We start from the raw sequence: 226,357 nt of genomic DNA, 5'->3' as shown, positions 1-226,357 counted from the left end.
TTTATTACTGCAAAAACTGATTAATCTCTCATATTCTTGGATTTATGATGTGATCTCATAGGATAACACACTTGCCTGCCTATTGTGGTCTACCTAAAATGTACCACAGAAGTAGCTGGGTGTCATCATTTTGGTCACAAGTGTACATTCTTCTCAAAAACTAGTTGTCTTACAGAAGTGTTAGGCTTAATGTACGTTACCCCAGTAATATCAGAAACATTTCTACTAAACTATGAAATCTGTTGAGGGTAACAAATTTGGGGAAGATAGCACAATCTTGAATGTAGTAGTGCTTAGGAATGAATGCATTATTAAATCTATTTCTGTAAAATAGAATAACATGTTGCATGCAGTTACATTTTCTATTTAGTCTGTTTATTTCTTCATACTCTGCTTTTTTTTTAGCATGCTTGATTTAGGAGAGGAATAAAGGGCTATCTGATATGATAAATTCAGATTTTCAAATGGGATGATAATACTCTAGTTGAAAGGCTGCATTACATGAGACACTTATATTTAAGGTTTTTCATCACTAACATATTCATTTAAAATATAAACCAAAAAAGGTTACCAAGGGAACATGACTTTATAAAAAGAATATTGTTGTTAATTTATCAAGCTATTTCCAAAAGGGCTTTGTGCTTCTCACGTAAAATTGGGAACATTTATGTGTGCATTTAATCTTTCTGACTTGAATATTAAAAAGATACTGGTATTTTGAAAATGCAGACTGTATGTATTCTTAGTATTCTCTTAAGGATTTTGAGATAAGGATGGTTTTCTTCGATTTTCCACTCCTTTTAAAATTTAACTTTTCCATCCAACTGTAGACAGAAAATTGTAATCTACTCTGGGTGTAAACTTGATTTTCTTTATTGAAATGTATCATTTATTTAAGGAGTGAATCAGAAAATTAGAAATAGAACACAGTCAAAAACGTCTGAATTACCAATTTATATTTTTGGGCAAAGTATATCAAAATGATCTTAATATGATAAATTGTGCTTTATCATTCTGAAAACTCAGGATACAGATTACTTATTATCATTGTGGGTCTTTCCAGTATGAAAGATAGATGCTAAATGTTTTGTGTACAGTAATGCAGATTGGCTATAACAAATAGTGTGTTTCAGAGAAAGTTAAAACTAGTTTTGGATTAAGGATACAGAACTTGAGTTTTTTTTTTAAGGGTAAAGCTTGCATGTTTTACGAATTTTTTAATGTTCACAGCTTTTTCTCATAAAAGTGCCAGACATTGTTTTGTGCTTTTAATGTGCTTTTTATTTATATATATTATTTTTATTATTTTTACTTTGAGTGGAATGTTCATTAATGTAATTATATTTATTTTTATACTTTAATTTTCACTAGTTTTGCTTCTAGGCAAAAGGCAAAATAAATTTTTCATTGTAAAAGAAATTTGGTGTGATTTTTTTTTTTTATTACCAAAGAAAGGACTTTTGAAAAGTATGTGACCAAGACATTAATACTTTAATACGATGATTTTTTACAAGACCCGTGAAAAATATGTCGCACTGTTTAATATGTAACCTGTAACAGTGCTTAGCCCAGCATCTGATTTTACATGAATTGGACTTCTCAGAGGGCAGAAGTTTACTGGAGCTGGAAATGTCTTCAGCTGGAGCTGAGCCAGTGGGAGAGAACGCTAAGGTTGAAGCTCACATCAAGCTGCTAATTTTGCAGTGTTAAGACTCCAGCTCCTGATGCTGCCTGACTGTCTAATGTGAGGATAATCCAATGGTCCTTGTTTTTACCTCTTATTGAGGAGACACTGTGATAACCTGCATGGCAGTGTGAGAAGAGCCCCTCCCTTTTCCTATGGCTACCCTTTATTGTTTATTTCATATATTGGGAATAATGAGATGGCTGGGAACTCTTTATTATTCATATTGAGCTGAAAACAAGGATCCATTTTGGAGATGAAGATCTTTTTTTTGTTAGGTGTCACTGTCCCATGAACAACCACACACAACTCCCCTTCTTTCCCTGAAATGAAGAGTAGTAGTTATAAAAAAAAAAAAGTGAAGTTGGAAAGGTATTCCTAACAGACCATAGTGAGCATACATATAGGTTTAAAAATAATTTTGAAAAACAAAGGAGACTTTCAGTCATGGAATACAGCAAATCAGATTGGGATATGGTACAGTGGTGTCACATTGGTTAGGTTTTAAAAACAGGTCTGAGAACAAATGGTTAGGTTTTAAAAACAGCTCTGAGAACAAACACATTTAACCAAAGTTATACTTAACAGTAAAATAATACCTTTTCATTTGTTTAATCTGTTTTTCGTCAGTTTCTTGAGGTGGTACATAGTGTAGCCACAAGAACTATGGTTTTGCTTCTCACCTACAGTGGGAAAAACCTCTCATTCACATTTTACATAACAGCCTGTTTCAGGATTACTTCTATTATTTGTGTAATACACTTGATAAAACAGGGTTAAGATTCAGTGATTGAAAATGCTAAGGAGCAAATGATGTTAGTCTGCTCTACTGCCTCCTGAGTTATATGCTGCCCCTCTCAGCCCCCCACCCCACAACTTACAGTCCCTTCTGTATCGAGAGACCAGCAGCAGGGCCATGTGGGGACTTGTTAGAAATGTAGAAGCCAAGGCACTGCTCCAGACCTGAATTAGAACCTGCATTTTACAAGATGCCCAGGTGAATCTGTGCAATTCAAATGGGAGAAGCTCTGCTTTATGATACACTGCATAGTCTGCTGCCATGAAAAGTAAAGCTCTGAAGACAGGAAGGTCACAGAAGGTACAATAAGATTTTTTAGCCTCCAAGTGAGTGATGTACTGCTTAACTGAGTGCTGATCATTTATTTGCTGGGCATTTTATAATCGTTTCCCTTCACCTCAGTCAGAATTATCATAATTTCAAAGATGAAGAAACTAGGACTCGGTGTGGTAAACAACATATTCCGTTAGAGGGTTAGGGGTATGTTCTATTGTGTTTTCCTGAGGAGGTTTTTGAGAATGTAGTTTTCTGACCTCTTTATGTCAGAAAAGGACAAAAACTCTTGAAAAGGGAAAGTGAGGATCTGTTGCTGCCTTGTGATTAACCAACTGTTAACCAACAGTCTCCCCCATTAGATCTCTGTTAGATTAAACTAGTAGTCAGGTTTGGAGTCAGGTCAAATCCCAGTTGGGGCACTTAGTAACCATACTAGGTCATTCAATCAGTTCAGTTACTCAGTCATGTCTGACTCTTTGGGACCCCGTGGACTGCAGCACTCCAGGATTCCCTGTCCATCACCAACTCCCAGAGCTTGCTCAAACTCATGTTCATCGAGTCGGTGATGCCATCCAAACATCTCATCTGTCATCCCCTTCTCCTCCTGCCTTCAATCTTTCCCAGCATCAGGGTCTTTTCCAGTGACTCAGTTCTTCCCATCAGGTGGCCAAAGGATTGGAGCTTCAGCATCAGTCCTTCCAATGAATATTCAGGGTTGATTTCCTTTAGGTTTGACGGGTTTGATCTTGCTGTCCAAAGGACCGACTCTTAAGTGTCTTCTCCAACACCACAGTTCAAAAGCATCAATTCTGTGCTCAGCTTTATGGTCCAAATCTCACATCCATACATGACTACTGGAAAAACCATAGCTTTGCATATATGGACATTTGCCAGCAAAGTAATGTCTGTAATATGCTGTCTAGGTTTGTCATAGCTTTTCTTCAAAGGAGCGTCTTCTAATTTCATGGTTCAGTCACCATCTGCAGTGATTTTGGAGCCCAAGAAGATAGTCTCTCACTGTTTGCATTTTTTCCCCATATATTTGCTGTGAAGTGATGGGACCAGGTGATAATGGTGTTTATTTCAGAGGTTTCAGTTCAGTTGCTCAGTCATGTCCGACTCTTTGTGACCCCATGAATCGCAGCATGCCAGGCCTCCTGTCCATCACCAACTCCCGGAGTTCACCCAAACTCATGGCAGCCCTTAGAGACGCACGTTATTATTCCTGGGAGGGAGCAGAATATCGGAAGTGCCTAACTTTTTTGGTGCACGGAGTGGGGCGTGGTTGGCTGGCAGAGGGGGCGTGGCATAGCCAGCCAAATAGAATTAGCCTCAAAAGCCAGCCTAGGGGCACCTTCCCATCCTCTGCTGGGGTTACCATCTTCCCTCAGTTGTTGGTCAGTCGCTCAGTCGTGTCTGACTCTTGGCGACCCCACTGACTGCAGCATGCCAGGTTCCCCTGTCCTCCACAAACTTATGTCCATTGAATCCCTGATGCCATCCAACCATCTAGTCCTCTCTTTTGTCCCTTTCCCAGTTCAGTTCAGTCGCTCAGTCGTGTCCAACTCTTTGCAATCCCATGAATCGCAGCACGCCAGGCCTCCCTGTCCATCACCAACTCCCGGAGTTCACTCAGACTCACGTCCATCGAGTCAGTGATGCCATCCAGCCATCTCATCCTCTGTCATCCCCTTCTCCTCCTGCCCCCAATCCCTCCCAGCATCAGAGTCTTTTCCAATGAGTCAACTCTTCGCATGAGGTGGCCAAAGTACTGGAGTTTCAGCTTTAGCATCATTCCTTCCAAAGAAATCCCAGGGCTGATCTCCTTCAGAATGGACTGGTTGGATCTCCTTGCAGTCCAAGGGTCTCTCAAGAGTCTTCTCCAACACCACAGTTCAAAAGCATCAATTCTTCGGCGCTCAGCTTTCTTCACAGTCCAACTCTCACATCCATACATGACCACAGGAAAAACCATAGCCTTGACTAGACGGACCTTTGTTGGCAAAGTAATGTTTCTGCTTTTCAATATGCTATCTAGGTTGGTCACAACTTTTATTCCAAGGAGTAAGCGTCTTTTAATTTCATGGCTGCAGTCACCATCTGCAGTAGGCGTCTGGATTCTTCACCGCCTCCAGAGGGCGCTGCGGACCAGACGTTCACCTGCCACAAAAGTCCCCACTGACGTCAGCGCAACTTCGGCGGCCCCGGCGCGTCAGGAGTGAGCCCGCCCCTCGCAAACATGGCGGCTGGGAGGGGCGGGGTCTGAGAGGGTGAATTGGGCGGGCGGTTTCAGACCCACCGGTCATGTGACTGGGAAGATGGCCGCCTTTCCCTGGTAAGGAAGAAGCGGCGAGTGGGCTTTAGGGAGGTAGTGGCCTTGGTTGTCTTTCGGACTCTTGTTTCTGGGTGTGTGTCTCCGCGAGGGAGTGTATGAACTGTTCTCCGTTGGGTTTGGTGAAGTCTCCCACCCAGTCTCTGGGTGGGGCGGCTATCCGGATTCAGAGGACATTCCTAATGCCGGACCGGTGGGGTCTTGGTCCTCTCCTCCTATCGCCCTCCCCGCTCCTTTCTCCATTCGTTTTCTTAAAAAAAACTCAAGTTCCCCGGCTTCCGCTTTCCCAGAAGTTGCCGTGGGTTCTGGGGGCGCGGATGCAGAGAATGGTGAACTCAGCTCTGGTCTGGACAACTCGGAGGGCCTGGCTGTGTTCTGAATGACTGGCTTCTTGTTCAGGAGACTTGCCATTCATCCGATTCTGTGCAGGGCTCTCTCCCTGCACCGGGCGGGTGCAGAACTCGAGGATACAGAACCCTTAGATATACTCCTTGGATTCAAGGAGCTGCTGTTTAGCGGAGCAGATACGCAGAATAGAAGAATGACCAAAGAAGGCTTTGGGATGAGGCACACCGGACGGCTTGGGGAAGGCTTGAGAGAGGAAGAGTCATAGATTTGAGTTTTGCAGGATGAGTAGGAGTTCATCGAGAAGGAGCTGTGGGCGTGTGCGTAGAGTAATGAGTCCGTAGGGGCCGTTCCGGCTGGAGTAGCTAGGAGAAATTGGCGCTTCAGCAGTAGCTGAAGCCTTATGGCTCCTCTCTTTGTAAAGTGATATATATATATAGTTTAGTCACTAAGTGTCAACAACTAGTTCCTAGGACAGTTATGTGAAGAACTGGAGCAAGTTGTGATAGTGGTGGAATCATATGGGCACGTGAGCTCTCCTCTACGTCTCAGAAAGGGAAATTACTTTCTAATCTTTCTCTGCAAGTTATGGGAAGTGGTTTACGTTAAATGAGCGAGTAAGTGAACAAATGAAAAAATACACAGTCCTGGACCTTAGAAATAATCAGATACATACTTCTGGTTTGTATTTCCTTCAACTGGATAACTCTTTAAAGAGTCTTCCTTCAAAGGCTTGGTACACTAAATTAGAATTAGATGACAGTGAGTCCTTATACGTCCTGCCCTGAGTTTTCTTTGACCTGGTCACGCAAAAGTCGTTTTAGGGAATTCAGTTCAGTTCAGTCGCTCAGTCGTGTCCGACTCTTTGCGACCCCATGAATCGCAGCACGCCAGGCCTCCCTGTCCATCACCAACTCCCGGAGTTCACTCAGACTCACGTCCATCGAGTCAGTGATGCCATCCAGCCATCTCATCCTCTGTCGTCCCCTTCTCCTCCTGCCCCCAATCCCTCCCGGCATCAGAGTCTTTTCCAATGAGTCAACTCTTCGCATGAGGTGGCCAAAGTACTGGAGTTTCAGCTTTAGCATTATTCCTTCCAAAGAAATCCCAGGGCTGATCTCCTTCAGAATGGACTGGTTGGATCTCCTTGCAGTCCAAGGGTCTCTCAAGAGTCTTCTCCAACACCACAGTTCAAAAGCATCAATTCTTCGGTGCTCAGCTTTCTTCACAGTCCAACTCTCACATCCATACATGACCACAGGAAAAACCATAGCCTTGACTAGAGGGACCTTTGTTGGCAAAGTAAGGTCTCTGCTTTTCAATGTGCTATCTAGGTTGGTCAAAGCTTTTCTTATTACTAAGACTTAAATGCCATAACATATGGCTTCAGTGAACTTAGTTGGCTGGAGTTTTGTAATTAGAAGTTCCAGGAAGATGCTGTTTAATTTCAGAGCATTTTTACCTTTGGTAGATTTTACGTTGGGGCTTCCCAGGTGGCTCAGTGGTAAAGAATCTGCCTGCCAATGCAAGAGTTCGATCCCTGGGTCAGGAAGATCCCCTGGAGAGGGAAATAGCAACCCATTCCAGTATTCTTCATTAGAACTGACTCAAATACATGCCTTTTTATACCTAATATTCCATTGTGTATATGTACCACAACTTCCTTTTCCATTCATCTGCCAGTGGACATCTGTGTTGCTTCCATGTCCTAGCTACTGTAGTTAGTCTGCAATGAACATCGGGATACATGTATCTTTTTCAGTTCTGGTTTCCTTAGGGTGTATGCCCAGTAGTGGGATTGCTGTGTCATATGGTAGATTTATCAGTCCTGTGATCTTAATCATTATTGTCAGCTGGTCCTTCAGCCTAGGTCGTGGGCTGAGGTTCTTGGGTTGTGCAGCTCCTGAATTCTGCTGTGTTGTCATGGGTCTCCCCAGAATACCTCTTTTTACCCACACTTTTTGTTACCACTGACTTCACTTGTGAGATGTCCAGTGCACTGTGGATGGCATTTCCTGTTCAATGCTGTGGTCATAGCACTGTTAAAAATACTGTTCTTTGGAGTCAGAATTTTTACATCATTTTAAGACTGTTAGGGAAGGGGAGTACATTGTAATTGGGGGATAAAAAGCTGTGTGGCCAGATTATGTCATTTGCAATTTAAAAATCACTTGAGAATTAAAAAGCAGTTAGTTGGAGCTTCTGTGATCTTTCAGTGTTGAAGAATCCACCTGCCAGTGCAGGAGACATGGGTTCAATCCCCGATCCAGGAGGATCCCACATAGCTTGGAGCAACTAAGCCTGTGCGCCACACAACTGTTGAGCCTGTGCTCTAGAGCCCGGGAGCTGCAACTGCTGAGCCCACAACTACCCAAGCCTGCGACACGAGAAGCCACCACATTGAGAAGCCTGAGCACCAAAACTAGAGAGTAACCCCTGCTTGCTGCAACTAGAGAAAAGCCAGAGCAGCAGCAAAGACCCAGCACAGCCAAAAATAAATAATTAAATAAAATTATTAAAAAAAAAAGGAGTTAGTGGATTTTACTGTTTCCAGTATAAGGAGATTCATTTAGTAACTGGTAATAGGATTTATATGCATTCATGTCATTCATTGTAAATAATTTAAAAACAGGGCAGTGTTAATATTTAATGTGCATTTAAATCACTTGGGCATTTTGGTGAAATACAGACCCTGATTCTGTAGGTCGGGATATTTGAACACTCCCCAGTGAAGCCCTTGCTGATGATCTGTGGGCCGTACTTGGAGTAGCCAGAGGTCTGACCAAGCTCAGAGTGGAGATATGAAATGTTGGCCTTTTTTCTGCGGCAGTGCCAAGGAACCTGACTAACTTTTTGCATTGCTGGGAGCTGGGATTTGGGGGGATTTTAACCGTTTATCAGGTGCATTCACAGGAAGAAGAAAAGCAAGGCTTTTTGAGAAAATGCCCACTAGAGGTCACTGTGAGCCTTATCAAAGGCCTAGGCTGTGGAGAAAACGCTTTTGTAGGAAATGGCAACCCACTCCAGTATTCTTGCCTGGAAAATTCCGTGAACAGAGGCGCCTGGTGGGCTGCAGTCCATGTGGCAACAAAGAGTCACACACGACTAAGTGCACATGCACGCATGCGCGCGCACACACACACACAGAAGGAACTGAGAGCAAAGCTGAGGACACGATGGAAGTAACAGAAGATGTGATTGAAAAATCAAAATAGCAACTTGACATGGACTTTGAGGAAGGGGAAATGTTTCTTTTCCTTTTTTTTTTTTTTTAAAGATTTTGTTTTCATCAGAAGCAGTATTTTTTCCCTGAAAGAATCCTTCCCTCAAACTTAAAAAAAAAAATCATTTCAAAGCTCAATCCTTAAAATGACAATTGCTTTTTCAGATTCTCAAGGTGACCTGTGGATGATCTATAGAACTGCTGAGTCCTAGAGGCAGGCTGCCTCAATATGCATCTGTCTTTGTCACATGCTCACCTGTCCCAAGTTAACCAACAGCATCAGCTTCTCCATCTGAGAAATGGACGTAATCATAGTGCCTACCTCATAAAGTTGATTAAATGTGGTTCAGTTCAGTCGCTCAGTCGTGTCCGATTCTTTGTGACCCCATGAACTGCAGCACGCCAGGCCTGCCTGTCCGTCACCAACTCCCGGAGTCCACCCAGACCCATTTCCATCAAGTCGGTGATGCCATCCAGCCATCTCATCCTCTGTCGTCCCCTTCTCCTCCTGCCCTCAATCTTTCCCAGCATCAGGGTCTTTTCCAGTGAGTCAGCTCTTCGCATCAGGTGGCCAAAGTATTAAATGTGGTAATAGAGGTTAAGGGCCTTGGCCTGCATCCTGATGTATAGTGTCAGGGAGGGGAAATCCCCCTCTGCCCCCACTCTCTTGATTTCTTGTGGCTGCACTAATAAAACTGACACAAGATAAATCAATGGGAGAAAAGTTTTAATTTATGTGTCTTGGAGGTCTCATAGAAATGAGACCTAAGAAGTGGTCACAATAGGCAGCTCTTATAGTTTTTTAGACAAAGAAACTATAAACTTGTGAGGAATTGACAGAACAAAGAAAGTTAGGCTTTCAGTCAGTTCAGTTCAGTCGCTCAGTCTTGTCAGACTCTTTGTGACCCCATGGACTGCAGCATGCCAGGCATCCCTGTCCATCACCAACTCCTGGAGCCTACTCAATGCATTTCCATTGCGTCAGTGATGCCATCCAACCATCTCATCCTCTGTTGTGCCCTTCTCTTCCTGCCTTCAGTCTTTACCAGACTCAGGGTCTTTTCCAATGAGTTGGTTCTTCTCATCAGGTGGCCAAAATATTGGACTTTAAGCTTCAGCATCAGTCCTTCCAATGAATATTCAGTACTGATTTCCTTTAGGATTGACTGGTTGGATCTCCTTGCAGTCCAAGGGACTCTCAAGGGTCTTCTCCAACACCACAGTTCAGAAGCATTAATTCTTCAGCACTCAGCTTTCTTTATAGTCCAACTCTGATTTCCATACATGACTACTGGAAAAAACCATAGCCTTGACTAGATGGACCTTTGTTGGCAAAGTAATATCTCTGCTTTTCAATGTGCTATCTAGGTTGGTCACAGCTTTTCTTCCAAGGAGCAAGCGTCTTTTAATTTCATGGCTGCAGTCACCATCTGCAGTGATTTTGGAGCCCAGGAAAATAAAGTCTGTCACTGTTTCCATTGTTTCCCCGTCTATTTGCCATGAAGTGATGGGACCAGATGCCATGATCTTCGTTTTCTGAATGTTGAGTTTTAAGCCAACTTTTTCACTCTCCTCTTTCACTTTCATCAAGAGGCTCTTTAGTTCTTCGCTTTCTGCCATAAGGGTGATGTCATCTGTGCATCTGAGGTTATTGATATTTCTCCTGGCAATCTTGACTCCAGCTTGTGCTTCATCCAGCCCAGCATTTCACATGATGTACACTGCATAGAAGTTAAATAAGTAGGGTAACAATATATAGCCTTGATGTATTCCTTTCTCGATTTGGAACCAGTCTGTTGTTTTATGTCCAGTTCTAACTGTTGCTTCTTGAACTGAATATAGATTTCTCAGGAGGCAGGTCAGGTCGTCTGGTATTCCCATCTCTTGAAGAATTTTCCACAGTTTGTTGTGATCCACATAGTCAAAGGCTTTGGCGTCATCAGTAAAGCAGAAGTAGATGTTTTTCTGGAACTGTCTTGCTTTTTCGATGATCCAGCGGATGTTGGCAATTTGATCTCTGGTTCTTCTGCCTTTTCTAAATCCAGCTTGAATATTGGAAGTTCATGGTTCACGTACTGTTGAAGCCTGGCTTGGAGAATTTTGAACAATGCTTTGCTAGCATGTGAGATGAGTGCAGTTGTGCGGTAGTTTGAGAATTGTCATTGCCTTTCTTTGGGATTAGAATGAAAACTAACCTTTTCCAGTCCTGTGGCCACTGCTGAGTTTTCCAAATTTGCTGACATGTTGCGTGCGGCACTTTCACAGCATCATCTTTTAGGATTTGAAGTAGCTCAACTGGAAATTCATCACCTCCACTAGCTTTGTAGTGACTAAGGGTCACTTGACTTCGCATTCCAGGATGTCTGGCTCTAGGTGAGTGATCATACCATCGTGATTATCTTGGTTGTGAAGATCTTTTTTGTACAGTTCTTCTGTGTATTCTTGCCACCTCTTCTTAATATCTTCTGCTTCTGTTAGGTCCATACCATTTCTCTCCTTTATTGTGCTCATCTTTGCATGAAATATTCCCTTGATATCTTTAATTTTCTTGAAGAGATCTCTAGTCTTTCCTAGTTAGGAAGGAAGAAAGATTAGTTCTCTAGTCTTTCCAAGTTAGGCTTTGGGTGCTTAATTAGTGAAGAATCTAAACAGCAGACCTGTGGTAGTAAAGAGATAATGAGGTTCATTTTATACACTGGAGAAGGGGACGACAGAGGATGAGATGGCTGGATGGCATCACTGACTCGATGGACATGAGTCTGAGTGAACTCTGGGATTTGGTGATGGACAGGGAGGCCTGGCGTGCTGTGATTCATGGGGTCACGAAGAGTTGGACACAACTGAGCAACTGAACTGAACTGAACTGGCCCTGAATTCCCTGTCTCTGATGACAAGGGTGTCCTTCTACCTTCAGATTCAGGGAGAGCACTTCTCACATGGGAGACTTATTTCCTGCTTTCAGGAAGACAGGAGGGTCAAACTGTCCCTTTTTATATCATCTTTTTCTTAAGTAACTGTAATTCAAAATAATCAATATGCCATATTTTGGGGTGGCCTACTGTGGGCCCCAACATTAATAAGCACATAATAAATGAGAACAGATATTTAGTTGTATATCACATCATCTTGTTGTTTTGACTTTGTGCTTTTTGCAGCTGTTGATTTGCTAATAATTATTATAGAGGTGAAAAACACATTTGCAGTTAAATTTCAGGTCAGATTATATTTCTACTCATTCAATTAGCTTTGCAGAATTCTACTGATAAAGTTAAGAGTGATCTGAAAGGAGGAAAAGTATAATTTGATTTTTAAAACTCCATTAGGGCTGTTGATGACTAGTCTTCCAATTTATTCTTCAGGGTTTTGTTTGGTTTATTAATCAAGACTTGGTTGGTGGCATATTAAAAGGAGCTTGGAAGACTATTTCAGCAATGAATTCATCTGCAGTATTTTTGGAAGATGAAGGCAGTATATGATTAGTAAATGTGACCCAAAGGAACTAGGCAGTATATTGTGGTAGGAGTTTTCGTTTAAAAACAAAAACAAGCAGAGGCTGGTCTGTATTGTTCACTAGTTTTTCTCCTTTCCTACACCCAAAGTGAAATTTATTTGGAAAGGGATAGAAGTGAAATGACATGGGGTTTCATTTCTTTGGTACTGTGTTAGATTTCTGGGTTGGTGGGGCTTACTAAGTAAAGCCAGTTAACTGCTGACTAGATTTGGGGTTCATACAAATATTAATAAAGTTAAGAAGCTGCGAATGGGGGTGGGTTTGAGGGGGGAGGGATGAATTCAAGGCATTTGGAGGCCAAGGAAACAAAGAGGCCGGCTTCCTGTGCTGTGACAATTTTCTGAGTTTTTAAGTAGTATCTCTTGCGCCTTTTATGTTCTAGTTGTCATGCATTCTTACTCTGTGTATACTGTAAACACCATAAGAAGTTATTTTTTGTAGTTGATTTAGTTTTACCTGTACCTTTATCTTTTGTGCTCTTTTGTACATATTGCATATATGCATTGTTGTTGTTGTTCAGAAGCTCAGCCGTGTGCAACTCTTTGTGACCCCATGAACTGTAGCACACCAGCCCTCCCTGTCCATCACCAACTCCTGGAGCTTGCTTAAACTCATGTCCATCAAGTCAGTGATGCCATCCAACCATCTCATCCTCTCTTGTCCCCTTTCTCCTCCTGCCTTTAATCTGTCCCAGCATCAGGGTCTTTTCCAATTAGTTGGTTCTTCGCATTAGGTGGCCAAAGTATTGGAGCTTCAGCTTCAGCATCAGTCCTTCTGATGAATATTCAGGACCCATTCATTTTTATATATATATATATATATATATATATATATATAAACACATATACATGTGTATCAGATATGCAGATAACACCACCCTTATGGCAGAAAGAGAAGAGAAACTAAAGAGCTTCTTGAAAGTGAAAGAGGAGAGAGAAAAAGCTGGCTCAAAACTCAACATTCAGTAAACTAAGATAATGGTATCCAGTCCCATCACTTCATGGCAAATAAATGGGGAAACAGGGGAAACAGTGACAGACTTTATTTTCTTGGGCTGCAAAATCACTGCAGATGGTGATTGCAGCTATGAAATTAAAAGATGTACGCTTCTTGGAAGAAAAGCTATGACCAACCTAGACAGCATATTAAAAAGCAGAGATATTACTTGGCCAACAAAGGTCTGTCTAGTCAAAGCTATGGTTTTTCCAGTAGTCATGTATGGATGCAGTCCATGGGGTCACAAAGAGTCGGACATGACTCAGTGACTGAACTGAACTGAAATACATATTGTTGCTAAGTCACTTCAGTCGTGTCCGACTCTGTGCAACCCCATGGATGGCAGCCCACCAGGCTCCTCCGTCCCTGGGATTCTCCAGGCAAGAACACTGGAGTGGGTTGCCATTTCCTTCTCCAGTGCATGAAAGTGAAAAATGAAAGTGAAGTCTCTCAGTTGTGTCCGACTCTGTGGGACCCCATGGACTGCAGCCTACGAGGCTCCTCCATCCATGGGATTTGCCAGGCAGGAGTACTGGAGTGGGGTGCCATTTCCTTCTCCAGAAATACGTACACACGTGCATATTTTTTGCTTTCAGCTGGGATAATTTTCCTTCTACTTTCAGCATTTAAAAAAAAATGTGTGGTTCTGCTACTGCTGCTTTTCTCCCTTTTCTTTGACGGGAAACTTCTTTGTTTTGCTATAATGTTTGCAAGATAGTTTTTAGGTCTAAAATTCTTGGTTAGCAATTATTTTCTTTCAGTACTGTAATACTCCAGTATCCCTTTTCTGGATCCTTGTTCTGGATCCTTATTCTGGATCTCATTTTATGCAGAGATAATAATCTTAGTGTTGTCCTTTGGTAATAACGTATCTTTATTTCTCTTAAGAAATTCTCATTTTAGTTTTTAGCCATTTTACTATGAAGGCCCTAAGTATGGTTGTTTTTTGTTTTGTTTTTATACTCGTCTTGCGTGGGGCACAAGTGTTTCTTGAATCTCAGAATTGATGTCTTTAGTTTGGGAATATTATCTGTTCAAATGCTGCTTCTGCCTGTTCTTTCTCTCTCCTTCAAGATTCAGATATGTGTGTTAGGCGTTTCTTCGTATCATTTTCATCTTTTCCACTCTTCTGTGCTTTTCATGTTTTCTCCTTTCCGTGCCTCAATGTGAATAATCTCTCCCCCTTTATTTTTCTTTTCACTAATCCCTTCACTTGTTGGTTCTCCACCAGACTGATGAAACTGTCTGCTCTTCATCTATTTGGCCTCTTCCTCTTGCTCCATACAGCTTAACTGGTGACTACTTTGAAGGGAAACCAGGACCAAATCTCTCACTTCTCAGCCTTCCCTTTTCTTCAGAAGCTCTTCCATTAAGCCCTGGCTGTCTCCATAGCCCTGAACCCCAGTTTCTGTCTCCAGCCTTGTGAGTTTTCCTTAAAGCTCTTTGGCTGCTCTGCCTCCTAGCAGCCGCCCTCTGCCTGGCTTCAGCCTCACATCCCATGTCAAGAATCAACAGTGCCCAGCCAGAGATAGCCAGCAAGAAGTTGGCTTCACCTCACTGAGCTTCCCTTTGTTCTGGTGTCTGGCCTCATGGGTTTTGTTTGCCTTGGCAGCTCTTTATACCTTCAAACCATTAAAAAATTAAAAAAAATTTACCATTACTTACTGGTCTTGGTAGAAGTACTGTTCCACTGTCAATTGTCTCATCAAAAACAATTTTTTTTTTTTAGCAAAAAGTTTTTAATATGTATGCATCTCCAACTAAATTGGTTTCTGGGTTTTGCTGTTTACCAGGCATTCCAGGAATAGGAACTACAAGGCTGAGTTTGCGTCATGCCGATTGGAGTCTGTACCGCTGGAGTTTGGGGACTATCACCCACTGAAACCAATAACGGTAAGTTTTGTCAAGGGTTCCCCTGTGACATTCCTATTCCATAAAATTATAGACAGCGTTCCTGGTTCTTTCTCATTTTGTCAGCGGTAGCTGATTTTGGATTTTTAAATCTACCAGTTTGTTCTCTGCCCCATTTTTTGTGGAGGTTTCACCCACCATCATTTTGATTCCCTTTGTCATGTTAGTGAGGTGGTCACGAGTGTGGGATGCCTTTGTTCCTGATTTGGAGGCTCCTATTTAAGTATTGAGGTCACTGTAATTACTGTTACCTCCATTGTACGGGTGTACCATATTTTGTTTATCCAGTCACCCAGTAACTGACGGTTTTTGACTATTTGTACTTTTTGCTTTTTTAAAAAAGTTCATTTATTTAGTTTTTGGTTGCACTGAGTCTTCGTTGCTTTGTGCCAGCTTTCTCTGGTTGTGGTGAGTGGGGGCTGCTCTAGTTTTGGCGCACAGGCTTCTTATTGCAGTGGTTTCTCTTCTTGTGGGGCACAGGCTCTCGGTGCACAGGCTTCAGTAGTTACAGCGTGTTGGCTTCAGAAGTTGCAGCACATTGGCTCAGTACTTTTGGTCCACAGGCTTTGGTGTTCTGCGGCATGTGGAATCTTCCCGGAGCAGGGATTGAACCCACGTCCCCTGCATTGGATTCTTATCCACTGTACTACCAGGGAAGTTTCTGTTTATAGTTTTTTATTATTATGAATAATGCTGCTGTAAACATTCATTATGTCTTAATTTCTTTCAGGCAGGTTTATGGGAGAGATCAGAAAGTTGTAAAAGTTTTGATTCCTCCTGCTCTTAGTTTTCTAGCAATAAGTTGTTTATTTATTTCACTAAATGAAGCTAGGGTGCCAGTAGGGGTTTTGAGGCAAGGAATATGGTTAGGGTTCATATTCTAAGGGAAGTGGGAAAGAGAGCAGACCAAGGGCTTGTAAAAGGAATGTTAAGTGGCATACAGATGCCTGCTGAAATTGGAGACCCTTGGATCTTTGTGGTTGTGAGATATTCTTAGATGCACTAGCTGCCTGGTGGAAGAAGCAGAGAAGTCTCTGAGCTCAGAGAACAGATTTGGTCAGAGTGAGAGTGTGAGAGCTGGAAGCGAAGGAAATTGTGATCAGAATATTATATTGTTGTTAAGATTCTGACAGGGTACAGTTTTGGGGTTGAAAATGTTGTGAATTTGTCATATGGACATTATTTAACTGAGGCTTCTTTTTGCAGAGTCGCAAAGAGTAGGATAAAGCATGGAAAATTAGATAAATGTCCAGAGCAAAAATAAGGCAGGTAGTAGAGGAAATAACCACATGTCAGTGGCAAGGCAGATCAGTCAGTCAGGGGCCAAGTCAGGCAACAGAAACGATAGAAGATTTTTGAACAGAGAAATTTAAAGAATTGTTAATTAGTAAAAGATAGTTAATTACTATAAAGGATGAAACAGGGCTAAAGCAGGAGTTGGCATTATTACGGCCAGTAGCCCAGTTTTGTAAATAAAGTTTTATTGGAACACAGCCATAATCATTCATTTATATATTATCTGTTTTCATGCAGAGTTGAATTTGGACAGATTGTTTGGCCCACAAAGCCTAAAATATTTGCCTTATAACAGTGCCAACCTTGTTGTAAGAAGTCCAAAAGTACCAGGTACAAAGATGCAGACATCAACTCCAGGTTGAGGAACAGTGGCTAGTGAAGGAACTTTGAGGACTTATGATAGAGCCTCTCCCCCAACCCCAGGCTGAAATTCAGCATCGTTGAAGAGGGTATGGCTGTCACAGGAACATGCAGGTTGCCTATGTCAAAGAAACTTGATAGAGCTGTCAGATGGGAAGAGCGTGGCCTGAGGGTACAGCTGGAACTGGTCTTTGAGGACCACTGGGCTTCTATACTGAATTTTAAAATGGAGGACTGGAATCCTGATGAGAATATCTTCCTGCTGCTGTTGCCTTTGAGTGCCCTCTATTCACGAAATCTAACACTGTGCTATCTGGCAAGGAGGAACGTTTATAAGGTCTAGTTCTAGTATCACAACGTACAGCAAAGGGTGGATTTGGAACTGATACACAATAAATTGATAACTGGTGCATAAAAATGATGAACAGTATAGGAGAATGGCATGAGCCTCAAAGGTTTTTGCGTGAAAGTGGAAGGATAAAAGAAAGCAGAAACATAAGTAAGTAAAAATGGGGAGCTTCAGGATCTGAGGACTACAAGGTAATTAGGTGTTTGAGAAAGTGAGGTGGTTTCATTTAAGCATGAACATAAGAGAAAGAATATTTGGTTTATGGTAGCTAAGCCTCAAAGGTGAAAAATTTAAAAATTTTAAGGGATTGTACAGTACTGAGTTTCAGCCCTTCCTTGCAGTACTTGGCGTTTAAGTTTGGTGTAATACTTGATGAATTAATTCATTATATAAACACTTGCCAGGTGATGCTAGTGGTCAAGAACCGGCCTGCCAACGCAGGAGACGTTAGAGGTGTGGGTCAAACCCTGGGTCGTGAGATCCCTGGAAGAGGGCATGGCAACCAGCTCCGGTATTCTTGCCTGGAGAATCCCCTGGCAGGCTACAGTCCATAGGGTCACAAAGAGTGGGACGTGACTGAAGTGACTTAGCACAAACACTAATTACTAATATGGAGTGCTGTCTTAAATAGCATCTTAGTCTATTTGTGAGTTTATTTAAAAAACAAAACAAAAAGCAGGCAAGAGATATAGATGGTCCCTCTTGGGTTAGCACTTTTTTTATTAGCAAGTAATAGATGCCGTGTGGTTGTCATCTTGGGTGGGATGAGGTTGACAGATGCCAGTGGATACTAAGGACGTTAAGTTTCTGAATGACAGAGAACCTGAAAACGTGGGGGTGATTCCATAAAGCAGGCGATCATAAGACTGAGCTTCAACCTCACAGGGCCCTCAAATCCCCATGGGCTTATGTGGCTGCAGCTGACCCACCAGTGAGTTGGTTCCAATCTCAGGAGCTCAAACCCAGCAGCAAGGAGAGTCTTCTCTGCGGTTTCTGTGTGCTCAGTTGGGATACATGTCCTTCCCCGAATCAACCCTGGTGACTGGGGTGTAGAATATGCTGGTTGATTGGGTTGGGGCTCGTGCCCACCATGGGAACCGGGAGTCCACTCCACCAGGCCTGTAAGAGCTGAGAGTCAGGTAGGGCTACTTTCATTTCCAAAGAAAATCGAGACTGTTGAGCCTGGGAGATGGGGGAATGGATGCCAGGCAGGCAGGAACGACAGACACGCCCCAGTGGAGGCACTTCACCCGACTCCCCGCAGTTAGACCACAGGGTTAGGGCAGGGCCTTCAGTCAAGCAGCCCTAGCTTCAGACTCCAGCAGCAAATTTGGGGGTCCCTTGGCCACCCACACTTCTGATCAACTGGCTCCAAATCCATGGTTTCTGGAGATCTCCCTTTTTTTTATGAGTCAACTTTTCATTTCCCTGACCAATACTTCCAGTTGTGTCTCTGATGCTGTGTTTAAAATCTTTAGAGTCCCTCAAAACAGCATTCAGGCTTCCTGTATCCAGAGACAGGGACCCAGAGGCAAAAATGGTTGGGCTCCAGGCTGTTTTCAGGTGGGACAGTGGCAGACATTCCTGTGCAAGTCTGTGTCAGCTTTTAACTGAAATGCCTTTAAGTTCTCCATCCCGAAAGTCTTCTGTGGCATCTGTGACAGAAATACACCATCCTCATATACACAGCTCCGTGGGGGTGGGGGCAAGGTGGGGGCATTACATCAGTACCAGCCAGACTTCTTATTCAGCTGGAAACTGGACTTCTGGTTCAATTTAAAAACAAGAAGATGTGCAAAACTGTGGTGAGTATCCTGGCTCTTCCTCGAGCTAGAGCTCAGTGTGAATGGAAGCACTACCCACGATAAAGGTGAATTAGGCTCTATTAAAAAAAAGAAAAATAAAGTTGCTGCTGTCTCTGTGAGTACTTCTAAAAATCCAGGGATGCCACATCTCATTCCTCATCCAGATGTGGCCAGTTCCTCAGGCAAAGCTACATAGGAAGCATAAAAACCTTTTGTTAACTTTTGAGGGATATAGATTTTTTTTTTTTTTTAATTTACTTATTTAGTTAGCCGTACTGGGTCTTAGTTTCAGCATATGGGATCTTTTATCTTTAGTTGCAGCATGTGGAATCTAGTTCCCTGACCAGGGATCGAACCCCAGGCCCCCGGCATTGGAAGCATGGAGACCTCACCACTGGACCACCCGGGAAGTCCCTATAGGAAGGATTTTTTATTCCCCCAACCAACAAAAATTATGTATCCACACACACACTCAGACACATACATATCCATATTTAAGGAAGGTTTTCTTCCATGAGTTCAGGACTCCAGAATCTGGCCTCCCCCAGGCCGAGAGACACTGCCTATTAACTGCACAGATCCGATAAACTAACGTACTGTATGTGGCTCCTCACAACTGAGAGGGCAGGGGCAAAGAGAGTGGCTACTTCTGGGGGATTTGCTTTTTGTCTGAAATCCAGTCTGCTCAGCAACACTCCAGGGTCTGGGAGAGGTTCTGTGGGTGTGAGATGGTGGATGACCTGATGGTCCCAGCCCACTGTGATTGGGTACCAAGTAGCATCTCTCACAAAGTCTCTGTGGACTTGGCTTCTAAACACTCTGGAAAGGCCTCAGTCCATAGCGAGTGAGCAGTGCTCACTGACAAAAGCTAGGAAGGAGAACCGAGTGGGGAGAACACCAGCCCAGTGACACCCTGGGAGTGCGTAGCTAGCTGAGGGCACAGCTCGCACTCTTGGTGTCTGCAAGGGAGACAGTCCCATTCTCAGCACCGAAGACAACTTCGTTCTGCTGAGGAGGCCCAGCCAGCGAGGTAGGAAGGTAGCCAGAGGCACTGCAGTCCTTCTGTGGTGCTGGCTTGAGACAGCCGGTATCCTGCAGTAAAATTCCATTGTCCTCACCACCTGGAAGAATCCTTGTGGGGAGAGGCAGCAGCGCAGGTGACCTGCCCAGAGTGAGCTCGGAATGAATTCAAAACCTTGATGCAGAAGTCTTCTACTGCGGACTTTTCTGCTGTGTGCTAGAACTCAGGTCACTGACTGTAGACACAGTGTCATCGTGCTCACACTTGCAGAACTTGCTGACAACAAGTGTCTCCTTCTCATCCAGCTCCTCCAGTTCAACAGTGCCTGAATCAGAAGCCACTAGGATACCCCTGTCTTGTACCCAAGTGAGGCCAGCCTCCCTGGCCTCCGTTTGGGGGTTTGGGGGTGAGGTTTCCTTCCTCATCTCCACAATTCCAACTCCAACCTAGAGTCAGACTGGATGCCCATTGGAGATTCAGCTCTGTGACCCTCGTGTCCCTCAGGTTTGATAATTTTCTAGAACAACTCACAGAACTGAGACAAGTGCAGTACTTACGCTTACAGTTTTGTTATAAAAGATGCACATGAGGACCAACCAAATATAGGGCAAGGTCTGGCAGGGTCCCAAACACAGAGCTTCCGTGCCTTCTGCCTGTGCAGTCAGGGTGCATCACCTCCCAGCACATCATCTATTTGACTGGGAAGCTCCACTGAGCTTTGGTGTCCAAACTTCCTGTTGGGGTTTTGTTTACATAGGCATGATTGGCTGATTCCTTGGCCGCATGATCGAACTTTATCTCCAGCTTCCCCCAGCCTCCACTGGGGTGGGGCTTGGGAGTCTACATAAGCCACCAGGTGCAATGGATGCTGCTTGTCCAGAGACCACACTTTTGAGTAAGAAGGCCCCATGAAAAATCAGTTATATCATCACCTCCTAATCTACAGAGGCCCCGTCTCTCCCTTCCTAATCCTAGCTTCTCAGCTTCTCTTCCTCAACAGCTGGGATTCTGAGTCATGTCAGCTTTTCATGAAAAATAAGGGTCTCTGCTGCAAAGGAATGGTCAGTTCGTAATGAAACAAGGGAAAACCCATTTGAGTATCTCATTGGGAGAAGTCATAGGAGACTTCCATTTTACCTCCCCAATTTTTCTCCACAGGTCACAGAGTCAAAGACAAAGAAAGTGAGCCGGAAGGGAAGCACTTCTTCCACATCCTCTTCATCCTCCAGCTCCGTGGTGGACCCGCTGAGCAGCGTCCTGGATGGGACTGACCCCCTCTCCATGTTTGCAGCCTCTGCTGACCCTGCAACCCTGGCGGCTGCCATGGTAACGCTGTCAGCTGGATGGGTCCTGTGGGTGCCAGGATGGGGGTTTTCATTCAACAAGTAATGCGCAGCAGAGTCTGATGGCACTGCTGCTGAGAGGCCGGAGTAGATCCTGGAAACTACTGCAACTGCTTTTTTTTTTTAAAGTGTTTAAAATTCTTCATTTCACTCTTTTTATGTTCTTTCCTTTGGATTTTATGTAATTAATTATATGAGTAATTCACTAATTTTTCATTTAAAAAATCAGATATTATCAGTGAAGTCAACCCATCCTCACTCTGTTCTCCACTCTGGAGGTCAGCAGTATTACCAGTGTAAATGCATATCATTAAAGTTTTTGTTTGTATTTTCATAGATATTTATGACAGTAGTTTCTGAGCATTTACATACATACTCATATATAAATAATAGCCACAACAGTAATAACAGTATCGGCTAACAGCATGGCTGGAGTTTTACAGTAAATTCCAAGTTTAGTTCCCATGCTGCCTTGTGCAAGAGATATTATAAGCCTCATTTAAAGAGGACCACACAGAGGAACAAATAAGTTAAGTCACATCCAAGCTAGAATTCAAGTCCTGGCCTGACTTCACCATCACTCTTTGCTGGCATTGCATACATCTGTTTACTTTCTTTTTCTTTTTTAACATATATATATATATTTTTAACTTGACCACATGTCTTGGAGAACTTTCTATATTAGTACTTATAGAACAACTTTCTTATTTTGAATCCGGCATTGTATCATAAGGAGCAGGACATGCTTTAATTTGCCACGATGGACACGTCAACTGTGCATGTGGTGTTTGGTGGTACAGGCAGTGGTGCATTGGTCCTTGAACGGACGTAGATCTTGGTGCCCACGCACAAGGGTTTCTATAGGGTAACTTGTTAGGAGTTCATTACTGGGTTAAGGCAATGTGTGTATAAGATTTTGATGGCTACTGCCAGATTGTTCTCCAGAAAGGGCTTACCAGTTTACACTTTCATTAGCATAGCAGTATTTTGGAGTGCCTGTCCCCTGTATCCTTGCCAACTAGGATTATTATGAATCATTGAAAACCTTGTTTTTTAAATCTTTGGCCACACCTTGTGGCATGCGGAACTTCCCTGACCAGGGATCGAACCTGCACCTTCTGCCATGGAAATGTGGAGTCTTAACCCCTGGACCACCTGCAAAGTCCTAAATCTTGCCATTCTGATTGTTGAAAAATGATCTCTTTTACTTTGCCTTTCCTTCATTCTTAATGAGTTTGAGCATCTGTTGATAGGTTTGTTGGCCTTTTGTGGTGAATTAACTTGAAAATTTTTTATCATAGTAAACCTTTAGATATATCTATTATCAGTTCAGTTTAGTTGCTCAGTCGTGTCCAACTCCTTGTGACCCCATGAACTGCAGCACGCCAGGCTTCCCTGTCCTACACCAACTCCTAGAGCTTGCTCAAACTCATGTCTATCGAGTCAGGGATGCCATCCAATCATCTTATCCTCTGTGGTCCCCTTCTCCTTCTGCCTTCAATCTTTCCCAGCATCAGGGCCTTCAAATGAATCAATTCTTCCCATCATGTAGTCAAAGTATTGGAGTTTCAGCTTCAGCATCACTACTTCCAATGAATATTTAGGACTGATTTCCTTTAGGATTGACTGGTTGGATCTCTTTGCAGTCCAAGGGACTCGCAAGAGTCTTCTCCAACACCACAGTTCAAAAGCATCAATTCTTCGGCGCTCAGCTTTCTTCACAGTCCAACTCTCACATCCATACATGACTACTAGAAAAACCATAGCTTTGACTATAGGGACCTTTGTTGACAAAGTAATGTCTCTGCTTTTTCATATGCTGTCTAGCTTAATCATAGCTTTTCTTCCAAGGAGCAAGCTTTTTTTTAATTTGATGACTGCAGTCACCATCTGTAGTGATTTTGGAGCCCCCCCAAAATAAAGTCTCTCACTGTTTCCATTGTTTCCCCATCTATTTGCCATGAAGTGATGGGACCAGATGCCACTATCTTAGTTTTCTTAATGCTGAGTTTTAAGCCAACTTTTTGACTTTCCTATTTCACTTTCATCAAGAGACTGTTTAGTTCTTCTTTGCTTTCTGCCATCAGGGTGGTGTCATCTACGTATCTGAGGTTATTGATGTTTCTCCCAGCAGTCTTGATTCTAGCTTGTGCTTCATCCAGCCTGGCATTTCACATGATGTACTCTGCATATAAGTTACATCAGCAGGGTGACAATATACAGCCTTGACATACTCCTTTCCCAATTTGAAACCAGTCTGTTATTCCATGTCCAATTCTAATGATTGCTTCTTGACCTGCATACAGATTTCTCAAGAGGCAGGTCAGGTGGTCTGGTATTCCCATCTCTTTCAGAATTTTCCACAATTTGTTGTTATCCACACATTCAAAGGCTTTGGCATAGTCAGTAAAGCAAAAGTAGATGTTTTTCTGGAACTCTTGCTTTTTCAACGATCCATCAGATGTTGGCAATTTGATCTCTGGTTCCTCTGCCTTTTCTAAATCCAGCTTGAGCATTTGGACATTCACTGTTCACGTATTTTTGAAGCCTGACTTGAAGAATTTTGAGCATTACTTTGCTAGCGTGTGAGATGAGTGCAATTGTGTGGTAGTTTGAGCATTCTTTGGCATTGCCCTTCTTTGGGATTGAAATGAACACTGACCTTTTCCAGTCCTGTGGCTACTTTTGAGTTTTCCACATTTGCTGGCATATTGAGTGTAGCACTTTCACAGCATCATCTTTTAGGATGTGAAATAGCTCAACTGGAATTCTGTCACCTCCACTAGCTTTGTTCATTGTGATGTTTCCTAAGGCCCACTTGACTTCACACTCCAGGATGTCTGGCTCTAGGTGGGTGATCACACTGTTGTGATTATCTGGGTCATGAAGATCTGTTTTGTCTAGTTTTTCTGTGTACTCTTGCCACCTCTTCTAACATCTTCTGCTTCTGTTAGGTCCATACCATTTCTGTCCTTTATTATGCCCATCTTTGCATGAAATATTCCCTTGGTATCTCTAATTCTCTTGAAGAGATCTCTAGTCTTTCCCATTCTATTGTTTTCCTATATTTGCATTGATCACTGAGGAAGGCTTTCTTATCTCTCCTTGCTACTCTTTGGAACTTTGCATTCAAATGGGTATATCTTTCCTTTTCTCCTTTACCTTTCCCTTCTTTTCTCAGCTATATGTAAGGCTTCCTCACAAATAAGAAGGTCTCCTCCTTGTAAGGCTCAGAGGGTAAAGTGTCTGCCTGCAATGTGGGAGACCCAGGTTCGATCCCTGGGTTGGGAAGATCCCCTGGAGAAGGAAATGGCAGCCCACTCCAGTACCCTTGCCTGGAAAATCCCATGGACGGAAGAGCCTGGTAGGCTACAGTCCATGGGGTCGCAAAGAGTTGGACACGACTGAGTGACTTCACTTTCACTTTCTTTCCTCCTTGTAAGGATCTATTATATTCTACAGTAAAGGACTATCTGCCTTCTGTTCATTTTTTTTTTTTTTTTTAACCTTGTTGAGGTATAATTGACAAATAAAATTGAAATGTATTTAAAATAGCCAATGTGATGGTTTGATACACATATACATTGTGAAAACATTCCGTACATTGAATTAACTTGTCTATCATCTCACATCCTTTGTTTTTTTTTTAATGAGAACATTTAAGTTCTACTGTCTTAGCAAATTTCAGTTATCCAATATTGTTATCAACTATCATCACCATGGTTACTTATACTTTTTAAGACAATTGCTGCTGAAGAGATTGTCTTGCCTTTCCTTAGGACAGCTCCAGAAAGAAACGTGACAGGGATGATAACTCCATTGTAGGATCAGATTTTGAGCCTTGGGCCAGCAAACGGGGAGAAATCCTTGCCCGGTACACTACCACGGAAAAGCTCTCTATTGTAAGTACCATACACTTTTCTCCCAGTGTCTACTTCAGATGTAGTAGTCATTTCTTTTTGTTATTACGATTCTACGCCTGACTCCAGCATATAGGTTCCCAGTCCTCTGCCCCTGACCCCGCCAGCAATTCTTCAGTACAGCTCAGTGTCCTGTAAATCAACTCAATTGTGATCCTGGAGAAGGCAATGGATCCCACAGGTTAAGGGCTCAGTCCCACATCAGACTCCAGTCAAAAGTCCATGTTGTTACTCTGCTTCTGACCAACTAGCTATAAATCAGAGGTTCCCATGACCACCCTTTGGGTTCACTAATTATTAATTCCCTAATGATTCAGATGGTAAAGTATCTGTCCAATCCCTGGGTTGGGAAGATCCCCTGGAGAAGGGAATGGTAACCCACTCCAGTTTTCTTGCCTGGAGAATTCCATGGACAGAGGAGCCTAGTTGGGCTAAAGTCCCTGGAGTTGCAAAGAGTTGGACACAACTGAGCATCTAACACTTTGGGCTTCCCTGAAGGCTCAGTGGGTAAAGAATCTACCTGCAGTGCAGAAGATACAGGAGTGGTGGGTTTGATCCCTTGGTTGGGAAGATCCCCTGGAGGAGGGAAATGCCAATGCATTCTTGTATTCTTGCCTGAAAAATCCCATGGACAAGAAGAGCCTGGTGGGCTACTGTCCAAAGGGTCACAAAGACCCAGACACAAGGACTAACCACACAATAATTTGTTAGAATGTCTCACAGAACTGAGAAATCGGTTGATTCACTAGATTACTGGTTTATTACTAGGAATATTAAAGGATATGAGCCAATAAGCAGACGAGGAGATAACCTAGAGTGAGGTCCTGAACAAAGGAGCATCTGTTCACATGGAGTTTGGGGTGCAGCATGGCAGCATGTGGGTGTGTTCTGGTTCACCAACCTGGAAGCTCTCTGAACCCCATCTTTCTGGGTTTCTATGGAGGCTTCATTACATAGGAGGATTTGTTAAGTTGTTGGCCACTGGTAATTGCCCCTAGTCCCTCTCTCCTTTTGGGAAATCAGGGAGGTGGGACTGAAAGGTTGCTTCCCCTGATAAACAGCCCTCATCTTTTGGTGCTGCAATAAACCCACCTCATTAACATAACAAAAGACTCCTGGATTGTTCTCATCTAGGAAATTCCAAGGATTAGGAGTTTTGTGCCGGGTATCTAGACAAAGACTAAGCATGTGTTTCTTATTATAAGTCACAGTATTCTTATTATAAATTATCTCTCTTCATAACTCGTCTGGTTATTGGTTCATATCTTTTAATATCCTTAATAATAAACCAGTAATCTAGTGAGTCAACTGATTTCTCAGTTCTGTGAGCCGTTCTAACAAATTAATTTCTTTTTTTTTGCCTAGTTTCTTTTTCTTTTTGCCTAGTTTCTTTTTCAGTTGGTATGTCAGTATTAGTTAGGAAAAACATGTTGATTGGTTGCTCAAAAAATGTGTTAAGAATTAGGTATCAGGCACAGTTCAGAAAAAGAATTGGAGTCACACAGTCCCATCTCGGGGGGAGGTGAGAGTTATGAAGGGTGGAGAGAGCCATCCTGAAGGTTAACTTCTTACTGTTCTTCAGAGAGTCCCACTGGTGGATTTTCTGCCAGGGCCAGAAGTTCACTGTTTCTTTAGATGATGGCCACTGGGTCAAGTTGTTGGCTCGTGACCGGAGTTTACCCCGTACTCTGCAAGTTGCTCAACTGGGGTAAGCAGGTTAATGCTTACGTACTTGAGGACTAGATTGTAACTTAAGCCTTCCCTAAGGCTTCATCTCTCTCCACACTGGAAAGATGCCTGTAGGTTGGTGGTCCAGGGCTGTGTGGCACCTCTGAAGTCATTAGGAACCCGACTCTTTATGTCTTGCTGCTCTGTCTTGTTCAGTGTCACCTCATGTCCAAATTGTTAGACAGTGGAAGGGAAGAAGTGGGATGCACCCTCTCATATTCAGGAACACTTCCTGAGTTCACTCAACACGTCCAGTTACATTTGTCTTGAAGGTTGTCATGGGCTGTTCACAGTGCATCCATCAGAAATTGGGTCTGTGAGCAGGGAGGAAGGGGTGAACTCAGCAGCTAGGACGGTTCAAGTCCCTTCTTCCAGAGTCTGTACTTGTTAAAAAGAATGGTGGCAGAATTGCTGGTCTATTTAAAATTTTTTCTTACTGTTTTCTGATAGCATTGAGTTAATGTAGAGCCATGATTCTTAACCAGGTGACATGTGGCAATGTCTGGAGACATTTTGGTTGTCATAGCCATGGCGTGCTACTGGTATCTATGTGGAGAAAACAGAGATCATGCTAAACATCGTGCAGTGCGCAGGACAGCCCCCCCACAACAGTTTTCCACCCATTAGCGTCAGTATTGCCAAGGTTATGAAACCTTGATTTATTAGAGTGCACTGAAGGCTGTCACGTGCCACCATCGTTCTCAAAATCTTGCTCTTTGTTGTCTCGCTTTGAGAGTCTTGAATTGACTAGAAATTTGAATCTCTAGTAGTTTCTAGTGAGCAGTATTTTCTTCCTTTGAATGAATATTTCTGTTTTTCATTTGGATAAGTAAATGGTTTTATCACATAATGATGACTCCTGTGGAATAATTTTTTTTTTTTTTTTTTTGCCTCTGCAGAATCTTTTTATGGGATCTGAAAAAGGTGAGTTTTTGATGTTGTTACTGTTTTGGTGGAGAATTCTCCCATTACCTTTGAAATAGCTTTCCAAAGAAAAAAAGTTTGTAGTATCCAATCCTGATGTTTAATTCAGTTCAAGCTATTATTTCCTAGATTATATATAAAGCAGTAGAATTGAAATACATACTTAGATGATGAATGAAAGAAAAAAAGACCAAAGAAGCTACTACTAGGAGTAAAACAGAAACCTTGATTTTGGGGTTACAGAGCGGTAGTCACCCCTCTTGTATGCCTCCTCACTGGCTGGGGAATGGTTGAAATTCTCCTTTTTAGAGATTCTTTCCTTTGCTTTACATCTTTATCCCTTTTGAAAACACAGATCTGCCAATAAGGGGAATCACACATTCAGTTTTACTAGCCACTGGTCCCTAAACACAGCAGTTCTCAATTTATTCTGCCAGGAGACATTGTCTGGACCAGAGCATCTCATACTAGCTTTGCAGCAGGGTCATCTGGGGATAAATATATATTTATATATATATATATAAATAAAATATATATTGCATATATAATTATATATATATAAATATATATATAAATAAAATATATATTGCATATATAATTATATATATATAAATATATATATAAATAAAATATATATTGCATATATAATTATATATATATAAATATATATTTATATTTCATGCAAATATAGACCACTGGGTCCTACTCTGCTTATCAAAGTAATCTTGGAGAATGGATCCCAGGAATTCCATTTCTGAAGCTCCTGGGTGATTCTGAAGCCATTGACTTAGCTTCTATATCGCTGGGGCGCAGAGGAGCACAGGCGTGCTGTATTGCAAATTGCTGGTATGGCAGCTACAACTCTGTGTGTTCTCTGCAGATTGAAACAGCACATTAGAAATCAAGAGAGTGGGGGCACCTTTGTTATAGGCGTAACTTTGACCCCAAACCATTAAAAAAGTAAATCATAGCGTTGCATATCTACCAGTTTGGAGAGCTCAAAAAGTGACCCTATCACTAGCTGATGAGAATGTAGAGCAACAGGAACTGTCATGTGGTGCTGCTGGGAGTGTAAAATGGCACAGCCACTGTGTGACGCACTTTCGTATTATCTGTTAAAATTGAAGATGGCCCAGCCTTTTTCCTTAGCGGTTCCACTATTAGAATATACCCTAGATCAGAAAGTGGCAAACTGTATCCTCAAGGCCCAATCTGGCCCAAATCTGGTTTAATTTTGTAAATTATGTTTTATCGGAACAAAGCCATGCCAGCTTGTGTGCACACTGTCTGTGGCTGCTTTTGTACTCTCATATCATAGTTGAGAAGTTGGGGCAGAAACTGTATGGCTCACAAAACCTAAAATACTTATATATGGCCTTCTAGAGAATGCATTTTTTCAACTCTGCCCAAGTCCATGTTTCTTAAAGTGTGGTCAGTGATATCACCTGGGAGCTCATTAGATATGCAGAGTCACAGGCCCTGCTCGACCTACTAAAAATCAGAACCTGCATGTTAACACATTCTTAAGTGATTATTGTAAAAGTTTGAGCCGCACTGCCCTGAGGAAATGCATGCATATAGGAACCAGGAGACACGCACAGAAGTGTTCATAGCGGTGTTGTTCACAGTAGCCCCAAACAGGATACAACCCAAACATCCGTTGATGGTAAAATAAGAAATAATTTGTGATGTATTCACACCATGGAAAATACTAAGCAGCAATGAAAATGCATTAGCTGCAGTTCTGTGCAACGACGTGGGTAAACTTCATGAACTAAAGTTAGCAGTGAGTGAAAGAAGCAAGAGAATATACTATCTGGGTGGTGGCCGCAAAGGTTTTATGTTGTTATTGTTCAGTCACTAAGTTGTGTCCAACTCTTTGCCACCCTATGAACTGCAGCACACTAGGCTTAACCTGTCCTTTGCTATCTCCTGGACTTGGCTCAAACTCATGTCCACTGAGTTAGTGACGCCATGCAACCGTCTCATCCTCTGTCGCCCTCTTCTCTTACCCTCATTCTCTCCCAGTATCAGGATCATTTCCAATGAGTCAGTTCTTTGCATCAGGTGGCCAAAGTATTGGAGCTTCAGCTTCAGTGTCAGTCCTCCCAATGAAGGGTTGATTTTCTTTAGGACTGACTGGTTTGAACTCCTTGCTGTCCAAGGGACTCTTTACAAAGGGTGTATGATGGTCTGCTAAAATGTACATATATGCACGTTCTGTGACATATTTCAAAATGAAGGGGAAAGTAGAAACCAGGTCAAAAAATCAAATTATTTGGAATCTTAGTAGTTGTTAGTAATTGAATAATTGTACCATGCTCTCAGCTGATCCCAGCAAATCTGTGCTTTAACACCAGAGCTACGAAACCAGTGCCTTAAAAGAGTAAACTGTAGTTCCTGAGAGTGAGTTCGGTAGGCAGGAGCAAGCGGGCCTCTGGTCTAGAACAGAAACCCCCTTAAGATGGAGAAAGGGTTCTGAAATAGAAGGCTCCGGAGGACAACAGGCTGCTGGGCAGAGAGCCCCGCCCTGTGACTGGCCTATGGCCTGGGGTCCTTTCCTTCTCCTCCCTCCAGTCCCTGCTGATGAGAATCGTTGTGTTGATGGACGAGGAAGGGCGGCTCACAAGTCCTGTTTGCTTGAAGAGAGGGCTTTGAAGCCCTAGTGTTTCCACTTCTGGACAGTGGGATTGTTGTTCTGTTAATTGTTAGTATAACAATTCTACACTGTGAGTAAAGCCTGAGAGGGCCTTTTGTTTGAGGAAAACAACTAAATGATGGATTCTTGGCATCCTTATCTGGACTGCCTTTCTTTAGGAATAAACAAATGATTTAGTGAAAAGTTTGTAAATATCAAATGTCATGGAACCCTTTTGAGGTTGGCCTGCTGCGTTCCCACGAACAGCTCCTGGGCAGAAATGTTTCTAATGAAACTTGGGTTTCGTAAGGATGTTGCTTTCAAAATCTCAGGGAGTTGTCTGTGATAAAATTGTTCCCCAGCCTGTTTATTCATGATGAAGCGTAGAGTGACCGATGCATTCTTTTGGGGGTATTGGTGACAGAGGAAAGCCACCTGTGTGACATAAATCCGTTCCGTCTAGGCAAAGCTGGGACCGCCACATCTGCAATGTCAGAGAAGGTTCGAACCAGGCTGGAGGAGCTGGATGACTTCGAGGAGGTGAGCGAGTCATTTGCTGAATCCCAGGAGCAGTGATGCTACCGGTGCTTCTGCCAAGCAAAGTCAATCTTGGTGGCTGCTCTCTGATTAATCCTCGAGCTGCGCATTGTGTTCAGGCCTCCTGAGGCACTAACCAATCTGGGGAAAGATGCCAGCGGTGTGGTTGGCTGAGCTTGCAGGAGTCTGCCTCGAGCTGGTTTTCCAAAGGCATCCTTCTCACTGTGATACTTGAGCAAACCCGGGGCATCTGGGGACAGAGGTTAACTGGGGAAGCCGACTGGAACCATCTCCTGGGAAGCCGCCTTGCGTAGTGTGGCATGGTCATGCCTGCTGCAGAGGCTGCTCATAGCTGCTCTGCTGCTGGAATCTTTCATTAGCCTGCCCGTGCTTTTAAAGAACACGACTCCTTTGCCAACTCATAAAAATTAGTAAATTTAACGTATGAATCTAGATTTCTGGATTCTCTTAAATTCCACCTAACTGTGAGCTCACAGTCTCATGTTTAACGTGGATGTGCACCATCCAGATTGCGTAGTTCTCCCTGGCAGAGTTCACTCATAAACATTTCTAGCCTGGTTCCTGGGGAGGGGTGAGACTGGTAGGTAAGAGGGGAAACTCTGGAGCCAGACCTTGGGTTTGAATCCTGGCTCTACTATTTGGTAATTCTGTAATTTGGGACAAGGTGCTTAAGAACTTGAGCTCTGTGCCTCAGTTTACTAATCTATAAGGTGGAGGTGCTACCTAGTATCTGCCTCTTAGAGTGAATACAGAGGATTACATGAGTTAATGCATGTGAAGTGCTTAGACCAGTACCTAGCACATTCTACATGCTTTGCAAGTGTTAGCTGATGTCACTACCATTCTGAGTCTAGAGGCCTTAGCTTGACTGCTTATTAACAGGGTAGCCTCAGGCATTCATCTTACTGTTCTCATTTCCTCATCTGTAAAATGGAGATAATACAGTTGTGTGGGCTGAATGGGAATGCCTTGAAATTGCAAAGGTCCATGTAATAGCTGCTTCCCTGGTGGCTCAGATGGTAAAGCATCTGCCTGCAATGCAAGAGACCTGGGTTCAATCCCTAGGTTGGGAAGATCTCCTGGAGAAGGCAATGGCCACCCACTCCAGTATTCTTGCATGGAAAATCCATGGACAGAGGAACCTGATAGGTTACAGTCCATGGGGTCGCAAAGAGGTGGACACGACTGAGCAACTTCACTTTCAGTTTTTCTTTCCATGTAATAGCAGTTGCCATTGCTCTGTTCTATATTTTGCCTCTCGTTTCTGGGTCCTTCTAGCCCTGAGACCAGAGTTGTTAGCTGCTCATCAGAGTCTTATAGTTCAATATTTTTATTTCTCAATTCAGTAATGACGTTTTGAATTAGGGTGCCGGAGAGCCCCAGTCTGCATGTCACCAGCCAGCCTTGGCTGGTAGGGAAATGCCAAGGGTTTTATCAAAGCTCTGTTGTCTGTTGAGTAACTGAAACTCACTTGAACTGGTTTATGTGGAAAATAAGGACTGTATTGAAGGGTACACTGCAAGGGCACACAGGCCTGGAGGCGGGAACTGAAAACCTGCCCGGAACCCTGGCAGCTGTCTGCTGTCTCTCTTGGTTCTGTGTAGCTTCCAGATTTTCCTAGTTCTCCTTTTTTTGTTTTTGTCTTTGTTTTCTGCAGACTGGTTACCTGGCTTCTCCCTGCTCACAGCAGCAGATGGCATGGCTTCCAGGTTAACATGGCATATTTGTCAGGACAAGGCAAGGTTGAAAACAAATGAACCCCAATGTCTCAGTGGCTTAATAAAGGTTTATTTCTTCTCGCATTACTCATCCAGTGTAGGTGACAGGCATACCACCATCTCATGGTGCTGCCATCTCAACAGATGGTTCCAGGGTTGTCAACAGCAGAACTGGAGATGGGGGTCACTTCTCATTGCCTCAGCCCAGAAGGGACACGTGCAGCTCGGTTCACCACCCGTTTGTCCAAACTAGTCATGTGGCTCCTCCTATACCAAAGGGGCAGGGAGAATCCTGTCTCATTGTTCAAGTGACCAGTTGGGATCAGTTCACATTTCCTGAACCTCCTACTTGTATTTCTTTAATAAAGAGTTGTTCCACCAATCCCACTCCTGGGCATGTATCTGGAGAAAACTCTTAATTCGAAAAGATAACATACACCCCAGCGTTCATAGCAACACTATTTACAATATCGAAGACATGCAAGCAGTGTCCACCAACAGATCAATGGATAAAGAAAATGAGGTACATATACACAACGGCATACTACTCAGCCATAAAAAGGATTAAATAACCATATGCAGCAGCATGGATGGACTGAGAGAGTATCGTACTAAGTGAAGTAAGTCAGGCAGAAAAAGATAAATATCATATGATACCACCTATACGTGGAATCTAAAATATACAAATGAACTTATTTGCAAAACAAAAACCAGCTCTAGACTTAGAAAAAACGTTTTTTTTCCCCTTATGGTTACCAAAAGGAAAAGGGTGGGGGGATAAATTAGGAGTTTAGGATTAGCAGATACAAACTACTATATGTAACATAGAGAAACAACGAGGACTTACTGTACAGCACAGTAAGCAACTATACTCAGTATCTTATAATACACTGTAATGGAAAAGAATATGAAGAAGAATATATATACATACGTGATATAACTGCATCACTTTACTGTACACCAGAAATGAACTCCATGTTGTAAAGCAGACGTGATAACCACCACACTACAGAACCCTTGCCAGAAATGAACTCAATGTTGTAAATTAACTATACTTCAATTGAAAAAAAAAAAGAGTTCTTCACTTTGGATTCCAGGGAACATTCATTTAAAAAGGATTTGGTTCCCGGTCTCCTCATGTGGGTTGTTAGCATGACCTTCACTCCTGTGAACTGTGTAATTAGCATCTTAACAATAAGCCAACGATTAATAAGCATGTACTGTGTGCCAGTGGTACTGGTCTTTACATATGTTGTTATTTCATCCCAGTGATGACCTCACCCGCTTCTGCCATGGGTTTTTGCTCAGAGTCAGCTCTCTGTCCTGAATGCACTCTTCTTGGTCTAGTTAATACCCCTCCACGGCCTAGTTAATACCTGCACCCCACTGAGAATTTGTTTCAAGCATCACTTGCTCCAGGAAACCATTCTTGACCACCAGTCTAGACTAAGGTGAACCTTTTCCTCAACATTTGTGTATCCCTGAAATTGAGCTGTCTCTCTCAACTGGTGGATGTCCACCATCAGCATTTTTTCCTCCTTAGTGATACATAAAACAGTTGTGCTTCTTACAGTGGACACCTCAGATTTAGGTACACTGTGATATGTATCTTCGTAGAATTGGTTTCCCTGAATATTTGTCTCTGTATTAGGGTCCATCTTGTCCTCTGTACCTTAAACTCTCTGTTAGTCCTGAAGTAATGTCTTTTTGCACAACTTTGTATCTGGGACATCTAGTATACCATGCCCCATTAACTATGTGTTGAGTAAAGGTAAGTCCTGTTATCACTGTTCACAAAAGAGACTTAGAGAGGAAAGCAGCTGATCTTGAGTCATATGGCTAGAATGTGACTGAGCTGGGAGTGGGTTCAGGTCTGACTTACGTTCCAGGCCAGTCTCCCAATCATTGCCCTCTGCCCATCTTTGCAGAAAACTCAAAGAACTTCTTTGATCACAAGACAGAACTGTCGATCTTGCTTGGGATATGAGGACAACCTACAGATCAAAACTAATATCATGGGGTGGGGAGTCCAAAATGTTTTTCTTCTGTACATGTACCTTTCTACTTTCTGCCCACAGGGATCCCAAAAGGAGCTGTTGAATTTGACTCAACAGGATTATGTGAACCGCATAGAGGAGCTCAACCAGTCGTTGAAGGACGCCTGGGCCTCGGACCAGAAAGTGAAGGCTCTAAAAATAGTCATCCAGGTCAGGTTGAGTGATTTTTTTTTTTTTCCTCCAGAATTTCCTTTGTAACTCCTTTGTGGATAATTAGGGTTTTCAAAGGCCTGCCTTCAGGGTCTTACCCTAATTTTTTCACCTGTTCCATTTTCACCTACCTCCTGTGAAAGTCCGTGATTATGAGTCCGTGTTTTTTAAGAGATGGCTAATCCCAGGGCCACCATGTGCAGCTGTATAGATTATGCACAGTGTAATTCCAGGAAATTTCACCCTAGATTACAGAATTACTGATGTCCCCCTAGGGTTGTGCAGTTTGTTGGCCCTGTTATAGCCCCTGACATATTTATGATCTGTATAGACTAAAGATTGAGCAACTAACTGTGTTTTGGGTTTTCTTAACCAGATTTTCTTTGTGTCTTTGGGACCAATGGTTGTATGTTCCTGATGTATGCATTTTGGGGTCATGTTCTGTATGATGATGTGGCATAGACAATGTGTTTATAGTGTCAAAGGTGCATTTGCTGAGTCCTGTTTGTTGATCCATGAGAAGCTTTGGATTACAAGAGCAAGTTCTGTAGGGAAAACAGCTTATCCTGTCTCTTGAATCATAAAAACATCCTGTCTTGGCAAAACATGTCCAGAAGTACACTATACAAGGACTGATTTATGCGTTAACGATTTTCAGAGCAGAGGTGACAGAATTGCTGAACAGCCATTTTAGTTCAGAAGTACTAGCTCTCATTCTTGTTTATTGTCATGGGAATGTGACATTTGTTTTCTTGCCTTTTTTTCTGAAGGAGGGTTAGGAGAGTCTGAGAGTCTTTACACTGGGTACTTGAAAGCGTTTAGGATGACACTTTGTGTGGCTGCTGCTGCTGCTAAGTCGCTTCAGTCGTGTCCAACTCTGTGCGACCCCATAGACGGCAGCCCACCAGGCTCCCCCGTCCCTGGGATTCTCCAGGCAAGAACACTGGAGTGAGCTGCCATTTCCTTCTCCAATGCATGAAAGTGAAAAGTGGAAGTGAAGTCGCTCAGTCGTGTCCAACTCCCAGCGACCCCATGGACTGCACCCTACCAGGCTCCTCCATCCATGGGATTTTCCAGGCAAGAGTACTGGAGTGGGGTGCCATTGCCTTCTCCACTTTGTGTGGCAGGTACTGTTTATTTTAGTGTTCATGATAGAGGCAAACCCAAGCCCATTTCCCTTCCATCACAGTTGTTGACAAAGTAAATATCTGAAGGTTTCTCTCATCTTGGAGGCACTTGATGGAAGTTGCTTGCTGAGTGACTCAAGTGAGAAAATAGCTAAACTAACAAGAGCTTCTTCAAAATGTTTTCATTGGCAGCATATCTCCATAGAGTTTTGTAGCACAGAACTGTGACTTCTAAGAGATTTACATCTGGAGATTTGATTCATGCGTATCCAAAGAAAAGAACCATAAAAGTGTTAAATTAACTCCACATCTGGTTAATAGTAATTATTTGACTTTCAGTACTTTAAAGGCTACCTTCTTTATCCAAAAAAGCTGGTGAAGGCGCAGAGTATGGAGAAAGGAAGCGCAGTTCCCTTTATTTGCTCTGTAGTAAGATTTTATTTTGTTTTGTTTTTTCAGCTTTATTGAGATAATTTACATGTCCTAAAACCCACCATTGTAAATGTACGATTCAGTAAGTTTTAGTGAGCTTACAAAGTTGCACAGCTGCTCCACAGTCCAGTTTTAGAACATTTTCCTAGCTACTGCCACTTTCTGCTCCAGAAAAACCACTGATCTGCTTTCTGAGTCTGTGAATTTACCTTTCCTGGACATTTCATATACGTGGGGTCATTCTTTTGCCTCTGGCTTCTTTCACTTACCATGTTTTTGATGTCCATCCATGTTGTTACATCAGCACTTTTTTTTTCCTGCAGGGTAGTATTCCACCGCAGGCATAACCACATTTTTCTTATCTATTAGTAAGTTGGTGGCCATTTAGATCATCTTCACTCTGACCGTGATGAATAATGCTGCTGGTCACAGTTGCATACAAGTCTTCGTATGGACATATATTTTCATTTTTCTTGAATAGATTCCTAAGAATGGAATTGCTAAATAATATGGTAAGTTTATGTTTACCTTTTTGAGGAATGGCCAGTTTGCTTTCCAAAATAGCTGCAGCATTTGCATTCCCACCAGCAGTGTACGAGGATTCCAGTTCCTCTGTATCTTCTCCATCACCCGTTTCATTGTCTGTCTTTTTGGTTATAGCCATCTGATTGGGTGTGAAGAGGTATCTCATGCCATTTTAATTTGCATATCCCACCTGACTAATGATGTTGAGCATCTTTTCATGTTTATTGGTCATTTTTATATCTTCTTTTAGTGAACTGTCCATTCAAGACTTGCCCATTTAAAAAGTCATTTCGTTTATCTTCTTTCTCGAGTTGTAACAATTTTTTATCCTTGATATAAATTCTTTATCAAATACATGAGGTACATGTATTTTTCTCCTAGTCTGTGGCTTGTCTTTTCATTTTCATAATGTTATCTTTTAAAATGTGGAAGTTTTTAATTTTAATAAAGTTCAGTTTGTCAGTTTTCTCCTTTTTGGCCCATGCTTTTAGAGTTGTATCCAAGAACTGTTTGCATAACCCAGGGTCATGAGAATTTCTTCCTATTTTTTCTACTGAGTTTTATAGTTTTAGCTCTTACATCTAGGTTTATGGTCCATTTTGAATTATTATTTTGTATGTATGGTGTGAGTCTCTAAATTTATTAATTTTTTTTTGCTTTTGGATATCCAGTTGTCTCAGCAGTATTTGCTGAAAAGACTTTTTCCTGTTGACTTATCTTGGCATCATTGTTAAGTCAGTTGGCCATAAATGTAAGGGTTTATTTCTGAACTCTCAATTCTATTCCATAGATCTCTAAGTGTATCCTTAAGCCAGTACCACCTGTCTTGATCTATAGCTAGTTTTAAGTTTTGGAACTAGGTAGTATAAGTCTTTTAACTTCTTTTTCAAAATTGTTTTGGCTCTTCTGGGTCTTTTGTGTATCCATGTGAATTTTAGGGTCTATTTCTACCAAAAAAACAAAACCAAAAAACCTTCTGAGATTTTGATAGGGATTGTGCTGACCCTATAGATCCGATGGAGAGGTTTGCCATTTCCTTCTCCAGGAGAATTCATCTACTGGTGCATGAATTATGTATCATTCATTCTGTTGATGAGTTTCCAGTTCTTTCCTTTTCTTTTTCCTTTTTCATTATTATGAACCATGTGAACACTAGTCAGGTCAGCTGGTGGCCATATAAAGTGTTTCTCTAATGAAGGCCCATACCTAAAAGTAGAATAGCTCAGGTGTGTGGTGTGTGCCTCGTCCACTTTGCCAGATGATGCCAAGTTATGTTCTGCAGTAGCTGTGCTAGCCTGCACCGTAGTGGCAGAGTGTGAGAGTCTGCTGTTCGGCAGCCTACCAACATTTGGTATGAGCAGACTTGCTATTTTAATTGTTTCAATTTAGGAAATAATAAAATCATATTTTATTGTGATTTTAATTTGCAATTCCCTGATTGTAATAAGATTGAGCATCTCTTCAAATGTTTATTGATCACTGGAGTTTCTTTTTCTGTAAGATGCCTTTTGTTGATTCCTTTTGCTCATTTTTCCATTATGTTATTTGTATCTTTCTTACTGATTTTTAGGATTTAAAAAATATATGTTCTAGGCAATAATTGTCCTCTGATTAGTCTGCTTCCTTCCTTCTTTGCTCCCATCCATCCATCCATATAGTCATGGTTTTTTAGTACTCAATCATAGGTTATCTTTTAATTTATTCATTTGCTTTGGTTTAAATTTTTGTTTTTTTAATTACAACTTAGTTTTTGAAATTGTTAGTTTCTTTCTAGAATATCATTAATTGGCAACAAATGAAAAACATTCCTTTAGTATTTTTTCTGCAGTGTTGATAAATTCGATAGCAAGTATTTCAGGCAGGTAATTGACCAGTCAGTTGCTCAGGAAATGTTTATAACAATGGTTCTCAACCTTGGCTGCACATTAGAATCACTTGGGAGCTTTAAGAAATCCTGTTTTCCAAGCTGAACACTGGAGCTGCTCGATCAGAATCCCAGGCACTGTTATTTCACAGAGTTCCCCAGGTTATTCTGAAGCTGAGAACCCCTGGTTTGTAGAGCGCTTATTCCATTCAGAGGGTAGTACAGATTGTGGATTTCACGAGCCCAGTGTCACGGGCTTGTGTTAGTGCAGCACCTGGAGCCCTTGTTTAAAATGCTGATTCCCTGGTGCCTCCATGGGTGGTTTTGACCAGTAGGTTTGGAGAGGAGCAGGAACTCTGTTTTTAATACATACCACAGGGTGCCTGATTTTTATTAGTTTAGGAAACTGCAGCAAAGCTTTAAAAAAATAGCTGTGGAATCTTCAAAATAGTGACTTCAGTTTATAACATTATATGACTTTAACTTTGGATTAAAAAAACCTTACATTCTGTGACACCAGCTGGGGAGACAAATCAATGCAGTGTTGGGAATCGCCAGCTGTGTTTAATTTGAAATCTGTTTGAATTCTCTCTCCCTCCCTCCTCCCCACGGGCAGTGACTCATCTCTGAGGGGCTCTGGTGAAACTCAGGAGATGTCACATCGCTAGGAACCAAGTGCTGTGTACTGTAAACAGTCTCTAAGATTCAGAGCTGTTTGTTTTCTCCAAGCCCTGAAGTCTCATGGGGTAATTGTTTAAGTTGGAGCTCTCATAAAGGGCATGTGAAAAACACAAACCAAGGTATCAGGAAATGGAGTTCTGTGTAGATACAAATGCCACGCTTGGTGTCGATGCCATTGTTTTCACAGCTTACGTTCCCCTCACCTCCAACCCCCAAGTAACATTTGGGCTATGAGAGGTTGCTTCACAAATTGGACACGTTATTTACTTTTAATTAGATAATGCTAAAGAGAAACTTGATAAATCTAATAATTTAGATATTGGGTAACAAAGCCAAACTGAAAACACATGCCAATCTACCTCTTGATGAACTTTCTAGCCATTCACTGCACGTTGAAAGTGCATACATATGAAAGGACTCTTTCTAAATGTCCAAATAGTCTTGGTTTTTACGTGATATTTTTTATCTCTGATAAACTATGGCAAGGTTATCTAGTTACTTATCCAGACTTTTGAATCTGTCAAGACTTCAGGGTATCACTTTGCATTCTTCAAAGTAGAGATAGATTTTTGTTTTTGATTATACGAGATGACTTCATCTGGGGTGTTCGGGGCCACGTTGTGTGGCTGTAATCTGTTTTGAGTCCTGAACGTGTCAATGGCCTTCTGGCGTAGGTGATGCTGGAGGGATTGAGCAATTTCCTGCAAACCCAAAATGTTCCTGGTGTTGCAGAGCACAGTTCCAGAGAAACATGTAACTCTTTGAAACTTGTCAAGTTTCCTTTTAGAAGGAAATTTAAGAGTGAGTATAAATAATAGATGCTAGTTAAGAAGCCCTGGAGAACCTATGGGGTCATTTCATAGAAAAGAACATTTAAGAATCAAGACCATTCTGAAATAAACCAGAGGAGGCCATACTGAAAAGATGGAGTCACCTGCAAGGATGCTGGCTGACTTTCCTGGTGACTACATACTGATCCTAGTTCAGACCCTCTGGATAAGATTCCTGAGTTGTGGCTTTTCTGGAGGCAGATGATGGTGCCATTCCTTAAGAGGCTCTGTTAGGAGCAGAGTCGATTCCCTTTGTCAAAAGCACAGTGGTATTTCTTGTAATTATACCTCCAGAGATTAGCACCAGGCCTGGCCCATGGTAAAAACCTGTGCTTGTCTGTAGAAATCCTTTCCTTTCCAGGCTTGGAGTGTTTCAACCCGGTCAGACATGACAGAGTGACTTTTCCCTTCTCTTTTTCTAGTGCTCAAAGCTTCTTTCGGACACAAGTGTTATTCAGTTCTACCCAAGCAAATTTGTCCTTATCACTGATATACTCGATACATTTGGTAAGTACTAGTTTTATTCATCTTAAATCTAAGAAGTAGTTTGTTTTGCCAGAAGTTGGATGGTCGAGTTGCTTTAAAATACGTTCTGTTGTGGTTTCATTTTTGAGGTAAGTCACGAAGGAAATCAAAACCCTCACCCTTACCCTTGCTCACCTGCTCATTAATAAGAGTGCTATTTTTGAAAGAATTTTATTTTTTTAACTTAATTTTTATTGGCGTATAGCTGCTTCATAACATTGTGCTTGTTTCTGCTGTGCGGCAAAGCAAATTAGCTACACATATACATGTATCCACTCTTTCCCAGATTGCCTTCCTATTTAAGTCACCACAGAGCAGTGAGTAGAGGCCCTGTGCTACACGGCGGGTTCTCTTTAGCTGTCTGTTTTATATATAGGTGTGTGTGTGTGCATGTGCACATGTGTGTGCTCACGCTCTCATTTGCTCAGTTGTGTCTGACTCCTTGTGACCCTGTGGACAGACTGTAGCTCGCCCGGCTTCTCTGCTCAGGTCATTTCCCAGGCAAGAATACTGGAGTGGGTTGCCATTTCCTCTTCCAGAAAGAATTTTACATTACTTGTTTCCCACCTTCTGATAGGCTAGTAAGGTGAGTGAGCAAAGTGAGGCGGGCTGGGGAGCACACGTCCTATCTAGGCCTTGATCCGTTGCCAGCCAGCTCATGGCATCTGGAACCCACTTTGTTCAGAACTCAACCCAGCATCTCTTCCCAGCCCTTCCCCACCCATGCTGGGTTTCTGTCCTAGGGAATGGCAGTACCATGCACCCTGTTGCCCACTCTGGAAATCTGAGCATCTTCTCGCCATGCCCCACGTACAGTCTATCACCAGGTTCTTCTCTTCAGCCTCCTCAGTTTCTCCCCAGAAGACAGTTTCTGTCTTCTCTGTTGAAACCTTAGTCTAAGCCTCCAGTCTCTGTCCCGTGGATGATGGCTGCAGCTCCTATGAGGTCTTCCTGCATCATTGTGTCTGCTCCTTGTCACATGCTCAACCCCTCAAGCCAAATGATCTTTGGGAGCCCAGCAGAGAGATCTAGATGGAAGAGATTAATTAACCAGGAGTCCCTTGGAGAAACAGGAGGTCTCCATGCTGCTTGTGATGGTCAGTGGCCAAGACATCATGCCATTAGCAGTTTGCCCAGACCAGGCAGCCTGTGGGTCGTATGTGACGTTCAGCAGTGGGGTGCCCTGCAAGAACTAGGAGACAGTCTCCTTCTGAGAACTGAATGCAGAGGAGGTTGGCACATAACGTTAGCTGCCTTGCCAGTGGGCTCCCAACCTGGCAAGTCTAGCCTGTAACCCATTGAAAGGTCAAATGTGTTAGGAAACAAAATGTCATTCAGAGTGACCATATATTTCTGCATAGGAGACCAAAGACCTGAGTGTATTAACTGGAACAAGTGATAGAGAAACTGACTCATACTAGTCTTGGAGAAGGGAGGGTATTTATTGGCTTATGTTGAAACGTCCAGGGGTCATTTCTGGCTTCAGGTACAGCTGGATTCAAGAACTCAACCAATATCTTCAGAACTGTGTCTTTTTCTAGTACTTTTTCTTGGGTTGACTTCATTCTCAAGCTCTACAAGGTGTCCCCAGCTTCTATCAGCTTTGCTGCTAGTAGTCCCAGGAAAAGGAAGGGAATTCTAGCCACACTTTCCAGCAGAAGTCTTGGAATTCATTTCATTGATTTGGCTTGGATCACTCGTCAGTCCCTGAGCCAGTTATGGGCTCTGGAGGAGGGAATATGCAGATAATCCAGAGCTGGGATACCCCAAAGAAGAAAGGTTGATGCTCTTTCCAGGAGAAAAGGGAATAGGAGCTAACTGAGGCAGAAAGAGACATCTAGGATCTCTGGGTTCAGATGATCTGGGGAGGTGGTGTCGGGCGCTCTGCTAGGCGCTGAGGATGTCAGCAAATAGGAAACAAAAATCCAGGCCTTTGTGGGCTGTGCCACAAAGAGGAGATTCACAGAATACATAAGTAAACCTGATTGTATATTAGATGAGGACTGGTGCTATGGAGGGAAAAAAAAACCCAAATCAGAGCAGTGGGTGGCGGTGGGCTGCACTTTTAAATAGGGTGGTTGGAGAAGGCCTCACTGAGAAGTTGATGTGTGAGCAATTACTTGAAGTACATGAGAGATGAACCACATGCTGGCAACGTGGGGCCAGTTAGGACCAAGGAATAGCCAGTGCAAAGGCCCTGGGGTAGGAGCAGTCCTGGCAGGTTTGGAGAACTGAGGCCAGGGTGCTGCAGGTGGTGTGGAGTGGTAGTGAGTGGGGATGGGGACATGGCCAGAAACCTGGTGGGCCATGTAGGCCTTTGAGACAACTTGGGCTTTGACCTGGAGGATGTGAGGAGCCACTGAGGTGTTACGTAGAGTAAGTGGAAGTTCTGATTTAATTTTTAATGTGCTTCCTCTGACTGCTGTGTTGAGACTAGATTGTAGGGCAAGGGCGGGGCAAGGGGCCCAGTTGTGAGTCCAGTGCAACATTTCAGGTAAAAAATGAGGGTGGCAGGGACCTGGGGAGGCAGTGGGGATGGAGGGGGGAGTGATCCAGAACACACAGACGCTTTAGGCTCTCAGAATAGACATCAATTACACACCCCTTGGGCCTCAGCTTGTCCTCATGCCCAGCTTGCCTTCAGGGAGCTAGGGTGTGAGTCAGCCAGAGAGGCTGGTGGCTGTGTCTGTTTCTCCTGATGGTTCTGTTCTCATGGTGAATTGACACATTGACCTTCTGGTTTCCCTCTCCAGCCTCCTGCAAGTCTCTTTTGCCTGAGTCAGCATCCCTGGGTGAGACTAGTTCCAAGAGGCTGATGAGCCCGCAAACCTGGCCAGATCCAGACATTAACCCTGTGAGAATTTGGGGCAGTCATTCTGTCAGCCTCTGTGGTGGCAGCCCAGCCCCACACCTCAGCCAGCAGGACTGAGGTATGGTGTAGATGCCTGCTGTCCTTCCTGTATTCTAGGAATTAGCTGGGCTGGCGGTTGAGAATAACAGTGAGAAATCCTCAGCAATTTTGGGCCTGACTGTTTTAGGTTCTTTAGTGATATTCAGTCACACTGTCTTTGTAACAGCTCTATGAGGTAGGGTCTATGATTATCCCAGAGAAGGCAATGGCACCCCACTCCAGTACTCTTGCCTGGAAAATCCCATGGATGGAAGAGCCTGGTAGGCTGCAGTCCATGGGGCCGTGAAGAGTCAGACACGACTGAAGCGACTTAGCAGCAGCAGCTATAATTATCCTCACTTCACAGATGAGGAGGTTGAGGCACAAGGAAGTAAAGCAGCTCATCCACTTCCCCAGGGTAATGAGTGGCAGAGCTGGGGCTCAAATTGAGTTCTCTCTGAGCAGTCAGAGCACCTGCTTTCTTGCTCTCCAGTTCAGTTCAATCACTCAGTCATGTCCGACTCTTTGCTACCCCATGAATCACAGCACGCCAGGCCTCCCTGTCCATCACCAACTCCCGGAGTCCACCCAAACCCATATCCCTCACTTGGCTTATGGAGGAAATTCTCTCTGTGAAAACTACAAGTGGGTGTAGCTTTGACCCAGCAACTCACCTCTGGGAATTCATCCCAGCAACCCGAGTGACGGACCAGAGGGGACCAGTTAAACAGAAGATGACACGTCTGTGCACTGCAGCTCTAGGAGCCTCTGAGAAGGAGTGAAGCCGTGCTGTGTTCCGGTGTGGAAAGTACCCAGGTTATGTCATTGGGTGAAAAACTCAAGATGCAGAACAGCTGTGAGAGTATGTTCCATTTTGTGTAAGAAAGAAGGGAAAGTTAGAACACTTGCTTGTTGTCACTTGTGTTTGCCTGAAGAAACATTAGGAGGATACTCAAGAAACTAGTAAAAGTGCCTCTCTGCACCCCAGCCCCCCCAAACGAGGGTGGTCCAGGCAGTGAGCATCATTCGGTGCATCCCGTAGCCTTTTTGAATTTGGAACGGTGGGCATGTTTCACCTATTCAAAGGATTCCCAGAGGCAACCTTGTCTGGATCTGTTGTGAATAGCTTTCCTCAGGCCTGCGAGGCAGCCTGCGTGTTCAGGGGCTGGAGGATACTGTGTTAACACTTTGGGGCTAGAAAGCCACTCTCACCTTTTACAAAGGGGGTGGGACTGGCCTTGCTTGAGTGGCAGCTCGGAGTGCTGAGGTCCACTGTGCATGTGTCACTGTTACCCTCGGCTCCACAGGAACACGTGCTACTGTTGGGGGGCAGGTGGTTTGTGGTGGTGGACGAGGCTGACGGAGCGCAGGAGCATCTAGCTGGGCGGGGATGCGGAACACCGCCCTGGGCATCTGCAGCGCACAGGTGTGGCGGTGCTTTTGCTGGGACTTCCCTGGAGGCAGTGAGCGCCGAGCTGGGAGCTGGGAGCTGGGCTCTGGCATCTCTCTGCCTGCATTCCTTGCCTCTCCTCCAGGGTGGTGTGAACCTGAGCCTTGATCTCTTCACTTGTGGAATGGGAAGTGGAACTTCCCATTGTGAAGTTCCCACAACTTCACTTGTGAAACGTAGACTTTGCCTCTGGGAACTTCTGGGGAGAATTTTAATTGGGAGAATGTGCAGGAAACACATGATGTCTGTCCCTCTCTAGGAACTGGCAGGGTCAGTGTCAAAGTAAGGTGCTCAGAAAATGTTAACTGTTGTCCCTTGTTGTTACTGATCTCTTGTATTTCAGTGTCCTTGGTTTATAAGAAAGTGAATCAAGAAAGGAAAGGAATCTAGGATCAGGTGTTATTTCTCAAAATAGTTGTCCACTAACTTAACAGTGATGTTGAAGCTGAAACTCCAATACTTTGGCCACCTGATGTGAAGAGTTGACTCATTTGAAAAGACCCTTGATGCTGGGAAGGATTGAGGGCAGGAGGAGAAGGGGACGACAGAGGATAAGATGGTTGGATGGCATCACCGACTCGATGGACATGAGTTTGGGTAAACTCTGGGAGTTGGTGATGGACAGGGAGGCCTGGCCTGCTGTGGTTCATGGGATCGCAAAGAGCTGGACACGACTGAGCGACTGAACTGGACTGAAGTTAACGAAGGGAAATAAATGTTCACCAATCTCTTTGGGCCAAAAATGGTTTAATAGTTAAAGGCCCCTTAGAATATGAAGATGAAATACAAAAAGTCTTTTTTTTTAAAAAAAAGGCCGGTTTTGGAGAGATGGTAAGCTTTTCGTGGAGGAGTAAAGGCATTGGGTTCTCTGAAGTTGGGTCCACACACCTGAGGAGGTGTGAGAAGTCACACAGCGCCCAGCGTGGCCTGCTGTGCTGTGCGCATACAGTCCCCGTGCTTGGAGTTCTGTGCTTATCTCAGGAGGCCTCTCTCCACATCAGGTGTGGCTGCCTTGGAGAGCCTGTGACTGCCGGTAACCAAATGCTTCCTGCCAGGAGGTCAAAGGCAGATAGCTTTGAGAACTGGGGCTCGATCCCTGAGGCTTCCTAGGAACTTCTAAATTGAATCCATGGTTTGGGGCCGTGGCTCTTATCTTCAGTTACATGCCTGGAGAGCTTTAAGAACACTTCCAGTGGCCAAGCTGTGCCCCAGACCATTTACATTAGAACCTCTGAGGACAGATTTCACACGAGCATATTTTCAAGTGCCTCAGGGGCTTCCCTCGTGGCTTAGTGGTAAAGAATCCACCTGCAGTGCAGAAGATCGGGAGACCTGGGTTCGATCCCTGGGTTGGGAAGATCCCCTGGAGAAGGAAATGGCAACCCACTCCAGTATTCTTATCTGAAGAATTCCATGGACAGAGGAGCCTGGTAGGCTACAGTCCATGGGCTTACAAAGAGTTGGACAACTAAGTGGCTAACACTCTCACTTTCAGCCTATCAGATATGCCTGCTGGTGTTGGAGAGTCTCCTGTGGAGACCTCGGAGGAGGTGGCTCACCTTGGGGACGGGTACTGGCCGCTGCAGTCCTGGAAGGTGCCCCTTGGCGTAAGCCCTCTTGGAGGTCGCCATTAACCCCACTATAGAGCCTGTAGATCCCAGGCTCTGCTTGTTTCTTTTTGAAGTATAACTGACCTGTGTTAGTTCCTGTTACATAACACAGTGATTTCAAAATGATCACCACAATAAGTCATTAGTATTTATCATGATATAAAGATAATACGTAGTTATTGACTATATTCCCCATAACTACATTTCATACCCATGAGTCATTTATCTCTCTCACTGTTTCATTCCTTCCCCTCCTCCCTGGCAACCACGTTTGTTCTTTGTATCTATTACTCTGTTACTTTTTTAATTTCTTTTTAGATTTCACATATAAGTGAAATCATATAAGCGAAAGACAGTATTTGTCTTTCTCTGTCTGACTTACTTTGCCTGGCATAAGTGAAGGATCACTTTTCTGCCTCTTTCAAAAGAATCATGGCTTAAAAATTTGGTCCACTAGGTGGCAGCATACTCTCACAAGTTGAAGCTCATCCTGGCGCTGTCTCCATCTCTGTCCCTAATTAAGAAATGTTAATTTAGTGTTTGCACCTGAAGGGCATGATGCTGACACCATATGTCCTTTTCTCCCCAGGGAAGCTGGTGTACGAGCGCATCTTTTCCATGTGTGTGGATAACCGCAGTGTCTTACCAGGTAACGTCATAGCTGTTCCAGCGGGTTTCATTCTGCCCTCAAGTCAGGGTTAGAAGGTTTATATCAAGTTAGGATTTATTGAGACCTGAAATTTTTTGTGTGTTGAAAGTTAAAGAAACACTCTTACTGATCATCTCAGTCTTTGAAAAGCAGATTTTTCCAACAGCCAGCTAGGGATTTGAGCAAGTAATTTGAATCTGCAAGAATGAAAAGGTCCTATGATTAGATTCAACTGAACTTTTATACCAACTTAAATTTCTCTGGTGCTTGACATTTTAATATTTTTCCTGTATATCTTTCCTAAGAAGCAAATTGCTTTATAGAGCTAATTTTATATTAAAGAACAATATCAAATAAATCAATAATAACAGATGCTTTGCATCTACAGTATATGCCCAAGTGATGTTTGCATTAAATTTATTGCTGCTCAATTTGAACTCTCAGGAGGTTATAATGGGACAATGAGATCACAAATTTATTTTGTCACATAAATGGAAGATGACAGTGAGGCTAGTATGGAACTCGCAGCAACAGCATCCATTCTCTCTTACTCCTCCTTCTGAGTTCCTAGCACTGCTGGGAGGAAGTGCGCTCATCTGTTCAAGTTAGAACAACAGGCTGTCTTCACTTTCATCCCACCTCCTCCTGCTCCTGCTTCCCTGGAGGATGAAGAGATGGCATCGGACAGACCTGTAATTTGACTTTTCTTTTTGTCTGTTAATCTGTCTTGTCTTGTCTTTCGGGTTTTCTTTTTTTTTTTTTGTCTTTCTCTCTCTGTGTCTCTTTCTCTTTTGCTATTTTTTTCATTGTCTCTTTTTTCTCTCTTCTCTTTCTGTTTCTGTCTTTTCCTTCCTTCCATCATCTGTATTGTTAAAACTAGTTAATATGCACATTTCTCAGAAAGCAAGACAGAACTCTACAGACCTTTAGGGCTAGAAAAGCTCTTTGGAATCACTGCATCTCATTTTAGGGGGGCCCACCCAGTGGGAAAGAGCCAGGAACTTGGCACAGTCCTGCCACCAGCAAGTGAGAGCCTGGCTCTAAGTGCTGGACCTGCACCATCCATTATGCTGGCCACTTGGTCCCATGAGGCTCTTGTGCACTAGAGATTGGCCAGTCCAAACTGAGATATGCTGTGAGTAAAAAAAAAAAAAAAATGTTGGATTTCAGAGGCTTAATGCAAATAAGAGACCATGAAATATCTCACTGATTTTTAAGTTTACATGTTTACATATAGAAATGATATTTAGATGAATTAGATTAAATGAAGTATATTTTAAAATTACACGTTTTTGTTTTAGCTCTTTGAATGGGGCTCACATGGTATTTCCATTGAATAGCACTGCACTCCACCCTCCCCTCCACCACATTCCCACCTGCAGTGGTTTTTAACAGCTCCTCACACATTCTACGGAGAAGGCAATGGCACCCCACTTCAGTACTCTTGCCTGGAAAATCCCATGGACGGAGGAGCCTGGTAGGCTGCAGTCCATGGGGTCGCTAAGAGTTGGACACGACTAAGGGAATTCACTTTCACTTTTTACTTTGATGCATTGGAGAAGGAAATGGCAACCCACTCCAGTGTTCTTGCCTGGAGAATCCCAGGGAGGGGGGAGCCTGGTGGGCTGCCGTCTATGGGGTCGCACAGAGTCGGACATGACTGAAGCAACTTAGCAGCAGCAGCACACATTCTAGGCTTCTTAGGACTGGGAGGCAGTGGCCAGCCTGATGGAAAGGCCTTCTCTGTCAGCTTAAGGATTTGGCAAATTTGGTGCATTTATTTTACACTTGCCAGTGTTTCTTCCATGTGTTATATCAGCAGCAGTAAACTCTCAGCCCGCAGGCAGAATTAAACCCAGTTAGGTGTTTTCTTTGGCTACCAGAGTATTTTTTAAAATGCTATTTGGTATAGTTTCTACTTCCTCCTATTGTTGTATACCTAACTATTGTTTATATCACCTGCCTGGCCCCTAGGGGCATTTATGTTCATACCTCCTGCAATAATTTTCCTTCCTGTCAGTTTTCACTAACTATACCAACAACATTTTAGGGCTAGTTAAGGAAAAACTGGGCTTCCCAGGTGGCTCTAGTGGTAAAAAACCTGCCTGCCCATACAAGGGACGTAAGAGATGCAGGTTCGAGCCCTGGGTTGGGAAGATCCTCTGGAGGAGGGCATGGCAACCCACGCCAGTATTCTTGCCTGGAAAGTCTCATGGACAGAGGGCCTGGTGGGTCCATAGGGTTCCAAAGAGTCCAGTACAACTAAAGCAACTTAGTATGAATGAATGCAAGGAAAAATTACTAATAGCTTTCTCCCTACTTGAACTATAAAACTATAAGTTCAAAATAAAAGGCTATTTTCATATTCACTTTTAGTGCTTGTCTAAATGTGCTAATTAGCATGTTTATTACTAAATTCTTGCTTTCCCAAATACTTGCTGTTTTTTAACCTTGAATTAGGCTTTTGTTTTCTTGAAAAGAATTTCATTTCTCCCCTTTCAGTTAAAATCTTTATCTGCATGTATCTTCTGTTTCCTAGAACCTGAAAAGGAGAGGGGCAAACTTTTCTCAAAAATGTATTTAATCTTGGGGATGACTCTTAACAATATTTATAAAGAAAACTTACGAAATCTACTATGCAGAATTCTGCCTAAAGAAATTATGTGTAGAGAGAAGTCTGGTGGCATGTGTACTGATTCTTTCCATTTGAATCAAGTTCAGACTGTGATCTTAGTATTTGAGCCCTTTACCTTCAGGAGCTTTAACTGAAGCATAGCTCTTACCGGTTTGGAAAGATACTGATGTCCTTTGGGTTCACAGAAAGTACATGTTGCTAGATATGGTAATTTTCCCCCAACATTTCTTCATCCAGCATATGAGGGAAGAGAGCTTGTACTCTAAGTGGTAAAACAATTTCATTTCCATCTTGGGATGAGTGACTTGGGTTTCTTGTGTTGTGGTTCTCCTCATTAGCCATGGGCATTCCTGTCTTTGGCTTTCCCTGTGGCTGATACAGCCGCCTCTGGATAAGCAGTGTCCTTAGCTGACCTGGCCTTTCAGGTCATCATATTAAGATGGCGTGGCGCCCCTATGAGCCCTGTTACATAAAAAGATGTCTCACTGCCATGGTCGAGACTTGACAAATGGAAGAGAACCAGACTCACTGGTGTCCTCCCTTCTCTGAAAATATCCACAGAAGTTCAGGGTTGAAAAAAGGAGCCCATAGAGGAAAAACAAGTGGGAACTGGAAGAAAATGTCTCAGCTCTTCTTTACATTGAAGCTTCTTCTGAATTAATTTCCAGATTCTACATTCATTTTCCATGTAGCAGCCCAGGCGCTGAAGTGTAATTGATGTCATGTCATTCCTTTGCTCAGAGCTCTTCAGGCAGCTTCCGTCACACTTAGAAGAACGCCCAGACTCCTCGCCAAGGCTGCAGCCCCTCCTAACCTGGCTACTTCTCCCTTTCCTCTCACATCTCTTTGGCTCACTTTCTTGTTCTTTGACCAGACCCACTGGAATGTAAGCTTCATGAGGGCAGGGTCTCTCTTATGTGCTGTGCTCTCTTATCTTCTAATTGGTTCCTGAGACGTTCGTCGTGAGCAGACGAAGTAATGAAATGTACTGTTGAGCTTGCTATAACATTTTTTTCTTCCCATTTCATTTATTTACTTTTTTCTGTAAGATTTTAAAGTCCTGTATGACATAATCCTTTTCCTAAATGATCTCTTGAACTGGAAGGAAAATATAAAGCCTTTGTATTGCATATGTGGATTATTGCATAGCTGGCTGTTGGTGTGTACACGCAGAACAACTTGCCTTGGTGTGATGTCCCACTTTCCCTGGCAGCCAGATTCCGTGTCATCCCACCCTTTGTTGCACCTCCGTTCCCTCAGCTGGAAAGCAAAAGTTTTTAGTAGATGACCTCAGAGACTTATTTTTGCTTTTGGATCTCAAGTCACATGATTCAGTCACATTAAGGGAAATTAACCTCACCCCTCCTCTGTTTTCCAAAAGGCAAGACTGACAAATGAATTTAAGAATAGCCCTTATCTTTTCCTATCTAGATCTCTTGGAACTTGAAAAAAAGTTACTTTTAAGTACATGGATTCAGGCCAGGAGAGGAAAAATGGTAATTTCCCTTCTCTTAGAAAATGGCAAGTGAATAATTCTCCAATGAATGAAGCATGCCAGAACATCCAAAAATAGATAAATACTTGAGATTGCAGTTCTGAAATATCTGCAGTTGTGATTACTGACTGTTCTCTGCTAGTGAAGTACCTAGAATTTTATTTTTTGCTGATTCTGTAGATATTTTAATCACTTTAATGGTGTACCACCAAGTAGCAGAAAGTAGAACCAGGGATGAAAAATGACTCACTGAGCAACATGATGAGGGCGACAGGCTAACATTCGTTTCTTATGTTCTATAGTAATCAGTTTCTCCCTTTTTGGTTGAATCATAAAAGTGTAAAGCACACCGAGGGGTGGGATCGGGCTCCAGTTTGTGCAGAAATCATTTAAATGTGAGAGTTCAAGAGTAGCCTTCTTGGTGTTGAATAGTTTTTTTGTTTGTTTTCATTTTTCCATACTCTTTTCCATTTCTTACTAAGACGTATGTCATTGATTGGGCTTGGTCATCAGTTCCAGAAAACACAAAATCACAGTAAAGAGAATCACAGCTGGCAGGCAGCCTGTGGTGCCAGCCGTCTTGACTTCTCTTGCTCTTGTGGTTCAAGATGGTTATGGAGGTTCCGGCCTTTGTATCTGCATTCTTGCCAGCAGGAAGGAAGAAGAAATGAAGATCACGCCCCTTCCCTTGGAGCTGATTCCTTGCACTCCTGTGTATGTCCTGGGACCTGAACTTGGTCACATGGCCACACTGAGCTGCAAGGATGGCCGTTTGCCCAGCAGAAAATGAGAGTCTTATTATTAAAGAAGAAGAGAGCAGATAGTAGGGGAAAGTAGCATTTTTGTCAGAAGGTGACTCAAGTCTTCAAGTGGTATGGCAGCGTAACTCTGATTTCTCACCTCAGGGTCTTGACTTACCATACACGTCAGGTCCATGTGATGGACCATCGCATTCCATGTTACAGTTGCAGATTCCTCAAGCATCTGGAATTCTTAGCAGTATCTCTGTAGTTACTGGTGGGTACACCAAGAGCCTCTGGATTAAATTAAGGGCAGTGGCTAAGAATATAGGCTGTGGAGCCAGACTGCCTGAGTTGAATTCTAGCTCTTACGTCTACTTGCAGCGTGCCCTGGGCAAGTCCCTAAACTTGGCAGTGCCTCACTCTCTGTGTCTGTGAAAGAGGACCGTATGAGTACATGACTTGGAGGGCTCTTGTGGGGACCGAGTGAGCTGATGTCTGTAAAGCGCTCTGAGTGGCGCCTGGCCCTTTGAAAGCCTCTGTGTGTCCGCTCTCATCGTCACTGGTTGTTTCCTAATAATGATATTTGTAAGGAAAGCCATGGAAGGACTGGGCGCCCCACCCTTCTGCTGCACTGTAACTGTTTTTTGTCCCAGGACTCAGAGCAGCTGTAACAGATCCCAAGAATTAGGAAGGCTGATGGGTATTATTTTTGTTTTACAGATCACTTCTCTCCAGAGAATGTAAATGACACAGCCAAAGAAACATGCTTAAATTGGTTTTTCAAGATTGCTTCCATCAGGGAACTCATTCCAAGATTGTATCCTTTTTTTCTGTCTGATGATTTTAAAGATAGGCTGCAAGAGTTGCACTGTTAATAGAGGCGGTGTGAGGGGCTGCCCTGAGATTCCTGTTGAAAATGGGATCCTGTCAGGGTTGCTCTCCTGGAAGCACAGCACCAGCCACAATGTCCAAGAAGCCCTTGGATCTGGCTCTCCCCAGTTCTCTGGAGAGAGAGACTTTGACTGTGGTGCTGTGTACCAGGCTTTTGTTTCCCTGAAGAACATTCCCACATTAATTTTCTTAATTAAAATGCTTTGGGGTTTTTTTTGTGTATGTTTTCTCTGGTCCCAAGACCTTGAAAACAGCAGGGTCCAGCTTCTCTGCACAAACACCAGTGTTGAAGAACAGACAGTCCGACTTATACACAAAAGGAATCTTAGTTCTCTAAGTTTCATCCTTTCCCCATAAAGCTTCAGTTGGAAGTGCTCAAAACCCAGTTTAAATTTCAGCACATAAACATAAATCAGCGTATAACATTTTCCAAATTTTATTTTAAATAAGAATAAAACCTTGAAAACCAAATGTAGAACCCACAAGCCACTCACTGATTGAATTCTTTGGATTGTCGAGAGCTGTCGTGGCCCCTCTCCTGAAGGCACACCTAGCTCTCTGCGTGAACAGTTAGGCTTTTCCCCGTGGGGAACAGGCAGTCTGGAAAATGTCTTCCTTAACGAAATGTTTCTGTAGCTACGTGGAAGCTTCCATCCTGAAGTGTAACAAGTTCCTCTCCAAAACGTAAGGCTCTTCTTAAATGTCCAGAGCCATACATTTCCAAAAAATTTCTCTCTTGCACACGCCCTTGTGAATGGCGCTGCAATAGCAGCTATCATTCTTTGACTGCTTAGTGTGTAGCAGATCTGGTGCTAAGCACCTTCCATCCATTTTCTCATTTAATCCAAATGAAAACTTAATGAAGTAGAGATCACTTTTTAATCTTCGTTTTACGGAGAAGAAAACTCAAGCTGGGAGAGGTTGGTTGATTAGTTCATGGAAGATCAACTGGATTTGACATCCTAGCTCTGCTGTTACTGGCTGTGTGGTCCAGAGAAACTTACTTAGCATCTCTGACCCCTGGTCTCCTCTGTGTGCAAGCCCTGTGAAGGGGTCTGTGAGCGTTCATCGAGCTGCACACACCAGACTGGGAGCGGCACCCACAGGCCCTCATTCAGTGTCTTTGTGGCTGCTGTCCAAGATGATGAAGAGGTCAGAGATGTCAGAAGGCAAAGCCCTTACCCCTGAGCCCCCTGCTACTCTGGGTCACCTCGGACGTTGTTTTGAGAGTAGTTTTGCGGAGCCAGGAGAAACCAGATCCGCTTTCTGAGTGGCGTTGGACACCATCTAGATAACTCCTCAGAGCCATGGGCTGACTTGTGCTCTGAGTTGGATTTAAAATGTGTACCAAGTGTGTTTGATCGAGGTCTGGTGATGCCTGGGGGAGTTTTCGTTCACCAGCTGGGGGAGAATAAGGCTTGGGGCAGAGGGAAGTCCCATGTGGCTGGAAGAATAAGGAAGTCACAGTTCACTTTGAGGGGGATGCTGGGGTCAGGCGTTAAGAGTGGGTGGAGCACGGGGCAGTAAATCCATGCCAAAGGGATATAGATAACAGCCGAAATATCGAGAAGGGTGAGGAGTGACCTAGTGACCTGTCAATGGACGATAACTGGGGATGGGACAAAAATAGTTAAATTAGTAAAAGTGACCTCAAACAGGAAAAAAGTAAAGATTAGACTCCAGCACTGAAAAGATGGTAGAGATGAAAGAAACCATTCAAAAAAATGAATTATGGCAAGAGAGAAAGACTTGGTACATGGCCTTGAAAACGTCAACTTTGACCTTGGTTTGTTTCTGAAACCTGATTTTGCCCCCCTACCTTTAGGAAGTCGAAACGTAGACTTTTGGGTGTAAATGCTGCTGTCTTTTCATCTCTCGCAGGGGGATTTCAGAGTGTCTGCCGCGGCTGACGTGCATGGTCCGGGGCATCGGGGACCCGCTGGTGTCGGTGTACGCCAGGGCCTACCTGTGCAGGGTGAGACCACCACATCCTGCCTCCTCCAGCGTTCGTGCTTCTCCCTCCCCGCCACCTCACGAGTCACTGGACGAAGGACTTCATTAACTGCTAATTTTAGAGCACAGCTTGTCCACAGAAAGCAGGGCTGTAGGATTTCTGTTTAAAATTAATTTCTAAGTAGACCCACTTACCCGTAACTCTAATTAGGGTCATCATCTCACAAATGAACTGGGTTTCAGAACTAATTGTTTCTCCCTTCTTGCTGGGAAGGAGGCTCCCAAGGCCTTTCGGGTGATAGGTTAACTTCTCATTGACTCAAAATGTGCTTTCCCTTTGTCTTTGAATTTGATTGTTTTATCAGATTTGTGGTCTCTGTATTAAAGAGCTGGCTCAGAGTGCGAGTTGGTGAGGGTTGTCTGGCAGGGAGAGGCACTCCTGGTGATGGCAGGCATCAGGGTCTGTGTTGCCTGGCCTTGGAGGGCTGCTCTGATGGGTTCAGATTGTGGGTCACTCAGCCTTTTTCTCCTTAAAGCACCGTGAAGCTCCTGCTTAAAACTGCTACTACTACTACTATTACTAAGTCACTTCAGTTGTGTCCGACTCTGTGTGACCCCATAGACGGCAGCTCACCAGGCTCCTCTGTCCCTGGGATTCTCCAGGCAAGAACACTGGAGTTGCCATTTCCTTCTCCAATGCATGAAAGTGAAGAGTGAAAGTGAAGTCACTCAGTTGTGTCTGACTCAGCAACCCCATGGACTGCAGCCTACTAGGCTCCTACATCCATGGGATTTTCCAGGCAAGAGTACTGGAGTGGGGTGCCATTGCCTTCTCCACTTAAAACTACTAAGTTTTCATTTATGAAAAATGCACCCTGTGGAGAGTTTACAGTCATTTTTCTTCAACTCACTTGGGGCCATTGCCTCTGTCAGCTTTCATGGGAGTCCCCCTTACTGGTTCCTTGGGCATCGTTTACCTTCAGAGGGGTTATTTCCCCTATTCTGTAGGGTCCTGGACCTGTAGGGTCCAGACTTCTTGAAGACAAAGCTACTCTTAGAGACATATCTCTCCCCTACTGTGAAAGTGAAAGTCGTTCAGTCATGTCCGACTCTTTGCGACCCCATGGACTATACAGTCCATGGAGTTCTCCAGGCCACAATACTGGAGTGGGTAGCCATTCCCTTCTCCAGGGGATCTTCCCAATCCAGGGATCAAACCTAGGTCTCCCACGTTGCGGGTGAATTCTTTACCAGCTGAGCCACTAGGGAAGCCCAAGAATGCTGGAGTGGGTAGCCTATCCCTTCTCCAGGTGATCTTCCTGACGCAGAAATCGAACCAGGGTCTCCTGCATTGCTGGTGGGTTCTTTACCAGCTGAGCTACTAGTGATCATCAGTACTATGAAATTAGAAGGTGAGGACTGCAGCCTTTGATCAGCTTCTTTTACCTGACATCTAGCATATGATAGAAGCCCTGTGGTCTCCAGCATCTCAAAGAAATCAAAATCATTTCCCTCAGAGTGAGAAGCAGACATCCTTAGGAAGAACACTTTTTATAGGTCTATTCCCTAATAAAGGAGAAAAGGAAAAAAAAAGAAAAAGCTTTCCAATTAAGGGCACCTGCTCCCTTGTAGTAACTGAGGCCAAAATATTTATGCATTGCCATCTGCTTGAAACTGGCATAGATTTTTCATAGAAGAATATCAGATATATTTCCTCCAGCTTCAACTCTGTAGTATCATGAAGTTTGAATGCTCCTCCCTTGTCAAAGTTTGCTAAGGGCCTAAGCTTCAACTCCAGTATCACGAAGTTTGAATGCTCCTCCCTTGTCAAAGTTTGCTGAGGGCCTTTGTGTGCAAAATTGGACTGGATCCTGTGGGGTGGGGTGGGGAGGATGTAAAGATAGCCTTGTTTGTGTATTTGTGCTCAATGGCAACCTACTCCAGTACTCTTGCCTGGAAAATCCCATGGATGGAGGAGCCTGGTAGGCTGCAGTCCATGGGGTCGCTAAGGGTCGGGCACGTCTGAGCGACTTCACTTTCACGCATTGGAGAAGGAAATGGCAACCCACTCCAGTGTTCTTGCCTGGAGAATCCCAGGGACGGGGGAGCCTGGTGGTCTATGTGGTCGCACAGAGTCGGACACGACTGAAGCGACTTAGCAGCAGCAGCCTTTCCTCTTATAGCATTCTTTGAACTTACCTTCACATCAGTAATAAAGACCCAGAATCTTAGTGTGTCTAATGACACACAATTATTATATAGAAATCAGAAAGTGAGGGGAAAATTCATTCCCTGCAAACCTCCTCAGTTTTAAAGTTTGAAGGAAGGTACACAAGCTGGTGAAAGATGATATTTGTTGCGTATAAAGTGCCTCACCTGTTGGCTCAAATGGTAAAGAAGCAGCCTGCAATGCAGGAGAAATTGGGTTTGATCCCTGAGTTGAGATGATTCCTGGGAGAAGGGAATGGCAACCCACTCCAGTATTCTTGCCTGGAGAATCCCATGGACAGAAGAGCCCGGCAGGCTACAGTCCATGGGATCGCAAAAGAGTTGGACAGGGCTGAGTTACTAACGCTTTCGTTCACTTTCACATTCAGAGTACCTTTGCATGGCAGATGCAGCTCTATAACTCAGTGGCAATGAGGAGAGATTATAGACATACCCCAGGAAAGCTGGGTGAGATGTCCTGTATCTGAAATCAATTGTGCCAATTCAGGCAGAGCACCCTTTCCTCTGGTTGGGTAGTTACTGAAAATCTTTTGATATAAAAAGAATAAGAGACAGTGTGCATTAGTAAGGACTCTTTCAATTCCAAATGGCAAAACCCCAGTTCATAGTACTCTGAAACAAAGGTGGAGATTTGTTGGCGCTCGCATCTGAGGAGCCTGGGGTAGTCCCGGCATGGCAGACGCAGGGACCCTAAGCTGTGTCGGGAGCTGTCTCCTTCCTTGTGGCTCAGCTCTGCTCTCCTCTGGGTGACTTCAGTCTGCAGCTTTCTCTTTCCATATGGTGGAAAGTCTTCCAGCCTCTCAACTTAGGAACCTCAGTGACAAGATTATCTTTTCGCCAGTGGTTCTAGCCAGTTTCTGGGCAGAATCTCATGGAACCACCTTGGGTCCTTAGTCCGTACATATGCCAGTTGCCTGCTGACTGAGCCTGGGTCATGCACCCACCCTGGCAACCCAGGGTTGGCTGGGTCCAGCTGCCGCAAACCTCTTTATCTGAGAGGTAGGTTTGAGTCCCCAAAGAGAAATCCACTTTGCTGATTCCAGAGACAGAGAGAATGAGTGCCAGGGAGGCAGAAACAACAGATGGGTATCGTGAGTAACTACCCTTGCTACTCTAGGTAGAAATTTTTTCGACCTGAGCAGATTTCCAAGCTGCTCATTTGGTTTTATGGAAAGAGATAAACAAAACACAAAGGCAGTGAGTAGGCAGGGCGTGGGGGGTGCTCAGAGCTGTTTATTAAGGGAAAGTATGATTAACTCCTCTTCTAAGTCACAGCCCCTTCAATTCATCTCCACTGCTCGTCCACTGGGCCTTTCTTTGCTGTCGCCTAACAGGTAATTATTGCTTTTTCTACGGAATGATTAGTAGAAGGAAACAATAGAATCAGAACACAGTAAAAAATGGATCTGACAGTTGTTGTTAATATTTTTTTAAATCCGTGTACTTGTCCTTGGAAGCATCTCCAACAGCTCTAGAGAGCTGCCCCTGGAATTTACCGCCCCAGTGGATCTTGCATAATTTCCCTCAAAGGAATTCCTTACAGACATCTAAAAACCACCATTATCGTTAATCTTCATGACTTCTGGGTAGCTGTGGGGGGAGGTGAGTGGTGGAAATCTGTCTTCCTTGGAAGAAACCAGGTCCCAGAAAGCAACTCCTCTTACAAAGTTGTTTCTGTGCTAAAGCAGCTGTGTGGAATTGAGGTGCATTTGAGGAACTCAGTTTAAGGAACCTTATGATGCTTTGTTTTAAATCCATGTAGTCCCTGCCATATTTGTGACCTGTACTCTTCCATCCGACTCTAGAGCCCTGGCCACCTACTCTGTGATTAGCAAATTGTTTTCTAATAAATATTCTGAAAATATTACATATCTTTTTAAAACAATGAGTGAAGGAGTCGATGGATTATAGTTTTGTTAGGCTTCATGCTTGTGTAATAAAAAATTTGCTTAAAATACATCAAAATTTATGTCTGCTTCCCTGACTGCCCAGCAAAGAATGGATCCGTATATTTTAACAATGCCACAGTGAAGTCCCAGCTGACTCTCTTACATACCAGAATCTTTTTGCTTCATTTAATAAGTACAGCCACGTGTGTGTTTATCATTTTGTAGAGAGGAAAAGAATGTCGTATACACTGTCTTGAGAGTACATTTCTCCTTAGTGCTGTATTGATTTGTTCCCTTGGTCATCTGTTCAGAAATACTTTCATTACCTTTGGGAAATTGCGAAGATGATTACTGCAAATATTGCCCTTTTTTTCATTAAAAATAGCTCCTGTGGTTTTTCTTATAAAAGCAAGATATGCTTGTTGAATAAGAAAATAAAGAAACAAAAAGAATGAAAGTTAACTTTCTGGACCTCTCTATGCTTATATCTACCTATATGTATATTTTTAATTTACAAAAATGCATCACACTGTATATGTTATTTGCAACCTGGTTTTCCACCGTCAAGGTTATTTCATTTTGTTTGGCTACAGGTGGGCATGGAAGTGGCTCCACATCTCAAAGAAAGCCTAAATAAGAACTTTTTTGATTTTCTCCTCACATTCAAACAGGTAAGAGAATATTATCAGAAGAGCCAATTGATGTGATAGTTACATGATCACAGATTCGTAAAACCCAGTTGGTTTTCCAAGTCGAGATTGCCTTAAAGCTCTTTAGATGTGTAAACCCTACAAAATTACACTCGTGTCTGTTACAGACAATTAAAATGTGTTGATTGTACTGAAGAAGCAAAGAGGATTAATATGCATGTGTTAATAAGAAACGTCTCCGGTTGATCAGACTTTCTTCTTCATGTCTGCTGGGTCCATTTTATCAGGTTGCCTCTCTTCACAGCACACATTCCCAGAACAGCTCAGCCTGGTGACATGGGAAACTTTGTGAGTTTTTTTCTAGTTTAAAAAAACCTGAGAAACCAGGCAGTTTCTCTCGGGGCCATTCAGGTGCTTGCAGATACGCTCACATGTTCTTTATTCTGTGACTTCCCTTCCTTTTCTGAGTGTTTATTTGGTCTCCTATAGATTCACGGGGATACGGTCCAGAACCAGCTGGTGCTCCAGGGCGTGGAGCTTCCGTCCTACCTCCCCTTGTACTCGCCTGCCATGGACTGGGTCTTCCAGTGTGTTTCTTACCACGCCCCCGAGGTAACTGCCCTGGGCTTCAGTGTGAAGTTCACTCCCCTCTTCTGTGTCATAAGGACCCTGACACCTGAGTGCCCGGTAACGCCATCATCAGGGCCCTTTCATGGCGATTCACTGTTGGGTCTGGTTCCGTGCTCAGCCCTTGTCCTGCACCCTGTGTATCCTAAGTGGTGGTTTGGGCTGCTGTTCACGCCTGAGCCCTGGGCTCAGGGAGCCTGAGTCTGAATCGCAGCTCTGTCGCTTGCAGCTGTTGTTACTAAAGCAGAGCTCAAGTCACTTGTCCCTAACTGCGCAGCTTTTTTTCTTTATCGGTGAAATGGGAGCAGTAGTAATTCCTGTCTTCTGGTCTATTGCGTGGATCAAACAAGACGGTCCACGTACAGTGCTTGGGGGAGGAGGGCCCCACACACGGTGCTTGAATGTTTGTCGTGTCATTGGGATTGCAAATGTGGTTTTTATATCTGCATGAGAGGACCAGGAAAGAGATAAGACAAAGTGTCACTGGAGGGCAGAGTTTGGATTGTTTTAACTTATTTTTCTTGCCCAATCTGTTTTTTAACTTTTCAGCAAGTATAATGCCTTGCTTATATTTTAATTTTTGCAAATCCTAAAGTATGAGGAGAAAAATAGGGCCATCTTGTATTCACCTAAAAAATAGGTGAATTTTTTATCAAGTAAATTGATTTTAAATAAAATCAGTTTAATAGAAGATTCTTTGAAAACGTGTGGCCATTCTCTCTGATTATAAGGGTAGTCTCAGCCACCACATGCTTGCCCAGGCTCCCAGGAAGAAAAACCAATGACTTGACTGATTCAGCTTAATGACTGAAACCCATGAGCAAAACTGATGCATTTGAAAATAAGAACACTTATTCTTTTTCTCCTTAAAGAACAGCAAAATTGGATTAAAAACAAAAAGTACATGTCATAAGGCGTTCTTCCTTTATTTTAAGTGGCAGTAATCTCAGAGGATGGCAGAAGCTGGGAATAGAGCTTTCCTGGGGAGTAAAACTCTAGGAAATCATTATTGCACCAGAAGAAGTGATTAAAAAAATTAGGTCACCTGAATAATAACAAACTCTGATTCTTGGGGCATTTAAACAAGGAACTTACAGTGTCTCATAAAAAAAAATCATTTTCAAAATGTGGAAGAATTAATGTCAGTGTGGAGGGTGGTGTTGAAAAGGTGTGTGACAAAGTGATACCTAAAAAGCTCTTTGACGGTGGCTGGGATGTGTCCCCCAGGGAGTTGGAGATATGTGTGTCTTTAAGGGGCCACACCTCCAGAATGTAGGCATTTGTCTGCAGCTGTTAGTAATACCCAGGACAGGCAAGTGAGAGGGGAAGGGAGAATCATCTAGATGAGAGAGGGGAGAAATGCCTCGAGCTGCAAATACCTGACATACGAAATTTCATACTGAAATCCCCAGTTCCCTCCCTCCCCAAATCAGGGAATGATTATTCAAAAATGGTTCTTGTTGTTGTTTAAAGATAAGATTCCCCCCGCCCCCACCATTTATACAGTTAAAATTAAGTAAAAAAATCTTTATGCCCCCAGTTTTAGGAACACTTTGCAGAGAAAAGCAACTGTTTCATAAAACATGCTTTGTGCAATGAAAACAAATCCCTGTAAGCTTGCCATTTTCAGCAGCTTGTTGTCTGGGTCTGGTACGGAATCCTGTAATGCAGCTGTGTGATGCAGGTTGTCACAGTTGAAGGAAAGAAGAGGAAGGTGGTAGAGGCTGGGGCAGGTAGTGAGGTAGAACTGAGTTCAGATTGTGACTGTGTTGCCTTGGGCTGCTTGACCTCTTTGTGCCTCAGTTTTATCAGCTGTAAAATGGGGCTAATGAATGGACCCTTCCTCAAAGGGCTCTCATGAGATGACTATAATAGTGCACGTCAGCACGTGACCAAGAGCTGGTGTGAAAGGCAGCAGGCAGATGGGGGTGGTCGTCATCGTTATCTTTGGTCTTAACAGGAGATGGGGCCTGGACTGATTTGAAGGCCAGGAGATGAGTCAGGGCAGTAAGGAGGGGTTGAGGGACGAGACCTGTATAGACCGACAGGCAAGAGGCATAGTTAGGAGACGAGCATGACTGGAGAAGAGTGAGGAACTAGGCCGCCTGGGAGTGGCCCAGGCTGCAGAGGCTGTTGATCATTGTGTCATGGAGACCAGGCAGCTCTTAAAGATTTTTGATCGGGGAGATGATTTGAAAAAAGTGGTGCTTGAAGATCAGACTGGCAGAAGCATACCAGATGGATTAGAAGAGTACCAGTTGGCAGCCATGGAAAAAACAAGAGGCAGAATGGATAGGAGAGGATTTTCATAACCAGAAAACATTGTTTAATAAGTACATATTCATTGGAAAGACTTTGGAAAAGATAGGTTAAAAGGAGAAAAAGAGCCGCCTAAAATTCTGTCACGAGTAACTGGCCATTGTTAACAGTCTGGTGCATTTTGTTTTTAATGCTTCTCTCTCCACTTTTACTCTTGCTCTGTTATTACAATTGTGTTTTGCACATGAGAAATTTTTCCCGTATGCCTTTATGATGCTTTCCCCTCGCTTAACATTATAACAAATGCACTTTGTTAGAGTTTTGTGACCTTTTGGGTAGACAGTAGAAGGCAGTGTTGGTTGGCTGTGAAGAAACGGAGCATGGAGTTGGGTCAGAGATGCTGCTGAGCTTGGAGCCCGTAACACAACTGCCTCTTTCTGAGGCTCCCTCTGCGCTGCGCCCCACAGGCAGCCCTGGGTTTGCAGCACTGTGCTGTGTTGCTCTGTGCAGACAGTTCCTTTTTTCCACCTCTGCATTAAGCAAGTCTGTTGGTGCCATTTTTCCGACAGCATTTGCTCACTTCATGTCTCTGTGTCATTGTGGTAATTCTCACAACATTTCAGACTTTTTCGTTTTATTTGTTATGGTGATCAGTGATCAGTGATCTTTAATGTTACTGTTGGAAAAAAAAATTACGACTCACTGAAGGTTCAGATGATGGTTATCATTTTTTAGCAATAAAGTGTTTTTTAATTATGGGGTGTGTGTGTATATATATATATATACACACACTTATTTTTAGACATAATGCCATTGCACATTTAATAGTGTACAGAATAGTATAAAGCATAGTTTTCATATATACTGAGAAACCAAAAACCTTGTGTGACTTGCTTTATTGGGATATTTACTTCCTTGCAGTGGTCTGGAACAGAACCTGCAATACCTCTGAGGTCTGCCCGTGTTAGGTACTTCACTTGTGTCCGTGGCTCAGTTGTTCAGTCGTGTCTGACTCTTTGCGCCCCCATGGACTGTAGCCCTCCAAGTGCCTGTGTCAATGGGATTTTTCAGGCAAGAATACTAGAGTGGGTTGCCATTTCCTCCTCTAGGTGATCGTCCTAACCCAGGGATTGAACCTGAGTCCCCTGCATCTCTTGCACTGCAGATGGATTCTTTACTGTTGAGCCATTGGGGAAGCCCAGTTACTTTACTTGGCTGTGTTACTTCACTTTCAAAGCTTCCCCAAGCTAGGTGTTGCTGTTATTGCCATTTACAGATGAGGCACCTGAGGCTTAGAAACTTGTTACAGTCACACAGTTAGAAAGAAGCCGTGTAGCCATTTTCAGAGTGACTCTGAAACCAGCAGATTTGTTTGCTTGACTACTTTGCTTTAGACTTTCATTCTAGGTCTCTCCTGTTAACTGCTATACTGCCAAAGTGAGACTTAAACAAATTGACCCATGGACTGCTGTTCCAGTGGTCTTACTATTAATATAAGTACAGTTCAGTTCAGTCGCTCAGTCGTGTCTGATTCTTTGTGACCCCATGGACTGCAGCACGCCAGGCTTCCCTGTCCTTCACCAACTCCTGGAGCTTGCTCAAACTCATGTCCATCGAGTCAGTAATACCATTTAACCATCTCATCCTCTGTCGTCCCCTTCTCATCCTGCCTTTGATCTTTCCCAGGATCGGGGTCTTTTCCAATGAGTCAGTTCTTCGTGTCAGGTGGCCAGAGTATTGCAGTTTCAACGTCAGCATCAGTCCTTCCAATGAATATTCAGGACTGATTTCTGTAGGATTGAGTGGTTTGATCTCCTTGCAGTCCAAGGGACTCTCAAGAATCTTCTTCAGCACCACAGTTCAAACATCAGTTCTTCAGGTCTCAGTTTTCTTTGTAGTCCAACTCTCTCATCCATACATGACTACTGAAAAAACCATATCTTTGACTAAATGGACCTGTGTCGGCAAAGTAATGTCTCTGCTTTTTAATATGCTGTCCAGGTTGGTCATAGCTTTCCTTCCAAGGAGTAAGCGTCTTTTAATTTCATGGCTGCAGTCACCATCTGCAGTGATTTTGGAGCCCAAGAAAATAAAGTCTGTCACTGTTTCCATTGTTTCCCCATCTATTTGCCATGAAGTGATGGGACCAAATGACAGGATCTTAGTTTTCTGAATGTTGAGCTTTAAGCCAACTTTTTCACTCTCCTCTTTCACTGTCATCAAGAGGCTCTTTAGTCCCTCTTCACTTTCTGCCATAAAGGTGGTGTCATCTGCGCATCTGAAGTTATTGATATTTCTCTCAGCAATCTTGATTCAAGCTTGTGCTTTATCCAGCCAGCATTTTACATGATGTACTTTGCATATAAGTTAAACAAACAGGGTGACAATATACAGCCTTGACATACTCCTTTCCTGATTTGGAACCAGTCTGTTATTCCCTGTCTGGTTCTAATTGTTTTTTCTTGACCTGCATATAGATTTCTCAGGAGGCAGGTAAGGTGGTCTGGTATTCCCATCTCTTTCAGAATATTCCACAATTTGTTGTGATCTATACAATTGCACTCATCTCACACGCTAGTAAAGTAATGTTCAAAATTCTCCAAGCCAGGCTTCAGCAATACGTGAACTGTGAACTTCCTGATGTTCAAGCTGGTTTTAGAAAAGGCAGAGGAACCAGAGATCAAATTGCCAACATCCATAGGATCATTGAAAAAGCAAGAGAGTTCAGAAAAACATCTATTTCTGCTTTATGGACTATGCCAAAGCCTTTGACTGTGTGGATCACAATAAACTGTGGAAAATTCTGAGAGAGACGGGAATACCAGAGCACCTAACCTGCCTCTTGAGAAACCTATATGCTGGTCCGGAAGCAACAGTTAGAACTGGACATGGAACAATAGACTGGTTCCAAATAGGAAAAGGAGTATATCAAGGCTGTATATTGTCACCCTGTTTATTTAACTTCTATGCAGAGTACATCATGAGAAATGCTGGGCTGGAAGAAGCACAAGCTGGAATCAAGATTGCCGGGAGAAATATCAATAACCTCAGCTATGCGGATGACACCACCCTTATGGCAGAAAGTGAAGAGGAACTAAAAAGCCTCTTGATGAGAGTGAAAGAGGAGAGTGAAAAAGTTGGCTTAAAGCTCAGTATTCAGAAAATGAAGATCATGGCATCTGGTCCCATCACTTCATGGCAAATAGATGGGGAAACAGTGGAAGCAGTGTCAGACTTTATTTTTGGGGGCTCCAAAATCACTGCAGATGGTGACTGCAGCTATGAAATTAAAAGACGCTTACTCCTTGGAAGAAAAGTTATGACCAACCTAGACAGCATATTGAAAAGCAGAGACCTTACTTTGCCAACAAAAGTCCGTCTAGTCAAGGCTATAGTTTTTCCAGTAGTCATGTATGCATGCGAGAGTTGGACTGTGAAGAAAGCTGAGCGCCGAAGAATTGATGCTTTTGAACTGTGGTGTTGGAGAAGACTCTTGAGAGTCCCTTGGACTGCAAGGAGATCCAACCAGTCCATTCTGAAGGAGATCAGTCCTGGGTGTTCTTTGGAAGGAATGATGCTAAAGCTGAAACTCCAGTACTTTGGCCACCAAATGCCAAGAGTTGATTCATTGGAAAAGACTCTGATGCTGGGAGGGATTGGGGGCAGGAGGAAAAGGGAACGACAGAGGATGAGATGGCTGGATGGCATCACTGACTCGATGGACATGAGTTTGAGTGGACTCCAGGAGTTGGTGATGGACAGGGAGGCCTGGCGTGCCGCGATTCATGGGGTCGCAAAGAGTGGGACACGACTGAGTGACTGAACTGAACTGAACTGAACACAGTCAAAGGCTTTGGTATAGTCAGTAAAGCAGAAGTAGATGTTTTTCTGAAACTCTCTTGCTTTTTCTGTTGTCCAACGGATGTTGGCAATTTGATCTCTGGTTCCTCTGCCTTTTCTAAATTCAGCTTGAACATCTGGAAGTTCACGGCTCACGTGCTGTTGAAGCCTGGCTTGGAGAATTTTGAGTGTTACTTTGCTAGTGTGTGAGAAGAGTGCAGTTGTGTGGTAGTTTGAAGATTTTTGGCATTGCCCTTCTTTGGGATTAGAATGAAAACTGACCTTTTCCAGTCCTGTGGCCACTGCTGAGTTTTCCACATTTACTGGCATATTGAGTGCAGCACTTTCACAGCATCATCTTCTAGGATTTGAAATAGCTCAACTGGAATTCCATCACCTCCACTAGCTTTGTTTGTAGTGATGCTTCCTAAGGCCCACTTGACTTCACACTCCAGATGTCTGGCTCTAGGTGAATGATCACACCATCATGGTTATCTGGGTCATGAAGATCTTTTTTGTACAGTTCTTTTGTATATTCTTGCCACCTCTTCTTAATATCTTCTGCTTCTGTTAGATCCATACCATTTATGTCCTTTAAGTGCCCATCTTTGCATTTAATGTTCCCTTGGTATCTCTAATTTTCTTGAAGAGATCTCTAGTCTTTCCCATTCTATTGTTTCCCTTTATTTCTTTACAATGATCACTGAGGAAGTCTCTCTTATCTCTCTTTGCTATTCTTTGGAATTCTGTATTCAGATGGGTCTATCTTTCCTTTTCTCCATTGCTTTTCACTTCTCTTTTCTCAGCTATTTGTAAGGCCTGCTCAGTCAACCATTTTGCCTTTTTCCATTTCTTTTTCTTGAGGATGGTCTTGATCACTGCCTCCTGTACAATGTCATGAACCTCCATCCATAGTTCTTCAGGCATTCTGTCTATCAGATCTAATCCTTTGAATCTATTTGTCACTTCCACTGTATAAAGCATCTGCCTGCAACACATGAGACTTGGGTTCTATCCCTGGGTCAGGAAGATCCCCTGGAGAAGGAAATGGCAACCCACTCTAGTACTCTTGCCTGGAAAACCCCATGGACAGAGAAACTTGGTAGACTACAGTCCATGGGATCGCAAAGAGTTGGACATGACTGAGTGACTTCACTTTCACTGTATAATCATAAGGGATTTGATTTAGGTCACACCTGAATGGTCTAGTGGTTTTCTCCACTTTCTTCAATTTAAGTCTGAGTTTGGCAATAAGGAGTTCATGATCTGAGCCACAGTCAGCTCCCGGTCTTGTTTTTGCTGACTGTATAGAGCTTCTCCATCTTTGGCTGCAAATAATATAATCAATCTTATTTCAGTATTGACAGTCTGGTGATGTCCATGTGTAGAGTCTTCTCTTGTGTTGTTGGAAGAGGGTGTTTGCTATGACCAGTGCGTACTCTTCGCAAAACTCTATTAGCCTTAGCCCTGCGTCATTTTATACTCCAAGGCCTAATTTGCCAGTTACTCCAGGTATCTCTTGACTTCCTACTTTTGCATTCCAGTCCCCTATGATGAAAAGAACATCTTTTTTGGGGTGTTAGTTCTAGAAGGTCTTGTAGGTCTTTATAGAACCCTTTCAACTTCAGCTTCTTCAGCATTACTGGTTGGGGCATAGACTTGGATTACTGTGATATTGAATGGTTTGCCTTGAAAATGAACAGAGATCATTCTGTCATTTTTGAAATTGCACCCAAGTACTCCATTTCAGACTGTTTTGTTGGCTATTAATATAAACTGCCCTTTAAACATTCTAAAATACAATTCAACTAGCAATTCACATCTAAGACCAGTGTTGGTGATTGATAAATCCCTCTAAAGCATACTTGTGTGTTATTTTCATTCTTTTGAATTAGGGAAGAAACCCCAGAGAAAGGTAAATAATAGAAAAAAGAATAAAAAATTCTCCTTTTAATGCCTGTGGTATAAAAGTTCTTTTTATTCACATTGACATATTTTATTCCTTTGAGAATTAATCACATTAACTCTGGTTTAGAGGAAAGAGGTTTTATCTTTTAAGATTAGTTTATGATTTTGGCTACAGTTTACATGTTTGTTTCATCTAGAAAAACAATGAAAATATGATATATGTATTATTTAGTTTATTTTTTAATGGGGCAATAATTATAAAGACTGATTGTAAGCATATTTACTTATTAAAAGTAGAATTACACATCTCTAGAGCAGTCTGGGCTTCATATGAGTTAATCTTAGCTTAGAAAATATATTATTTTTTCAAGATAATTTAATTATTTATTACTCTTTGCTTTTTGCTGAGTTGTGCTGTGTGGGATCCTAGTTCCCAGATCAGGGATCAAACCCATAGCCCCTGCAGTTGGAAGCGCAGAGTTCTAACCACAAGTTCCATCCCTGTTAGAAAACAGAAATGTGTTATTGACCCAACTTCTTTTTTCTTTTCCTGTACTTTGGGAGTGGGTGAATAACCCTAATCTGGAGACAACCTTAGATATAATGGTGGCTATGCAAAGCAAAATATGTTAATAAAATATCACAAAGATGTATCCTTTCCGCCACAAAAAAAGGTACATGAAGAGTCTGGTGAAACAGTCTAGTTACTTATATTAATATTATACCAACGTCACTTTGTCAACTTTGACCATACACCATAGTTACGTAAGATGTCACCACTGGGGGAAGCTTAGTGATGGGTAACCAGCACCTGTACTATTTTTGCAGTTTCTCACGAGTCTGTAGTTGATTACAAATAAAACTTGTCAAAAACTTCATCAATTTGGAGCAGTTTGAAAAATAATGTTATAAACATGGTATGGAATCCTCAGGTACTAGAGAGATGGATTTATGAGTACTAACATGGGAGGAGGGAGCCCCGTGCCAGATTGTAGAGCAAAAACGGCAAGTTGTCTCTCCATATTGATAGTCCATATAGCGAGTATCCATTTTTGTAAAACAAAAGTCTTCTACAACAAAAGCTGTATATTCGTAGAGCATAGATAAAGGCCTTGAAAGATTAGACACCAAATGTTGACACTGATGACCCCTAGGGAGAGGGAGTTGGGAATGAGGGCATGCATATTTTACTTGATACATGATGGTATTGTTTGAACTTCTGTCCAAAGGCACTTCTTATTTTTATAATTTTTATAAAAAGCAAATATATAACCAAATAAGTGTAGGGGCCTAGTGAAACTTTAAGTTCTGATGTGTCTGTAAATATATATTCTGAGCGGCAAGTTTTTTAGTGTTTTATCTCAGCCAACAATAGGCTTGTTTCGATCTCAGACTGGTTTGAACTGTTGTTTCTTTTGTTCTTGCCAAAAGTAGTCAATTCTGTCACTTCTCTGGAAAAAAAAAATTAATAACCGCTAATAGATCTTCCTGGGGTCTATAGGCATTTGGCTCTGTGGACACTTAGGGTAATGACAGTGGAACCTTTTTTGTTTTTTGAGTTATATTCTTGGATGCATTTTTAATGTATTCATCTCCTGTGAAAAGAGAGCTTTTAAGGCATTTGTCTTAATGGCCAGAGCATTTTGTCCCTATGTTAGCATTTGTCCTATTTTGTCTTTTCAGAAGTGCTGGACCAAGGTTTTTTCATTCGTGTGTGTGTGTGTGTGTGTGCGCACACATGTGTGTGTATGAGATAGAGAATAAGCCGCCCAAGGGCATGGATTTCTGTCTTGATTTCCTCACTGCCCTATTCCCAGTGCCTAGAGTAGTGGCTTATTGGAAATAACCCTGATGCTGGAAAAGATTGAGGGCAGGAGGAGAAGGGGGCAGCAGAGGATGAGATGGTTGGATGGCATCACTGATGCGATGAACATGAGTTTGAGCAAACTCAGGGAGATGATGAAGGACAGGGAATCCTGGTGTGCTGCAGTCCATGGGGTTGCGAAGAGTCGGACACAACTTAGTGACTGAACAACAGCAATAACATTACTGTTGCTTCACAGGCAGGTGTTGAATGAGTAATTATTTGTGTGTGTGTTGAGGAGTATCAATGTGATTGTTATAAGAGTATCTCTTTTTCAGCTTTCCCAGGAACCACTTTGATACTGTTCTTCCTGAATGACTTTTCAAATATTGAATCCCCTATGAATGGGTTAGGGAGGCCTTTTGTGACATTGTCAGTTTTATCATCAGTTGGGATGCTCTGGCTGCAAGGAACACTTAACTGGCCCTACAGAGATAACTCAGTGTGTTCTCTTGAATAACAAATGGCCCTGGGCCAGGCAGGTTCTGTTCTCTCTGCTCTGCCATCACCAGATAGCAGCATGGTGGCTGTAGCCATTCCAGGCATCATGCCCAGACATGGCAGAATCCAGAGGCAGGAAGATCGGGAGTCTTCAGTTCCTCCAGTTCCTGTTTAAGAACAGGAAGACTTTCCTCTAAGCCCCCATCTCAGTAGCAAGAAATCGGTCATGTGCCCTGTCTAAACCCACCACTTGCAAGGGGAAATGAGACCACCGTGACTGACTTGGGGCTGTGTTAGTTTGCTTAGTATATTCAGGCAGCTGTAACAAAATACCACATAGTGGGTGTATTATAAACAACAGAAGTTTATTTCTAATGGTTCTGGAGGCTGGGAGTCCAAGATCAGGATGCTGGCAGATACAGTATCTGGTGAGGGCCTACTTCCTGGTTCATAGATTTTATCTTCTGGCTGTGTGCTCACATGGCAGAAGGGACAAGAGAGCTTTCTAGGGCTGCTTTTATAAGGGCACTGATTCCATTTATGAGGGCTACACCCTTAAGACCTAATCACCTCCAAAGGCTCCACCTTCTAACACCACTAACTTGGGAGTTAGTGGTGATTCAGATATTAGCAGGCTTCCTTGATAGACTGAGTGGCTTTAAACAACAGAAAGTTATCTTCTCACAGTTTTGGAGGCTGGAAAGTCCAAGATCAAGGTCCCAGCAGGGTTGGTTTGTGGCGAGACTTTTCTCCTTGGCTTGCAGACCAGTCTTCTCACTGTGTCCTCGCCTGGTCTTGTCATCTGTGCACGTGTGTCCCTAGCCTCTCTTCCTCTTCTTATAAGGACAGCAGTCCTATTGGATTAGGGCTGCGCCCTTATGACCTCACCTGGTATTAACTCCTTTAAAAACCCTATCTCCAAACACAGTCACATTGCGGGTTAGGGCTTCAACATATGAATGGGGGGAACATAATTCACTCCAGAACAGGACCCAACCTGATTTTTGTTGGACAGAGACAGAAATCTGAATAAAATAGGGGTTCTAGGGTATTGATAGTATCCCCACAATCAACAGTCACCTTAATTATTCAGGGACACCCAGGACACAGCTCAAAAGAGTGGAATTGCACTAAAAAAGACTCATTTTATTTTTTGATATCCAGGCCAGACTTAGGTACAAATCTCATTTCTGCCACTTAGTAGGAAGTGGCTCAACCCAGCTGAGTTTTGGCTTCCTCATCTGTAAAGTAGGGATAACAGACATGGTCTCAAAGGCCATTGTGAAGAGTGAATGGGAAAACGTATATACAAGTGAAAGTGAAAGTCGTTCAGTTGTGTCTGACTCTTTGCGACCCCATGGACTATCAGTCCATGGGATTCTCCAGGCCAGAATATTGGATTGGGTAGCCTATCCCTTCTCCAGGGGATCTTCCCGACCCAGGAATTGAACCAGGGTCTCCTGCATTGCAGGTGGATTCTTTACCCATTGAGCTACCAGGGAAGCCCCGTGCCTAGTGCTGGGTGCCTGGTGAGTGCTCAGTGTCAAGGCTACTGTTCTCAGCTCTTTTGTCTTGGGATTGACCTTGTCTGTGCCTTTTGAAACTTTCCCCAAACCACTGCACTACGGGATACTTCTTTCTATTGATTTTCTTAACAACAAGAGCTCTTTTAAAGATGCATAATTGTCCTAAGATAGCTCTAAAGCCATTAATAGTATTCCAATGAGTAAAACATTTATTTTCTTTTGGGGAAAAAAATGCTTCAAAATGCATTTGAGAGGAAGTGTAGTGAAGCACATGGCCTTTGATGCCAGACTTCCCAGGTCACGTCCAGCCCACCATAACTAGCCATGTCATCGTGGCCCAGCCATGTTGCTGTTCAGTAGCTTGGTTTCTCATCTGTGAAATGGGAGAATTGAAGCCTGCCTCATAGGGGTTGTGAGAAGTGGCAGCATGACTGTCAAGTGCTTCTCCCTGTGACTGGCCCAGTGTTATTCATTTTACTTAGAGTTCCACAGGCACCTCGTGAAAGGGGAGGAACACTGGGGGTCTAGAAGAGGTGGAAAGTAAAAATGAAAGTCGCTCAGTTGTGTCTGACTCTGTGCAACCCCATGGACTATACAGTCCATGCAGTTCTCCAGGCCAGAATACTGGAGTGGGTAAGCTGTTCCCTTCTCCAGGGGATCTTAGGAGAGGTGGGGAGTAAAGCAAATTTCATTCTTACTGGTACCCTAGAGCACAGGCGGTACCACTCTCATTGTCCTGTAGGAATCTGCAGGTGGCATGGTACCACCTGTATCATCTGCCTACAGATGAAGAAAAAGTAGTTGGTGAGACTGGATTTGAACCCAGCGGTGCATGAGCCCAGGGCCCTAGCTCTTACCCATTATGCTAAATGCCACAAGAGTGAACTTGTTTTCTCCTCCATCCTCCCCATGCTACCAAACACTGAGAATTATAGAAATGGGTATGTAAATGACTACCTTTATTTTAGAGTATTACTTTGCAAATCTGCTCATGAGAAGTGTTACTTTAGATCCCCCAACTTGATGGTTTTTATTATTTTTCTTTAATTAGGCTCTGCTAACAGAGATGATGGAGAGATGTAAGAAGCTAGGAAACAAGTAAGTATTTTGAAATTCATAAAGCCTGTGTTTGAAAATAGAGTCAGTTGCTTTTTTTTTTGAGCTTGGCATGCTTGCATGGGCAAGAGGCCTACAGAGCAGCAGGATAGCCCCTGACCTCAAGAATGCTGGAGTCCAGTTGCCTGGCTTCTGATATTGGCTCCACTCTTTCTTAGCTTTATGACCTTGGGTCACTTGCTTTGACCTTTCTGTGTCTTCATCTCTTCATCTGTAAATTGGGTATAATAGCAGTGCTTTCCCTGTGGGGCTGTGATAAGTGATAAAGTCAGGATAAACTTGAGTTCTTATCTTCTAGGCATAAGAGGTTTCTCCTCCACTCTGCTTTCAGTGGTAGATGGGGAGCCTGGAGTGGGTTTTCTTTACCACTGTGTCCCTAGGTCCTGGAACAGTGCTTTTCATAGGAGATGTGGATGTATATTTGCAGCTTGGATCAGTATTGTTACTTAATGTTTAGTTTTATTAGTGCACTGAAGGCTCCCTCCATTTCTTCTGTTTAAATGGATTTGATTACTTTCTTATTTACTATCCATCCATTGATCTGTGCAGCCATTCACACATCCATCCACCCATCTTCCATTCTTCCAGCCAATTGAATATTTATCAAGCTCTGAATATGCACAAAACACTGTGTCAGTCTCTAGAGGTTGCTTTTTTACTGCGATCTTTTTTTTCCCCCAACGCTACCATTAAAGGGCTGTCAGTCATCTTTTCTAACAGCATACATCCTAAAATGAAAGCGACTTTCTTAAAGGAAAGCTCTGCTGACGTGGGGCATATGTGTCTTGCAGTGCCTTGCTGTTGAACTCCGTGATGTCGGCTTTCCGGGCTGAGTTCATTGCTACAAGGTCCATGGATTTCATTGGCATGATTAAGGAGTGCGACGAGTCTGGTTTCCCCAAGGTAGGCTCTTGACTTAATCCTTGGTGGAGAACAGATAGGCAACGTTTGCCTGACAGCTCTCCAGGGAGAGGGAATCTGGTGTCGGGGGCAGCTCGGGCCAAGAGGAAACCAGGTGAAGTCTGTGTTTCTGAAGAGTGCAGAGGAAGACGAGTGAGCGACGGGTTGAGAGACACATGTAATTGCTGAGAGTCAGGTTTCTGTGAGTCCTAAATCTACCCAGTTAGCTCACTATGAAGTATTTGGGAAAAACTTTGGTCTTACACCTTTAAAACTGTGTCTTCATCCATTAATTATGCAAAGGTTGTCCAGGAGAATAGTATGGCCCACAGGTTGGACCAGTACACAGAGCCAGCTCTTTGTTCTGACCTTCTCAGTCTAACTTGCATAAGTTTGTGATAGAACTTCAGAAAATGGTCGTTGGAAGATTAACCTTGAGATAGGCCGACTGTGACAGCCTTTTCCTTTATTTTCTTAAGTTACTCTGATTTTTAATTTCTGAGATCATAATGTTTGCTATATTTCTTAGCATCTCCTTTTTCGCTCCCTGGGGTTAAACTTGGCCTTGGCTGATCCTCCTGAGAGTGATCGACTTCAGATTCTCAATGAAGCTTGGAAAGTTATCACTAAATTGAAAAATCCACAGGTGGGTGACAATTTAGACTTTTGACTGCTTTGTGCCCAAGTTATGTAGTATGCTCTTTCTTTAAAAAATTTCTCTGTCAACTCATCATTCTTATTTTTTAAAAAATGAAATCTACTCCTTTTAACTGTATTGTTTGTCAACCTGTAATGGAGAACTTACAACTTTAAAGATCTATTTCTTGATTTTTGTGTCCCTATTATGTCTTATTCTTGTGGCCTTAAGATGAATGAGAAATGTAAAATTATGAATACTTGAAACTTGAAAAGACCTGTAGCTCTGCAAAGAGCATTCTAAGTGCAGCAATCGATAGCACCGTTGACCCTTGAATAAGATGGATTTGGACTGCACAGATCCACTTATACGTGGATTATTTTTTTTCAGTGGTAAATACCATGATATTATACAACTGTTGGTTGGTTAAATGCATAGAAGCGAAATTGCAAATACAGAGGAATCATGGATACAGAGGGCTGACTATAAGTTACACATAATTTTTGACTGCATAGAGGATCGGTGTCCCTAAACCCTGTATTGTTTAAAGGTCAAATTATATTTGGATTTGAAAAAACAATTTATTGAGATAACCCTAAATTGAAGATCAGCAGTCAAGCCAGTAATTAGCAAAAGGGAATTCCAATTTCCATCCCTTGAATGGACAGCTGAAGCCTCTTTCTCCCCATACTTCTGACATGGAAAGTCTTAGGAGGAGGAACCAACTGATTTTAGTTGCTATAATGCATGTAGTCGGAGAAGGCAATGGCACCCCACTCCAGTACTCTTGCCTGGAAAATCCCATGGACGGAGGAGCTTGGTAGGCTGTAGCCCATGAGGTCGCTAAGAGTCGGACATGACTGAGCGACTTCACTTTGACTTTTCACTTTCATGCATTGGAGAAGGAAATGGCAACCCACTCCAGTACTCTTGCCTGGAAAATCCCATGGATGGAGGAGCCTGGTGGGCTGCCATCTATGGGGTCACACAGAGTTGGACACGACTGCAGCGACTTAGCAGCAGCAGCAGCAATGCATGTAGTGCTGGTCATCATTTTGTAGGTTTGGTTTTTATGCCTCACTTCCTTTTAGGGACCATGCCAGCAATTTATGTGGGTGCCACTAGGGAATGGTATTGGCTGTCTTTGTGGCCAAACTTCACCACACTCTGCACTTCTTCTGTCCTATGTACCTGTTCATTTGGTTTGTTGTAACAGCATATAATAGACCATGTGGCTTCTATACAATAGAAATTTATTTCTCACAGTTCTGAAGGCTAGAAGTACAGAGTCAGGGGGCCAGCATGGTTGGTTGGAGAAGGAAATGGCAGCCCACTCCAAGATTCTTGCCTGAGAAATTCTGTGGACACAGCAGCCTGGCGGGCTACAGCCCATGGGGTTGTAAAGAGTCAGACATGATGTAGCAGCTCAACAGCAGCAACATAGCATGGTTGGGTTCTGATGAGGACCCTCTTCCCGGTTGCAGACTGCCAGCTTCTCCTCGTCACATGGCAGAAAGAGGGAGGAAGACCTCTGGGGTCCCTTTTACAAGGGCACTAATTCCATTCATAGGGTCTTCACCCTCGTGACCTAACCACTGCCCCAAACCCTACATCCTAATATCATCACATTAGGGGCTAAGATTTCAACATACAAACATTCAGACCATAACACAACAAGTAAGTGAATATTGGAGGTAGCATTTGATTGGATCATTTATTGAGAAGGAAGTGTTAAAATGAACCCCGTTATAAACCCCTTACTGGGTATTTCCCTGGTGGTCCAGTGGCTAAGACTATGTTCTCCCAATGTGGGGGGCCCGGGGTTTGATCCTTGGTCAGGGAACTAAATCCCACATTGCGCAATTAAAAGATCCACATGCTGCAACTAAGACTTGGTCAAATAAATAAATTTTAAAATAAGCCCTTGTTAATCACCACATTTATGATAGCGTATTAAGAACAGTGGTATAATTTAGAAAAATTAGAAGCTTATTTACACCATTGTGTACCTATGTTGTGCTTAGCCATGTCTGACTGTTTGCTTCATGGAGTATAGCCTGCCAGCCTCCTCTGTCCATGGAATTTTCCAGGCAAGAATACTGGAGTGGGTTGCCATTTCCTATACCTATGTTCAGCAAAATCCTTGTTAAACTCCAGCTATTGAAATTCCCTGTTTAACTTAAACTGGTAATGAAAACAGCTTATTTAGGATATTTAAGTCAAAAGCCTCTGGGCCTCTGGTGCCTATACTGCAGGACTTAAAAACAACCTTGCATCAAAAGCTCATAATAACAATTTTCTCCAGATTTTAACTTCATACTCTCCTCATTAAGTCCTTCTTAGCACTTCTGTTAGACCTTAGAATGTTCCTGTCTTTACTTGTGTGAATGAGATAACTGTTTTCTCCCCTCCACTTTCTTCTTTGTTTTCCATGGAGTGTCAGAACAGAAGAGGCATCCTTGCAGACTCTTATTTTTCCTTTCTTTTTTGTTGGCTGCGCCTTGTGGCATGTGGGATCTTAGTTCCCTGAACAGGGTTCGAACACATGGCTTCTGCATTGGGAGCATGGAGTCTTAACCATTGGACTGCCAGGGAAGTCCCAGATTCTGTTTTTCCCTGGACATTTTTTCCCATTTGCCTGTTTTCTGGAGCATACAGCCTTACCAAGTTGATCATCACCGTTTCCATGGCCATCTCATTATCTTTCCTACTTGAATCTAACACATCCTTTCTTACCTAAAACCTTTGTGCTTTCTTAACCCTTTTACAACGTATGTACATCTCCCCTCTCTAGGACAAATGGTTTGTTTTTAAAGGCAGGAGGCCTTTTTTTTCTCAGTATATTCAAATGTCGCATCTTAAATAATGTTTGAATTTTCAACCAGATCTGTGGTCCTTGAGATGTGATGAGTACTCCCCACCGTTATCTCTGCTCCCCTGCAGTTCTTCCCGTTCTCCAGGTGGGGCAGAGCTTCCCAGATTTCTGTTTTGGCCCAAGTAGTCATTCTGGAATGAAAGTCTAATTAGTTTCAGGCAACTTATGTTTTCTCATCTCACCTCTCAGGGGTAGAATCTATCAATGGGCCAGGGTTTTCTGTATGTGACTGTTGAAATCCCTATCAGTAGTTTCAGAGCCCTTGAAGGAATTGGTACATTATGAGTTTTTGCCATATGGTCAATTGTAAAGCCGTCTTTGCTTTTTCTTTGTAGGACTACATTAATTGTGCTGAAGTGTGGGTGGAGTACACCTGCAGGCATTTCACGGTATGTGTACTGTGGTATTGTTTTTGTGGTATTGTGTGCTGAATATTTTTTTCATGTTCATAATTGTGAATAAGTCTAGCATAGACCTTTATGCATTTTGTGATGCTAATTATCCTTAATTTATGAAAATTGCACCTTTTTCAGTATAATGTAATGAAGTATTAATATGTGAACTATAACAAAAGGGTTCACACTTACATGTAAGTTTGGGAAATACTACATTTTACAAAGTTAAGCAGATTTTTTTTTTTTTCACCACCATACAGCTTAGATGCTTAAAGTTCCTTGTGACTTTCCACGGAAGTCTAGTCAGCAGTGTTTCCCAAACATATTTGATTTGCTTGTAATTTAATTTTTTTTTCTAAGCAAGCAAAGATGCTGCTTTGCCTAGGCCCACACTGGAAGCTCAGCTTGGGAAATACTGGTCTTGTCAATGAGCAGAGACTTTAGAAGCAGGTGGAAGTGGTTTCAAATCCTGTTGCCAGGTGTTTATTTTAATCAACTTTAAAAAATATTGAAGTTTAACCTATATGAAGAAAGCTTACAGAAACAGTAAGTTTGCTGTTCAGTGAATCTTTACTGATACACCCAGGGAATCATGGTCTAGATAAAGAAATAACTCCCCATCCCCACCCCAACCTGAAGCCCCCCCATACTTTCCTCTCAGTCATGGCTTTGGAAGTTGAACATAAACACCATTTGGCCTCTTACCTCCAGAAATGGGTTTTGCCTCATTTTGAGCATTATTGTAAATGTTAGTCTGTTAATTTTCTTTCTTTCATCCAGTTTTTGTTTTATGGAAACTTCTAGCACATGATCTCCCTTGTACTCATTACCCAGAAGTGACCAACTTATGACAAATGTTGTTTCATTTGTGCCTTACCCCTTCTCCCCCCACCCCTGGATTATTTTGAAGAACAGCTTAATCATCGTGTTTCACCAGTCAGTATTTCAGTGTATGGCTCTGATATAGAATTTCCTTTTCTGAAACAAAATCTCAATATATTATCCTAACCGAGAAAGTTAATAATCTTTTAATACCATTGAAACCTGATATTCCGATTTCCCCTAGTTTTCTCATAAGTTTTTCATACTTTGTTCAGTCAGGATTAAAATGGGCCAAGCCACATACATTGTAAAACACTTTGAGTCCTTTTAACCTTTAAGTTCCCCTCTTTTCCCCTCTTTCTTTCCTTCCCTCCCTGTTCCCCTCCTTTTTGACTCTGTTATTTATTGAAGAAATCGGGTCCTTTGTCCTGCAGAGTTTCCCAGTCTGGACTGGCCAAAGGCATCCCTGTGGTGGTGTTAGCATGTTCTTCTGCCTCCAGCCTTCCTGTAAATCGGCTGTTAGTTCTGGAGACAGGAGACTTCATCAGCCTTGTATTTGACTTTCTGATACCATGGCTGCTGATGTGGTGCTTCTCCTGGAAGGCTCATGGTATCTGGTTGTTTCTCCATAACACGAGCGGCCACCAAAGTGCGTTCATCTCATGGTTTATCATGGGTTGCAAAATAGTGATTTTCAGAATTATTATCATTTCTCCTGTATTTGTTAGCTGGGGTACGTATTGATATGAAGAGAAACTTTTCACGCCACATATTTGGTTACCCTGAGGTACAGTTTGTACAGAAAGGCAAGATGCTCATTTTTGTCCTTCTTACTTCCTAGTTTTTAGAATGAGTCAATCTCCTAGCATCCCCAGAGGTGACCAGTGAGTGGTAGTTGCTGTTGGTATCTTTAGGGATTCTTGGGTTGAAATATATTTGCTCTGTATCAATCCTTGCAGTTATATTATTCTTACTGATGCTCAGTGGTCCCATCTTGATCCAGTGAGTGCTTTATTAGGTTGGCTTCTGAGTCCTGACATATTCTCTGTAGTCCTTGATACCTTCTTTGGTTTCTATATAAGGTGCTCCAGCCTCCCTTGTACTTTCTTATCCCACATTTGGAATCAGCCCTTTCTCTAAGAAGCTTTGGTTCCTTTCATTGCCAGTGTCAGATTTTTTTTTTAGTGCTGTGACACTGGCTAAGCCATTTAACTTCTCTGAGCCTTAACTTCCTCATCTGTAAAATGGGGATAATGATGTCCATGCTGGGGAGTTTAATGAGCATTAAACGAGTACATACTGGCGACTGTTTAGATGGTGTGCTATGTGCCAGGCATTTTACCTCTACGCTGCACGGCTTTGTATCGACCTTGTCAGTAAACTTCACTGTTCCGGTTATACAGACCAGACATCAGCTTGCTTTTTCTGTAGAAGGCCACTGTTTCTGTATTTGAGACTCTGTGGACCATGTGATCTCTGTTATGGTACACGCGTCCGTCATTGCCACTCACTGTACATGAAGCAACCGTAGACCAAACATGAGTGAGTGTGTTCTAGTAAGTTTTATTTATGCGCACTGAAAGTTGAAGCTCATACCTTACAATTTTGCCTTACAATTTTCCTTGTCACCAAATATTATTCTTTTAATGTGAATGTAAAAATCATTCTCTGCTCCTGGGTTGTATGAAAACAGGTACCAGGGTGGATTTAGGCTGTAGTTGGCCGGCCCCTAACACAGCTGAGAAAAGTGCGGTGCAGTGGGCAGTGGGTCACCCAGCCCGTGCTCTTCTCGCAGAGCCTCGCTGCTCTTTGCAGCACCGGGGAGGGGCCCAGGGTGGGCGGGCAGAGAGTGGCACGTTGGATTTCACCAGCACTCAGGGAAAGCTGGGACAGTAATACTCCAGAACCCTGAGATTGGTGTTTCAGTCCTGACTTGGTGCAGACATAGATGTCTTTAGGGCTGTAATATGGGTGGAATTTTCCCTCTGACATTACTTGTAGCAGAGTAGTTGAAACTGTTCCTTGGAAGGTGTGTGCTATGCTCTGAAAATGTTAGTTCTTTCTACCAAAAAAATGGTCAACAACTGTCATTCAGTGTCTAATACAGGTCTGCTTTTTCCCCCTCTAAGAAACGAGAGGTGAATACTGTTTTGGCCGATGTCATCAAGCACATGACTCCAGATCGTGCCTTTGAAGACTCCTATCCTCAGGTGACAGCTTTATATTTCTCATTTCTACATTGTTAGGAATTTTATTCTGTTGCATTAAGTAAGTATTTTGCATGGGGGTCAGGCTGTCAAGTCTGCCACGTCCCAGCCGTGTGCCCTTTAATCAGTTACTTTGTCTTGCTGTGCCTGAATTTTCTTACCTGTAAAAATGGGAAAAATAGCAGTCCTATCAGAGTGGTTGTGAGAATTGAGTGAGGTGTGATGTGGGATGTACAGCTACTTGGCATGAGTAAGTAAGATGGCTATGTTCTTCAGTTAAGCTAACCTTTTATTTGGAAATAAATTCAAATTTTATTGGGAAGTTAAAAGAATAGCTCAGAAAACTCCCATTATCTTTTACCCAGATTCACTAACTGTGAATATTTGCCATGTTTACTGTATCATTATCATTGTCTGTATACATATGCACACATATTCCTACATGTGTATGTAAAATTTTTTAAAACCAGTTGAGGGTAAATTGCATACGTCATGCCATTTTTGCCTCTAAAGAGTTCAATTAGTATTTCCTAAGAACAAGGACATCCTCCTTTATAACCAGAGTTTAGTTTATCAACTTCAGGGAATTTAACATTAATATCTTACTTTTGCCTCTCCACAGTCCATATTCCAATTCTGTCAGTGGATTCAGTGTCCTTAATAGCAGATTTTTTGTTTCCCCTCTAGTACGAATCTAGCTCAACTGTAAAGTAACTTCAAACCTAATTAAGATTTTATTTTTTATTTGAAAACATGATGTTCTGTACTTATCGCCTATGATTGGTTGGTGTCCTGAGTCACTATTATATATAAGAAAATTAGTTCCATATTCTTGTACAATTTTAGAATTCTTACATTTTACTCATTTAAGAATTGTTCACCACTTGCTAATTAAAATGGCTCACTATTACAATTTACTGAGCAGCCACTAACTATTTGTTGATGGAATGAAAAACGACACAGGTGTGCACAGCAGGCTTTGGTCAGTACAGTAGGGTAAATAAAATGTGTAGAGAAGATAGGTCATGATTTTGTGGGTGGTCAGGGTCTCGGGCTCATATGAAGACTGATGTGCGTTAAAATTTTAGTTGGGGAATTCCGATAAGACCTTAACTGCCAGTGACCCAGTTCACCAAAACTTGAACATAATAATTTTAATGCCATTCATTCCTAAGAGACAAGGGAATTATACTATACTGTGATTCTGTTATATGCAAAAGCAACTTATAAAAGATGCCCAGGGGTGAGCCTATGTTCCAGACAGCTACCCATATTGGTTGTGAGCCCTTTGTCTTCAGTGGGGGCCACATCAGGAAATTAAAACTGCAAGAGTCTGTGAAGAATTAGCTTACTCCAGGTCTAGGATAGGGAAGGTGCAAGGTGAGCCTGAAACATTTTCTTGTGCCAGGAAGTAAGGAAGAACTGCTGCGGGCAGGTGAAATGAGCACAGGAGCAGCTTTAAAGGGGCTGTCATGGGCCCCGATTGAACATCAAAAGAAATAAATACAATAACGAATTATAATCCGTTGAGTAAAATAGGAATGCAGGAGTTGGCCTCTATGATGAATAGGTAAATAAATAGATAGATTAGGGGTAAGGCAGATAAGGGTGCCATCAGCGAAATGTGAAAGAAATGGTAGAGTTGAAAAATCACTGTTTGCAGCCATCTCAGTAAAGACAAGAGTCATTCTTCATCCTCAGGCAAGAATCATCAATGAATGCTAAATCTGGAGGGGATGTTTGATGAGGAGCAGGATATTTTTGTATCTCTTCCTGTAGAACGAGTGTTAGTTGTAAGGGGGAGAATATTGACTCTATGGTGGAGAATTTGGACAGCCATTGACAGTCAAAATCCATATCAGCAAGTGGGATATCGCGTGCTTCCAGATACAGTACCCTGAGAAAGACACAGCATCATCCATGTAGCATTCCAGTCAAGAATGCATGGCTGACTCTAATCAGGAGGTAACACTAGTCACGTCCAAATTGAGTTGCATGCTAAAAAGTAATAGCCAAAGCATTACCAAATCATTGGCATCAGCGCTACAAAGGTTAAGGAACTGTTTCAAATCAACTATAGAGACATGAAAACAGAATGCATTGCATGATCCTGAACGGAATCCTGTGCTGCAGAGTGGAAAAAATAACGCTGTGAAGAACGTACTGACACAACTGGCAAGACTGGAATACAGATGATAGATTAAAGTGTTAAAGTTATATCAGCATTAACTTTTCTGAATTTGATAATGGCAAAATGGAAATATCAGAGAATATGTTTATTCTTGGGAAATACAAATGAAGTATTCAGGGGTGAGGGACATGACACATGCAAGCTATTTTAACATGGTTCAGGAAAAATGTAATATGTCTTACTACATAGATAGGATAATAGAACAAAGTTCAGTTCAGTTCAGTTCAGTCGCTCAGTCATGTCCCACTCTTTGTGACCCCATGAATCGCAGCACGCCAGGCCTCCCTGTCCATCACCATCTCCCGGAGTTCACTCAAACTCACGTCCATTGAGTCGGTGATGGCATCCAGCCATCTCATCCTCTGTCGTCCCCTTCTCCTCCTGCCCCCAATCCCTCCCAGCATCAGAGTCTTTTCCAATGAGTCAACTCTTCACATGAGGTGGCCAAAGCACTGGAGTTTCAGCTTTAGCATCATTCCTTCCAAAGAACACCCAGGACTGATCTCCTTTAGAATGAACTGGTTGGATCTCCTTGCAGTCCAAGCAAAATACTAAAAATCAATGACTTTGGATAAAGAGAGCATGGGAGTTTTTTTAAAGCATTTTTAAAAATTATGAAAGTATAAAAACACATTTATAGGAAACTTGGAAAATGCAGAACAAAGTTATATATAGTTCCACTGTATATTACAGTTTTTTTAAGTAGATAAGTTAAGATTTTTAGTTGGAGTTTTAATATCAAACTCTCAAAAATTAGTAGAATGAATACACAGAAAAATAGAAGGATATAATAGACCTGAAAAACACTATGAACCAATTCAACATAATTAAGATGTATATAATTTTCACACAACAGCAGGATACAAATTCAAGTTCCCATAGACTGTAAATCAGGAGACACTGGAACATATCCAGGAATGTAAAACAAGGGGCAAAAATTTCAGAGTCTAAAGGTATTGAAATCATACAGAGTCTGTTCTCTTATCACTGTGGAATTATGTTAGAAATCAGTATCAAAAAATATTTGAAAATAACCCACATATTTTCAAGTATAATGTAACATTTACCAAGAGAGATCTTTGGCTTAGCCACTGAAAGCCTCAGAAAAAAAAAGACTGAAAAAATGCAGAAGGTGATTGCAGAGAAGAAAGCACTTAAATGAGAAATAAACATCAAAATGAGAAATTAATATCAAAGGATACTTTAAAAAAAACCCCAAAATTTAGAAATTAAATGTCCACTTTTAATTAGTGGATGTATCTAAGAAACTATAACAAGGAAAATTAGAAAATATTTGTAACAATAAAAGTGAAAAGAGAATTTATCAGAATTTGTTGTATGCAGCTGAAGTTGCTCAATGCAGCTAAATACAATGTGGAATCATGATTAAGGTATCATGAAAACAAATAATGGACACTAGCATAAAATTTTGTAAAATTTGAACAAAATCTGTATTTTAGTTAATAAAACTATATTACATGTTAGTTTCCTGTTTGGAGTTTTTTTTTTTTTTTTTATGACGTAGTATTTCTTTAGAGAATTTGTGAGTTTTTTTATACTGTTCTTTCAACATTTCTGTAAGTTTGAAATGATTTCATGGTAAAAAGTTATAAATACACAATCTACACATATTTTAAAAATTGTACCACTGGATCAATTAGATAGGTGAGGAGATAAAGCAAATAGAGCAAAACGTTAGCCCTTGTAGAATCTCAGTGCTAAGTGGGTGTTTTCTATATTTTCATTAAATTTTCTTTGTGTTTCAGCATTTCATAATGAAATACTGAAGGAAAAAAAAATCTTTTAAACATTATTTGTAAGTGTGTTAGTGTTAGTCACTTAGTTGTCTCTGACTCTTTGACCCCCGCCAAGGGCTATAGCCTGCTAGGCTCCTTTGTCCGTGTAACTCTACAGGCAAGAATACTGAAGTGGGTAGCCATTCCCTTCTCCAGGGGATCTTCCAGACCCAGGAATTGAACCCAGTTTTCCTGCATTGCAGGCAAGTGCTTTACTATCTGAGCCACTAGGGAAGCTCATTTGTAAGTGTACTTAAGTAGTAAAAAAAGATTTCTTGTTCTAAAGGGTTAGTTGCTGTGGAGGTTTCAGGAGCTATTTCAACCAGACCATATTGCACTATCTTTGAATGCTCTGTGTCAGAACATTGTCACGACATTTTAAAGTCCTTTTGCTTGATGATCTAGTTAAGTGTTTAATTATGAAACAGGGTGTGTACTATTAGTATTCTGTATTTTTGACCATGAGCCGTTTACTTAGCAGATGATTTAAACACCAGTGTTTTTAGTATAAGCAGAATAGTTGTCAGTAAATTTTCCCTCCTTGGTTCTCCCATGCCAAGGCTGTGTCACTAGACTCTATGCGTGTCAGGGTGAGGGGTGGTGGACATCAGTATCTGGGTATCCAGGACAGGCCTCACAGAGTGTGCCATCATCTGTGGTTAGTGCCAGGGCCTTTGACCCCACTGTCAGACTCAGACCAGTGTCTCTCCACTGAAGTAGTCAAAAAACCCAGGACTACCATGGGCTAGAATTGTTGTTGTTCAGTTGCTAAATCGTATCCAACTTTCTGCGACCCTATAAATTGCAACACCCCAGGCTTCCCTGTCCTTTACTATCTCCCCAAGTTTGGTCAAACTCATGTCCATTGCATCTGTGATGCTATCCAACCATCTCATCCTCTGTCGTCCCCTTCTCCTCCTGCCTTCAGTCTTTCCTAGCATCAGGGTCTTTTCTAAGGAGTCAGTTCTTTGCATCAGGTGGCCAAAGTGCTGGAGCTTCAGCTTTAGCACTAGCCCTTCCAATGAATATTCAGGGTTGATTTCCTTTAGGATTGACTGGTTTGATCTCCTTGTATCCAAGGGGCTCTCAAGAGTCTTCTCTAACACCATAGTTCAAAAGCATCAATTCTTTGGCACTCAGCCTTCTTTATTGGCTAGAATAAGGATCTATAAATCACGGCCCATGTAGCCCAAATAGTTTTATCGGAACTCACACACAGCCATTTGTTTACATATTGTCAATGGCTGCTTTCCAGCTACAGTAGCAGAATTGAGTAGTTGTGATGACTTGTATGGCCCTTGATAGAAAAAGTTTGCCCACCTCTTGAATATTCATAGCTGACTTGATCAGAGAACTTGGAAGGGCAGGCACTGCTCTAAGCACTGTAGCCGAGCCATCCCATTTAATCCTCCCAGTGAGCACGATACTGCTTTGGAGAAGAGGAGGTTGAGGCTGAGAAGTTCTTCCTCTAAGTCTAGAATAAAATGGGTAAACTCAGACTGAGACAAGACTTAACCTAACCGAGTAATTCCCTGTTCTTGTGCACTCCAGATTTCCCTAATTGTAATTGTGATTGCATGTTATGAGACAGGGTTGCCTTTTTAAAAATATCCAAGTTTTGTTAAAGATGTGTTTTTCATTTTGTTTTGCAGCTTCAGTCAATAATTAAGAAAGTAATTGCACACTTTCACGATTTCTCAGTTCTTTTCTCAGTGGTAAGTAACTATCTTGAACTATTTTAAAAAATTTGTATCTGAGTCAGGGGTTCCTTTAATGTCTCAGTAAATTTTTCATGGTATCCTTGACCAAAAAAAACTTAACAGTTCCTTTTTTTATTTAAAAAAAAAAGTTGGTCTAAACAGTTCAAATATTTATATCATAATGACTTAAGCAGCTTAAGCAATAATATTTCTATTATTGTGAAAATAATGGGCATAGACTGATAGAAAAATATTGTTTTTATTTCATTCATGACTTTCTATGGGATGTGTGTGCCTACTGGGTATCATACAACTTCTGAAACCTTGGAACTAAACTGAACATTGATTTTTTTTTTTGCATTGTATCTACTTTTTATCATACAATTTAATGTTGAAACTCAGAAATATATCAAGCTTATAGTTGTCTCAGTGTCTTGACAGAGTTGAGATTTATTATATTTCCTTAGAAATTGAAAATATCCTGTGACACCCTTTTCATTTGCTGCAGTGCCCTGGGTACGTACCGGTCTAGTGCATACCAATCTAGTTACATACTTCTCTGCAGTAACACTCTCTGGCCCTTCCTTCAGCTTCCCTCTTCCTTCTTCCTGTTTCCGCTTCTGTTCTCTCACAGGGCTGTAAGCTTTTGTTTATTTAATAATAGAAATTGTTATTTATTGGATTTTTGCCACACTCCACGCCCTATGCTAGAGCTTTTATAATTTTTTTTTAATTGAAATATAGTTGGTTTACAGTGTTGTGTTAGTTTCAGGTGTATGGTAAAGTGATTCAGTTACACATAGACACATATTCATTCTTTTTCAGATTTCTTTTCCCATGTAGTTTCTTATAGAATACTGAGCAGAGTTCCATGTGCTATACAGTAGATCCTTGTTGGTTATCTATTTTATATATAGTAATGTGTATGTTTTAATCCCAAACTCCTAATTGATCCCTCTCACCTCCTCCCCTTTGGTAGCTATAGTTTGTTTTCTCTGTGAGTCTATTTCTATTTGTAAATAAGTTCATTTTTATCTTTTTTTAGATTCCAGGTATAAGTGATGTCAAGTGGTATTTGTCTTTCTCTGTCTGGCTGACTTCACTTAGTATGACAATCTCTAGATCCATCCATGTTGCTGCAAATGGCATTATGTCATTCCTGTTTATGGCTGAGTAATATTCCATTATATATATATATATACCACCTCTTCTTTATTCATTTATCTGTTGATGGGCATTTAGATTGCCCCCATTTCTTGGGTATTGTAAGTAGTGCTGCAATGAACATATTGGGGTACATGTGTTTTCTGAATTATGGTTTTCTCAGGTTATATGCCCAGCAGTGGGATTGCTGGGTCATATGGTAGTTTTATTTTTAGTTTTTTAAGGAACCTCCATACTGTTCTCTATCGTGGCTGTACCAATTTACATTCCCAACAGTTTAGGAGGGTTCCTGTTTCTCCACACATTCTCCAGCATTTATTATTTGTAGGCTTTTTGATGATGGCCATTCTGACCATTGTGAGGTGATGGCTCATTGTAGTTTGATTAGCATTTCTCTAAGAATTAGCAGTGTTGAACATCTTTTCATGTGTGTTTTGGCCATCTGTATGTCTTTAGAGAAATATCTTTTTAGATTTTCTGCCCATTTTTAAATTGGATTATTTGTTTTTTGATGCTGAGCTGTATGAGCTGTTTGTATATTTTGGAGATTAATCCCTTATCAGTTGCATTGTTTGCAAATATTTCCTCCCGTTCTGTAGGTTGTCTTTTCATTTTGTCTATGGTTTCTTTGCTGTGCAAAAACTTTTAAGTTTAGTTAGGTCTCATTTGTTTATTTTTGCTTTTATTTCCATTACTCTGGAAACAGATCCAAAAAGATATTGCTACAATTTATGTCAAAGAGTGTTCTGCCTGTATTCTCCTCTAGGAATTTTATAGTACTTAGTCTTACATTTAGGTCTTTAATCGATTTGGAGTTTTTTTGTGTGTATAGTGTTTTCAGTTCAGTTGCTCAGTGTCCGATTCTCTGTGACGCCATGGACTGCAGCTCGCCAAGCTTCCCTGTCCATCACCAACTCCCAGAGCTTGCTCAAACTCATGTCCATTGCATCCGTGATGCCATCCAACCATCTCATCCTCTGTTGTCCCCTTCTCCTCCTGCCTTTCCCAGCATCAGGGTCTTTTCTAATGAGTCAGCTCTTCATATCAGGTGACCAAAGTATTGGAGCTTCAGCATCAGTTCTTCCAGTGAATATTCAGGATTGATTTCCTTTAGGATTGACTGGTTTAATCTCTGCAGTCCAAGGGACTCTCAAGAGTCTTCTCCAACACCACTGTTCAAAAGCATCAATAGGGTGTTCTAATTTCATTCTTTTACATGTAGCTGTCCAGTTTTCCCAGCACTGCTTATTGAAGAGACTGTCTTTTCTCCGTTGTATATTGCCTTCTCTGTTGTAGATTAATTTGACCATATGTGCTTGGCTTTATTTCTGGGCTTTCTATGCTGTTCCATTGATCGGTATTTCTTTGTGCCAGAACCATACTTTTTTGATGACTGTAGCTTTGTGTATAGTCTGAAGTCAGGGAGCCTGTTTCCTCCAGCTCTGTTTTTCTTTCTCAAGATTGCTTTGGCTATCTGGGGTCCTTTTGTGTTTCCATACAAATTAAAAATTTTTTTGTTTCTAGTTCTAGTGAAAAATGCAATTTGGTAATTTGATAGAAATTGCATTGAGTCTGTTGGTTGCCTTGGGTAGTATAGTCATTCTGACAATAATGATTCTTCCAGTCCAAGAACATGGCCTGTCTTTTCTTTTGTGTCATTTTTGATTTCTTTCATTAGCATCTTATAGTTTTTGGAGTACTAGTCTTTTGCCTTCTTAGGTAGGTTTATTCCTAGGTATTTTATTCTTTTTGATGGCAGTGGTAAATGAGATTGTTTCCTTAATTTCTCTTTCTGACCTTTCACTGTGTATAGAAATACAAGAGATTTCTGTGTATAATTTTTTATCCTGCAACTTTACCAAATTCGTTGATGAGCTCCAGTAGTTTTCTGCAGTGTCTTTAGGATTTTCTCTCTGTAGTATTGTGTCATCTACAAACAGTGACAGTTTTGCTTCTTTCCCAGTTTGGATTCCTTTTTTTTTTCTTTTTCCTTTTCTGATTGCTGTTAGGACTTCCAAAACTGTGTTGAATAGAAGTGACAAGAATGGACGTCCTTGTTTTGTTCCTGAACTTAGAGGAAATACTTTCGCTTTTCCCTGCTGAGTATGATGTTAGCTGTGCATTTGTCATACATAGCCTTTATTAGGTTGAGGTAGGTTCCCTCTGCCCACTTTCTGGAGAGTTTTTTTTAATCATAAATGGATGGTAAATTTTATCAAAAGCTTTTTCTTCATCTGTTGAAATGATTGTATGGGTTTTATTTTTCCATTTGTTAATGTGGTGTATCACACTGATTGATTTGCAGATATTGAAAAATCCTGGCATCCTTGGAGTAACTCTCACTTGATTCATGGTGTATGATCCTTTTAATGTATTGTTGGATTTGGTTTGCTAGTATTTTGTTAAGGATTTTTGCATCTATGTTAATCAGTGATATTGGCCTGTAATTTTTTTTTGGTATGTGTTGTGTCTTTGGTTTTGGTATCAGGGTGATGGTGACCTCATAGAATGAGTTTGAAAGTGTTCCTTCCTTTGCAATTTTTTGGAATAGCTTCAGAAGGATAGATGTTAGCTTTACTCTAAATAGTGGATAGAATTCACCTGTGAACCCATCTGGTCCTGGACGTTTCTTTTTTGGGAGTTTCTTAATCACAGATTCAGTTTCAGTGCTTGTGATTGGTCTATTCATATTTCTGTTTCTTCCTGGTTCGGTCTTGGGAGATTGCACCTTCCTAAGAAGTTCTCCATTTCTTCTAGGTTGTCCATTATGTCGGCATATAATTGCTTATAGTAGTCTCTTACAGCCCTTTGTATTTCTGTGGTGTTGGTTGTAACCTCACTTTTTCATTCCTAATTTTATTGATTTAGACTCTCCCCCACTTTTTTTTTTGATGAGTCTGACTAAAGGTTTATCAGTTTTGTTTATCTTTTTCAAAGAACCAGCTTTTGGTTTCATTGATCTTTTCTATTTACTTTTCTGCATTGCCTCAGGTCATTTTTAGACCAGCACTGGGAAGCAAGGGTAGAAATGAGTCCCACTTTACAAATGAAACTAATGCAAGAAGGGTTGGAGAGCCTTGCTTAAGGTCACACCGGCACTGAATGTGGAGGCAGGATGCAGAAGCCACTGTGTGAACAACTCTGACTCTGCTTTCTCTGTTCCCCTATACAATCGTAAAAAGACTGAAGCCTGCCTTGCCTTCAGGTACCAAGAAGAGCTTTGTTGCTGTTCCGTCACTAAGTTGTGTCCAACTCTTTGCGACCCCATGGACTGCAGCACACCAGGCTCCTCTGTCCTTCACTGTCTCTTGGAGTTTGCTCAAATTCATGTCCATTCAGTCGGTGATGCCATCCAACCGTCTCATCCTCTGTTGCCCCCTTCTTTTCCTGCCCTGAATCTTTACCAGCATCAGGGTCTTTTCCAGTGAGTCGGCTCTTCACATCAGGTGGCCAAAATATTGGAGCTTTAGCTTCAGCATCAGTCCTTCCAATGAATATTCAGGGCTGATTTCCTTTAGAATCGATTGACTGATTTGATCTGTTTGTTGTTCAGGGATCTCAAGAGTCTTCTCCAGCACCACAGTTGAAAGCATCAATTCTTCAGCAGTCAGCATTCTTTATAATCCAACTCTTACATCCATACATGACTACCGGAAAAACCATAGCTTTGACTAGACAGACCTTTGTCAAAAAAGTGATGTCTCTGCTTTTAATACACTGTCTAAGTTTTATAGCTTTCCTTCCAAGGAGCAAGTGTCTTTTAATTTCATGGCTACAGTCACCATCTGCAGTGATTTTTGGAGCCCAAAGAAAATAAAATCTGTCACTGCCTCCACTTTTTGTCCTTCTGTTTGTCATGAAGTGATGGGACTGGATGCCATGATCTTAGTTTTTTGAATGTTGAGTTTTCAGTCAGTTTTTACCCTTTTCACCCTCATCAAGAGGCTCTTTAGTTCTCTTTCATGGATCACAGCCTTGTCATGGTGAAGGGGCTTGCATAACTCAGTGAAGCTATGAGCCATGCTCTGCAGGGTCACCCAAGACGGACAGGTCATGGTGAAGAGTTCTGACAAAATTGGTTCACTGGAGGAGGAAATGGCAAACCCACTGCAAGTATTCTTGCTGTGAGATCCCCATGAACATTATGAGCTTATACTTACCTAAAGGTTTTCCAGGACTTCCCTGGTTGTACAGTGGATAAACATCTGCCTACCAATGCAGGGAAGACAAGTTCAATCCCTAGACCACAGCACATGCCACGAAGCAACTGAAGCCTGAGTTGTGTGCCACAACTGCTGAGCCCTTGTGCTGTAACTACTGAGGCCTGCACACCTAGAGCCTGTTCTCCGCAACAAGAGATGCCACTTTAATGAGAAGCCTCTACGCTGCAACGAAGAGTAGCTCCTGCTCTCTGCAACTAGAGAAAGCCCATGGCAGCAATGAAAATGCAGCACAACCAAAAATGAATAAATAAATAATTTTTTAAAAAGGATTGCCCAGGTGATTCACCAAAATAGTAACTGGTCCCAGCCCTGATCCCTGGGCACATGTAATTTATTTTAATAGTAATAGTTTTAAAAAACCTCAGAGTCTGGGACTTCCCTGGTGGTACAGTGGTTAAGAATCCACCTGCCAGTGCAGGGAACACAGGTTCAATCCCTGGTCCGGGAAGATCCCATGTGCCACAGAGCAGCTAAGCCGTGTGCCACAGTTACTGACTCGAGCCCTCTAGCTTCAACTACTGAGCCTATGTGCCACAAGTACTGAAGCCTGCATTCTCTAGGGCCCGCGAGCCGCAACTAATGAGCTCCTACGCTGCAACTGCTGAACGCCCAAGCCCTGGAGCCAGCAAGTTGCAACCACTGAGCCTGGGTGCTGCGACTACTGAAGCCTGCACTCCACAGCAAGAGAAGCCACCACAATGAGAAGCCTGCACTCCACAGCTCGAGAGTAGCTCCCCACTTTCCACAACTAGAGAAAGCCTGTGTGCAGCAACAAGACCCAGTGTAGCCGAAAATGAATAAATAAATAAAGCAGTGTGTGCGTGTAAAAAATAAGAAATGATTAAAATGGCTGGTGTTCTGTGACAACCTGGAAGGGTGGGATGGGCTGGGAGGTGAGAGAGAGGTCTAAGAGGACACAGGTGCACCTGTGCCTGACTCGTGTTGATGTATGGCAGAAACCAACACGCTATTGTAAAGCAATTATCCTTCACTTACAAATAAATAACTTTTTTTCAAAAAAAGGCCCATGTTATGTTAGAAAAAAAAGTAATAAAAACACCTCAGAGTCTTCTCCTTGCTTCCACGAGTCCTGATTAGACCTGCCTCAGAAAGACAAAAAAACTCCTCTTCCTCTGTTTTGACCTTCAAAGAAAAAGTAACCTATAAATCTCTTCTAGTAACTTGTGTAAATTGCAGGTAGAGTGCTTTTTTTTCTTTTAGGAAAAATTTCTGCCATTTCTGGACATGTTCCAAAAAGAGAGTGTCCGGGTGGAGGTTTGCAAATGCATCATGGAAGTTTTTATCAAGTAAGTATAGCACAAAGTAACCAGAAGCTGCGATTCCCACTGCCCTTGTGAAACCTGTTGATAAGAAATCAATGTATACACTTTGAGGCCCTCTGATGTAATGATGTGTTTATACCTAAAATAACATTGAGAGGAGAACCACATTAAAAGGAGTAGTCATGATAAAAGTTTATAATTAGCTCTTAAGAAGACAAAGTAATAAATATAAATATTAGATGGGCTGACCATCACCCACAGTATCTCATTCCTGTGAGTTTTGGGAAGGAGCAATCTATTGATGTACTATTTATTTAGGGAGTTTTAAGATTTTAAGATAGTCATACTTATCTTCTCTCATACCAGAGCTTGAAAGATTTCTATCTTCAATGTGTAGATTTATGATAGGTTTTCAGTTTAATTCCTTTCCTTTTATTGATTAAATCTCTTTCCCAAAACTATTGCTGGTGGTACATGAAATACTTTGATAGTACATGGAAGAGAAACTTTTATTTTAAGAATGTATATTTATTTTAAAGTATATTAGATAATATATAACTAGTTTAATCAGTGACTTCTAATGTATTTTTCTTTAGAACAGGGTTAAGTTAAAAGTTAAACTGACTTTAAACATTAAGTATGTAGATATGATTAAAAAAGAAAAATGTGTGTTAAAATGAAGCTCAAATAGCAGAGTTTGGAAAATTGAGTTAGAAGTTAGTTGAGTATATGTTTTAAGCTTTCCTTGTATTTTCTTTCTAAAAGACTAATTCCATATGCTTGAAATGAGTATACCTACTTTACTTTCATGAAGATTTGTTGTAAGAGCTTGTCTTTTGAGAAACTAAATTAATAATTTTGTCTGCACTTAACACAGTTGTAGACAGCTTCAGGGGTTCAAGAAACATGGTAAGAACACAGATTTGCTCTTTGACTGGCTTAGGAAATGTGGCAGTTTTACCATGATTTTGTAGTTGGGAGAAGTTACGTTAGAAGAGCAAACTTGTTAGTTAAAGAAAAATTCAGAGAAAACTAGAACATTGCCCATTGCTGGTGAGCTGAGCTATGTTAGATGCCAACCAGATAATTTACTGCTTCTCACATATGTCCCGTAGATGAGAACTAATTCCGTGCTTTTAGTGCTTGGTGTAGATGACTTTCACTCTTATCCCCAAATGTCTCCTAGGCATCAACAGGAGCCCACCAAGGACCCCGTGATTCTGAACGCCCTTTTGCACGTTTGCAAGACCATGCACGACTCTGTGAAGTAAGCCATGCTTAAGGCTGAAACGAGCCTGGATTGAGTCTTAATGCCACATAATAGTGCATTAGGGAATTACTGCTTTAAGCGGCTGCTGTGAATAATATTATTTTATGGGGTCTATTAAGATTCTTGTTAACAAGGACATTCCAATCCAGGGGAGGAGGGAGGCTGAACTGAGGGTAATCTTCCTGAGAAAATGAGATGGCAGATGTTTTTACAAAGGGATTTCTGTTGGGAGGAAAAGGCTGGTTTCATCCAAATGAACTCATGCTACGTGTCTCCTGGAGATTTCTGAGAGCAGCAGATAGTATAAGAATGAGTTCACTCATCCAGTAACATAGCCTTTAAATTTTTTCTCATTATTAGCCAGTTATTTGAAATTCAAATGAAGTTGCATATATTCCTTACATGAAGGACCTTATTTGTTCAGTATACTTGAGGCTCAGACCTAGTCACCGGCCTTACCTTTGGGTCAAAAGCCAGATTATCTCCTTTGCTTTCTAGTTTGATGTATTTCTTTTTTTTTTTCTTTTTCATTACATGTTTCCATTTGACTGTGCTTGAGGCAACTCCTGCTTCTCTGTGGCTGAAATTTTGATCCCTAAAGAATTTTTAAACACAGCAGCTTGATTCACTGGAAACTGTTACAAGTACTGAGAAAATTGTTTTGGAACTTAACCATCAACTAGATGAATTGTGTTTCTTTTGTTTTATTTTTTTCCCCCTGAATTGTAGAATCTTTATTTTCATGACTTGTGCTTTCAACTTCGTTAGTTATCAAAATCAAAATATCAAGACTTTTCATAATAAGTAGAACTGCTAGACTTTTGTTGCACAAAAATACGTAAAAACCCAAAAGACATTTAGGAAAGTACTTGTATTAGTAGGACATGTGTTTTTGGCCTAAATAAAATAGCAGATGTATTTCTCTTGTGAGAAGTGGAGCCAGAAGGTCAGGGTAGGGTAGCTCTGCTCTGGAACATCATCCAGGAGCCCAGGTTTCTTGTCCTCCAGCTCTCCTGTCCCTCTAGGGTGTTGTTCTTGTCTTCCTGGTAGAGATGGCACCTCAACCACATTCATGGTGCAGCCTGCAGGCATCAGAGGACAGCAGCTTCCTTTTAGGGACACGGTTTGGGAGGCTTTGTACATCACTTGCATTCGCATCCCATTGGCCGGAAGTGTCATGTGGCTTCTTGTAGCCTCAAAGGAGCTTTGGGAAATGTAGTCTCAAAGAATGAAGGGGACGTTGTATATTGGAGGACAGAATGCTGATTTTGCCAATACAGACTTGTTTTAGAACAAGAACCTTTGTCTTTGACTCTTAAATTAAAAAAAAAATAAATTTGGGAAACCATTTATAAAGCTTCACATATATTATCAAAACTATAAGGACTTGACATTTTCTCATTTATGTTTATACTAACTTTGCTATCAAACCGAAGCAGCTGAGATCTGTGGTTTACTTTAAGCTATATTTCCAGAATAAGGTAGATTGATGAGTGGAGGGTGGAATGGAGAGTTATGTGATAAAGCACATATTATAAAATGATAAGATAATAGTAGGGTGTATTGGTGTTGACTATATAATTTTCAACTTTGCTACATTTAAACCTTTTTATAGTAAACTGTTGAATGAAAGTTCTCTGGAATACAAAATTTGAAGTTGAACTTTGCTATCCAAATTCCAAAGAAGGGAGAATTACCTTCTCTTTTGCTGCTAATGAATATATCTTGAGAACAGTGTCTCTAAGAGAGATGAGGAACACATTTAAATTATGTTAATTTAGGTTACATATTTTCATCAAAAGAAACACAAATATGGGAGTTTTTTAAATCTAGAAAATGCAGAATGTTCTTACCTGTTAAATTACTTACTTCTCATTTATTTTTTCCTTTGGAAACTTTATTACCTCAATGTCAATTATGTACAATTATTGATTTTAGTGCACTCACTCTTGAAGATGAGAAAAGAATGCTGGCATATTTGATTAATGGATTTATAAAAATGGTAAGTATTGGGGAAGAAGTTTCAGTGTACTTAGAAATGTGATGTAATTGTTTATCCTTCCTCTGGTGAAAGCAGTTAACATTATGTTCCCTGGTGCTTTTCATTTTTATGGAGATAAGATGAAATTAGAAAACAACTTATATTAGCCAGCACTCCCCTGGGGGCAAGAAGAGCCAAGACAAACTGGCTTAAGGAAAAAATAAAAAGGGGACGGTGGGAGGGGGACTGGCTGATGTGACATAAAGTCCTGGGGTGGACCTCTCGGAAGGAGCAGCTGGACTCGGGGTCTCCGTAGTGTCATCAAGAACTGCTGTGTGTGTCTTTGGCTCATGGCTCTTCTCTCCTGGCATCCCTCCCAGGCAGGCTTGCTCCCCACGAGAGCCCCGGGTTTCCATTCCTTCCAGTTCTGCAGTGCAGCAGGAAGAGCTCCAGCAGAAGTTCTAGGGCTGAGTCTTTGGAGTAATTTGGGCCACCGGCTCGTCCCTGAGCAGATTGCTGCTGTGAGAAGGAAGGAACACACCGGCCAGGCCGGGGAGACAGGCTCCCCCGGGCGGCCAAACCATGGGGACCCAGAGTCACCGGCCAGGCCAGGGAGACAGGCACCTTGGGCGGCCAAACCATGCGGACCCAGAGTGGGAGAAGAGGCCTCCTCTTTTTCTTTTTTCAGTGAAGCCAATTTAAATTCTTTCATTTTTATTTTTTAAATTATTGTTACATTTTTTGGCTGTGCCATATGGCTTGCAGAATCCTCAGTTCCCTGACCCGGGATTGAACCTGGGCCATGAAAGTGAGAGCCCAGAATTCTAAGCTGTAGGCTACTGGGGGACCCGTGGAGAAGGGGCTTCCTGAAGCACCTGATGTGCTGCTCTTCAGATGCTGCTGAAAACGATTTGGGGAGTGGGTGAGGGTGAAATGTCAGGTGTCCACTCTCCATTCATCCTCGTTACTCAGCGCTACACGACAGCTCATCCCAGACTTAGTGGCTTAACATGACAATGTTTTATTCTTACAAGTCTTTGGGTTGACTGGGTAACCAGGCCTCGCCTTGTGATGTCAGAAGTGTGGCAGAACTGGGGCTGGAGGATCCAGGACAGTCTTGAGCATGTGTTTGGGGTCTTGGTGCTGGCTGTTGACTGGGGCAGCTCATTTCTCAGTCATGGGACCTCTTTCTCTCCACCATTCTCTCAACATTTGCTCACATCTGGGCTCTTGCCTGGTGAGGGCAGAATCAGAAGCTGCCGGGCCTTTGGAGGTTTAGAAATCACACAGTGACCAGTGCTGCCTCCTGCTTCATTCTGTTAGTCAAAGCAAGTCCCAGGGCCAGCTGTCTGGAGGGGAGGGAAAACAGACCCACCTCCGGCTGGGAAGAGTCCACAGGGACACTGGGGAGGGACGAGCGAAGTGGGCAGCATTGTTGCAGGTTTCATCAGGAACAACCACCTTTCCATCCTAGCCAGAACAACCTTTGCCTTAAATCTCGGTGCACGAAACTAAAATACCCACTTCAGCCAGTATCTCCTGTTAGAAATGTCAAGACAAAAGCTGACTGAGATGAAAATAAGTAGGTCACTTTGAAAATCACCTTGAAAAACGTGACTCATTCAGTTACAGAGGTTGATTTAACTATGGTAAAATACCAATTTTGATGAAAATTCAGGATAAGCCTTTTAATTCCCATGTTAGGAAATGTACCTATGATTGATACTAGGTGCCTCTCTTGTTCCCTTAATTTATATGCTGCTCTTGTGATATTTATCCTTTTATGGGTTTGTCTGAAAACCACTAAGTTTTAATGGGAAAGAATATGAGAAAATAAGATGTGAAACTTGATAGCTGTAGTGGAAATTATGACTTTAAACCTCTTCTGGACAAAAATGATTGTTGTAGCAGTAAAGTTTGTCCTTCCAACCAGCTGTTCATAAATTTGAAGAAATAGGAGAAGAAGAAGTTTTTAATGGTGGATTAACATCCATCGATGGCTCCAGCAGCCACCAGTGAGCTGCTAAAGGTTGGAATCCCCATCATGAAGCAGAAATGTGTGGCCCTTATTAGAGAATCCCTCTGACAAATGACTCCCAGTCGCCAAATCTATGTGAAAAGGCTGCAGCTGACACCCAAAATGCCACAATTTCCTTTCCAGTGGTTTCCTTCTAGCCTAGGAAATCCTCTTTGCATTTTGAGATTCTGTTTTATACCCTTTGGTCTTTTTATGTTCTGCTCCAATGGCCATGTCATGAAGATGAGGTGGTAATAGTAACATTCCTGCTGTATGCTGGGTAAGGTAATGTAACATCTGGTTAGAGTTGTATTCCAGTTCACAGATGTGTGTTTGCTTACATACCCTTGAGATACCACCTATCTATATCTGTGGAATTTTTGGTGTCTTGTCATCGCAGCACCTCCCCTCTCCCCACAAAACTCCGGAGGAACTTTTCCAATTGTGTGCTTACAGCTGCCTAGAGATAACACTGTCACTTCTTTCTCCTTGATTCTAGGTATCCTTTGGCCGTGATTTTGAACAACAGCTGAGTTTTTATGTTGAGGCCAGGTCAATGTTTTGCAATCTGGAACCTGTTCTTGTGCAGTTGATTCACGTAAGGATTTTCACTCATTCATTTATTCTCTCAATACATGTTTATTGATCATTGATAGGCCATGCACCAGTTTTAATCTGAGATTCTTCTGGCCCCATATTGCTTCTGTTCCCAAGGCATGAAAGATGTTTTCTCAAAGGTTAATAAAATCTACAACTTTGCTTGAGCCTTAGAGTGGTTTCATTGGCCTCTTTTTCTCTGAAATTTGCATATTCTCACTCCTGCATGTCAACAGCAAAGAGCTGAGTGAGTTGTAGTGATTATTTAGTTACAGAAATTAATCTAGTTGGAATTCCGTGTTGCCTAACCAGAGTCCCAGTTTTCTTGGTTCACAGTGCCTTGCAGTAACTTTTCAGGATGCCCTTAGGCAAAAAGGAAGAGAACAATTCTGTTTACTAAGAAATTAGGTTCAAGCAACTTAAGAATTTGTGCCCTAACAGCTTGCTCTCTGAACCAACACTTGATGTAAATTGAAAGAAAAATAGTATATATTTGCATTCCATTTAAAATCATCATAATTACTTACTAATGAAGTATATGTACCTCTAGGCATTGCTTGACTTCTCAAACCTTGAAATCAGATGAGACACCACTACCCAATTTCCTGTTCCAGATAGATTTTTTCCCCCTACATTAATGTTTGCACAGTACTTTTTGTCATAGCAGTTGCTAAAAACCCAGTTTTGCAAAGATATGCCATCACTGCAAGGAAGATACCATGTCTGTGAGCTACCGCACACAAGAGCTTTGCATAGTGTTCAACAGTTGAGTCCTTCTGTGGTTGTCCAAAACGTGGGATGCCCCTCTGATTTTCCTGTAACACCCTGGGGTGACATGGTACACATTTTGGGAACCATAGGTCCAAACTTTTAATTTTTGTGAAAAGATTCCCTAAGGCTCTTGAATTGCTTCATGTAAATTTAAGGAAAATGACCTTTTAATATATTTGTTCGCTGATTATCAGATTTTGTAGCATTAGTAAACTTAAGACCTAAATGTAGAGACTTGTAAGTCAGGGGAGTTAATAGTACTCAGCCTGTAAAGTCATGAGGAGTAAACGAGCTTAAGAATGTACAGCACCTAGAAGGGCACCTGCTGTGCTATAAGTGATAACATGGCTGCTGTTACTTTCTTACGGTTAGCGTCAGTGTTGCAGAGGTATTTTGTATGGTTTATGTTCAGGTTTGGAGGTATCTCTTAAGATCTCTAAGATCTTAAGCTTACTTAGTGTGTGGGATTTCTGGAAATGGAATAAGTGAACCCTGGCTATTCATTAAGCCAGAAAATGGTCATTTATCATGCTGGTTGATAGGCATGACTTAACTCAGTGAGTGCCCCTTGGAGATGTTTGCTCAAGCTGAGATTGATTCTGGCCTGATGGCCCCTTTGCCATTTCAGGGTTTGGTGCTCACCAGTCTTGGTTCCGGAACCAGTCTTGGTTCTGGTTAGCTTGTTCTCATTAACTTGTATACAGTCAGCGTTCAAATCTCTTTGGAAGATGTTTAATCTGAATTAACCATCATTTCATTCCCATTTCTGTTTTACTTTTTAATCTAGAGTGTGAACCGGTTGGCAATGGAAACAAGGAAAGTAATGAAGGGAAATCATTCTAGAAAGACTGCTGCATTTGTCCGGGTATGTTTCAAAGATAAGATTTACTTTGAACTCCAGTGGGCTGTTTCTTACACAAGTTTCTGAATTGTTCCTCCCAGAAAAAGATTAAGGGTGATTTAATATTGATTTTCCAGATTTTTCCTTACATATTCATGGACTGACCGATTTTCTTAATGTTTTCAAAAGAAACAATCAAAGGAGTCTGAATTTTGATATGCATTAGGGGAGGTGGTTGAGATGGATTTGCATTTTTGTATGCCAGCTGAATTATATCTCGCTCGTGCCAGTAACTGGGAAGCCTAGGACTTTTTTTCCTCTTGTCAAGTTCCCAGCTTTGGAAGAAATTTGTTTCTTGAGTAAGCTGCTCAAAATTTTATCAAAACAATACATATCCATGCTTTAAAAATAAAATCATACTGAAAAAATTATAGTGAAAATAAGCTTCCCAGCCCCACCCTTTCTCACCATATACCTCTCTCCTCACAGTCTCTTTTTAGCAGTTTCTTCTTCAAATTACCAATTAATTCATTTTTAACTAATTGGTTTTAACAACTGCTTCTTCAAATGATCAATATTAGGTGTTATCTATTCACTTCCTGTGATGACAGATGAAGATTTATTTTTGTACACCATTACTGTCCTTGGTTGCACCTCCTGTTCCTCCCCAAAAGGGAAATACAGCAGAGGCAAGGGGGAGAAATTGGGGTTCATAATGGGGAGATGAATTAAGTGTTTTTACTTGAAAATATATGATGGATGAAAATGAGAATATTAATCCACTGTGATGGCGTTACCGCCTAACCTGCTGTTCGTCCCCTTTCTTCTAGGCCTGCGTTGCCTACTGCTTCATTACCATTCCCTCCCTGGTGGGGATCTTCACCCGCCTCAATCTCTACCTGCATTCTGGTCAGGTGGCTCTGGCCAACCAGTGCCTCTCCCAAGGTGAGCCCGTCACTCACTCTCTTCTCTCAGACTCTCCCTGGCTCCTTAGGAAAGCTGACTCAGCAGTGTGTGAATGTGTGCAGAGAGCTTCCTTTAAGGAGGAAAGAAAAGAAAAAGTGATCAATAAGTGATGAATTTTTTCTTTAGTAGGAAGCACCTCGGACACATACACATTTATAGAGTCAGACAGATTACAGAGCCTGGGTTATTTCCTGTAAGGACCTTCCTACATCTGTCTCAGGCATGTCAGGTCAGGTGGCTCAGACATCCCTAGAGAGTTTTAGAACTTAGGCCTGTTCATTCACAGCAGATTCAAGATTATTTATTGTTGTCAGAGTTTGAAATTCCAGAGATACAGGAGTAGCATCTAAGCAGTATGGAATGAATACTCTCTATAGTTTGCTGTTAGGGATAAAAATTCTGCCTAAAACCTGTTTCTGTAAGATGTACAGAGCTGTCCTGGAACCAGGATTGTGTGAGCGGTTTATTTGGGAGGTGAATCTAAGAAGTGTCAGGAGGGTGAGGTGAGGTGAGATGAGGGAGGGAAGGATGCCAGTGAAGGGTGTGCTGGTGGAGGGTTAGGGTTCATGGCAGCTGGGTCCTTCCCATTGGACCCTCAGTGTCACCAAAGTCTTCAAACATGATTGCTGTCTAAAAACCTTTTCAGACTCTGCTTGGTTTTATTCTCAACTCCTGGGTGTTCCAGTAGCCAGTCAGCACCTTTGGGATCAAACCAAAGACACCAGACAAAGACACCAGACACCTGGCCTGAAGTCCCCACGTGATCTGCTGTATCTAGCAGCTGCCTTCTGTCCTTAGCTCAAACCATGCATTAGCTGCGCCGGCTTTTTTTCTGTCCTTTGAACATACTAAGCCATCTACCAGTTCAGAGCCTTTGCCCTTGCTGTTCCCTCTTTCTAGAACGATCATCCTCCCAGATATTTGCATTTTCTAAGATTACTGGGCCAGAGATGAGATGCGAAGCCTCGCCTCTTTTGGTGTCCTTTCCTGTCCACCCTCTCTAAAGTAACCCCACCTTCCCAATCATACTCCATACCATCTTCCTTATGTCGTCATTGCATTTGCTGTCATCTGATGCTTTCTTACTGTGTGTATCTGTTTGCTTATTGTCTGGACGCTCCCTTCCCCCACGAGGACTGCAAATCCCATTCTTACTGTGTGTATTTGTTTTCTTATTGTCTGGACGCTCCCTTCCCCCACGAGGACTGCAAATCCCCCAAGAGCCGGTATGTCCTTATTACTCATCAGCAGATGCGGAACTTATTCCTAATGCCTGCTTTGGTAAGGATGATGGGTTTGCAGGAAATAAAACGAAAATTAACAGCTTCTGCCAATAACCCACTGATGTGCAAAATGAAGGTTAGATTAAATTAATTAATTAGATTAAATTGATGTTCAGTTCAGTTCAGTTGCTCAGTCATGTCCGACTCTTTGCAACCCCATGAATCGCAGCACCCCAGGCCTCCCTGTCCATCACCAACTCCTGGAGTTCACCCAGACTCACGTCCATTGAGTCAGTGACGCCATCCAGCCATCTCATCCTCTGTCGTCCCCTTCTCCTCCTGCCCCCAATCCATCCCAGCATCAGAGCCTTTTCCAATGAGTCAACTCTTCGCATGAGGTGGCCAAAGTACTGGACTTCAGCTTTAGCATCATTCCTTCCAAAGAAATCCCAAGGCTGATCTCCTTCAGAATGGACTGGTTGGATCTCCTTGCAGTCCAAGGGACTCTCAAGAGTCTTCTCCAACACCACAGTTCAAAAGCATCAATTCTTCGGCGCTCAGCTTTCTTTACCGTCCAACTCTCACATCCATACATGACCACTGGAAAACCATAGCCTTGACTAGACAGACCTTTGTTGGCAAAGTAATGTCTCTGCTGTTGAATATGCTATCTAGGTTGGTCATAACTTTCCTTCCAAGGAGTAAGCGTCTTTTAATTTCATGGCTGCAGTCACCATCTGCAGTGATTTTGGAGCCCCCAAAAATAAAGTCTGACACTGTTTCCACTGTTTCCCCATTTATTTCCCATGAAATGGTGGGACTGGATGCCATGATGTTAGGAAAGTTTAAATCTTACGAACTGATGCCCTCTTAGAAAGGTCAAGAATAGTGTGTGGGGACCCCTGTGTGGGGGACCCCTGAGTTTGATGTCACCTGTAGCATTAGGAATGAGTTGTGAGCTGGAGATGCCAGAGCTGTGAGCTGCATGTGGAGGCCCCAGAAGCCTAGATCTTCTCCCAGCTTGATAAGCTCAGGGCCACATCTTGAATGTTACAGATCGCAAACAAACTCAGCGTCCCTGTGTTAGAGCTCTGGCCTCCTCCTCTGCCTCCCCTGCACTTTAAACTGCTACAAGGTGGGGGGCAGGAATTCAGTGTCCACTTCATGCTTAATAATTTATCCAATGATTTTGCTCAAGTCTCTAAATGCTGTGGTGCTAAACCTTAAAAGCTTATTGTTGTTGTTCTGAAAGCCACATGTGGCAGTTGCTGGCCAAAATAAATAATATATTCAATTACTGAGAAGGGGAAGGCTAAATATAAATTAAGTGAAGCTTGTGGAAGTGGGCTGATTGGGTTTGTTTGCCTCCTTAAACATCCCCCCCACCCCAGCTGGTTATAAAACATCCCCTCCCCCTTATTCATTTTCTGGCCTCCCTTGATCCAGCCTCTGCTGTACCTTCTTTATCAGCTGCAGCTTTGCCAGGGCTGGCTCAGCCCAACAAGTAAACTCCAGTTGAACCCTGAGCCAAGCCAGCGTGGAGTGCTGATGAAGGCTTATTAGAGGGAGGCCCGTTCTGGTCCTTTGGACACATTGATTCAGCATGTAGGCTGGATCATGCGGGGGGTTGGTCTAGGACCATCCATTGCTCCCAAATCTTTAGGAGAAATGAAGGACTTGCAAATCAGTTGTCAGTCACATCTTCTGACCCAGAGATGCCTGTTCACTGTCACTGGGGCTAGCTCCTTGTCCTTGTTAGTCAGTGATTCTTTCTGGAAGGTTATCACCAAGCCACAGCAAGAGTGAATTCTTTTCTGTCTATCTTGGTTCCTTTATCTTTACAGTTCCTCACCTCAGAAAGGAGGATGTTTTATAATGAAAGTATTATTGTTAAAGGTGGCTTCCCTGGTGGCTCAGTGGTAAAGGATCCACCTGCCAGTGCAGGAGCCACGGGTTTGATCCCTGGGTCGGGAAGATCCCCTGGAGAAGAAAATGGCAACCTGCTCCAGTATTCTTGCCTGGAAGATCCCTTGGATAGAGAAGCCTGGTGGGCTACAGTCCATGGGGTCGCAAGAGTCGGACACAACTTAACGACTAAACAACAACAACAGATGTTAAAAGTGGGTCTTGAGAGAAGAGCATTTGTTTATCAGGGAAGGACTGTGGGGAAAGGAAGAAGGAATAGTTAGCGTTCAGGTAGAGGAGCCGGCCTGAGCAAAAGAGGGGATGTGTGGGATCATATGATGTATTAGGGATGAGGCCCTAATGACTGGTGAGTTTCAAACCTCCTGAGTGTGCTGGTCCCAATCCTGATTCTGCTGCTTATGAGTTGTATGCTTTGGACTGATTGGCTGGATGGTGCCTCGGTTTCTCCATCTGTAAAGTGGAGATGATGGCGGTGGTTCCTGTGTTGGACTTTCTTTTTTTAATTCTTGGCTGTACTGGGTTTTCCTTGCTGTGCAAGGGCTTCTCTCTAGCTGCAGCTGTCAGGGGCTACTCTCTAGTTGCAGTGTGCATGCATCTCACTGCGGTGGCTTCTCCTGTTGCGGAGCAGGGGTGTAGGTGCGAGGGCTTCAGTGGTTGTGGTGTATGGGTTCAGTTGCCCCGTTGCATGTGGAATCTTTCTGGACCAGGGATCCAACCCATGTCCCCTGCATAGCAGGCAGACTCTTAATTAAAAAAAAAAATATTTATTTCATTTATTTGGCTGTGCCAGGTCTTGGTTGTGGCATGCAGGATCTTTTGTCTCCGTTACAGCACCTGGGATCTTTAATTGAGGCATGGGGCCAGGGGTGGGGTGGGGACGGGCCATTGTTCCTTTCCTAGGGTTTGAATCCAGGCCTCCTGCATTGGGAGCACAAAGTCTTAACCGCTGCACCACCAGGGAAGTCCCTGTGTAGATTAACTGAGAGAAAGTGCTTGGGCACTCGGTCCACTGGCACATGGTGGCGGTTCAGAAAGATTAACTTAGTGTAACCATCCCTCAAAAGATGAAACTGTGCCATGGGGTTTAGGAGCTAACTGCATGCAATGCAGCTCTGCAGCTCCAGAATTCTGAAAGCCAGTTCTCATACTCAGAAGCTTGAGAAATCTGCAGGAAAGCTGTTCATTTCAAGACTGACCTGCTGAATTATCCTGAAAATAACAAATCTGTAGTTCCTCCAAAGATGAAACTTATAGTGAGAACAGTTAGAGCGAAATAGTGGTGAAAAGAATGATTTGTGTTCTTATCATTAATAATAATGCTTTTTCCCTCCTATAGAATTCTCTCCCCCTCCTTTGTTTGAAAACATTTTTTCCTTCCAGTTTTTTTTTTGAGATACGATTGACATACAGCACTGTGTAAGTTTAAGGTGTATAGCATAATGATTTGACTTAAATACAGCATGAACTGCTTACCACAGTAAGTTTAGTGAACACCTGTCAGCTCATATAAGTACAAAATTAAAGAAACTTTTAAAAGTATTTTTTCTTTGTGATGAGAACTCTTAAAATTTACTCTCTTAACAACTTTCATATATAACATACAGCAGTGTTAATTATATTTATCATGTTGTACAGTACATACGTAGTACTTACCTTATAACTGGACGTTTATTCCTTTTGACTGCCTTCATCCAGTTCCTCCTCCCCCCATCCCTCACTTCTGGTCACCCCAAAGCTGACCTACTTTTCTAGGAGTATTTTTGTTTTTGTTTTTTTTTTAAACTATAATTGACCTACAACACAGCATGTCGTTCAGTCACCAAGTCATGTCTGACTCTCTTTGACCCCATAAACTGTAGCACGTCAGGCTTCCCTGTCCTTCACTATCTCCCTGAGTTTGCTCAAACTCATGTCCATTGAGTCAGTGGTGCCATCTAACCATCTCATCCTCTGTCGCCCCCTTCTCCTCCTGCCCTCATTCTTGTCCAGCATCAGGGTCTTTTCCAATGATTCAGCACTTCGCATCAGGTGGCCGTAGTATTGGAGCTTCAGCTGCAGTCCTTCCAGTGAATACTCAGGGTTGATTTCCTAACTTGCCATACACAGGTACTACATCGTAATTTGCCATATTCCCTACACTATGTGTTTCATATCCTTGACTGATTTACTCTGCAGCTGAAAGATTGTACCTCTTTATCTCCCTCCCCTAATTTCTCTCCTTCCCCCTCCACACTCCTGTCTGGCAACCACTTGTTTGTTCTCTGTATCTTACTTTATTTCCATTTCATGTTTGTTCATTTGTTTTCTTTTTTAGATTCTACCTATTTCTTTCCTCTTCTCAATGCATCCGCCCTTAAAAATCTAACTTTGTTTTACTAATTTTTTTTACATCTTCATCTTGGAGAGCTGTGCTCACAAACCATGTCTTAAGCAAAAGCCCCAAACAAAGTTAGGTCAGATTCTTCTGTAAGACATACTATCCTCACACTATGCACTTTCCCTCATTGCACTTATCACTGTTGTTATTTAACAAATAAATATGTAAAGAATTGTACGCTTCCCTCCCCTGAAGAGTGTCAGCTCCACGAGGTCTCATCTTCCTTATTCCCTGTGCTGTGCCTGGCTCCTGGCACATTGCCTACTACATGGGCACTCAGTAAATGATGAAGGAATGAATGACACCACGTGGTAATACTGGTTGATAACTCTTTACAGTATTGATGAATGTAAAATGGTACCAAACCTTTTATGGTATGGACCTAACTCTTAAGCAACCCTGTTGTTCAGAAGAGTTTCGTCAAAGTCCTCTTGGTAGGTTTTAAATAATTCATTTTCCTATTTATAGAAAAAAGAAAACAAGGTAAGCTCAAACATATGCCGAGGCTCATAGACATGTTGAATGCAGCCATTGTGCTGGTTTGGTCCATGAGGAACATGGGGATGCACAGAGGAGAGGCTAAAACCTGCTGTTATGCAGCCCGCTGGCTACTGTGAATCGTTAACTGCTGAGGGAGGAAGCCAGGGCAGTAGAATGGAGGAGAAAATAGTTTTGTATTTCTGCCTTTTAGAGAGTCAGGAGTGGCTTGTAAAGGAGAAAAACGATCTCTATCCACTTAACAAGTCTTTGGAGTTTATGCTTAAGGTCATATTTATTTGTTCTGTTGACAAACCATCTTCTGAAGAATGTGTTTGATGTGACTCTTTTCTCTAACTTAAGGCCACTCTGGTGATTATGGATGAAGTAGGTTAATTTTGCTGTAACAGTTCACAGGTGGGCAGATGGCATGAAGCTTGTCTGAATGCACATGATCCATCCACCTTAGGGGAGGTAAGGGCTGGGATGGAACCCACAGAAAAGACTAGGGTGTGCCCCCCACCCCTTAAGTTCACTCAGCTCCTTACAATTGTAAATGCCTGTGATTTGGTTCCTCCTGCTAGTAGTTCTTGGCCATTTTTCACATGCAAACCACTGTGCCAAGCGTTGTGCTGAAACAGGAATTCACTTAAAGAGACTTCATGCTCACAGGGGAGAATGGGTCTGTTTACAGTTATTGCAGCATGTGATGAGTGTCATGCAAGATGTTCATAACATGTACCAGGGAATTTTAGAAATGACCCTTGACTTGGAAGAGGAAAAAAAAAAAAAAAAAAGAGTTGGCATTGAAAAGTCTGGAAGGTAAGGGGGATCTGTAGATGTTGAAGTGAGGCAAGGGGGTGGGAGGAGGGCATTCTGGCGTAGGCAACAGCAAGAGCAGAGGCCTAGAGGCTGGAAAAATGGTGCCTCTGGAAGGACTAAGTGGGAGGTCAAGTTAGGAAGACTAATTGTTGAGAGAACTGAATTCCAAGCAAAGCAGTTTAGTTTTATTCAATACATGTTATTTGCTGGGTGGCTGATCTTTTTACAAAAGAGGAAACTGAAGCTCAGAGGTGTGCAACGACTTGCCCAGGAGCACCTAGCTAATAAGTGACTTCAAGTGCTCTTTCCACCACTGTCTTTCTCTATAGTTAGGTTGGTTCCTCTAAACATAATCTGGTGGGGTTTTTCTGTTGGTTTTTTTAAGTATTTATTTATTTGTGGCTGCACTAGGTCTTTGCTGCACATGGGCTTTCTCTAGTTGCAGAGCATGCAGGCTTTTCATTGCAGTGGTTTCTCTTGTGGTGGACATGGGCTTTAGTAGCTGAGCACATGGGCTCAGTAGCTGTGGCTCTCAGGCTCTAGAGCTCAGGCTCAGTAGTTGTGGTACATGGGCTTAGTTTCTTGGCAGCATGTGGGATCTTCACGGATCAGGGATTGAACTGCTGTCCCCTGCATTGCAAGGCAGATTCTCAACCATCGGACCACCAGGTAACCCCCTAATCCAGTGTTTTATTTCTAACCCTTGGTGTGTGTGGTTACTAGAGACCAGTGAGTATAGACTGAATAGATAACTTATTTAGGAGACAGTCAGAAGTAAGGTAAGGAATGCCTAATCCTTTCTGCTTAGGGAAACCCAAGCTTAATATCCACAGAAAGACCTTCACAGCCTCCTGTGAACTCATGCAGGGTTAGCAGTAAAGTGTGTTACCCCTGCAGGACCCAGAGATGTGAGTCAGGTGAAACATGGACTGAGTGTGCTTGACTCGGAGAGGCCTTTCCTATCGGAGATAGAAGAGAGAACTTACAGGCACCTCCTATGGTGCTGCCGAAACTGAGAAGTCATCTGTGTGTCTGGGTGGACTTTTCACATTAAGAGTCGACATTCTGCATAAACCAGGTGGCAAAGTCAAGGGTAAATTAATGCTTAATTGTTATCACTGACAATTTCATGTATAAGGTATTTAATTGTCCTTCGGCATTCATTATTTCTTTAAATTTTGCTCTTTACACATATCATCAAAGCAGTGGTCCTTAAATCCTCAAACTTAATTCCTGTAATGACAAGTTCTATTATAAAAACATAGTTTAGTAATAAATGGTATTGAATCTCTATAAATAACTTGCCTATGGATAATAACTGGGCCATTTGGACTATGAGGCTTTACCCAAAGACACCCCTATCACCTGGTGGTGGCACACCTTCATGGCAGACTGCCTTAGTCTGTTTGGGCTGCTGTAACAAAAATACCATGGACCAGGTGGCTTAATCAACAAAACCTTTGTTGCTCACAGCTCTGGAGACTGGAAGTCCAAGATCAGGCTACTGACTGATTCATTGTCTAGGGAGGACTTCCTGGTTCATAGACTGTGATCTCATTGTGTTCTTATGTGGCAGAAGGGAGGAAGGAGCTCTCTGGGGTCCTTTTATAAGGGCACTAATCCCATTCATGAGGGCAACACCCTCATGACCTAATCACCTCCCAGAGTTCTACCTCCTGATACCATCACCTCAGTGTTTAGGATCTCAGCATATGAATTGGTGGGGGAGAAACATTTAGTCCCATAACAGAGTGAGAGAGAGTAGACCATGCCCTGTTGTGGCATTTTATATGGTAGTTTCCACTGTATAGATATTGTCCAGTCCAAACCTAAACTTATCCAGAGATGGAAAATGCTGAAGACTGGTGAAAATGTTCAGCAGTGGAGCTGATAGGACTTGAGAGAGAGTGAACAGTTCTTGTAGCCTGAACCCTGCTTTAATAAGGTATACTCAAGGCACAGGAATCTTTCAACCACTCATGACATTTTTCCTTAAGAAATGTGATGTTTCCTTTCTTGACATTCCCTGGATTAGGACAGCTGTCCTTCTGAGTTGTCCAGGAGGGCATATGGTAGCTGAAGGTCTGGGACTGGAATGGGGTAGATTACTCTGAGGACTTGTTTAGGAGTTTATGACCCTGAAAAGTAGTAAAGATTTCCATTAGCACTGACTCACTGCACTGTTTAAAAAATAAAACGCCACCTCTGAAGGTGGCCTGCATTATCACTTCCTGATCCTCTCTTATGACTCAGGTACTGAGTTGTATTCTGTATTGACAATGCCAAGGACATAGAGGATGAACTTACTGTCAGCGATCGAAGTTAAACTTGAGTTTTATCATGTATGACATGTATTTGAGGAGACTGTCCTGTATCCCGTTGAAAAATAGACAGCCTGTACTTTATTTTAAATCTTAATGATTTTTATTTTAATATTCCATGCTCATTTGAAAAAAATTCTGACAATACAGAATTGCAGATCTTAAAGAAAGTAAAAAGTCCCCAGATAAAAGTCACCTGTTACTCTACTCTTTCTCCTCACTTCTGAAAAGTACACTGTTTACAGTTTGTATATTTGTCTTGATTTTTTCCTTCTATATATCCATTTGAAAATGCCCTTTTATTCTCATATGCTCTCTGCCTCTGTCCTCTATTCTTCTCCCTATATGCTCTTCTCATCTGTCTATATTCTTATATAAACATGCAGTCCCACCAAGCCCTACCTTAGAAATGGGAATGTGACTTCCCCAATGTTTTTCAACTTGCTTTTTTTGCTGATCAATAAATTTTGGCCCCTGTCCTCACACCTTCTTCCTGCCCACCATGTTCATACATGTAGATTCACCCCATTCTTTGTAATGATTATTCAGTATTCTATTTCTTTTCTTTCTTTCTTTTTTTTGGCAGAGCAGGGTGGGCTATACATTATTTACCCAAACCTCGCTTCCGTTTTTTTCCCCCAAACTCCTATTGAAAAACATTTGAACTCTTTCTAGTTTTTTGCTCCTATAGACAGTGAGCAACCTGCATCCTAACTGAGCATTTTGAAACTTTCTGACCCTTTTCTGATTGACTGATACGTTCCTCTCTTAGAACCTGAAACCTTGTTCAGAGAGTCCTATGCAGAGCTTCAGTGCACAGAACAGATAGCAGTGGGGCTCCTCAGGTGGGCATGTGTGTGGGAGGCTGCTGGCCCCTCAGTTTCTGCAGGAGCTGGAAGATGCCTCAAAGCATAGGGTGAAGAAAGCCTTTTCAAGCCTTGAGAAGAAATGAAGCTGTCTAGTGAGCACGCTGTAACTCCCTTTGTAGAGCAGAGAATCGCTGACTGTGGAGTGCAGTGCAGCACCCCGAGCCCTGGAGGCCCTGGAACCTGTGTGTCACCCTCAGCCTAGTGCCTGGCCTTACGCAGACGAAGCGGGTGGGCGACCCTCAGGGTGCGGCAGGAGTGCTAGAGTCCACAGTGGTCCTCCCCCGGCTCTACCCTCAGCGTGCCCTGCTCGAGTAAAGAAGGAAGGGGCTACTCTCCAGAACGCCCTTTGACGTCCTGCCTGTCTGCCTCACTGCCCCTTCTGTCGTGTACATTTCCGTGACTGAAAATTTTCTAATAAAATTGTATTGACTTTGCTAAAGAAAAATTATTTTTGGAAATCTATAAATAAAAATTCCAAAACAGTAACCTAGCAGTACATGAAAGATCCTGGTTTTCTTCGCTCTCAGCCAACACTCCTGGATAACACTTTGTAGTTTGGCATTATCTTGGAAATGGAAATGGCAACCTACTCCAGTATTCTTGCCTGGGAAATCCCATGGGCAGAGGAGCCTGGCAGGCTGTAGTCCATGGGATCACAAGGAATTGGACATGACTTAGCGACTAAACACAAAAACAACAAAAATACATGTGTATATATACTTCTTTTCTTATAAAGATAGTATCACGCTATATACAGTTGTATAACATTTTTCTTTAATATATCATAGGTATAATGTATTATACTTCAAAACATACCAAAGTATTATTCTCTTTATTAATGATATCATTTCCACAGTGTGGCAGTGCAATAATTCTTTAACTAGTCATTTATGGTTGAATGGAGAAGGCAATGGCACCCCACTCCAGTACTCTTGCCTGGAAAATCCCACGGAAGGAGGAGCCTGGTAGGCTGCAGTCCATGGGGTCGCTAAGAGTCGGACGCGACTGAACGACTTCACTTTCACTTTTCACTTTCATGCACTGGAGAAGGAAATGGCAACCCACTCCAGTGTTCTTGCCTGGAGAATCCCAGGGATGGGGGAGCCTGGTGGGCTGCTGTCTATGGGATTGCACAGAGTCGGACACGACTGAAGTGACTTAGCAGTATGGTTGAATTGTTTTCAGTTTTTCTCCAGTCAAGCTAAATTGATGTAAAGAAACCTTCATGCATGGAGAACCGTTGACTCAGTTATTCTCAGTAGCAAGGCAGCATGGGTAATACAGGTAATCCCAACATACCTAGTTTACTAGTGCCTTCAGCTGAGCCCTTATTTTCAGCTTCTCCCAGGGTTTGCTAGTGGCAGATACTTTAGTGACCGTTCTGTAGTTTCAGTGGCTGTGTGTTTGGGTGTGTTTGATTTCTCCTCGTCCTGGTAGAGGGTTCTAGAATAACATCCTTCTTTGGTATTCTGCAGACCCTTTGACTCCCCAGGTTGGGAAACAAGAACTTGTAACTTCAAACAGAAAATCATCAAAAGTTCAATGCTAGGCCTCCCTGGGAAATAAGGAGGTAGCCTGCCCTGGCTGAATTTCATTGTTGCTTACTACTTCTATTTGCTTCTGGCAGAATGTCTCCGGATTAAACCTTTCAGAATGTGCCATTTGCTGTTAGAAAGTCATATTCTGCATTTAGCTGAAGGATTTAGAACGATTTTTTTCAAACCCGTTGAATCATAAAATTCACTGGAGAAACTTGTTTCTTTAAAAAAAAAAGATGAATCAAATGATCAGGATGGTAAATTTGATGTTGTGTGCTTTTTATCTCTTTAAAAAAAAATGGAGGAAAAAAGGAAATGGACCAAATACCACTTTTTGGCTGTAAAAGAGAACAAAAATGTGCTTTATATAGATGAAGGATTAATCTCCAAGACTGTTATTAAGTAGTGGGTGAGGAGTTGCACAATGGTGTCTACTGTATGTTAACTCTGTAAAAAGAGGAAGAAAGAAAGAAAAAATAAAAGGAAAACGTATTTGTTTCTGTATACTTGGAAGCATACCCAAGCAGCAGATAACAGTCTTTGCCTTTGAGAAGGGAAACTGGATGGCCAGAGGCAGGAGTGAGAGGAGAATTACGTGACTCTGTCAGTTATTGAAAGATAAATATATTTTTTTTAAGTTAGTTTTCTGAGTCTCTGTCTTGGATGGTCTGATTTAATATCATACATTTAAGGTGGAGCCTGGGAACCCATATATGTATTTTAAATAATAGCTTTATTGAGAATTGATTCATGTAGCATAAAATCCATCCTCTTAAGGTGTACAATTCAATAGTTTTTAGTATATTTGGAATTTTGTGATCATGGTCATTAATTCCAGAACATTTCCATCTCCCCAAAAGAAAACCCCAAATCCATTAAGCAGTTATTCCCCACTCTGCCAACCACCAGTCTTCTTTTTGTTTTGATGGATTTGCTCATTCCAGTCATTTCATATAGAGTCATACAATGCAGATCTTTTATGACTAGCTCCATTCATTTAGCATAATGATTTTCAAGAGTCATTCACATGGTAACGTGTGTGTCCGTATATATGCAGCATCCATGTAGAACTGGAGGAGCCACCAAATTATTTTGCAATATGCACCATGTTCCATCCATTGCAGAACTGGAGCTGTAGCCACCAAATTATTTTGCATTCTTATGGATTTTTTTCTTACCATGTTCCATTCCGGTTTTGGAAAACACCGATTGCAGATGGTCCCTTTGGTGACCTGGGATGGTATTTTTTTTTTTTCTTACAAGGATCTTGTAAGGATTCTTATGGATTTTTTTGCAGGGAACACAGCAGAATTCTTATGATCAGTCAGTTTTCAAGAAAAAGGATCTCAAACAGAGTGAACTCGGGTGAGATCAACCAGGCCTGAGTCTATTTTTTTCTTTGTTTTATTTTTTTTTTTTTTGAAGATGAAATATGGAAAAGAAATCTAGGTATCCCTTGAAACCTCAGAAGATTCAGATGGAGGAAGGCATAGCATGGCAAAGCCAGTGCATATATTGGGTTGGCCAAAAAGCCTGTTCAGGTTTTTCTGTAAGATCTTATGGAAAAACCTGAATGAACCTTTTGGCCAACCCAATACATGCTTTTTCTTCCCCCAGTGGAACAAGGGTAATAATAGTCTTTATGAATTGGAATCTGATTTCTCCTTTTCCTAGAGGTCTTTAAAAATTTTTTTTAACCCATTTTATCTGTAATTGTCTTCTCTGACTTTTAATAGCCACAATGAGTCAAGTGTTACTATGTGCTGTAGGTTATATAGAAATAGAGGTATAATGTTGTATACATGAAAAACTCATATAATGTTATAAACAAACTTCAGTTTTTTAAATGTTATGTTATGATTATTCTGAACTCTAAACTATGAGAAGAAAACTGTTTTCATACACACTAGAATGGCACCCCACTGCAGTACTCTTGCCTGGAAAATCCCATGGACGGAGGAGCCTAGAAGGCTGCAGTCCATGGGGTCGCTGAGGGTTGGACACGACTGAGCGACTTCACTTTCACTTTTCACTTTCATGCATTGGAGAAGGAAATGGCAGCCCACTCAGGTGTTCTTGCCTGGGGAATCGCAGGGACAGGGGAGCCTGGTGGGCTGCCGTCTATGGGGTTGCACAGAGTCAGACACGACTGAAGTGACTTAGCAGCAGCAGCAGCAGCAGCATTTGAGTTCTAATTACTAAGACAAAATTAAGAAGTCTCCTAGACAAGACTATATATGGGGCAAGTCTTCTGAGGTTAGACATCTGCTTTGGAGCATTTCCCGCCTCAACCCTTAAGTAAGTATTTCTTGCAGCTCCCTCCTCTGGATGGGGCTTCAGTGGGGTGACTGTGAGTAGCAGAGCACTCAGCACATAGTGGCCCCCTCGTTAATGAGTCATAATAACGGGCACTTTTCTCAGGGCCACTTGGTAACAAGCACATAAATAGAATAAATAGTCTTTCAAGTTGTTCTGAGCAGAATTTTAGTTCCTGCCAAGAGAAGCTCTTCACCTTGTTTTCTAATGGACTTAATGTCCTCACTGGAAAGCGGTGCCTGTGGAGCCAGGAGGAAAATGCCAGACGTGGTGGAGTCCGGACCTACCTGTGCTCTCAGGGCGGGGGCAGGGGTAATGTCAAGAGCAGGCTCAGCTCTTTTTTTAAATTTTTTTATTGTAGTTAAGTTTACACAACATGAAATTTACCATTGTAACCATTTTTGAGTGTACAGTTCAGTGGCTTTAAGTACATTCACAACCCTATGCAACCATCACCACTGTCCGTTTCCAGAACTATTTCATCATCCCAAAGAGAATGAAACTCTGTACCCGTTAAGTGATAATGTTCCCTCCTTCCCATTCTTCTTTATCTCTCAGAATTTGACCACTCAGAATACTTCATACAAGTGAAATCAGATACTGTTCGTCCTTTGGTCTGACGTATTTCATTTCATTTCAGTTCAGTTCAGTCACTCAGTTGTGTCCTACTCTTGGTGACCTCATGGACTGCAGTACTCCTGTCCATCACCAACTCCTGGAACTTGTTCAAAGTCATGTCCATTGAGTCAGTAATGCCATCCAACCATCTCATCCTCTGCCGTCCCCTTCTCCTCCTGCCCTCAGTCTTTCCTACCATCAGGGTCTTTTCTAATGAGTCGGTTCTTTGCATCAGGTGGCCAAAGTACTGGAGCTTCAGCTTCAGCATCAGCCCTTCCAACGAATATTCAGGACTGATTTTTTTTAGGATTGTCTTGTTTGATCTCCTTGCTGCCCAAGGAACTCTCAAGAGTCTTCTCTAACACCACAGTTCAAAAGCATCCATTCTTCCGCATTCAGCTTTGTTTATTGTCCAACTCTTACATCCATATATAACTACTGGAAACACCATTGCCTTGACTAGACAGACCTTTGTTGGCAAAGTAATGTCCCTGCCTTTTAGTATGCTGTCTAGGTTTGTCATAGCTTTTCTTCCAAGGAGCAAGTGTCTTTTAATTTCAGGGCTGCAGTCACCATCTGCAGTGATTTTGGAGCCCCCCAAAATAAAGTCTGTCACTCTTTTCATTGATTCCACATCTATTTGCTATGAAGCGATGGGACTGGATGCCATGATCATAGTTTTTTGAATGTTGAGTTTTAAGCCAGCTGTTTCACTCTCCTCTTTCACTTTCATCAAGAGGCTCTTTAGTTCCTCTTCACTTTCTGCCATAAGGGTGGTGTCATCTGCATATCTGAGGTTTTTGACATTTCTCCCAGCAATCTTGATTCCAGCTTGTGCTTCATCCAGCCTGGCATTTCTCATGATGTACTCTACATATAAGTTAAATAAGCAGGGTGATAATATACAGCCTTGACATACTCCTTTCCCAATTTGGAACATTTTCAAACTTCGTCCATATTTCTAGCACATGTAAGAATTTCCTTCCTTCCTAAGGCCTTGTAATACCCCTTTGTGTATATGTACCATGTTTTGTTGGGCTTCTGTTGTGACACTAGTGATAAAGAACCTGCCAGCCAGCGTCAGAAACATAAAGGGACTCGGGTTCTATACCTGAATCGGAAAGATCCCCTGGAGGAGGACTTGGCAACCCTCTCCAGTGTTCTTGCCTGGAGAGTCCCATGGACAGAGGAGCCTGGCAGGCTACATACAGTATGTAGGGTTGCGAAGCGTCGGACATGACTGAAGTGACTTAGCATGCACACACATGAACTGTGTTTTGTTTATGTGTTCATTGGGTTGTTTCCACCTTTTGACTCTTGTGAATATTGCTGCTGTGAGCATTCATGTATAAATATCTGTTTGAGTCCCTGCTTTCATTTCTTTGGGGTAGACCCCTAGAAGTGGCATTGCTAGTAGATGGTAATTCTACGTTTACCTTTTTGAGGAATCACCAGGCTGTCTTCCACAGCAACTGCACCAGTTTAGATTCCCACCAGCAGTACATAAGAAACTTCAGTTTCTTTGCTAACACTTGTTATTTCCTGGCTTTTGTTTCTGTTTTTTTGTTGTAGTGGGCATGCTCATGGGTGTGAGATGATATTTCACTGTGTTTTTGATTAGCACTTCTCGTGATGAATGATTTGAGCATCTTTTCATATGCTTGATGACCATTCGTGTATTTTCTTTGGAAAAAAATGTCTATTCAGGGTAACCTTCAGTCAGCTAACTTGTTTTCTCATTGTTGTAGAATTTCTTTTTGTGTTCTGGATGTAATTAACTCTTAATGACAGCTAGCATTTGCAGACTTGTGTTTCTGTTAAAAAATGCAAATCTGATTGTATTGCTCAGTGTTAGTGCTAGTGATGGTCTTTAAATTCTGCTCAGCTCAGTCTTTTACCATCCATGGGTTACTTTTACCTGGCCACTCACTTTTTGAGCTTGGCTTGTTATCTGGGTGTGGAAATAATTGTACCTTCCCCATAGGCCTGCTTGAGGACTGAGAATGTAAGTTGCCTTAAGACACAGCCTAGGAGTTCCTCTGGTTTCCATGAATAGTGGCACTTACTACTGTCTGGAGGCCAAGGCAGAAGATCCTGCAGCTTCTGACTCTTTCTGGGAGGTTCATCTACCAGAACCCCTATATTAGGATGAGATCAGCTGCTCTGCGTCCCCCTTAGAGCAGAGCACAGAGCAGGTTCCCAGCGGATTGGTGTTAATGAGTGTGATCACGTTGGGCTCACCACCACACTGCATGTTGTCAACTCTTGACCCTCTGAATTGATGAGCATGCTAGGGTACCACTGCAGGGTCCCAGAAGCAGCCTGGGAGGCAAGTTTCTGGAGCAGAGGGAACTTCAGGTAGTAAACCTGGTGTCTTTCCGTATTGTGATTTTTTTTCCCCCCTTTGGAAGAAGGAAGAGAAGGCAAAACCCCACTCTCCAGCTTCAGACGCAGACTCTTCTCATTAAGGGCTGGCCTCTGTCCCCGGCCAGCCTGGGCGTCTGTTGTTGCATCTGCCCCTCTGCTGCGCTGGCTGGGCTCCAGTTTGAACTCGGGGTGCTGCTGGCCAGAGAGCTGTTCTCTCTGCATCACTGCAGGCCATTTCAGAGTGGAAGTGTATTTGGACCATGCACACGTTTGATCTTGTCGGGTAGTTTAAAATTTCATTTGTCGGGTCAGTGTTCTGTCTGCTTTGACCCTGAGGCTCTTTCTCATGGTTAATACTTTGGCAGTTCTAGAAGGAACTCTCTCTCTCCCTCTCCATCTCACTGCCCCCCTCACCTCCAATCCTCCCCCTTCACCCCTTCCTCCCGCTCTGTGTCCTCCTGTTGCTCCCTCTTTCTCAGCACCCCACTTCCTCTTCATCCCTCCTCCTCTCTTCCCCCATCCTCTTCCTTCCTCTCACCCTTGGAGGTCTTCTTGGTTTATAGACTATTACATATTTCTTTAAATGCCTTCATTTTCCAGATGATTCCCTGGAACTGTCACCTAATCAGAAGTCTTGAAAGCTATATGCGCGTGTGTGCACACACACACACACTTTGCTTCAGACATTTCCATTGTTATTTCCTCAACAAATACAGCATGCATTAGAGTAGATTCAGACAAACCAAAGCTTGACCTGGGCTCCACCAGCGCGGCTGGACCCTCCTGCATGCACTGGCTCTGTCATAGGACCAGACACGTCTCATTCCGCAGCTGTGGAGTGGGCCCTCGGACAGCACTTTCCTCCTGGGCTGGACAGGAGGGTTGACCGAGCCAGTTCAGATGAAGCCTTCAATCCCTACAACTGACTTCTGTACTCTCTGTGATAATTTGCTGTGCACTTTTTTTGCTTACTATCTAAAGCCAGTTTGACTGAAATTCTTGGAGCCAAATTGCTCCAAGAAAGAAGGAGGAGAAGAGAAGAGCTGGGAGGCAGCAGCAGCGCCTCTAACCCAAATGTTCCACTGAGTCAGTCACGGTGCAGAAGTCCTCTTCGAAGACCCGCCAGCTGTCTTGGGCCCTCGGTGTGGCCTGACTTCCACATACCTCTCTCAGGCTTGGCTTCTGGGCCGTGTGAAGAAGAAAGCAGACCCTGAATTTTTCGACATTCTCATATGTGGACTTCTCTTCTGTCTTGCAGCTGATGCCTTTTTCAAAGCCGCCATAAGCCTCGTTCCAGAAGTTCCCAAGATGATTAATATTGATGGAAAGATGCGGCCCTCAGAATCATTCCTTCTGGAATTCCTCTGCAATTTCTTTTCTACATTATTAATAGTTCCGGTACGTTTCCCCAGAAGACCTGTAGGTGATATCTTTCTTTGACCTGTTTTATATACATTCTTTGCCCTAGAAGTGCAGGGATGTTCTGTCTATATCTTTGTTGGTTTTGTAGTCAGATATTTGCATTTCTCAATGCATTTCTATTCATCTATGTCCAGGATGTATAGTCAAGGCTCTCTATATGGCGAAAGAGGTACTACTTGTTCAGGGCTCGAGCCGCTGGATGAACAAAACACCCAGGGTGAAATCCCTTCCTTCCAGCTCTGCAGTGTCAGGTGATTCTGTAACATCACCAGGCTGCAGTTTCCTCATTTACAAAATGGGCATAATAATAGCATCTATATGTCTAGGTTGAGGTGAGGATTAAGTGAGCAAATATACGTAGGTGGTTACAACAGTGCCTTGTGCTGTGCTTAGTCACTCCGTCATGTCCAACTCTTCATGACCTCATGAACTGCAGCCGGCCAGGCCTCTCTGTCCATGGGGATACTCCAGGCAAGAATGCTGGAGTGGGTTGCCATCTCCCTTCTCCATCAGTGCCTTTGTACATAGTAAGCACTTGAAGAGGTAATGGTGATGTTATTTTGATGGCAAAGACCAGAATACACAACAAGATAGTGAAAGTCAAAGGGCTATTGTTGGAAGATGCTGGGGTTTCTTGTGGAATATAGGGAATGAGTAGTCAGATTTGGGCTGGAAGGAATCAGGGGCACTCCCAGGATCCAGCATTAGGGCCCTCACCCTAGTTGGGGTTCTTAACTTGGGGTCTGCCTAACCCATGGGGATCTGGCAGAGTAACCACGAATTCAGATGAAAAAAAAACCCTTTTTTTTTACAAACCTCAGTGAAATTTAGCCTTTCACTTCATTACAAATCACAGGCAATGAACCACAGTACTAGTTGTAGTAACTGGGACTTTGTCACCAAAGTAATCAGCAGTATGTTCACATAACATTTCAGGTGTGAGAGATATTTTAGAGGACTATCTACATGTTTCCTTCCTTTACAAGTGCAATAGTTATTAGGCCCATTGGCTAGGTCTGTTATTTAAATGTATTCACCAAGAAGTAATAGATTACAGTATAACAGATACGTTGAAAAAATATTTTGACAACTGTATTTTAGCATAATTGATTTCCTTTGTGGTCTTATGTATTTTATTTTCTGCTTTAGAAATAGAACTCTGAGTTGTGTGTAGGCTTCACCAGGTCATAAAAAGTCCAGGCACAAAATGGGTTGGCTCATGGTGAAGCCAAATGTGTGTAGGAACCACGGATGCCCATCCCCACTTCCGTACTGAGAGTCTCACTCCCTAGGTAAGATTGGCCCTGGAATCAGCATGTTTGAAAGCTTCCTTGAGTCAAGTATAGGTGGTCCTAGGACCACACTTTAAGAAATGTCCCTCTGGTCTCAGGCTATGAACCATTCCGCTCCCACAGGTATGGGGTTACTTTGGGGTGATGAAAATGTTCTAAAATTGTGATGATGATTGTGAATATATGAACTCTGAATATACGAACAACCAACGAATTGTGCATTTTACGTGGGTGAATTGTTGGGTGTGTGAATCATCTCAGTGACGTTGAGAGAACAAAAACTGAGTTGCTCCCAACTTTCCAAGTTCAAATCCCAAATTCTCTGAAGAGAGCCTGGGATGTTCGGGAGGCAGGCTTGGTGCTCCACTTCAGTGTGTTCTGGTATTCTTCTTAGTAGTTTATAATCAATCTCTCTCATTTTCTGATAGTCTAGTTATTTATCAGGTGATAAAATCAGGGTTTCTAATGAAGAAGTGGATCAGTGTCACTGTTTACTGATTAATTGGCTTGCCTTTTCCTTCTGCATATGGGGTTTTCTCTGTTAAAAAATCATTGGAGCCTTGTACTTGGAGTCAGAAACTTGTGTTAGTCCTGACCCAGTGACCAAACAGCCTTGTGGCCTTGAGAAAGTTTTGTAACTTTCAGAATCTCCATTGTCACCTTTCTAAAACATCATCCAGATACACACCTAGCAGAGCTGCTTGAGGGTCGACTGAAAAGATCGCTGTGAAAGTGCTTCATGAACCGGATGCTTGGTCCCTGGGATCACAAGCTGATGACCAGTGGGTGGAATCTAGCCTGGAGACACACTTGTTGGCTGCATCATGATGGAAAACATTTGGAACGAATTACCCCCATTTAAAATTTGTAGATCACAGAGAAACCCAGATTTCCAGTTCCTTGAGAAAAAATCAGGTCCAGCCCTATGAGGCCTGCATTCCCCGCCTGGCCAGTTGTCCTCAGCTGGAGAGCAGCTGCCTGTCCTGGGTGGGGGGGGCACATGTACTCTGTCCAGGTCCCTGGGCACCTCTGGGTCCATTAAATCCTTTTCTGTTGCTTACCTGTTCCCTTAGGCATTCAGGTAACCCCACCCCTGCCAGACTTCATTGTTCCTGATAGTGCTCTGGCTTTTGCCAGGATTTCTCAAGCTGTTAAGATGGTTCTAGCCACAGTTCAGGACTTCTTACTAGGTGCTCCGTCCCATGCTAGCTCCCTTTGTCAATACACAGTCTCTAGGATCCTGCAAAGCAGAACCTGGGAGGCTTGCCTGGGGTTGCACCACTGGTGAGAAGCAGAGCTGGGAAGTCCGTGCTACCCCAGCCTGAAACATTCGCAGGAGGCTTTATTGCTCAAGATAGTTGGGACTTTACAACCCTACATCCCTCCTATGGGACACAGTGTAGTAACTACTGGCTGGCTCTCCGGGTGCCATGAGATGTTAAGTCTAAAGAGCCAAGGTTGAGTGCTCACCCAGCTCAGAGGCCAGAGGCTGCGTGCGAGCCCCACTGTGGTCAGTAGGTTCAGCAGTAGACGACTCCCGTATCCCTCTTTTACCTGGTTCACATTGCTGCCTTTCTTGTCATATCTTTTATAATTTTACTTTTAAAATTTAATTCTTTCATTGTAAGGACACTTACCATATCTGCCCTCTTAACACATTTTTAAGTGTATGACGTAACTGTTGACTCAAGGCCCAACGCTGTACAGCAGATCCCTACAACTTATTCATCTTCCTTAATTGAACCTTTAAACTCATTGATTAGTGACTCCCTGTTTTCCTCCCCCTCCAGCCCTTGAATTCCACTCTTTGAAAGGACTGTTCTAGATGCCTTATGTAAGTGGAATCATAGTGTATTTGTCTTTCTGGCCTATTTAACTCACCATAATATCCTCAAGGTTCATCCATGTTGTCATATATGATGGCATTTCCTTCTTTATTATACAGCTGAGTAACAGTCTGTTGTACGTGTATGGCACATTTTCTTTATCCATTTATCTGTCAGTGGACATTTTGTTTGTTTCTACCTCTTGGCTGTTGTGACGGCGCTACAGTGAACATGAGAGCACTAGTATCTCTTTGAGATATTAGTGATTTCAAACGTTTTGAATGAGTACCCAGAGGAGGGACCTGCTGCATTACATCACAGTTCCACTTGTAATCTTTGAGGTACCTGTGTACTGCTTTCTGCAGTGGCTACACCATTTTGCATTCCCACTCCAGAGCAGAAGACTTTTTTAAAGAATGGGTTTGAAAAGTTTTGACTCATTTTATTTGTTTAGAAAAAAAAAGTGGATGCCATTTTTAGGCCAAATAAAATAACGGGTCCACTTTATTCATTCTTACGAATACAGAGGTGAACATTCCCCCAGGACAGCCGTCTCTCCTTAGCAAGCAGCCCCACTCTTGGAGCATTCTGAAGCATTCTGCTCTGGTATTAGCAGTGGTCAGCTTCTTGGTGGACTGCAGAACAGTTTTCTCCATAATCTTGAACTAACATATTTCTTTTAACAACATTTGGTAGGACAAGGAAACTAGAATGAATTGAACAAGTTTGGTGTGAACCACTGCAGATGCCTAATTTTGATTCAGTTGAAATTTGTAGGCAATGGAAATGTTCTCCCTCAGTTTTCTGGCACTGATCACCAGGACACAGCAGGGAAATGTCTTCTCTCCTTCTTATCTTAGTGAAAAGGTCCAGCCGTCAGCATAACATGGTATCCAGATGCAAAGCTTCATTCATTCCATCTACCCTGCAAATATTTGTTGATCTGGGAATGGAGGAGTGAACAGAAATGTATGCTTCCATGCAAGGAGACAGACTCCAAGCAAATCAATACTTAACTCCAGTTGTATAAAGTGTCATAAAGAACTACAGGCACTTCTGAGAGCCTCAAATTTTGAAGGGAAGTGGGTCAGGGAAGTGCCCTGAGAATGTGTGATTTGAGCTGAGCTCAGAGGAAGACTGGTAGTTCTCTTAAGTGCGGGGGGTGTGGTGACATTCGGGTTGGAGGCAACAGCATGGGTAAGGCCTTGAGGTGGGCAGGGGCACCCAGCAGCACTGGACTGGAAGAGAGCCATGGTGATGAGAGGCTAGAGGGTCATGAGCTGGCAGGACAGGTGGGCTGGCAGCAGTGAGGCCAGGGAGCGCCACCGACCCCAGACTCACCCACAGCTTCCCGTCTCCACGGTCATCTGTTTCCTGCCCTCCACTTGCTCTGTAGCTCCCCGCCCCCACCCCACCAATGCTCCACTTCTCTTTCCTGCACTTTCTCCCAGCCCCTCTGTGTTCTGGCTCCTTTTGTAAAGGACTTAAATATTTATTTAACACACAGAGAGCCAGCCAGCAGTTCACCAGTATTCACTCCAAACAGCCCTATAATTATCCTCCACTCACAGAAGCACGCCCTGGCACAGAGAGGTCAAGTGACTTGCCCAGGGTCACCAGCCAGTGAGCGGCCAAGATAGAATTCAAAGCCAGGATGTGTGTGCTCGGCGCTGTCTTCGCTGCCCCTCAGCTTTCCTGGGAAGTTAGTTGTTTCCAGGGTATTCTTTCTCCCAAACAGTGATGTTTAATAGAAGGATTCCCGCAGACCAAGGACCCAGAGGGACACTGCAAATGGTGGGAGCCAGGCCCCCTTTCCTCCAGCTGAGAGAGAGAGGGCTGCCCTCCCAGGTGCCCCTTGGGAGCCACCTCCTGGGCGTTTGCTTGCTGCCAGGGAGGCGCCCTTGGCAGAGACCCCAGGAAAACCTTTTCCCACTTGGATTGCCTACTGAATCCAGGATCTTTTCTTATTTTCTTTTTTAAATCTGTGTTTGCCTTGCTTCAGTTGCTGGCACTGATACAATTTCTTTTGAAAATGTTACAACCACTGAAGCATGGCTGTCATGTGGAAAATGTTTTCCTTGTAGAGAAGGTTGGAAATAATCTGTCTCTTCGGTTTAAAGCTCGCGGGAACGGCTTCCTACAAACCTTCACGTCTCCGTTACCCCTTCTTCCACCTTTTTGAAGGTGTGTCGAATGCTCTCTCACGATAGTTATGGCAGTTTGTATCGAAAGTTACTGGACCATTCACATTGTTGTCTCTTTCCAGGGCAGATCCTGAAATAAAATATATTTTGAGCATCCACATAGCGGAACAAAACAGCCTAGTTAGAAACAGCTGCTAGCAAAGAAAGGCAGTATTAAGCTGCCAGCTGAGCCTGACTCTGGCAATGGAAGGCGGACCACAGCATGGGCAATTTTACTGTGTATCATTTGAGGCATTCAGATGTTGGAGCATGATGTGTCTTCTTTCGTGCCGATACCGTAACAGCAATTCCTGTAGATGTTATCAGCAGTACAAATCATCTCAGGCCCCTCTACCCTCATTCTTACCCACTGGAAGCATTTCTGCTGTGGATCCACACTTAGGATTACGAAGCCATGAACTCCCACCCACCTTGGTTATCACACTTCTACCCCAGGCCTGAATTTAAGAGAGCCGACTAAGTGCATGCCTTTCCCCAACTAGCCCACTCCATAAAGTCTAGTTCATGCCTAAGTCATCTGTAGAGAGGCATTATATAGAGTATTAGCACTTAGGAATGTCCGCTCTGGAGCCAGACTCCCAGGGCTCAAATCCTGGTTCCCCCATGTCCCAGCAGTGTGGCTGATTTCCCATCTGTGAAATGGGGTGGGGGGTGGTCATAAAAGTATCTTTCTGAAACAGAGAAAAGCTGTGGTAGCCATGATAGCTACCATAAAAGTTAGCTACTGTTTTTGTAGCCACCTCAGTACCTAGTACATGGAAGGTGCTCGAAAAATGGTATCCTTTCAATATCATTTACCTACCAAGTGCCTGCTGTGTGCCCCGCACTGTCCCAGCAAGCAGACAGGAATAAGGGCACCATTCACAGTACGTTCCCTGGGTCGTCCTAGAACTGTATTATTGGCAAACTCAGAAGATAAACTACCTGCCCTCCTAGAGGTTTTTAGGCCAGGATGCAAAAAAGATCAAGAGATATTGTTCACTAAAAGAGTAGATAAAATCAGATGCTGAGAACTGCTCTGAAAATATGAGATGGTTGACTTGACACAAAGACTAGGAGAAGGTGCTAGGGGCTCTGGATTGACTGTCACAGGAGGAGCGAACATGTAAGGTGAAGTGCAGCAGCTGTCAAAGGAACCAGTGTGGCCAAGTCTCGCAGATAAAGGTTCCAGCAGGGAGGGCAGCAGAGCTGGGAGGCCAGAACCCCCTTGGCCTATGCCTGCCCTCTGGAGCATCCTGTGTCCTGTCTGGTCTGTGTGGGAAACTGGCCTCTGGGCACTGAGCCATTGGGGCTTCCTTCCTACTGGCTTCCAACTGATTCAGTCCTTGGGAGGCACTCACATGGACTGCAAGGCAGGAGGAGGCTTTCTGGGCCCTGGTTCGGCAGGGGCTTTGTTCTTCCATCCAAGGCTGCGGGCTCCAGCTGTAGTTCCTCGCTCCCCATCATGTGCTTTCCACCCGAGGATGGTACCGGCTTCCCTGTGTTGCCAGGCCCCGGGTGCCTCACTTTGCTCACTAATTGCCTTCATCCTGAGAATCCTTTGTTAAAGAACCTCATTTAACCCTTGTGAGCATGCCCTCTGTGTCCTGCCAGGCCCCTGAGCAGTCTAGCTGGTCCCAGGAGCAATAGAGGTGGTGCTGGACCGAGTGAGGGGCAGGCTGCACCAGCTGCGTCAGTGGGTGACGGTGGCAGGAGCCGGGGGAGGGGGAGTCTTTGGAGAGTGTTCAGCAGGGGAGCCACAGCATCACCTAGACCTTTTTGGAACAGAATTGAAGCTGCTGACTTTTTCTTTGCATCCCAGCATTAATTCAGTTTAGCATCTGAGAAACACTGTTATAAACTCTGTGTTTTTTTCTCTGCCAAGAGATGGGCCTTCCCTGGTAGCTCAGTGGAAAAGAATCCACCTGCAAATTCAGGAGACTCAGGAGACTCGGGTTCCATCCCTGGGTTGGGGAGATTCCCAGGAGGAGGAAGTGGCAACCCACTCCAATACCCTTGCCTGGAAAATCATGTGGACAGAGTAGCCTGGGGGGCTGCAGTGCATGGGGTCACAGAGAGTTAAGCAACCTAGCACAAGCATGATCTCCCAAGAGAGGATCCTCAATTTAGCTGCTAATGTTGCTGAACGCCCTAAAGAGCAAGGCTGTGTTTAAAGTCGGTGCCTTTGGTGGTGACAGTGATCATTTGGGGGTTTACCCGAGGTAGGTGGCTTCTACTGTGCCATCTGCTGCGAGACCTGCAATCTAGCTTTTGTAGTTGGAAAAACAGGGCTTTTTACTGTTACACACATAAGAGCAAGGTTGTAATTTTGGAAACAGGCCATTAAACTGACAGGTAACTTTGCTTTCTTTTCTCAGACTGTAGGCTCTCAAACCTTGTCTCCCCAGACTAGTGTGCTGTTTAGTAAAGTTAACAGCGTTTTGCCACTTTTCTCTCTATTGTTTAACCACAGCTGGCACTTCAGTTACTCTGTAGCTGCTAAAGGGAGGGACCTGGGTTTCTGTCTTGATTTTTTTCCCCCTTCTGCTTCACATTTAGGATTATTTATTCTTTTGTTTTGGTTCTCCACTAGGACCACCCTGAACACGGAGTCCTGTTTCTTGTTCGAGAGCTGCTCAACGTGGTCCAGGACTACACCTGGGAGGAGAACAGTGATGAGAAAATCCGCATCTACACCTGCGTCCTGCACCTGCTGTCCGCCATGAGCCAGGAGACCTATCTCTACCACGTAGACAAAGGTAGCCAGGTCCCCCCGCCAGACTGCACCGTGTTTGAACTCCTGAGCAGCAAGTGCGCAGTTTTCATTTTCTCTTGTGTTTACCCACCGTGAACTTCTAGTCCAGGGCCTTGATAAATTTGTCCAATGTAAGAATTACCTGGGGCAACTCAAAACACAGATTCCTGGGTCCTATCTATCTCTTGTAAATTAGATTGCCCAGGAAGAGACCTGAGAATTTGTATCTTTCATGAGCATCCAAGATCATTTTGACACACAGATGAGTTTGGAGAAGCACTCTTGGATCGGTGATGCCTTGCGTGTGCCACAGAATTTCTAGAACGGTGGTTACCTATGCACATGTGTGACCTTCACCCCGGGCCTATTCCTTTCCAGTCTCACTTGGGTCCTGGCCTTAGAGCAGTTGCTTGGAGGAAGGAGATGGCCTTGTTCCCTCATGTGCAACCAGCCGTTTTGAGGTTGCTGTTGCAGGTTTGGGGGCAGCCTCTTCACGTCCTGGAGATAACATGGGACAGTCCCAATTCCAGATTGACACCCACTGAACCTCAGCATCTCCCTACTTGTCAGAGCCTCAGTTCCTATTTTTGGTTTCCAAAAAAATGGACCTATTGTTAAAAGTGCTTTGGCCAATACATATATACTTTAGGGTTTAAGCAACTATGTCTACACTAGGAAATTTTAGGGAATGGATTTGGAGTGCTGAGAGTGGCCTCCTGTCATAACTCTCAGGGGGTTCCTCAGGCTGGGATTTAGGGGCTGAGGTTTTGTAAGGACGTAACTTGGGGCGGCTGGGTACCATTGGAGATGATAGTTTCCATGGTCTCAGCTCCTACTGCATGCCAGGTACGGCCCCAGGCTTGGTGGGCCTCTTTCTCCTCTGATCCTGACAGCGCTGTAAGGAGAAGAAGCAAGGTGTCCCCTTGCCCCACCTGAGCAAGGGGAGACTCCAGAAGACAACAGGATTTTACCAGCCACGTGGTTTCCAGAACTCGGGGCCAGTCGGTGCTGTGAGTGGAACTCACTGTGGCACATGAGTTATGCTGCCTCCTTGATTACAGAATAACAGTGTTTTAATTAAAGTATATGGTTGTGCATGGGTGCCTCAGTGGCAGTCTCCCTGCCTGTGTAGGAGACATGGGTTTGACCCCTGAGTCAGGAAGATCCCCTGGAGAAGGAAATGGCAACCCATTCCAGTGTTTCTTCCTGAGAAATCCCATTGACAGTAGAGCCTGGTGGGCTACAGTTCATGGGGTTGCAAAGAGTCAGACCCAACTTAGCAACTAAACAACAGCAATGGTTGCATACACAGACAGTAAACCGTAGAGCTGTGAATTACCACGTAATGAATGCCACCTGGTAACCACCACGCAGATCAAGATATCAAACATGACGAGCTCTCCAGAAGCTCCCTGTGTGCCCCTGTCCAGTCAGCACCACCACTTGCCTCGCTATGGGTATACTGCTCTCCTGACTAACATTACACATTAGTTTGTTAGTTTTTTACTTTTCCATAAATGGACTCATTCAGGAAGCATTCTAAATGAGAGTCTGGCTTCTTTCACTCCGTGTTATATCTGTGAGATTCTTCTGTGTTGTGTGTAGCTGTTGTTCGTCCTTCTGCTTTGCCGCATAGTATTCCACTGTATGAATATGCCAGAATTTATTCCTTCCCCTGTGGATGGAGTTATGGACTGTTTACGAGGAGTGCTGCTGTGAACATTGCTGAATATGTAGCTCTCGGGGTTCATGTCTGTTGGGTATATGCCTGGGGTGAAATTGCTGGCTTGTGGGATTTCCTTGTGTTCTGGTAGGTACTGTCTCACAGTTTCCAAAATATTTACACCAGTTTACACTCTCACTAGGCATAAATGAGGTTTCCAGTTGTTTCCTTGATGTGGTCCGTCTTGTTCATTTTGGCTCTTCTGATGAGTGTAATTTGCATTTCTCTCATGGTTAATGCGGAGAAGGCAATGGCAACCCATTCCAGTATTCTTGCCTGGAGAATCCCAGGGACAGAGAAGCCTAGTGAGCTGCCGTCTGTGGGGTCACACAGGGTCGGACGCGACTGACGTGACTCAGCAGCAGCAGCAGCAGCAGCAGCATGGCTAATGAGGCTGAGCTTTTCTTGTATTTCTTGGCACTTTTATTTTCTCTCTTGTGAAGGGTTCATGGAGGACTCAAAACAGTAGAGAAACTTTTGAAGACCAAACGCCATGGAAGTAGGTCTGGAAATCCTGGGCCCTGTCAGAGGAGCAAGCCCTCTCCTCGCTTTTTGCTTCCTTCAGTGGAGTCCCTGAATCCTATCTCTACAGAATTCAGCAGGGCAGACTGTGGAGCTGGAGCGCCAGCAGAGGAGGAATCTAGTTTTCCAGCTTTTAGAAATGAAAAGAGAAGGGTGGGTTTTCTCTGCTGCCTTCTTGGCCCAGCTCTGTTCACTCCGGATGCACAGTTGTGACCTGACAGTTGTCTTAGTAGGAGGGAGAGTCCTGGGGGGCCATATGAGGCCCCCAAGATGGGGCCCCCATTTTCCTGTCTCTCTCGTATTGGAGGCAGCCTTTTTTAGACAGTGTTAACAAACGTTCGAACTTTTGAAAAACTGGGGTCAGATTTTTTTTTTCTTTTGCGTATGAAGTATGCCTAGGCTGTTTTCTTTCCAGATGAAGAAGAGAATGTTCTGAAATTACCTGCAGCCGTAACTCCAGTGCTTTCACGCGAGCGAATGAGAGAGCGTGCTTGCTGTGGAGAGGCAGGGCACTCCTGACACTGATGTTTAACGTGCAGATAGACATCTAGTTGGAAGAGTACAACCCAGGGGCCCGTGGGAGGTCGTCACAGCCCTTTCACTCCTCCACATCGCCTGCCAGCCCTTGAAGCATTTGGGGTTGTGACCCCAAGGCCAGACAGATGCAGAGATCCTGGGCTATTTTTAGCGGCCATTTGCCAGGGATTTCATTTCTCCCCATTGCGAGCACCCTGTCTGGACTCTCCAAGTATTAGAACAGAAACGGAGGGGGAGAAGGGTGAAGTGGAGAGTCAGGAGCTACTTGGCCGGAATGCAGCGCGGGTCCGAGTTCAGGTGTGGCATTCTTAGCACTCCTGACCCTATTTTTCACTTTCTCTGTGAATTTTCTACCTTCAGGGTTCAGCCTAGATCTCACTGGTTCTGTAATTCCATCCCAAGCTTGGATTTTAGGATCTGGAGCCCCCAGGGTTGCTGTCTCCTGACCTGCAGTGCATATGGTGGCGATCGTCTGTTTGTTCGTCTGCATCTCGTCATGGGCTGTGTGCTCTGTGAGGGCAGGGCCGGGTCAGCCCACCCCCCACCCACCAGGTCTCCAGCTCCTGGAACCTGGCGCAGAGCAGGTTCTCGCCCAGGCCATGCTCTGTGTGTGTGAGCGGCCTGCTCCAAGCACGCCTCTGGCCCCTCTGGGCAGGGTGCCTGCAGCTTGGGTGGTTGGCCGCAGGCGGTCCCAGGCCTTCTGTCTTCTCCGCTGCTGCTGGGCTAATCTGAATGAGAGTAGGTTCCAGCTCAGACTGAAGATGGGGAGTTTATGCCAGGAACTATCCTAGTCCTCAGCAGCAGGTGTGAGAAATTCCTTCACCAGCTGCAGTTTTGCCATCCCGCAAAATCTGATGGTGGTGAATGGCTGAATCAAATTCTTTCTCTTCTTACAAGAATAACTGCCATCTTCTGCATCATGGACCGTTGAGACACAGCAGCCAGAGCTGACTCAGAAATCCTAGGACGGTTGGTTGCCTGCAGCCCAGGGCAGTTCACTACCAACCTGTGTTGTGGTAACAGCTACAGAGCCAGCAGCCAGCCTAGGAGAGCACCCCAGGACAGTCCCCACCAACGGGCAGTTCAGAACTGGAGTGGAGGCTTCATGCGGACAGAGAAGCAGGGGGAAAAAGACCAGCTGTTGTCCTTATTTGCAGGCAATATGTCTGCAGCCTACTTACAAAAGTTTCAGCCCCCAAAATGGCATGTATGTCTGTGTGTATGTGAGAGTGTGGAGAGAGCAAGCGAGAGCTTCACAGAAGGGCTAAATGGCGTCAAGTGATGCTGGGCGAGAGAGGGCGTTGGCCAGTGTCCTGTTATCCTCCTGTTGCACAGCCTTGACATTTAAGTAAGAATCTGGGGATAAACGGAGTTAATTATTCTTGAAGTAGCAATCAGAAATGTACATGAAGCATCTCTGAAGTTACTTTACCAATTAGTTAATCACTGTGTACCTGTCCCATTCCCCCCAAAATTCAAGGCAGTTTACAGGAAATATATAAAATAATGAAACATACTTGTCTTTTATTGAAAAAGTTGGTTCTTAGAAGTTATAAATGAGGAAATACATGGATTTAATGTCTATGTGTGATATATATGGGGCTCCACTATGTATACTGTTTTGTCACTTTATTGATAGTATATTATAAGTATTTTTAAGTAGTAGTAGCCGTAGTATAGTGCAGTGTAGTACATGGTAGTTAACTGTAGATCATATAGTTTTATTGTCTTCATAATATTTTATTTAATGCTAATGCCACAGAGCATTGAGTCAAAACTCTTGGTATACATTTCCATTGCTTCTCTTCTCACTTTTATACACATTTATGATGAACATAAATTAAACATACAATGAGCATTGTTCTCTATAATGTGACAATGACTATCACATACATACATCTTTGTGCACCTGTTGGATTATTTTCTTAGAGTGGGTTTCCCCAAGTCAAAGATCTGGCCTTTTTGTAAGACCTTTTTTTTTGGAGTAAAATAGATATAAAGTTTACCATTTTGGCTATTTTTAAATAGACAGTTCCATTTTATTAAGCATATTTGCAGTGTTGTGCAACCATCACCATTATCCATTTCCAGAGTTTTTTCATCTCCCCAAACAACTCTGTATCCAGTGAACAATAACTGCCCACCTCCCCCTCCCCCAGCCTCTGGTGGCCTCTGTTCTATTTCCTGTCTTCATGAATTTACCTCTTCTAGGTACTTCATACGAGTGGAGTCATACAGTAGATGTCCTTTTGTGTCTGGTACATTTCCCTTCCCATAATGCTTTCAGAGTTTACCCATGTTGTAATATGTATTAGAATTTCATTCCTTTTCAGGATTGGATAATATTCCATTGTAAGGAAAGCCACATTTTGCCTACCCATTCATCCATCAGTGGATACTTGCATTGTTTCCACCTTTTGGCTCTTGTGAATAAGGCTGCTATGAACATTCATGTACAAGTACCTGTTTGAGTCTCTGCTTTCGGTTTCTTTGAGCATATCGAGCATTGGAATTGCCAGATCCTGGGCAGTTCTCTTTAACTTTTTGAGGAACCACTGAGCTTTTCCACAGCAGCTGTACCATTTTACATCCCCACCAGCAGTGTACGAGGCTTCTAGTTTCTCCACACCTTCATCAACACTTTGTATTTTCCTTTTTGTAGTTGCTGTTGTTTTTAAATAATAGTGATCCTAATAGACGTGAAGTAGTATTAGACATTTCTCAAGGCTTTTCTTACTGATTTCCAAACTATGATACTCCCACCAGTCACTTCCCCAGGCCTACATCAAAGCCAGGTATTCTTTTTCACCTTTGTTAATCTGATAGGCGATTTTTTTTTTAAGTCCTTCTGTGGTGTTAGTTTTCTGTTCTTTGATTTCTAATGAAATCAAACTTTTTTTCCATAAAATTATAGGCCATTTAGATGTATATCTGATACATTGACTATTAATGTATTTGCCAATTTTCCTGTAAGTGACCCTAATGGGGTCACTTTTTTAAAAGTTTAGAAGCCATCCCTGCACATTGTCCCTTGACTGTTCTTGTCCTCGTGGCCAGTACCTATTGAATGTGCTGCCCTGGTTCTGTAGCCTGTTGTTAGCAGTCCAGGAACAGTTCTATGCAGACCCTGTCCTGTCCACAGCTGGTGACTTTGACCATGATAGGACTGGCATTCCCGTCTCTTTAAGAATTTTCCAGTTTGTTGTGACATCCATTTATGCTTATACGAAAATAGCTCCAAGAATCATTAAATGGAAAAAAAAAGTGCAAAACAGCACCCTGTAGAGTCTCTCTCCTTCCTGACCCAGAGGTCATGCTCCGTGTAAAGGTCAACAGGAAAGAGGGAGAGGGAGGTCAGACTCAGGCTGTTCTTGTGTCTGGTCTTTCTACAGACAGCAGCTGTGATGGGAGGTGCCCAAGGAGAGAGGGGACTTTGGTGAGAGGATTCAGGTTTGCAGGAAGACATAAGAGAACCTTCCATGCCGCCTGAGGGAGTTTTGAGGAGGAGCGACAGGACAGGGGGCTGGGGGTGGTGCTAGGCTTGAAAGGAGCCTCCTCCTTTGGGATCCTGGCCGGGGTGGGCTCTGAGCCTCCATGGCCCCATCTGTTATCTCTTGCCTGTGCTAGTTATGAGAACCCTGTAATAATGGCCTGTGAAGTCCTGAGCCCGGTGCCTGGCCCACGGTGCTCAGTATTCACAACCATTCTGATGGTCACTGCAATGCTTGCTGTCCCCTCCATGCCAGGCCAGAGGGGACAGATAGACTTCCATGCTCCTGCTGTCTGGCTCCATCATCCAGAAGGCCAGGTAGTTTTTCTGTGATTCCCAAGGGCCCAAGTCATCAGGAGATTCTGGCCATTTCCGTTTGCCGTGCCGTGCGTTCCTGCCATGTGCTGATATTGGTGCCACGCGGCTGCCTCTCCCTGGCCTTGGGAATGTCTCACAGCTCTTGTTTCTTCCATCAGTCGACTCCAACGACAGCCTGTATGGGGGAGACTCCAAGTTTCTGGCTGAGAACAACAAGCTGTGCGAGACGGTGATGGCTCAGATCCTGGAGCATCTGAAAACCCTGGCCAAGGATGAGGTAGGTGCCCACTGTGGCCCCCCACCCCTGCCACTTGCCCCCAGATCACAAGTTCCCAGGGTGCTTGGACACTGTTTCGTCCTGAGAGTAATGTGCTTGTGTGAAGACTGTTCGTCGAGGGCTCAGGGGCCTTTGTTGCCGCTGTTTTCTCTGCCTGCACTGCGCCTCCCAACCCGGGGTTCCCCTGGCCGCCCCGCTCATCATTCTAGTCACAACTCAAGTACCTCCTCAGAGTGGCCTTCCCTGACCCCTGTCTCAAGCAGCCACGCCCTCCTGCATCCCTCTGAATCTCTGCATGTGTCCCTGTGACGCTTGGGTGTGCTCTGAAACATTGTGTGTGTGTGTTCACTTGTTAGTCACCCGCTGACCCCACCAGAATGGAAGCTCCACGTGGCTAGGCCCTGGAGACCTGGGTCTTGGAGACCTGCCTGTGCCGGAGACGGGGTCCTGGGATCCCTCTGTCCCTCACCTCAGCATCCTCCCCTGAAACCTAGTGTGCAGCAGGCACCCACTTGCACACTTTAGCTCTTTTGACGCCCTCAACAGGCCTATGATGTGGTGCTGTGTTTATTCTCCTTGGATGGGAAAGAAAACCGAGGCTCAGAGAGGTTTCCAGAGCCCCCGGTTTCCTCTGGTTGTGACAGAATAGGGTTCCTGGCCCAACCCCCAGGCCTGAACCCTTAGCCACTGCACTGCCCTTCCCCTTATGGAAGTGGAAAGTGGCGTATGGTGTCACCCAGCCACAGCAACGGGCTGTGCTTTCCTAGCCTTTCTGTTTTGTTTTCCTTTGCCTTGGCTGCACATTGCAGATTGCTAGTTCCCCAACCAGGGATTGAACCCAGGCCCTTGACAGCAAAAGCTCGGAGTCCTAACCACTGGACCACCAGGGGATTCCCATTCCAGCCTCTCTTACACAAAAGTGTAATGTGGAGAACTTTGTGTGCATTGTTTCAACTGATTCTCATGACGGTCCAGTGAGTGGGGGCAGCTGTTATCCCTTTATACTGTAGAGAAACTGAGTCCGAGAGTGGCAGTGTGGTCAAGGCAGTCTTGTAGAACTCGTGCTCTGATCCCTGAATATGTTCTTTTATCAGATGTTGCCTTTTCAGAGTGGTTTTTTCCATATTTTCCATATAGATAGATGGTTGATTGATTTCAAAATAATTTCCAAATTATCCTACAGTCTAAATAACTACCTGGTACCCTTCCCCAGTATTCCATTTTTGCAGCTTTAGCTCAAACATGTGGGTGACAGATGGATCCCAGAAGCCCTGTCTTAGGCTTGGTGGGGATGGTTGTTCAGACATTAAGACTAATTCCTGTTGTGTAATCAAGGTGGGGAGGTTGGCAGGGTAACTCAGATGGTAAAGAATCTGCCTGCAATGCAGGAGACCTGGGTTCGATCCCTGGGTTGAGAAGATCCCCTGAAGAAGGGAATGGCAACCCACTCCTGTTTTCTTGCCTGGAGAATTCCACAGACAGAGGAACTTGGGGTCGCAAAGAGTCAGACCCACAGCTGAGCGACTAACAGACACTTTGACTTCACTTTAGGTCAAAGCCAATTCCTGACCTTTCTCTGTGTCCTTCTCTGGTTCAGTTGTTGCCAGACTTTCTGCTTCTGTGTTCCCCTGCCATACCCCCTTCCCACCCCAAACTTTGTTACTCCAGGCTGTCTGCTTACATCTCTGAGCATTTCAGTTTTTAAAAATCCCATCTAGCAAGAAACAACCTGAGCCCTCGTTCCTGATCCCCCCCGCAGCAGACCCTGTTTCCTCTCACTGCCACTCACCCCTACCCCACTCCCGTTCCCTTTCCCAGACCCAGGACAGACTTCAGACTGCCTGGTTCCCAGCCCTCCCCTTCCTTCCACAGACTTCCCCAGCTCCCTCTTTCCCAACTTGAAGTCTCACTTTCCTCGGATTTGCTTCTATACCCCCATCCACCAAATCCTTTGAAGACAAAATAAGATCAAACTGGATTTTTGATTTAATTCTTATTCACTTCTAGGACTGTATAGCATGCTACCATTGCCCTTACTGCCCTTCCCCACCCCAACACAAAGCCACAAGAATATTGTGTAGCTGTGAGTGCACACACACACAACACACATATATGTCCTGGGTTCTTATTCTCTCCAGGGTATTCAAGCAGGTCCGAGAAAGAGTGGAGCGTTTTGCGGACTCCATTCCCCAGTGACCACTGCCAAGGTCAGGGGTACAGCATAAAGGGCCAGCCTTAAGGTTAGCAGTCCAGAGGGCAGATGGAAAACCCAGAACCATGCCACCCTGGGGGCCCTGAGTGCCTCCTAGTGCCCTCTATAGGGATGGGAGGGTTATAGGTGGGTCCCACTGGCCCGGGACCCATGGGGTGCAGGGCTGCAGAACTCTGGGGAAGTTCATTGGCTGTCAGTGGAGGGGGCAGCATTAGAACCCCAGTTAGAAGAGGTAACTCCCCTCCTTCAACCGAAAGGCCTTTTTTTGAATGGATGTCAACTTGGTCTCTGCACTTGGCAGTCAGAGAGAGCTCTCACCGCCCTGCAGAAGAAAGGGGAGTTCTTCACCTTCAGTCTGCAATGACCACACTGATCACATCCCTTCTGCTTCCCGGCTCTGAAGGATCCTTAGCACCTTCCTGATCCCTGCAAACATGGGCTCTGGCTCTTGCTTCCTGCCAGAGCAAGGCTGTGTATTTAATTGAAAATGCCTTTCTTCACTCAGATGCCACAGGCTAGGTCTAACCAGATGTGGCTGCTGACAGCATAAATGACCACAGTATAGGACCTCCAGGCTTACAATAAAAATGAGCCCAAAACCATATAACCTGGAACTATTTTAACCTTTGTCTCTTTTTCTCTTGGGGGAGGAGGCATTGACGGTGATAACAGCTGAAATACTTCTGAAGGAATAGCAGGGCTGGAATGTTTCCAAAGAACATTTCAACTCATAAATACCAGGGATGCTCACTGGACGTGTCTGTCCATATATGCACATTTATTAGGAAAAACATCGGTGGACCAAGCTAAGAGGGAACATGTCATCCTTCATTTTAACAATGTGCTGTGAGATTCGGCACAGGCGGCCCTGGGGGGTGCAGGCTTCTAGAGCCTGGAGCAGAAGTGCTCTGAACTCTCTCCGCTGCAGGGGAGCCGGGCTTGGTGCCGTGAAAGCCGTGCGCCGGCGCCTGAGCTGAGTGTCTCACTTCTCAGCACTGACTGGTGTCAGCCCTGCCTCCAAACTGCCCTCTACCTGCACGTGAAGGAGCCAGCCCTGCTCTAGTCAAGAGCTTCACGAAGCTGTTTGTTTGGGTGTGGTGAAGCTGGGAACCACGCCAGACCCTTACAACTTCCTGGAAGTGACAGTTCCCCTAGGCAAAGAATCAGAAGGAGCCCCTTTCTATTGAAAAACTCTGTGGAGACAGGAGGGGCTTGAGGCCTGGGTTTGGTCCTGTCTTGTGTTCAGTTTCCTGGGTCTCTCTGCACGTCGGCCGGCCTGCCTGCTCATTCCCAGACCCTTCTCTAATGATTTCATTGTTAATGGGCGGTGCATTTAAAACACCCAAACTGGGCTTTTAGGGTAAAATGCTTGAGAAGACACAGAACAGAGAAAAAGCCAGGGAGATACTGTTTTCCTTGTTTGACTTTTTAAAACTCTGCTCTGCTTCAAGGAAATGTAGTTAAAAGGCACCTCTCAGAAGAGTTATTTGAGAGCTTTCTATGAGGTTGGTCCTCTGGATCTGAGTAGAAATTAGGGCCCTCGTTTTCAGGCATCTCCGGTTTAAAGGGAGAGCAGGATAGGCTGGAGCCCACTGAATGATCTCTGCCTGGTTCCTGGCTGGGGCAAGCTCATTGTCTGATTAAACAAAGGAGCCCAAAGTAGGCAGTGGCCAGCCAGTGGTCTGCTGGCCAGGTGGTTGCCGCCTTCCCTCCACACCTGCAGCTGGGGACCCCACAGCACGACCCCACCCCTGGACGGCAGTATTTTTCCTGCTTCTGTGATGGTTACCTGGTCCAGACTGTTGCCAAGGCAGGCTCAATTTTGGGGGGCCTGAGTCTCTTCACTGTCACACAGACACGCTCACCCAACTGCATTCTTAGCTGCTCCTTGGCAGTTTTACTGTCTTGCTTTTTTTCCTCCAGTAGATTTGAAATTCTCACCTGGGAGAGGGCAACAGGAGGGGATGACTAAGTTGGCTCAGCAGTTAACTTAGAGTCTGCTGCTCTGTAGGCTCCACACATGGAAGGATGGACAGTTAATAGGTTGTTTGAAGAAAGCAGGAAAAATATGTATTGGTCTAAACCACCTCAGACCAGTCCCACTTCCCTGGATAAATCTGTAGCTGCACTGGGCAAATCTCTTGCCCACTTCAGAGTTTGATCCCTGATCTGTGCTGTGTGTGGTCCTGTCGACTCTTTGCAACCCTATGGACTGTAGCCCACCAGGCTCCTCTGTCCATTGAATTTTCCAGGCAAAAATACTGGAGTGGGTTGCCATTCCCTCCTTCAGGGGATCTTCCTTCCCGCCCCAGGGATCAAGCCTGCATCTGTTGCATCTCCTGCATTGACAGGTGGATTCTTTACCACTGCACCACCTGGGAAGCTCTTTGGATCCATAATGTGATGCTAGCCATGGGTTTGTGGGAATATCTTATAATCTGGGGTGGGTGTGAATTGCACAGGCTCAGAATTGGACAACTGGAGCTCAGAGCCTCACTCTGCATTTGCTAGCTGCTGTCCTTGAACAAGTTCCTGAAGCTTTCTGATCTCATCAGCAAAATGGGAATATAGTGGTTTCCTGTCAGGGCTTTGAGTCACCCCAAACTTAAAACCCCCGTTTATTATCTCACAGTTGGGGAGGTCAGAAGTCAGTGTTGGCTGGAGCAGTTTCTGTGCTCCTGGTTTCACAAGGCCAAAATCAAGGTGTTGACTGGCTGGGCTCTAACGAGGAGGCACCAGGAAGAATTTACTTCCCAGCTCATTCGAGTTGGCCGCCTCAGTTCATCCTAAAAGCCAGCAGTGGTGGGTCATGTCCTTTTCAAGCTTTGAATCTCTTTAGTCTCCCTTTCTGCAGCACCTTTCCTCTGCTGCTGGCTTGTCTCTGACTCCAGCCTGAGAAATTTCTCTGCTTTTTAGGGCTCTAATGATTAGACTGGGCCCACCCAGATAATCCAGGATTACCTCCCTAAGGCCCATAACCTTAATACACCGGCAGAGTCCTTTCACAGTAGCACCTAGGCTACTGTCCGAATCGCCAGGGGGTGAGATCCTGGAGGGCAGCTCTAGAATCCTACCTACCTACAAAGGGTTGTTGTGAAGATGGAGTAAGTTATGTAAAGCACAGAGCTCATACCTGGCACAGTGTAGGGCCCTGTACCCTACATTGTGCAAAGCAGACCCTCCAGGCTCCTGGCAGCACTGATGTTTGCAGTGCCAGCCAAGAGCGCCCAGCAAAGGCCCAGGCATCAGCTTTCCAGGGCCCACACAGACCTGTGATCTGACCTGGTCCCTGCTCAGGCCCACCTGCTGACTTGGGCCTTCCCAGTGCCTCTGTTTACCTTTGGGAGCTGGCATCCTTGGTCCTGGGCCTGCTGCATTTTGGAGATTTAGTTTCCGTTTTTCCTTTACTACTTAAAGCTGGGGTTCAGGCTTGGTCTACTCTGACATTTTGGTTAGACTTTCCTTGTTTGAGTACCTCTCACATCAGATCATCGAGCAAGAGGGGAAAGCATATCCAGTGGTTCTTATGGGCTTCCCTGGTGGCTGAGACAGTAAAGAATCTGCCTGCAGTGCTAGAGACCCAGGCTTGATCCCTGGGTTGGGAAGATCCAGGAAAGAAGGGAATGGCAACCCACTCTAGTATTCCTGCCTGTTCTTATAAGAGCTGGGTATCAGGGAGCATTGTTCATGGGAAGCTGAGGTCTTTTGTCTTTATTCCTGGCAGCCAGAGGGTAGGAATAATGACAGAAACTTTGGGTGGCTTGAGGACACATCTGTGAGAGACATATTTTACCTCCTGTACTGGCATTAAAGCAAGAAGGCTGGTCTCTGGTGGCCTATGTCATTCCTCTTACCCCACTGAGCACTGAGTCTCATGCAGCCCTGCCTTCTGCTTCCAGCCCATGAGTAATGCCCAGGTGGGCTTCACACACAGCATCTCGTTTTAGTCTCATTTACCCTGTGAGCGGGTATTACCTTAATTCTACAGATGAAGCTGGGAGGTTAAGCAGCTTGCCCTCCAGAAGATCCATGGCAGAGCTGGCCGTGGCACCCCAGGCAGCGTCAACACTGGGATGAGTCTGAGCCCAGTGCCCGGTAGTAACCTCTTTTTTCTATTTCAGGCCTTAAAGCGCCAGAGCTCGTTGGGCCTTTCCTTCTTTAACAGCATCTTGGCCCACGGCGACCTGCGCAACAACAGGCTCAACCAGCTGTCCGTCAACCTGTGGCACCTGGCACAGAGGCACGGCTGTGTGGACACCAGGACCATGGTGAGGTGCGGGGTGGGGCAGGGCGGCCCCCAACAGGCCCAGCGGGCACGGCTGTCCCGGCGAGTGGTGCACGCCCGCTGGCCAGGCACAGGCGGTCTCAGTGCAGCCTCAGGGCCTGGACAGCAAACGGCCCCCATCTCCCCTTCTAGAAAGGTGCCGGGCCCTACAAAGGACAAACAGCTGTCCATAACTATAGGTTCAGCACCCTCAGATTCAACCAACCACGGCTCAGAAATATTCAGGGGGGAAAAGCTCCAGAAAGTTTCCAAAACCTGAATTTGTCGTGTATCTGCAACTACTGACATAGTGTTTACATTATAGTAGATATTATAAGTAATCTGGAGATGATTTCAATATACAGGAGGGTGTATGAAAATTACATTCAAATACTACCCCAATTTCTATAAAGGATTGTGTACCCTTGGTTTGGTATCAGCTGGGGATCCTAGAACCAAGGGACCGCTGGGTAGTATTAATTCCCTGTAAATAAAAGCCACACATATGAAAACATCAGTAATTCTTGGTGATTTTAAGAGCAAGTTGTAATCTAAGAAGTCTTATTTAAAAACTGCTGGCTTCTCCTCCACTCTAAGAAAAAAAAGGCTAAGTTCACAATATGGCTGATTTGTCAGAGCCTTGAGAATTATGAACCACAAAGGAGATGAGTCTTTCTCTTTCCTCCTAGGTGAAAACTCTGGAATACATCAAGAAGCAGAGCAAGCAGCCAGACATGGGGCATCTGACTGAGCTGGCCCTCAGGCTCCCGCTGCAGACAAGGACCTGACTCCAGGGTCTCTGATGCCGATGTGGAAAGACCTGTTTTGTATTTTTGTTTTCATTTTTACGCACATACAGATTGGTTTCTCTGCTCTTTTGCCAGTGAAGTGAAGAAGTGGGAGCTGTCAAGAGTATTTGAATCTATTCCTGCTCACTGAGCACGAAGTCTGTTTCTTTGCACAACTGGCCTTCAGATGGGCCTTTAGAGAAAAACAGAGGAATGCAAGTTAACATCTCTCTTTTCGGGAAGGTTTAATTGAAAGTTAATTGAAAAAAGAACCTTGAAAAGCAGTCCACTTTGAAAGAGCCGCTGTGCCCTTTCCCTGATTTGCTTTATGTCAAAACTGGCTCTTGACTGGATTTTAAATATGCTGATAGATTAAAGGAGAAAACAAGTCAGAGTTGAGATTCTCTGGGGCTTCGATGGAAAATATACTGTAACTGAATAAACCTCCCTGAAGGAATATTTATGTTCATGACTGTTCATTTAATTACCACTGACTCTCACTCATCCAGAAGAGAATGTGTCTCAACATCCTCAGTATGTGTCTAAACATATGCCTGGTTTTCTTGCAGCTGTAACACTAAACAGCATGTGATTCAGTCTGCTTTTTTACTAGTTTGGTGGAGTTTGATTCTTGGATTACCAATAATGAGCTTCCACTAACATTTTATTTTGAATCCATTAAGATCATGAATATTGGTCATAGTGGTGACTCACAGCCTAGAACCCTTTGTGTAGGAAAATGGATCCAAGTTGTGGATTGAAAGTGGCCCCAAACCATTATATTTTTGGAAGGTATCCACTGAGCAGACTACATTTCACTTCTACTCTGTGAAAAGCCTGATTACAGTTCGCACAGTAGAAGTAGCTAACATAATTTTTTAAAATTTATATAAACTCATGCTTTAACTGAATAGTTTGGGATCAAGAATATGCTGTGGATTTACTGCCAGCTTAACAGTGAACCCCACCCCACCCCCAATCCAAGAAAATGGCCTCCATTGAAGAACAGTGTGTACTGAACAAAACACATTGAGAAAGCATGGTGGCGTTGCTCAAATATTCCAAAGTGGCCTTTGTTACACAAGATTATTCCATTAAAACCATTTCCTATACCACTTTTACTATATGGTACTGTTCAAATGAAAAATCAATTGGCAGATGAATGGTTAAGAAAGCTGTGGTACATACACACAATGGAGTATTACTCAGCCATTAAAAAGACATTTGAATCAGTTCTAATGAGGTGGATGAAACTGGAGCTGATTATACAGAATGAAGTAAGCCAGAAAGAAAAGCACCAATACAGTATATTAATGCATATATATGGAATTTAGAAAGATGGTAACAATAACCCTGTATGCAAGACAGCAAAAGAGACACAGATGTATAGAACAGTCTTTTGGACTCTGTGGGAGAGGCAGGTGGGGGATGACTTGGGAGAATGGCATTGAAACATGTATAATATCATATAAGAAACAAATCGCCAGGCCAGGTTTGATGCAGGATACAGGAGGCTTGGGGCTGGTGCACTGGGATGACCCAGAGGGATGGGATGGGGAGGGAGGTGGGAGGGGGGTTCAGGATGGGAAACGTGTACACCCGTGGCGGATTCATGTTGATGTATGGCAAAAGCAATACAATATTGTAAAGTAATTAGCCTCTAATTAAAATAAATTTTAAAAAATCATTGGCAAATTCAGATTACGCACTTGTAAGCCATTTCTTCTGAGTCTGTCTACGTCAGATGGCATCAGTGCCCAAGCCTGAGGCAGTGACTTCCTACCGCTCTTCCATTAACCTGGACTTGGACTTTCACATTAGGTCAGGGATACGTTACACCAAAGCAGCTTCTGATTCAGTTCACCCTGGCCCAGGTGAAAGCTGAGATTTTCAGTGTTCTCATGTGGGTCCCCCAGCCTGTTAACTAAATTAGCCAGTCTCTGAAGACTGCGGCCTACATGGCGTGAGGTCTATGATCGTGAAGAATGATGGAACCAGAAGAAAGAAAATTTTTAGGAAATAAGGTAAAAATGAAAACTTCTGCATGAGACCTGTATTAATTTTGTTATTGCTGCTTTAAACTGCCATACTTAGGGGTTTAAAATGTCACAGTTTTATCACCTTACAGCTCTACTGGTCTGAAGTCCAGTGGCCTTTCCTTCAAAATGAAGGTGTTGGCTGGGCTGCGTTCTTCTGGAGTCTCTAGGGGAAAATCGGTTTTCCTGCCTTTCCCAGCTTCTAGAGGCCCCCTACACGTCTTGGCATGGGATCCCTTCGTCTTCAAACTAGTGACAGCTTGTTGAGTGTTTCTTACAAATCTCTTGACTCTTCTCTGTCTTCTATTGATACTTTTAATGCTGGATTATCTGGGTAGGCCCAGTCAAATCATACTAATTAGCAACCTTAATTCCATCTGCTACCTTAAACTCCTGTTGGTTTTTTATCACAACATATTAACAGGTTCCAATGAGGACTGGGGTGGGCGTGGGGTTGGGGGAGTGCATAGAACCTGAACAGTTCTGTTTGTAGAGCTAAACATACAATTTTTAAGGGAAGAACTCTAATCTGGCAAATACTTTTGATGGGCCAATCTAGTTGCAGAAGGGTGGCCTCAGGGAGGAACTTAGTGGGAAACAGCAGGAAATCACCTCAAGGAATAAAGTGGTTAAGAATCCTGAGGTTTGGGGAACAGCTGGATAAAGGCAATTGTAAGGAGGGAAGGCCCTTGCCATACATAGGAGGAGGGTCAGTCTGTGAGAAATCCCCAAGGGAGAAAAGGCCAACGCTTTTGAGAGCAGGGTGGTTATATATTCAACTAAGACCTTGGCTGTGCTTACATACCAGACACCCCCACCCACCTCTCCCAGATTCTGAGTAAAAATCCAAAAACTGCCTTGTTCCAGTGGAGGCAGGCTGTGTTACACAGAATCAACAAAGAACATGGGAAATCACACCAAAAAAAAACTTGCAGACAGCTTGAGGAGGACCCAGGACACGGGGCAAAGTGGAGAGGGGTGACTCAAGACTGTTCAGTTTACAAAAGGACAGAGGTCCAGTTAACCTCAGGGCTGGAGCCGTCACTAGGGCAGCATGGTCTGCACCTACGAGAGCAGCCGAGACAAGGCCAAGTTCAATCTGAGGACACCTGGCATCCTGCCGTCTTGGCTGTCCAACCTTCTCTGCTTAGACCCTGCTTCAGGAACAGACTAATAAGCCTTCCCAAGCCAAGTGGAACTCTTCAGCCACATTGTGCTAGAAAGTCAAATCCTATCAGAGAGAGACTATACCCTGAACGGCAAGAGGGGAACGGCCTGACCATCACAGCCCTAACGAGAGGGACCATGATGGGGACAGGTGGGGGACAACTGCTCATCCACTCTCCAGAATCACACAGTAGATGGGTGAGCACAGTCCTTCCTGCCAGCCAAGCAGGCCCAAACTGTGATGTGAGCTCTCAGCAAGACACAGGGATCAGAGACGTGGTTGGTCCTTTCACACTGGGCCAAGTTCCTATAGGGTGAATTAAGACCACCCCTGTCGGAAGAGGACCTGCCCTGAAGAGCTAACTCAATGCAGAACCTTACCGTGTAGGCCTCTTCTGTTAGGTATTTCAAGACTGAATCCGTGGAGGGCCAAGTTCAGGTTCTGAGGGAGGTGGCCCACCAGAATCATGGCTAACACAGGTATCAGGACTCTAGACCTGGCCAATGGTTGCTGGCCTCCCCTCTGCCGCTGGGGCAGTAGTGCACCCACACGCACCTCGCCAGCATCTGAACCTGTCTTCCTTCCTGACTGGCCTGAGTATTTCCCTCCACATGCCAGGGGCTGGCTCAAGAATGGGTGGGCAACGCTGGGCACCCAATGCTGGGCACCAAGTTATGGCAAAAGGGCTTCTGGAAGTTTCCTTGAACCACAATAAGCTTTCTCTTCTCCCTCTGGAATGGTCCAGTGTCTTGGTTTGCTGCATGGAATTGCTATAGCCATCTTTCCACCAAGCTGATGAAGCCAAGGTAGGATGGCGGAGCAAAGAGGAAACATTTGTTTCCTTCATGGAAAGCTGAACCAACTCCCTACACAGGACTCCCTTCCATGTGAGACTGAATTTCCTGGCTGTCCAGGCCTGCCTGAGATAGCATGTCTGGTGGGGCAGTTCAAGCCAAGTGGCATGAAAAAGGCCCATGCAGAACTTATATTCTGGGAAGCAGAATGTTATGTGAATGGAGAGAAGGTAGTCACATGTCACTCAGGAGGGCGGTACCGGGAGTTTGTGGGGCTGGCTGCTGCATCAAGGCTTTGGAAACACTGTTCCCAGGCTGATGAGGCAGCGCCCTGTCACCCCCATGTCTGTGCCTCCTGACATTCGACCTCCTCCATGGAAGTCACTTAGGATTCTCTTCCTTGTGGTTGGAGAGAATCCACTAATCACGTCCCTGGGAATGAATGTGCCATTCGTGCATGTGGAAGATTAGCCAACTGCTTTCTTAAATGCCTTGCTCAGAACCCAGTTAAAGCAGAAAGATTAAGTCCCAGCACAGCCCTGGGGATGGAAGGAACACAGACTGCAGAAGGCAAGATGGGTTTAGAAACAGTTTCGCAGCAGCAGAGGCAGCTCAGCCACATCTGGTGGGAATCCTCTCTGCCTGTGACTACTCCAACCAGGGTGAGGGAAAACAAGCTTGCTCTTGCCCGTTTACATTAATCCTACTTCCTGTTTGAGGTGTAGACATGTAATATGCCTCTGTTTCTTCAATCAAGACATTTTAATCCCAATGAGTATTTGGGTGAAATTCCCTAGAGGGGACATTCAGTGTAGGGAATAGTTGACACAGGCCTTGGGGCACAAAAGTGCACTTGGCATTTCCTCGTTGAGTGACCCGAGGCAGTATTATTACTCTATCCCTAAACCCCAGTTTCCTCATCCCAGAACCCCATTTCCTAAGATGAGGATAATAATAGCACCTGTTTCAGAATCATGACGATCAAATACATGAATGCAGGGGAGACAGGTAAGTGCCTGGCACACAGAAAGCACTCGGTAAGTGTGAGCTACTGCTAGTTACACTGTCTTCAGCAGGAATGGAAGCGTCACACGGAAAACAGTAGCCACTCGACACGTTCTCCTGCTCTTGAAGGGAGCTGCCCTCACCCCAGTCTGTCCAAGCACATCAACACAGTTGTCCTTAGTCTTCGACAGGAGTTCGATTCGAGACATCTGTCCTATGGCTTCCATCTGCCTGACAGAACAATAAAAGCAATGTTGGGTGACTTGGGGGACGAGACAGCAGAGTTTAATCTTCAAACTTGATTGACTTGGATGCATTCCTGTCAATATAAAAGACTTTGGCCGGGGCGGTGGAGAAGCCGAGGCCGGCCCCCCGGCTGTACTTCCAGCTCAGGGCCCGGTCGTAGTCCTGCTGCAGGTTCCGCTGCAGGGTGTCGGCCGCCTTCTTGCTGAGAGCCATGTTGGGCCTGGCCACCGTGGGAGAGGGGCGACTGAAGGAAGGGGGCAGATTTTTAAAGCCACCCATGAGTTTGAGAAATTTCAGTTTCTGTTCCTCATTTTCAAAACCAGCAGTATCCCATTGGCCAAACTGGGTTCCCTGTGGTAAGAGAAAACAGGTGGTTACTCTCCTGGCTTCCAAAGCCTGGTCTTTCCCCAGTCCCCAGCCAGGGAGGATCCAGATGATCAAAGGCTTACTGGAACTACTTCTTAATTCCAACCAGAGCCCTGTGAGGAGTGCTGTAGGTTCCCACTCCACTGATGAGGAAATGGAGGTCTGCAGCTGGAGGGGACTCAGGCCTACTCAGTAATCCTGCTGGAACTGCGTCTTGGGTCTGGCCCTCACCAAAGCCACCTTTCACACTGAGCTGCCTGTCTGCTTAACTCCTTCTCCCCGGTTCATGGCAGTCAGTTCGACACACCTCACCAGCTAGCTACTCATCCGTCAGCCTAAGGTGGAAGTGGAGAGCGCAAGCAGGAGTCTGAAATGCATTTATCTTCGCAGAAGCACTGCATTTTCTAGCAGGAAAGCCATGGAGGCCTGGAGAAGTAAAGGGTCACAGGAGGCGGAGGCAGAGTCAGCCCAGGAACCTGGGGTTCCAATTCCTCTCCAGAACACTCTACCATCCATGCACTAATCACCCATGTTCGAGAAAATGCAAAACAGCACCTTGGAGACGTGGCCCGACAGAAGACTCCCTTCCCAAAGAAACTCTCTTCCCAAAGAAACCCCATGAAGACTGACTTTGAAGACTCAGGATCAAACCCCACCTGTGTTACCACGGTCAAGTTACTTAACCTCTCTGAACCTTAATGTCTTCATCTATAAAGTGGGGGTGTAACACTCCCCCCATCCCCGACAGGGCTTCAGTGAGGCTCAGATCAGACTTGATACCAACAACCCAGAGCAGGATTCCTGGTTGGTTTTAAATCCTCAAGAATTGGCTGTTCTACCCCACCTCCTACCACCCACCCCACCAGGACTGCTGACCTCCGTGCCACCCGGGAACTTTCCGCTTGTAAGCCAAACGCTAGCGGAGCTCTTAATTCTAGGTCAGCTTTGAGAGAATAATAGGAACCAGTCATCACTACAGCTGCCCTGAGTGAACTGGTGACAAGTTCCCCCAGCTTCACAGTGGCCCCAATACAGGACCAAAGACAGCTTCCCAGGCCTTCAATTTCTAGAATAAGGCCACATCTGACAACCTCACGCTCGGTCTGAGGAGAGAGCTGCCAGAGGCTGACCAGTCCTGGGAGCCAGCTCCTGGAGGGGACCCGGTCTCACATGCCCACCGTGTGCCTCAGCAGGCAAGTGGCCCTGGGCCCTGGGGCAGTGCCACTAAAGCATGTGCGGAGGACCCCAGCCCCCGAGCAGCCCCTGTGGTCAGGCCCACCAGTGGAGCCGCTGGGCTGCGGCTCGGGGTGGCGCCGGCCTGCTTCTGACCTTCCTCATTCAATCATGGAATCGTATCAGCTCTGCCCAGCTCAAGTGGATGGAGAGAAAGGAGGCCCTAGAGGAACGACATGCGACAAGCCGCATTCCATACTCCGCTGGGCCAGGGCACCAGTCCCATTTTACAGGTGTGGAAACTGAAGGTCACAGGAGGGAAGTTACTTGCTCAAGTCTCATAGCTACAGAAAGTGGCTGAGCTCAGAACGGATCTCGGGTCTTTAGATTCAAATCAACTGTCCTTTTCTGTGTTACGCTATGAAAGCTTCAAACAGCACAAGCAGACACGCCTTCCTGTCATCTGGATCCTCTTCCCCCAGATCCACGTCTGTTAACAAGTTCTTTTCCCTCCCCTCTGCCCCCTCCTAGGCCTCAGGCCTGCACACTGAGCCTTCTACACCAGCTCCCTGCTTCCCCACACACATACCCTCCAGCAGTGCCCACCACACCCTCCCATCCCCCGCTTCAGCCAGATCACGTGCCCCATGCTATACACTCTCCTGTCCCATCTCCTCAGCCCTGGTTTGGAAATTTCCTATTCCAACTGGACCAGAGGCCTGCCACACACACCCCCACCTCTGCCCCCTCCATCTGTGTCAGCAGCCTTCTGAGGGCACCGCCCACTGCTGGGAAGGGCTCGCCATCATGTGCCCCAAGAAACTGGTGCCCAGGACATCCTGCCCATCCAGAGGAGGAGACAAAGGTCCAGGCAGCTTATCTCAAGCAGCCAGCTCTCCAGGAGGGAGGCAAGCGCCTCTTGCAGAAGGAAGGAAATGAGCTGAGGACGAGCTCTGTGGAGAGGGAGCCAGATGGCGGGATGGGGCTGCCCCTGGGCCAGATGGACTCGGCCTCCTGTCCCTCCACTCCACAAGGTGAGAAGGAGGTGGGTGGGATGCTGGAGCACCCCTCAAAGAGCCCAGTGGTGAACTTACTGTCCACTTCTTGGTGTCATAAGCTTCCGTTTTACCAGACTCACGATCAATCTCTTCTTGCAAGGCTTTTCGCCTCACCTGAGCAAAGGAAAGGAAAGGGAAGAGAGCAATGAGACAGACAGTTTCCTCTGAGCTTCAAAGCCAGGACAGAGATGCGGTGGGAGTCGGGGAGACTGAAGGGATCTTCACCTGAGGGATCTGGTGGTATCTCAGGCAGCTTTGTTCTGCTGCAGACTGTGGGAGGTATGGCAGCTCCAAGCCCCCTGCCCTGTGAATCTCATTCTTCCGGCTGCCCCTGAGTTATATCCCTTTAGAATAAACCAGTGATCTATCGAGTAAAGTGCCTCTGTGAGTTCTGAGTTGCTCTGGCACATTAATTGAACCCGAGGAGGAAGTCTTTGGAACCTCTGATCTGTAGCTGGTTGGTCTGAGGCACAGCTGACAACCTGGCTTAAGACTGACATCTGAATGTGGGGGGTGGGGGTGGGGAGCAGTCTGGTGGGACTGAGCCCTTCAGCTGAGGGATCTGACAGTATCTCCAGGCAGACAGCGGCAGACTGAGCTGAACTGCAGGACACTGAGTATGTCAGGGACTTACTGGTTGGTGTGAGAGTCCCCCGCTCTCACAATGAACTGTGGTACGGAACGTAAGACTATCAGCCCCCGGCACAGCAGGGAGCTCACACACTGTGAGCAGAGCAGCTCAAGGCCACAGTCAGCGCACTAATGATGCTGCAGTTGGATACAGAAGCTTCGAGGGCCTGCCCCTTCCCCCCAAGGGTTCAGTTGTAATTTAGCTGCCCCGAGTTTGTGGCCTTTCCTCCTCTCTTCTCATCTGCCACAGGCTGAAACGAGGTGACTGTTTATGTAGTTCAAAACTACATAAAACAAAGTCGAGTGGCAGCTGCAGTGATGAAAGAGAAAGTGATAGCAGATTCCTCCAGGGGAGTCAAGCTGCCAGCGGGGAACCATGTGGAACTTCAGTGGATGTGCACTCAGTGAAGCAGAAAGCAGTTCACCTGCTAAGTGATAAAAGTGAAAAGAACAGTATACGGCGCATGACTGCATGCTGCTCTGAGATCACAGGTATACTGTTACAAAGGAAAAGCCTGGAAGAACAGAACAACAAAGCGTTAACAGCGATTATTGTTAGGTCGTAGGATTTCAGGTTGCTTCCCCACTTTTTTTTTTTTTAACATAATGAACTTTTTACAGGAGAAATAGAGGTGAGGCAGAAAGCTTCACTTACATTGAGGCCATCTGTCACCCAAAACAGTTTTCTTAGAAACTGTGAAGTATTTAACAGGCACAGATTCATAGGAAGCAAAGAGGTGGCTGGTGAGCTTTGCATGGACAAGTGGCATGTGAGTGGCTGGGACACCTGGGAGAAGAGGCGGGCAGGGGCTGGGCCTAGACGAGTCAGTGCCCACCTGTCTTCTCTGTGAGGCCCCACCAGCCCCTGCAGCTCAGCCTCCCCGCTCGCCGCCAATGACTATGCCCTGCAGGAGGCTGGGCCTCCCCGCCCCCAGAGACTCTGCCCTGCAGGAGGCTGGGGCGCTCCTGGTTCTGGGAGGCCCGTGCTCTGTGCCAGGCCTTGGAGCGGGCTCTGGCAGCAGCAACCTACTGATCCTCTCTGCTCCTCCTCCAGGGAGAAGGGCCCCAAAGGCATCAGGTTGGGAATTCTCCATGAAACATCTGGCAGGCCTCCCTCCTCGTACACGGCTGGCTTGCCAGCACTCCTCCATTTCTCTCTCCTGGAGCAGCGGGGCCACCCCCAGGCTGTGCCCACCTCACACCCTGCGGCTTCTGTCCAGCAGTCCCTCCCTGACGCGGCCTGAGGACACAGGCAGGTGAATGGCTCCCGCTTACTAAGCACAGATCTTGGGCAAGCCCTTGCTAAGCGCCTCCCCAGTGCGGCCTCGTCTGGTCGTCACAGCTCCCTACATGGGGTCGTGAGGCTGGTGACTGCCAAGGTCACCTCGCCAGCAATGGCCCAAGGCCACATTTATGTGGTTATTTACTATGCTGTTCTGATAAGCCTTGGGGTCCAGGATCACAAAATATCCAATTCCAAAAGTCCGGCTCCCACATAGGATCTGGGCATGATAAAAGCAGAAGCTGGTCCACAATAAAACCACCCATCCTAAAGCTTCTGTACAAGAGTTATATTTCTACAGACTAGCAATATATGCAACAATGGAAAACTGAACTAAAATACTATTTACAACGGCACCAACAATATAAAATAATTAAGGAAAACTTGACAAAAGATGTGTAGAACCTGTACACTGAAAACCATAAAACATTACTGAGAGAAATTAAAGAACACCTAAACAAATGGACAAAGATGCCATGCTTATGGGTCACAGGGCTTCATACTGTTAAGATGTTAATTCTCTCCAAATTAGTCTAAAAAGTCAAGGCAATCCTAATAAAAAACCCAGCGGTATTTTCTGGTAGCACTCAACAAGTTAATTTTAAAATTTATATAGAATCACAAAGGCCATGAAATAGCCAAAGTAACTTAAAAAAGAATGACGCTAGAGACTTACACTACGTGCTTGAAGACTTATTATACAGTTACAGTAATCTGGACAACGAGGTAGTGGTGTAAAGACAGACATACAGAGCAGTGAATCTCAATGGAGAGCCTAGAAATAGAGTCACACCACACATCAGACACACACAGAGTCAAATGATTTTTGCCAAAGGCAATCTAGGCAATTCAGTTGAGAACTGAAAATGTTTTTAACATCAAAACAAATAGAACTAGGAATACTGGACAGCCAATAACAACGAATAAATTATTGATACATGCAACAATATAGATAAATCTCAAAATGATTAAGTGAAAGAAGCCTGTTTAAAAAAGAACACTGCTGTATAATCCCAATTATATACAAATTCTAGAAAACATAAACTAATTCACAGTGACAGAGTAGAAGCAGTTACCCGGGGATGGGGAAGGGTGGGATGGATTACCAAGGGGCACGAGGAAACTTCTGGAAACGGTGGGTATGTTCGTTATTTTAATTGCTTACTGGTTTCCTAGATGCATACATATGTTAAAACTCATCAAACTGTACACCTTAAATATGTGTAATTATTGTATGTCAATTATATTTAAATAAAGTTGAAAAAAAAAAAAACGCTGCTGCAAGGAGCCTAGGAGGTGGCACATGGGCCAGGCAGAGACTGTCTCCCCTGCCCAGCCTGTGGGTTCTGGGGACACGTCCCCTCCTCCCCCTGCGGCAGTTAGGAGTAGGACAACCTCAGCCTGGGATGCTGCAGGACCAGATGCTCCTCAGCCAAGGCCGTGGCAGTCAAGGGCTCTCCCAGCATTAAGGGTAGCCACAGGCTCCCTGCCCCTGCAGATGGGGCAGAGGCCGGCCTGGGGGCCCGTGGAATCCCCAGCGCCTCTGGGACCAGGCTCCTGTGGCCAGTTAGGAGGCAAGCCTGTTTCTGGGGGTCTGGGGGAGGTGGGGGATGACAGGGACCGCCCATACCTGATCTATGTGCGCCTCGTCCATGTTGCCCTTCTTTTCCAACACCACCTCCAAGTCCGTGTCGGGCTCCTGCAGAGAAGGCGGAGGAAGTAAGGCTCAAGTGGACCATGGCCTCCACTGGGGCAGCCCAGCAGGTGAGACTGTGCGAGTCCAGAAAAGATGGAAGACAGCAGCACCACCCCTCTCCCAGCCCCCCACCCCCGCCAGAACACCTGCTTTCCCCTCTCTTCCACCAGTGCTAAGTCGTAGCGGACTCTTTGCGACCCTATGGGCTGTAGCCCACCAGGCTCCCCTGTCCATGCAATTTTCCAGACAAGAAGATTACAGTGGGTTGCCATTTCCAACTCCAGGGGATCTTCCCAACCCAGGGATCAAACCCACATCTCCTGCATTGGCAGGTGGATTCTTGACCACTCAGCTACCTGCAAAGCCCTTCTCTTCCACCACGCTCCCCAATTCTGGCCTCAGAACTGTGGCACTGACCTATTTGCCAGATGAAGAAACTAAGGCTCAGAGCAGTGAAGGGGCTATCACGAGGTCACCGCACAGCTCAGGGACAGGACTCACACTAACCCAGATCTCCTGACTCAAGGCGAGAGTGCGACCTTCCCTGCCAGACGACACCTCACTTCCCAGGTGATGCCAAACCAGCCAGGAGCAAGGCCAGGGCCCCACTGATGGTGGGGGAGGGGCGGGCAGAGGCAGGGGATGGCGGCCCTGCAGCGAACCTGAATCCCCCCAGTCCCCTCTTCAATACCATGCCCCACGCCCCCCAACTCCGAGCTCCAGTCAGGACCTTCTCTCCTGCCTGAACCACTAGGACAGGCTCTGCCGCTGCTTCCCCACCCCCAACACCGGTCCATTCCACACAGCAGCTCAGGGACATCCTGAACTTACAGAATGCCCTATGTCAGCTCTATCTCAATTAAAACGTAGTAAAACCACCACACCTGGACCACACCACCCCATCCTCCCAAACCCTCCCGGGGCTCCCATCTTATTTACATGAAAATCCAGACCCCTGCAGCTGCTGCAGTCAGCCAGGCCCCAGCAGTCCCAGCCCCTGCCACCCCTGCCCCTTTGCTCCTCCCAGGTCTCCGCACCTGCTGCTCCCCGGGCTCAGCCGGCCCCTCACAGGTCTCAGCTCGCACACGGTGTCCTTGCCGGGCCTGCATGGGCCACGCTCTCTCAGTGACCTCAGCCCCTTGCAGACCCTGTGACAGTGAGATTTGGGGTGGCCACTTTCCACGAGGTCTTCAGCAGTGACAACTGCCACTTCCGTGCTTCGGGTGTGCTCTGCCTGGCCCCCCAAGTCCCATGTGCTGAGCCCTGGAGGGCTCTGTTCGCTCACATCACCCCTGGGCCCCTGTGCTCAGCCCACCCCCTCCCTCCCCGCCCCCATCCCGGAAGCTGGTCTGGATGGACAGCACATCTCTGCCGTCTCCACCAGGTGGCCATCCCTCCCCTTTCTCCCGGTAACAGGACCACCACCTCCCCCCAGCTTTGGACAGCGGGGTGCCAGTGGGACGGACGCTGTCAGCCTCTGCCCACGGGCTTCAGACCAGGGCTTCTGGTTTGTGCGACCCAATGGAGAGCTGGGAGAGCAGTGCCAGGACGCTTCCTGTAACCGTTTTGGAGGGGCTGCCCTTCTCCCTGTGCCGGTGGCTTAACTACTATGATGAAAGCCTGGAGGTGCTGGGACCGTCTCACCTCGGGGTTGGGGTGGGGAGGAGCCTGAGACTAAAACCAGCATATAAAGATACAAAGGCCAGAGCGAGGAAAAGCCACATAGGCATCTTCTGGGATCCAAATTTAATTTGATCCCTAAACTGTGGATCTTGAGCTCAGATAGCTCTGGACATCGTATTATCTCAGGAACTATTTGGGTCCTGAGCTTTAGATAGCAAGTAGTAAGAGTTTAGAAAGAGGAATTGATCTGAAAAACTTTTTCCTATTAATAAAATTTTAATAATTAATATTAATTAAATCCTATTAATAATTCAAAAACTTAATCCTATTAATCCAGACCCTGAGTGCAGAATAGTGAAAACTTGGGTGAAGTTTCAATAGCAAGGGATATATACCTGTACTACTGAGGATATTACACTAGTGCCCAGATCCAGCCATACCTGAAGCTAGACAGCTATCAAACTTTCTAGTTATCTGTGTCAATAAATCCCCTTTTCCTGACTGATTACACACACGAACACACTCCGAACTTCCATGCTTATTCTCCCCAAGCAGTTGGCTTCTGAAGGAAAGCCTACCTGTTCCCAAGGCTCCTCTGCTACTTCACTCTGCTGCCTCTTCTTCTTCTTCTTCTTCCTATTCAGAGCTGGCTCCTCAGTGTCTGCCTGCTCCACCCTTTTCTTGGACTTCACTTTCTTCTTCACAGAGGCCCTGGAGCCATCTCCTATGGGGATGTATTCTGGAGCTTCAACTCTGACTGGCTTCTTTTTACTTCCTTTCGTAGGGCTGCTCTCCAGGGACCAGGAGCACTCAGGGTGCCCCAGTGGGGGATCTCCCTCCCAGTGGATTTTCTTCTTCTTCTTCTTCATCTTCACGCTGTGTTCCCTGGGACTCCCTTGCTTCTGTTTCTGTCCCAAGGCTGCCTGCTCCCGGACGCCATCCTTCCCAACTGAGTGAGTACACACTGTATTCCCAGCCTCGCAGAACCAAGGATCCCTGCCTGAGAAAGCTGTAGCTTCCTTGGCCTTTTTCTCCTTCTTGTGTTTTTTGAGCTTCTTGCCAACTCGGGTCACTTCCTCGTCCTGTCTGGGGTCTGGAGAGGTCTTCACCCTTGAGCCAGGGGACATGGACTTCCTCTTCTCTGCACTGAGGGACTTAGACAGACCAAGTGCCTGCGTCCTGGGGCTGCGTGACCGCTCAGTCCGTCCAGCGCGTAATGTGATCTCAGGTTCAAGGTGCTCCTCACAGATGGTGCTGTGACCCTTCTTTTTCTTCTTTTTCTTCACGAGAGGCATTCTGGGTGCCTGTTCTTGGATCACACCCTTCAAGGGTGGTGTGGCTCTTGGACAAACCTCTGCGAAATAATTGTCACTGTTTAAAACTGAGTATTGAGTCTTTGGTTCTTTAACCACTTTCTTTTTCTTCTTCTTCTTCTCTGGGAGCCCAAGGCCCACCTCTCCTTTGTGAGCCTTAGTGATCATTCCTGAAAAAAAAAAAAAATGGTCCTAATTATCCCACGTGAAGTGGCCTTGAGTACAACTCCACTAGGTATGACCGTGAGTCACGCTTCTTGGAGTGGATGGTCTGAAAGGTTAGGGGCTAGGAAAATGGGCACGACTCCTGGGGAGCAAAGGGAAATACGATGGAAGAAGCAGTGCATGCCAAGTGGCTTCAGTTGTGTCCGACTCTGTGACCCAATGGACTGTAGCCCACCAGGCTCCTCTGTCCATGGGATTCTCCAGGCAAGAATACTGGGGTGGGTTGCCATGACTTCTCCAGGGGATCTTCCCAACCCAGGGATCGAACCTGAGTCTCTTAGGTCTCCTGCGTTGGCAGGCAGGTTCTTTACTACTAGGAAACCCCCAGGAGTTTAAATCCTGACAGCCTCAGGTTCAAATAAATCCATGTTGCTCCCTCATCTTAAGTCAATCACCTATCCTCCCCAGGCCTTAACTTCCCCATCTGAAAAGGAGATAACCTGTCCTTTCTCAGAGAGCTGTTGGAAAGAATAAACAATAATCCATGGAAAGTGCTTGGCAGATTGTTGATTGCTTTCCTAACCCCCTTCCTCAAGCCTCTTAAGCCTAATCATTCATTCCACAGAAACGGACCCTGTGCCAGCCACTGAAACACCTGCACTCAAGCCACAGGCCAGGCATTGCCCCTGGTGTCTTACCTTTTACTGGATGAAGGGGACAGGAATCTTAGGTTAACTCTTCTTGCTGATTCTCACCAGAGGTAGTAACTGTGATATCACTAACCCTTGCTTCATCTGAAGAGCTCTGTTGCTTTGCATCTGGAAATTAACTGCCCCAGCCTACACCTAGGGTAACTCTCTTCTAATTACCTTCCTAAGAATGAGAGCAAAAGTGAGGTATGGTGAGGAGCCCCAGTTGGGGCTCAGAATGGCTGTGTTCAAATGGTGATTCATGTAGTCTTGCCACCCAGCAGTGGCTTCTCTGGGCCTCAGTTTCCCCATCCATAAGAGGCAATGAACCAGATGAGATCAAAGGCTCACAGGTGGTGGTGGGAGCCATATCCAGTCTACAAGCCTGTTTCAATGTTTTTAATTTTTCAAACAAATTGGCAACATTTAATGACCTTGAATGCTCAGCTTTTTTTTTTTGGAGGGAGGCTGTCATGGAGGCACCTATGAGAGGGCGCTGGGTGGGCCCTCAAATACATTTCAGCTTCCAGTTGGACTAGTCTCTCACTCCAGTCACCAGCCCAGGTCCTGCTTCCTGGACTAGATGACATGGAGACACTCAGGGAATCCAGAAACAAATGGCTCCTCACAGGAGCTTTGGACAGTGGGCAGGAAAGGCCAGGAGCTGCTTCAGTTTTCCTCAGCCTCAGAGCCCAGAGGCTGGGCATGCCTCACTCTAAACTGTTTCAAAGAGCCAGGCCAGCCCTGTTCTGTAGCTCAAGTTTACTCATAATTGGCTCCTATAGCACCTGGAGATCTGAGGGATCAACCACACGCTTCCTCCTGGCTGGCTGGCTGGCTTTCTGCTGTATTCCCAGGGCCCAGCTTTGTACCTAGCAGGGTGGGTGCTCAGTAGATGCTCACTGAATGAAGGAAGGGATGCTAGAGACACACGGATGAACAAAAGATGACCCTGCCATCAAGAAGCAAGTAAGTGTGGATGGAAAAGAGTTGTGTTAACAGTGATACATGTGATAAAAGCAAGCACAGTGGTAAGGTCAGAGTAAGAGAGGTCATTAAATCTGGCCTACTAGTTGCCAGCAAACTTTCTGAAGAGGTTTCCAGCTTGGGCAAGCACAGGATGGAAATGCTAAGACCTAAGACAAAAAAACTGAAGTGTAAGGTGACTGCGGAGAGGTGACTGAAGGCAACAGGCTGGTTGGAATAGTTCAGTCACTCAGTCACGTCTGACTCTCTGTGACGCCAGACACCTTGAGACATCCATGGGGAGATGTTGGTGGACAGCTGGCTGTATGAGTCTGAGGCTCAGAGGTGACTGGGCTGATATGGGTGAAATACATTCAGAAATATATGGATGGTATATAAGCTTTGAACAGAACGAGCCTGAGACATAACCTCAGAGAATACTAACGTTTAAATGGGTGGGCAGAGGAAGAGGGGCCTGCAAAGGAGAGGGAGAAGGTGCCAAACCGGAGAGGGTGGAGTCAAGGGCGCCTCAAGTGGAGGAGTGGTCTAGAGAGCCGTAACAATGAAGAAGTCAAAGGGAGTTGGTCGCCAAATTAATCCCTTTCTCTTCCTATCTCCGTTTAAAACACTGCAGCACTGTCCTCTTCGGCAGTGAAGAAGAGCCTTCCCTTCAAACCCGACATCCGAAGTGTATTCATTCCTTCAAGAAGGGAAGAGGAAATAAACCTTACAGCGTCTCCTGCGAACGCAAAATGCTTTCTCCAAAAGCGCTTTTAAATTCTCGAAGAAGCCCCATGAGGATCGGTGTAAATAACCCATCTCAGAGACGTGCAAACCGAGACTTGGAGACTTTAATTCACTTGCCCTGCGTCCCAAAGCCAGCAAGGGATAAAACAAGGATTCGAACCTAGCCCGCAGAACTTCGGAGCCCGTGCTCCAAAACCCAACTCCCACCGCAGGCTCACTAACAGGAAGCAAGGGAGCCGCGAGGGGAGACTGTACCCTCAAACACCCGACCGCACCAAGGTTTCCGCACAGAGGGAGGGATTACGCCGGGTCCCAGGTCCGCTCCAAGGCGGGAGAACTTCCTGAAGATGGCGCCTCAGACCGGCGACGAGAGGAACGTGGATCTGAGGGTGTAAGTCATCCTTGTCCGGTCCCTCGGATCGCCGCGCAAATCCCCAGACCCAGTCTGCACTCCTGGTTCCGTCCCGCCCACGACGCGCTATCCGAACTCACCCAAAGGCCAATGTTCCCCGCCTCCACGTGAAAGCCCGCGCCGCCGTGACCCGGAAGTCAATCTCGACTCGCTGGCCCGTCCCCGCAAGAGACGGTTTCTTCCGGGTCGCGGCCTTTTTGGGCGCGCGGTTGCCGTGGAAACGGCGGCCATGGCGGCGCCCGGACCTGTGGGCCGAACCGCCCAGCGCTTGGAAGGGACAGTCTCCAACGAGTCGTCCATCACTGCCAGGACGCCAGTGCCCGTAGTGTCTCCCGAGCCCCTCGATCTGCCCGCCTCGCCGGTGCAGGTTTCGGACCTACCCAGCAAGAACCTGTGGGAGCAGATCTGCGAGGGTAGGCAGCCCGGGCCGGCCGAGAGGGACGGGACTCGGGCCGCCCGGCAGGGCTCGCGCTTGCTGGGCGCCTACTGTGCGCCAGGCGGCTGACGTGCGAGGCCTCCAGGCAGCCTCGCCGCGGGCCCGCCGGGCTCCCCGTGTTATGTGCCGGGAAACTGAGACTCTTGAGAGGCTTGCCCGAGGTTACGCAGCGCAGCCTCCAGCCTAAATCCATAGTCAGGTCGAAGGCAAGAGAAAGAAGGGGGAATAAACGGGACCTTGGCCTGAACCAGTGATGCTGAAAACTCCTTTCGGTTCAGTCGCTCAGTCGTGTCCGACTCTTGGCGACCCGTGGACTGCAGCACGCCAGGCTTCCCTGTCCATCACCAACTTCTGGAGTTTGCTGAAGCACATTTTCATGATGCTTCGGTCGGTGATGCCATCCAACCACCTCATCCTCTGTCGTCCCCTTCTTCTCCTGCCTTCAATCATTCCAGCATCAGGGTCTTTTCCAGGGAGTCAGTTCTTCTCATCAGGTGGCCAAAGTGTTGGAGCTTCAGCTTCAGCATCAGTCTTTCCAATGAACATTTCCTTTAGGATTGACAGGTTTGATCTCCTGTAGTCCAAGGGACTTTCAAGAGTCTTCTCCAACACCACAGTTCAAAAGCATCAGTTCTTCAGTGCTTAGCTTTCTTTATAGTCCAACTCTCACATCCATACATGATTACTGGAAAAACCACAGCTCTGACTAGATGGACCTTTGCTGGCAAAGTATTGTCTCTGCTTTTTAATATGCTGTCTAGGTTGGTCATAGCTTTTCCAAAGAGCAAGCATCTTTTAATTTCATGGCTGCAGTCACTATCTGCAGTGATTTTTGCAGTCCAAGAAAATAAAATCTGTTTCCACTGTTTCCCCATCTATTTGCCATGAAGTGATGGGACCAGATGCCAGGATCTTAGTTTTCTGAATGTTGAGTTTTAAGCCAACTTTTTCACTCTACTCCTTTCACTTTCATCAAGAGGCTCTTTAGTTGTTCTTCTCTTTCTGCCCTAAGGGTGGTGTCATCTGTGTGTTTGAGGTTATTGATATTTCTCTCAGCAATCTTGATTCCAGCTTGTGCTTCATCCAACTGGCATTTTGCATGGTGTACTCTGCATATAAGTTAAATAAGCAGGGTGAAAATATACAGCCTTGATGTACTCCTTTTCCAATTTGGAACCAGCCTGTTTTTCCATGTCCAGTTCTAACTATTGGTTCTTGATCTGCATATACATTTCTCAGGAGGCAGGTAAGGTGATCTGGTATTCCCATCTCTTTAAGAAGTTCCTACAGTTTGTTGTGATCCACGCAGTCAAAGGCTTTGGTGTAGTTGGATAAAGCAGAAGTAGATGTTTTTCTGGAACTCTCTTGCTTTTTCGATGACCCAGCGGTTGTTGGCAATTTGATCTCTAGTTCCTCTGCCTTTTCTAAAACCAGCTTGAACATCTGGAAGTTCACAGTAAACGCACTCTTTAAGCCCAGCTTGGAGAATTTTGAGTATTACTTTGCTAGCATGTGAGATGAGTGCAACTGTGTGGTAGTTTGAACATTCTTTGACATTGCCTTTCTTTGGGATTGGAATGAAAACTGAGATTTTTCCAGTCCTGTGGCTGCTGCTGAATTTTCCACATTTGCTGGCCTATTGAGTGCAGCACTTTCACAGCATCATCTTTTAGGATTTGGAATAGCTCAACTGGAATTCCATCACCTCCACTAACTTTGTTTGTAGTGATCCTTCCTTAGGCCCACTTGACTTCACATTCCAGGATGGCTGACTCTAGGTGAGTGATCAAACCATCATGATTATCTGGGTTGTGAAGATATTTTTTGTCTAGATCTTCTGTGTATTCTTGCCACCTCTTCTTAATATCTTCTGCTTCTGTTAGATCCATACCATTTCTGTCCTTTATTGTGCCCATCTTTGCATGAAATGTTCCCTTGGTATCTCTAATTTTCTTGAAGAGATCTCTAGTCTTTCCCATTCTATTATTTTCCTCTATTTCTTTGCACTGATTGCTGAGGAAGGCTTTCTTATCTCTCCTTGCTATTCTTTGGAACTCTGCTTTCAAATGGGTGTATCTTTCCTTTTCTCCTTTGCCTTTTGCTTCTCTTCTTTTCTCAGCTATTTGTAAGTCCTGGTCACACAACCATTTTGCCTTTTTGCATTTCTTTTTCTTAGGGATGGTCTTGATCCCTGCCTCCTATACAGCGTCACATACCTCCCTCCATAGTTCTCCAGGCACACTGTCTATCAGATCTAATCCCTTGAATCTATTTGTCATGTCCACTGTATAATCGTAAGGGATTTGATTTAGGTCATACCTGAATGGTCTAGTGGTTTTCCCTACTTTCTTCAATTTAAGTCTGAATTTGGCAATAAGGAGTTCTTGATTGGAGCCACAGTCAGCTCCCGGTCTTGTTTTTGCTGACTGTATACAGCTTCTCCATCTTTGGCTGCAAATAATAGAATCAGTCTGATTTCAGTATTGACCAACTGGTGATGGCCATGTGTAGAGTCTTCTCTTGTGTTGTTGGAAGAGGGTGTTTGCTATGAACCATGCGTTCTGTTGGCAAAACTCTTAGCCTTTGCCCTACTTCATTTTGTACTCCAAGGCCAAACTTGCCTGTTACTCCAGGTATCTCTTGACTTCCTACTTTTGCATTCCAATCTCCTATAATGAAAAGGACATCTTTTTTGGGTATCAGTTTTGAAAGGTCTTGTAAGTCTTCATAGAACTGTTCAACTTCAGCTTTTTCAGCATTACTGATTGGGGTGTAGACTTCGATTACTGTGATATTGAAGGCTTGCCTTGGAAACGAACAGAGATTATTCTGTCGTTTTTGAGATTGCACCCAAGAATTGCATTTTGAACTCTTTTGTTGACTATGAAGGCTACTCCATTTCTTCTAAGGGATTCTTGCCCACAATAATAGATATAATGGTCATCTGAGTTAAATTCGCCCATTTCAGTCCATTTTAGTTCACTGATTCCTAAAATGTCAGTGTTCACTGTTCACTCTTACCATCTTCTGTTTGACCATTTCCAATTTACCTTGATTCATGGACCTAGTATACCAGGGTTCTATGTAGTATTGTTCTTTACAGCAAGGAAGGAGGTTGCCATTATTCATTAACTCCACCATAGTTTGGTCTCAGATCAAACAACGGGGAGGGAACACAGCCCTGCCCAGCAACAGAAAATTGGATTAAAGATTTACTTAGCATGGCCCCGCCCATAAGTACAAAACCCAGTTTCCCCCACAGTCAGTCTCTCCCATCAGGAAGCTTCCATAAGCCTCATATCCTTATCCCTCAGAGGGAAGACAGAATGAAACCCACAATCACAGAAAACTAATCAAACTGATCACATGGACCACAGCCTTGTCTAACTCAATGAAACTATGAGCCATGCCGTGTAGGGCCACCCAAGACAGATGGGTCATGGTGAGAGTTCTGGCAAAATGTGGTCCACTGGAGAAGGGCATGGCAAACCACTTCAGTATTCTTGCCTTGAGAACCTCATAAACAGTATGAAAAGGCAAAAAGATAATGACACTGAAAAATGAACTCCCCAGGTCCATAGGTGCCCAATATGCTACTGGAGAAGAGTAGAGAAAAAACTCCAGAAAGAATGAAACCTCCTTTAGTGAGCAGGAAAGAAGCACTGAGATGGAGACAGGAAGCTTCTTTGAAACAAAGTTCCCCAGGCCCGGCCCACAGGGCTCCTAATGGGGTGTAGGAGGTTTGCACTTTTAAGGAGCACCCCAGGTAATTCTGATGTAGGTAATCTGTGGCCCACGTGTTGAGCAACCATGGTCTAGACAGATTTGGTTTTAATCCTTCTCTACTTCTGTGGTGGTGGTGGTTTAATTGCTAAGTCGTTTCTACTCTTGCAACCCCATGGGCTGTAGCCCACCAGGCTCCTCTGTCCATGAGATTTTCCAGGCAAGAATACTGGAGTGGATTGCCATTTCCTTCTCTAGGGGATTTTCCCGACCCACGAATCGAACCCGGATCTCCTGCATTGCAGTCAGATTCTTTACCAACTGAGTTATGAGGGAAGCCCTGTCTACTTCTGACCTTCCTTAAAATCCCCAAATGGCGTTTAGCTCACCTTCCTTTGTTGGCCTGCAATGTTCCCTTGGTCTTGCTGCCCCATATTACTCTTTACACACCTTGAACAAGTTAAGTATACCTGGCATACTTCCGAGTTACTGGATTCCAGATCACAGCAATAAACAGACTCACAGGAATTTTTTTGTCTTCCTACGCTACTCCAGTACTCTTGCCTGGAAAATCCCATGTACAGAGGAGCCTGGTAGGCTGCAGTCCATGAGGTCGCTAAGAGTTGGACACGACTGAACGACTTCACTTTGACTTTTCACTTTCATGCATTGGAGAAGGAAATGGCAACCCACTCCAGTGTTCTTGCCTGGAGAATCCCAGGGACGGGGGAGCCTGGTGGGCTGCCGTCTGTGGGGTCGCACAGAGTTGGACACGACTGAAGTGACTTAGCAGCAGCAGCAGCAGTACCCATAAAAGTTCATTTACACAATCCTGTAGTCTATTAAGTGCGTGATAGCATTATATCTTAAAAAAAACTGTATATGTCTTAGTTTAAAATACTTTATTGCTGGGGAATTCCCTGGTGGTCCAGTGGTTAGGACTCCGAGCTTTCACTGGAAAGGGCCCGGGGTTCAATCCTGGTAGGGAAACTAAAATCCCACAAGCCAGGGTGGCCAAAAGTAAAAATACTTTATTGCTAAAAAAAACGCTGTCACCATCATCTGAGTATTCCATGAGTTATGGTCTTTTTGCAGTACTAATGTCAAAGAGCACATATCACCTTGACAAATACAAAATAAAGAAAAAGTTAGAAATATTGTGAGAATTCCCAAAATGTGACACAGACACAAAGTGAGCAAATACCGTTGAGAAATGACTTGCTTGACGTAGGTGGGATTGCCACAAATCTTCAACTTGTAAAGAAGAAAAAGTCTACAGCTTCTAAGTGCAAAAAGTGAAGCACAATAAAACAAGGTATACCTGCATCTCATCCTGTCAGTAAAATAAGGATAATAACGGCACCTATTTCTGGTGTTAGGAGGATGCAGCTAAAGGGCCATTTCCGAAAGGGCTTAGCAAAGTGCCCGTTTTGCAGCAAGGGCTCAGTGTGTGTTACTCTTAATAAATAATGCTGGATGTTCCATTTTCCTCTCTAAGATTGTGTACTCCTCAAGGTCAGGAACTCAGATTTTTCATTCTTGTGGCTACCGTCACTACCTCAACTGTCTGAAAGAGTGCTGTCCAATAGAACTTTCACAGGTGGGTATTGAGCACTTGAAATGTGATTAGTGCAACCTTGGAACTGAATTTTTTGTTTTGCTTCTAATAAGTTCTGATAAGCTAACACAGCTGCATGTGGCTAATGACCACTATATTGGACAGTGCAGGTCAATAAATGTTGAATGGAGAAAAGACTGAATGTGCCGGTATATTGGACTAGGTAGCGGGAGAGAGTGGTGAGTTGAGAGAAGTGGAAAATTCAAAGAAAGAAGAGAATAATGGACTCAGAGGTGATAGATATCTATTTGACCATAGAAATAGATGAAATAGATCTCCAGTCTATTTCAACTCCTACCCAGTGCTTAAATTCCTTCTCCCATATTGCATTATATCTAGAAAAATCTTTTTCATCTTGGATGTTTTCCTTGTAACGTTTGCCTCTTGGTCCTTACCCTCCTGGTGCTGTGATCCAAGTTGCTAATCACAGTACCATTATGAAAACACTCAAATGTCAATAGAAGGTTGTTATTGCGGCTGTCTTTTCCCAGGAGTGTGCCCTTCTTCAGGGCAAACAGCTCTTCACAATGCAATTGACTAGTGGTGTTTTGTTGGGGAAGCTGCTCAACAACTCAAAGAGGGGATAATCCTTGTACCTACCACACAGGGCTGTTGTGACGATGGCTTAAGATGACATATGCAAAGGTGCTTGGCACAGTGCCTGGCATTTACAAAGTGCTCAATAAATGTTCTGATATTGACAAAGAAGCATGCTTTGCATTTGTTTTAGAATCATGGAATTTATTTTTGTCACACAGGCCTGTAGCAAGAAGGTAAAGACAAGTGTTTTGTTGCTCTCAAAAGCAGCTAATTTGATGTCACTTAGAAAGTGGTAGAGTTACAAATACAAGTTAATGAGGTCAAAGATGGTGAGTTTATATACACAGGCCCTGAAATGATTTTTATAACATGGATGATAGATCCAGTTTCTTAAAACAAACATTCTAACAAATGTAATTTTCTATAACAAACATAGTAAATTCAGTTTCTTGCAGCAAACATGAAAAGCAGGCTTGTTTGAGGTTAAGTATTACATTTTGTTAGGATATCTCCATTTAAAAGCAAATCATCACAGCTAACAGAACTGTCAGAAACTCAATTTCATGAAAATGAGATTAGGTGTTAAGACCTTTATTCTATCTGGCTAGTCCTGTGCGTGTGTGTGTCTGTACGATGACTTACTTTCAATATTCTTCAGTTTTCTCATCTTTCCAGTGACAGCTAATCCAGGGCTTTTTATTTTCAAAAGCACCTGCATTAGTATCAATAAACGTCTTTCCTGCTAAGGCTTCTAATTAAGTCTTGTGATTGCTTATGACTTAATGATTTTTAACTATGGTTTTAGCCAAGACTGAGTCAAATTATTTGCAGCTTCATTTCAGTTCAGTTCAGTCGCTCAGTCGTGTCCGACTCTTTGCGACCCCATGAATCACAGCACGCCAGGCCTCCCTGTCCATCACCAACTCCCGGAGTTCACTCAGACTCATGTCCATTGAGTCGGTGATGCCATCCAGCCATCTCATCTTCTGTCGTCCCCTTCTCCTCCTTCTCCCAATCCCTCCCAGCATCAGGGTCTTTTCCAATAGGTCAACTCTTCGCATGAGGTGGCCAAAGTATTGGAGTTTCAGCTTTAGCAATGAACACCCAGGACTGATCTCCTTTCAGATGGACTGGTTGGATCTCCTTGCAGTCCAAGGGACTCTCAAGAGTCTTCTCCAACACCACAGTTCAAAAGCATCAATTCTTCGGCGCTCAGCTTTCTTCACAGTCCAACTCTCACATCCATACATGACCACTGGAAAAACCATAGTCTTGACTAGACAGTCCTTTGTTGGCAAAATATCTCTGCTTTTCAATATGCTATCTAAGTTGGTCATAATTTTCCTTCTAAGGAGTAAGCGTCTTTTAATTTCATGGCTGCAGTCACCATCTGCAGTGATTTTGGAGCCCCCAAAAATAAAGTCTGACACTGTTTCCACTGTTTTCCCCCATCTATTTGCCATGAAGTGATGGGACCAGATGCCATGATCTTAGTTTTCTGAATGTTGAGTTTTAAGCCAACTTTTTCACTCTCCTCTTTCACTTTCATCATGAGGCTTTTTAGCTCCTCTTCACTTTCTGCCATAAGGGTGGTGTCATCTGCATACCTGAGGTTATTGATATTTCTCCTAGCAATCTTGATTCCAGCTTGTGCTTCTTCCAGCCCAGCGTTTCTCATGATGTACTCTGCATTTAAGTTAAATAAGCAGGGTGACAATATACAGCCTTGACGGACTCCTTTTCCTATTTGGAACCAGTCTGTGGTTCCATGTCCAGTTCTAACTGTTGCTTCCTGACCTGCATATAGGTTTCTCAAGAGGCAGGTCAGGTGGTCTGGTATTCCCATCTCTTGAAGAATTTCCCACAGTTGATTGTGAGCCACACAGTCAAAGGCTTTGGCATAGTCAATAAAGCAGAAATAGATGTTTTTCTGGAACTCTCTTGCTTTTTCCATGATCCAGCAGATGTTGGCAATTTGATCTCTGGTTCCTCTGTCTTTTCTAAAACCAGCTTGAATATCTGGAAGTTCACGGTTCACGTACTGCTGAAGCCTGGCTTGGAGAATTTTGAGCATTACTTTACTAGCGTGTGAGATGAGTGCAATTGTGCAGTATTTGGAGCTTACAGTCTTCTATTCTGATATTGCTGTTATTATCATTTTGCCATTGGCATCCTCATTATTGCCGTTAGTTCATCATTCCAAAGCTAGTCGCTGGCCTCAGCTCTCAATGCTTTTGTGAAACCAGGTCCCTCATGGCACCTGCTAGGTAACAACATGGACCAGTTCTGAGTCAGTGCTTGTTCCCCCAGCACAGCCGCTGAGCAGCTGGAGAAAAATGGCAGCAGATGGCTTGTCAGCAGTGCTTATCAGGCAGCATCCATCAGCGCCTTCTCACGTTGCCTACGTGTGCTGGTCCCAAGTGTTTCCTCCACTCCTCTGACTTGGTGAAACCATTTGACAGATGGAGGAGGCATTCACTGAGACTAGGCAGGTGATCAGGAGTAGGGAGAGAATCCTCCAACTTGCAAATACCAGCAGACAGATTTGTGTCTGCATACACAGAAGAAGTATTTATCTCGCTTCCCACACAGCTCAGCCCTGCATCTGTGCTTTGGTACCTTCCTCTTGGTGTCCTCGGATCCTGCTCTATCACTCATCTCTCCTACATCTTTAACTCCACTGCTGGCTTTTCCCTCCAAGCATCCTGTAGTCAGTTAGCTTGGGGAAAGCCTCTCCCTTGGCCCCTGTCGTCTTCTAGCTCTTGTCTGTCCCTCATGCCCTCTCAGCTGAACTTCCAAAAAGAACTCTTGTTTGCACTGCCACCAGAAGTGGGGTCTGGCTACTCATCACTCAAAAGCCAATAAAAAGGCAAGTTTGGTGGAAAGGAAAGTATGCTTTATTTTGGATGCTGGCAACCTGTGGGTGGGGGGTGGGGGGCATGGGGGAGGCAGACTCCTGTCCAAAGGCCAACTCCCTACCTCTGCCCCCCACCCCTGCCCAACCAGTAGGCTGAGGGAGAGGGCTACATGCAGAAATAGCACAATCAGCTGTGACAGTCATCTTGAAATTGGTCACCAGTGGTCAGGCCAGGATCATCTTGATTGTTTGGTAGAGTACAGTTAATCTTCAGTTCCAGGGTCGGTTTGTTCCCATTTGCTTGAGGTCAGTTCTTGGAATTGTGGCAGCTTATGGCTACAGTCTGGTCATCATATAGTTAACTTCTTCCCCTGCGTGGTGGGTATATCAGTACTTGTAAGACAGCTTACAGAATATGGGTCAGAATATTATCTATAGTCCTTCTTGAGATGGAACTAAAGGTCCCTGACTACGCTTAATGACTAAACCATTATTATTTAGTTTTGTTGGACTGCTTTCCTCCGTTTCTGCATTTTCTCACTTCTCTGATTATTCTTTGGCTAAAGTTTGTCCACAAACAGAAGGAAAGTGGAGGAGATGGTGGGCTAATACCATAGGGTCTTGCTTGATTTCAACACCGCTGTCATTCCCATTCCTCTATAAGCCCATCAGCTCCTATTTCACGGCTCTGATGAAATCGTTCTCATACGTCAGTCATCATATCTACCCATGTTGGGCCAGGCATTGACCCCAGGCACTGTTCAAGACACCAACAACTTTTTTCCATCATAGACTGCCAGTTCAGAAATCAGCAGTTCCTCTTATATGCGTCCCTTTCACTTTTCATGGTCCCTGCATCGATTCTGTAATCCCTATAGATCCTACTGACTCCACATCTCCTGTGAGCCCCAACTCCCCACCCCCTGGTTCTCATGGGCCCTTACCACTGCCTGTTTAGATCACTGCTGTAGCTTTATAATTGGGAAGGGCTTCCTTCCAGACTATCTTTCCACAAGAAGCTCTCTCAAAATCTGATCACATCATCCCATGACCTAGAATGATTATCACAGCTTTCATGGTGAATATAAGCTTTTTAGCTTAACATCTAAGCCCTTTAATAATTTGGTCTCAGACTTCCTTGGTGGCTCAGTGGTAAAGAATCCACCAGCCAGGGCAGGAGGCATGGGTTCGATCCCTGATCGAACATGTGGGAAGATCCCACATGCTGTGGAGCAAGTAAGCCCATGAGCCACAACTGTTGAGCCTGTGCTCTAGAGCCTGGAAGCCACAACTACTGAGCCCACGTGCCACAACCGCCGAAGCACATGGGCCCGAGAGCCTGAGCTCCACAGCAAGAGAAGCCACCACGACGAGAAGCCAGCGCCCGGCAACCAGAGGGTAGCCCCTGCTCACTGCAACTAGAGAAAAGCCCTCGAAGCAACGAAGACCCAGCCGATAATAAATAAAGAAAATCAAAAAACAATAATTTGGTCTCTGTCTCTCTTTTTTTAGGTTCATCACCTACCATTTATCCAAATCATCCTAATGGTTAACATTTACAGAGCTGCCCTTTATGTGCCAGGCACTGTGCTAGGTGCTTGATTTTCCTCTTGTCTAAACCTCATAGCAACTTGGTGGTTTAAACAGATAAGGAAATTGAGGCATAGAGAGCTTAAACTTGCCCCAAGTGAGTGGTGGAATCAGACTCCAACTCGGATATGTGCGACACTCAAGTTTAAGCCCTTAAGCAACACACCAGCGTGGTTCGAAGGGTAGACCTGGGGCACCTATGTCACAATCTCCCAGACACTTGCTAATGTGCAAGTTCCTTTGGTGTGATGACTCACCCCTGTTCCTTGGGGGTGAGTCCCTAAGCTCTGCATTTTAAATAAGCTCTCCTGGCAAGTGACTCAGCCCCAGTACCACTGTCCTGTGCTGTGTACCTTTAGCCATAGGAAACCATGCCTTCCAACACACCGTGCTGTCCCATTCCTCTGAGCCTTTGCACAAGCTTTGCCTCTCACTGGACAATCTCTGCTTTCTTCTATCTTTATCTTTTAAGACTCAAGCCCAAGTGACCTCTCTTCTGGAAAGCCTTCTATTATTCTTCACACTGATTTTGAAGCCTCTTCTTGGGTGCTTCCTGAGTGCAGCCCTCTACAACATTGCTTTCACACCTCGTAACCGCTGGCTCTTACCATCCATCCCCTCACCAAACCAGCTCATCTGCCGTCTTCATCTGTCCCTCCAGCACCTTGCTCAGCCCTTCACCACAGTGTATGCTGGCCAAGTGTTCACTGGGTTCACTTCCAGCCTCCACCTTCCTGGTTCATCCATTTCCAGTAGGCCACTGTTGGGGAACATTGCATTTTAATGGCTGTTTCAGTTAGAAACATGTTCAGCTGCAAATCACAGAAAGCCCTACCAATAGTGGCCTGAGCAATAAAGGCATTTCATTATGTCACATCCCTCGAGCATGGCAGGGTGGGGAGCAGGATCCAATTTGAGCGCAAGGGTTCTGTTCCACCAACAGAGTTACAGGCTGTTTCTGCTCTGCCTCTTGCATAATGTTGCCTTCATTGTGTAAAATGAACATCTACTTTTATTTGTTCTTGGATTACTGTTTGTTTAACAAATATGTAACATCAAATTCTCCTAACCAATTTCAGGTTTCCCCTGCTATCCAAAAGTAGAGAGAATTCCTATGCAACCTTTCAGAAGCCAAAACAGCATAAGTGAAGAAGTAATTATACCTTAGGTCACATCTTGCTAAAGGATGCATAAAATAAATCGAGAAAAAGCACAGTGTTCACAGAGAATTCAAAGCTATGGCAGCTTGATGCTGAGTTCAGTGTAGTCCCAGGGAAGAAGCATGGCATCACCGACTTAATGGACATGAGTTTGGGTAAACTCCGGGAGTTGGTGATGGACAGGGAGGCCTGATGTGCTGCGGTTCAAGGGGTCGCGGAGTCAGACACGACTGAGCAACTGAACTGAACTGAACTGAACTCCACTGCTTGGGGTACACACTTCCTCTACAACAGTTCACTGCACAACAAACTGAATGTTCTTTTTCAGTTTTCATCTTTTCTCATAAAAACAACAATGCTCTTTGGACTAATTTTGGTTAGTGAACACAGGTAGATCTTTTGTCAAAGTGAAGTGCATAAAGCAAACTTGAAAAGTGGGAGAGACCTGGAATCCAGTTTATAAGCTTAAGTAACTAAAAGATTGTAAACATTAGTATACTGTATTGGTGTTTTTCTTTCTGGCATACTTCACTCTGCATAATAGACTCCAGTTTCATCCACCTCATTAGAATTGATTCAAATGTATTCTTTTTAATGGCTGAGTAATACTCCATTATGTATATGTACCACAGCTTTCTTGTCCATTCATCTGCTGAATACAGTATACTAATGCATATATATGGAATTTAGAAAGATGGTAACGACAACCCTGTATGTGAGACAGCAAAAGAGACACAGATGTATAGAACAGTCTTTTGGACTCTGTGGGAGAGGCGGGGGGCAGGGGGGATGATTTGGGAAAATGGCATTGAAACATGTATAATATCATATAAGAAACGAATCACCAGTCCAGGTTTGATGCAGGATACAGGATGCTTGGGGCTGGTGCACTGGGATGACCCAGAGGGATGGTATGGGGAGGGAGGTGGGAGGGGGGTTCAGGATTGGAAACGTGTACACCCGTGGCAGATTCATGTTGATGTATGGCAAAACCAATACAATATTGTAAAGTAATTAGCCTCTAATTAAATAAATTTAAATTAAAAAGATTGTAAACATTTATACACATAATACACCTGATTTTCTTAAAAATTTCTAATGCCAAACCAGCAAATTTTTCTTCAGTTCTCTTTACAAAGTTAATCAAATTCATAAAGCTTTCAATGTAAAAAGCATCAGTCTTTAATCAATTATGTTTTAATTGAAATCACAAAGTGATAGCAGTGTTAAATTCTCAAATATGCCAAATTCTCTTAAACATTACAGAGGCTTGAAATAAAAACATCAGATCATCCTGAAGCTAATTATTTCCCCATACTTCTGCAGAATCATATGCAGAATCATAACTATATCTTTCGTGGTTGTATGATGAAAAAGTTTGTATATTTTCCATCAAATTTCTGCTTGGGAAAAATATAAATGGCAGATAAGTAATGGTTAAAGAAATATAGATAAAAGTAAAATATAATTTTAAATATGTGTAAGATAGATTATACCTGAGAAGAACAGACAGGTTTAGGAGTATGAATTACTGTAAACCTTTTGGAGGGCAATTTGGCCCAAAATTTAAATGATTTTTTCATTTGAAAGAACAATTTCACATCTAAGAGTTAATTCTACAAAAGCACCTCCTTTCTGATCGATGGTATAATGTATAAAGATGCTTACAGCGGCATTGTAATAATGAAAAATTGGAAGCAATCTAAAAGCCCACTAAGTACACTGGTTGAATAAATGAGGCACACTGTATAGTAGCAGCACTGAAAGAATTCCACGTCAGGACATAGAATGGATCCTGGCACACAATGGGGTCTCACAAATACAGTGAATTGACGAAGAGTCAGAAGTAACTTGCTGTAATATTTGCTTTGTTCATGCATTCATTGATTGCATCATTCATTCAGTTTCAGAATTCCCTGGTAGTCCAGTGGTTAAGACTTGGCACTTCTAATGCAGGGGCATGTGTTTGATGCTTGGTAGGGGAACTAAGATCCCGCATGCTGTGCAGAATGGCCACAGTTTTTCTTAAAAAAAAATATATTCATTCAGCTTCATATTCTTTGGGAATATGATGGTGAGCACAAACAGACCAGGTACATCCCTGCCCGCCCCCCAAAGAAAACCAGTCTATTAAAAGAGATATTCGATAATTTTTATAAATTTCAAATAAGACTTGATATAAGCTTTGCAGAATAAGGACATGGTGTTTATCAGGTTCTATGCTTGGATGATTTGACCTAGTCTAGGAGATATAAAGTAAATGAATGTATTTGTGAAATATGTACAAATGTTAGTAAATGCATTGAAAAAGACTTGGATGAATCTATGCCAATTCCAACAATATTTATGAGTCGGAGATGACTGAGCGACTTAACTTTCACTTTTCACTTTCACGCAATGGAGAAGGAAATGGCAACCCACTCCAGTGTTCTTGCCTGGAGAATCCCAGGGACGGCAGAGCCTGGTGGGCTGCTGTCTATGGGGTCGCACAGAGTCGGACACGACTGAAGTGACTTAGCAACAGCAGCAGCAGCAGCCATAATGGGATTAGGTGTGATAAGACATCTCTGTGTTATTTGGAATTTTTCTCACAATAAACGTGTTGCTTTTGTAATCAAAGCTATAAATATATGCTATGCTGTGCTTTGTCACTCAGCCGTGTCTGTCTCTTTGTGACCCCGTGGACTGAAGCCAGCCAGGCTCCTCTGTCCATGGGGATTCTCCAGGCAAGAATACTGGACTGGGTTGCCATGCCCTCCTCCAGGGGATCTCCCCAACCCAAGGATTGAACCCAGGTCTCCCACATTGCAGGCAGATTCTTTACCAGCTGAGCTACCGGGAAACCTGTAACTGTATATGTATCTTAAATCCAAACAAACAATTTTTACACCACATTGGTGATTCTCAAAATGTTGGAGGACGACAGTGAATTTACATTTTTTGCTTGAGAGGAAAAAATAAAGTGGCAGAACTAGAGCTACTGTGGTGGGCAGAATTCTCAGATGGTCCCCAAGATTCCTGCCCTTAGTGCACATACCTCCCAGTTGTCCAATCAGATACTAATCCAGGGATTAGTGTCAAAGGATTTTCTATATCTAATTTAAGTGTATAATCTATTGAGATTATCTTTTTTTTCTAAATTGAATCTGTAGTTTTGTTTTGTTTTTGGCTGCACCGTGCAGCTTATGGAATCTTAGTTCCCCTGGCCAGGGATTGAACCCAGAGCTCTGGCACTGGAAGCTCAGAGTCCTCACCACTGAACCACCAGGGAATTCCCTCAATTGACTCTAAATTGGGGAGATTATTGTAGGTGGGCCTGGCTTAATCAGGTGAGTCCTTAAAAGAAGTCAGATTCAAGCAGAAGAGACTTCTGCTTGCTTTGAAGACGCAAATAACCATGAGTGAGCTATTGTGGCAAGGATCTGAGGGTAGCAAGCCTTTAGAAGCTGAGAGCAGTTTTCATAACAACCCAAAAGAAAACTGGGACTTCAGACCTATATCCACAAGAAACTGAATCCCACCAACTGTGAGTGAACTTGGAAGAGGACTCCAGCTGTCAGATGAGATCACAGTCATGGCTCACACCTTGATTTCAATCTGATGAAACCCTGACCCTCGGGAAGTGTGAGATAATAAATCTGCATTATTTAAAGTTGCTAAGTTTGTGGTAGTTTGTTACACAGCACTAGAAACCTATTAAATTGCTAATAACCTGCATCCTGACGTACTTGTTCCCAATCTGATACCTAAGAGTTAAAAAAAAAAGTTGAGAATTTCTCTACTACTTGATAAGGAACTGCTGCTGCTAAGTCGCTTCAGTCGTGTCTGACTCTGTGTGACCCCATAGACGGCAGCCCACCAGGCTCCCCCTTCCCTGGGATTCTCCAGGCAAGAACACTGGAGTGGGTTGCCATTTCCTTCTCCAATGCGTGAAAGTGAAAAGTGAAAGTGAAGTCAGTCGTGTCTGACTCTTAGTGACCCCATGGACTGCAGCCTACCAGGTTCCTCCGTCCATGGGATTTTCCAGGCAAGAGTACTGGAGTGGGGTGCCATTGCCTTCTCCAGATAAGGAACTAGATGATGGAATAAAATTTGCCTCCAGTACAACTGCAACAGTTCCATTTTACCCAGAAATTTTGTTTTCCCTCATCACTACAAAGCAACTATGTGATTGCCTTTGAAACACTGACCTTTCCAGAAATATTTTACCGGTCTTTCCCTTGGGGGCGGAACTAATACAGCCATGGGCATTTTCTGTTTCAGCAATAGCTGTCGTAGAACTTGTGCAGAATGTTCTTTGCATTGAGCTCCGCAGCAGGTTAACTGTGATCAGTCTTGAAACCTGGCAATCATTCTCCATCTCACTGCATGTTAGAATCAGCTGACGACTATAAAAATATTGATCTTCTGATTCTTGCCTCAGACCTATTGGAATAAAAATTTCTGGGGTTGGGCCAAGACATTAGCATTTTCAAAGAGCTACCAGGTGATTCTAATGTATAGCAAAGATGGAAACTTAATGGAGGTTGCAGTAGGACCTCTCCAACTTTAGTTTCATTATATATATATTATATGTGTACATATGTAATATATATATAATTTTTATTTATTTATTTTTGTCTGTGCTGGGTCTCCGTTGTTACCTGAGGGCTTTCTCTACTTGCAGTGAGCAGGGGCTACTCCCCTGTTGCAGTTGCACAGGCTCTAGGGCACAAACTTAATAATTGTGGCACACGGGCTTAGTTGCCTCAAGGTGTATGGAATCTTCCCAGATCAGGGATTGAACCTCTGTCTCCTGCCCTGGCGGGCAGATTCTTTACCATTGAGCCATCAGGGAAGTCCCTTAGCTGTGTTTTTAATTCCCCAGGAATGCTGATGCTGCTGGTCTGTGGGCAATGCTTTGACAAGCAAGGGTTTATGGGATTGCTTTTCTAGCTGTGTGTCCCGATCTGGCAGTCTTAACTTCACGCCCATCCCCAGAAATGCCTGAGATGGCTCATCTTGCCTCTGTCTCTTTTATTCTGCCCTCCTATACACAACATTTTCTTCTTCCTTTTCTCCCCTCTCCTTCCTGTATGCTGAGCCATGCTCTTCATTTTCTTCCTCTTTTATCCCTTGTCATTAGCATAACTTGGGAGGCAAAATCTAAATCTACCTGCTTAGGAAGAGTCTCAAACTCTTATATAAAGCCTAGACTCTTTCGTGCAAGAGAAGAATCATCTCTCAGCCATTTAAATAAACACCCTGTTTGTTGTTTTTTCACTTTTGTAAACCACTAACCAAAATAAAATTTAAGAATATTTTATTCAGAGGAAACGAAATAACATCAAGCTTTAATGAAGTATGGAATTGAGGGTCTTTTTTTTTTTTTTCCTTCACTCCCTGCAGAGTATGAAGCTGAGCTTCCTCCCTTTCCTGAAGGATATAAAGTCAAACAAGATGCTGTGGTTACTGTGAGTATCACCTGGGCCCCAACCTAACTGAAAGGTTCTAACTGGAGAACAGCATTGACAACTGGTGAGCATCAGACAGTGTCATGAATCGGGAAGTGGGGAAAGGAAAGGCTCTGGAACCAGAACCAGAAGTGGCCAGTCCCAACTCTGCTGCTTAAAGGGCATCACATAACCACTCTGAGTCTCAGTTTCTGCATCCGTTAAATGGAGCAGGTCATCCTTGACTGACTCACAGGGCCTTTGTAGGGCTCAAATGAGATCCTAGATGAGGAAGACCTTTCCAGTGAATTCAGTGTCGCTTCCATGTTGGGGACAGTTTTGCAGATGGAGCAGATTTCTTTTTGCATAGCTGGGTGGGCTAAAGTTGTACTAAGGAAGAGAGAGGGCCAAGGACAGGGCATCAGAAAGGGAGGCCCTAAGGCAATATTGATGCTTCCCTTGTAGCTCAGTCGGTAAAGAATCTGCCTGCAGTGCAGGAGACCTGGGTTTGATTCCTGGGTTGGGAAGATCCCCTGGAGAAGGAAATGACACAGAGGAGTTCCATGGGCTGCAGTCCATGGGGTCGAGAAGAGTCGGGCACGACTGAGTGACTAATACTTACTTAAGGCAATATACTTGGGAATAAATAAGGTCTTAATGGAGTTTAAAATAAAAAGGTAAGGCTATGAGGGATGAGCAGTGTCACTGGAATGGGTCCAAAACCTAGTCTCCTGGAAAATCCCATGGACAGAGGAGCCTGGTAGGCTGCAGTCCATGGGGTCGCTAAGGGTCGGACACGACTGAATGACTTCACTTTCACTTTTCACTTTCATGCATTGGAGAAGGAAATGGCAACCCACTCCAGTGTTCTTGCCTGGAGAATCCCAGGGACGGGGGAGCCTGGTGGGCTGCCATCTATAGGGTCGTACAGAGTTGGACACAACTGAAGTGACTTAGCAGCAGCAGCAGACTTCCAGTATCTCACTACAGCTGCCCCTGTTAGAGATTCTGTGTCTAAGAACTTGCATGGCCTGTGATTTTTCCTTTTTCCTAGCATCCTGTTCTTGCTTTATGGATGCAGTGCTTTTTCAAGTTTCTCCGCAAATACTAATTGCAGTTTTCTTTCCTGAATTATTTGTGCCTTTTCACAAATATTCTTTATAGATCTTGATCTTTGTCTTTTATGCTGTTGATGTTCCTCACCTATGTAGAAAGTTCTGCTTTTTTTATTCAAAATTTAAAATGCAGGCCTTGGTGGATTTTCCTACAAAGAGGTGGGGTTTTTTTTTTTTTTTTTTCCTGCCATACAGGTAGGTTTGTTTTCTGGATGGATCACTTCTATGAATAGAAACACTGACTGGGAGCTCATGGTGGATGATTGTCCTCTGGAGGACTTTTCTTCAGGGTTGGCAGGCAGGGAGTCCCTATTTGGGAACTGAGCTGGGAGACTCCAAATCAATGTTGGGGTTTGTGTTTTTTTTTTTTATCTTTTGACTGCCGACCTGGCGCCCTGAGTAGTTGTACTCTTTCCCAGGCTGTTTGTTTAAATTGGTTACAAAAGATTCATTGGAAAGGAGGGAGAGCAAGATACAACCGGCTGCTGTGAATGTAGCGTTATGTACGCTGACCGGGGCAGGGGGAGGGGTGACGGAGGGGCAGGGAACCCCAGCCGGATTTTCACATAACCTCACCTGTATATTGCTTCATTGCTCATCTCCACACTCTGTGGAGTTGAATTTTGGAGCACTGAAGCCTCTGAGCATTCTGGTGGGAACATGGACTCTTGCCTTCTGAGGGCAGTTTCCTCCTGTGGATTCTGAGCTGCCGCTCCTCTCCATTATCGGACAACAGGCTTTATCCTGCTTCTTTTGGAAATGTTTGAAGATCTCTCACCTACTGACAGCCCTCCTATTCTTTCTTGTTGTTTAGTTGCTAAGTCATGTCCGACTCTTGGCGACCCCATGGACTGCACCACACCAGGCTCCTCTGTCCTTTACTGTCTTCCAGAGTTTAATCAAACTCATGTCCCTCGGGTCAATGATGCCATCCAACCATCTCAGTCTCTGTCACCCCTTTCTCCTCCTGCCTTCAATCTTTCCCAGCATCAGGGTCTTTCCCAATGAGTCAGTTTTTCGCATCAGGTGGCCAAAGTATTGGAGCTTCAGCTTCAGCATCAGTCCTTCCAATGAAGATTTGGATTGATTTCTTTTAGGATTGACTGGTTTGATCTCCTTGCAGTCCAAGGGACTCTCAGGAGACTTCTCCAGGACCACAGTTTGAAAGCATAAATTCTTCAGCACTCAGCCTTCTGTATGGTCCAGCTCTCACATCCATACATGACTAGTGGAAAAACCATAGCTTTGACTAGACGGACCTTTGTCAGCAAAGTGATGTTTCTGCTTTTTTGTTCTTTGTTGGGGGTTTATTTCTTGATTGTCATTTATAGGTGTCTTGGGAGAGAAGAAATAGAAAGATTTGTGCTCAGTATGCCCCCTCGAATCTAAAGTCTGACACAGAATTTTATTCTTTGTTAGATTATAAAAGAAAATACAGTTATTTAAACAATATGAATTGATTCTCGCACCACCACCCCAGGTGTCGCCATTGGAGGAAATGGTTTTCCATGGCTTCAATGCAGAACACCTTTATCCAGTTCCTCGTCTAACCGTGGCCTCACAAGCATCCTGTTCTCAAGTGAAACGGGAAACAGTTGACCCAAAAACATGTACGTAAGGAAGTGAGATCTCAGGTCTATGGTTTGGGACTTGTAACTTTGGGAAATCATGGGGTGGGGACCGGGTGGACAGATAGAACTCAGGGAGACCACATAATAAGAAAGAATGTGTTCTTGTTTTAATTAAAGTGTCCTTTATTCCACTGATGTATCTTTAAGGTTGAAATGTATTAATATAAAGATGATCAATAACAAGCATACCTAGGTTCTACGTTAAATACAAAGGGGGAAAACGTACAGAGTAAAAGAAAATATCATGCTGTCTTGCTTGGTGTGTAGAAGCCAGAGACATAGGTGTCCTTGTCTTCCTCCCTGAGTTCCCATTCCTCCTCCCCGCTGGTGCCAGGCCCTCTCCTGCTGGCTTGTTCTGTTCCCTCAGCCAGTGTACTTTGGGCCTTGGCAACCACCATCACCGTGCCCTAAGGAGCCGAACCTCGTACCCTGCCCTGTTCCCCTGTGGCCTCAGTTCCCACCACGCCCCCCTTGTGTATTTCCCTCCAGCTGAGCTGGGCCCCTGGCTGTGCCTGTGACCCCAACCCTGAGTGGGACCCGGTCTACAGCCCCACCAGACTCGGGGATATTTTAAGTTTCTTCAGTAATAGAGCCCAACTCAGCAGTCTGGAGTCAAATGTAACATTTATGGTCATGTTGTTTAATGGAGAGTACCTTTTTTTGGTTCAGAAGCAAATGTTCCTCCCAGATTAACTTGGGCCATTTGGGATTTGGGATGGGAATGTTTTGTTTTTTTTTTAGGTTCCCCCAAAGAGTTTTTGGAAATGTTCATCTTTCCAGTTCTGCTGCCCGGAATGGCTAGCCTGCTTCACCAAGCAAAGAAAGAAAAATGTTTTGAGGTCAGTTGTTTTGTTTATTTCTAAATAATAATTCATTTTTATCAGATGATAGCTCATTATACCATCAGGTGGTTGTTTTCAAAACAATCCCTTTGGGAGAGAAAGCCTGTGTTTTGGTCACTTACCCAGCTCCAGCCAGGACGTCTAGCTGTGCACACACGCGCACTGCCATCTGTCTGGCTGCCTGGCTATGGGGAGGTTTTCTGCTTTGCTTGGCCTCCCTGCCTGCCCTTCTCCTGGGCATTTGGCATCTGCCAGGTTTCTTGAGTTGCCTGCTTCTGTTAGGACAAGCCCATATTATAGCTCTCCTTACCTCTTATCTGGCTCCAGATTGACCTTCCCAGCTTGGGCCTCTTCCTACTCCACTTCATGCCAAATGCCATGAATGTACTTGCTTCTTGCCATGCTTCCCCTGGCGCAAATTGAGTCCTCAGTGACCAGTCATTATCACACTGTAGCTAGCTAGCTATCTGTATGTATCAAGTTCCAATTCTGGTGCCCCCCCACATGAATACCCCAAAGTGAATACTCTCTTCTGCTGTTGACAGGATACATTGGGTATGTGTGTTCGCTGCACAGGACTAGAATTTTGGATGGCCTGCACGCAGAGAATAAAACAACAATTAACGTTGATCAAGTGCTTGCTCTATGCTGGGAACTCTGCTTCAGCTGCTAAGTCGCTTCAGTCGGGTCCGACTCTGTGCGACCCCATGGACTGCAGCCTACCAGGCACCAGTCCATGGGATTTTCCAGGCAAGAGTACTGGAGTAGGGTGCCATTGCCTTCTCTGCTGGGAACTCTGCTAAGGGCTTAATCATCAATGACCTCATTTACTTCTCTCAACAGTCCTTTGAGGTTCCTGTAATTCATATCATCTGCATATTTGCAGATGAGAAAACAGGAATGGAGAGATTCAGAAAGTTGATCAAGGGTGAATAGCAGAGCTAGGATTCAGATCCAGATCAAATGATTCAAAACGATGTTTTAAAATATTGGCCATAACTACAATGCAAACCCCAATCTGCTGGACAGATGTCTTTAAAGCATTCACAGTTGATGTTATCATCTGCTTGGTTGCCCTTCAGCATGGGATCTCTGTAAGAATAGGAGATATACTGTCCTGATAATTTTATATGTTGAAGAGAGAACATTTTCACATGCTCTAGCAAACACTCAATTTTGCTTTAGCACTGCCCCTCCTTGTCTTCATTTCTTAGCCTAATTCACTACAACTTGATCCATTCAGCATAACATTCCTTCTGACAGGCCTCACCATGACAGTTGTGTCTTCAGTAGGAGAAGAAATGAATTATGAGGCATTGATCCGAAACCAGGCAGCGTACCTGTGAAGGAAGAGTTTAGGGCACACTGCTGGGCCATGGCACACCATTTGAGAACCATGGATCCACATAAGGAGGCCAAGACCCCTCAGCCTGTCTTTCAGGACCCTCCACAGGTTTTCCCCTCTTTCCTTCCAGCCTCATCACTCTGTTCTCCTTCCTGGATTATACCCTCCATTCCAGCAGAGAGACCCACTTGGAGGTCCCTGTACCAGTCCCACACTTCTCTGAATATGTTCCTTCTTCTTTTTTTTTTTTTAGGAAAAAATCCTTGAGTTCTTTTTCTCTGCATATTTAAGTTTTGCTTGTTTTTCCAAACTCAGTACTGTGGCTTCTCTTCCAGGCCTACTATTCCAAAACTGGAAGCAATTGAACCCAGCCCTCAGATTTCAGAGTATTTCATCTATTTCTCTTCTTGTGGAAAATTAAGACATCCTTAATTAAGACATTCTTGATCCATAAATGCACTTCATATTTTAAATGTCTGTTTCTCCAGCATTTTAAGTTCCTTGAGGACAGATACTCGGATTTATTTTTGTATCTCTATTTAGTGCCTCGTATATTCTACCCAGAACCGTAGCCCCTGGTGAACATACAGTTGGCCCTCACTAAATGAGTGCATGGTTGGACATCAGGGGAGCACCTCCACTACTATGTCCTTGACCAAGACTCAGCTCTCCTCTGCCTAGGAAGGCTGTTCTCCTGGGCACATCCCTGGGGGGACACCATGAAGTGGGAGTGAGAGAAGACTTCCATGCACTTTGTGAGTTTAGTCAATATAAGAAAGCAGTGGGTGGCAAATTGCACTACCTAACCCTCATTATATGTTAATTATGCAATTAACAAGTAAATTGGGCTTTGGTTTGTAGCATCGTGGCTCAGAACTCGTCTTTGGAGTCAGGGTTACCTGGTTTTGACATTTACCTCCACCTTAGCTGGCTGTACAACTTGGACAAGTCATTTCATCCTTCCGAGTCACCATCTTTTCCTTACATGTAAACTGAAGAATAGCACTCGCTCGTGGTGTCACTGAACCCGGTTCATCTGCCTGATGCACAGCAAGGCAAACAGTAAGATGCCAGTGTTTACAGCAGAGAAGGGGTTTCTTCACAAGGCAGCCAAGCACGGAGATGGGAGAACAAGGCTCAGATTCACCTCCCCAAAGGCAAGGGGCTTGGGATATTTATCAGAGAAGAGTAGTGGGCCTTAGAAAGCATCACTACGAACAAAGCTAGTGGAGGTGATAGAATTCCAGTTGAGCTATTTCAAATCCTGAAAGATGATGCTGTGAAAGTGCTGCACTCAATATGCCAGCAAATTTGGAAAACTCAGCAGTGGCCACAGGACTGGAAAAGGTCAGTTTTCATTCCAATCCCAAAGAAAGGCAATGCCAAAGAATGCTCAAACTACCGCACAGTTGCACTCATCTCACACGCTAGTAAAGTAATGCTCAAAATTCTCCAAGCCAGGCTTCAGCAATACGTGAACTGCGAACTTCCAGTTGTTCAAGCTGGTTTTAGAAAAGACAGAGGAACCAGAGACCAAATTGCCAACATCCGCTGGATCATCAAAAAAGCAAGAGAGTTCCAGAAAAACATCTATTTCTGCTTTATTGACTATGCCAAAGCCTTTGACTGTGTGGATCACAACAAACTGGAAAATTCTGAAAAAGATGGGAATACCAGACCACCTGATCTGCCTCTTGAGAAATTTGTATGCAGGTCAGGAAGCAACAGTTAGAACTGGACATGGAACAACAGACTGGTTCCAAATAGGAAAAGGAGTCCGTCAAGGCTGTATATTGTCACCCTGCTTATTTAACTTATATGCAGAGTACATCATGAGAAACGCTGGACTGGAAGAAGCACACGCTGGAATCAAGATTGCCGGGAAAAATATCAATAACCTCAGATATGCAGATGACACCACCTTTATGGCAGAAAGTGAAGAGGAACTAAAGAGCCTCTGGATGAAAGTGAAAGAGGAGAGTGAAAAAGTTGGCTTAAAACTCAACATTCAGAAAACAAAGATCATGGCATCTGGTTCCATCACTTCATGGGAAATAGATGGGGAAACAGTGGAAACAGTGTCAGACTTTATTTTTTTGGGCTCCAAAATCACTGCAGATGGTGACTGCAGCCATGAATTAAAAGATGCTTACTCCTTGGAAGGAAAGTTATGACCAACCTAGATAGCATATTGAAAAGCAGAGATATTGCTTTGCCAACTAAGGTCTGTCTGTTCAAGGCTATGGTTTTTCCAGTGGTCATGTATGGATGTGAGATTTGGACGGTGAAGAAAGCTGAGCACCAAAGAATTGATGCTTTTGAACTGTGGTGTTGGAGAAGACTCTTGAGAGTCCCTTGGACTGCAGGGAGATCCAACCAGTCCATTCCGAAGGAGATCAGCCCTGAGATTTCTTTGGAAGGAATGATGCTAAAGCTGAGACTCAAGTACTTTGGCCACCTCATGCGAAGAGTTGACTCATTGGAAAAGACTCTGATGCTGGGAGGGATTGGGGGCAGGAGGAGAAGGGGACGACAGAGGATGAGATGGCTGGATGGCATCACTGACCCGATGGACGTGAGTCTGAGTGATCTCCGGGAGTTGGTGATGGACAGAGAGGCCTGGCGTGCTGTGATTCATGGGGTCGCAAAGAGTCGGACACGACTGAGCGACTGAACTGAACTGATAGGGTCAGAGGTATGGGGCAGGTGACTGGAGGTAGGAAAAGGGAGATTAAATTTTTATTTCTTTGATATTCGACACAGTGTAGACATTTTGCAAATACTGGATTTGATTTTCCATCCCATAATACTAATAATGCTAACATTGGGCACTTATTATGTGTGTAGGCAGTATAAGTGCTTTCCATGCATGTCAGTCTTAATTTTCCCTAACAGGATTAAGAGTATTTACCTCTCTTTCACAAATAAGACAATGAAATTCAGAGAGTTTAAGTCCCTTGCCTAAAATCATAGCCAGTAAATCATAGAGCCAATTTTAACCCAGACAGACTACTCACTTCAGTTTAGACTCTTAATGCTTTGGCCTACTAACTTTGTTAAATGGTATTTTTAATTTTAGTAAGACCATGCTGGGCTTCCCTGGTGGCTCAGTGGTAAAGAATCCACCTGCCAAGCAGGAGAGTTGGGTTTGATCCCTGGGTTAGGAAGATCCACTGGAGAAGGAAATAGCAACTTACTCTAGTATTCTTGCCTGGAGAATCCTATGGACTGAGGAGCCTGGTGGGCTATGTCCATGGGGTTGCAAATTAGTCAGACACAACTTAGTGACTAAACAAGAACAAGACAAAAGACAGTCACTGTTCTACACAGGTATATCTGAGTTATATGCTTCTTCATGGGACACATGTTCAGAAAATAAGAGGTGCTAGCCTGATCTGAGGGTAGAGTTTTTGGCTCTCTGACATCAAAAGGTCATTCACTGGACACCTGTGTAGGTGCTGTTTTAGCGTCGGCTTGAACTGGACAAAAACTGACTCCAAATTTCTGAAAAACAGCTTAAGCCACTGTTATTATAGCAACTCGTACATCAGAGGTGTTATCTACAGGGAGCAGTGATGAAGTCTTCTGATATATTATCTAGGCTAAATGAAGCTTGGAGGATATGCAATCTGCAAAAATAATTAAGGCAAGCTTGATCAGTGAAAGCAGGTTCTAAGCAGAGGAGGTTTTCACAAGTAGTTCCCTTATCTGCTCAAGACAAGCTCAAGAATTTCTATTAGTCACCAGTTTCTGTTAACCCTATGGAGCACAGTTTCACTGGGATATCATGCTGATGAAATGAGGTAGTGCATACAAAGTGCTTAGAGCAGTCCCAGGAATGTGGGAAGAACTCAGTAAATGTTAACTGACTGATCATTAGTATTACTGGGCTACAGGTACTCCGGAGATAGGATGGGTTATACACGTTACCTGTTACCTAAGTGGGCTTGCTTTTATTCCTTGGCTACCTGAGGCCTTATTTAGCACTTGGTCCCAGCTTCCCTCAAACATCTAATTACACAAGGACTTCAAGAAGGTTTATTTTGCTGGTAATTTCATAGGGATGTGGGAAGAGGGCTTTGTTGGCATCTCTTAAGCAATTCTTATTTAATCCTCTCTAAAGCCATGTCTGTTCTCTCCAGTCACCTCCTCCCACGCAAGCCTCTCCAGACCCCTTAGATCCTGAACAATTCAGATCTGGCTGCGTGACCATGTCATGTCAGGCTGCTTGACCCACTCAGCAAAAAAAAAGTCCAGCATTTGGCCTACCCTTCCTTCCTTGAAATGCAATTAAACCGATACTTGGAGCCTTTGGTGGGTGGGGTAGTGGAAGGAAGCTTCTCACCTCTCACCCAAACAAAGACAGAATTGTAAGGTTTTCTTCATATTGCTCTGGCAGAAATGCTTGGTTGTGAGACAAAGGCCTAGTGAATTCAAATCTAGGAAACCTTGATCCTGCCTCATTCTCCTGATATGCTGGTGCAGACCAGTTGCCCTGACTGAATCAGAAAAAACTGTAGTGAGCAGATCCCTATTTTAATTAACTTGAGAAGTTGCTCTGCTGAAGGGTCTATAAACAGAAAAAGCTGGTAAAACGAATGTCAGCAGTTCAGTACTGACTATCCGTATTCATCCAGGTCATGGCACTCTTGAATGTCAATTTCCTACCCCACCTTCCTGCAGTCTTCATCTGGAAGCTTGGTATCTCAAACAGGCAAGATGGGTGAATTGTTATTACTTCTTTCATTTCTTGATTCAAGATTTTAGAATTTCTTAATTAAATTTAATTCCCTCCCCTCTCCACCCCCATGTCACATGCTGGGTTATTTTTTGTGGGTTATTTTTGCAGGCTTAAAAATTACATTATTGCCATCTCAACATTTGTCAGATCCTAGTGGAGCTCTTCTTATCCAGATATGCACAACAGATTTGCATTTTCTCCATTCAGCTGTTCCTCACATCCTGTCGTCGGGAATAGATGCTTAAACCGAATGATAACCAGCCTCCAGCCAGAATTACATAACCGGAGCATTCTTATCTGTAACCTACAATTGAACTTGCCTCCAAATGACTCTCAAACAGCAGCATAATTCATTGTTTATTAGGGCCATTCAAATTATATCTTGAACAGCAGCTTACAAGTAATTGCTGACTTGTGTTTTGCCTTTAAAATGCTGAGTTCTAGTTATTTCTTCTTGCTTTCCTTATTTTCTGTTTTGTTCTATGATATTGTTTCAGCAGTGCCTGGAACATAGTTGTTGTTCAGTCGCTAAGTCATGTCTGACTCTGCGTCCCCATGGAATGAAGCATGCCAGGCTTCCCTGTCCTTCACTGTCTCCCGGAGTTTGCTCAAACTCATGTCCATTGAGTCAGTGATGCCATCTAACCATCTCATTCTCTGTCGCTCCCTTCTCCTCTCCTTAGTCTTTCCCAGCATCTGGGTCTTTACCAATGACCCTGGTCATTGGTAAAGCTCTTTGCATCAGGCTGAAGTATTGGAGCTTCAGGCCAAAATATTAGAGCTTCAGCTTCAGCATCTGAGCTCTGCATCAGGCCGAAGTATTAGAGCTTCAGCTTCAGCATCTGTCCTTCTGATGAATATTCAGAATCCTTTAGGATTGACTGGTTTGGTTTCCTCACTGTCCAAGGGACTCTCAGTCTTATTCTTCAGCACCACAGTTTGAAAGCATCAATTCTCCAGCACTCAATCTTCTTTATGGTCCAATTCTCATATCTGTACACATGGATATGAGAAAAACCATAGCTTTGACTATACGGATCTTTGTCAGCAAAGTGATGTTTCTGCTTTTTAATATGCTGTCTAGGTTTGTCATAGCTTTTCTTCCAAGGAGCAAGCATCTTTTAATTTCATGGCTGCAGTCACCACCTGCAGTGATTTTGGAACCCAGAAAGGTAGGGACTCACTAAATATTTGTGAGATAAATATATGAATATGCGAGCATGCTAAGTCACTTCAGTCATGTCCGACTCCGTAACTCTTTGGACTGAAGCCCAGCAGGCTCCTCTGTCCATGGAATTCTCTGAGCAAGACTACTGGAGTGGGTTGCCATGCATTCCTCCAGGGGATCTTCCCAACCTGGAGATCAAACCCATATCTCTTATGTCTCCTGCTTTGGCAGGAGTGTTCTTTGCCACTGCACCACTGATTGTGCAAAAGTCAGAGTTTACTTTTCAGATTGTAATTAAGTTATAGGAGCACATAGCTGTTACATGCAAGAGGTTGTTTACTAATTGTACCTGCTCTGTCTGGATTTGCCACCCCTGGAGGGAGGTAGACCATGGGGAGGCTGCTCTGATCTGTCCAGTGCCCTGGAGCTAGAGCTGAGTAAGGAGCAAATCTAAAATTGAAGAAGCCTCATAGCCAGTAGAGAGCCAGAGTTGAAAAAGAGACTGGAATTCAAGAATAGTAGTTTTCCAGCACATTGAGAGCCAGTACTTTGTGCCAGACATTGTTCTAAGCACCTTAGCCACAGAAGTTCATTTAATCCTCCCAATAGTCTTCTGATGTAGGTGCTATTCTCGCTGTCTTACAGATGAGGGCCATGCAGCACCAGGGTTAATCAACAAACCAAGTGCACAACTAAGTAAGTGGCTGAGCCAAGATTCAAACTGAGCAGCCTGTTTCCTGGGTCTAGGAGTTTGGCCCCTGCACCACACTGCCAGCCACTCTAATGGCTTCCAAAAGCAGAGGCCAGGTTCGAATAGGAAAGATGACCTGGAGGCTCTGGAGAAGGAGACTGAGGCACTAGACAGGCCTGGGGCAGGCACCTCGTGGAGCCGAGCCCTTGATTAGATTGTCATATGGGCACCAGGACACTTCATGGGAAACCAGAGAGTAAAACAGCGAAAGGGATGTGGGGCGAGAAACAGACAGCAAGAGGCGACACCCGAAGACTAGGCCATAGAGCATTTGGCCAATTACACACATGCCTGGCGCTTGTGTGTGTGTCTACGTGAGTAAGGAGGTCTGTGCTACATGGCAGTGGTTCAGGACCTGGCCTATGGAAGCAAACAGACTCTGCCTGGGACAGAGTGTGTAAGCCTGGTAATTTTGACTTTGATTCATAATAACATAATAACTTTGAGTCATGTAATTCATTATATATGTCATTTCAAATTTTAATTTTTAAAAACATGTACTTATTTTTATTTGGCTGCATCAGGTCTTAACTGTGGCACGCGGAAACTTTTAGTTATGGCATGCAAACTCTTAGTTGTGGCTTGTGGGATCTAGTTTCCTGATTGAACCCGGGCCCCGCTGCTCTGGGAGTGCAGAGTCTTAGCCAATGGACCTCCAGGAAGTCTCTACAGCATTTTAGATATTATCAGTTAGGCTGATGAATTTCATAACCAAATAGTTTGTTTGTCATTAGATGTTTAAATCTTTCAAATGTTCAGAATAAAATCCAGATTATTTAATAAGCAGATATTTCTCTGTTCTTTAACTTTTGGAGAACATAGTTGGGGGGCTAAACCATAAGTTTATGATTTCCCTCAATTATCTCAGCCTTAGAATTAGATGAAGACCGTGCTCATTGCATGATATGAATTTAGCAAGTGAAATAGATTTCTTTAACCCTTTCCCAGATAGTTGTTTTCAACTCTGTGTAAAAAGATCAGGCTGTTGTTGTTGTTTTTGTTGTTCAGTTGTGAAGTCATGTCCCACCTGTTGTGACCCCATGCACTGCAACATGCCAGGCTCCTCTGTCCTTCACTGTCTCCCAAAGTCTGCTCAAATTCATGTCCATTGAGCTGATGATGCTATCTAACCATCTCACCCTCTGCTGCCCTCTTCTCCTTTTGCCTTCAATCTTTCCCAGCATCAGGGTCTTTTCCAGTGAGTCAGCTCTTCGCATCAGGTGCACAAAGTATTGAAGCTTCAACATCAATCCCTCCAATGAATATTCAGTGTTGATTTCCTTTAGAATTGATTCGTTTAAAATTAAATCATCCATACTTTGCCAAAAGGTCATTCTAAAAGTTTAAAGTCAATAAAATGTTTATGTTGTTATGATTTTGTAAAAAAAAAAAAAAAGAACTGACTGGTTTGATCTCCCTGCAGTCCAAGGGACTCTCAGATTCTTTTCCAGCACCACAATTCAGAAGCATCAGTTCTTTGGTGCTCATCCTTCTATATGGTCCTACTCTCACATCTGTACATGACTACGGGAAAAGCATACCTTTGACTAGAGGGACCTTTGTCAGAAAAGTTATGTCTCTGCTTTTTAATATGCTGTCTAGGTTTGTCATAGCTTTCCTTCCAAGGAGTAAGCGTCTTTTAATTTCATGGCTGCAGTCACCATCTGCAGTGATTTTGGAGCCCAAGAAAATAAAGTCTGTCATTGCTTCCATTGTCTCCCTACCTATTTGCGATGAAGTGATGAGACCGGATGCCATGATCTTCGTTTTTTGAATGTTGAGTTTTAAGCCAACTTTTTCACTCTCCTCCTTCATCTTCATCAAGAGGCTCTTTAGTTCCTCTTCACTTTCTGCCATTAGACTGTTATCATCTGCATATCTGAGACTGCATTTTTCCTGGCAGTCTTGATACTGGCTTGTGGTTCATCCAGCCTGGCATTTCACATGATGTACTCTGCATATAAGTTAAATAAACCTGGTGACAATATATAGATCATAGAGAAAACTTAAGTGGCATCTGCACATAGAGTCAATGAGTCTTTTAGTTTTGCTGTGAAATTGGCTGGGTACTAGCAGTGGTTTTGTTCTTCAGTCACTCAGTCGTGTCTGACTCTTTGCAACCCCATGGACTGCAGCACGCCAGCCTTCCCTGTCCTTCACTATCTCTCGGAGTTTGCTCAAACTCATGTCCATTGAGTCGGCGATGCCATCCAACCATTTCATCCTCTGTATAAATGGGGCTTTATATGTTGTTAAACAACTATACTCTGTGAAAGATAATGACTGGAAATGATTAGTTTGTACAAATAGCTGGTGGAAGCATATCTGTGGGCCAACAATAGATATTGTACAGGCACTTTCTGAATTTAGATAATAGTATCCAAATCTGTTAGCCAATAAGTGAAAAATCACATGTAAGTCAGGGGAGAGAGGACACGTTTGGAGCCTTTGCTCCCCTATATTATTTTCCAGTATAGCCATGGCAAGGTTGCTCTGCAGCAGCCTTATCATATAGGCCAGTGAAGAGTGTGGGTTTTACTTTAAGAACATGGGAAATCCTCATGGGAAATCAACCTTGCTGGGGCCTTGTCATCATATTTCATGGTGCCCTCCTTACTATTCTGAAATGAAATGCTTAGTAATACTGCATATTTATCAATTACCTGACTGATATATTACGGACAGTAAACTACCTGAAAACCCCATAGGTTTTCAATGATTTATTATTTCTGTGGGCTGACTGGGCAGTTCCTCTGTTGGTCTCACCTCAGCTCCCTCATGTGGTTGCTCTCAGCTGGTGTCGGGGCTGTGCTAGGAGGTCCAGGCTGCCCTCATTCCCCTATCCGGGGCCTCTCTGCTGGCCCTTGGCTGCAGCTTTTCAGCTCCCCTCCACATGGCTCTCATCCTCGAGGAGGCCAGACCAGCTGCTTCACAGCCTGCTGGTTTCAGGCCCGCCTTTCAGGAGGACAAAGGCTAAAGCCTAAGGCCTGGGCTCCAAAACTCCAACAATATCACTTCCACTGCATTCCATTGGTCAAAATAGCTCACAAGGCCAGCAACTCACAAAGCAACTCAGAAGTGGGTGAGAAACGGACTCCATGTAGAAGTAGCAAAGTCACATTGCTAAGGGGCGTGGTCCCAGGAGGCATGATCACTTAGGGGCCATTGTCATCATGATCTATTCATACAATAAACTCAAACATGTATGTATAGTGGTCATTTAATTATCATGGACCATTATATAAGGGAGAAATGAAAAAAATTATTTGTAATATAGGTAATATGTATTTCCTTTTTTAAAGCTCAAATAAAACTACACTAGAAAAGGGACTTCCCTGGTGGTCCAGTGGCTAAGACTGTGCTTCCAGTGCAGGGGGCCTGGGTTTGATCCCTGTATCAGGGAACTAGATCCCACATGCCACAATAAAAGATCCTGCACACCATAATGCAGGTCAAAGGTCTCGCATGCCACAACTAAGACCTGGCACAGCCAAGTAAATAAGTTTGCTGTTGTTTAGTTGCTAAGTCGTGACCAACTCTTTTGCGACCCCGTGGATTGTAGCCTGCCAGGTCCATGGGATTTCCCAGGCAAGAATACTCAAGTGGGTTGCCGTTTTCTTCTCCAAGGGATTTTCCCCATGCAGGGATTGAACCTGGTTCTCTTGCATTGGCAGGGGGATTCTTTACCACTGAGCCACCAGAGAAGCCCAAACATATAAATAAAGATTAAAATAAACTACACTACCAATAAAGGTCCGTCTAGTCAAGGCCATGGTTTTTCCAGTAGTCATGTATGGATGTGAGAGTTGGGCTATAAAGAAAGCTGAGTGCTGAAGAATTGATGGTTTTGAGCTGTGGTGTTGGAGAAGACTCTTGAGAGTCCTTTGGACTGCAAGGAGATCCAACCACTCCATCCTAAAGGAAATCAGTCCTGAATATTCATTGAAAAGACTGATGCTGAAGCTGAAACCTCAATGCTTTGGCCACCTGATGGGAAGAACCGACACACTGGAAAAGACCCTGAGGCTGAGAAAGATTGAAGGCGAGAGAAGGGGATGACAGAGGATGAGATAGTTGGGTGGCATCGCTGACTCGATGGACACGAGTTTGAGTAAACTCCAGAAGTTGGTGAAGGACAGGGAAGCCTGGTGTGCTACAGTCCATGGGGTTGCAAAGAGTCTGACACAACTGAGCAACTGAACTGAACTGAACACCAGAAGATACTGTGAGATGGTCAGAGAATCACCATGAGCACAACATCTACAGAAAGCAGAATCACGTGTGTTCTATCAGTCACTCAAATAATGTGATGTTTTCCCTGGTGATATGATTTTCTGAAATGGTGAGAAACTCAGGTTCTGAATTAAAAAAATAAAAAGTACAATTTTCTCTTAATATACATAGTAGTTGCTCTTCTGAAAAAAAAGTCAATGTTTATTATTAAAACCATGCAGAAAGTCTTGGTGTGTACATATTAAATGGAGCTAAGTTCCAGATTCAGATCACTGTAAACAGTTTTTTACCTGATAAGCATCCAGTGAGATATCTGAAAATATTTAGTCTTAAGGAGAGGTTTTTTTTTTTTTTTTTTTTTGTATGCAGGACTCGTAATCAGAGTATAGAGTATCTCTGGTTCAGAAATCTAAACTGGGTCTGCAGGACTGTGTTCCTTCTAAAGGGCCTCAGGAGGATCTGTATCTGTGCCTTTTTCAACTTCTAGAGGCTGCTGCATTCCTGGGCTTGTGGCCTTCATCTATTTTCAAAGCCTGCGATAGTATCATTCTTACGTCTGCTCCCATCTTCATATCTCCTGGTCTGACTCACCCTCTCTCCTCCCTTACAAAAACTCTTGTGATTACATTGATCCCATCTCAAGAGCCTTAATTTAATCACATCTGCAAAGTTCTTTTGCCATGTAAGGCTTTGGGGGATTAAGACATGGACATCTTTGTGGGGTAATTATTCAACCTACTATACCCAGTGCATCAACACAGTTTATCTTAAGGGACAAACATTCAAAGGGCTGCAGGGCCAGATAGATATTGAAACAGGCATGGAATAACAAGGCGACACCAGGGAGTGGTCAGGACTGTGGCCACCACAGAAGCTCACCCACTACAGGGGTGGCTGCCCCATTTCTCATTGCCTACTGTGGGCTCCATGCTGACTGTGGGCTCAGTGTGGCCATATCTCCTGAGTTTTCAATAGAAGCCCCCGGTTCAGACTTTGCCATGAACTGTCCTGATCAATTTTTAATAAAATTGTTGACAGTTTTCAAAAAGATTAGACACAGCATGCTAAACATTAGAGCACATTTGTGAGCTGGATCTCAACAACTGGTGATCTCTGGTTTGTACCCTTAGCTTCTCCTATGAGTTCCTGGTCTGCATTTCTTCCCTATTTACTATCACCCTGCCTTGGGCCCATCAGGACTTACTGAACTCCACCCTCTGACCAGACTACACCCTTAGGAATATAACTACTTCCCTTTAGGATGTCCCCTTTATGCCAGGCTCTGTGATGCTCAACATTTGTTTACAAGGTCTCACCGATTTTTAAGAACAGTCTTCTGCTGTAGGTGGTGGTCTTTATCATTTTATAAATGTGGAAACCGCAGACTAGAAAGAACAAAATTCACTTGCACACACAAGGTTGCTGAGCTAGTTCGAGGCATAGCCAGGATGCTAATCTGTCCTTCTGACTCTAAGGCTTAGCCCTTAACCACTCCAGGAAGTCGACTCTTGACCCAAATGATGGAGGCTCACGTACACCCTCCCCTACCCCCAGGCTGTTTGCAGTGCCCCTGGGGCTCCTGCCCTCCCACCGGACTGGACTACATCAGCTTGATCTGGATTCAGGCCCCGAGCTTGCCTCACCTGCCCTTTGGATTTGGAATTTGTTCTTGAGATCTCTTGCTTTGAAACCCAACTCCTTTAAAGGACTCTAAGCCTTTGCCCTTTTTTAAAAAGAGAAAAGAAGGGAATGGTTATTGTGCGAGCGATACTTACTCTGTGTAGAAAAATTAGAAACTACCAATAAGAAAAGCAAACAAACAGAAACCTTGCATCAGTCATAATTCTAGCCCTGCTAGTGTTAAATAGCTTTGTAGGCTTTTAAAAATTAATATAAACTCATACGTACATATTTAGTACATATTAATGTGGCTAATACCTGGCACATAGCAAGTGCTTAGTAAATAACTTGATATTGTCATGATTACTCTTGGGCCCTGGGGGAAGCACATGGGGAATAACAGCAGTGGGTATCGAAGTGGCTCTGATGTCAGGCTATCCACTTCCCATCTCGTATTGATCTCTGCTCTTACTGACTCTTATCTCTTAATGTTTGCTACCTACTTGCACCATAGACAACAGGTTAGTATCCAGGCTTTAAGGAATTCCTATAAATCAATAAGAAAAAAGAGAACAACAACACATTAGAACTATGAAATAGAAAAATAAACAAGGATAAGATAAGGAAGTTCACAAAAAAGGAGACCCAGAGAGCCAACAGCAAATCGAAAGATGCTCAGTCTCACTAATGTTGAAGGAAATAAAAGTTATAGATCATGTCTCACTGTTGTTTAGTCTCATCTGACTCTTGGTGACCCCATGGACTGTCGCCTGCTCGGCTCCTCTGTCTATGGGATTTCCCAGGCAAGAATACTGGAGTGGGTTGCCATCTCCTCCTTCAGGAGATCTTCCTGATGCTAGGGTCTAGTAGACCTGAGTCTCCTGCATTGGCAGGTGGATTCTTTTTGCCACTGAGTTACCAGGAAAGCTCATCATGTCTCATAGATTAGCAAAAATATAAATGTTTGGCAATATTAGAAATGGATGAACCTGGAGCAGAGAGAACTTTCATGTACCAATGCATAACTAGTATCCCCCGCTTCTGGAGAGAAAGCCAGCAGAACCTAATAAAACAGAGAATAAATGTACTCTTTGGCCTAGAGACTTCTCTTCTAAGGTTGTATGCTGTTACAAAAACTCTCAGTAGTTGTATAGAAAGTGCTCTGAGGAAGGATATTAAATGCAGCATTGTTTGAAATATAAAGAAATGAAATCGACCTCAAGATGCTTTAACAGGATAATATATAAATAAAGAAAACTGAGTCCTGAAGAATTGATGCTTTTGAACTGTGGTGTTGGAGAAGACTCTTGAAGTCTTGAAGACTCAAGAAGTCCCTTGGACTCCAAGGAGATCCAGTCAATCTTAAAGGAAGTCAGTCCTGAATATTCATTGGAGGGACTGATGCTGAAGCTGAAACTCCAATACTTTGGCCACCTGATGTGAAAAACTGACTCATTAGAAAAGACCCTCATGCTGGGAAAGCTTGAAGGTAGGAGGAGAGGGGATGAAAGAGGATGAAATGGTTGGATGGCATCACTGATTCGATGGACATGAGTCTGAGCAAGCTCCAGGAGTTGGTGATGGACAGGAAAGCCTGGCGTGCTGCGGTCCATGGGGTCACAAAGAGTCAGACACGACTGAGCAACTGAACTGAACCATAAATAAAACTTTTTGGAACAGCTTTGTTGAAGTACAATTTACATACCATAAAATCCACTATTTCCATAGGTGTCCATCATAGATGAATGGATAAACAAAGTATTTATCCATACAATGTAATATAATTCAGTCTTAAATGAAAAGGAAATTCTGTCACATGCTACTACATGAATGAAACCTGAGGATATTATACTGAGTGAAATAGTGCAGTGTAATGCTCAGTCATGTCCAGGCCTTTTTAACCCCAAGGACTGTAGCCCACCTGGCTCCTCTGTCCCTGGAATTTTCCAGGCAAGAATACTGGAACGGGTTGCCATTTCCTACTCCAGAGGATTGTCCTGACCCAGGAATCAAACTCACGTCCCTTGCATCTCCTGCATTGGCTGGTGGATTCTTTACCACTGCACCATCTGCAAAGTCCTGAGTGAAGTAAGCCAGGCACAGGAAAAGACAGACATAGTATGATTCTGCTTATATGAGACACCTAGAGTTGCAAAATGAAAGGAATTCTGGAGATTGGTTACACAATTATGTGAATGTACTCAACACTAGTGCATTATACACTAAAAAATGTTTTGGACGATAAATTTTATGTTGTGTGTTTTACCATGTGTTTAAAGAAGTCCACTCATTTTAAGTGGCGCAAATTTACAGAGCTGTGCAAACCATCACCACCACCTAATTTTAGAACATTCTCATTGTCACAAAAAGACCTCTAAGTGATCATTTGCCGTCACTTCTCATTCCTACTCCTGCCCTCAGGCAACCGCTACTCTGTTCTTTATCGCCATAGATTTACCTTTTTGGAGGTTTCACGTAAATAGAACCACACATGATAAAGTCTTTTGCATCTGTTCTATTTCACTTAGTAGTGTTTTTTTAAATTAATTTATTTTAATTGGAGGCTAATTACTTTACAATATTGTAGTGGTTTTTGCCTTACATTGACATGAATCCACCATGGGTGTACATGTGTTCCCCATCCTGAACCCCCCTCCCACCTCCCTCCCCAACCCATCCCTCAGGGTTATCTCAGTGCACCAGCTCTGAGCACCCTATCTCATGCATCGAACCTGGACTGGCAATCTGTTTCACATATGGTAATATACATGTTTCAATGCTATTCAGTAGTGTTTTTTGAGGTCCATTTTTGTTGTAGCAGAGAGTAGCATGTTATTCATTTTTTTGTTGTTGAATAATTTTTTATTGCATGGATTTTGTTTCAGTGTTTTTACATTTTTGGCTATTACGAATAAAGCTGCTATGAACGTGTGCATACAAATCTTTGTGTGGACATATGTTTTCATTTCTCTTTGATAGGTACCTAGGAGTGGAGGAAACTGAGTTTTAAACCTTATCTTATTACATTTGATTGCATGTCATGACATTTTATTAAATGTTCAGACAGCGGATCTCCATTTCACATTTTGAATTTAGAACCTAAATAGGATATTTGGCTCCAAGTTAAGGGCTGTTTCATAATGACCTATTGTTACCAAACAGTGCCCATCTATGTGATTAATCAATAGTGATTGATGGCAATTACTGATAGTGTGCATGAGTGTGCTCGTGTGTGCATGTGTGTGCTCAGTTGTGTCTCTTTGTGACCCCATGGACTATAGCCCAACAGGCTACTCTGTCCATGGGATTTCAAGCAAGAATACTGGAGTGGTTTGCCATTTCTTTCTCCAGGGGATCTTCCAAGCCAGGGACCAAACCCGAGTCTGTCTCCAACATTGGCAGGTGTAGTCTTCACCACTGAGCCACCTAGGAAGCCCCCAATCACTGATAGAATATTTCTTAAATGCCAGACATTACTTTACATTGAGATCTCACTTAATCATCACAGTAACATTTTGAGCAGATGCTTTTATTGTTCCATTTTGTTGCTGAGGAAACTTGAGACTGAGAAGCTCATATGACTCCTAAAAGGAAGAGCCCCAATTTGAACAAGGAGTTGGGCTTTGGAGCTTGGCACCCAGTTCTACTATGTCAATAAGGCTGCTGGTTCTGAAAAGACTTCCCTTTGCAACTCTTGGAATTGCTGTCAGATCCAGTTTGTAAACCATGCAAGAAAATCTTATAGCTTTATAGTCATGCTTCTTTTCTTTCTTCTTTTTAACAAAAGCGGCATTGATCTCTTCATTCTCCAAGCTGGGCTAGGAGTTGCTTTTGTTTCTAAAGATCAAAGTTATCCTTAAAAGACAAGACTTTAAAAAGAAAGTCAACAGACTCTGACCTGAGGGTGACCCCATGGTTGTCCTACAAAATAAAGGCTGTGGCTTTGTGACAGAATTTTCCTTCTTTGCTTTTAAACTTTGTCCTCTTGCCTGAAAGCATGGTTCTGTGCCAGGCGGCTGTGGTAGCAGTCTTGACTGGCCGCTTGATAGGGAGAACATTATCATTTGACCATAAATTGTATATCATTTTTTGTACTTGGGCATCAGTTAACTTTTTGCTACATAACAAACTACCTCAAAAGCTAGTGTCTTGAAACAACAATTTATTTAGCTCATTGTTCTGCAAGTCAGCGATTTGGACTGGGCTCAGCTGGGAGGTTCTTCTGGCTTTGGCTGGGTTTGTTCATTTGTCTGTGCTCAGCTACCAGGTAGGCTGGGTGTTGCCTGGTCTAGAATGGCCTCAGCTGGGATGGATCATCTCTGTCCCACTTGGTTTCTCATCCTCCATCAGATTAACCCTGGATTGCTCAACATGGCAGCTGGGCAGAGTTGCAAGAATTTGAGTCACAGTCCTCAAAATCTTGAATCTGAGGCCTGGATTTGGCAGAGTGTCACTTTTGCTGTGTCACATTGGCCAAAGCAAGGCGTGAAAAGCAGCCCAGATTCAGGAGTGAGGAAACTGAGTCCATCTCTTGGTGGGAAGACACATATACAGAGAGAGGTGGGAATGGTGGCCTTTTTTGCAATTTACCTTTTACAGTGTATGGTCACAAAGAGTTGGACATGACTGAAGTGACTTAGCAGCAACAGCAGCAGAAGAAGAAATAAAATGGGTTTGGCAGTAGATGGCAGATTTGACGCCTGACTCTAGCCTAGCATCTTAAACTTCCTCCTTTCCTCATCTGTAAATCATAGGCAGGATGACTGAGGGAATGGCATGAGGTAATAGGTGAAGAAGTTAGCTCTAGAGTCCAGCTGGGTTCTAATTCTTATACTTCCATTTACTCTTTTTTAAAATATATTGTTAGAATGCAATACTTTATTTATTTTTTATTTATTATTGTTGGTTGCAGTAGCCTTCATTGCTGTGTGAGTTTTCTCGAGTTGCAGTGAACAGAGGATACTCTTCATTTTGGTGCTCAAGCTTCTCATTGCAGTGGTTTCTCTTGTTGTGAAGCACAGCCTCTAGGCATGTGGGCTTTGGTAGTTGCAGCATGTGGGCTTAGTAACTGTGGGGCATGGGCTTAGTTCCTCCTTGGCATGTGGTATCTTCCCTGACTGGGGATCGAACCCATGTCCCGTACATTGGGAGGCAGATTCTTATTCACTGCACCACCAGGAAAGTCCCTGTTCCATTTACTCTTAAATAATTTTGAGGACAGTATTTAGCCTTTCTGTGCCTCCATTTCCTAATCTGTAAAGTGGGAATAATAAAAAAACAAACTTAATAATATGTATTTGTTGGAGGATAAATGAGTTAAGTAAAATTTAAGTAAAATTTAAAAGGGTGGCTGGCACTTAGAAGGCATTCATTATGTGTTAACTGTTGTTGACACTATTAACGTTATCTTGGAAAATAGAAACTCTATAAAAGGAATGTCATTCTCCATGGCCCCTTCAGGATCACCAACTGTTCTTTTGAAGGAGTGGAATTATTTTCTGGATATTACGCATGGCAAAGAATGGACTTCCCTCATCCTTAAAATACTAGTACCTTAAAGAAATTTAAAATCCTGAAAAATGATGCTGTGAAAGTGCTGCACTCAATATGCCAGCAAATTTGGAAAACTCAGCAGTAGCCACAGGATTGGAAAAGGTCAGTTTTCATTCCAATCCCAAAGAAAGGTAATGTCAAAGAATGCTCAAACTACCGCACGATTGCACTCATCTCACATGCTAGCAAAGTAATGCTCAAAATTCTCCAAGCCAGGCTTCAGCAGTATGTGAACCGTGAACTTCCAGATGTTCAAGCTGGTTTTAGAAAAGGCAGAGGAACCAGAGATCAAATTGCCAACATCTGCTGGATCATAGAAAAAGCAAGAGAGTTCCAGAAAAACATCTATTTCTGCTTTATTGACTATGCCAAAGCCTTTGACTGTGTGGATCACAATAAATTGTGGAAAATTCTGAAAGAGATGGGAATACCAGACCACCTGACCTGCCTCTTGAGAAACCTATATGCAGGTCAGGAAGCAACAGTTAGAACTGGACATGGAACAACAGACTGGTTCCAAATAGGAGAAGGAGTCCATCAAGGCTGTATATTGTCACCCTGCTTATTTAACTTCTATGCAGAGTACATCATGAGAAACGCTGGGCTGGAAGAAGCACAAGCTGGAATCAAGATTGCTGGGAGAAATATCAATAACCTCAGATATGCAGATGACACCACCCTTATGGCAGAAAGTGAAGAGGAACTCAAAAGCCTCTTGATGAAAGTGAAAGTGGAGAGTGAAAAAGTTGGCTCAAAACTCAACATTCGGAAAATGAAGATCATGGCATCTGGTCCCATCACTTCATAGGAAATAGATGGGGAAACAGTGGAAACAGTGTCAGACTTTATTTTTTTGGGCTCCAAAATCACTGCAGATGGTGACTGCAGCCATGAAATTAAAAGACGCTTACTCCTTGGAAGGAAAGTTATGACCAACCTAGATAGCATATTGAAAAGCAGAGATATTACTTTGCCAACAAAGGTCCATCTAGTCAAGGCTATGGTTTTTCCAGTGGTCGTGTATGGATGTGAGAGTTGGACTGTGAAGAAAGCTGAGTCCCGAAGAATTGATGCTTTTGAACTGTGGTGTTGGAGAAGACTCTTGAGAGTCCCTTGGACTGCAAGGAGATCCAACCAGTCCATCCTAAAGGAGATCAGTCCTGGGTGTTGTTTGGAAGGACTGATGCTGAAGCTGAAACTCCAGTACTTTGGCCACCTCATGCGAAGAGTTGACTCATTGGAAAAGACTTTGATGCTGGGAGGGATTGGGGACGAAAGAGGATGAGATGGCTGGATGGCATCACCAACTCAATCAACATGAGTTTGAGTGAACTCTGGGAGTTGATGGTGGACAGGGAGGCCTGGCGTGCTGTGATTCATGGGGTCACAAAGAGTCGTACACAACTGAGTGACTGAACTGAACTGAAATAAATGATATTTATATGTAAAAATCTAAACATAATTCTTAGAAATTATGGTGGGCTCAGAACCTGACAATGAAATATAAAGTTAAGACTTCCAAGGATTAAAGAGATGCTAGAATCACAATTAGTGAGAAAGAAAGAGAGAGAGAGAAAGGAAGGAGGGAAGGAAGGAAAGAAGGGACAGGAAAGGAAGGAAGGAAGACAACCAGCATGTATCCAAGACTTCTCTTGAGAACTTATGTCTTAAAGAACTGAAGCCATTTTTTAAAACAAGGGAAAATAGATTCAGTTGCTTGGTTTTTCACAAGAACATATCTTAAAATAAGTCAGTGAGTCTCTTGATTTTATAGAGAGCTGCATTTTTGCTGCCACTTTTTAGGAACAGAAAACCCAAGTCATAAACTAGCGTTAGACTTAAAAGATGTTTAAACTGTTAGTCCCTTAGAATAAAGGGTTACTGTGCGACCCCACAGACAGTAGCCCAGAGGAGCCTAGTGGGCTGCTGTCTGTGGGGTCGCATAGAGTCGGACACGACTGAAGCGACTTAGCAGCAGCATCAGCAGCAGGAAACAGAAGAGGTGAAACAGAGCCTTTTTTTTTTTTTTTTAGTTGTAATAATAAGTACTTAATAATATGTACTTGTTGTGAGGATAAAGAGTTAGTCAGCCTAATTAACTAATCACATAGCATGTGAGATCTTAATTCCCAAACCAGGGATCAAAGCCATGCCCCCTGCAGTGGAAATAGATTCTTAACCACTGGACCACCAGGCAAGTCCCAAAGCAGAGCTTTCCTGAAGTCAAACATCTGTGTCAGAAACCAAATACAATGGATTTTTCCATGAATCCATGTGAAAGAGTAATTTACCTGTAACTGATAATGTTCTGAAGCACAGGGCTGAAAACTACAGCCCCTGGGGTCCACCCTCTGTTTTTGTAAGGGAAGTTTGATTGGAACACAGTCTCACCCATTGCTTTCCATACTCTATGGCCAAATTTGTACTATGGTGGCAAAGCTGAAGAGTGTAACACAAGGCTAAAATATTTACTATCTGACTCAGAAAAGGTTGCTGACCTCTGTTCTGAAATCCTGGAACTAATCAGATTTCTTTTTCTTTTTACATAATAACTGCTGTTGTCACATGGAAGGCAGTTTACGGGAAACTTAGCATAGAATTTAGGGCCATGCTCACCTGAATTCAGGACCAGCTCTACCTCCTCCCAGATATGCGGCCTTGGACCTTGCCAGCAAGGCAGCCTTGTAACCTCAACCTTCCTAAGCCTCAGTTTCTCCGCTTGTAAAATGGAAATAATGATAACAGTAATTGCTTCATGTAGGGAATTTATGAGAATTATAAAGATAATGCATTTAAGCATTTAGCCCAGTAACTGGTACAGCTATAGTGAAAAGTAGCAATAAAATAAAAACAAAATTAAATTGGGGAAAAGTTCCTTAGACCTGTAATGGAATACTGAGGGCAGTGTGTAAGGAAGAGGTGGGCCAAATCAGGCTACGTGGGACTTGCATGGTGGAAGATTAGACTGAGAAAGGTGGATACTCTGGCAGGACAGGGGTGCTGAATTGCCCTCTGGGCCCCTAGAGAGATTCCTCATTCTGTAAGCCTCAGTTTTCTTATCTGTTAAATGGGAGGGTGATGATCATAGTGCCCAACTCCCCGTGACTGTTGGAGGACTGCATGAGATGATGTAGTTACTGCACTGAGCTCATAAAGGGTTGGCTGTTGTTGCTAAGAATTGTGCTTGAAGGAGGGATTCATAAAAGAGGCAGATGTCAGCAAGTAAAAAGCCAGAGAGAGGAGAGTTGGGTCCAGGTGGATGGTGAAAGAATAAATCCAGTTTCAGGCAGGAATAGTGAGACCAGGACAGACATACCATCAGAGCCTCTGCCGGAAGCTTCCTTTTGCATAGGCCCTGACACACCTTCTCCATCTTCTCTGAGCAGAGGGCATATCTTGAAGTGACTATTCCAGACCCTTTGGTCTGTTGGAGATATGACTGTAAAGCTAGGTTTGCAGGTAATTCTGGTACTAAGATAGGAGTTTTCATGGGAGCAGAGTTTTCATGAACACCTGCCTGTTCCTCATGGAGTCTCTGTTGACCTTGAAGTTCCTGATCCTCCATTTATAGTGATAACTGCCTTCCCTGGTTCCCCTGGGCTGCCACAGTCTCTGTGAGTAGGAAGGAGAAAGGTTTTAAGGCAGGAGATCAAGTGGGCAATTGTTAAGATAGACCAGCAGTCTCTTTAGACAGATGGTTGATTAATAGGCTATAATACCATTCCTGTTCTCTCCTGAAGTGGGTCGTATTCCGCTGGAGCAAACTAAGTTTGAGACATGTAAATATCATTATAAAGATTAGACATTACAGTTGATGATGTTCTTAACTGATCCCCTGACATTCAGCCATGCCTTTGGATTAGCATAATTGGAACATGAGAGGTCAGACCTTAATTAGAGCTTAATTGGACTGCTATATTAAACATAACTGGCTTAGTGGCTGTGTTGTAAACTACACTTGGAAATTCTTTCCAGTGCTTCTCTAAATATATTTTGGGTACTCAGAGTAAAGTTAATGATTTTTTTCAGTTCAGTTCAGTTCAGTCGCTCAGTTGTGTATGACTCTTTACAGCCCCATGGACTGCAGCACACCAGGCATCCCTGTCCTTCACCAACTCCCAGAGCTTGTTCAAACTCATGTCCATCAAGTCGGTGATGCCATCCAACTATCTCATCCTCTGTCCCCTTGTCCTCTTGCCTTCGATCTTTCCCAGCATCAGGGTCTTTTCAAATGAGTCAGTTCTTCGCATCAGGTGGCCAAAGTATTGGAGTTTCAGCTTCAGCATCAGTCCTGCCAATGAACATTCAGGACTGATCTCCTCCAGGATTGACTGGTTTGATCTCCTTGCAGTCCAAGGAACTCTCAAGAGTCTTCTCCAACACCACAGTTCAAAAGCATCAATTCTCTGGCACTCAGCTGTCTTTATGGTCCAACTCTCACATCCATACATGACCACTGGAAAAACCATAGTGGAAAAACATAATGATTTTTACTGTAAGCAATTTTTGATATGAGGTTTTCTGTTAGCAGTAAAAAGTAGTATGAACTGAAGGGTTTATTTCAGCTGGATGTGTGAAGAATGCAAATCTAATATTCCTATATTTGCTGAGGCTGAGCAAGAACAACAAAAACTCCTTGAGGCAGCTCATGCAAGTGAAACAAAGCCCCCATCCAAACTGACTTAGGTAGAAAAGGATTTCTTTTGTTGTTCATTTATATAGACAAGAGGCCCATGGGGAGACCTTCCTTTACAACTTGATCTGGGGGCCCAGTGAAGGCTTCACGACTTAGTTCCCCCTCCATCTCTTGATTCTGTTTCCTCTGGCTTTGCTCCACCCTCAAACCTTCCCTCTCCTTGTGCCACCAGCCCATGTTTCATAAGGCTTGAAGGTAGCAGAAGAAGAGAGTCTCTCCCAGAGTTTCTCTCATCAAACTGGCTCAGGTCAATGACCTAGTTTGGAATCAGCCCTTGGAACTAGGAGGATTCAGTGGGATATTAGGCAAATGGAAGGAGACTTATCCAAGACACACAGCTTTAGAGTTGAGAAGGGTGGACCCCAGTAGAAACTCGGGGCACTGTTAGACAAAGAAGGCAGAAGGGATAGTGGGCAGCTATCTTAGCTATGGTTCATTATGTTGAAACTAGCGGGAAAGTGGCTTAAATAATAAAGGGGATTTATTGGCTTAGGAAATTAGAAGTTTCTGAGATGAAAGAAGGCTTCGGGATTGGATTGATTCAGGTGCTCGATGATGCAATCGAACACTTGGTTCTCTTCTTGGTTCTCTTCTCTGTCTCTCTGCTTGATCTCTTAGAGAGTCAGTTTTATCCATAAGTTGGCTTCTCTGAAAATAGTAGCACAGCAATGGCCACTGGCTTAGGTTTTGCCTCAGCCAGAAGGAGAGAATGCTCAAAATATTTCAGAAAAGCAAACAAAATGGCTTCCCAGGAGCCCCAACACATCTCTTATCATGATGGAATTGATTACATGCCCATCCTGAGTCAGTGAATCCCTTTGGACAGGATAAATGTGGACCTCGTTGGTTTAGGTGTAGGTGGCAGGTGAGGTGGGATTCCCTGTACTGCTTTATCAGGGTTTGTACCTGGAGCTGGAGAGGGGTTCATCCTGCATACTCGCTGCAGTCACTGCTCACCTTGGGGAGGGAGGGCGGGTTGCTGGACATTGTACGGTGTGCAGCTGTGGCCTACTCATTTCTTCATCTCTAAGATTTAGCACGGGGCCTAGAACATAGTAGGTGTTCGTGTTAGTAGCTCAATCGTGTCTGACTCTTTGTGACCCTTGGATTGTAGCCCACCAGGCTCCTATGTCCATGGAATTCTTCAGGTAAGAATACTAGAGTGGGTTGCCATTCCCTTCTCCAGGCAATCTTCCTGACCCAGGGATTGAACCTGGGTCTCCCACATTGCACGCAGATTTTTTTACCTGAGCCACCAGGGAAGCACATAGTATGACTTCATTAAATGTGTACTGAACAGGGCCAAACTGGAACAGCATACCTTGCTTAATTTGGAAAGAAATCAGGAGTTTTATACATGAATAAAATGATGGCTGAAAATAAATCTTATCTCAGCTTTAAATACAGATTACATGCAGAGTCTGGATAGAGGTGATAAGACTTTCCGCCTCTTTCCCCATCCTATCCCACACAACGTAAAATTTTCCCTTTTGGCTTTTGGTTACTCATCAAATTCCATTACGGTGAAGAGAATTGTAAACAATTGTTGGTATCAGGAAACTATTTCTAACTCCTGATAAGTCCTCTGATGATCTCATGACATTAAAATTTGTTACTATGAATAATTCAGTAAAGCAAAAACCCTTTTTTTTTCTTTTTATATACCTTGCTTATGTAATAGTCATTTATTCTAGTTTTTTTTTTTTTTTTAAATAAAATACCTGAATGTCTTTTTAAAAAGTGCAAGGACTCTGGTCACTGAAGGAAGAAACTCCATTTCCTGGCCTTGACCAATAAGGGAAATTAGACATACCATCAGCTTTTGTTTGAAAACAAATTTCTAAGCAGTGGAAAAAATAGATTCTTGCAGGAAAGGTGTGGTAGAATTACGTTAGTGTTACCAAATTTTAAAATCTAAAACACTTTTAGAAATGACCACGTGGCCTGTGCTGGAAGCCTTGGTCAATATTTTGGGTTACAAGTATATGATTTTAACTTCTTTTTAGAAGTATTATTTTTTGCTAATGAAATTCTAATGCAATGGGAGAAATAACGAACCCCTGTTTGAAGTTTGCCGTGATAAGCGTTTTGGCAGCTGGTTATAGTTCACGTGTGTACATTTCTAGATTATAGCTACTGTTCAGTATTGTCATGTTTGGAGAGGGTCTCAGATATCTGGAAGTTTCTTGTGGAGACTATCTATGTGACACATTCTAAGTGGGTACCATGCCCACAGCCTTAACTGCAGCCCCTTGCCCCTACTTTGTCCATACCCCCATCACTCTGGCCACAAATGAATGAGCCAGGAACAAGTGTCAGGCCATCTGGGCAGCCACTCAGGGATGGCAAGTGGCATTGAAATGGGCTGGCATTGCTCTGCCCAACAGGGATGGTCCATCCGGGGTAGTGTCTAACCAGTCCAATCAGATTCTCCAGTCTGGGGATTGAGGATGTCAGACAAAGAGAGAAAGGGCAGCTCACAGTGTGGGTAGAAGGGGAGAGATACCAGAGAAGAGGAGAAAGCTTGAAAATTCATAAGTCAGGAGACCCCGAAGCAGAGAAACACCCAGATAGGAGAGAGCAGCAGAAAAAGCAGCAGCAAGTTGAAAAAGAAGCCACAGTCAAAAACAAAAGAGTCCCTTGGACAGTAAGGAGTTGAAACCTGTCAATCCTAAAGGAAATCAACCCTGAATATTCACTGGAAGGACTGATGCTGAAACTGAAGCTCCAATACTTTGACCACCTGATGCAAAGAGCCGACTCATTTGAAAAGACCCTGATGCTGGGAAAGATCGAAGGCAGGAGGAGAAGGGGACGACAGAGAATGAGATGGTTGGATGGCATCATCAAATCAAAGAATATGAGTTTGAGCAAACTCCAGAAGATAATGAAGGACAGGGAAGCCTTGTGTGCTGCAGTCCATGGGGTCGCAGAGTCAGACACGACCGAGTGACTGAACAACAACTCCCTTAGGGGATCTTGACATCACTGATTTGGTCAGCGGAATGAATGCATGTGTCACTTCAAACGTGCTTTAAGGGTCAAAACATAGTTCATCATATTTGTTTCATTTGCCATGACAATCAGCAACATCTTAGGGCAAAGACCACATGGAGCAGAGAGCCACAGCTGGTGGAAATGTGCATTTTTCATGTAACACAAGTGAGAAACCATCAATGTTACAAGCTTCTCAGATTTGAGGGGCGTTTGTTACAGCCTAAACTTTTTTTTTTAAAGCCTAGGACTTCCCTGGTGGCACAGTAGATAAGAATCCACCTGCCAGTGCAGAGGACTCGGGTTCTATCCCTGGTCCAGAAAGATTTGACATACAGAGGAGCAACTAAACTCATGCTCTAGGGCCCACGAGCTGCAACAAGAGACTCCACCACAGTGAGAAGCCCGTGCACCCCAACGGAGAGCAGCCCCCTCTCACGGCAGCGAGGCAAAGCCCTCCCAAAGCAACAAAAACCCAGCAAGCCAAAAACAAAAAGATAAATAAAAAGTGAAAAATAAATATCAGTATCTAAAATAAATAAATAAAATAGGTTTTCTTTCTTTTTTTTTTTTAACAAAGCCCAGTAACCAAGGTAACCCAAGCATCTTCTTCTCTCTTGCAAACCCAAAGAGCCTCAACACAATGCTATAGGCAGCCAAGCTTCACTAACCTCACAGCCTATTCTTTTGACCTTGGTGGAGTAAAATTGCACCCATTACTGGAAGAGAGTCAGTGACTTTCTAATGCAAGTTGTTCCTCGTCCCTGTCTTCAATTCTCGAGTCTTTCTCCTATGTGTGTATCCAGCTTAAAAACTGGTACAAAATACAGTCTAATTTCTGCCTTTTTGTCTTTGGGGTTTGTCTTTTATCATTTGTTCTCCTCCCCCATTGCCCCTCCCCTCAATGTTGTTTCAAACTTTTTCCCAGCATGTAGAAGAATGGGAAGAATTTCAGACTAAACACCCAGGTTTTTGCCACCTAGATTTCATGGTTACCACTTTGCTTTGTTTGCTTCATCACTATCCCTAGCCCTGGCCTCAGGTGTGGGGAGCTCCTCCCGGCCTCTGCCCCTGGCCATCACCTTATCCCATTTTCCATCCATCTTGCTTTCTTGGATGCAGAACAAAGTAATTCGCAGGTTCCTGATGCCATGATGATGTCTTATCCCTTGACACTCAGTCTTTTTCCTTTTAATTCTGGACTTTTAAAAAAAAATTGTTTTTTAACTTTGTATAAGGTTGCCTTAACTGATCACCCTGCTTGCCCAAACTTGGACATTTTTTACCCTTTAACAATCATGAACTCAGTGTATTTGTCTACATTACATTAACCTGAGTGCCCATACTTTCTTAATCTCACTCTTTAATTTTTCTCTGTATTACTTCCTCTCTTATCTCTTCACTCACCACAACTTTTCATTTGCTTTCCCTTCTCCCTTTCAGCTCCCCGAAGATAATTTTTAAACTAAACAACAGCTGAACAATATCCCCACTGTTCCATGTGTCTGAGTATGCACAGCACGTCCACACTTGCCCAGGACAGAAGGAAAACACAATTTCTTCCATTTTATTTCTTTGCATCAAAATGATTAAATCTGTCTGCATGACCTTCATACATCAGACCATTTGGCTATTTTAAAAGCCTTTTTAATGGAGTAAGTCAAGCTGCATTCCCTTCATAGAAAGAATCTTTACCACCAAAGGGTGCACTAAATGCCAAGGGAACAATGTATCTTTTGTAGGGAGAGAGGGAGAGACACTGCCATCCTACAATTGCTGGATTGTTTAAATTATTAGATGGCAATTCATGCTAAATACATATTTGCATTGTTGTACAAGTATTTTCTTATTTTGGTGAAAGATAGCTTTTCAAAGGGAATCCTACTCTTGCAGTGCAAACTTAGAAGACCCCATTACACGGTCGAGTGCATTTAATTTTATTACTGTGGCCAGCAGTGTTTCAATTTTTTAATAAAAGTCTATCAGCAGTGAGGGAAAAGACTGCAGACAATCTCCAGCAACTCAGGCACCTCTATATTTTATTTACTAACAGCTGTAGTAAAACTTTCAGTGAAAAATCTTAAGTGGCACTTTCCTTTGTGGTGAGAATCAATTGCACAACAATCTTTTAAACCTTATTTAAGCCTATAAAGCTAATTTGGCTACTTCAAAGTAAAGGGGGGGGGAAGAAAAACAGAAGAAAAATATTTCTCCTAATAAATAAAATATTAGAAGAAGAAAATGAAGAGGAATTGTCCAGAATTTATTAGCAATGCCTACTTAATAAATGTCAGAATTCTTGTACAGGAGTTTTTTCTTGCTTTTTTTGCTTGAGTTGCATGGGGAATGCATTCATTCACTTACTCACCAGTCATTGATCACCTGCTCTGTGCCAGATACTCAGTTAAGCACTGGGAAGATAGAGAAGACACATGTCCTGTGCTCAGAGAGTTTATAGTTTGGTAGAGGGGTTGGACATGTGGGCTAGCAGTTATATTACAGTTATACCTGAGGTGCTATAACAGAGGGGCACGTAGAACCAGTGCTGGCCGGGAGAGGAGAGCTTACTCTAAATTGAATAGGGTAAGAATGCTCAGAAAGGCTTCCAGGAGGCATCTTGAAAGACAAATGGAGTTAGCCAATGAGAGAAGAAAGGCATTAGTTAAGAAATTAGTTAAAACTCTTTCTGTTGGAAGCTATAAACAAAACAAACTGGCTGAGTAAGAAAGGGGGAATATATTGGCTTATGAAAGGCTTCAGGCATAGTTGGATCAAGGGTCTGGTACAATGTCATTAGGGATCTGCCATTGGTGGTCTGTTCTTCTTCCTTACTAAAAAAGCCCCAGATTTGTTCACTCTCATTAGACTTGTTGTGCCCTTCAGGAGTGGCAGGGCTTAACTAATTTTATTTGTACTGATCCAATTTTGAAACAAGGTCACGTTCTGAAGTGTTAGAGGTTAGGACTTCAATATATGAACATGGGGCAGAGGGTGGGGGAGGAGACACAGTTCAGCTCATTACCCCCTGCCTCTCTCTCTTTCCCCTCTCGGATTTCTTGCTGGTACCTCCAGTGACTGGACCCAACAAAAGAGTAAGCAAGCCTGGTTGATACGAACCATAAAATCAGCCTCATAAGGCACAGAGTGAGGTGGAGAAGGGTACACCTGGGAAGGGAAAAGAGAGAATTTCCATCAGAGTCTGTCTTGCCTTCACTCTTGGAAAGGATCTTTTCACATGGTAACCAACAATCGGGTCTTAGCCCCTGCTGTTTAAAGGAGAAGCAGATGGGCCTTCTATCTCCCAGTTTCCATAATAATCTTCTAAAAGGGATTAAATAGTTCTCTTTGGGTTATAGGACATTTTAAACGGGACTAGGAGGCAGGGCAAGCAGTGCTCTACCCCATGTCTGTCCTGTGAGCCTTTTAAACGGGACTAGGAGGCAGGGCAAGCAGTGCTCTACCCCATGTCTGTCCTGTGAGCCTTCAGCCCTGTTACTCCAGGATGCTCTTCCCCTTGTGGCTCGTTAGCTACCTATCACCTAGGAACCACACTGAGCTGCATGTTATGAAAAATCAAGAACAGTGGCAATAATCCAAATGAAGTTGATTTTCCTTTACATATCAAGATATCCAGAGTAGGTCAGCTGCAAGCTGGTGCATTGACTTAAGGAAGTCATCAGAGGCCCAGGTTCTTTCTAATCTCCTGTTTTTTGGCCTGTTGGCTTGTAAGTGCTGCTTTGCTTCCAGCCCCACATCTGTGTTCCAGATGGAAACAAGCGAAGGAAACTTTAAGGAAGAGAGCAGTAGAAATTGGGAAAGTAGCATTGTCCCGTGGATGGAGGAGCCTGGTAGGCTGCAGTCCATGGGGTCGCTAGAGTCGGACATGACTGAGCGACTTCACTTTCTCTTTTCACTTTCATGCATTGGAGAAGGAAATGGCAACCCACTCCAGTGTTCTTGCCTGGAGAATCCCAGGGACGGGGAAGCCTGGTGGGCTGCCATCTATGGGGTCGCACAGAGCCAGACACGACTGAAGCGACTTAGCAGCAGCAGCATTGTCTCAGAAATCTATGGGGTATGTCAATTTCTATCTCAAATATCAGAACTATGTCTTATGGTTGTCCCTTGCTACTTGCTGTTGTTCTGTTGTCTGACTCTGTGACTCCATGAAGTCTGCAGCACGCCAGACTTCCCTGTCCTTCACTATCTCCCTGAATTTGCTGAAACTCATGTCCATTGAGTCAGTCATGCCGTCCAGTCCTCTCATCCCCTGTCGCCCCTTTCTCCTCTTGCCCTCAGTCTTTTCCAGCATCAGGGTCTTTTCCAATGAGTCAGCTCTTCACATCAGGTGGCCAAAGTATTGGAGCTTGATGGAAGGCTGGGAAATGTAGTTTTCCGCCTGGACTGATTGTTGTTGCTGCTGCTGCTAAGTCGCTTCAGTCGTTTCCGACTCTGTGCGACCCCATAGACGGCAGCCCACCAGGGGCTTCTGGTAATAAGGATGAAGTGGAGAGGGGCTATATGGGTGGGCAGCAAGGCAGGGTCAATGCACTGGCCAATGGCACCCGGACCTGATGTACTGACTTCTGAGGATTTGAGCGGAATGGGGGAAAGCAATAAATATATTTACTCCAAGACAATGTCTAGATTTAAATAAATCCTTCTGAGGCGAGTCCAAAATACATGTAATAAGGCTCCTACTATGTGCCTTGTATTTTATTAGTTCCTGCTAATATAGTCAGAAAAGATGCTTACCCCAAGATGACTGGAGAAATGTCATCAGTATTCTTTACTTTGCCTGAGTTATTGTTTCTTGATGTACTTATAAGCCTCATCAAGGACTTATGCATATTTCATCTAACACAAGCAATAAATTAACCCCTATTCCTTTGTCCTACTTAACTATGTGGGCAAAGAATATAATTTAATTCTCTCTTCTCTCTTTAGAGGAAAAGAACCAAATTCATTGCCTGCGATTTTCTGACTGAATGGTTATACAAGTAAGTTTTTCAGTCTTTGAATATTCAATGACCCTAAGAATTCAGTAGCATTAATTTGCCAGCAGAATAGCAACAATTGACTTGAGTTCTTGTTTATTGTTTTCTTGTCAATCAAACATATGGTGTCGTGACCAGTCAAAATCCAAAGAGGATAGGGGAGCCATTCACAGAATTCTTCTCCATTCCATTTGTGCAAGAGTGGCTGAAACTGCAGTGAGTAATGGCACAAGTCTTTAAATAATTTATTCCTAACTTTAAGATTGTGTTAATGATCATTTCCTCTTTAATGATAGTTCTCCTAAGAGAACTAATTTATGTAATCCATCCAGGATCCCGGGTCAGTTATATAGGTAGGTCTTTTCTCTGGTTAATTTTAGCTAAGGGCATCCTGTCCAGGCAGTGATTATTCAAGAAGCACTTCAGAAATCAAATAGAAAACCTAGAACATTTCTTATCCTAAGTAATTAATCTTTCCATTTTCTCTTGCTCTCCAGTTCAGTTCAGTTCAGTCACTCAGTCGTGTCTGACTGCCCTCCCAGTCCATCACCAACTCCTGGAGTTCACTCAGACTCACATCCATCGAGTCAGTGATGCCATCCAGCCATCTCATCCTCTGTCGTCCCCTTCTCCTCCTGCCCCCAATCCCTCCCAGCATCAGAGTCTTTTCCAATGAGTCAACTCTTTGCATGAGGTGGCCAAAGTACTGGACTTTCAGCTTTAGCATCATTCCTTCCAAAGAAATCCCAGGGCTGATCTCCTTCAGAATGGACTGGTTGGATCTCCTTGCAGTCCAAGGGACTCTCAAGAGTCTTCTCCAACACCACAGTTCAAAACCATCAATTCTTCGGCACTCAGCTTTCTTCACAGTCCAACTCTCACATCCACACATGACCACTGGAAAAACCATAGCCTTGACTAGATGGACCTTAGTTGGCAAAGTAATGTCCCTGCTTTTGAATATGCTATCTAGCTTGGTCATAACTTTCCTTCCAAGGAGTAAGTGCCTTTTAATTTCATGGCTGTAGTCACCATCTGCAGTGATTCTGGAGCCCCCAAAATAAAGTCTGACACTGTTTCCACTGTTTCCCCATCTATTTCCCATGAAGTGATGGGACCAGATGCCATGATCTTTGTTTTCCGAATGTTGAGTTTTAAGCCAACTTTTTCAGTCTCCTCTTTCACTTTCATCAAGAGGCTTTTGAGTTCCTCTTCACTTTCTGCCATAAGGGTGGTGTCATCTGCATATCTGAGGTTATTGATATTTCTCCTGGCAATCTTGATTCCAGCTTGTGCTTCCTCCAGCCCAGCGTTTCTCATGATGTACTCTGCATAGAAGTTAAATAAGCAGGGTGACAATATACAGCCTTGACGGACTCCTTTTCCTATTTGGAACCAGTCTGTTGTTCCATGTCCAGTTCTAACTGTTGCTTCCTCACCTGCATATAGGTTTCTCAAGAGGCAGGTCAGGTCAGGTGGTCTGGTATTCCCATCTCTTTCAGAATTTTCCACAGTTGATTGTGATCCACACAGTCAAAGGCTTTGGCATAGTCAATAAAACAGAAATAGATGTTTTTCTGGAACTCCAGCTTTTTTGATGATCCAGCGGATGTTGGCAATTTGATCTCTGGTTCCTCTGCCTTTTCTAAAACTAGCTTGAATATCTGGAAGTTTATAGTTTACGTATTGCTGAAGCCTAGCTTGGAGAATTTTGAGCATTACTTTACTAGCGTGTGAGATGAGTCAGTTGTGCAGTAGTTTGAGCATTCTTTGACATTGCCTTTCTTTGGGATTGGAATGAAAACAGACCTTTTCCAATCCTGTGGCCACTGTTGAGTTTTCCAAATTTGCTGGCATACTGAGTGCAGCACTTTCACAGCATCATCTTTCAGGATTTGAAATAGCTCAATTGGAATTCTGTCACCTCCACTAGCTTTGTTCATAGTGTTGCTTCCTAAGGCCCACTTGACTTCACATTCCAGGATGTCTGGCTCTAGGTGAATGATCACACCATCGTGATTATCTAGGTCGTGAAGATCTTTTTCGTATGGTTCTTCTGTGTATTCTTGTCGCCTCTTCTTAATATCTTCTGCTTCTTTTAAGTCCATACCATTTCTGTCCTTCATCGAGCCCATCTTTGCATGAAATGTTCCCTTGGTATCTCTAATTTTCTTGAAGAGATCTCTAGTCTTTCCCATTCTGTTGTTTTCCTCTATTACTTTGCATTGATTGCTGAGGAAGGCTTTCTTATCTCTTCTTGCTATTCTTTGGAACTCTGCATTCAGATGCTTGTATCTTTCCTTTTCTCCTTTGCTTTTCACTTCTCTTCTTTTCACAGCTATTTGTAAGGCCTCCCCAGACAGCCATTTTGCTTTTTTGCATTTCTTTTCCATGGGGATGGTCTTGATCCCTGTCTCCTGTACAATGTCACGAACCTCAGTCCATAGTTCATCAGGCACTCACTGTGTCTATCAGATCTAGGCCCTTAAATCTATTTCTCACTTCCACTGTATAATCATAAGGGATTTGATTTAGGTCATACCCGAATGGTCTAGTGGTTTTCCCTACTTTCTTCAATTTAAGTCTGAATTTGGCAATAAGGAGTTCATGGTCTGAGCCATAGTCAGCTCCTGGTCTTGTGTTTGGTGACTGTATAGAGCTTCTCCATCTTTGGCTGCAAAGAATATAATCAATCTGACTTTGGTGTTGACCATCTGGTGATGTCTGTGTGTAGAGTCTTCTCTTGTGTTGTTGGAAGAGGGTGTTTGCTATGACCAGTGCCTTTTCTTGGCAAAACTCTATTATTTGCCCTGCTTCATTCCGTATTCCAAGGCCAAATTTGCCTGTTACTCCAGGTGTTTCTTGATTTCCTACTTTTGCATTCCAGTCCCCTATAATGAAAAGGACATCTTTTTTGGGTGTTAGTTCTAAAAGGTCTTGTAGTATTCATAGAACCGTTCAACTTCAGCTTCTTCAGTGTTACTGGTTGGGGTATAGACTTGGATTACTATGATATTGAATGGTTTGCCTTGGAAACAAACAGAGATCATTCTGTCGTTTTTGAGATTGCATCCAAGTACTGCATTTCGGACTCTTTTGTTGACCATGATGGCTACTCCATTTCTTCTGAGGGATTCCCGCCCGCAGTAGTAGATATAATGGTCATCTGAGTTAAATTCACCCATTCCAGTCCATTTCAGTTCGCTGATTCCTAGAATGTCAGTGTTCACTCTTGCCATCTCTTGTTTGACCACTTCCAATTTGCCTTGATTCATGGACCTGACATTCCAGGTTCCTATGCAATATTGCTCTTTACAGCATCGGACCTTGCTTCTATCACCAGTCACATCCACAACTGGGTATTCTTTTTGCTTTGGCTACATCCCTTCATTCTTTCTGGAGTTATTTCTCCACTGATCTCCAGTAGCATATTGGGCATCTACTGACCTGGGGAGTTCCTCCTTCAGTATCTTGCTCTCCACCTAGCCCCAAAGGTCATTATGTCTTATAACCAAACTTTTCTAAATTTTACCTTTTAGTTATATGCATCAATTCTACATTTAAAATATTAGAACATGACAGATAAAGTTAACACTCTCTTTGACCACCATTCTAATCCGAGTCTTATCACAGAATTAATGTTTGGTCTATATTTCATCCCTCCATATTCTTAAAATTAGTTATTTAACTATATAAACAGATTATATCATACAAAATTAGTAGTATTATTTTATGGGAACTGTTTATCATCAATGATAAAGCAATAATGACCAAAGTGTGAAGTGAAAGGGTTAATTGGTCAGTCATATCCGACTCTCTGACCCCATGGATTGTAACCTGCAAAGTTGCTCTGTCCATGGAATTCTCCAGGCAAAAATACTGGAGTGAGTTGCCATTCCCTTATCCAGGGGATATTCCCAACCCAGAGATCGAACCCAGGTCTCTTGCATTGCAGGCAGACTTTTTGCTATCTGAGCCACCAGGGAAGCCCTAATAATGATGACAACTAACATTTATTGAGTGCTATATCACTGGTCTCAGCATTTAATGCTAATGAACTAACTTGATCCTTGTAACAATGCTATTACCAGCCCTATTTTGCAGATGAGGAAATTTATGCATTATCCTGCAACTTGCTTTTATTTGACTAAAATACATTTTGAGATCTAGCCATGTTTATTTAATTACATCTGATTCATGCCTTTGATATCTTTATAGTATATGTCATTTCTAGATTTGCATTATTTGTTCATTCATACAATACATGTTTATTGAGTACTACTGTGTGCCAAACATCATTCTAGGTGTTGGAGATAGAGTGGTGAACAAAGCAGCTAAAACTCCTGCCTTAATGGAGCTTATGTTCTGGTGGAGGATGATAGACAATTAGCAAATAAATAAGTGTACTATAAATAGTTGCTTATAGGGAAAAATCAAGCAGAGTGGGATAAAGCAGATGGGGATAGAGTATTGAGGGGGACCTAACTTTATATCACGTGGTCAGGAAACACCTCACTTGGAAGATGACATTTAAGTAATGAACCATAATTTTAAGCCAAAAGTGGAAGAATGACTACTCAATTTAGAGAGAATAATATTTAACCTATTCTTTGGAAATGTTTTCACATCAGCCCTTTGTAAGAACAATGTCAGGAAACTGAGGCACCAGGAAATTAAGCAAGGTTTGTAAAATCCCGTATCAAACAGAGTATGAAACACGAAATTAGACACTTAGCCCACAAATATCACATCTTTTGCTTAAATCCACCTTTCTGGGGAATGCTAAATTGAATAGATTCTTGGCTGACTTTCTCAGTTTTGAGAGTTTGAAAGACTCCAGGTATTACTAGTTTTTAAAAATCTGAAACTATACATTAAAAGGAGGATGATACTAGAAGATCTTGTTTCTTATTAAGCTTCTAAGCTTGTACCTAATTTAGTCCACTATGAAAATGAAAAGCCTTTGTTGACTATAAATGATCAGTAAGTGAAGGATTTACATATGTTTTTCTAAGACAAGGGTTTTTGATATCATTCTCCAAGTTGAAAATGAAACATTTTTTCACTTGCAATAACCAATGAAAAAGAATCTGAAAAATAAGAGAATTTCTCCAACTGAGTTCTCTCAAATCCCTAGTTATTTACTGTACAAATAACCTAAATTTAAAATTGTTGCTAACTTCCGCTGGCAGCTCATATAAATATACTGCAAAGTAGCAATTGCAAGCATATCAACTGGACTCCACAGGAACAAAAACATAAGAGCTCTTGATTTAAATGGTGTTTGTTCTCTGCTTTACAAAGGGATGCCCAGAGCATGATAAAAATTTAAATGATACTAATCTAATTTGATGCAATAAATATTTATTGAACACCTCCCAAATGCAACGCAGAGCTTGGTGCTGTGGAGAAACAGAGATAAATAAAATATGGCTCCGACCCTTGGGGTGAGAGAGAGGTGTTTACAACTAGCTATAGATTCTGTAGTGAGTGTTGTAAAACAGATGTTAACAAAGCATTATAGGGAAATGCAGATGTACAAGACCATGTATGCTCCACCCACTCCACCGCCCCAGCAGGCCTGGCACCAGTCACGTGGGGCTAGTGCTGGTTGGTGCCCAGGATTGGTCTTGAAGAGGCCAGACCTCAGGGGCTACATCCTTCTTGGGAATGCTCATGAGCAGGGAGAGCAGAGAGCCAGGTAAGGTAGGAGATGATCTCTACTCCAGGTTTCCCCAGCCTCAGCCTTACTGACATTTGATTGTTGTTGTTGTCATTTGTGTGTGTGTGTGTGGTCAATCGCTCAGTCCGGTTGGACTCTTTGTGAGTCTATGGGCCACCAGGCTCCTCTGTCTGTGGGATTCTCCAGGCAAGAATACTGGAGTGGGTTGCCATTTCCTACTCCAAGGGATCTTCCCAACCCAGGGATCGAACCTGCATCTCCTGCATTGCCAGGCAGATTCTTTACCGCTGAGCCACCTGGGCAGCCCTGCTGACACTTAGCACTGGGTAATTCTTCTTTGGTGGGGGGAAGGGTGGCCTGTACACAATAGCATGTTGCACAGCATCTCCAGCACCCCCACCGCATGCTAGTAGCGCCCCCTGCAGTCATCACCATCGCGCCTGTCTCCATGTGCTGCCAAATGTGGGATGCGGGGAGACAGAAGGGCCCCTGGCTGAGAACTTGTGATTGCATCCAGAGGGAAAAGTGAGAGGAATCTGAGCGGGGAGGGAGAAAAGCTGAGAAAGTTCATGGTCGGTGCTGTCCTGGTCATTCATGTGGATGTGAAGGCATCTGCTGAGAGGGAGGCCCAGGCAGGTTCCGAGGCTCGTGGGGGTGGGGAGGAGACAGCAGCAGCTGCTATGGTGAAACTGATAGGGAACCAACTAGGATAAATAGAGATGGCCCAGCTGATGGTCTGAATTTGTGATGCATACAGCAGCCTGTTTAGGAGATTATTTCCAGCAACCCTCTGCAATCCTGGAAAGCGGGTGGAGGAAACAGATGGTTGGGAAGACTCAGGATTGAAGACTGGCAAAGCTAATATAGCAAAAGGTCTAGACTAGGCCCAGAGGATCCTCGGGGAGGGAGAAATTTCCCCCTACCCTTCTAGGTTCTTCTCACTGGTGTAAGAATTAAATTGACAGGAGACAGATTATCAGGAGGAAATCAGACAAAAGTTTCATAACATGTGTCCACGGGAGAGACCTAGAAGAACTGAGTAACTTACTAAAATGGCTGAGACCCTCACCTTAAATACCATCTTCAGCTAAAGACAAAAGAAGATGTTAAGGGTAGGGATCTGGGACTTCAAAGGGGAGGAAGGCAATTGACGCAAAGCTGGAAAAGCAAATGTTTGGTAAATAAATGTTGGAGCAGCCCTGCAGAGACAATGGGCCAGAGAGTGACCTCTGATCTCTATGTTTCCCCACCACACCCCACTCACATTCTCTGCGGACTTATCTGGTGATTAACTCTATTCCAGGCACAGGCCCTCTATCTAAATTCTTTGAGTAGTTAGGAGGAAGGTTGAAGTTTCTTCCTGAGTCTTCTGGGCCTTGATTGTTTTCAGCTCAGAATAACCCTCACGGCACATGGCAAAGAGACATTTTGGGGCTGCAAATTTTATTGGCAGGATCTTAGGGATGGGAAAACATTGTTAACATTTCTAAGAATAACGTCTTACAGTTTTCTCATGAAATACCATATCTTCTGAATTATGTTAATGTTTAACAATCAATTTTCGGAAAGAGAAGGAGCACTACGTGACGTGTTCATGTTGGAAGTAACCAACTTGGAAGCACTAAAATGGGAGTGGTAGGGTCCATACAGTTTTAGAAATTTCAATGAATCTTATTTGAGCCCTGATTCAAAGAAACAAATTAGAAAGAAAAAGTAGGAGGCAACTGGAAATCTGAACACTTAATAAATAATTGATGATATAGGGAATTGTTACACACAATGATTTCATAGTCATGATTAAAAAGTTTACTTTTTAGAGAAACATGCTGAAATACTTATGAACTTATGAATGAAATATGTAACCTTATGATGTCAATGGATAGAGCTGGGGGAAGTTACATTGAGTGACTGAAATGGAGAAGAATATAATTAAGTTTGGATGGTGACCTGGGTTAATTTTTTTTTCTGCTTACTTTAAATATATATATATATATTTTTTTTTTTTTTTTTTTTTTTTTGGCCTCACTGTGTGGTATGTGGGATCCTAGTTCCTCAACCAGGGATCGAACCCACACTGGCAACAGGGCAGTCCCAACCACTGGACCACCAAGGAAGTCCTTCTGCCTACTTTTTATATCTGAAATGTTTGATAATAAAACACTAAAAGGAAGAGAAATAACAAGATGCTTCAAAGCTCCTCGTGAGCAGCTGATTGAATAGCGGATGGGCTGTGTCAAGGAGGCATCTATTGACTGGTGGTTAACTGGGAGGGCTGTGGGCTTTTCTCCAGTGGAGATGGCTGGAGTGATGGCGGAGGAGACCGAGTTTTCAGGAAAATGGCCCTGGGGTGGGGAGGGGAAGAGTGGCAAGTGTGAGCCCAAGTGAGAAGCCTCTCGGTGTGAGGAGGCCCCGGTTACCCAGGTTGAGACCTGGCTCTGATCAGACACAGCTCACCAGCCAGTTCCCTTACCTCAGCCTCGTTCTCCCTCCCTGCGGCCCTCCAGTGCCAAATCCAATTTTCCCAGTGACAAGGAGGAGGATTAATATAATCAGAGCCATGGGCTTGCCCTAAAAACATGGCTCCTGGGGAACAAGGAAATGACTTTCTAGGTCAGGTCAGCATAGTAAATCTTTTAGGCTTTGCAGGCCACATCATTTGGTCTCTGTTGTAACAACTCAGCTCCAGACTCGTAGCATGAAAGCAGCCATAGACAATATGCGACACAGGGGCATGGCTGTGTTCCAACACAGCTCTCTTTACAAAAGTAGGTGCTGGGCCATATTTGGCCCCGGGCTCTGGTTTGCTGAGCCCTGTTCTAGATGGACGCCAATAACCCAAGTCATAGTCTCATGCGGGAGCGACAAATAGAAGTGAGTGGGTGGAAAAGATGAAAGGACAGGGAAGGTTATGATCAGATCAGGAATTTGGGAAGTTGAGATGTGACGGTCTTCAGGGGCGACCCATTCTAAGATGTGACCGTTCTGTTGGGTGACTGTCACAAAGGAAGATGGGGTCATGCAATCACACGGCCTGGAGGCCTTGGTGTCGGAGGTGTCATCAGTATGAATAACGAAGTATCTGAGAGGCTTATAGGGTGGGTTGAAGAAGATGCTGCATGTGAAATCCAGGAGCTGTCAAGGGTGGAGTAATAATGGTCTGGAAGTCAAAGTGGAGATAGTGCAGTGTAGGGGTTGGGACCCTGGGCTCTGGAATCACAGTTCTGCATACTAAACCGTGCTCTACCATTTCCAGCCATGTGACTCAGCACACACGACTTAAGCTTTCAGAGCCTCAGTTTTTCCATCTGTAAAATGGTCTTTCATCTAAACAAAGCTGGTTCCTTACCTAGGAGAAACTCTGGTGCCAGCTATTAAGGAAATACATCTTTCCCCACTATTGACACATATATGAATGGGTACATTTCAGTTGTTTTTTTTTCAAATTGTCAATCCTTTGTATTGATCAAAAAAATTAAAGAACTGAGAAAGAAGACTCAAATTACTAAAATTAGAAATGAAAAATGGGCCATTTATACTGATCTTACAGATATAGGAATTGTAATGGAACACTATGAACATTGTATGCCAACAAATTAGGTAACCAACGTGAAATGGACCAAGTACAAGAAAGACACAAACTACTGAAATTTTTTTTTATCTCTGTAACATCATTGTTCACATATTTGAGACTTTATTATTAGGTGAGGTATATTAAAATTTGTTTTTAAAAAAATAAATGTATAATCTTGATCCCTTTGTGATTATGAAGCACTCATTTTCTTCTCTAGTATTACTTTTTGCCCTAGAATTTGCTCTACCTGATATGAGTGTAGTTTTACATTGTTTTCTTTTGGTTATTATTTCATGTTATATTTTTCATAGTGATTACTTTATACATTTAAGAATCCTTATATTTAAGGTGTACCTTTTATAAGCAACATACAGTTGGCTGTTTTCTGTCCACTTTGACCATCTTTTTCATTTAATGGGAGTGTTAATCCAACTAAGTACAATTTTTGCTGTATTTGGATTTAAATCTAAATCCAATCTGATTTAAATTAAATTTAAATCAGAAGGGAATGTGAAATAAATATATTTTCAGATAAACAAAAGAAGGGAGAATTTGTTGCTACTAGATCTATTGTAAAAGAAAGTCTAAAGAAATTTTTTTCAGGTTTATACACAGAACTGCAGGAAAAGATTAAGAACACAGGGAAGGGTACATTAGTAAATCTATACAAATAATAGTAGTAATATATTATGTAATTTAAAATATATGCAGAATGAAAATAAATGACACTAAAAGTGTTATCCAAGAAGTGTAAATATACTACTTCAAGGTAGATTGTAACAAGCAAAGGATGAATGTTGAATTTCTTATTTTTGATAACCAACAAAATAACAAATATATCACTAACAATCTAATGAAAAGTGAAAGTGAAAGTGTTAGTCACTCAGTTGTGTACAACTCTTTGCGGCCCCATGGATTGTAGCATGCCAGGCTCTTCGTCCATGGAATTCTCCAGGCAAGAATATTGGAGGGAGTAGCCATTCCCTTCTCCAGGGAATCTTCCCAAACTGGGGATCAAACCTGGGCCTCCTGCATTGCAGGCAGATTCTTTATCATCTGAGTTACAGGGAAGCCCAACAATCTAATAAATGTGGCAAATGGAATAATAAACATTTGATTAATCTAAAAGAAGATGGTACAATATGAAACATACAGTAAGAAGGTAGATTTAAATCCAAATACATTTCAGTTGTTTTGAAGGGAGTTATTTTTAATTTATTTGCTTATCTATTCAGCTAATATTTATTATATGCTTAATTGTGCTCTAAAATCATGAGGCAGGCATTTTCATAAATTGGCTGGCTACCATTTACTGGATGCCTACTATGTGTCATGGAACCATGACACAGACTAACATGGTCATTTGTCTTCATGGACAGATTTTATGCACAGTTGGAATTGCAATGTATGTGGACTTATTTATGCTAATTCAATGTGCTTTTGGCGGAAGGAGAGATAGGGAGAGGGAGAGAAATAGAGAGAAACAAGATCTTTTAAAAATGCAGGCAATTTCCCCTGCATTTACTCTGGAGGTGAAGCATAAAATGGGACACAGTATTTAGCTCTCTCCTTAGTGTCTTCAGTTTTATGTGACACTTACCATATGAGCAGCCTAGAAGGCGACTGCTTCCTTCTGTGTCTGTCTGTCTGCCTACATAACCGACCTACCTACCTACCTACCAACCAAGCATCTATATAGTGTTTATGTGTGTGCTCAGTCGTGTCAGACTCTTTGTGGCCCCACAGACTGTAGCCTGTCAGGCTCCAATGTCCATGGAATTTTCCAGGCAAGAATACTGGAGTGGGTAGCCATTCCCTTCTCCAGGGGAATCTTCCTCACCGGAGGGTCAAACCCGAGTCTCTCGCTTTGCACACAGTTTCTTTACTGTCTGAGCCACCAGGGAAGCCCTGCTGTTTACTCAGGTACTATTTGAACAGTATATAAATATTACCTAATTTAACCCCCATGACAACCCTACAAAGTGGGAACTATTATTTACCCACTGTGTTAATCAAGTTAGCCTAGACTAGGTTGCAGTTACAAACAACAGCAGAAAGAACAGTTTATTTCATACTTATGCAAAGACTGATACAGGTTGGACAGCCTCTTATAATAAATTAAATTATATTTGGAACATCTCATTTTTGAAGTCACTAAAACAAAAAGAAGAAAAGAATGGAGGAACCACCCTCGTTCTTAATCTTCTCACCTCTCCTCACAGAGCAAGGCCTCAAAACAGCTGTAAGGAAGGGTGAGATATGTAAGGAAACACTGGAGAGCCCATGGGTTCTAGCTGTGCCGGCAGCAGCCGTATGTCAGAGAAAAAGCTGAGGCGCAGCGATGTACGTTACTTCCCAAGGTCGAAAGCTAGGAAATAGCAGGGGTAGGATTCGGACCGAGGCTGCCTGGCTCCAGAGTCAGTGCTTGTTGGAGCACGACTGCTTACTCCGCCCTTCTGCCTATCACCTGGTACTTAGTGATCAGTACTAAGATGGAAAACACAGGCTACCTGAGACCACTGGAAAGATGCCACGTCTTTATATGGGTAATTTAACGTGTGCCAAGGGAAGGTTTTGGCTAAGTGTGATTTTCATCTTATGTGCTCATTTTAGAGTCAGCTCCTGTGTCAGATGCCGCTCCTTTGAATATATTATGTGTCGTAGCATTTATTGCCTCAAATAATCTTAACTACCAGCCGAGGGAGCCATCTAAAGTATGAGTCTGGATTTATTTTAATGTTCTGCTTAAAATAAATTCTCCCAAGTCCAGCTGTCTTTGAGACTTGACATCATCATATTGTCAGATCACAGCTGGGAGGTCGCGATCATTTCTCACCGGCGGACCAGTAGCTGCCTATTGCTTATCACATAAATGATGGGTCCTTGTCCCATAGGTCCCAATAATTTAATAAGCTCTTCACGCTGCCCATCGCTTTTCAGCTACTCATTTCTTTTCCATGACTCTTTGCTTTAAGATCTGCACTTTTATGTAGCTGTTTTATATAAACATTGACGACCCTTTAAAAATTCTTAGGTTTATACAAATAATGAAATTTTATGATATATAATCTATACATATCTGTTAAACTATACAGTGAAAGGAAACATTTTAATTCAAGGATCATCATAGAATTAAATAACTCTAGATCTAAGTTCTTTCAAAGGGATGTTTCACTCCAAATGGCAAGACTATGGCTTTTGTCTTCCCCTCTTCATTATTTTGTAGTTTTCATATTGTCTACAGAGTTACATTAAGAACTAAAAAGAATTGCAAAATGAAAGAGTATTTATTCTATTTCATTTCATTCCATTTTCTTGTTGTATTTTAGACATTATGTTTTTTCCAGCCCTGCACTGATTTCCCCCTTCTTTTGGTTACAGTACTCCCTGTGTTTTTGGAAGGATCATCCCTCTCCCCTTCTCAGTTCAAGCACAAAGTGAACTGACTCCACCTCTGGCTCTGGGCTGAGTTTGTGACCCAGTATGTGACCAGAGCAGTGAATTCCCCTGACCACCACGGTTAAATGAGAGACAAGCCCAGAGACAGCCCCAAGATTTTTCAAGAAGCAACCAGGAAAACTTTTCTGTCTTTTCCTCTAGATTTCAAACTTTGAGGTTATAAGCCTTGAGCAGCTGAGGGCAATTATCTAAAGAGACTGTACCTGGGGTAACAGCAGAACTGAGAGGCGGCCAGAGTCTGAGTCCCTACGGCACTGTTTTGAACCTCTCTGACCTCATCTGAAGCGAACTCTACCCCTATTAGTAAAGTGAATTAATAAATACCTTTTTTCTTTTCCTTTTTCAAGATAAATACTCCCCCCCTTTTATTCTGTTTTTGCTTAAGCCATTCTGAGTAAGAGTTATGATACTTGCACGTGAAAGAGCCCTGATATGTTCTCCTACATAATATTTACCCAGCTACCCTCTTGAATTCCATATTAGTCAGCTCTCTCTAGATTTTGCTGTAGTAACAAACAACCCTTACATCTCAATACCTTAT

The 226,357-nt window shown here is 43.7% G+C and overlaps 2 protein-coding genes and 1 pseudogene across 12 annotated transcripts; 1 reads left to right on the top strand and 2 right to left on the bottom strand.

Moving 5' to 3' along the window:
- Positions 1-5,042: 5,042 nt before the first annotated feature.
- On the top strand, positions 5,043-143,149 carry VPS35L (VPS35 endosomal protein sorting factor like). 3 transcript variants are annotated; one of them, XM_070363051.1, is made up of 31 exons: positions 5,043-5,094; positions 14,960-15,059; positions 21,067-21,234; positions 25,031-25,153; positions 27,799-27,823; positions 30,925-31,001; positions 34,816-34,944; positions 40,826-40,910; positions 47,468-47,527; positions 53,121-53,217; positions 53,928-53,975; positions 55,173-55,266; positions 59,956-60,033; positions 60,502-60,624; positions 73,529-73,575; positions 74,385-74,496; positions 75,023-75,139; positions 78,341-78,394; positions 81,352-81,432; positions 87,069-87,131; positions 93,725-93,810; positions 94,973-95,053; positions 96,995-97,058; positions 99,554-99,652; positions 101,210-101,287; positions 102,094-102,208; positions 120,342-120,481; positions 128,400-128,565; positions 135,310-135,428; positions 141,762-141,908; positions 142,594-143,149. In XM_070363051.1, the coding sequence occupies exons 1-31, from the start codon at positions 5,078-5,080 to the stop codon at positions 142,690-142,692; spliced, it is 2,892 nt and encodes a 963-aa protein (XP_070219152.1). In that variant the 5' UTR covers positions 5,043-5,077; the 3' UTR covers positions 142,693-143,149. The 3 variants fall into 3 exon arrangements, with proteins under 3 accessions (XP_070219152.1, XP_070219154.1, XP_070219153.1); XM_070363053.1 differs by having other exon boundaries at positions 141,762-141,913; XM_070363052.1 differs by lacking the exon at positions 5,043-5,094 and adding an exon at positions 10,925-11,032.
- Positions 19,222-20,333, bottom strand: LOC138985638 (methylosome protein WDR77 pseudogene; annotated as a pseudogene).
- Positions 143,150-143,924: 775 nt separating the features above from the next.
- KNOP1 (lysine rich nucleolar protein 1) lies at positions 143,925-160,726 on the bottom strand. 9 transcript variants are annotated; one of them, XM_070363054.1, is made up of 6 exons: positions 160,142-160,722; positions 156,348-157,252; positions 155,184-155,294; positions 154,081-154,149; positions 150,575-150,652; positions 143,925-148,292 (listed from the first exon to the last, which is right to left on the bottom strand). In XM_070363054.1, exons 1-6 carry the CDS (start codon positions 160,359-160,361, stop codon positions 147,981-147,983), a joined length of 1,695 nt encoding a protein of 564 aa, XP_070219155.1. In that variant the 5' UTR covers positions 160,362-160,722; the 3' UTR covers positions 143,925-147,980. The 9 variants fall into 9 exon arrangements, with proteins under 9 accessions (XP_070219155.1, XP_070219157.1, XP_070219156.1 ...); XM_070363056.1 differs by lacking the exon at positions 160,142-160,722 and adding an exon at positions 159,905-160,125; XM_070363055.1 differs by lacking the exon at positions 160,142-160,722 and adding an exon at positions 159,925-160,125.
- Between the last annotated feature and the right edge of the window lie 65,631 nt (positions 160,727-226,357).

This window comes from Bos mutus, chromosome 25, assembly GCF_027580195.1.
Source record: "Bos mutus isolate GX-2022 chromosome 25, NWIPB_WYAK_1.1, whole genome shotgun sequence".
In the NCBI taxonomy this organism is placed as follows: domain Eukaryota; kingdom Metazoa; phylum Chordata; class Mammalia; order Artiodactyla; family Bovidae; genus Bos; species Bos mutus.
The sequence above is the reverse complement of the archived record's forward strand: the minus strand, read 5'-3'. Positions and strand labels throughout refer to the sequence as shown.

What these genes read in the sequence shown, in the direction of transcription:
- VPS35L (XM_070363051.1), top strand. An exon ending in ATCATGGAAGTTTTTATCAA is followed by an intron (nt 93,811 to 94,972) that starts GTAAGTATAGCA and finishes AATGTCTCCTAG; the next exon opens with GCATCAACAGGAGCCCACCA. An exon ending in TTAATGGATTTATAAAAATG is followed by an intron (nt 97,059 to 99,553) that starts GTAAGTATTGGG and finishes CCTTGATTCTAG; the next exon opens with GTATCCTTTGGCCGTGATTT.
- KNOP1 (XM_070363054.1), bottom strand. Translation starts at nt 160,361, where the DNA reads ATGGACGACTCGTTGGAGACTGTCCCTTCCAAGCGCTGGGCGGTTCGG. An exon ending in CTGAGCCCGGGGAGCAGCAG is followed by an intron (nt 154,150 to 155,183) that starts GTGCGGAGACCT and finishes CCTTCTCTGCAG; the next exon opens with GAGCCCGACACGGACTTGGA. An exon ending in ACGAGGCGCACATAGATCAG is followed by an intron (nt 150,653 to 154,080) that starts GTATGGGCGGTC and finishes TCCTTTGCTCAG; the next exon opens with GTGAGGCGAAAAGCCTTGCA.